Raw genomic sequence first — 257,061 nt, 5'->3', positions numbered from 1 at the left:
TGTTGTAAAGACAGATTTAACTTTGCATTTGACTTTTTCTAACTGCTCTTCCTCCTCTCAGGGTCCTGGATGTACCAAACAACATCCTGTATGTCAGAGACTGGAGGACTGGAGGAGAACCATCAATACTGGTTCTGTTAGATTGTCCAACAAGACAAACTGTCTTTCTTGCCTCTATTGATCACTTCTCAAAGTCCTAACTTTGTTAGGCATTGGGACAAGAATCCCTTTTCTTCATAAAGAATGAAAATGTAGGCATAGGGAGAGTGATGATGTGGATAAATATTTATTTTCAATATTGATTGATATTTATGAGTCAGATAAGTGGTTAGAGTCTGAAAGTATAATTTTAAAATGGATGAAAGTAGAAATCATTACATTAAGAAAAGTAAGCTACGGCTGGAGAGTTGGTTCAGAGGTTAAGAACACCGACTGCTCTTCCAGAGGTCCTGAGTTCAATTCCCAGCAACCACATGGTGGCTCACAACCATCTGTTATGAGATCTGGTGCCCTCTTCTGGTGTGCAGACATACATGGAAGCAGAATGTTGTATACATAATAAATAAATAAAATCTTAAAAAAAGAAAAGTAAGCTAGAGTCAGAAAGACAAATGTTGTGTGATTTCTCTTGCATGTGGAATCAACATTTATATATGACATCACAGTAGAAAAAGGATTATTTGAAGGGAGGGAGGTTATGGGAGAAAGAAAAATCTCCATTTTTTATTCATATAAAGAACCTAGATTTTTAATTTTTGTTTTCATTTTTTATTATTTTTACTCATTTTTACATATCTATCCCCCCCCATTCCCTCGCCCTCCCATCCTCCCATGTTCCCCCACCCAACCCAACCCATCCACCCCTGGACTCCTCCCCAGGGATAGTGAGGCCCTCTACCAAGGACCTTCAAAGTCTGTCATTTTGTTTGGGGGAGGGTCTAGACCCTCCTTGCTGTATCTGGGCTGCAATAGTATCTCTCCATAGGGAATGGGCTCCCAAAGTCCATTTGTGTTCTAGGGATAAAGACTGGCTCCTCTGTCAGAGGACCCATAGACTGTCTTGAACTCCTAGCTGGTACCCACATTTAGAGGATTTGGTTTGATCCAATGCTGTTTCTCCAGCTTTATGACTAGGGTCTCCATTCTATCAGTAGGTCAGGTCCACTGTTTCTGCAGGTCTCTCCATCCCCGTCTTGGCTCCTTTGCTCAACCCTCCTCCCTCTCCACAACTGAATTCCAGTAGTATGGTTCAGTGCTTAGCTATGGGTGTCTGTTTCTGCTTCGAACTTCAACTGGATGAAGACTCTCCTTCCTCTCCCTGCCCCCGGGGTTCCAATTTGATCAGGGGTTCTTGTCCCCATCCCCTTCTTCGAGGGACTATGCAATCTTCTCTTGGGACCTCCTCTGGCAGTGTGGAATGTAGGCTAGAGGGATAGCTCAGCTGTTAAAGGCTAGGCTTAGAACCTAGATTTTTTTAAATTGCATGTAAGACATAAAAAGGTAAGGGCAATACATGGGCAAAGAAAGAAAACCAGTGGAAGTGATGAGGACTAACATGAAAGGTTAACAAGGCATGAGTTGACAAAGTGTAATGATTCACATGTATAAAATTTCATAATGAAGTCCATTATTTTGTAAGCTAATTAAAAAATTAAAATATAGGCTCTTATCATTCCTCTTGGTTGTCTTCAGAATTAGATGACATGACCATATTGCTGAAGATACCACACACTTTGGTTGTAAGACATAGAGAAAACAATTTAGACCTGAGCTGGAAATTTCCTTCTTTCTGGCTGGAATTCATAGTTCTAGAAGGTGCTACACAGGCTGCTGGGAGAGACAGGGCACTAAGTCTTAACCAACTTGGAGTCCTAAAAACTTCAATACTAACCTGCCAGGCAAGATATGCCCAAGAGTGTAGTAGTGAAGATAATCACTCTCTGATGGGATTCAGGCCTGCTTCATAGGAAAGAATCCTCGGTACTGTAAACCTTGCCAACAGCATAAGGTTGGTGAAGTCATAGGCCCTAATAAGGAGCTTACAGTTATTGTTTAGTTAAATTTATACAATATTAAACTGCCTTCTACATAACAGACAAATTCAACTTCAATGAGAGAAGCCTCTCTTTGAAATGAATGGTTGTGAACAGAGAAACTCACACTGTTCAAGTTACTAAGAATAGACAATGGTTTAATGTTCAGCCCTAAACAAGACATTTAAAATATTTTCTCTAAGACTCAAGGATCATATGGAAAAGAAAACACAAAGAGGTATGAGCAATGTGGGAAGAAGGACTACAAAATATTATCTTGTGGCAAGCCATTTCAAACTTGAACTCCCAGTAGCTTGGGCCTGCACAAGACTGGCTCTGTCAACAACCATGGATGTGGGAGATGCTTATGCAGTTCTACCACTCTCTGTTAAATTATTGTCCAGTGAAAAATTCTGTGAGAGGTGAAGTCATTGTCCTCACTTGTGTATGTCAAGCCTATCAAGCTCCATAATACAGTTCTAACCCTTTAATCACACATTAAACATGGTGGTCACAAAACACATCATAAAGACATGAATGTGGGAAAAGGATGTATAGGGAGAACAGATGGTTAATAGGAGTGGGAAGGGAGAGTAATTACATATGCATGAAATGCCAGATAATAAATATAATTAAATATATTTATATTTATGGTCTAAAGGAATGACTCAGCGATTAAGAAAACTTGTTGCAAATGGTGCTGGTCTAACTGGATATTGGCATGTAGAAAAATGCAGATAGATTCATACCTATTACCCTGCACAAAACTCAAGTCCAAGTGAATTAAAGACCTCAACATAAACCCAGACACACTGAATCTGAAAGAAGAGAAAGTGGGAAATAATAACAATAATGAACACATTGGCACAGGAAACAATTTCCTGAACGTAACACCAATAGTACAGGCACAAAGATTGGCAGTTAATAAATGGAATCTCATGAAATTGATAAGTTTCTATAAGTCAAAGGACACCATCAATAGGACCAAATGAAAGCCTACAGAATGGGAAAAGATCTTCACCAATCCCACATCTGATAGAGAACTGATTTCCAAAATATATAACAAATTCAAGAAACTAGACATCAAAAACCCAAATAATCCAATTAAAAATGGGGTACAGACCTAAGCAAAGAATTATTTTTTCTCTGTTTTTTATTTAAATTAAAGACAATCTTATTTGACATACCAATCCCAGTTCCCTCCCCCCCCCGTCCTCCCACTCCCCCCACTAATTCCCCATTCCATTCCCCCATCCACTCCTCAGGGAGGGTGAGGCCTTCCATGGGGAATCATAAAAGTCTGTCACATCATTTGGAGCAGGGACTAGGCCCTCCCCCATATGTCTAGGCTGAGAGAGTATCCCTCTATGGGGAATGAGCTCCCAATATCCATTCCTACACTAGGTATAAATGCTGTTCCACCACCTGAGGCCCAATAGACGGCCCTGTCTTCTCAACTGACACCCACATTCAGGGGCACTGATTCGGTCTTATGCTGGTTCCCTAGGTGTCAGATTAGAGACCCTGAACTGCCACTTGCTCAGGTCAGCCGTTTTTATGGGTTTCCCCAGCATAGTCTTGACCCCTTTGCTCATCACTCCTCCTTCTCTAAAATTAGATTCCAGGAATTTGACTCAGTGTTTAGCTATGAATCTCTGCTTCTGTTTCCATCAACTGCTGGATGAAGGTTCTAGATGGTATTTAAGGTAGTCATCAATCTCATTATAGGGGAAGGGGATTTAAGGTAGTCTCTCGACTATTGCTTAGATTCTTAGTTGTGATCATCCTTGTGGACCCTGGATGCCAGATTTCTCTTTAAACCTATAATAGCTCCTTCTATTCAGGTATCTCTTTTCTTGCTCTTTCTCTATTCTTCCTTTGCCTCGACCCTACTCTTCCTCCTCCACCCCCACCCTGTGCTCCCAATTTGCTCAGGAGGTTTCCCCTAACAGAAGAATCTCAAATGGGCAAGAAACAATTAAGGAGATGTTCAACATCCTCAGCCATCAGGGAAATGCAACTCAAAATGACTATCTTGCACCAGTTAGAATGGCTGAGATCACAAACATCAATGATAGCTTATGCTGAACAGGATGTGGAGTAAGAGGAGCACTCCTCCATTGCGGGTGGGAATACAAACTTGTACAGCCACTTTGGAAGTCAGTATGGCAGTTTCTCAGAAAACTTGGGATCAACATACCACAAGAGCCAGCTATACCATTCTTGGGTATAAACCCAAAAGATGCACACTCATGCCACAAGGACACTTGCTCAACTATTTTCATAGCAGCTTTATTTGTAATAGCCAGAATCTGGAACAACCTAGATGCCCCTCACCTGAAGAATGGATAAAAAAAAATGTGGTACATTTACACAATGGAGTATCAATTGGCTGTTAAAAACTTGGACAGCAAAAAATTTGAAGGCAAATGGATGGAACTAGAAAAAAATCATCCTGAGCAAGATAACCAAGACCCAGGAAGACAAATATGGTATTTATTCACTCATAATTGGATATTAGCTATAAAATAAAGAATAACTATGCTGCAATCCACAGACCCAGAGAGACTATGAATAAGGAGAGTTCATGGGGGGATGCTCAGATCTCCCTGGGAAGAGGAAATAGATTTCTTGAGTGTACTGAGGGTGGGTGAGGATGGGGACATGAGCTATCAGGTTTAGGGGGGACAAAGGAGGAGAGTACTGAAAGAGACTGGAAAAAGGGAGCATTTGAGGTCAGGTAAAACCTGGCACAAGGGTATCTCTCCCAGGAATCTATGAGGATGACTTCAGCTAAGACTCTTAGCAATAGTAGATATGTAACCCAAAGTGGCCATCTCCTGTGACCAGATTGGTGCCTAGCCTAATTGTCATCAGAGAGGCTTCATCCATCAATGGGTGGAAACAGTTGTAGAGACCCACAGCCAAACATTAGGCCACGTTTGGGAATCCTACAGAAGAGGGGAGAAAGGATTGTAGGAGCCAAAGTGATCAAGGGCACCACAAGAAAACTCACTGAATCAACTAACCTGGCCTCATAGGGGCCACAGAAACTGTTCAGACAACCAGGGAACCTACATGGGATTGACCTGGTACTCTACACACACATTACAGTTGTCTAGTCTGTTCCTTTTGTGGGACTCCTAATTGTGGAACAGAGGCTTTAATGGCTTTTGGTACCCTAATTCTCATTCTGGGTTGCCTTGCCCAGCCTTAATACATGGGGAGGTGCTTAGTCTTAGTACAACTTGATATGCCATGTTTAGTTGGTACTGATGGGATGCCTGACCTTTTCTAAACAGAAATGAAGGAGGAGTTGATTGGGGGTTGGGAGCAGAAAGGAAGTGGGGGAGGGACTGGGAGGAGGGGAGGAAGGGGAAACTTTGGCCAGGTTGTAAAATTAATTAATTAATTAATTAATTAAAACCAACAAAAAAGAGAACTTGTTGCTCTTTCAGAGGACCTGTGTTTGGTTCCCAGCACTCACGTGGTAGTTTGCAACTATTTATAACTCCAGTTCTATGGTATCTGATGCCCTCTTCTGATCTCTATAGACACCAGACACACAAGTGATATGCATACATACATGCAGGCAGGCAAACATTCATACACATAGAAATTAAATCTAAAAAATGTTTGTTTATTCAGGAGGAGTAAGAGGTAAATTCATGTGTATGTGTGCTGACACGGAAACTTGAATGTGAACCTGTGGCAGCCAGAGGTCATCATGGGGTGTCTTCTTTAGCCACTCCCCACTCTGTTTCCTCAAGTAGGGTCTCTTTACTGCACCTGAAGTTTACCAGTCAGATAGACTATCTGACCATTGAGCTTCAGGATTCTCTCATTTGACCCCTTCTTCACCAAGGTTACAGAAACATGTGGGCACACATGGCTTTTTACGTGGGTGTTGAGAATCCAAACTCAGGTTCCCATATCGAAGCAAGCACTTTACCCACTGAGACTACTTTTCAGATCCCCTCCTCCAATTTTTTAAAAAGAAAAAGTATATGTGTGGTGTCTTGGACAAGATACCCTCCAATGTTTTTGGATGTTTGATGACTGTTTGCATTTTTGGTGACTATTTGGGAAGCCTTAGGAGGTGTGTCCTTGTGGAAGAGGTATGTCAGTGGGGGCCAGACTTGGGGTTTTAAATACTATATGCCATCTCCAGTTTGTTCGTTCTGTTTCTTGTTTATGGTTTGAGAAGCGAGTTCTCAACTACTGCTCCAGCTACCTCCTACCTTTGCTCAGCCATCATGGATCTAAGCCTTCTGGAACCAGGAGCTGAAGATAAACTCTTCCTTTTATAAATTTCCTTGTTCATGGTATGTGTCACAGCAATAGAAAAGTAACTGAAACAACATGGCATGGGACTGCTAGGTTCTAACTCAATAATAAACACTCCCTTTCCTCTTGATAATTGATTTCTGAGAAATGTTCCAAATGAAAAACTATAATTCCCAGCTACTTTCCAGGGGTGGTGAATGGGATATAAGCTGAAGGAAATGGATATCTTTTGTTGGGGAAAGACATAGTCCTGCTTCCTAGAATACAGAAGTTAAGACTGGTACTCCTACAGCCATGTTGGACCAAAAGGGAACCTTGCCAATAAAAGGTCCATGACAAGTATCTCTGATCTCTCACTAATATATAGCTTATCAATTCTCACACCTTCTTTGAAATTAGACAGTTTTGTTGTTGTTATTTTCAGGTATTTGCTATTAAAATTAATCCAATATATGTTGCAAAGAGGAACACATGATTATTTGAAGTTGTTTCACAATTACTTTGTTTAAAAATCATATAGTTTCTATGTTGGGTGTTAGCTTCAAGGGTGTTTACTATTATTATTTTGTCTGATTATAGTTATATAGAGATAATATTTGTCTCATTCTCTGCCATAGGAGTAATAGGGATCTGGATTTTTCAGATTAAAACCTGGATTTACATAAGCCACCAAGTTCTTTTATAAAGCAAAATGAAGTGAAAAATTCCCTGGGAAGGTAAGAGGGGTTGTAATTCTGGAAGGCCTGGGAAGTTCCTTAGAAGACAACTGTTTAGGGCTCTGATTTCTAACGGGTTAACCCCCTTTGCATTCTATCCTAGCCACTTCCCTTCTCCAGAGCATCCCCTTGGGTTCTTACTTATAACAGAAAGATGTTTTAAATTGGACTTTTGGGAAAATGTTATAAAAATTTATATCATAGCTTTGGACTGAAATCCTGCAGCACATTCCAACACACTAAAGCAAAATGGAATCACTCATGGCAAGTGCCATGCAATCCAAATGGAACTTTGCACAGTGATGATATACATTGCAATCATTGCATTATGGAGACCAAGGCAGGCAGACTGTGAGTTTGGGTCTACCTTTGACTACCCAGTAAGATCCTGTGTAAAACGAAAACAAACAAGCAAACAAAAAACAAAACAACCAAAATATCCTTAAACTTTAATAAGACAAGAAAGTACCCCCAAAGCAACCAATTTTTGCTAAATTATAAAGGGCCTAGGGCAGCATGATTTAAAAACAGAATAGCTCCCCACTGTGCTAGTCTGTGTGTGTGTGTGTGTGTGTGTGTGTGTGTGTGTGTGTGTGTGTGTAATGTAATCAAGACAATCCCTCACAGGTCCATATTCCAGTCAATTTTAAATTCTGTCAAGCTGATAATCCACCATCACACCATTCCTCTAGGTGCCATCTGGGTTGAGGACTGACTAAGAACAAACCAGCCATGAATTGTGTGTACATACCGAACTATGTATAATATAGATAGAAACAAATACTTCTATGCTTGTGTCTTAAAAATAACCTTCAACAATTTGGGGGGCCCCAAGGTCCCTTTTTATGGCTCAATTTTAGAAACATGTGCTGGTATTTTTGCCAGAGGTCTGACTTCAAAGTCATACTTCCTTACAGCATGGTGTTACTATAGAACTGCCATTGAATCCAGTGGGGTTGCCTCTTAGTGGGAATCCAGAATGACAATAGTTGGCACATAGAAGGAAATTTATCTCCTACACATAAAGAGACTTTTGAGAATCACTTTCAAAGCTAGGGCAGGTAGTAACTTATCTGGGCACACTGAGGAGGGAACGCACGTGGGCGGGGATGATTCGCCCAGGAACAGGCTCCTTCATGCTCTCTCTCTATGTTAATGCTGAGACTTTGGATCATCCCTGGGTAGGGATCTGGCATTACAATGAAGCAAAGATATTTTTCTGGCCAGGCATTGGTGGCGAATGCCTTTATTCCCAGCACTCAGGAGGCAGAGGCAGGTGGATCTCTGTGAGTTCGAGGCCAGCCTGGTCTCCAGAGCGAGTGCCAGGATAGGCTCCAAAGCTACACAGAGAAACCCTTTCTCAAAAAAACCAAAAAAAAAAAAAAAAAAAAAAGATATTTTTCTGGCAAGCTTTCAGTGATGCACATTCTTTATGTTATTTTGTGGAAAATAACTTTAAAGAGTAGTATTAGGAAAATAAAAATCTTTATAAAAAGAACAATATCTTCATTTGGGGGATGAAGGGTACTGAACGGGAGACATAGCCTGCACCCTGCTTTCTTGGGGTGCTGGTGGATGCCCCTCTGCTCACAGATGCAATTGATTTTATACCCAAGGTTCATTTGTGGCAATTATCCAATTTTCTGAAAAGATATCAAATTTGGTTACAATGTGTCTTTTAAAAACTTCCTATTTAAATATGATGGCCCCACTAAGGAGATGAGTTAACAGATAAGGGTTCTTGCTTCCAATGACTAATGACTTTTCACATAATAAAGGAGAGAAGTGACTCCTGAGAGTTGTCCTATGACCTCCCTCCACATGCACGGCACACACTCAACAGACAGCTTAATTAACAGCTTTTCATGAAACTAGAATCAGAGGGAAACATTAGACTTTGTGAGGAGGGACAGGGACAGAGCAAACCAGAAAAACAAAACAAAAACAAAACGAAACAAACAAACAAACAAACAAACAAAAAACAAAGGAATGTTGGCTCAGGACTTCCAGCTGGCTGTAGCTTTATTGAAGTGAGTGAAAATTGTGCTCTCTCCAGGATGATGCAGACACCAGGCTGGGGTGAAACAGCTCCCAATCCAATTCTTGATTAATGGAGAAAGAAACAATTTGTCACATTTTGGCACTGTTGGTTTTAACTTGTGGTCATTTAAAGCTGGTTTGCAGCCTGAAGCTTGAATGTGCATTTTAGATAGAAGGAAATATCTGATAGCATTTACTCTTCTCAGTTTACCACGTGGCTTTGGAGCAGCTATGAGCTTCCCTGGGTTTTCTGGTTTTTGATCATTCATAGGAATAGAAATACTTGTAAAAGGTTACAAACAGATTGGGAATTTTCCATTATGTAGTGGAAAATAGATGGAATTTCTAAACTGCCTCCTTGAGAATCTGTCTCTTTTTACAGTTCCTAGCTTCTTGCCCACCTCAGCATAAAAAAAATAGTAGACAATTTATTAATGTTGGGATTAAAACATAACTTTTCTTCAACTTGATTGTTATATCTGTTTTTCTATTTATAAAGCAAACAATTTTATATATAAAATGGCAGTTTCAGTTTTTAATCAATTTAAATTGCCTTTAGATATTTAAATGTGTTTTATTTTCTTACTTCTTTTCAACACCTGATAGTAGACTCAAATCCTTAGTAAGCATTTAAGCAACACTCAGATATGTAATGTATTTCTGAACACAGCTGACTCTTGAACAATTCAAAGTGGGGTGCCTGTCTGCCTCAGCCAAACACCTAGGTACAATTTCAGACTTCCTGCAGTAGTACCAGAACATGTCTGTGATATTGTCACACTACTGAGGTATCTACCACACTTAAATTTAAGATCTCATACTACACATCTACATTTGTTTATCATTCTTGCTACTGCAAGTGGCACCATGTAGGTGTCTATTGAATACGTTTTGATAAATTTTAACTTTTAATGTTAGATTTGCATAAAATTCATCATAATAAATGGCTAATGTAATACTATCCACATACATTTTGTGAATTCATATGTTTATAATGAACACTTTGTTCCTTTGTGATTTCAATGAGAAAGCTAAATTTATCTTAATTGAAATTAATTCTATTCTAATTAATTAAAAATATTTCTATGTCACAAATCTCAAAAAGAAAGAAAAGAGAGAGGGGGAAAGGGAGGGAGAGAAGAAGAGAGAAGAGAGAAAGAGAGCAAAGACCCAAGTAATTAACACCCGCATTTTGCAAAGTCAGTGGAAGGATGTCTCTGAGTCTCATAACTGCCCAGTGAAGTTTCCACACTGTCATTGTCCTACATCCTTCAACTTACATAGGGTTAACCACCAGATTTTCTAAGACATTTGATAGAGAGATTTCTACAAATTAAATGGAAGTATTACTATTCCATGCTTACTTTAATCAATTTTGCTCTGTGCCAAAAAGTTATCTTCTTAAGATTGAAAAATCACCAAATGAAAGGAATCTATTTTGCCCCTTCAAAGAAGTTAAGTCCAAGTTTTGGGGAAAGAGGCTGTCAAGATGGCTTAGCTGGTTAGGGCACTGGTTGCTAAGTCTGCCGTAGTGAAAGGAGGGAACTAACTTGCAAAAGTTGTCTTCTGACCTTGACACGCACATCTTGGCATGTGCTTGTACTTGTACACACACACGCACACATGTTTACACTCACATATTAACTAAGGCTTTAGGAAATGACTAGAACAATTCACAAGGTGACAGAGTCACAGTGCTATTTATTTTCACTGTCACTTTGATTTCTCAGGACTCATACATTTGTGCCCATTACCCTGGTTGTGACCAGGTTGTTTGCTACAGTTATTGGAATCTACTCACGTGCTTGTTCAGACCTTGGCAACAACCTTCTAGTAATTCTAAATATATGTTATAAATGATATAACTATTTAATTTTAAAATTCCACTAACTTATTTTACAAATAATTTACAATTTTTGAAAAATTCTAAACATGGTCAACCAAAACAAAAATGCAAATGTCCTAATTGCATTCCTAATTCCTAATAATTACTAGCACTGAATGTGTCTATTTTGTATTATAATAAGAAAATACATGTGGCTGGGTAATTGTTTTTTTAAAGAGGTTTATTTATTTCAAAATTCAGTTCCAAGAATATGGTGTTAGGACCTGCATCGCTTATGATGGCCTTCATGTTTCTCTAAACATTCTAGGATACAGAAAATGTGGAAAGAACGTGTTTGAAAGAGAGAAAGACAGAAGGAAGGCTGGCTGGATTTATAGCCATTGGCCAATTAGCTTCCAAAATAACCAATCCTGTCTCAAAGCTAAATACCTGCTGGAGGTGGTTTCATGATCTAATCAATTCCTATGTAAACAAGGTCCTATTGCCTCTCTCTTTTGTTATGTGTTGAAATATTTGTAACTAGAGGAGAGCAGAGGAGTTTGGGGTGAAGGCAAGGAAAGACGGGGAGGAAATCAATGGAAATAGAATGTCTCATGCTATTATCTGAAGTTGGGTTTAAAGCACTGTTCAGAGGTGTGCTGGTCTTTCTAGTCAACTGGACAGGATTTGGAAACAACAGGAGACAAATGTCTGGGCTGTCTATGAGCGTATTTCCAAAGAGGTTTAACTGAGGCATGACTTGCCACCCTAAAAGCAGGCTGCACTAGTCTATGAGTTTAGGTCCTGGATGGAAAAATAAAACAAACAAACAAACAAAAACCCAAGAAAGGTTGAATTTGCTTTCCGGGAGGAGGCTGTTGGCCACTTGGTATTCATAGGAAGCACATTCCATCCATATGGGATGAAGTCTCAGTTAACTAAGGCTAACTTTGAACTTGCCACATAATGAAGAGTAGCCTTGAACTCTCCTACCTCTACTTCCCAACTACTGGTGTTACATGTGTGCAACACTATGTCTAGCTCTTATTTTCTCATCAAGATTCTGTTACAGCAATGAGAAAAGTAACTAATACAGATCTAATGCAGATGAGTTTGGGATGAAGGCACAGAGAAAAATAAAAGGAAAGGAAACAGAACCAGTTTGATCAAACCTTCTGAAGTTGGGTTTAAAGCACTGGTTGGAGATACGTTGTTTTATCTTGTCAACTTGACAGTATATGGAAACAATGAGACAACTCTAACTAACAGATCTCTGTTATTTTCTTCTGTGGTAATATTTTGTTTATGATCTAATAAAGCTTGCCTGAAGATCCGAGTGCAAAGCTTGCCACACTAGTTAGCCATAGAGGACAGGCAATAGTGGTACACACCTTTAATCCCAGCACTTGGGAGACAGACACAGACAGAGTTCTGTTAATTCAAGGCCACCCTGAGCTACACAAAATTAATCCAGACTAAAAGAGAAGCAGAGCTCATGCAAAAGTGATCCTACACTTGGGATTCCACACCTTTAATTCTAGAACTAGAAAGGAATCTAAGTAGGAAGGAGACAGAACTCAGTGCAGTCTGAGGAGCAATGCAGTTGGGAGCAGTTGAGGATGGGCCTGAGCATTGGTAGAGGAGAGAACTCTCTAGTGGCTGGCTGCTTTGCTTCTTTGATCTTCAGCATGAACCCCATTTCTGTTTCTGGGTTTTTGTTATTCATGCTACATCCTTCATTATCAATATAATGTCATCTTGGATTTCTTCCAAAGAACTATGGGCTACCTCTCTCAGGATTAAGTTTTTGCAAGGGGGAAGGTTGGCTCAGAGGTCTCATATTTGTAAAGACACACTCAGAACTCTCCTCACTTGTCATGGTTTAAGTTAAGATTTGTCAACCTTATGATGGTGTGAAGATGTCAAAGAGATATGCTAGATGTGTGATTTGACCTTTTCCCAGGCTAGTGATCTGTGGTAAGACTCTAGAGATTCAGCATGGGGTCAACTGCAGCCCCAGGTCAGCCCTACAATAACGAGGAAAACAACCAACAATACAATGAAGTGCTCCTGCCAGCATTGTTTGGATACTGTGCTTTTGTATCTCATTACGAAATCCCCATCTGTATGTGTACAGAAGACACAGACTCTTACAAAAGATGCTTTGTATTAGGTGACTTTTCTGCTCATAAAATAATGTGTTGTGAGCACATGCAAAGTAAGCTAGACCATGTTACAATGTTCAGTCTGTTGGAGTAGTTAAATGTATTTCAATTTCCTTTAGATTCACTTGGTGATGGGTATATTGGAACACAACCCCATCATAAGCCAAAGAGATTTGTAAATAAACTTTCATGTGTATTCATTTTCCAATCTTTGTTGAGCATTATATTAGTCTCCTCATAAGATTTTAAAAATTAGTCAAATTAAAAATAACACAAGTTTTTTTTTCCTCATAATTATTGGTGTCAGAACTCCAAAATGAACTTGACGGACTAAATCAAGGTGTTGGCAGGGCCTGTTTCCTTGCATTCCCAGGTTCTATAGGTTGCCCGTATTCATTGGCCAGAGTTCCACATTACATCATCTTTTCCTTCCCTTCTTCTATCCTCATTTGGCCTTCTCATTCTTTAGACCTTTTAAATTTTCTCTACAAATACTTCTTATGATTACATTAGGATCTACCAGGATTACCCAGAATAATCTCCCATTTCCGGATTCTTTATGCCACCTGCAAATGTGAAGTTTGTTGTGATATACTATAGTCATTTCTTGGGGCGGGGCAGGGGTTGTTGGATGATGATTGGAGAAATTGAAAAGCGAATGGAGCAGCCTCAATAAAGTGACAAGTAGCCAATGCAGACGTAAGAACAACAGAGTTTTGGAGGTTGGAAAGCAACTGAGAAAGGGCAGTGTGGAGATGGGTGGGCTGTGATTTCTGCTCAGTCTTTGACCAAGATGGTAAAGTAGTAATGGGTGTTTCTTTCACAGAGGGAGAGCAGTCATGGGAGAAACAAGAAATAGAGGCGCCCCAGTTGCAGTGATGACCTAGGCTGTTTTTATTGACATATGCACATGGGATAATTCCATCTGCTTGGTGTGTAAAGTAACCAGGCATCATTGTGGGGGAAACAAAGCACAAAAAGAACAGGGAGAACCCTTGCCTGTTTGCACTGCTTTGGAACAAACCAGGTGTGTGCCCATACTGGAGGGACTTGCTGCTCTGACTCATGTACTCTCAGGGTACAATTGCAGGATGTTTGCTCAGCTCTCTTTTACATACAGTTAAGGGCCCAGCCCATAGTGTCACTCATACTCAGGGTGGATCTTTCCACCTTCATTACCCAATTAAGAAAACCTCTTGTAGGCATGCCCACAGGACAACTTAGTTTACATAATCCTTCTTTAAGAAATCCTTCCTAGTTGATTCCAGAAATGAACCACCCCAAGTTTTAGTGAAATTTAAGAACACGAAAGAATAATTTTGAAAAACTAACAGATTAAAAACCAGGAAACAGGTATCAGATGGTCATCAGAATTTTCAACAGCAAATGGGTTCAATAGGAAAATGGAGGAAGATTTCCAAGTTATTAAAGGAAGAAAATTTAGAACACAGTATTTAATAATCCATGAAATTGTTATTCATGTTTGGGAATTTTCTTAAATATAGAATTTATCGCTTTCTATGGTAACATGGGCTTCTGAAAGGCTTGGTTTAAATCAGGCAAAGCCACCTCTAATAATTGATCAGAATACTATGGATCATTCCATGACTTCTAGAATTTTTTTCAAAACTAATGTGAACTGAAGTTCTTAGGGGGAAAGCCACACCTATGTTAATGATTCTATAAAATTGATTGACTAATTTGAACTTTGTGGAAAATTGGAATGTTGGATATCCAGAGCTAAATTATCCTGGACTAGCTTTAATTCTCCCAACAGCCAACCATTGCCCTTATAGTGACTATCACATATCTCTTTTGAGATATATTAGCAGACCTCTAGCTTCCACTAATCTAAAGCTAATAATGTCTTTTGATACTTACATAGCAGAGATCCACCTCCTTTCTTCTAATCGTACCCAATGTTTCCACAAATGTATTTGAAAAGCACCTGCTTTATGTGCTGGTTGGCACATATGTGCTGGTTGGTCAGCTTCACAGAATCTGGGGTCCTTGGGAATACTGGCCTCTGGGCACTGTTAACTGGGCTAACTGAGGAGGAAAGCTCTGCCCACCATGTACAGGATACTGGACAATATAAAAAGGAAAAGTGAGCTGGGCACAGTGTTCATCAGTCTGATCCTTGACTGTCAATGGCAGACTGCCTCAAGATTTTGCTCCTGAACTTCCCCACTGTGAAAGATTACAGTCCTTGATCTGTGAGCCAAAATAAACTGTTTCTTTTTTAGCTTGGTTTTTGTTGGGGGTATTTCACCACAACAGGAAGAGTAACTAAGACAATGTGTAGCTTTTTTGTATACTGTAACTACATATTACGAAGCCACTACCACATTTAAACATAGTATTTGGAGAAATTTGAGCCCAAGTTCCTAAGCCAGATCACTAAATTTATCTTTGTGACCAACTTTTTCTTCTCTTTAAGGTAAGCTCTCTATTTTTGTGTTGACACTAAAACCATTTTTTTCCTTGGTAACTATTAAGTGTGGAAATTGAAAACAATCATAAAATTAATGTTTATTTTCTTAGGGTTTTATTGATGTGAAGACAACATGAACACAACAACTCTTATAAAGGAAAACATTTAGTTGGGGCTGGCTTACAGTTCAGAAGTTCAGTCTATTATATTTATTGGCTGGCGGCATGCAAGCAGGTATGACACTGGAGAAACGGTTAAGAGTTCTACATCTTGAACCACAGGCTGCAGAGGAAACTGTGAGCCACAATGGGTGTAGCTTGAACATATGAGGCCTGAAAGTCTGCCCCTACAGTGACAAAAGATCCTCCAACAAGGCCACACCTCCTAATAGTGCCACTCCCTGTGGGCCAAGTATTCAAACACATGAGTCTATGGAAACTATACCTATTCAAACCACCGGGTCCTCATAGGCTTGGAGACATAACATAATGCAAAATGCACTTAGTTCAATTTCAAAAACCCCTATAGGCTATCTACCATGGTCTTAATGTTTAAAAGTCCAAAGTTCAAAGTCTCTTCTGAGGCTCATGTAATTTTTAACTGTAATCCCCTATAAAATAAAAAAAAATCTACAAACAGATCACACACTTCCAACATATAATGGCACAGGATATATTTTAACACTCGAAAAGAAAGAAAGGGAGGATAGTGAGGAAATACTGGAGCAAAGCAAGACCAAAAACAAGTTAGACAAACTCCAAATACCACATCTCCATGTCTGATGTCAAAACACTCTTCAGATCTCCAACTCCTTTTAGCTTTGTTGACTACAACACATTTCTTTCCCTTGGGCTGGTTCCACTCCCTGTTAGCAGCCCTCCTCAGCAGGTATTCTACAACTCTGGCGTCTCCAATATCTTGTGGTCTCCAAGGCAATCAAGGCTTTACCATCACAGCTTCACACAATAGCCTCTATAGGCATCCATATAGGGTCATCCCTTACGTGCTTGGCCTCAGCTGCTTTCCTTAGTTGCAGAGGGAGATTCCATAATCCCTTTCTTCTATCCTTGACTCTATAGCCAGAACTATGTGGCTGAGCTGCCAACTTCTGCTGCTTTCTGGGACTGGAACATGGTCCACTTGTTCAATGTCATTTCTATCAGCTTTCTGTTTTCCTTCGTTTCCTTCATCACCTAAACTTGACTGTCCTGGAACTTGCTCTGACCTTGAACTTAGAGATCCACAGGCCTCTTCCTTCTGAGTGCTGGGATTAAAGGTGTGTGACACCACATCTGGCTCTAAGTTTTTCTCTAATTCCTTTTCACAGCTTGGAAGCTTAGCTGGGTGGGGTCTTGCCCTAAGTTCATCACTCCCTTTAGTCCATTTAATATCCAGCTTTTCTTTTATGTGTTTATCTCCTTGAATATAAGATTTAGCTCCGTTTCACTTCCTGGTATACATTTCACCTTAATCTGTTCATTTTCTAATCTTACTTGGCCAGCTTGCTTCTTTTCTTTATAAATCTTCATAAGAGTAAGCATTAGAAACCACACCACAGAGTCTATACTAGGCTGTTTTGTGATTACCAGTGCAATTAATCCAAAACCCTTCAGTTTAGCCTCAGGCAGACTTTCCATACAAGGGCAAAAAGCAGTCACATTTTTAGCCAAAATATCACAAGAACAGTCTCTAGGCCACATAATAACATTCTTCTCCTCTGAAATATCTTGAGCCAGGCATGCACAGTTCAAATCACCCTTAACAGCACTCTCTTTCATACAGTCCCTAAGAGTATGGTTCGTTAAACCTGACTTAAAGTATTCCACTGCTTTTCCTAATCCAAAGTCCCAAAATCCATATTTCTCAAAGTAAAGCATGGTCAGACCTATCGCAGAAATACCCCATTCCTGGTAGCACCTTCTGTCTTATTTAGAGTTTCTATTGCTATGAAAAGACATCATGACCACATCGACTCTTATAAAGGAAAACATTTAATTGTGACTGGCTTACAGTTCAGAGATTTAGTCCATTATCATCATGACAGGAAGCATGGCAGTGTGCAGGTAGACATGGTACTGGAGAAGGACCTGAGAGTTCTACATCTTGATCCATAGGCAGCAGAGGAGACTGTGAGTCACACTGGGTATATCTTGAGCATATAAGTCTGATGGGGGATGTCATTCTGTATGCTGTGAATATATGTTTCTCTTATTGGCTGTTTCAGCCAATGGCCAGTCAGAATTACCCAGGCAGGAAGTATAGGTGGGGCTACCAGACTGAATGCTGGAAAGAGAAAGGAGAGAGTGATTTACAAGGGTGACCCTGGCATCTCCAGTAAGCCAAGACTGTGTGGCAATACACAGGTTAACAAATATGGGCTAATAAATAAGAGAGAGCTAGCCAATAAGAAGCCTGAGCCATTAGCCAAACAGTTCAAAATTAATATTAGCCTCTGTATGTTTATTTGGGACTACATTGCTGTAAGACCATGCGGGACAGAAATTTCTATCTACATAAGACCTCAAAGCCTGCCCCCATAGTAATAGGCTTCCTCCAACAAAGCCATACCTTCTAATATTGCCATTCCCTATAGGCCAAGCATTCAAACACATGAGTCCATTGATCTAGTCCATTATGATTTAAATCTTAGAAATGTTGAGAGTTAAAGTATTTATTATTATTATTATTATTATTATTATTATTAGTAGTAGTAGTAGTAGTAGTAGTAGTGAAAAAGTAGAAGTGTGGTTACCAGAGGCTAGAAATGGGGTGAATAAGCTGGCTAACTTTTAATTAGATACGAATAAACCTTGAGATCTCTTGCACAGCAGGGTGACTATGTGTATACGTATTTTTTTTTCATTGCACACGAGCTATATTTCTTCTGAGCAAAACTTATAGAGATACTTTATTTTCATAAATTTGTTTTTTTAAATTTATTCTTCTTCCATATAATGCATCCCAACTGCCTTTTTTCCTCCCTCCACTCCTTCCAGCCCTCCCAAACCCGACACCTCTCTCCTCAGATCCACACTTCCTCAGTTTGTCTTCAGAAAAGAATAGGCCTTGGGGCTGAAGAGATGGCTCAGCAATTAAGAGCAGTGGCTGCTCTTCCAGAGGATCCTGGTTCTATTCCTAGCACCCATCTGGCAGCTCACAACTGTCTGTAACTCCAGTTCCAGAGGATCTGGCATCCTCACACAGACATGCATGCAGGCAAGACACCAATGTACATAATATGACAAGAAATAAATTATAAAAAGAAAAGAACAGCCCTCCCAGGGATATCAACTGATTATGGCATGACAAATTACATAAAGACTCGGTACAAAGCCTCCTCTCAGGACTAGAAGGAAATCCAGTATGAGGAAAAGGATCCCAAGAGCAGACAAAAGAGTCAGAGACATCCTCACTCCTACTTCCTCTGTTCTGCATCCCACAAAAAACACCAACTAACAACCATAACATATTCATGTTCTCCTGGTGTACTTGACCTCTCTGACTCCTACAATCCATCCTGTTCCCTTTCTGCTGGATTCTACAAGCTCCAAGGAAAGGAGTTCAATGGAGCGCTACAATTTGGGCTCCCTCTCTACCTAGTGTTTGGTTGTGGGTATCTGCAATCTGCTCCCATCAGCTTCCAAAGGAAGCCTCTCTAATGGTGATTAGACTAGGCACCAATCAATGAATATAGCATAATATCATTAGGAATAATTCTATTGATTTTTTTAAAATCCTAAGTCTCTGGGCTGTCCCACCCCCATTTCCTGGTAAACCAGACAGTTTCAGGCATGGACTATGTTCAGGTGGTCCCTATTTTCTTATAGGGACCACCAACCCACAAATAATGACACAGAGACTTATTAATTAAGAAAGCTTGGTCTTTAGCTTAGGCTTGTCCCCAGCTAACTCTTATAACTTAAATTAACTTTCTTTTATTAATATATGTTCTGCCATATGGCTTTTTTATCTCTCCACAATTCTGTATGTCTGACTTGGTCTGTACCTTGCTGGCACCTCGTCTGTGCCTAGATTCATCCTGAGTTTCTCTCTTTGCCTGGAAGTCCTGCCTATCATCTCCTGCCTAATCATTGGCCATTCAGCTCTTTATTAAGTCAATCAGAAGGCACCTTGGTGAAAGCACATCTTCATAGTGTACAAAAAGATTATCCCACAAGACTACCTCTTGTGGCATGAGCCTTAATTTAGAGCAGTCATTGGTTGGTCACTCTTACAAGTTCTGTGCCTTCATTGTCCCAGCACATCTCACAAGCAGGATAGGATAGTGGGTCATATGTTTTGTGGCTGGTTGTATCTCAGTCCCATCACTGGATAGAGAAGATGGCCAGTTCAGGCTCCTTATTTTTCATTCCTGGGAGTCATTTCTAGGGTTACTCATAGAATCATTGGAGTTTCTGCTGCACTAGGTTTCCACATTATCCAATTCCAGTCATCTCTCCCAATACTCTTTCCTTCCACCCCCATCCACCTGATCTCTCTTGTTCCCATTCCCACCCATCATCAGTCTACCTTTAAAAAAACTATTGTTTCCCCTTCCCAGAGAAATCCATGTGTTCTCCTTTGAGCATTCCTTGTTACTTAGACTTTACGAGTCTGTCTGTGGATTGTAGCATGATTATCATTTATTTAACAGCTAATATCCACTTATAAGTGAGTACATAACATGTTTGTCCTTCTGGGTCTGAGTTACCTCATTCAGGACGATTTTTGTTTTGTTTTGTTTTGGTCCTATCTATTTGCCTGCAAATTTCATGTCCTTTTTAACAGCTGAGTAATACTCCTTTGTGTAAATGTACCACATTTTCTTCATCCATTCTTCAATTGAGGGACATCTAGGTTGTTTCCAGTTTGGGGATATTATGAATAAAGCCACTATGAACATAGAAGAGCAAGTGTCTTGTCTTTGTGGTACATGAGTGTCCTTTGGGTATATGCCCAAGAGTGTTATGGCTGGGTCTTGACATAGACAGTTTTCTAGTTTTCTGAGGAACCACCATATTGATTCCCATAGTTGCAGGGGGCCATGGGAGAGGAACAGCAAGCAGCAATGGAACTCATGGAATATGGCTTGGCGACTAGCAAAACTTCATCAAGTGAGCCTTAGTGAAAGACAGAGCCCTAAGACTATGTGTCCTTAGGACCTCATGATGTTTGTTATAGAGCATAACTCTGTTTATTGCCCTCATGGTTACCACATCCCCTCATAATCTATGAGTTGTATGAAAACTCTAAGGGAATTTTTAGCTCCTCACTGGGCAGTGTTACTGGTACTTACAGTAATAGTGATTGGCTCTTCCCAAGCATTGCTGCTGGAGCAGATTAATGATTCAACCACCCTTAGAAAGAATATAGACATAGAGATTGTTAGGAAGATAGGTTAAAATGTCTTTTGCTAATGGCTTTGAAGTAGAAAATCTTGGGGTAAAATTAAAGTTTATAAAAGTACAGTTTTGATAGTTGAGGGAGAGACTTGTTGAGGTCAGGGAACAAATACAGTGGCAGCATGGTTGTTACTAGCTGACATGCCTTTCTTGCTAGGATAGGTTTGTGATCAAAGGCAATGATTAATTCCTTGTATCCGTTTTTGCCCTCAGCTACCTGATATGACTTAATAAAAAATTGATGATGAGTGTGTATGCACCCTGAGGATTTAAAGTGGAAATGACTGATTGCTTTTCATATGTAAAAGTTTAGATTTGTGATTGTTTCAATTTTTTATGATATTATCTTTGAGATAAATAATAAAATAACTAATCCTTTGTTTGTAACCACAAATGTAAGTAAAAGAACTGGTGGAGGCTGGGTGTTGGTGGTGCATGCCTTTAATCCCAGCACTCTGGAGGCAGAGGCAGGCAGATCTCTGTGAGTTGGAGTCAGCCTGGTCTCCAGAGTGAGTGCCAGGATAGACTCCAAAACTACACAGAGAAACCCTGTCTCGAAAAACCAAAAATAAAAAAATAAAAAAGAACTGGTGGAGAAAAAGATCTTGCTTACTTACATTTTGTTAATCTATCACAAGTTACTTATACATGAATGTATGTGGGTCCTTGGAAATAATTATTTTTCACCTGTAATATGTAAAATGTTTAATCATGTAAAGGGAATGTTGATCCTCAGGGATTAATTCTTTTTCACATGTAATAAGTAAAATGTTTAACCTCATAAGAAATTTTTTCCTTGTATTCATTATAATCATCCACTTAAAAAACAGAATATAACCACATTGTAATTTTATATTTCTTGAAAGATTTGGTGGGATATATAATTTGTAAGTGAAAGAATAAAAGGGATTAGAAGGAAGACATCGAGAGAGAGAGAGAGAGAGAGAGAGAGAGAGAGAGAGAGAGAGAGGATATATCAGGAAAAAGTAGATAGAGACCTGGACATGATGAAGGGGTGTGTGTATGTGTATATGTGGGTATGTGTGTTTCCTATTTCACCAGGTTCAGGGAATTAAGTTTTACTCCCTCAGATAAAAATTAGTTAAAGTGGTTAGTCCACTGACTCCACCCCTTCCCTTCAGTTCCCGAGCTGCTGGAAGTTTGTACAGCAGCTATACAAGTTTGCACTCCAACCACTAATGGAAGAGTATTCCCCTTGCTCTACATCCTCAATAGCAAGAGTTTTCCCTTGTGTGTTTTATGTTAGGCATTTTGACAGGTGTAAGATGGAATCGCAAAGTAGTGCTGATTTGCATTTTCCTGAGGGTTAAGGATGTTGAACATTTCTTTAAGAGTTTCTCAGTCATTTGAGACTCCTCTATTAAGAATTATCTGTTTAGATCTGAACTCTTTATTTTAGTTGGATTATATGGGTTTTTTTGGTATCTAGTTTCTTGGGTTTTTATGCCAATACCATGCAGTTTTTATTACTACAGCTCTGTATTACAGCTTGAATCAGGATAGTGATACCCCTAGCAGTTCTTTTATTGTTTAGGATTGTTTTAGCTCTCGTAGGTTTTTTGCTTTCCATATGAAGCTGAATATTGCTCTTTTAAGATCTGTAAAGAATTGTGTTGGAATTTTAATTGCAATCACTATGTTATCTGCAAGTTGATTTGAGGACTATGGAAGAACCGAATAGTTTGCATTCTGTGTAGTCACAGACACTGTATCAGGTAACTGAAGCTGACCCACAGTTGTTGGGGTCAGGTGCTTATTTAACTAAGTTGTGGCAACTGAAACTGGCACATCAAAACTATGCAAAATGCAGCCTGCCTGTACATAAGATTTTATAAACTTCCCACTCCAAACCCTGCAGTGAAGGCAGATCTAAGGAGAATTATGTAGCAAGAGATCTCATGGAGACATTGCATCTGGCTTGAATTCCAGAGTGTTAGTTAGCACGTAGACTTTGAATTACCTTTGGTGGTCATTACCGTTTGTTTGAAGTGTTTGATTCTTGTTTATCTAAGTTCTTCCTGAAGGACTCCAAGCCTTGCAAAACTTAGGAGAGAACCTGGAAAACCAATTGGTCTCATGGCTGGGAATTGCTTAGGCAAATGGTTCCTTCAAACAACTCCAGATAAGAGGTTTTGATATGCAGAAATTGTTTGTTAAGGGTGTAAATTGTGTAACAATAAAGAGCTTTTTGCTAAGCATCAGGCAGTCAGTTCACAGGAGCTCATTTCCTTCCTGTGGCTAAGCCTAAAGTCATCCTAGAATGTCCCTAGTTTTTCCATGAGCAAAACAGAACACTGACAGAATTACTTAAATAAGAAAGGAAAGAACAACAAAAAAAAAAGATGTGTTATAAGAAGTTTGTGAAGGTGGAAGTTTATTTTCCAGAAGACACCCATACAAACAAAATAAAATCTTAAAAAATAAAAATTTGTAAAATAGAGATGATCAAAAATTCTTTGTTCTTTCCTGAAATAAATAATAACACTAAAATAAAAAATATAGAAATAAGAATAGAAAATAATGACTTTGAGTAATGTGACATAGGATTTAGTGTTTAGAGATAAGAACCTAATGTTTGAGAAGGGAGAAAGAAAGCAGGTGAAGACAGGGTTAACTTACTGTTCCATGAAAAAAACAGTAAAGCAACTAAATCATGTGCTGTTTTGAGCTACACACCCAAATATAAGAAAATCACACAAGTAAAAATCAAAGGAATAATGAACTCATGATTCAGAGTGGTGGCTGCTGAGTGGCAAGAGGTGATGGTGGCTGGGGAGACAATGATTAGTATAGAGTGTTGTAGAACTGCCAGCTTCCATTTGAGGGTTGTGGAATCTGGTTCCAGTGCTGCCATGAGCTGTATGCCTCTCATACTTGTGGCTTCATCAAGCTTCCCTGATGCTTGACCAGCTTCACTTTTCTAAGGGGATGGCTTTTAGCAGTGGCAATAGTACTGAGTTTATATATTAAACCATTTGAGTCAGACTAGGTTTCCCAGGATGATTTTGAACATTTGCACTCAAGTAATTCCCTTGTTCCCTCTGAAGTTCTAGGGCTACAGGCATGTACCACTGAGTCTAGCCTGCTGAATTTACTCATAAAATGATAAATAACACAAATAGTTTAGAAGGTAGAGTGAACGGGAGATGAAATGGAGATTACAAGTGGAGATAATTTATGTAAATCCTAGATTAACAATATGTTGACTTTAATGTCTTTAAGTTATTTTTTCATAAAATGAACAGGACACCTACATTCCTGCAACCCCTTAACCCTTTCAGCAATATACTGTAAGAAGAGTTCAGCGTCAAAAAAAATACAATTCCTTATCAAGTTTCAGTTACTACATAAGCATTCACTGTGGACTTGCCATAATTTCTTGACAATCATTTTAAAAGTAAATTTAAAAGTTGTTCTATACATAAAGAAATGTAAAGCTACACAATGCTATGGTAAAACATTTTGTATAGTCATATTTTAAAAAGCATAGCATGCTTCTGTTTTCTCTGGAACATGTAACTAGTAGGACCATTGGGTCTCCCATATTTTAAGCTTTGAGTACAAACTGAGAAATGGTAATTCATTTAAAAGTTAGATACTTCATAAGAAGGAAAAAAAAACTGTTCGGTCCTTTTCGGATATTTTAGCACCCAGCAGCTTGAAACCATGGATCTCTTTGCTATTAATTAAATACCAAGGTCGGGGACAGGAAGTAGAAAGGTGCACACCACCAAAAAAAGTTTAGGCAGATGAACATAACAATTACCCTGAGATGATCACTATCTAATGTATACATGAACCATAAACACAAAGTGCATACAAATACATCAACCAAAACCAAATTATTTTAAAATGAAGAATGATATTTTCTTCATTATTTTGAATTATGTGTCTCTGTATGTACACAAGTGTACAGGTGTCTGGGGCCCAGAGGAGTTAGATTCTCTGGAGTTATAGAAAGTTGTGAGCCACCCAACATGGGTGCTAGGGATTGAACTCTGGTCGTCTGGAAGAGCAGCACGTGCTCTTAATTGCTGAGCCATTTCTCCAGCCCAAATGATCTACCAATCTTGAGACATTATATTAATAGAGAGACAGAAAAAGATAATTTGGATGGCTTCAAAGGAAAGCAGGCTTCAAGGTCAACTGATCATTTGAAAGGTCAAGGCACTGTTAAAATATTTCTATAATGTGAAACATTCAAGTAAAATTATCCTTACTTTTGTGCTTTTAAAAACCTCTATTTCCTGGGCACCTGGTTACTCTTACAACTATGTTTAATTACAACTTGCAAATAAATCTAACTTCTAACCTAGTACATGAATCCTAATTTCTGCTTTTAGCTCTGCTGAATGTTACCCCTTAGAACCATATTTGGAAAGAATAAGAAACATCTTCTGGGAAACCCCGAACTCCCTTTGCTGCAAATGAGAACACATGTTTATTGTTTCAGAGATGCTTTAGCTATGCCATCCTGTAACAAAAATCAAGCTTCAGGTGTTGACTTGCCAGCAAGAAATAGGATACAACTTGAATCCACAATATATCATATGAATATGTGATATGTCAGTGTGTGATAAGAGTTCTATGATTTCACAACAGTGAGGGAAGTTGGCTGTGTTGTGCCACAGGTATGGGGGTGGTATTGGGACAGCAATCTACCTGAGGGGACTCAGCAAGGGCTGGAATGAAGTCTCACTGATTTCATAGCCCTGTAGGTAATTCCATCAGCCATTCATACAATCAGCTTTATTCATTTTTGGAACATAGAGAACTGATTCAACAAGGTTCCAAACATTCATGAATTCTGGCCATACACCACTGTTTTTTTTTAAGATTAATTTTTGTTTAAATTAAAAACAATCTTAATACACCACTGTTTTAAGAACTCCTGACACTGGCCTTACACCTTCAGGCAACAGAAACTCCTTTCTAAAGGACTGGAACCATGTGGTTTTTAAATTTTATTTTATGTGAATGAGTGTTTTGCTTGCATGCATGTATGTTCATCAAGTGCATGCTTTATTCCCAATGACACCAAAGGAGGGAGTCAGATCCCTTAACTGATGGTACAAATGTAGCTGCTGGGACCGAAGCCCACAGCAATGCTCTTGACCCCTGAGCCATTACTCCAGCCCCAATGATGAAATTTTAATACAAGCTTAATACAAATTTATTGTGGAATAATCTTTTTGTACACTGTGAAGATGTGTTTTTACCAAGGTGCCTTCTGATTGGTTTAATAAGGAGCCGAATGGCCAATAGCTAGGCAGGAAGAGGTTACCCAGGACTTGTTGGTAGAGAGAAAAGAAGATATGACTCTAGGTGGGGAGAGATGCCAGAGAAGATGGAGGAGAGGAAGCAGAACATGCAGGGGAGAAGTAAAAGCCATAAGCCACGTGGCAGCATGTAGATTAATGGAAATAGGTAATTTAAGCTATAAAAGCTGGTTAGAGTTCTCTAACTAGAACAAATAAATAAATAAATAAATAAATAAATAAATAAATAAAGCTGGTTAGAAACAAGCCTAAGCTAAGACTGAGTTTTCATAATTAATAATAAGTCTGGGTCATGATTTTGGGGCTAGCAGTTCAAGAAAGCCTGCTACAAAAGTTTGGAGTCAAAATGTGTTTAAATCATATGTAATATTATATCTGATCATTTAACATCAATTCTACCTTATTGGTCTTAAAATAATTTAAAAGATAGAGAATGGAAGAAACATACAAGATAGCTTATATGTAATTAAGTAATACTTTTTTTTAAACCAACTTAAATGTAGATCTCCCTTTAAAGGAAAGAAAACAAATCCTTTGTTGATCTATTAACCACCGCCCTGCTTGTTGATCTACTAAATCATTTTCATTATAGTGTAAAAATACACCAACATAAACCTGAGACACATGCCTGCCTATCTAGACATATAAGCTACAGCATACCCACAAGTGAAATATAAAGCTACAAAGCCAAATAACATTTAATGTAACACTTGACATTATTTTCCTGAAGGCCTTCCTGCACTGTAGTGTGGAAAGAAACCCAAACATTCAATCCCTGTGAAATAAGAACATAAATGATGAAATCTATGACTAACATAAAACACCCTTCTGGCTGTCAGAAGACCCTAAAATGAAGTGGGGCTCCTGTACAAACTGTGACCACCTAGTAGCTCTCCTGTTTCCATAGATTCTGCTAAGTCTCCCTGTCTTCACTCTCCCTAAAGGGCAGGCCTGGCTCTATTAGTTACGTAGTGAGCCTTGGGCAGAGTGCACATACGTGGCCTGGTGATGGGGAGGAGGAAGCAAGGGTGCTGTAAGGCAGGGGAGACTGCAGAAAGAAATGCTGGCTTCTGCAGAGCACCCTTAGGTGGAGCTTCTGATCACCATGCCCAGAAATACTCTTCTTCTTCTTCTTCTTCTTCTTCTTCTTCTTCTTCTTCTTCTTCTTCTTCTTCTTCTTCTTCTTCTTCTTCTTCTTCTTCTTCTTCTGTGTGGCTCTGGCTGTCCTGGAACTTGTCTGTAGGCCAGTATGGCTTTGAACTCATGGAAATCCACTTACCTCTGCCTCCCAGTGTAGGGATCAAAGTGGTTAGCCACTACCACCTGCCTCAGCAATGCTTATGCTTGCCTAGACAGGAAGCATTACACACACACACAAAGCAACAACTTTGACTTCCTAAGAGTTTTCTGCTGGCCATTCTGATGCATCTAGGGTGGATCTGGGGGAATCTGTTTCTGTTTAGCAGGCAATGTCATTCTAGGTACTATGCAACTTTTCTAAAAAACAAAATAAGGAACTTTCAGAATTCTATGTAGGTCACAATCATATCCAGTCCAGAGTCTATGGAATGCTGTAATGCACGGAGACAGTGGTTCAGGAAAACATTTGCAGAGACTAGAAAAAAAAAGGCAAGTACAATTCCACAGAACATTTCCACATTGTTGTCTTGAGAGCATTAGGTGCACCTTAAGTCCTTGTTCAGGTTTCTCAGGGTATGCATAGGCAGTAAGACCAGTGCCTTGCCACCAAGGCAGTAAATAGGGACTGGACAAAACTGTTCTCCTGCCACCTTGTGGCAGAATTGTGTCATTACTGAAGACAGGTTGACGTCAAATTGATTCAACCAATACTAACTTGGAAAAACTTCAAGAACCATTTAACACTCACACCACTTCCCCTTAAAAAAAAGAATCAAGCTAGGAATTGTGGCATATGTTTGCATTACCAGCACTTTTAGGGCTGAGGTAGAAAGCCGGTAAGTTCAAGACCAACCTAGGTTAGGTAGTCAGTCGGTGGTCAGCTTGACACAAATGATGAAATTTTCAGCAGAAAGAGAGACATCTGGGCATGGTGATTCATGTCAATGATGCCAGTATTCAGGAGGTTAACACACATGTTTGAGGTCAACCTCATGGTGTTTGAGGGTACATGGTGAATTTCCCTCCAGTCTAGGGTACAGTGTGAGGCTCTGTATCAAAATCAAACAACAACAAAAAAAATCCCTCCAATAAATGAAAATATTACTATTCTATTTAAATTACAATATTAAGAAAAATGACAAGACATATACAAGTGGAATCATACGAGACTAACATTTAGATTAGTGGTCTAAAGATTATCCTCCATTAAGTTGTTAGGCATCATCCATTCAGGTGAAGTCCTTAATGTTAAAGAAAAAGGCTGGTGGATACCTTGTCCTTTTCTAGCAGGAGAGAATTCCACCAGTGGACTGTCTTTGGACTCCAATTGCATCCATTTCCTGGGCTGCAAAATTTCAACTAACCAAAACCACCCTATAATCTCAGGAGCCAGTTCCTCAAGCTGGCCTCCTTTTCTGTCCCCCCACCCTCCCTCCCTCCTCTCCTCCTCCCTCCTCCTCCTCCCTCCCTCCCTCCCTCCTCCTCCCTCCCTCCCTCTCTCTCTCTCTCTCTCTCTCTCTCTCTCTCTGTATGTGTGTGTGTGATCTTGAAGAAAATCCTGACACGTGTGAAGGTGGCAGAAAACTTACTAGAAGTTTTGAAAATGATAACTGCAGCAGTGGCTGGGAAAAAAAAAGGTCACTCATAGGGTAAGAATTTAAAATTTCAAGAAAAGTTTGTTCTCAGTATTTTCTCTAGCACTCTAAAGTTAGAGTCAGAGGTGACTTGGTTGGGTTGATCTGATTCCATTTTCCTGAGTCTCTTCAAGTATTACAACTCCAGTTTGCTGGCTATGTTCTTAAGAATGACAAATGCTAGTTTCAGTCCTCACCCAAGAGCCCTGGAAGAAGACTGATGAAAAGACAGAAACCGGGTGGGCAGCCCAGGACAGAGACCTGAAGCAGCAGCCCCTTGATTCTCTGGCCAGGAATGGCAGAGGGGAGCTTCTGTTTCTGATTTCCTCCTAAATAAGCACCTGTGCATGGAGGCTATACCTGAGGGTAGGAACCGAAACTCCAGTGAAGACATTAATCACTTGTGTCTAACAGCTTTGGAAGTGATCTCTATATTTTCATGCGGAAAGTGACTTATAACTATCCCCAACATTAGCCATCGCTTGTTATTTAGTGGTCTTTTCAACAGGTGGGCCAAGGAAACAATTTTCAGCCTTCTACTTCACCAAATGGGAGTGTGAAGTCCATTTACAGACAATTTCCTCTGGACCAGGTAGGGTACTGTATTCCAAGACAGCATGAGTTGTCCATGGTTGACCTTCTCATGCATAGTACATCAAGTACAGGAACACACCACAATCTTCATACTACCAGAAATTCAGTGTGGATTCTGGTTTTATCCAAACATAACATACATTTTTTTTTCCAAAGGTACAGCAATCATTCTTCCATTCCTCGACCTTTATCCAACATCACTGAGTAATTTGTCACAATTTTGGAAGCTGGGCAGTTTTTCACGAGCAGGTTAGATTATCATTCTATTATTAAAATGCATTTAGTATAATTGAATGGGAAATAGTTTTACTAACTTAAAAAAAACAACTTTTAATTAGCCTAAAGTACACTGGCACTGGTCTGACAATATGGCTCAGAGGGTAAAGGCGTTTGCCGACCTGAGTTTAGTTCTTGAAACCCATGCTATGTAGTAACACCCACTCCCGAAAGTTGCCCACTGACCTCTGTGTGGACACGAACACATACACTAATCTTGCACAAATATATTAATCGAAAAAGTATATCTACGACTGGTACCGAGATTACAGAGTACTAATTGATTTTTTTCTTTTTTTCTCAAGACAGGGTTTCTTTGTGTGACAGTCCTAGCTGTCCTGGAACTTATTCTGTAGACCAGGATAGCCTAGAACTCAAGACAGCCACCTGTTTCTGCCTCCCGAGGGCTGGGATTATAGGCGTGCGCCACAAACGCCCGTTAGAATGTCCCTGAAAGGAATCAAACAAGACCAGAAATCGGTCAAATCCCTTGTTTTTTTTTTTTCTGCAGAACCCTTCATCGACTTTAAAAAAAAAAAAAAAAAAAAGTTCTTTCAGGCGTTTGAGCTTGCCCCTCCGGAGATTGACAGGACGATCAGCTAATCGGCAGTTTGGACGAGTTATGACCGACTCAATAACAGATAACCTAATAAAGCGCTTTTCGCTAGTAATAATAACGGGCTTCTAAGGCACAGACCGACAGGCTAACAAAGGGCGGAAGCTCTCCGACTGGCGTTGAAAAGGCTGGGTCACTTCAGGTCTGAAGCCTGGACCAGGTCCCGCCCCTCTCAGACGTCGCTGAGAAGGCGGTGCCCACTCAGCCCTCTTTGCGCCCTGCTCACTCGTCACTTCCGCCAGGCGGCCTTCACGCGTCACTTCCGCCCGCTCCCTCTGGTAGTGCAAAGGGCCAGTTGAAGCAACTTCCTTTTCTTTTTCCCTACTTCCTCTCTCCGCCTCCGCCTCCGTGAGGCTCATTCCCTCTCACAGCAGGTCAGAAGTGAGGGATGGGATTCCCCCTCACAGTCCGAAGTGAATAACCGCTGGGAGCTGCGCGCCCCGCCGTGAGCTGCGGGAGCCCAGGTTCGCTCTGGCGTCGGGCGCTCCCGGGCTGTGATGGAGGGGCATCCCTCAGGCGGACTCCCGGGTCCCTCTTCCAGGCCTGTAGCTAGCTAGCCACGCCGGAGGCTGCTGCGTTCGTTGGCCGCTTTTTAGTCAAGTTGGGCTCCCTGCTCAGCTCCCGTCTCCTCTCTTTGCAGGCGAGGTTCGACTCAGATTGCTGCTTGCCACCGATGCCTTGTCCTGGAGCTTGAATCGGAAGCCTGCCCGGAGTAGTTTGGTGATGGCCGGGTTTCTCCCGAAAGGACTTTAGCATCCATTCTGTCTCCTGTGAACCTCGGAACCCGAGTCAGGTAGGGTATACTAAAAGTATACCTCTTTTGTACAGGTGAAGAAACGGGAATTGTTGGCAAGGGCGGTCTCTGAAGGCAGCTCGGCTCCCCAAAACGAAGAGAGCGTTTAGAAGGAACTGTAAAGAGAACGCTTGCGTTTCTTGGGTGCATAGTTTTTATTTGACATTACGATACGTTATTTAGATAGTTATGTCATCTGTCGTTGCAGTTAAGTCTAGCAAGCATATTGTTATTCTTGGTTTAGGAAGCAAGTTTCGAGATAACTGACTTGTTTAGGATTAATGACTTAGTACACATTTCCCACATCTCTTTCACCTCTGAGACTCCAAACACGTCAACGTTAACTTCTGTCGTAAATGAATTGTGCTTCTCCTTATTTTTCTTTGTTTCTCAGGAAGTGAAGAGCCCCAAAACTTATTCCGTTTCTTCATTCTTTGACTATTATTTCTTATTAGCATCTTATGTAGAAATTTACAATCCTGTCAATCCAGTGCCCGTTTCTCACCGATCCCCATCCCCTCTGGATTTTGGATTGGTGCTGCTAGAGGTGGAATAACTTGCTAGTTTTTATACATAGAACGCTCTATACTGTGGCTTACTTGTTTATCTTATTTCAGTGTTCATGTTTTTTTTTTTTTTTTCCACTCAGAAAAGCGACTGCCATCTTACTCCAAGATGTCAGGGATTGGAAATAAACGAGCTGCTGGAGAGCCAGGCACATCTGTGCCTCCAGAGAAAAAGACAGCTGTTGAAGATTCAGGAACCACAGTGGAAACAATTAAGCTAGGGGGTGTCTCTTCAACGGTATGAGAAACAGTGCTTGGCTTCTGTCAGTTGTAACCTGAAAATAAGTTATTTGTGATACTTTGTGAATTAAAGGGGAGGGATTAGAATAGGGAAATAGGTGAAATGATGTGATGGTCTGTTTTTGAAGTGAGGTATGTCGATGTTTGATCTGTATTTGCAAGGTGTTCCTCTGTGTTCTTCTGAGAGTCTGCTGGCTACTATAGTCTTTGTTATAGTAATTAGCATTTTTCATTTACTGAAAATTTGGTGCCATGTTCTTCGAGGCACTCTAGCCTTTGAGAGTGCTGGTGCTGAATGTGAGTCAAATCAGAGGCCTGGATTATCTGCCCTGTGTCCATGTTTCTTTGTCTAATGAGTCTGTAATACCTGTGTGTGATATTGGATTATGATGGAGACAAAATGGGATTCTCTGTAAAGAGTTAAAACATTGCTTTTAACATAATCAGTACTCCATAAGTGTGAGCTATTAGTCGTTATTGGGCTAGATATGTAATAGACAATAAAGTGTTGTTTCTTTACTGGATAGTAATGTTGTCTAGAAGATTCTGTATTTGGCTTCGTCAAGGGGATATAGTGTACAGACACTTGCCGATTTGTATTTCTTGTATATATTGATGCTGAAGTTCAGCGAAGTTGATTTTGTTTTTCAGTCAGAATAAGATCTTGCTTAATAAATTGTTAATGAAATGTCATTTAGGCAGATTCCTTGGGTTCTAGTACTCCATCCTGCTGCCAGAATTTGAACATTTTAGCAGCATTTATTTGTGCACCCTAAATGCATTTTTGTCAATCTAAGTATTTATTTAGCATCTGTTATTGCTGGTTGCTGTGCTTTACAGCCCGTACGTGGACCTCAGTTTCCAGGGAGGTAATGACAAGAGAATGGGTTGATAGAAGGAAAGCAGAACACAAATCCCTGCTTGGACTTCAGCCTGAGGGCAACAAGGAGAGCCTGGAAGCTCCTGTAGGATCATAGATTATCATGTGTGCACCTCTTCTTTCTTACTCCTTCACTCCCACCCCTGACAGTCTAACCTTTCCAAAGGTAAAGATCTGCTTCCTACCTCTTTTGAAGGTAATAACTCCTTTTATGCACTTTTGAAGTTTTTATTGTGAGCTAGCTGAGGTTTAGAGACAGGAAAAGTGAGAATTCAATGTACCCTTGAGTTGTGAACTCTGGCAGTATGAATGGAGCTGTCCACTCCAGCTGTTCTAAACCTGGCTGCCTGACAAAACAGCACAGAAATATTTGCTACAAACAGAATGACATTAGAGTTGTCCAAATGAGCGATCACTGTGAAATGGATCAGGGAGGTGACATAGATGGAATTCCTGACAGATTGGATGAAGCACATGAAACAGGGAAGGTCAGTGTAGGATTTGAGTGAATAAAGAGTGGTGTTTAGGAGATAGAAGCCAGTGTTCTTGATACTGTTAGGTTAGACAGTGAACTTGCTAAGTGGTAGAGCCTCAACATTGTATTACTTTGTGGAGGTTTGTATTAATGGAACAGTGAGATGGTGAGCATGAAAGTCTACCATAGTTGGTGTTTCCTTACATGATCAGACACCTGTTCCTTTATTTCTTCTGCTTTCCCCTTACCTAATTATTAGTTGTGAGATTTCTTTGTGTGTGTGTATGTATCTGGGCATGTGCGTGTATATGTGGAAGCCAAGTGGTCTTCCTCAGTTGCCATCGACCTTGGTTTTTTTTTTACAAGTTCTCTTACTTGGCCTGGAACTCACCAATTAGGTAAGACTGGTTGGCCAGCTATCCTCAGCAATCTACCTGTCTCTACCTTCCCTGTGCTGGGATTGCAGCATGTGCCACCATGTCTGACTTCTAAGAAGTAGACCCTGGGGATCAAGTTTAGGTGTTCATGCTTGTGTGACAAGCCTGTCATAGCTGAGCTGTGTCTTCAGCCCTAGTTAAGTTTTGTGTATTTATAGAAAAAAGCTAATGAACTATTATGAGCTTGTTGAGTTCAACAGCTCATTTGTCTAATTTCTTTGTGGAGACTAATTCTGGCTTCCTGGGCAGGAGGAGTTAGACATTCGAACACTGCAATCCAAAAATCGTAAGCTAGCAGAAATGCTGGACCAGAGACAGGCCATTGAAGATGAGCTTCGGGAACACATTGAAAAACTGGAGCGACGCCAGGCCACTGACGATGCCTCACTGTTGATTGTGAACCGGTACTGGAGCCAGGTAGCTACTTTGTATGTTCACCCAGATTCATATTAGCATTTTCATCCTTTCTGCTCTTTGTTTCTCAACCTTTGCCCCCCCCTTTCTTTTGTTAACATACGTATTCTTCTCCAGTTTGATGAAAACATCCGTATCATCCTTAAACGTTATGATCTGGACCAGGGTTTGGGAGACCTACTCACAGAAAGGAAAGCCCTGGTTGTGCCAGAACCAGAGCCTGACTCTGATAGCAATCAGGAGCGCAAAGATGACCGTGAGAGAGGCAAGTGTTGGCAAGGAATTCTGCCATTGCATTAGTTGCCTGGGTACTGAGTTCGAGCTTTGCTGTGAGGCTCTCCAGTTGAGGGGGATGGTAGATTTTGCTATTTTTAGCTTTATAATTTGGGATCTTCTTTTTCTCTCCCTGTGTCTTTGTGAGGAATTCTGTAACTGCCTTAGTTACTTTAGTTTTTAAAGTTGAACTTTGCTTTTAAGGCTTCCCATTTGAAGGAAAATTTGCTATTTACAGACTTATAATTTTGGGGGGGCTTATTTTTCTTCCCATGTTCTCAGGGGAAGGTCAAGAGCCAGCTTTCTCTTTCCTTGCTACCTTGGCCAGTAGTTCCAGTGAAGAGATGGAATCGCAGCTTCAGGAGCGTGTGGAGTCCTCCCGCCGTGCTGTGGCCCAGATTGTGACAGTCTATGATAAATTGCAAGAAAAAGTGGAACTCTTATCCCGGAAACTGAACAGTGGAGGTGAGGAGAGAATCTGGAGACTGGGAGCCTTGGGGAGGGGAACAACTCAGTTCTGTGAGGCTGAGGGTGCAGCTTAGTGGTAGAATGTGGCTAGTATACAGTAGACCCTGGCTTCTATTCCAGCACCAAAAAGCAGAAAAGAAGAGAACTCAGCTTAAATTTCTTGGAGTTTTAAATCCTATGATTCTCAGTGTAATTAGCATGATGTGCTAACTATACATTTTTATAAGTAACAGAATTAGTATTGACTCTTCTGACTTCAGAAGGTGAGTTTTCATGTGTTCTTTTATTGTTGATGTTCTTCAAGAGAGTTAGATGGGGTAGTAAAGTATTACTCCAGTGTTTGAAGAGAGAGATAGAATAGGAAACCAATGGATGGGAAGGTCTTAAAATAAAATTACCATTTGGAATACTTATTATTATTGAGTTTTAATATAGAAATTATTTTCAGACAGTATAGAGAGTGTACTAAAATGACTAAAGGTCTATAGTCATTGGTGACCGATCTCTATCTCAAATGCAGATAAAATGCCTTGATTTAAAGGAGTTAGATTTATGGCTTACTTATTAATTACTAAGCACTTATTGAATTTTAGGGCTTGTTTTCAGAACTTAAGATGGAAAAAATGAAAATTTAGGCACTAGTCCTTAACTCAGGTTGACTAAGAGTTACCTTTTATTTATTTTGCCATGCCCATGGAGATTCTTAATTAGTAGGTTTGGGTTGGATCCCAGGGAATTATCTAACTTAAAAGTTTTACAAGTGATTTTAGTGGGCAGTCCTAGATGGAAACTGGAAACCCTCGACTTGACTGACCTGTTCTATATGGTTTCTGAGAGCAATGGCATCAGGTAGTGTGGGAACATATTCCCCTTAACAACTGTAAAGGATAATGTATGCCCTGAGAATAATTGGTTTATATATAACATTTAGATTGAACTGTAATAGATGTGAATCTAATTTTAACACATTAATTAGAGTATTAAATACTAAAGATGTAAATTGTATTGTGGTGATATATTACTTATGATTTATTACAGCTTGCCTGAGGATTCAGAAAGCAAAGTCAGCCTCAAGCTATAGAGATCAGGCAGTGGTGTTACACACTTTTAATCCCAGTGGCCAGAAACTAGGAGGTCGTGGTACACACCTTTAACCCTAGGACTCAGGACTAAGAGGTAGACAGATCTCTGTGAGTCTAAGGCCACCCAGATCTATACAAGATTGATCCAGTCCTAAAGAGAAACAGCTCACAAAAACATGATCTCAGCACCTGGGATCACACACCTTTAATCCCAGCATTAGGGAGGTATCTAAGACAGGAGCAAGGTCTAAGTATCAGGCATTCATTCTCTAGCCACATTGAGGATAGGAGTCATTCATTCTCCAGGCACATTAAGGATAGGAAGACATTCAGTCTCAGGATTCTCCAGCCATGCTGAGGAGACGCAGCAGGATCAGCCCATTCAACCTGAGGTAGTGGTAAGAGCTAGTAGCCAGCTACTTTGCTTTTCTGATTTTCAGCTTGAGGTTTGAACCCCAATATCAGTCTCTGGAACATTTATTTTCCAAGCAGCATTGTATATTTGTAAATAATGTGTACATTGTATTCCGAGAATAATTGGTTTCATTTGTAGGATTTTAGATTGAACTAAATAGTTGTGACTAATTTTTAACACATGCATTCAGCATAATAAACTCTAAAGGTGTAGCTTGTGCATTTGTAAATATTCTGTATAGTTTTTATTTCAAGCTTCAGTGTTACAGTTAACATAACATTGTGGTAAGTGACTGCTCTGTTTTAGTTGTTCCTCATGATTTTATGTTATTATTTGAAGATTAAAAATTCTGCTTCCTGTCTCCTCATCCCAATAGATGCTTCATGTTGGTATTAGCTGCTAGTAGGAATTTGTGATTGCCTTAAAGAAAGAATAAAATTGTGTTGCTTTAATTTTGACACTGCTTAGAAATCGTGTCTATTCTAAGTTGTAATGTGTCTGTTCTTGGTGATAGAAATTGTGTCTGAATAAAATTATGTCCTTCACGTATTTGCTGAAGGCATTTGTCTTAACAGAAAGAGGTGAGGGTAGGTGATGGTCCAGGTTGACTCGTGTACATAACGAATTTATTATCTGTGAGCTAAAAAACCCTCAGTTACTTTCTGTCATTCTGGGGACAGTGAGGTGAGCTGGCAGGTCAGTGCTTGCATGCAGTAGACAGTTTTAAAGCTTAGACTATCAATGCTAAACTAAAGTGCAGTCCTTCTTTCTCAGATAACCTGATAGTGGAGGAAGCGGTGCAGGAGCTGAACTCCTTCCTTGCACAAGAGAATGTGAGGCTGCAGGAGTTGACAGACCTCCTTCAGGAGAAGCATCACACCATGTCTCAGGAGGTACTTGACCAGAAAGGAGTGACAGTCTTTCTTAGTAGCTCTGGCTGACATCAAGTCAGAATTAGGAGAACTTTGAGAGGTCACTTCATTCTAGAGGGTATACTTTGATATTGAAGAGAGTATGAGACAATAGCAGTCAACTCCGAGAGATCAAAGTCTGTGAAAAAGTTAAAGGAAGAAAATAATTGAATAATTTCTCAGGTCTCTGTGTAATAGATAGTTCCGGATCTTCATCATTGGGAAAAAATGTCACAACATAACAAAAATTGTAAATCCCTAAATAATTCACTGCTCTAAATATAAAAGACTGAGAATGATGGCACTGAGGCAAGCCAGGTGAAAGTTCAGCAGAGAGTGGGGTAAGGGAACTCTTCTGCATTGGTGATGCCACAGGAATGTGGGGATGTGAGTTTTCACTCCAGACCAGGCCACAAATTGTTCCATGACTAACCCATGGTAGGATTTGGACATTTATCTACATAAAATGCTTATGAGAAAGCATGGGTGATTCTTCTCATGCTTCTAATTATTTTGTTACTCAAATGATTGTGTGTTGAAATTTGACCTACCTTGGTTCAGCTACCAAACTTTCATGCTAAATAGTTGCTCTTCGCTTGGTACCCAACATTTAAGCACTTTATGAAGATAACTGGTGAGGAAATAATTGAAAAATTAGTGAGCAATCAGAGAGCAGGTGATTAGAAAATGTGATTTGCCAATGAATCTGTTTAATCTCAGAGCCATTGTTCCCTGCTTGTGTCCTGAGCTCTAGTGTCATGTTCTTCACTTGGCTGGCTATGTGAGCATTATTTGTGGAGTTAATAAAACTTGGATGCTCATGAATCTTCAAAGTGATTACAGTTTAGCAGCATTTACAAATAAACGGGAGTGTCATGTTTTAGGGCAGTAACTAGGTATTAACAAGATGGAAAGGTTTCCTTTTGAGGCATTTCCTAAATTTCAGCAATAGTAAACAAGGGCAGCTTTCTCTTGCTCGCTAGGTTCCCGTGTAGAACCAGCTCTCATTGCTGGTTCTTGATGTTGCCTGTCAGCTGGGAGTGTACCTTAGTTGCCAGCTGGAGGACCTGCAGGGTTCTTAAATGGCAGCTGACCTCCTACCTTGAGTGTTCCAAGAAACAAAATCGACCCTGTGTGATCTCCCTGGTGTAGCCTCAGAGTTACACAGTATTATTTTTGCTGGCCACTAAAGTTGTTCAGGATCCAGGGGAGGAACAGATCCCTCTCTTAATAGGAGAACTTTCAGACAAAAATAACCTAAAGGTATATAGAAAGTAATGGGAATGTGGAGCAGTTTTGTAATTAAGATGCTAAGTATCACTAGCTGGTTTATAGCTCCTTAGGAGAATTGGTCTGGGAAGATGGCTCAGTGGATTCAGCACTTGTCATGCAAAGTTGAGATTCCCCAGAATCTACTTAAAGCTGAATGCAGTAATGTGGATCCCTAATTCTAATACTCCAGTGAGATGGGAGGTGGAGACTGGAGATACCTGCAAGTGACATATGACAAGAAATCCTGTCTCAAACAAGATGGAAGGCAAGGAATTATGTGGTTGTTCATCTCCATTTAACAAGTTGTGGCACATGTATACCTGGACATGCACGCATGCGTACATACACACCACACATGCTCACACTCACAAAGTTTCCATTTTTTTCTATGACGATTATCATTTCGGGATATGTAGAGAGAGAAATGAAAAAGTTGGTAGTAAGAGATGTTACTGGTTTGAATTCATGTTTTCTAAAATATTTGATACCAGATTTTTTTTTTTTAATCTTCATTTTCTGATTAATTTGTGGTCTGTGTAGGGAAATGATGCTTTTCATGGGTAGAGAGATTATTGAATTTTAAGTGGTCTTGCCCTCATGTGAAAGTTCTTATAATTGCTTGTTTTCATGATTGTAAAAGTCTAAAAACTGTTCAACTCTTATGAGTTTATTTTTTATACTTGGGTGCTGAATAATTCTTTTCTGTAACTGTATATGAGCAAAGGCTAGTTTTGTGGAATTTGGAACTTTTTTTCCTCCAGAGACAGAGTTTCTCTGTGTAGCTTTGGAGGCTGTCCTGGAACTTGCTCTGTAGCCCAGGCTGGTCTTGAACTCACAGAGATCCACCTGCTTCTTCCTTCCAAGTGCTGGGACTAAAGGTATATACTACCACTGCCCGGCTAATTTGGAGCTTTTTTGACTTGATCTTTTTTTGTTGTTTCTGAATGCCTGTCCTTGGGATGTAGTTCTGTAAGCTGCAGGGTAAAGTAGAGACAGCCGAGTCACGGGTGTCTGTCTTGGAGTCCATGATTGATGACCTGCAGTGGGATATTGACAAAATTCGAAAGAGAGAACAGCGGCTCAACCGACATTTGGCTGAAGTCCTAGAACGGGTCAGTGCTATTTTATAAAGGCTTTTACAATTATTTATAAATGTATTTTTTATTTATGTGTGTGCATGTGTGTGTGAGAGAGAAGGGAATATATGCCATATGTGTGCCACTGACTCTAGAGGCCAGAAGAGGGCATTGGGTCTGCTGTAGCTTGTGTTGCATAGGGTTGAGTCTCCAAGAGTGGATGCACTGAGTTTCCCAGCTGGGCTCCTCTACAAGAGCAGCAAGTGTTTTTAACAGTTCAGCCATTATCTTTCTACCCTCTGGCTTTTTCCCCCCCAAGAAAATAGTCTTTCCTTTTTCTTTGAGACATTCATACATGTTTACAATGTGTTTTTATCCTGTCCATCCTCCATACAGTTCTTCTAGAACTCCTCTCCATATGCTCTACTCCAAACACCTTTTTTTTTTTTTTTTAATAACCCATTGAGTCCTATTAGGACTGCTATATGCTCATGGGTGGGGCCCAACCCCAAAGAAAAATTGCTTGCCTTCCTTTAGCAGCCATCAACTGCCAGTAGGTCTTCAGCTAAGGGTAAGGCAAACACTTTACCCTTCCTAATAGTATGTTGATTAGTTTCATCTTGTGCAGGCAGCTGTAGCTGCTGTGAGTTCATGAGGACAACACTGTCTTGTCCAGGAAACACTGTTTCACAGTACAGTAGTCCTCCCCACCATGTAGCCATTAACAATCTTCCCTAAGCTGTTGCTGTGTGTGTGTGTGTGTGTGTGTGTGTGTGTGTGTGTGTTGTCCTATTTTTGGTTGAGCACTTAATTGTCACTTGTTCTCTGTACTTGGACCAGTTGTATGTCTGTAGTAACTAGCATCCACTGCAAACACAAGATTCTTTTTGAGGACTCATCTTTCTCATGCAACTGAAATCTTCCAGTCTCTCTCTCCTCTGTAGGTGAATTCAAAAGGCTATAAGGTATATGGAGCAGGGAGTAGTCTCTATGGAGGTACAATCACCATCAATGCCCGGAAGGTAAAGTCTGCCCTGCCAGGGATGTGGTGTTTCATTGGGAACAAGCCTTGTGCCTAGGAACTAGGATTGGTTCCCAGGCAACACAGTGGCATTTGCAAGAGGGGAACAGTGAACATGGGAAGCATGAGTTGGGATATTGAGGAGTCCTTTTTCTTCATTCTCATCTGCTGTTTTCCTGATCCTTACCAGTTTGAGGAAATGAATGCAGAGCTTGAGGAGAACAAAGAGTTGGCTCAGAACCGCCATTGTGAGCTAGAGAAACTTCGTCAAGACTTCGATGAGGTCACTACACAGAATGAAAAGTTGAAGGTAGGAGGCACAAGTCTGAAGAGCAAGAGAAAACAAGTGTTTTGTTCATCAGCATGTGAACTTGCATACTTTATGAGGGACAAGTAAAATATGGACAAAATCCAGCCTCTTCTATGATACAGCTCAACAAATTAGGTGTAGTGAAATATAACAAATGTAACAAAGCAAAGGCCATTTGTGACCCTCTCACTGCTTTCATGCCCTGTGAAGAGTGGCAATGGTTAGGATATCCACTCTTATCTTTCTGGTCAGTATCATACAAAAATTCAACCACAAAAAAAAAAGGATAGGAATGAGAAAAGGGCTCCAGACTGGAAAGGTTGGAGAGGAAGAAGCAAAGCTGTCTCTGCAGGTGTGATGATCTCACATACAGGGACTGTAGAGGACCTCGAGAACTAGAAATGAGTTCAGTTAAGTTGCAGATTGTAAAATCACCAACAATATACTTTATGGAAATGATCTCATTTTATAGTAGCATTAAAAATAGTACATTTAACCAAAGATGAGTTAACAAAGAAAATGTTTAGATGTACAATGGAATGTTTTTCATCCTTGAAAAAGGAAATTTAATTTGTGGTAGCATTGATAAACTTGGGGGACATTATGCTAAGTGAAATAAGGCAGACACAGGTGGACAAATATTACTTGAAGTATGGATGCCAAGAAAGTGGATCTCTTAAGAAGCAGAGAATAGAATGTGATAATGGGAGAGGACACTGGAGAGGTACTGATTAATTGGTCCAAAGTTTCAGTTGCATCTTGGGTAAACACTGGAGGCCTCATATATAGTATGGCGACTGGAATTTGATAATTCTGTATTGTGTTTTACAATATACTTGGAAAGCAGATCTTGAATGTTTTGAGTATATAAAGAGCTAACATGGTAACTGGCTTATTAATGGTAGTTATTTTATACAGAACTTCTATAAAAGACCACCATGTAGTATACCCTAACTCTGTGGTTTTAATTATTCATAGTAAAACCAGGGAGAAATGCAGCTCTTGTTGATGTGCTGTGTACTCACTGCTTTTGTACTTATTGTCTGTACAAGTTTTGTTCTGAGACAGACTTAGAGTAACCAGTAAAGATTCAAAGACTAAGTCAAGGTCCTCTGACTTAGAATTTGTTGAAAAAAATGAGCAGTAGAGTTATCAGGGTGAGTAGGTTAAGAATGAGTGTTTGTAAGATAAATGGCAGGAAAATGTGCATGCTGTTGGGGAGTGTTGCCCCAAAAACATGGTATTTGTTGCTAGAGATGGGTCATGGATTTGGCTCCAAAGATTCCTATAGATGCAGGGTTAGTGATCCATTGGTGTTCATTCCTGCCTATTAGAATTTTCCCTTGCAGAGTCTTAAGGGAACAAAGAAGATTCTTCTGGAAGTTTTCCTTATCCTTCTTTTATCCATAGTTTATCATTTATAGTTTATTTCTAAGTTAATAGATAATAAAGATATTTGAACTGAAAGTGAAAACTTCCTTGAATTTTTTTGGAAATTAAAGGAAATTATTGCTTACAAAATACATGACTGTTTTTACTTGCAGTCAGAAATATTTTCTCTGTGACATTTAATAAAGAACAGCTAGTGACTGGGGTCTTCAGTTGTGTTATAGAATGATTGTGTTGGTCAGGTCAATTTCATGCAACTCTTCCAGCAACTTTTCTAGTTTCTTTGGATTGGGGTTGAAACAATGTGAAACACATATCAGAATAGACCTGGGTGACCTAGTTTATGCAGGGACTGAGTTTTACTCAAGAGTGGTAGTATAGACTTCCTAATTTTCTGAGTAATGGTTTCAAGTGTATGGGGAAATTAGTGAGTTTAAGGTATTTTTCCCTTTGTGACTTGGGGAAGATGCTTGCTTTACTCTGATTTTGACATGCATTTTCCTTGGACCTTTCTAAGGTGGAATTGCGGAGTGCAGTGGAGGAAGTGGTTAAGGAAACTCCAGAATATCGCTGCATGCAGTCACAGTTCTCTGTCCTATACAATGAAAGTCTACAGTTGAAAGCCCATTTGGATGAGGCTCGGACTCTGCTTCATGGCACCCGGGGAACTCATCAGCGCCAGGTTGAGCTCATTGAGGTAACAGTGAGCTTTTCTTTGTTACTGTAGTGGGTATGGGACCCAGCACTCTACCACTGAGCCAGCCATTCCCTTTCCTGCTTTGTCTTCTCTATGTGATTCTATGCCAAATAAATGTTGTGGTGTTACTCCCAGGTATAGTTAATATCCCATTCATCCGGTGGGTATATAAGACAACAGAATTCCTGCTCTCATGGATCTTACAGGCCATTGGGAGAATGGAACTCATTAGGTAGCAGCATGATTCAGTGGTATTTATCTAAAGTTGTGGTGATGGAGGAGACAGAGCATCTGATTTGTCCGTGAAGTCTTTCTGACGAGGAAATGGATGATAAAGATCAAAAGTTTGTTGGTAGTGACCAGCCTTCATGAATTTGTGGCTATAGCTCATAGATATGGGGAGAACATTGTGACTTTGTGGCATTTAATGCACGTTAGGTAAATTAGTTTGAAGTTAGAACTTTGATTTTTATGTTTACTTTTGTGTCTTCTGTAGTCCTTATGGTAGTGTTTAATTAAAGTAGTTGGAATTTTCATGTATGTTGGTTAAAAAAATTGAATGGTAGTGTATGGTTTGTTCTCCAACTGAATTATAATCTCAGAACTAGATGCCATTTCCTTTATTTCTTGAGTGTTCTGTCAGGTTCTAAAGTCATGTTTCTAAATCACATCTGTGAGCATTCTTTCCTTAGCAGTTCTTTTTTTTTTCCAATCATTTTAGGTAGTTACAGGTTGAATTTAAGAGACAGAATAAAGTTATTGAATGTTTTATTGGTTCTTTATCTGCAGCGAGATGAGGTTAGTCTACATAAGAAGCTGAGAACTGAAGTGATCCAGCTGGAAGACACCTTGGCCCAGGTCCGCAAGGAGTATGAAATGCTGAGGATAGAGTTTGAGCAAACACTTGCTGCCAATGAACAAGCAGGTCAAATCACTCTTTCTCTACCCTGTGTTCTGTCTGTTGTAAATTCTTTCTTTGAAATAAAACGAGATATTTGGGCATTTGTTAATTCTAACTTAAACTTGGGATATGTGAAGTACCTAGAATTAAATCCTGTAATTCATTTTGACCCAAAGCCTGGGTGTTGGTTTTAATTCACTCAGGCAATTTCATTTTCACCTTCTGAAAAAGAGCATTTCTTTTGTTACCTGTTCTTACTATTCAGAAGTTCCTGGTTTGCTCTGAGCTTTCTCTCCTTGAGCCTTTGCCCTTTTCAAGGCTCTTCATATTGCTGCTGCTGTTTTTCAGGTCCCATAAACCGGGAGATGCGCCATCTCATTAGCAGCCTCCAGAATCACAACCACCAGCTGAAGGGGGAGGTCCTGAGGTATAAACGGAAACTGAGAGAGGCACAGTCCGACCTGAACAAGGTATTCTGGAACATCCCAAAAAGCATAGTTTGCCATGGTGATGGTAAGGGCATTATGAGCGAGGGAAGCAGTATGCTCCACAGAGGTGATGTGTGTCTTTCCTTGCTTTGTCTCCTAGACTCGTCTGCGCAGTGGCAGTGCCCTCCTGCAGTCTCAGTCTAGTACTGAGGACCCCAAGGATGAACCCACAGAACTAAAACAAGATTCTGAGGATCTATCCACTCATTCTTCAGCATCGAAGGCATCTCAGGAGGATGCCAGTGAAGTTAAGTCCAAACGGGATGAAGAAGAGAGAGAACGAGAAAGGAGGGAGAAAGAAAGAGAGCGAGAACGAGAACGAGAAAAGGAAAAGGAGAGAGAACGAGAGAAACAGAAACTGAAAGAGTCAGAAAAAGAGAGAGATTCTGCTAAGGATAAGGAGAAAGGGAAGCATGATGATGGAAGGAAAAAGGAAGCAGAAGTTATCAAACAGCTGAAGATTGAGCTCAAGTAAGCTGTGTTTATAGTGATTCAGAGCCTGAACCTAAGAATGAAATGTTTGTTTTATAGTATGGCTTATGCAACCATTATGTAGTATTTTAGATGTACTTAATGTACAATTAACATGGTTTCAACTTTCAATTGGATATGTAGCCAGATGGCCTACCTGGCTATTGTATAGTGTTGCTGAGTAGTTAGGAACCAGTCTGTTCTTGGTTGAAACATTTACTTCTCATGAGTTCATATAAAGAGAACAGATACCACATTGAAGTAGCACACCAGAGAATACTGGAAATTGACAATTGCTTTTAGAGTTGGGTAATTTGTTGGCATTACTTGTATTTTAAATTATTCTACATCTCTAGTTAATTGTAGTTGACTGGTTTGGAGGTATGCAGCCCAAACTAAGAATTCCTTAAGCGCTTCCCTAAGTGCTTAAGACAGGAGGGTAGTTTTACTCAGTGCAACATTACCTGTGTTCTCCTGCGTAAACAATAATGTCTGGTTGGACTGGCTTTTCTGACTCTATTTTTCATGCTTTACACTTTGAATTTAAGGGTTTGGTGTGCTTAAAGTACTTGAGCTCACTGTAGTTCAGCTTAGGAATTTAGTAAGAGATGAAGTGTTACAACTTACAACTGCTATTTGCCAATCCTAGGATTAGCAGTTTATTTTAAACTTTCAAAATTTTGTCCTTTTTGATTTTTTTTAAAGTAAACTCATTTCCCCCTATTTTTTAAAAAAATCATTCGAATGATTTGACTAAATAGATCCCAGATCTGTCTACAAACTCTCAGTTTCTGAGTGGCACCACTTAAATGTGCCTAAGTCACAAGTGCCACAGTTACATAGTTTATAACTTTATGTTGCAGAATTGAACAGAGAGATGATTCATATGTATGGATTTCTGTGCTCTCCAAGTACATTCCAGAAGTCTATTAGTAACCTATGAAAATGTGGCTTTCCCGATGACTTAGAGTAGAAAACTGTTATAAAATGTTACGTTCCATCCCCAGTGCTCTTGCTCTGATGTCTTTTGTTTTCTCACTGTTGTTCCTTTCCCTCTACCACCTTGTCATAGGAAAGCACAAGAGAGCCAGAAGGAGATGAAACTGCTGCTAGATATGTATCGATCTGCCCCCAAGGAGCAGAGAGACAAAGTACAGCTAATGGCAGCCGAGAAGAAGTCAAAGGCTGAGGTAACTGAGCTTTCTGTCATCTGTCATTCTGGTGACAATCTTCATATGTGGAGTTGTCTTTGTACTTTCATCTTTAATGCTAGTGTTCAACGTAGCAACTTTGTCCACCTTTTCAAAGACTGTCTGTGGATATGGTGGTACACACCTTTAATCAGCACTCAAAAAGGCGAAGCAAGCTGACCTCTTAGTTCAAGGCCAGCCTGGTTTATAGAGTGAGTTCCAGGACAGCTAGGGGCACACAGAGAAACCCTGTCTAAAAAATGAAAAAAAAAAAACAAAACAAAAAAAACCCCAAAAAAAACAACAACAATAAAAAGACTGTCTAAAATCAGGCTTTTAAAATTCTCTGCAAGATAATAAAATATGTCAAAATTATAAGAACTTGGAGTAGGCTTTTAAAATTTTTCATTCCTTAATTGGTCCTGAGAAATTATTACCAATTTATCTTTCTTATTACTATAGTAGTTCTCTTTTTCTGGTTGCATTTGAGAGGAATTTTTTTATTTTAATTACTTTGTGTGTTAGGGTATTTTTCTTTCCTATATGTCTGTGCATCACATGTGTGCCTGGCCAGAAGAGGGCACCTAGAGCTGGAGTTAAAGATCGTTTCCGGGAATTAAATCTGGATCCTCAAGAGGATCAGTCAGTTTTCTTAACTACTCAGCCATCCCATCAGCCCTGAGAGAAATGGTTTTTGTTTGTTTGTTTTTGGCTTTTTGAGACAGGGTCTTTATGTAGTCCTGGCTATCCTAGAACTTGTGATATAAGCCAGGCTGGCCGCAAACTCTCAGGGATCCACCTGACTCTTCCTCCCAAGTGCTGGGATTAAAGACTTGTACTTCCATCTCCATCCCAAGAGAAATGTTTTTATTCTTGAAAACTTGAGGCCTAAGGAGAAGACCGTGTGAATACTTGCTAAGAAAACTATGTGTAATAGGCAGTACTTCTGCCTATAGATACAGGAAATGTAGGAACAATGTTGAGTAGTGTGCTACATTGAGTCATTCTCAGTTTATCATTTATCCTGTTCCATAGTTCTTTAGTGTGTGGTTATGTGGGCCTTCCATGTGTGCATAATGTTGATATTTGGAAGTGTTTGATGGCTTCTCTTAGTTTTTTACATGATCTTTTCCTCCTGCAGTTGGAAGATCTCAGGCAAAGACTCAAGGATCTGGAGGATAAGGAGAAGAAAGAGAACAAGAAAATGGCTGATGAGGATGCCTTGAGGAAGATCCGTGCAGTAGAGGAGCAGATTGAATACCTACAGAAGAAGCTGGCCATGGCCAAGCAGGTGGGCACTACTTTATCAACATTTTAAGTAGAAATCTGAAAGATAAGTTACTGCCAGTGAAGTTTGACTTTAATCCTACTCGTCTCTGTTGTTAATTTTTATCATTTTCTTTGTTGCTATATTGAAGTTCATGTCTGTCATCCCTCCCTTATATTGTTTTGTGTATCTGATGGCAGAGAATTTATTTTTACCTTCAGTGGACTAGCTGTTGTTTCAGACATTGTTTACTGAGGATCTCTCCTTTCTCTGTTGACTGGGAGCGAAGGGAATAGTGATTAGAAAATGCAAGTTTTTATACTTTATGATTAATGCAGGCGAACAGAGGGAAGTTCTGTTTTTCTCTGCTCATCTTTGGCATTGGCAAATTTTCTAATTGATCTCATTTTAGGAGGAAGAAGCTCTCCTCTCTGAGATGGATGTCACAGGACAGGCCTTTGAGGACATGCAGGAGCAAAACATCCGTTTGATGCAGCAGTTGCGGGAGAAGGATGACGCAAATTTCAAGCTAATGTCAGAGCGAATCAAGTCCAATCAGATCCATAAGTTGCTTAAGGAGGAAAAGGAGGAGCTGGCTGATCAGGTTTTGACACTGAAGACTCAGGTAATTGGGATGAGTGGAGTTCTCCTTTCTGTTGAAGTAGGTAGGGATCTGTCTGCATGAAAGCTGATCAACGTGGTTTCTTTTTGTGTGTGTGTGATAGAAATGCTGCAAGCTAAAGTGTGTGTTAGAGTCTTACATGGTGTTTGTTTCTGACTTGGTTGCTTCTGGTTTTTGGGGTGAGAGTTTCTGAGTGAGAGGCCAGAAGTGGATGTATGATTTTACTTTAAACCTGTTGGGATTGTTTAATTCTGCTTTGTGGATTGATTTCAAGAAAAAGCCTACTTCAGAACTTCTAGCTGTTCTGAAAGAAATGGAGTTAAATTTGATTTGAGTCAACTGTTTATGTTCTGGTTGGAGTGGCCATGTTTTGAGGAGTAGAGCTACAGAAGATGAATATCTGTAAATATAATTTTCTACTCTTTGCAATTTAGGTTCCCAAACCCTGAATATTCATGAATTATTTTATGTGAAAAATCGAAGCCTTCAGTAATCATAATCTTGGATATATTTTGAAAAGTTCATGGGAAAAGTCAACAGTAGCTTGACATTTTTGACTGTTGTAATTTTTGAGGATATATGGGTAAATAGAATATAAACAATTTTATTTTCCTACCTGTTTACATTAAAATCTGAGTTTTCTCCTGCATAGGTGGATGCCCAGCTACAGGTAGTAAGAAAACTGGAAGAGAAGGAACACCTGCTTCAGAGTAACATTGGCACAGGGGAGAAGGAGCTGGGCCTTAGGACTCAGGCCTTGGAGATGAATAAGCGTAAGGTATGCTGGCCTCTGTAACCTGCCGTGATGGGTGGACTCCAGAGGCATTAAAGCAGAACCTGCCTGGAGTGTTTAGTTCATTCTGGATGTCATTCCCCTCCCTAGAAGAAGGGATGATAAGAGGATGTTTCTGCATTCTACATAGGCAATGGAGGCAGCCCAGCTTGCAGATGACCTCAAAGCACAGCTGGAACTGGCTCAGAAGAAGCTCCATGACTTTCAGGATGAAATCGTGGAGAACAGTGTCACCAAAGAAAAGGACTTGTTCAATTTCAAACGAGCACAGGCAAGACCAGTTGTCTTTGATTATTTTTACATTTTCAGTGCTTTTTGAGGATTGTGGTAAGTGTTGTACACCATGAACTGCTAGACTGAAGGGTCTTGTGGAAAGGGACTGGCATTGTCTACTTCATGCCATGCTCTCTAGTTGTGAAACAAATGGCTACAAAATCTGTAAAGTGGTAAATTGTTAAGTAGTAATACAACTTCAGTAGAAGGTTAAAATCACATTGCTGTTTTTCTCATTTTTCTCATGACAGCTATTTCTTATGATGGCTTCTGTCCTGTTTCCATAGGTCTGTAAATTATTTAATCCAGGTCTACCCTCACCATAAAATAGTTAGTTACCACAAAAAGGCAGCCTGCTCTCTTGAGTTTGGGTTGTGTTTTTACCTGACTGAAAGTGCTCTCACTAGTGCAGCTCTACATTGGGGATCGATGATAGGTGATGTCCTTCTGTATACATGTTTCTCTTATTGGTTGATGAATAAAACACTGTTGGCCAATAAGGCACGAAGATAGGCAGGACTAGGAGATGAGAATTCTGAGAAAGGTAGGCAGAAGGTGTCGCATTGCTGCCGAAGGAGTAACAACATGCTGGGGTATTACTGGGTAACCCACAGCTTCATGGTAGTACATAGATTGATAGAAATAGGTTAATAATGTGTTTATTTGGGGCTAAAGGGTGGTGGGCTAGCAGGAAAGAACCTCTGCAACAGATAGGATTAGGGTTGCCTGTTCTGAGTCAAGTGTCTTGTAAACAGGCCTTTGCAAGTTCCTACATTCCAAAGATAATTGGACATGAAAGGACAGAAAGTTCTTTGTTTCAACAACAGAAAGGTCAAGTTGGAGGAATTATTTCTGTCAAAAATGGCAGGTGAGAAATGTATCTATTGTGTTTACTGTCTTGTTGCAGGAGGACATCTCTAGGCTTCGAAGGAAGCTGGAGACCACCAAGAAGCCAGACAATGTGCCCAAGTGTGATGAGATTCTGATGGAGGAGATAAAGGACTACAAGGTTAGAAAAAGTGACTCAGTGGTATCTTTGTGTTTGTCAGGGCCTGTAATCATCTACTGTCTACTAATGCACTGTGACAGTAGACCCTGACTTTACACAAACGCAAAGGGAGTCTACTGGAGCCCTGAGAATAGACACTGACCTTCACATGAAGGCAAGTGGAGAATGGTTTATTTTTTAGGGAAAACAGTGCTCTTTTCCTAGAGCTCAGTGGCTTCTTTTATTTACTTATATATCATAGCCCTTTGGGTTGTAAGCTCTGTGGTTATTCAGACTCTTATTTTCTCATTTTTAGGCTCGCCTGACCTGCCCCTGCTGTAACATGCGTAAAAAGGATGCAGTGCTTACCAAGTGTTTCCATGTTTTCTGCTTTGAGTGTGTGAAGACTCGCTATGACACTCGCCAGCGCAAGTGTCCCAAGTGTAATGCTGCTTTTGGTGCCAATGATTTCCATCGCATCTACATTGGCTGATCACAGTCAAGAAAGAGGAGCTGGCTAGGCAAGCACTTACTCATTAATCACCAGGCCTCTACCTCTTCTCTCCTTGACAGTTGGCCAACTCCTTTGTTCCCCAGACTTTGTCCAGGCTCCCCTCTCCTGTAGCTAGAGAACATTAGTAAAAAAGACCTCAAGTCCTGAGTTTTAGAATGAACTACAAGTTACTACTGTTTGTCTTCCCTACCAGCTTTGTTTGTGTATTGCTTTCAGATTTTTCAGCATTTTCCTCTTGGATCTAGCCTTCTAGAGAAGTCAGACTGATAGTTTTGACATTGAGAGGGGAATACAGGTGGAGCAAACATAAGCTATTCTAGAGGAGAGAACTTTTAAGAAATAAGCTTTCTGTGGGCCCAAACTTCTTGATTTGGGAAGTAAACCTTTCCTTAGGTTATAAAATGGTATAATTGTGATAGTCTCTCCTGTAAGATTTGAAGCCTTAATGAAATTGTATCCAGGATAATTCAGTCCATTTCTTACTTCTATCTAAGCGACTTTTAGGGGCACTTGGATTTCTTGCTAATGTTATTTATGTTTTAAATATTCAGATACTTAGTAGCCTTTTAGTTTCTTAAGGCCAGAATAATTTCAAACAGCATAACCACTATGTTTTATTTTTTTTACTGAAGTCAGAATTAGAATTTAAGTGTCTGGAATGAGATTGAAGAGATCTGGGTAGTCTGGGAATGTGACCCAGGAAGCTATTGTCAGCTATGAATTACTCTTACCCTCTTGAGAGGAATTGCATGGTCCCTGTTTTCCAGAAGATTCTTAGTAATGTTTCTGTGGGATTTGAAAATATGCCACATACTTCAAGTAAAGCAGGATTCAGTTTGTTTTTGTGTTTGTGGTTTTTGTTGTTGTTGTTACAAATGGTTGATTTTATTATGCCTGCTATTCCAAAACTGATTTTTTTAAGATAGTGTCTCTTGCTGTGTAACCGACGCTGGCCTTGAATCATGACAATTCCCTTTACTCAGTCTTGCTGGAGCTAAGATTGGGGATCTGTGCCACCATGCCCCAGTGAAATGATTCTTTTGAATAGAATTAAAATGGACTGGCTGTGTTGCCAGTATTTCCTTTTCTTTTTTATTATTAATTGGGAGAGCTATTAATTCTCCCTTCCCAGTTGTTTTGAGTCCATACTGACTGCCTAAAGGGAGAGTATTGTTTTATCTTCAGCTCAATGGCTGTGCCTTAATCTGCTATTTGAGCCAGCAACTGTGACTCTACAGTGGCGTGGCCACTCAGGTCACAGTCTGACAGGAGTTCTGTTCCCACAGGCACCTGATCTGTCATTGCCACTAAAGATAGCTTTAGCTAAATCACTATTGTTCTATTTATAAATAAGACTCGAGGTTCAAAATCTGGGGTAAAACTTGCCAGCTCAGAGGGGCTGAGTAGCAACTAGCTAACCTCTCCTTTTTGGCATTTCCTGAAAGGGCCCATCCTTCCCACTCAGCAAAAAACAAAAGATGTACCACTCAAAACTCCTCCCTACTACCTCCAGTGCAAATATCTCTTCCAGATGCTCTCTGATTACTTTCTGTCAACCAGTTGCTAATTTAGCCTTCTGACCCATGCTTAATTTTATTTAATTAGTGCAAATGCTAACTTGGGGTTCACAGTGTGATTGAATGTCCCCCAACAGGAGAGGCTGCTTAGGTCTCTTCCATCTCACTGTGGAGGTAAGAGGTAGTTACCTTAGTGACTGGTGGGCCTTGGGGTGAGAACTTTGAGGTTTTTGTTTTGTTTTGTTTTGTTCTTTTTTTTTTTTGTTTTTTCGAGACAGGGTTTCTCTGTGTAGCTTTGGAGCCTATCCTGACACTCGCTCTGGAGACCAGGCTGGCCTCGAACTCACAGAGATCCGCCTGCCTCTGCCTCTGGTGTACTGGGATTAAAGGCGTGCGCCACCAACACGGCAAAATTTGAATTTTTTAGAAACTTAACAGAGTAGTTTTCTCTGTCTGATCCCTCCTGATCAGTACCTAGCCTAGCCAATGGTCAAGGCCATGTTCCCTGTCTCTTCACTGGCTGTCATCATTGGGCCTTGTGATGAATCCCACCTTTACATGATAGGGACGAAAGAATGGAATGTAGTTGTGTGGGGTTCACTTGGTTCTCAAGAGAGGCCATTGGTCTGTTGATTCTGCTGCCAAACATATATACATGTGTGTTTATGTACACACAGCATATTGGGATTAGGTCCTGCTCCTAGATGTGACCATTGCATTTACCACCAGGACATGCTCCTCTTGCTGCTGGTAATTACAGGGCAAGCTTGAGCATAATGAGGAACCAGTTGGACTGCTTGGGCAGTGGGTGGCTTCTATTCATATCAAGTGGCTTAGACATCCAGTTGCTTGATACCAGGAGAGCATTGGCCTGTGGGGTGAAATAGAGGGAAGCATTCATTCCCAAGAATGCTAGGTTAAGAAGAAGCTCCCCTAAGTGAGAAATTGAGGTCCAGGCAACACAAGGTGAGTTCTCAAGGTCATTTTTAGGAAATGTTCAAAAGTAGTGATTTTTTTTTTTTTTTCCCAACAAACTTTCTTTCCTTGTATGGGAGGTTGTAAATATGTTTCTGGAATACATCTGAAATTTCATGTCACATTTTGTTTTGGTTTTAAGTACATGACTTAACAGCTCTTCAGATCCTCAGAGGAATTTTCAAAACTTGACATTCCCCTAAAGTTAGAAATAACAGCTCTAGATCCATAGAAACATTACAAGGTAATTTCTTTATGGCAAAGTTCCCCAATTTAAAGTAGAAAGTGCCGGGGCGTTGGTGGCACACGCCTTTAATCCTAGCACTCGGGAGGCAGAGGCAGGTGGATCTCTGTGAGTTCGAGGCCAGCCTAGTCTCCAGATCAAGTGCCAGAATAGGCTCCAAAGCTACACAGAGAAACCCTGTATCAAAAAAAAAAAAAAAAAAAAAAAGAAAGAAAGAGTTAGATATTGTAGAGAATTCTCTTTTCCTTCCTCTTGCCTTTCTTACTCCTCCCCCCCCCCCCCGCTTTCTATTAGAAACATTTTAGTGACGTTGACCAAAATCAGGCATACTCTGATTAAGTATGATGACTTATCTCTATTTAATCACATGGATCCTTTTCAAAGTTAATGAGCTGTTTCTGCTAGCTCTTATTTTCTTCATGAATTTCTATTGGGGACTTCCGTTTTTTCTTTATTTTCTGTTCAGATTACTAGCTATCCTTGTCCTCCAAGGGCATAGGAATGCTGTACTTACAGAATAGCATGTATACCATTGGAGTGACACATGATTTGAAGTGCCAAGACAATAAATTATTAGTCCTCTAGACCTACTCGAATGGTGATGTTTATTCTTGTTAGAGGTGATTTATTAGTTGGAATGCCTTTACATTTTGTTCTTCAAGATTTTTTTTTTGTGGGGGAGTTTTTGTTTTTCCTGAGGATAACCGGTTGATTGATAACCCAAGTCTCAGTGGGTCGAAAGAAATACTTGGACTTGTGTAGTGGTGTGAATGAGAATGACTCTCATAGGCTCATATATTTGAGTTCCCAGTGGAACTGTTTGAGAAGGATTAGGAGGTATGTGGCCTTGCTGGGGGAGGAATGCTACTTGGGGTGAACCTTGAAGTTACAAATGCCCATGCCATTTCTAGTTAGCTCTCTACTGTGCTTGTGGATTGAGAAGGGCACTCTCATTTATTGTCCCAGTACCATGTTTGCTTGCTGCCATGCACCTTGCTGTGATAGTAATAGACTCTAACCCTCTTAACTGTGAGCCCCAAATTAGATGCATTTCTTTTTGAAAGTAGCCTTGATCATGTAGTTTTATCATAGCAATAGAAAAGTAACTAAGGCAGCTAGTTACTGTCATTAAAATCTTCATTGACTTTTGTAAAGTAAATGGGAACCAAATAAATTGTTGGCTTGTGTGTATATTGGATTGGATTTACACAATGAGAAATCCTTGGCATGGAAAAAAAATAAAAAACAACAACAACAACAAAAAAAAAACACTAGATCTTAAATGTTTGGAATACTAATTGTCCCATGATAAATAAAGCTTAGCTTTACCTTCCAAGGATTTCTGCTCAACTTTGGTCTCTTCCTGACATTAGCTGTTAAAGTCTTGTGAACTGATTCACAATTACTGAGATTTGGATTTGGAAAGGGCAATGTCTTAACATCTTAATCCCCAACATGTAGCAGAGGCATGTAGTGCTCAGTAAGTTGTCTGAATAATTCAGCTGTGTTGCTTCTGCCAGCTGTTCAGGAGTCTCTCTTATTGTACATGTGTGTGAATTCAAGCCTTATTTTTCTTTCTTTATAAAGTGCTTTTCTTTAAATATTGAAGTAAATTCTTTACATTTCAAATATTTATGATGGAAAGTTTAATTTATGACATGCATGTGTAGCAGGTATCATCTTTGCTGCTGTAGGACTTGACCTACATTTAAAAATTAGTTTTGTGTGTAAATATGTATATGATGAGTACATGTGTGTATGTGTGTGTTTGACAGTGCATGTATGTGGAGATTAGAGGACACCAGGTGCCAGTTCTTGCTTTCCACTTTGTTTGAGAAAGGTCTCTTGTGTTCCCATGTGTTTGCAAAGCTAGCGGGCATATTAACTTCCAGAGAGTTTCCTGTTTCTGTCTCCCATCTTGCCATAGGAGCACTGGGATTACAGATACCTGCATTTACATGGGTTCTGGGGATATATGAACTCAGATTCTCATGCATGCACTGCAGGTACTTTACCCACTAAGTCATCTCCCTGACTCTGATGTGCATTCCTTTATCAAAATACATACTACATTGTGTTGCTAGATTGTATATCTCATACACAACTAGACTGAACCCTATGAGTCCCTGAGTTCAGAATCTCTTGTTACTTTGCTATCTTCAGCAGCTTATCCAATATCTGGACTCCCAGAATAAATGAATGAATGATGCAAAACATCTTGGGAAGGTAGCAGTTTTATTAGGTTACAATAAGCTCTTACTTTTATGATATTTGACTAGGTTATATTTCAAAAGAATGGATGTAGAGACTATGTCAGGCTAGAAGATTAATGAATGGAAGTTTGCAAGCTGCTGAAATTGCTTGTATTGTCAGAAACTGCCTGTGTGTCTATAGGGCTGCTGAGTGATTGGAAGCTGTTTGTACCCATGCTTGCATATCTGTAGGGCTGCTGAGTGATTGGAAGCTGTTTGTACCCATGCTTGCATGTCTGTAGAACTGCTGAGTGACTGGAAGCTGTTTATACCAATGCTTGCATGTCTGTAGAGCTGCTGAGTGATTGGAAGCTGTTTGTATCTAAGCTTTCATGTCTGTAGGGCTGCTGAGTTGAGTGATTGGAAGCTGTTTGTACCAATGCTTGGCAGGACTTAGAAAGCAGAACAAATACAGATGTACTGTTTTTGTGAGACTTGGGTAGCTACAGTCTTGAGTCTGCTGAACCAGTGCAAGTGCAGTTGTCATTTCAACTTCCCTCTGGTGTATAGAGCTGGTGGTCAAGCCAAAGCTTGGGTTAGAGTAAGATAGATTAGGGGCATTGGAGGAGGGAGAGGCAGGCACTGACCAAAATGCTAACAGTACTGTATTATGGTTGTGCTTTTTGAACACTTATTTCTGCTACTGTTGCTAGCTGTGTGACCTTGGGCTGATCACTTGTTTTTTCAACCTGTAAACTAGTAGTATTTGACTATTCTAGACTACCTCTAAAAGTATTTAGGATCAGATGGTTGTAATCTAATCACATGATTAAATGAGCCCATGTCCATAAATGTTGGCTATTATAGTATGTTTATAAGTCCTAGAAAGATGAAGTTGAGAGAAGGTCCCCCAAGGCTAAGACCATACCTGCCCTTTCCACTGTTGTGTTTTAGCCATTGATGTGTACATGGAAACTGTCTAGGACATGCTTGTTGAATTACTAAAGGAAGATGATTAGGATAGTTTTTAGAGACCAGTGGAGAGTGTTTTTTTCTTAAAATGTCTTTCTCATATGAAGATATTTCTGCTTCCTAATGCCCAGGCACTGCATTCTCTCAGCATATCTTGTGTTGCTATGGACTAGACCAAAGAAACGTGTCTAAATCATTTAAGTCTTGCATCAGTGGATCTCTTATGAGGAAGGGCTGGTGTTTTGCCAATATTTGAATCCCCAAAGAATACCAACAACACATCTGAAAGTGAAGTTTCTATCTGAACATTTATTCCACAGTCATAGAAACCGAAGATGGAAAAGACCCGAGGACATCTAGTCCATCCCCGTGGTTGTACAAGAAAAGTGGCTGGAGCAAAACAGCCTGTTCACATCATGCTCACAAGACAGCGTTTCAGTTCTTGGAGCGGAGCAGTTGCACACACACTGAAATGAAGACGCAGAGCAAATACTCTTCACAGACCTTAAGGAAATACTTAGAAGTACTTCATTTTCATAAAATGATTGGCAACTAAACGAAAGAGAGTGAGGGAATTCCAAGATAGGATGTGTTTGGCAGAAATGGGAGAGTGGGGTGGGGAGAAAGGCACAACAAAACAAAGCAGGTGGTGAAGTGGTTTTAATGACTAGAAAAGCAATTCTGCTGAAGACAGTGGATTTGCAGGGTTGCCTTTCCAAAGATGAGAGGAAAAGAGACTCCAAAGTAGTTTCCTTTCCTTTCTTGATCCACCCAAAGGGGTGCTCAACCATGCCCTAAGGTTCTAGCAGATCCAACACTGTGGAGTTACCTTGATGATTCAGTTCTGGTCTGCATGGCTCCACATACCATTTCTCAGCTATAAAGGAAGCAGCCATCCCTGAACAGGGTTTGTGCAAATTGTGTGTATAATAGGAAATCCTGGTTTAGTACAGACCCCACTTTCTTAGGTCTGTGTGGCTTCCTCCTTGGCTGTGCCAGCTGTTCTAATATGCTTTTATCGTTAGAGGAATACTTCTTTTCCTCTGTGGCAAATACATTGTGGAACCTGTAGTCGAAGAAACCAGCTTACCCAACCATGCTTTGTGTGTTTCCTATGTCAGGCTTCCTTGGAGAATGGGCCATATCCCCTTGAAATGTGTGTGGGACAGTTGGCCAATCTTTTCCAAGTTTTCTAGTACCAGAGCCTGGATGGGAATAGAGGATTTCCTGATTCCACAAAATGGGAGTTCAGGTGGCAAGGCAGCATCCCTTAGTTCATTACAACAGCAGTGCCCCTGGAAGCTTTCTGTGAACCTGAGGGATAGGTGAGGGAACTGAGGTGGAGCAGAACAAAAGTTTGGAAGGACTCTCCCTTTCATGAAATCTTTGTACAAAACACAGCACTGTTTCACAAATTGCAAAACACTTTTCAATTACTACCATTAAAAATTTTGCTATTTATCATGAAAACTGCTTCACAAGCAATTACTTTTTTTCTTCACCCAGGACATTGAAAGCATTTTAAGCAGTGCTGACAGCAGTAAGCCTTTTTATACTCTTGTTGCTCCTTGTTGCATCCTGGCCACAGTATTGGCCAAGTAGTTCCTCTTAAGAGCATGCAATGGTTCTCTGCCCTGTGGGTAGGCAGGATGCTCTGCAAAGTGATCACCACTACTCAGAATGCCTCAGTAGAGAAGCTTAAGATAAAGCAGATATACAAAAATCCAAACTTACAAAACAGATACTGTAAGGGAGAATTGGTTGCATTACAAAAGGATTCTTTACAAAAGAATTCACTTCTGTTCCCTTAAATAGCCAGCCTCTCAAGTGCAGTCAGAATATGAGTTGTTGCACAAATGTCCATGTACCGCAGGAGCATGGCTGACATGTGACTTGAGGTACATTATACATCAGCCTTGCAGGCTGAGCAGGAATCCAGGAATTCTGGGAATAGTGTCTCCAGGGTGTTGTTAGATAGAGATAGGTGGGAATGGCTAAGGTATGGAACCTTTCAAAGGCAGCTGAGGCCTGCTGGGGTGAGAGTGTGGGAGGGTATGAGGGTGTTGCAAAGCACTTTGTCCCCTTTTGTTTTCAGGGCTTTCCCCCTGATTGTAATGTTTAATTTGTGAGACTGAAGTCTGTTTTTACAGTCCCCTTGCCTCCTCTTGAATACCTGAGCTTACTTATACTCCTAGGTGTTCTGATTACAACTTAGGGTACTATCTTTATCCAGGGGTCTCTGCGACTCTTGGTGGAGTGCAGACATTGTGTCCCAAAGTCGGGGGAGTTTCATGACAGAAGCCCCATTTAATGATCTGAGCTGAGCACTTGGTGGCGCAGTGTTGGGCATTCATTGTAGACATGAAAATAACTGAACAAGCGAGCCTGGAGAACATGAGTCAGCATTGATCAACAGGGAAATCTACTCCTAAATGGAACCCTGGTGTTAAGGTGGGGATGTGGAAACCAGTCAGTAGTTGAGTGCTAAAGTAAAAGAAGACAAGACGACAGACTCCTTCCTTCTTCTCACATGCCTGGAGGTAGCCAAACTTCCAGAGTGGTGCTTCTCTGAGAGTAACCTTAGGACTGTGGTGTGTTCCGGGGTGCTGGCTAGCATTAGGCTTCTGAGCCCACCTCCAGGCCCTCCCAACATAACTCCTGGCAGTTGGCACCTGGATGAGGGCCTTTGGGAACTTATAGGAAGTCTAGACATCTCATGGTCCATTCCCTTCTGCCCACCAAGTAATAGTATGACTAGAAGGTGATGCCTGAGCAGAGGGACTGCTATTTAATCACATCCACCCCTGAGGACATTATATGGAGCCAGGAGGATCATCAGACTAGAAGCTAGTATAGTTCATCAGAGACCAGTAAGTGTAAGGACGGGAGATGGTAAAGTAGGGCAGACTCCATTTGATATGTGGTGTTCACAGCCCCCTGGTTGCTTCTGGGGTTCCTCAGGCTAAGAGAGGTGACCACTGATCTGAAAACAGCCTCACATGGTATGCAAAACATTTTTCTTAACAGTGTCAGTTCCCAGACCCTGTTAAAGGCATTAACTATGGGATAGCACAGGTTCCTGCTAAGGACATGGCCTTGTTCTGTTTCTCTGTCCTTTATAAAAGGCACACGCTGTGGTGGAAGTATAGTGCAATACATCCTGTAGCCAAATTGCCTTTCGGGCCCAGAACTTTTTTTTAAATGTACCTGTGCATTGTTAATTCCCCATCTGTCTGCCCTCAGCTATCACTCCCTGCTTCCCTTTCCCTTTCATAGTGGTGCATCAACATGTTTGTACTAAATGTTAGCTGGGATGGGCTCAGAGACCCCGAGCTAGCTGCCCCAGTGTGTGGTGCTAACTTAGCCAGTCAATCCTTCCCCGTGGTAATTCTGAGCTTTATTTATTTATTTTCATTTTTTATGTATTTGATCTGCCCCTGTTTTCCTGGCTCTTACCTTGGTTATTCAGATTATAAGATCAAATGTAGATTGGGGAGTTGTATCAAATCTGCAAACCTGGATAATTTCTATTTTGTAATAATATTAAAAACCAACCCAGTAAGACAGGTGTGAGCAACGATTTTTATCTCTTGTTGAAATGCAGAGAAAGGGCTAAAAACCAGAAATATTATCGTGGCACCAGGTGAAAAGGTTGACAGGAGCCAGAGTTCCCTGGCTGCTCACTGGTCCCCTTGCAGACTTTACCCCTAACTAACTCTAGGTTCCTGCTGTGGAAAAGATTGATACCCTGGGGACCTGGGGGCATGTGTGGGAAGAGCTGCTGCTGCTGCAGCTGCTGCATGTTAGGCTGATAACAGCGCACTTCACTACCAGTACCCACACCTGTGTCAGTCAATACAAAAGAGCTTTACAAAGTGCCTCCAAGGCTTCAGAATGCCAAGGGCTGAGAAAGGGGGGTCATGGCACTACCTAGGATTCGCAAGTCCGATTTGTCCTTTGATACTCCTCCAGCTCTGTTTTCCTGCTTACAGCCAACTGCAACTCTTGGCGGATCACTTGGATCTGCTTCTCCAACTCGGAGAGTTCCTGCATTACTGAGTTCCGGGCTATATTGAGGGAGTCTGCTTTCCCATTGGTGGTCAGTGAGGCAGGGAGCTCTCTTCTTCTTGGAGGGAGAGGGATGTCCTGGTGGGTCTGGGCACCCAGCTGATTTTGTCCTCCCTCGTCACTAAAGATGTATTTTCGTTGGTTGTCATGACTCAGATTAGAAGTATTCCACACCATGAGCTGCTGGGGTCCCATGTTGGATCTAGGAAACATAGACAATTCAGAGTCCCCTTCTGTCCTGCAACCCCATCTTCTTCATCAGCTATGTGAACAACAGAGAACTCGTTATGTTTGTAGAATTGAAGTCGCCAAGCCATGAGTGGACTGCTTAGAGTGCCATGGGGAAAATAGGAGCCATGGACTGAATTGAAGGTTTTACCAAGCCTTATGCTGATGTGACACACAAGTTGGATGTCTTCTGGTTAAGTGGGAAATGGTACATTGTCTTATGAATTATTTAAAACACCTCTGTGTGTGTATGTGTTAGGGAGGGAGGGAGGGAGGGAGGGAAGGAGGGAGGGAGAGAGAGAGAGAGAGAGAGAGAGAGAGAGAGAGAGAGAGAGAGAGAGAGAGAGAGAGAGAGAGAGGTGTGTGGGTGGGGGGTGGGGTTCATTGCCGGGATAAATACATGTTGAGGTCACAGCAAGACATCTTGTGTCTCTACCACATTATTGCTTTAGACAGGGTCCACAAAGTTACCATTTTGGCTAGGCTGGCCAGCCAGCAAGCTCTTAGGATCTGTCTGTCCCCATCCCCCAATGCTGGGGTTGCAGGCACATTTAATAATGTTGAGCTTTAAGTTGGGTGATGGGGACTCAACTAGGTCCTCTTGCTTGCAGAGCAAGCACTCTTACTTGTGGAGCCATCCTTTCCACACGCAGGTACATTTTTATACCTTACCTATAAGCAGTGCTCAGAAAGCAGTGCTGCCTGGAGATATCCTATGGCTATAGAGATGAATAAGACTGAGAAATCTTTGTTCAGATATAGTGCTCTAAGCCCTGGTTCATTATTTTATGGCTGACTTGTATCCCTTCTGGGTTAGACTGGGCTTCGGGGGTGAATAAAGGCATATTCTTGTTTCTTTCTACAGGAGCAATTTTTGCAGATTGATAATGACAAGTCAAGTTTGATGCTTAAAAACAACAAAAATAAGAGCACCCTTGATTCTTGCTGAGGTGGTGATGATTAGATATAGATTTACAATTCCTTCATGCTTGCATATACCACATGCCACCATCATGAAGACACAGCTGTAGGTTGCTCGATGGGTATGGGAGGGAGCTGGGTAAGTTTCTAAATACACCTTGACAGTTGGAGGCAATAAGAAGCATTTCTATCCCTGTGAGATCAGCTTAGTCTAAGCGGTGTGACTGCTGATTCCTTTTCCTCTGGAGGAGGAAGAAAAGTATGACCACTTTTGCAGTTTACCCTGTGGAAACTGGAAAACATAGGAAACCCCTATGTTTTGTTCCCATAAAACAGAACCAGCTTTATTCCTGGTCTCCTAATTGCCTGGGAGAGTGGGAGTGGAGGAGGCCCTGGAGTTGGAAAGACAAGGGGAGGGGAAATGAATTCTTGATGTAGTTACATAGTTGAAAACAAAACACAAAGACTTAGTAGAATGATTCTGTGTTGCTTTGCCAGGAAGTAGATTGCTAAAATGGTTTAATCCTTCATTCCCTTTTAATTCATGACCCCTTTCCTTGGTTTATGGGGTCTAGCTCATAACATTGTTTGAAGCAAGGTCTCACACTGTATCCCAGGCTGGCCTGGAATTCATTATATAGTCCAAATTAGTCTTGAACCTATGGTAATACTTTTGCCTCCATCTCCCAAGTACTGGGATTCACAGCCAAGAGCCACCACCATTGGCTCTGGTCTCATTATTTGTTTTGGGTACTAAGAAGGTTGAGAGGTTCCAAACCTAAACTTCTGAGGACCCTGCACATTGTCATTCTCAAATTCCTTCAGATACCTTGCAAGTCCTCATTGACCTGTTGATCAGTGGCAGATATGGAGGAAGTCCACAGCCTTCCTAGTTGTTCCAGCAGAGGATGACTGATCAGAAAGCCCTTAGCTGCTTTCCCCCTTTTTCCAACCTGGCTACAGGTATATGCATGAGCCCGCTGATCTATTATTCATTATTGGTAGTAAGTATTGGGGTAACTTCATACAGCAGAAGCTGACTGAAACCTGCCCAGGACATTAACATGGACACCCCAAAACTCCTGGCCAGTCCTCAGAATTTCTCTTGTTGAAGACTAATAGATCTAGAGAACAACCCCCCTCCCCCAGTTCACTTTTCCTTTGTTGTGGTCTGAGGGAAAGTTCTACAGTGATCTACCTACAGCTGCTTCCCTGACTTTAGAGTCAGGCCTTGAAGTTGTCACACTGAGTAAACCATGAATTACAGATAAAAACTCTCTTGGACTATTCATTAATGTGTATTACTATCTGCCTCAGTACCTTGGCCTAGAATTTCTTCAAGCCACCAATCTCATGTTAATTTTCCATTCATCTAGTCCTCCAAATTCATTCAATAAATATGGAGAATAGAATGCAGGAGGTTATGTCATAATGACATGGACATTTGCATTTTAGTCTTTCAAGGGAAGAAAGAAAGGGTATTTTCAAATCAGCAAATCTGACTCTAGTACTATAGAATGATTGACAGTAGGACAACACTAAAAGTAAAACTGTCTACCATTTCATTAGACTGTGTAGGTAGCCATAGTGATCAGATACTTAGAGGCAAGTAATCTAGCTATCCAAATCTTGGAGCATCTGTATGGGAATATAACAGTAATAAGCAAAAGCTGGAGTTCTTTCTAATATACTCTAATTGCTAGTATCACTGTGCTCTAATAATTTATGTGTGGCTCTGAAATACCTATAAACACAAGTAGATGCTTAAATGGATAAGGTGTCTAGAAGGAGTGTGTGTGTGTGTGTGTGTGTGTGTGTGTGTGTGTGTGTGTGTGTGTTTTGGTCAAGGAATTGACTAATTAGAAAGAATTAGATTGTGTTTTGGTCAAGCCTCTGATTTTAAAAGTTGAACATGACCAATGGAATGAGAAATATTTCACAATAGAATGATCAACATAGGCTTCATTGGAGCAGTTGTGTAAGACTGAAGCTTAGTATGCCTTTGCACTATTCACAACTGATAACATCATTGAGACTTCAAACACATATGGAGTTTGGAATGTTGCAGGCTCTGGGTTGTAGGGGGATTGCCACAGGAAATGTGGCCCATTCACAATAAAAGGAAAGGGTAGACAGCATGATTCTTTATCATGGCTTGCAGCCTCAGTGCTAGAGTCCCATCTCTGTGGACCATAGCCAGCTTATCATAATCATTTCCACTGTCTCCTAATATCTCTCTAGTTACAGAGACTCCTAACAGCCCCCCCCCCAACCTCAGTCTGTGGTATTGTATGTGGTACCACAATGCAAGTCTGTTAGTGACAGGTTGAGGATTAATTGGGTCACAGTGATGAAGAGATATTCTGTCTTCCCTCTTTGTCAGAGTCAGGAAGGGACTCTAAGAAAAGTGGGTAAGTTGAGTGAAGCATTTGGCTCTCAGCTTAGGTGACATAGGTATAAGAGTACCATTAAAGGGACAGGGTCACTGGACTTCTTGCTTCTATTTCTGGAAAAAATGTACAGCTATGTCTTCTTGTGTTTCTCTGATTAAAGAATTATAGAAAAGTCTCTGTAAGGTAACAGAACAGCTGTGACCTGAGTAGTCTGTACCTTGTCACTAACAGACTTGCACTGTGACAAGGGGATACCACAGTGACAGCCAGGTGACAGGTCATTCTGTGAGTAGAAAGGAGTCTTAAGAGATTGTAAATGATTCTGACAAGTTAGATGCAACTGAAGAGACTAGTGCAGCCACGGAGGAGATGCAAGCTAGACAAGAATCCTGCTGTATACCATTTTCCTTCTGTTATGAATGAGAGGTGTTAGTGTCAGATTTTAAACTACCCAGAAATCCCAGTTTTGAGCTGAAGATGTGCCACCTGTTCTGAAAGTCAACACTCTATCTGAGGTTGTGGGGAATGTGAGAGATCCAGGCGGGCAGCAGAGGGCAGCTGCAGCAGAGGGCAGCAAGCAGCAGACCTAGAGTGTTTCTGACATCTTCAGTCCCTCGACAAGGATACAGCCATCCACAGGCTGGCTGTAGTGAAGGAAGGTGTGGACCTTTGAGACATTTCATTCCTTTTCTTATTAGTGAAGACCTTTACTAAGGCATGATGAGAGTACCAGAAAGTGGATTTAGTAGTTCATCTCTGTAGCATGTTTCACATTCTCAGGAGTGCTGGAGAGGTGAGAAATTGAAACATGCCTAGAAGGCATTCAGGTGAAAAAAATGATTACCGGCTGCACCCACGAATGAAGGGTTCTGTGTATTCGGTACATGATATTTGCTCATATTTATTAGACATTTGCTTTACTTTCGGGGCTTTTACCTTACTATCTCATTTATAGCTTATGACAACTCTTGGGAGTGGATACTTTTTTTTTTTTTAACCCGTTCCATAGATGAGGAGTCTGAGGCACAGATGTTAAGTAACACATATTGTTAAATGTTGGAGACAGAACTGGTCCCAGATGCCAGGCTTTGCAGTTCAACATACCTGCATTTTAAACTTGTCAATATTTTGCCTATGTTGCATTTCAGTGTATACATATGTATATGTGCATGGATTTGTTTATTTTCTGTTTTACTTCATTATAACCGAAAATCTGAAAATCCATGTTTTTATATTGATTTTGTTTACCAACAGATTGCCCAGATTTGGTGTGAATACTTATTTAGAGGTAACTTCCTTTTGGAATATGGGGTATCATCACATGTCTAAACTTTTATTTTAGCAACAGCTTTGGCCTCTTACCTCTTTTCCACACGTTTTGTCTTGAAATGTGGCTGCTTTTCTTCTACAAATGATGTGTTTAATGCTCTGTGCAATCTCTGGTAGGAAGAACAGATTCATAGAGATCATTTGGAATGTGTATATCAGGGGACAAAAAACTGCTTGCAGTTTCACAGACTCTATCTAGTGGCTACAGACCTTGGCTTCTTTAACCAAAATTTCAGGCATGCATGAAATTAGGTCAACATTCAGCCACACATTGCAAGGTAACACGGATTCTAAATTACAGCTTATTATCTCTAGAAGGAGGAGAATTGCTTTGGATGATGAAATGCTTTTGGATGTGATGCAAAGTGAAAGTCAACAACTCCTGCATGGTACCAAGCCTTGTGCAGTTGTCAGAGTTGAGTCCTAAGTGACCAATCCAAGAAAGGGAAGCAGGTTTCCTGAGAATTTAACTGTACTAGCATACAACTGAGAAAAATCACTTGTCTGCAGACTTCAAGGAGACCAACAACTCCCCAGAAAGTATGGGTAATAATAGGGTCAACTGTGAGAAAATAGGTTATCTGTCTAGAAAACAAAGACAGAAACAACAACACAAAGCACAGAACAAGGCAATGAGTAACAGAGGTGGATATCAAAAGCAGAAACGTGTTCAGCCTCACTTTCAAGAGGTGAGGCAAGTCATGGAGTACCAGGATGCAGAAGGGACCCCACACTGGAGCAGTGGTAGCTCATCCACCTTACAGGGTGAGATGAAACTGCAGTTTGCTAAAGTACTTCCATCCTGACTATACTCTCAGACTACAGCATGGATGCCCACATTGGTTTCACACAGGTAGAGATGTGGGGTCTTTAATCATCTTTGTAAATTGGATGATGGTGTCTATCTTATAAGAGAAAACCTTGCTTCTGTGAGACATGGCCTCACACAAACCAGCCTTAGAACTCCTGACAGAGAAAAACAGACCAGGGAAATGGGAACACCTCAAAACAAATGGGAACTGGAGACCCTTATTAGCTTTCACCTTGGCAAGGGAAGAATCTCTGGGGAATGTGTTTTTCACGTCATCTCTTCAGATGATCTTTGTTAAGTGAAACTGGGTTCCGAACAGTTAAATTGTCTTCTATGGGTAGAAGTAGTGTTTCAGGAAAGGGAGGGACACTGCGAGTCCTCATGTTATGGGTATGTGGTTAATGGGACAAAGGGAATTACAACCCTGAGTGCTTGACCATCCCTCTCTTGGTTTCTTGCCATTTGTCAGTTGACAAACTTCCCTGGGTCTTTACCTCCCCAGGAGTTTTACGCGCAGGAACATTGGCACAAAAGTCCTGCAGAACTCACCTGACTGGTGTGCAGCCAGTATTGCAGCTTAGATTTGTTTTTGATTCTTGGTAGCAGCAGTCTGTACACTATGTGTTCACCAATGGTTGTCAAGATGGAGAGGCCAAATCCAATGCACAGCAGCACGAAGAGTCCAGAGAAATGCTTGATGCCCATTTGCAAAGTCTGAGACAAGACAGGAAAGGCCATGTCATGACACATGCAGCCCAATAGTCATTTGCTCTTTTTGGCTCAGTTTTATTTTAGCTAGAGACCCTTCCTCCCTGGGTAAACACCACTATACCCAGCCTGCAAGGACACACCCTGGGTGACTTCAGGCTGTTGCTGAGTACAGCCCTCACACATGGATGTCTCTGTGTGTCATCCCTGGAGTTGTACAAAGGCTTTACATCTGGACTATGCTTCCATTTCTTAGAGGCAGAGAAATAAAGAACTGAAACGTTTACTATGAAAGAAAGAACCTCTTCCAGGAGCAGAGAAGGAATAGATTTGAGGAAAAAAAGATCATAGGTTGAATAATCCTAGAAGTCAGATGTAGCAGAGAATGTTGGGACCCTTTACTTCAATGACTTAATTTAATAGTTGTAGAAATAAAGCAATGAGGTAAAGAAAGTTGTACCAGGCCACAAAGTGAGGCAGCTGTGGAGAAGAAGGAAAAGGATGCCACTTGCTGGCTTTTTGAGGGCAATTTTGCAGCTTTATAAGGAAACATGCTATGTAAACGTCTTTTATGACATGCTAAAAGCTTGGCTGATAGTGTCATTATCATTGATAATTAGTTGGTGCTTAATATATTACTGCTATATATATGGAGCAACCAGGAAGAATTACTGTTGAGTTTCAACATTCACATCAAATGTTCAGCAGAAACTCTAAATGAGCCATACTTTTTTTTTTAAGGTACTGTCAAGGTAAGGGAAAAATGTAATTCACATTGGGTCACCTTTCCATTAAACAGATAGCTTTCTCTCTTGTTTTCTTGTATGTACAAAATCTCATTTTTCTCATATTATCCCAATAATTAATAAGCTGTCTTGAGTTTACACATTTCTTTATTTAAACTTCTTTTATACCTATACACTAATAGGATAACCAAAGATTTTATCTTATTTTATTTTATGTATGTGGGTGTTTTGCCTGCATGTATGTCTGTACAACACATGCAAGTGTCCATGGAAGCCAGAAGTGGGTTTTGGATCACCTGGGATGGAGTTAAAGACAGATGTTCACTTCCACATAGGTTCTGGGAATCGAGCCTGGGTCCTCAGGAAGAGCAGCAACACATGCTCTTTTTTTTTTTTTTTTTCTTAATTTATTTTTTACATTTCAATTCCAGTTCCCCCTCCCTCCTCCTCTCCCACTCCCTCCACTCTCCCCTCCTCCCATATGCTCAATGGAGAGGGTAAGGCCTCCCATAGGAAGTCTACTAAGTCTGAGCTATCATCTGGTTGAGGCAGGACCAAGGCACCTCTCCACGCCCATACCCCTGTGTCTAGGCTGGGCATGGTATCTCTCCATATAGAAAGGGGTTCCACTAAGTCAGTATGTACATTAGTGTTAGGTCTTGGACCCACTGCCAGTGGCCTCATATATTGTTCCAGTCATACCATTGTCACCTATATTAAGGGAGTCTAGTTTGGTCTTATACAGATTCCCCATTTGTCAGACCTGAGTCAGTGATTTCTCACTAGCTCGGTTCAGCTGATTGTGTGAGTTTCCCCATCATGGTCTTGACTCCTTTGTGCAACACATGCTGTTAACTACTAAGCCATCTTTCCACTCCTGTCTGTCTGTCTATCTATTGTTTTTTTTTTTTTTTTGACACAGGGTTTCACTGTTTATCCCTGGCTGTCCTCTATGTTTATTTTTAAACTAGTATTTTAATAGGCATGCTAGAGTCTATATGTGTATATTGATATAATGATCTTTTAATACTCCTTTAAATACTACTTCCATTTCACATTTGAAGTGCCTAGAGATTATGTCTCCCCAAATCCAGCACACTAATATGTGGGAAAGCCAGGCAGCAGATACAGGGTGACATCTGTGCTTTTTGTCAGTCTCTCTTGCATGTATCTTTTGATATCTGCTTTCTCACTATGTATTCTCTATAGCAACTTACCAAATTTTTTATTAAAAAATTCAGTATCTGATAGCCGGGCGTTGGTGGTGCACACCTTTAATCCCAGCACTCGGGAGGCGGAGGCAGGCAGATCTCTGTGAGTTCGAGGCCAGCCTGGTCTCCAGAGTGAGTGCCAGGATAGGCTCCAAAGCTATGCAGAGAAACCCTGTCTCGAAAAACAAACAAACAAAAAATTCAGTATCTGAATTGAAAATCCACTATAGTTTACCTGTGAGTATCAATCCAAACGTTATGTCTGAGTCTGAGTGATAAGATGTAAGGCTGAAGCTGCAAGTCAGCCTTTTTCTACTTGAGCCATTTGTACTTGTTATTTTGTCAATAATTGCCTGCACTACATTGGCCTGTGGGAAAGTCTATGGAGGCATTCTCATAATTAATGATTGGCTGTGGGTTGCACTACAGCTAAGCACATGGATTGTGTAAGAAAGCAAGCTGAGCTGGATGGTGGTGGTGCACACCTTTAATCCCAGTACTCAGGAGGCAGAGGCAACTGGATCTCTGTGACTTTGAGACCAGTCTGGTCTATAAGAGCTAGTTCCAGGACAGCCTCCAAAGTCACAAAGAAACCCTGTCTTGAACACCTCTCCCCCCCCCCCAAAAAAAAAAGAAAAGAAAGCGAGCTGAGCAAGCCATGGAGTATAGACCGGTAACCAGCTTTATTCTGTGTTTCCTGCCTCTGCTCCTGTTTGAGTTCCTGCTCTGACTTCCCTCAGTGCTATAAAATAAATCCCTTTCTCCCCCAATTTGGGTTTGGTCAGTGTTTTATCACGGAAACAAAAAGGAAACTAGATCACTCATGTTCTTTTGAATATACTATTATGTATTTGTTTTGCACCTGCACTCCAGTAGTAGAGCACTTGCCTAACATACATAACTCCCTGGGTTTAATCTTTAGCACACAAAATGAAAAGTCAACAAATAAATTACCTGATCTTAAGTGCTTCAGATTATTCAGCCATTCTTGGTGGATTATGATACCACAATCCAGACATTATGTGTTAGCAATGTGCATACATAGATGCCTGAGTGTTTTCATGATAATTAGGAAATGTAAGTGTGGTTTTGAATTAAGTGGGAATATAGTTTGTGTTTTCCTGTGCGAGTAATGGAAAGGCTGCCACCATTGGCAAATACTGGTCATCAGAACAAACTAGATCCAGATAAAGAGAGATGCCTGTAGTCATCAAATGTGTGGTTTCTGCCAAGACCATTGATGCTTCCAGGAAATGTAGAGACCAAGACCATCAACTTTGCTGGTGCCCAAACTGTTTTATATTTTGCTCATATGGGGACACTTGGAATAGCTGATGGCCTCCAGGAAGGAATGCTATGAAAGTATTTCACTCATCATTCAAACCTAATATGTTAATGATATTCCCATGAAAGTAATCCTTCTTCCCATCCACAGGCTGTTTACAACACACAGCAACCCCTATCTCATCCTTCTGGTTCTCTACAGAGCTGTCTCTATTCATTGGTCCCAATTATTCTCCCCTCATTCTTAGACCCACTCTAGTCAGGTTATTGTCCAACTGCTTCAGTCACCTTGTTATCTGTTTTGATATATTTTTTCACTTAATTTTGGTGATACTTCTTTCTCTTGCTTCCACTTCAATCCCCATTGCAAACTCCATCTTTCTGACTGTAATTAATGGTGCAATTTCCCTTCCTTGCTGTATTTATTTTTTCCATCCAGATTTATGGCTTTAAATGCCAATGATATGTTAAAGATTACCAAGAGTTAAGGACTTTATTATTCAATACCCTACTCAGACTATTTGGGTATCCCAAAATATATCACATTTTACATACTAAAAGCAATCTCCATTGAATAGAGGTATCCTACATGGATGGATAATGCTGCTACCAGAAGCCATAAGCTAAGAAGTAAAAAAAAAAAAAAAATCCCAGTGCTAGGAGTAGGATACATTTCTTTGTGTTGTTGGTAAAGGAAATCATGGAAGCCTCCCCAACAATACAGGTTATTGCCATTGTTCTTGGTTGCTCATCACAACTAGGTGATAAGACCCTATTGTCAAATACACCACACACTTAGGTTTCAGGATTTAGAGACATCAAACTGAAGCTGAACTGGAAGGTTACTCCCCGCTGGCTAGCTTTGATAGTTCTAGAAGGTGCTACGCAGGCCACTGAGCAATAGAAAGGATTAGAACCTGAATGATGTAATACTGACCTTCAAGGCAAGGTGTACCCATTGGAACAATAATAGCATGACCATTATCGGAGTAACTGTTTTCTAATTGGATTTGAAACTTTCTGTGCAAGAAGTATGTCTGGTACTGTAAACCTTGTCAGAAGCCTATGGCTGGGCCATTGTAAATGATAAGAGAACATCTACTGTTATTTTGCTAAATGGGCATGCTGATAAACTGTCGTCTTAATCTTCATGTTTTTGATTTTCAGTCTTGGTCAAGGAAGTTTCTGCTTGTAGTGGGTGCTGGTTAATACAGAATCAAAATTGTTCAGCTTTAAATGGGTTATCTATATCACCCTCTCAAATCTCTAGAAAGGTAACAAAGGGGAAATGGAAAACTATATAAGGGCCTGAAACTGTTTTCTATACATGCCATGGCAGTGATGGTTACCTGTACAAGACTGATCCCATCAACATTCCATCATGGATAAGTGAACTCTTGAGGCCCCACCTCTGAGTGAGGAGTTATAAGCAGTTCAAGTTGAGATTACTATATCCTTTCAATTTAAGACAAATACTTTTTTTCTGAAAGTCTCATATTATAGTTTATGCCTGCATGGAGCTCACTATGTAGTTCAAACTGGCAGTAGACTCATGGAAATTTTCCTGCCTCTGTCTCCTGAGTGTTGGGATTATAGGTGTGAGCTACTATGCTTGGTCCCATACAATTACTTTAAAATTCTATCTTTTCTGAACTAAGATCATTGGTATATATGTTTTCTAGAGTGGTAAGTAAGTACATGCTATTTTGTTGTCGTTTTGTTTTTAACAAATCCTTTCTAAAACAATACTTTTCCCTGGGCAAAGGCTCACACCTTTAGTCCCAGCACTCAGGAAGTAACAACAGTCAGATATTTGTGAGTTAGAGACTAGCTTGGTCTACAGAGCAAGTTCCAGGACAGCCTGGGCTACACAGAGAAACCCTGTCTTTAAAAATAAAAATCAAAACACAAAAAACCTTTAATATTAATTTATAAAATTTGTTAACTTCAATGGATTAAGTATTGCTTCTTTTATTATAATTTATTACTCTCAAACTCTTGTTATGATTATACTTTATTACATATGATAAATACTGCTGCAGTTAGAAAAACTCTTATCAGGTAAACATATCATTTTGGATTATTTCGGTAAATACTGGCATGGGTGCAGTTACCAGGTCAATGGCTGTAACTGTTTTGGTGATTGATGTCTGAAATGATCCTTAAAAATGGCAGAAACCAGTCTCAATGCCACCAAAGGTACAAGATGCTACAAAGCATAACTTCGCCAACCTCATTTCATAATTAGTTTTTCCTGTTGTCTTTTTTTCTTCTTTCTGGTGCTAACATCAAAATCAGGATGACATGTGTATATTGTGTAAGCACTCTACCACTGGCTATTTACCTGGTCTAGTTTAATTATTGCAATTACTGTTAATTACATGAACTACTGTTAGTTGGATATTTTTCCATGCTTATTTCTCCTGACTTTTCTGTAAATCATATGCTTGAATTTTCTGTATTTTATGCATTTCAGACAGGAGACTTTAAGAAGCTATTGACCTTTCCTTACTTTTTGTTTTTCCACTTTGAATTTTCCTATAGTATCTTTTATTACTAGTGTTTTGGATTTAGTCCATGGAAGTTTGAAATTGCATTCATGTATTTTGCCCACGCTAAATTCTTCTGTTTCAGTTGTTTTGAGAAACACATTTTGTGTTAAGTGGTGATTTGGAGGAATGCTGATCCCTTCAGTCCATCTTGAGTTTTTATACTAGGGAATGGAGGAGCTGTGTTCAGATTTCAAGACTTTCAACTTTGTCCGAGTACTTCAGAGGCTTATACCCTAAAAGGTCACTTCCATCATAGGATGACCTACATTCCTTTAAGCTAAACTTTCAATTTTATTTAAAATCCTTGGATTGTGTGTGTTCAAAGGCATGCACCACCATGCCAGGCAATTGTTGGGTTTTAAAAAACAATGACAAAGCCATGTTTTAAAACTGCCATATCAACAAAAATGCATATTTGTGGATTAGATTTAGCCTGTGAATTGTCAGAGAATATCCTCCCATCTACAGAGTTTTACTGCTGTGTCTGTGCACTGTTATTTTTTCATTATAAATCGTTTAAAGGTGTTATGACATAGTTTACAAGTCATAGTCACTGGCTACTAGCATAGGTAATTCTGAAAAGGATTCCAGGCCCTGGGGATACAGCCTAGTGGTAGATTGCTTGCCTAGCATGCACAAGAGCCCAGGTCCTCTGTTTACTATTCTACTCCCTCAGCCCACTCCCAAATATGCAGTCTAATTCTTAGACTATCAGCTATACACCTACACCTTTATATTTCTAAAGCATGATTGACTTGGAATACAAACCATTTATGCTGAGGCCACTATTTTCCCTTTGTTTCAAAAAGAGCGTCTGTCTAGAGGCTTGGAAATTATAACATATGGTGGAGAGCAGACACACCTCATTAATATAGAATCATAACAATGTGTTGCTACCAATATGTGTAACCTTGAAGCATACTGCTGTTATCAGTTTAACTTAAATATAGTCACTTGTTTCTCAAGCTAAGGTGAAAGTGGAAGTTTAAAACTGTCTCCAGGGGCTCCTCTTAAAAAGCCAGGCATGGAGCCGGGCGTTGGTGGCACACGCCTTTAATCCCAGCTCTCGGGAGGCAGAGGCAGGTGGATCTCTGTGAGTTTGAGACCGGCCTGGTCTACAAGAGCTAGTTCCAGGACAGCCTCCATAGCCACAGAGAAACCCTGTCTCGAAAAAACCAAAAAAAAAAAAAAAAAAAAAAAAAAAAAAAAAAGCCAGGCGTGGTAGTGCATGCTTGTAATCACAGAAGGAGACAGGAGGGTCTCTGGAGCTCATCTACCAGCCATTGTAATCACAACAGTGACCCAAGATCCCAGTGAGATACTCTTAAAATGAAAGGTAGATGGTTCCTGAGTAACAACACTTACGGTGGACCTCTTGTCCTCACATAAATGTACACACCTATGCTTTGTACACTTGCACATGCATGCACATGGGCATGCAAGCTCTCTCTCTCTCTCACACAGACATATACACATATGCACTTTTAAAAATAAGTGTTTCTTTACAATCATAAGAGGTCTGGGTCTCTTGCTCCTTGACAGGTAGTTCATTAGTTCTTGGTTTCTCCTCTTGCAGAAGTTGGAGTGACCAGATTATGCTGTATAATAATATCATTAAGAATAGTTTGAGACAAGTGAACATCGTAACCATAGGAACAAGAGGGATTTAATATGGGAGAAAGAAACCTTGGTCTTTGTGATCTTGAGTCTTTCCTTTCTTCTTTCCAGCTTCATGCCTTTGGAGAAGATTTCCTGTGTCATTTCTAAGGCTACAATGATGGCACCACCTCAGTGCTGATCCGATGATATGATGAAAGTTAGAAGCTGATTACCCCATCCACATCAATTGTTATTGTTACTTCAAGGAGTTACACGGAACTATTGGTTTTTGTTTGTTTGTTTGAGAAACTGGCAGTTAACTGAGAGAAGAAAAAGCATTCTAGCTTGGAAGTAAATAGGATCCCTCTCCCCAGATATCTATCTAGGTCTTTTCTGTTCCCAAATCAGAAAAAAGTAGGTCAAGGTTATTACCACAAAGCTTTGGGCAACTATGATGTGTAGATTGGTTGAACAACTAACTTAATCCAGCTACTCCAAAAGAGTTTCCTTGTTAAATATAAACAGTTAACTGAATAAAATCCTTGATCATAACTTCAAAGTTTTCCTATTTGAAAGTGTGCATTTCCAGAGTGATAACGTCTGTCGTCAGGAGATGTTGGGTTATGCTCACAGTTCTTACTAAAATTTCCTCTCAGATATGTCAGGCTATTTCAAGTGTTTTCTAGGTCTCAAGTTGAGAAATCTGTGGGGTGATTTGCACAAGTGCTGAGGAGGGCCTTAACATCTGTTCCTATCATTTCCTTTCTGGGACAAAATTACATAGATGCCCAACTAATTTTAGAGTGGTTGTGGCCGAGTGTTAAGATGTGAGACTGCAAAGGATTCCAGGATCCTTTCCACACCGATCTTACAGCCATGGAGGGAGAGGGAGTGAGGGAAGTTACTAGAGTGAACATTTTACATAGAGTGAATGCTTTTCATCTCTTTGAATCTTCAAAGTAAACGTGGATGGAAAGACACAGAAGTTAAGTTGCTCATATTCACCCAGCTAATATGTGGCTGTGACGACACTGTTCTAACTGAATCCATACCCTGGGGTGTTTGGGTCTCAACTGTCTTAAACTATTGTGAAATGGGTTTGACTCTGATGCTACAGGGATGGCATTATTTGTACAATCCAAACATATATTATATGATGGAAAAGGAGTTATAGAGTTGGGGATTCCTATTCCTTGTGGTTACCAATAAAGTATAATATGAAAAGTGTTACGGTATTCCTTGGGATAGATGGGCATCTTGCAAGTAATGAAATCTGTGGATTTTCACCTCCTAAGGCTAATTGACAGCTCATTTAAAATATAACAATAAATCTAGAAATGGTTAAGTGGTGTCTCTTGACTGGGTACATGTAGTGAGAGTTTATTATATCAGGCAGCTCATTATGGGGAGCAATCTGTGAAGTGGCAGATGTTGGGGCATGGGTTGTACCTGCCCTTCCAAGGACACCTTGTACTCTTAATTGACAGTAGTATAAGGGGCTTCAGGGAGCTAGTGACATTTATGGGGACAAACAGTAGTGTTAAACCAACTTCAAAACAGAACTGAGCTTCTAGTATCTACCATTGCTGATCTCAGGCCACCAACAGTACCCAGGTGAATTTCAGAGAAAGGTGCATAACATTAGATCTTGTCTAGATTCACGTGCCAGCACATTCTAGTCTGGACTAGGAATCTAGTCTAATTATTCTGGCAAGAGGAACTCTTGAGTTGAATGTTACAGTGGAGGAAACCTTCCTGAGATAAGACAGCTTTTGGCTTCTCTGCTAGGGACCAGATCAGATTCTCAAAAGCAAGCCGATCCAGTGTTACCAGCTTTCATTTTGTTTGCCAATCTTTGCATTTCTCATCATCACTCAGAACAACAGCATTTCAGCATCCTGGGAAAGGCCACCTCAGCCTGAATCTGCTGATTTTGCCCCGGGGGAAAACTGACGCTATCTCATTCTCCCCACCTGGGTGAGGCTGGGTGTCAGGAGGATGTTGCCCAATCTGACCAGAATACTGCTTTTTCTGAACCTACAAGGCCAAAAACCTGTCATACTGAGGTGGGTAGGCTGGCCATTTGTCCAGAGTTAGCTGTTCTCACATGAACTCTGAGGCTGCTTTCAGGCAGGCTGAAGCATGGAGCAAAATCTCCCCATTTGGACTTCAATCCCTCAAAAAAGCTCAGGGATTTCTGGATGATCATGCAGAGTTGGGTGCATCCTGTTATGGAGGTATTAGTCCCCACAAAGTGATTGTAGGATACTAAGCAAAGATAAATGTATTTTTGCTAGTTGTTACAACTGGAAGTTTAACAATTTGTTAAAAGTCTGAAGGCCACAAGTAATTGAAAATATTTCCTAATACTCTATGAGAATCGTAGTCTTCCACCATATACACAGCCTTGAGAAAGAAAGCAAAGATGTACATTTTCTTATTTTTAAGCTTTTAGTCTTCTTGACCGTGTTCTCTAAAACAAAGAAAAAAGCATTTATGAGAATTATTTCAATTTTTGATTTCTCTCCCTGCTCCCCCCTTTGTCTGTAGTCATGGAGAGCTGAATTAATAACACTGCATGGGTAGTAGAGGAAGAGAGAAACACTTCCGGGTTAGCCAGAGAGACAGTAGCTGAATATCTTAAATAGATATTGAAAGAGAAGAAAGATAAATATGTTGACTGAAGCCCTTAAAGAAAACAAACTAAAACAAACAGACAAAAAAAAATAAATAAAAGCCCACAAAACTCACACAAACACGACCAACTTCTTGTGGATCTCCATGTTTTTCACCACATCACAGAACTCTGTGAAGGATATCCGGCCATCGCCGTCCTTATCCAGGACCAAGATAGTTTTGTCCACCAGCTGCTGCAGCTGCCAGTCCATGAGGTTGTTACCCACCATCATCTTCAGCACGTGGAAGAGCTCCCCATTGGAGATGTAGCCATCTTTGTCCATGTCGTAGACTCTGAAGGCGAATCTTAACTTCTGTTCTTCGTCGCCCTTGACGCTGAACTGCGAGGTGCCCATGATGAACTCATGGAAGTCCACTTCCCCATTGCCATCCGTGTCGAAGATGTCGATCACTCGACTTACCAGTGGGTTCTGCTGCAGCTCAGGCAGCGACATAAACTCATCTATGCTCAGGGAGCCCGATTTGTCCAAGTCCATCTTCCTGAAACTTCTGCCCAACCTTCTAATCTCATCCTGGTCAAAGTGGTTGCACATCGCGGATTGGTAGCTGGTCTCGTTTCCCATGGTGGGGGCAGTAGGGCTGGCAAAGCCAGTAGGGGGAGAAGCCAGCAAGGCAGAGAGTGCTGCCGTTGACCTGTGCAGCTCGCGAGAAAGCACGTGACAGCCAGAGGTGGGCGGCAGGGAGAGAAGGTGAAACTCAGAAACTCTGTGAGGACAGTAAGAGGGGAAATAGAGGCTGGAAGGGATGGGAGGGCAAACTGGGGCTACTCAGGAGAGGGATAGCTGCCGTGGGGTTGGCCTCCTCTATCTCTCTTGGAAATTATTTTCTCGTTCATCTCCCTTTCCCAATAAATGGGAGCCCTAAGGAAGCTAGGGACATAGCTAGATAATTCATCGTGTTATCTCCAGAAAAGACTACATAGCTTGACAGACAATATATACATAACAGACATATATTAAACCACTAATTGAGGGTAACATCAGACTGCTGCTTCCTTTGCAGGGGTGGTGTAAGGGTCAGATAAAATGATAGCATTGATATGAGGTGAATTCCCCATAATTCTCCCTGGGAGCAGCCAAACTGGCGTCCTTCTGGACCTCTTTCAGGAACTGAGGGTCAGAAGATTCCTAAGAAAAAGAATTTCTTACTCATATTTACAGACACCAACATAACTCTTCAGAAATAAAAAAAAACACTTCTTAATTCAGAACACTTTAAAAAAATAAAATAAAAGTCACTGTTCTTAAGAACATGGCCTGTGTTGCTCTGTGATTTATCTCCATGTTGGTGTCTGGTGCCTGGGGCTGGCAGAACACATTAGAGATCTTTTGTAAAGTGTTCAGAGAAGGCCTGTGTGTGCTGAGAGTGGCAGCTTACATTTCTCACTTCCTTCTTCAATTCCACTAGGTTTATTCTTTCAGCTAGAATTAATCTTTCTTTTCTTTGGAGTAGCAACTCGTGTTCTCCACAGGTATAAAAAATAAATGTGGTTCAAGAACAATCCAGTTCAAAAGGACTTGGGGGAAGGAACTTCAGGCTGTTAAATCTAACTGAGGGAGGCAAGCATCCCTCACTTCCAAAAACAAGTGCACATCATGCCCATGTCCTTTAGTTCAGAGGAAGATCAGCTGGAAGGTCTGTGAAACTGGCATATCTCAGCCACTGGGTCATTTTAATTTTCGCTGTAAAAAGATGATAATTGTGGTGGTTTGAATAAGAATGTCCCCCACAGGCTTTGGCCTTTGAATACTTGGTCCTAGTTGGTGGCATTGTTTAGATAGGTTTAGGAGGCATGGCCTTTCTTGAGGTAGTTTATCACCAGGTTAAAGGCTTGTGCCATTCCTAGTTTGCTCTCTGCTTCCAGCTCCAGTTGCTACACCTGCCTGATGCTTGCCACTCCACTGTGATGGTGATGGACTCCTATTTCTCAGATAGTGAAAGCCCCACATACACTCTTTCTTTTATCAGTTGCTATTTTGTTTATCATAGCAATAGAAAAGTAACTAAGTAATTCAGTTTTTTAAAGACTTTTATTTTTAATTGTGTAGCTGTGTGCATGGGAATGAAGGCATCTATGGAGGTGAGAAGAGGACATCAGATCCCGGGAGCTGGAGTTACAGACAACGGTGAGCTACTTGATGTGGACGCTGGGAATCAAACTCAGGGCCTCTGCAAGTGCAGTACATACACTAACAGTTGAGTTGTCTCTTGAGTACTTCCATTGGCTTTCAAAAAATAAAGCAAAACACCCTTTACCAACCCAAGCTGTGATGTTTTATTGGAGACATACTTTGTCTTATTTGCTTCCTTTCCAGTTACCCAGAGAAATTATCAGGGTATAGTTTGTATAAAGCCTTTGTGAATTTGTAATGTTAAAGGGAATCACTAAGCTCTCAAGGTTCCATGTACCTTACCTATAAATCTCAGCCCTTGTGAGACTGAGGCAGGAGGGTTGGGAGTTTTTACTCATTGTAGCTAAACCATCCCAAGATGGGAGTGGGCAGAGATCACCTTAAATTGGAAGATGCTGAAGTCAGTGCTCATCTCTGAATGCTACTCTCCCCATCACTATGTTCTATCTATGTCCTAGAGTACCACGATTTTTCTAGATTAGGGTTTGGGGATAGAAAAGCCTTGAGGGTGCCTCTGACTTCAACATCAGTATCTGGGGAGTACAAGCCTTTGCCAGGGTGTCCAGAAAGCTCCAGGCCACTAAGACATGGCAGTGCCCAAGCACTAAGGAGGATGGGCCCATAGCAGATAAATCCACATCAGTGGATAGACCTCTACCAGAGAATTGCAGAAAATGTTCCTTGAGACACCAGTCAAGGGCCCAGACCCATGGACACCCTACCTGCCCTACTCTCAGTTCCTATGCCAAATGTAACCAAAGGCAGGTATGAAGTCCCAAGGGGGTCTTAGGAAAGGGTATAGAGCTGGTGGCCCCAGGCACAGAGGTAAGATTACTAAGTGTGTGTAAGCTGCGGGGGTGGAGGGGAGCAGTAGGTGAGCTGCAGCTGGAACAGGTAGTCTTTCAGAACACACAGTCGTGTGGGCCTGCGCCTCCTACCTAAACCTTCTGTTTTCAGCATGAGTGGGGGAGCAGAAGGTTGGGTGCTGGACATGCAGGGTAGGAAGGCCTTCTAATGGAAAGGAAGTAGAATCCAAATCAAAAGCTATCCATAATCAGCTCTGGGCCCCGAAGAGGTGGATCTTCAAATGTAGGCAAGGCAGAGGAAGACATCAACTTTGCCAAACACCACCTGCATCCTCTCACTTGGATGAAGAGGACGGAATACATCTCAGAACCAGACAGCTAATGAGAGAGCCATGAGGGACCCGGACAAGTGTGGTGGGCTGAGTGTGACTTCCAAAAGGTCCATATGTTTGAATTCTTGCTTCCCAGTTGGCAGAACTGTTTGATTAGGAGGTGTGGACTTGTTGGAAGAAGTGTCACTGGAGGCAGACTTGAGGTTTGCAAGGGCTCAGGCCATTCCCAGTGTGCTCTCTGTCTCCTGCTTGTGGATGGAGATGTGAGCTCTCAGCTGTTCCTGCTGCCTGCCATGTCTTTGTTCCACCATCACGGACTGTAACCTGAAGCTACAAGCCGAAATCAATGGGCTCTTTTGTAATTTGCATTGTGCGTGATGTTTGATTACAGCAATAGGGAAAAGTAACTAATACAGCAAGATGGGAAATAGGGAGTTTCCGTCATTAGCAGTGGCAGACAACTGGCTCTTATCACCCATTCCTTTGTCATGGCTCTTTGGGCTCTTTGACCCAGTCAGGCATACAGGCCTGACCCTCTCAGGACCTCTGCCAGGCAAGTCAGACCTAAGGAACCAAGATGGTTTCATTTTGTTAAAAATGATTGTATTTCATTAAAGTCTGGCTGTGAACTAGAATATGTTGAAAAAAAAAAGACAGAAAAGAAAGAAAGAGGACTGGAAGGAAGGGCAGAAGGACTTCTTAGACACTGGTTACATTCTGCTGCTGCACGCTGCTCTTAGCACTTTCCATCATTCACTTCGGCTCTTCAGACTTCTCATTGTAGGCTTGTGGGCCTCAGTGGTGGCTGTTAGGCACTCAAGACTCCTTACAGCTTTTTCTTGGGTAATTATTTAATGTTTATTGCTGTAAAGGAGACACCAGTGAGCTGGACTCCGCATGTGTTCCCAGAAGGCAGAAATAGGTATGTACTTGTAATCCTAGAGCCAGGAAGACAGGATAAGAGGATTTCTGAGGCTTGCTTGCCAGACAGCATAACCTGGCAAGCTCCAGGTCAGTAACAGATGCTGTGTCAGAAAAGCAAGGTTGAGGATGCCTGAGGAATGACACCCAACCATACACACACATGCATCCACCTGAACACTCAGACACATGAACATACCTACTCATGTGATGATTTTAATGGGTAGATTATGTTGCACACGTAGAAATTTTTCATGAGGAGAAAAGTTATCACAAGAATTAGTGATTTAATAATTGGACAGACACTATTGAGGATGTGCTACTTCATGCAAATGCTTGCAACATACAGAAAGATTCCTTTTGGTCCCTCCCTGCATTGTAGAGAATTCAATACCATCCTGAAAGCTGGAGTAGTCAGTCAATATGAGGTTGAGTTCCCTGTTGTTCTACATTTCATAAACTTTTTAGTTTGGCATCATAATGGGATTCCAGCCATTGTTCCATTTTCTCTAGCCATTCATTATTCTTAGTCATTTCTATGGAAAGCACCATTTGTTACTTGTTCTGTGTATCACTGCAGAATATATGGACTGCAATAAATTAAAAGGGTTGATTGATTGATTTGGAAGAAACCAGAATCCCGATGCATTCCTGTTTTAACAAAGCATTTCCTCTCAGTTTTATTTTTCCCCAATGACTTTCAGATTAAGAGCTATGAGACAGTTGCATGCACAAATAACAAGGATATTGGAAGTGATGAGACATGTGGTTTGTCTTCCTCTCCCTTCTCCTTGTCAGTCAGGAGAACGGGTTTCTGAGCAAGGTGACACATGCTAGCAGCTTCCTAGAAAGTTGTGCAGGGAGGCCTGAGCCTCTCCTGGAAGGGCTTCTGTGGTCTTACTTGGAGCCACACTTGACATAACTATATTGATGTGAGCCACAGTGTGGTAAGAAGAACTTAAGTTGTAGCTTAGGCACTGAGTTCCCACTGTTTCTGAGTATCAGGTTCTCATCAGCAAAGCAGGAAGGAAAGGATGAAGCCATAGTGCTATTGAAGGTGCATTGGTACACAGACGATACCATCTAAAGTGGAAGTATTTAAAACACACCTAAAATGGCTACAGTACACCATGGATACACAACATATTTGTCTATAATATCTCTTTCCTATTTCTTTTTAAATTATTTTCTCCTTCCTTCCTCCCTCCCTCCCTCCCTCTCCTCCCTCCTTCCCTCCCTCCCTCCGTCTCTCTCTCTCCCCTTCTCTTATATTTATTTATTTGCTTGCTCTGACTATATGACTTTTATTTTATTTGAATTTCAGGAACATAGTGTCAAGCTTAAATCATTCAACAGATTATACTGAACATAGCATACATGGTTGGCTTTGTGCTAAATAATAGACTTACTTTGGTAAAGATGGCACAGTCCCTGGGGTAACTGAATTCCACTGAGAAATCTTTTTTAATGAGTGTGGATTTAAGGGTGTAACATCATTTAGTCAGACTTTTATGTTTATCATGTATATTCCAAAGGATCATAATAAACTTGGCTTTTTTTGTCATTCTGGGTTAGTTTTAAAATATGAATTTTGACATGTATAGTTTTAAATTAAAGTTTTGCTATTTAACAATTCTGTGATGTCCAGCAGAATTAATTAACCAAGTCACTGTTTATTTGGAAAATGACACAATGATTGTTAACTCATAGATTCATTCCCAAGACTAACTAATATAGGACACAAAGACTAGGTTCAATGTCTAGCACAGAATTAGCAGAAGGAATAACTTTTGCTACTATTCACTTACCTGAATATTTTAATAGGCTGTTTAGAAAATCAATGACTAGTTGAATATATATGTATTTCTATGGATGCAAGTATTTATTGAGCAGCTACTTGATTAGAGGAATGTAACAGTTGCCTAAATCAGGTGGGAAAGATGGATATTAAAATGATCACATTCTGAAATATAATGGAGCCTCTATGCTGTTTATTACAGGTGAGAGATACTTGGTACCCAAAGAGTTCATTCAATTGGAAACTTATTGAGGATGGGATGCTAGAGCTGAAATCTCATGGAGTAGAAGAAGTTAACTAGATGGTTTTGGAAGAGGTGGGCATTCCAAAGGGAAGAAACCCCATGTGCAAAAGCACTGGGGCAGGGCAAACAAAGCCAATGGCAGGGACCTAAAGAAGACCTGTGTGGCTGGAACAGGGAAGTCAAGGGGCAGCAGTCATATTAGGTGAAGCTGAATGAGGTTTGACCGTGCCCCCAAACACTGAAGACAAGGCGGTGCCTATTCAGTTATTTCTTATGGTCATGCTAATCATGTTCTAACAAACACAGCACTGAGGACATCAGAGGCTGTTCCTGCCCAGGAAGATTATGGACTCCTAAATGAATTAAAGTACACGAGAGTTATAGCAAATCGAAAGAGAAGATGTAAAAGAAAAGATGCCATCAAAGGAGTGAAATGTCCTTTCTCTGGCAACAAATAAAGGCTTTTTAGTTTTTGCAAGAAATACTCGATCCTTTTGACACAAGGTAGACAAGTGTCACAGCTGTAGATGTCATCCAGGTACTTTCAGGTTGTTTCCCTTTCATGGCTGGAGCCTGGAGTTCCAAATAAAGAAGCAGGCAGGATCATGCTCCTTCTGAAACTCAAGGAGCCATTGTTCTCTGCCCTTCCCTCATTCCTGGTGGCTTGGAATTTCTCAGTGCCATTATTTGGTTTTCAGGGGATCTTAACTGTACTCCAGAGGCCCCACTACTGAGACACAGAAGAAACTTCCTGAAGTAGCATCCAGTGAGAGGTGGAGAGGGGGGCTTCTGCTGGTTGAGGACTGTGCTCTTAAAGGGGATGGTGAGATCCAGGTCTCTCTCTTTTTTTATGAAGATTTTTTTATTAATTAAATTTTTTTCATTTATACCCCTCCACTCCTCTTGTTCTCTCCCCCTCCACACATTCGCTCTGACCTTCCTCCATTTCTGTTCAGAAAGCGGCAGGCCTCCCATGGGTTTCAACAAAGCATGGCATATCAAGGACTAAGCACCAGGCCTGAAGTCCAATTGTCCAATTAGAAGGACAGAGGTAGGAAGCAATGATGATGCTTTACATTGGAATGCCCTAGTGCCCTTGGCTGATAGCTCTATGCTTAGCTGCTGCAGGCAAAAATCTCTTTAAAGGTGCCAGGACTCCCCAAGATGCTGTTTTCCTCTCTAATATGTCCCCAAAATTTCTGAAACTCAAGGAGAAGAAGTGTCTACTTCTCTAACTGCTCACAAGGGGAAGAAGTGTCCTTAGAACCCGACAGGCTGACCAGTTCTTTCTCTAGCCCATGCAGTTCATGCATTTCTGAGAGGCAAGTGTGTTTTTTTCTGTTTTGCAACACTTCACTTCAGAGCCACTAGATGGCACTCACTCCCTGCTTCCATTCCTTGTTTTCTTCAAACTGGACTCTCCAGAGTCTGGAGGCCAGGACTTCATGTGCAGAAAGTAGAAGGGGGGAGGGGGTGAGTCCTAATTCAGGAGATGCCCCATAGACTTCAGTGCATGGAAATCTGAGAAAAATGGAAAGAAACCTGTCTCTCACAACAGCACTAATCAGTTTGAGCTCTGTTCAAGCCTTCTAGTTGCATAGTAAATGACATTTCATAAATATTCATTAGTTCAAGGAATTTAGGAGAAAAGCAGGAAATACTAACAGTATGTGGTATTGGGTGTGTAATTTATGCCTGAGCCTCTCTGGAATGCAAAAGAGGAGACCCTTATTCCACAAGTTCTGTTTATTTGCTCATTACCACAGGTGAAGGGGACACTTGCTGGATTGCCCTTCCTTGTAACAGGATTCAAACTACACAAACCAGAAAGCAACAATCAGACCTGCTTTCTGATGATGTGGGGTGGAGAGGAGACAATACCCAAGATGTGGGCTGAAGGCCTGCCCCCTGAGCAGTGTAGACAATAGTTGCTGTTAACTGTTTTTCTAGATGTGTTTTAAGTGCTACCTAATAGTTTGTAGAGCCCTTCTTCATGTTTTCCCATAGAAACCTCGATGCAGAGTTGGAAGAAAGGAAAACAAAGAAACAACAGCACCACACTCTAATAGCCAGTTCAGTCAGCACACAGTCAGAACATTCAGAATCAGGGATTCTCTCCCTGATCAGAAAGTCTTCAGTTCCACCTGGAAGCAATAACTAGCCAGCCTGGAACTGTAAAAGGCTGGTGACAGATGTGTCTCTGTGCAAATGATTCCAAAAGTTAGGATAAGACAAATGCAATGTCTTACGGAAAGTAGTTTGTTATTTACCAAGCTGTATTCTTCTTTGCACATAATTTGTTTTCAGTTTTAGTATTTCTTTGTTGTTGCATTTATTTATTTATTTATTTATTTATTTATTTATTTATTTATTTTTACTTGTAGACAGGTTCTTTCTGTATAGCCTAGATTGACTTCAAACCCCTGGTACCCCTGACTCAGTTCCTGATTGCTGGGATTATAGGCCTGTTCCACCATGCTTGGCTTAGACATAGATCTTACTCAGGGAAAGAGAAAGAACACTGGTTAGACCAGATATTTCTGCTAACAGTTTCATTAAATGACTTTATTTATTGAATCTTTATTATATCCTTGGATTTGAAGGGGAAGACCTGAAGTTGTAATATTTTATTTAAATCTATTGTATTTATTTATCCATCTATCTGTGGGTGTGCACTCATGCCAAAGCATTCATGTGGCAGTCACAGGACAACGCATGTAAGTTTGTTCTTTCCCTTTTTCACTGGGTCCATGGATAGAACTCAGGTCATCAGGCTTGGCAGTTGTCATGTCCAAGAGGAACTAAGGAAAAACAGCTATCTATGATTCCTGTTAGCATACCAAAGTGCATGCTGCCCTCCAAGTTTCCTCAGTATCGTAACTCCCTGTGGCTCTTCTCAGCTCTTCTCACCCCCTCTAACCTTCTCCATCTCATGGCTTCCTTCCTTCCCCCAGCTTCTCATTCCTGTATAATCCTGACATTTCGGTTAAGTACTCTGCTTTGTCTTCCTCTCCTGGACACTTCTTTCTTGCCCCCCCTTCTTGGTTGTCTCCTTATCTACCTCTTGTCTCTGTCTCTATCTCTATCTCTCTGTCTCCCCTCATGGCCCAGTTCAGTCTGCTGGCCATGTTGAGTTTACCGTTTTCTCTCTCTTCTCTGGACTCTTTTAGAGGGCTCTGGCTCTACTCTCCCACATATCTACAATAAAAACCTTCCCTTCAACATATATCGGAGCAGTCATGTCCTTAGTTTATCCTTCTGGTGATGTAACCCTAAGTTGATACAGCAGCAAGTGCTGCTACCTGCTGAGCAATCTTGATGGCTTCTGGATCTGAAATTTGCGAAGCTGTCTGGCTTATATAAGCACACACTGGTGAGCTGGGAGTCCACCCTGATGTCTCCTTTAGAGTTAAATCCTTTGTTAGACTAGACTGTGTTTCAATGAATCTTAGAACAATGTTTCTGCCTTGAAGAGGTAATAAGGAATCCAAAAAGAGAAGCTAAAGGCCTATAATTTGCTTGTGAATTTAGCTATGTCTGTTTACCATGTGAATGGGGGAAAGAAAGCCCGTGCAATTTTAGAATCCCTGAGGCATGCATAATTGGGTGATGTTTTCAGGGGGCAGGTATACTTTGCAGTACTTATTATTTCATGCCTCTAATGTCTCACTTCCACCTTGCCTGGTAGTTTTTTTTTTTTTCATCCCTCTAGGTTACCTCCTTTTAGACACCAGCTTTGAGTCTTTCTTGATCTGTGGGTCATGACCTTGCTTTTGTCGCTATTCCCACCTGTCTTCCTCTGCCCCTGTGGCCATGTAGAACAAGGAATTTGTTCATGATATCTCTCTCTCTCTCTCTCTCTCTCTCTCTCTCTCTCTCTCTCTCTCTGCATGTGAGCTCTGTATTCATTTCTATACTGGCTGCACCCACAGAGCCTGGCACACATGGGTTCAACATGTGTGTCCTGATGGACGTATGGACTAGAAGATGCAGGAGTGCATGTCTGGGTTTGTTCCGGAAGCCAACTAGATGTAGGTGAGGCATTTTTCAGATTGCTTACTTCAAGCCCTGTTCAATTTCACACTATATGAAAGGACCCAAGTGCAGCATTGTGCTTTTTTGAGATTCCTCAAAGTCCTACGTGGACAGGTTCCACCCAACCTCATGCTTGGCTTAAATATTAAACTTAATTACTTAGGCTATTCCAAGGGACATACTCACCTGTAAGGGTGGCTCCCTACAGTTTAAAGCAAAATACACTCCTTAACTCACTGCCTCACTATGACCTTCAACAGGCTGAATAGCAAACAGATATTTTAAATCAAAATGGGAGGGGGTAGAGATAAGAGGTGCAGAAGGGTGCTGAGATGTGCCCTCCCTCTCAAGAGCAGAAAATGTTGCACTAAAATCCACCCCTTGCCACTGTCTTGATCACTGCATTTGAGTTGTTAATATATTAAAGATTAACTGACAGGAAGCTGGCATGGAAGCTTCTAGATGTGACTTATGGGATCCTCTTTGACTTTCACTGCATGGTTGGCTGTATTGGTTCTTTTTTTCCCTGCTGTCATCAAGTGTCTGACAAGAAGCAACCTAGCAGAGAAAAAGTTTTGTTTGTCTCACAGTTAGAAGGATGCCGTCCACTCTGTTGGAGAGGTCATGGTGGCAGGGGACAGAGACAGCTACTCCCATTGCATGTGTAGTCAGGATGTAGAGGCATATTGACAGTGGGGCCAGAGCACAAAAACCTCAAGGCCTATCATGAGTAGCTTGCTTCTTCCACAAAGACTCCACCTCTTCAGGGTTTTACAACTTTCAAAAATAGTGCCACCAGCTGGAGACCCAGTGTACAAACTCAAGACCCCATAGCATTGACTAACCCTTCTCTTTTCTCTCTCTAAAGACTGACAGAAGGGAAATGGTTCTACTATAGGAAAATTAGACATTTATTTTGTTTTTCTCAGTGAGCAAATACTAATATTGGAGCAATTATTAGCATAAACAGATACATAACTTTGATGGCTTTAGGGAGTCAGTCTTGCTCATAGATGGGAAGGGCAGACTAGAGGCTAGGCATCCTCTCTGTGTTCCTGGTTCCCCAATTTTCATCTGGTTGGGCCAGGATTCCTCTAACAGTTCTCATTGGAAACCAATGCTTTCTTTGATGGCCATGCTCCATGTCTTTTATTTAAGACAAGGAAACCTGTTCAGAGTTAAGTGATCTGCAGAGGTCATATAACTGCCTCATAGTGGAATCCAGACAAATCTGAAAAGTGCTGTCCATATTCAGCACCCGTGTGTCAAGAAGCTCATGTATACTTTTTTTCTTCCAAGCCAGAAACACAAAATGACATCTCCATTTTCAGAGGCAAGCAATCGAGAGGAAAATAATTTGTGTTTGTGACATCTTAATGTGCCTTTTCTGATATGGTTATTTCACTACCATGATTATTTTTGCTTCTGTTCCTACCTACACAATACTCCTAAATAATAAGACATTTAAACTTCAGCTTTTGAAATTGCCACACAATGGACTTGACAGACTCACTCCATTCCTGCCTTGGAGACCCACCCCACAGGGGAGGGTCTTGGGAAGGTCAAGGGTAAGGACGGTGATGAAAGGATGGGAAGCTAGGTTAGGCTAGCAGTCAGGAAGAGGTGACCTGAAAGATGAAAGTTCAGGAATGGGCAGAGATTCCAGGTGAATACTTTTCTTGATAACACGAAATAGGAGGGGTAGTTAGTGGGAAGGAGCAGGGAGGAACTGGGGGTATGGAAAACATGATCAAAATACATTGTCCAAAACCAATTAAAATAGTTAAAGAAAAATAAATGAATTAAAACAGGTACACTAAAAGTTTATCCACTTTTGTAATGTTTTTAAATATACCTATTTTCCCCAAATCCCAGACTAGAACTTTCTCTAAAGCATTGAGCCTCTTGCTTACTATCTTCTCTTTCCTTTAGTCCTCAGTAGCAACCCTTGTATTCAAACCAGAAGTCCTTGTAGCAACAAGATAAATATCAGCCTGAAGCTCTGGATAGGTAGAGTAGATTTCCCAAGCATCTGGAGCTGCATCCTCGCCACAAAAGTAGAACCAGGGTGATCTCCAGTGAACTTGGCTTCTACTTCTCTCTCCTTCCTGACTAAGGTTGTATCTCTTACCCTGCAGGCTGGACCTTCTGAAGGTCTGTGCAGCAGAGCTCAGATGGACAGGCTAGGGATGCTTCACTGGTCCCATCTCTTTTATTTCTGCCACAAAAGGATGTATTAGATGGTTTTTCCCCTTCCAAATTTATTACCTTTCTTCATCCTTCTTTGTGTCCTGGAAATTGACTTCAAGGGACTACACAGATAGTCTCCTTACCCCAAGACATAGTAAAAGATCACAGAGGGTGAGGGGAGACAGAGAAAGGTTATTTGTTCCCTAGCTCTCTTACAGTGAGGCTAGGGGGTATGGCTAAGCCCCTAACTAAATGACTATCTCTCCCCTTCTCTTTCTTTGTTGTAGTGGTGATTGAACCTAGGGACTTGGGCATGTTTGCAAGCCCCCCACCAAATTGATATCAAATGCAACCACCCAAGTGGCAAATTTCTTAGAAAACACCATCCCATGACTTGCTTTACTTCTGAGAATGGCTCTCCCCATTTCTCCCTACAGCCTTGGAATGGTAATGATGGCATCTCTTTATCCAGTCTTGGAATTGTGCTGACTTCTTTAAACAATATGGTCTCCCCTCTGTCTGTGAGGATGCTTTCTGCTCTCTGCCAAGACCACTATTTTCTCTTCCTTTCAGCCTCTTTTAGTAAAAAGGCACAATTATTCAAAACATTGTTTAAAGGACACTTGCAAAGAAAGGACTCGTCATCCACCTGAGTAATGCTTTGATGAATTTGGGGAGCTTGTTAAACTGTAATCAGCTGCCTTCCGTTCCTGGTTTGTAAAAGCAGGTTTCATAGAACTGTTGCCCTGGAGTTCTTAAATTCACTCTGGGACTTGAACATTGTATTGTAAGTTTCTGCTGAGTCAAAGGAAGAGAAAGGGAATTTATACCCTGCCATATGTTTTCCCCAGAAGAACTGATTGGCAATGAGTCCACTGTGACAGAATACAGTTGGACTGTGAGCACCTCGGGGACACATCTGAGGTCAATTTAACATTCCTCTCTGAAAGTTGTCACAATCTGATCTGCAGAGCTGAACTTAACAATGTCCTGGGTAGCTCTAGGGAGCAGATAAAACCTTGGACTTTTTTAAAAAATGAATTTATCTTCCAGAGAAACTGTAACTCAACAACATTGTGAAGAGATGGGAGGTGACTAGATCAAGGTTCCTACTTGAGGCCAAGTGTGAATATCCAACTGCCAGAAATAGAGGGCCAAAAGTATCTTTCATGATTTCATACTAGATGACCACATACATCATTGTCTAAACTCAGACATGAAAGTAACTGTTTAATTACTTTGTGGGGACAGACACTGACTTGAACTATACTTGGAACAATGGAGTAGGTCAGAAGCAAACTGAGGTATGTTTTCCTCCAAGGTCAAGAGCACCTTTTGGAAAGGTGCAGTCAAAAGCATACCTATTTCTGTGATGTTGCCCCTCTCCTGGGATGGTGGGTAAAGGGGGGGAGAGGGAGAGGCTGTGTTCATTAAACCACCCTTCTATTTATGACACAGAGATGAAGCTCAGGGATCTGGATGGAAAGACTTTTCTAAGATCCTCGTTTCTCTGCGTAAACACTGTTGCAGTACAGGACATTTGATGAAAGAGTAGGTAAGAGAAGTGCTAATAGCCACTTTTCTTCTACAGAATTTTCTTTTTTTTTTTTTCTGAGAAAACATCATGAAACAGAAACAGAACAGCAAATACAAGAGGTGGAGAATTGTGTATGGGTGTAGTGAACAAAGAAAACAGGGAGTCTTTACAGAGGAGATCCAGTGTAGCCAGTGAACACAGGCCTGGTTGCTTTGGTTACACAGTATCTGTAGGTTATGTAAGGGTAATCCTAAGGCTCTTTTTTAGGTTATTCAAGACAAACATGCCAGTCTATGGCCAAGGGTGAAATGCATTGCCATTTAAATGCATATACTGAACATCTTATAGAATTATTTGTAATTGCATAAATGAGGGTATTTTATAGTATAGACCATCATCAGAACAGTGGTTCTCAACTTGTGGGTCACGGCCCCTTTGTAAGTTAATGATTTTTTTCCCACAGGGGTTGCATTATCAGATATCTTACATTTCAGATAATTACATTACAATTCATAACAGTAGCAGAATTATAGTTATGAAGTATCAATAAAAATAATTGTATGTTTGGGGTCACCACAACATGAGGAACTAAATTAAAAGGTCACAGCATTAGGAAGGTTGAGGACCACTGCCTTAGAAGGAATGATAATGCTATGCATGTTCACTGACGTTGCTTTCTCTCTCTAAATGCAGATGCTACCAGAATTACCCTTTCCTTCTGTGTCTGAAGGCTCAGTTGTAAGCACATCTTTCCCCTTTCCTTCCATTTCTACTTCCGTCTACCATCCAAATTCAATCAACCTGGGAAGTGAGCCCAGGTTGTCTTAACAATCACTACTTGCTCTGAGAACAGCCTCTACTTCAACATTTGCAGCTGACTACACCAAAGATTTCTGAAGACCTCTCTCCCAATCTTGCTTGTTAAAATCTTGATTAAGGGCTGTTGAGATGACTGAGGAGGGAGAAGTGCTGTTATCAAGTCTGAAAACCGTGTTCTATCACTGGAACCCGTATGGTAGAACTAGAGAAAAGATTTTAGCAAGTTGTTCTTTGATGTCTACACATATACCCTGCCATGCATGATGGGTGTGCATGCATGTAAACTCTCTCTCTCTCTCTCTCTCTCTCTCTCTCTCTCTCACACACACACACACACACACACACACACACACACACAGAGAGAGGAGAGAGAGAGAGAGAGAGAGAGAGAGAGAGAGAGAGAGAGAGAGAACAAAGTAAACCAATAAGTATGGAAAAAATCAAAATATTATTGTTGAAGAAGTGTTGTTGTATTTTTGCATCTATGTATAGCTCATGTTTATGTTTATTCTTTGAAGTCTGTCTTTTTATATATTACTTTGGCTTTATTTGAAAATGCTGATAAGATCTATATATTTGTGGAACACTTATGGTAAAAACTCATAATCTTTATCATTATGTCTGTATATACTCTCAGTATTTTCATTTCTATTTATATTTATTTATGTTTATGTGTGTTTTGCCTGCATGTATGTCTATGCACTACATACATAAATGGTGCCTTTGGAGGTCAGAAGAGAGCATCAGATTCCATGGAATTGGAGTTGGATGGTTATATGATACCATATTGGTGCTGGAAAATGAGCCTAGGTCCTCTGGAAAAGAAGCAAGTGCTCTTAACCCCAAGTCCTCTGTCTAACTCCTGCTCAGTATTCTAGAGGCCTCAGTTGACTTGGTTTTACTCTAATCTATGAAGTATGTGTTATTTTAGTCAGTTTACAGAAGAGGAGGCTCAGCGTGGTCATGGATCATGCCCTGTATTTTACAGCTGGTAGAATGGGGATTCCAATCTAGAATGCCTCTATAGATGATGCTCTCAACTATTTACACCATAAAGAATTTCTAGATGTTCATATTTCAGGAAGATGTTAAGAGAAGCTGGGCTCACTTTGTCAAAGCCTGTACAGATGGAAAAATCAAAATATTTCATAGTATAAGTGGCAACTTTGGGGGTGTTTATAGAAGAGGCTACTAGCTGTCTATTATTCATTCATTCTGTTCCCTCCCATATCCCAAGGCAATCTTTTATTCAGGTCTTCACCCTTCTCTATGTGCCATAAGGTAGGTCGCATCATTACTGGCTCCAGAGGCCTAATCCATTATGGAGACCACATTATCTTACCAGTGACTGGTTTAGACACAGACAGCAACAAACCATGAAGAAATACAATTGTGGGTCTCTTCAAATGTTTTCTAAGGATAATTGGATGTTCCTTCTGACTAGAGGGAAAAGAAATAGTGTTTCTGTTATTTACCACTTCTTGTATCAGGTTTTTTGCTAGATGCTTCCACAAATCATCTTTTATTCTTAGGGGAAAATGGCATGTTTTATCACACCCCTTCCTGGATGGAGACACTCAGATGCAATAGCAGTTAACCAGCTCTCCTTGACAAAATCAGCATTCCAACCCAGAAATACATAGTTTCAGATATGTCAGGCTTTGTGCTAGGTGTGTTCACAGCATAATAAATTTGTCAGAGGACTTCAAAACTTTGTCCAAGTGGGGCTAAGTTCTTAGTCTGCAGAGCCATGTGTACCAAGAGACTTGGTTTGTCTGATGACCCTCTGAAATGACAGTAGCCTGAATGTAACATTTATTCAGTAATTCTAGCTGAAGAATATGGCTGAGAGTTTCCTTATGGCTAATGCCTTCCTGTCACATTTGAATCATTTGGGGATCTTGATTTAAGTCTGCAAGAGACACTACAGAGAACTCCAAGTGATTGTTACTTAGCTCGATGTAAGCAACTGACTTTCTTTCTTTCTTGGCTGAATTTGCTGACTGGTATAAGCCCAGGCCTATTTCCTTCAGGAAAAGCCATATTAGTACTCACCAACAGAGATAAAATGCCATCAATTACCCAGATGAGAAATAGGATTTGTCTCAAAAACACTGTTAGCTATGATACTGTCATTTTTGAAAAGAAGAATTATTTTAAACATTTAAAGCCAGACTTCCTTTCTCTGATTATAAAGCTTTCCAATGTTGCCACTTCCTCTATCCCTCAACCTCAGGCAAAGTCTTGCTATATAGCCCAAACTGGTCTTGAACTTGTAATCCTCCTCCTCAATGTCCCCACCTCTGTGATTATAGGTATGTACCCTTATGTCTGGCTTTAACCCATCTTGTATTTATTTTTATCATGGCTCCCAGAACATAATAGGTATGGGCTTTGATGTGGAAACTATAATATACAAGCAAAAGACAATAATATACAAGTAAGAGAAAAAGTGCCCAAACAAAGCAATATGAGACAAAAATGCCATTGAGTTCCTTCCTTCCTTCCTTCCTTCCTTCCTTCCTTCCTTCCTTCCTTCCTTCCTTCCTTCCCTCCCTCCCTCCCTCCCTCCTCTCTCTCTCTCTTTCTCTCTCTCTCTCTCTCTCTCCTCTCCTCTCTCCCCTCTCTCTTTCAGTGTGTGTGTTGGTCATCTAATGCTGGGCATGAGCTTGGACCTACCATTAAGTGTGGTTTATACACCCAGTGAGAAAAATACTTGGAGAAATAATTTTTAGCTGTTATAGTTTGGAGATAGTTTCTTGATTAGGGATAGAGCTTGTGTCTGCTCCCCCTTCTCAGCACTGGGACCCAACTGTCTTAAACTTGTGCAGGCCCTGTGCATGCTGCCACAGTCTCTGTGAGTTCCTATCAACCTTTATTTTTTTCAGGTATGTTATTTAGTTTCTCTGGTTGTCTACTTAACATCTTGAGTATCTACTTTATTTGAAGGCACTGAGAATATAAGACAGTCTTTGACCCTAGAGCTCTTATAGCTCAATGAAGAGATGCATTAGAAATACTCTGATTATAATTATGTTTAAAGCAGAATATTTGTTTAAAGCAGTAACAGTTATGACTGATGCTATTAAATGATATGAGATACATGAGACCATAAAGGGAAGTATGATTTATATTGGTCAGTCTCTATTGGGATTGGAAAAGAGAGATGCTAGCTGTGAGTTTATTCTCTTGTTGACTCTTCTGATTATTTTTTTTTGTAGCACTGGGATCAAACCAAAGGCCTTGAACATGCTACACCATTGAACTACACCACACCCACAGTCCCTTAGCTGGGATTTTGTAATATGAATGCATTAGATGAGCAAATGTCAGTGGGGAAGAGCATTTGAGGGGGAAGAGGAGACAGCAGGTTTAGGGAGTCCAAGTCAGGGAAGGCATGGATTTATCTTCCTTCTAAAATGAACCTTGTGGTACAGATGAACCAGAGAGTGGCATGAGAAAGGGCCGAGAACAGAGCAAGGGCAGGTATTTCAGGGCATGCCAACATTTCAGATTTTGTCCCAGAGAGTATGGCTGTCAAACAGAAGAATGAATTGCTATATGGAAGACAACTGATGGAAGGCAGGTGTAAAACAGACCTGTTAGCAGACTTTTGTAGTGAGTCAGGTAAGAGATGACAGCTTGGTCAGAGTGATGACACCAGAGTTGACAATACATGGGCATATTTGAGACATATTTTATAGATGATATGGCTTGTTGGTGGATGTAAAAGGTGGACATGAGAGGTAGTAAGCATCCATTCCAATATATGGAATGTATGACTAGGCACACACAAGTACCACCACCAAGAAGAGAAAAAGCAGAAAGAAGAGGGAACATTAAAGCTCCGGTTTGTGACAAGTGAAATTTGAAATGCCTGCAGGATATTCAAGAGCAGATGTCCCACAGGAAGACAGAGATGCACTCTGTTGGGAATTATGGACAAATAGAGGCTATTTGAACAGTTATTGGCTTTCAATGTGTTTTCTTCTCTTTTAAATGTCAGGATGGCCTTGTACTTGTTTTATTTGGCTCTTCTCTTTAGAGTATTTGGGCTGTGGCACTGGTTACAGTTTTCAGCCTCCTATTTTAATCATCTGAATTGTGCCTTATTTTGCAAACTTCTTTTTAATTACACTGTAAAGATATAGCATTTAAACAGAAAGAAGAAATTTTGACTATTTGTGTGCCTTAGCCCAGTCACATGGTAACTCTTGCTATTAGTCCCTTAAATATATAAGAAGTACTGGTTGTTTTCAGTTTTTGAAAAATTATCATACAATAATCTGACAATTATTAGTGAAGGTATGTCTAGATTTTACACCAACAAAGGTCTTATTGCCCAACACACACCACTGGGGACTTAGCAATGTTCTGAGTTAGATTTTAAGGGATGTTGTAAGATCTATATCAGAACCATCAATCCATGGTTAAAACAAACACTATTCATGTTAGTTCCAGATATTCTTGCTATAATTTAGAAACACTTCTTCCATATTTATAGATTTTTCAGGATAGTTTGTGGGACAGAAGTAGAATTTTGATTTTTATCCATTGGAATAAAATCACACTTAAATCGAAAACAAACATGTCTCACTAAGCATTATTGTAGGAATGGACAGTTTTCAAGCAAATCCAGGTGATCTATATGTCATGGATTATCCTGGTACATTATTGGTTAGGAGGCACAACTAACCTAATGTTCTTATAGTTTTCAAAGGAAAGCTATAGAAAGTATCAGCATTACTAGAAGTCTTTCCATACCTCAGTGACAGCAAAGCTTCTCTTTCCGCAGGGAACCACCTTGTACCACTTGTCATGTAGCACATCCATAAACCCGTGAGACTTGTATTGACTGATGAGCTCAGATATGTTAGAGGTCAATGGAGAGTTGGGAGGGAGACCAATGCCATATCCTAGAAGAAAATGCAATCTCACATGAGTTCTTCATACTTTTCTGAGAGGTGGTCACCATATTTCTATAATATTGCCACACTGGTAATAAAGGCAAGGTAAGTCTGTATTACATTTCCAGGATACACTTAGAGATGATTCCCCTTGGGTCAACTGCATCTCTGAGAAGATGCAATGAGTCTGAGTCTGAAAAGTAGAGATGTACAGGGTGTATTTGAAAAGCATTTTATGATCTTCCTTTTTCTTCCCAGTGGTTTTAGAAGCAATCTTTGAGTTTTTTTCCCAGTTTTGGGATTTCCTAGCCATTTTCCCAATAAAACTTCATGTGATGGTTAATCTTAATCAACATATTGGTTGGATTGAGAAGTGCCTAGAAGGTTAGGGAAGTACACCATGGGGGTATGTTTGAGAAGACATTTCTAGAGCAAAATAATTGAGGAAAAACTTATTTATTTCAATTTCATGATTTCAGAATTTTCAATCCATTAACATGGAGAAGAATTAGAAGAGGAGTTTACTTTGACAGCCAGGAAAAAAAAGGGCATACAAGAGCAGGAGAGGATAAAATATAGCCCCCATAGATACACCTCTCAACAATATTGTCATATTATGAATTCATCAAGGGATTATACATTGATTAGGTTAGAGTCCTGAGGAGTTAATCACTTCTCCAAAGCTCATCAATTAGGAACCAAGCCCTTAACATAAGAACTGATAGAAGACATATATTCAATCCATAATACCACGTGAGCAAATAATACACCATGAGAGAGGTTAAAGATCACAAGGACTTACAATAACTAACTTTAATTGTCAAACAAGTGGTAAAGACAAATGTTAGAGAAGACATGGAAAGAATGCAAACTGATGTAGTTACTTTGGAAAACAATTTGGTAATATTTCATATAGTTAGACACTTATACTAAGACCTAAAAACATTTACAAACAACTCCCCCACAAGTACACAAGGAAATATGGTTAAGAACACAGCTCATAAACACAAAACTTGGAAAGAACCCAGATATTCTTTGACAAAAGCATGAGCAAATAAACTGTGGAATAGTTTCATGATTAGAATATTACATAACTGAGACATATGAGTTAGAAATGGATAGATTTGTATGCATAACTCATAGCAATATTGGGGAAAATGCCATTCCTTCAAAACCTGAAACATGAATTTATTTTGTCCACGTAAAAACATACATACATTAATATATGTTTTAAGAATACATATGGGTGGATGAAACTACATTTAGAAGAAAATCAAGGATACAACTTAGAGATCTAAGATGACAGTTATGCAAAGCATAAGGAAGCAGGAAAGGGGATAGACAAAGAGAGCAAAGATGGGTGTATTATCAGAGTTTTATTAATCAGCCTAGACTATATTCTTACACTGTCCGACTCCATGGCTTTCCTAACTGTTAACACACTGCTAATCACTTTGAGGAGCCATGTGAAAGAGGCTAATTAACTACATCTTGTTTGGTTATTAGATCTCACAGTCAAAATGAAAGAAAGATTTTTCTTTTTGCCCTCAAGATGATTGAGGAAGACAAATTAAAAATGCAGTTAATTCCTTTTTCATAGATAAAGACTAAAAGGATGTCAAAGATTCAAAGATACTTAATGAGTAAAATACCGGCTCTGATTATTCACTTTACAACCCAATTCCAAAGATACTAGCTTGTTCTTTGTCTTAATGCAGATATACAATCAATTTGAAGAATATGAGACCAGTGATGTGGAATAGAAATATGTAGTACCAAACAGCTTTTGAGTTTTAAAGCATTACAGGTTTGTTTTTGTGATAATTCTTTTTGTTTCTTAAGAGTGCAACATCAAGAAAATGATGACAATGTCAAAGGTATAATGTGGATTTTTCTGTTCAAATAGATACTAAAAGGGCATTCTTTGTGACTGGTGGTTTTGATTTGAAAAGGCAAGACTGACAGGAATAGAAGTTGAATGGGTCACTGGTGTTTTTATTAATTAACACTTTATATAGTTGTGACTATGCTCTTTTAAAGATTAAAAAAATGTGCTGGCTGGAGAGATGGCTCAGTGGTTAAGAGCACTGCCTGCTCTTCCAGAGGTCCTGAGTTCAATTCCCAGCAACCACATGGTGGCGCACAACCATCCGTAATGAGATCTGGTGCCCTCTTCTGGTGTGCAGATATACATGGAAGCAGAATGTTTTGTAGCGAGTATAAGAATAGCCCTATTGTATGTCAAAAAACCAACTAGGAAGAGCCCTCACTAATTACAAAATTTCTCACAAAGATCCCCTTAAAGCTAATAATTTCAACCCTCATCAGTGTAACAATGGAAGGCTAATTTTCATCTTTTAATTTGACAAATAGTGATTTTGCACATATTTATTTGTGTGTAATGTTATGGAGGTGTCTGTTTTAACTTGGATACAGAGCCTGTCTGTGGGAGATTAGGGTGGCATGTGGCTCTGAGGCATACGCAGCAGCTGTGCAGCACGGTGGAAAGATACATGACTTTTCTTGGGAAAAAGATAGGGGAGGCATAAACTTAATACAGATAACATATAATAACTGAGACACAATGGAGAGAGTGAAGACATTCTGTGGGATGAGAAATTGCTACTGAATGAAAGGAAGACAGGGACATCTTAGATTGATTTTTGACAGTGCCTTTTTTTTTTTAAAGTAGAGGAGACCAAAATACATAAGAAAGTTTGAAAAGTGTGAAATTACAACTTAGGATTAAACCTACATATTCTAAGGATATAATTTTTGGTACTATGATAGAAGCAGTAAAAGTCCCCAAGGGAAGGCTATGTTGAAGTTGCAAAGACATTTATAAAAAATGGCTACCCAGGAAATAATGAATATTAAATCATTCTACTCCATCATGCCTAGATTAATTTGCAATGAACTGCTAAAAATAGATTGACATCCTTTTAATTTTTTACTTTAACACATACATTGGACATTGATGTTTCAATGATTTCTAGCATTAATAATAATTATTAACTAGGTAAAACAAGGGAAGAATAGAAAAAAAGTTATGTGTCTGTGAGAGGGGAATTTACTGCTAGACATAAAAATCCATTTTATTTAAAAACATAAAAATGTAAAAAATTTTTAAAGTTTCATTTCTATCCTTTTGTTTTATCAGTTGCTTCTCATTAGTTAAAGAGATCTTACTTTTAAATTGCTGACATGGCTATTTATTCAGAGTTGCCTAAATTATCACTAGAAACTCGGTTTTGTAGAATCGACAGGCCTGACTGTCATGTGGTTGATGGATGGAGCAGAATGGAATCCTTCAACCCTAAAGATGATGGCATCAGGCACCCTGGAAATTGGATACAACTTAATAGCTTAGGAGAATGATTTCCTGAATAGAATCCTGATCTTTCCTCCATGTATAAGTCAGCTTTACTAGGCTAAGAGTGGTAGAAACATACTTTGACCAGTAAATGTACGGTTAGAAATTCATAGCTAAAAAGTATCTTACAAATGTGTGGCTGGAAAATAGTTATTTTGAATATAAGAACTCAAAAATAAAATATGGTGTTTTTAGAAAAAAGACCTAAGTACAAAGAATCACTTGATTTTGTGTTTGTCCTTGAACTAACCATATTTAATTACTCTGAGATAATGGTTGAGAGCATATTCCCAATTTGAAAGAGGTATTAAAGACGGGTTTTCCTTACCTCTAGAACATCAAGTTGGGAAGAGAAGGAGCTGAGATCCATGAAGGTTATCTTGGGAGAATTTTTGTCATGCATAGTTATCAACGTAACCAGTATCCTGAATATCAATAACTTATTGAATACATCTTGTGAAGTGGATGGGTGTGTTCCACATGCTTTACATGAACTATTTTACTTAAGTTTCATGATAACCTTATGCTATGTGTTCATGTCATATCTTCATTATGCAGATGAGGAGCTGGAAGGACAGATTAAGATGTTTGCCAGTGAGTGACAGCAATTCTATTTTAAACCAGACACTGGAGTCAGTGCTCTAAGCACTGCATTAAATAATTATTGGAAAGCCAGTAAAAGAACAGCTCAGAAACAGGCAAGGCCCTTTGCTGAAAGGTCACGGATCATTATTGTGCAGTTACATTACTCTTTCTCTCTGCTTGACCTTTATTGTCTGCTAACGCCAATGCATAAATTTGGGGCATGTGTTCATTTATCTTAACACTTTCCCTTTTATTCTCAAGAACATAATATGTCTTTGTGCCTCTGGTGCACAGAATTTCATTTGACCAAACACTTTCTGCATATCCTTGAACTGATAATAGAATTTTAAAAATTTATTTTTATTTATTCTTTGAAAATTTCATATATGTATATAGTATATCTTGGTCATATCCACCCCCACTTTCCCTTTCCAACACCCTCAGGCCTCCTCAACACATCTCTCTCCCAACTTTATCCCCCCATTTTTTTCAATAATTCAGAGTTCAGTTAATACTGCCTGTATTTACAAGGTTATGGTGCCATCCACTGGGGCAGAGGCAACCTGCCAGTGGCCCCACCCATAAAGGAAAGTGACTGTTCCCCATACTTGAGTAACAGTCATTAGCCAACAGCTTTCCTACTAGGAATGGGGCTTTGAGAGTTCCCTATCTATGCTGGAATGTTGACTGGCTCAATCTTGTACAGGAAACTTCAGCTCCACTGAATTAATGTGTGCTATAGCAATGTCATGTTTAGAAGACAACATTTCACAGCACTCTTCTGTATCCTCTGACTCTCAACTCTTTTGTGGAAAAGAAAGTTGACCCTTGAAAGGACTTCAAATTCAAGGTAGAGCCACTGCCACTCATAAATCTTACTTTAAAACTTAAGTAAGAGCAGAAAGGTGAGGTTGTGGGGGAGTATTCAGTAATTAACTTTCTTGGGCTACCATAAAAATTTCAAATATAGGGTATCTTACACACAACAAAAAGACATTTATTTCTTATAGTCCTGGTTCTGGGAAGTTCAAGAACAGCCATGGGATTCAGTGTTTCATGAAGATCTCATTTCTAGTTCAGAGGTGGCTTATCTAGCTGTGTCTTCATGTAATGATGAGCTTCCATGGGTCCATTTTATATGGGTATCAATGCCATTTCTTTACAGCTAGAATCCTCATGATTTATTGAGTCACTCTATCTAATTACTTCCATACTACCATTGCAGTGAGGATTAGGTTTCATATGAAATCTGGGCGGCTGCAACCTCTAGATTCTAGAGTAGAAGATAGTAGTCACATTACTCAGTCTGTGCTCAATATTATGTTGATCCAATGTATATTCAGCATGGAGGAATTAGGAGATTCTGTTTTCCCTCCTAAGTTCCTGAAATTATTTATATACTTGGGAAAGTATGTGTAAACTGTGAGTGTGCATTTGAGTTACTGCATTAATAAGTGAACTAGGTACTTGTTTGAATTTAAACTGATGAGTTACATAATTGGAAATAGATAATTTATTACACAATTAGTACATGCTAGCAGATCCCACAGATTGTTGTAGGCAGGCACCTACAATGTTCCTATGTGCTGAATGAGCAATTACTGGTCAGGAATCACTTTGATTTTTATATGTATACATTTTTATATGTATGTAGTCTAGTATAATAATAACTCTCACATTTTTATAAATTCATAAATTATATTTTGCCAAAGAAAAACATAATAATGTAAAGTTTTCTTGAAAAATAAAGGTAATACTTGGAAATATTTATCTAAGAAATCCTTGAGATTAACACTGAAAAAAAATAGAATTCAAAGCCAGGCATGGTCAAACTCATGGAATCCAGTTACAGAGAGGGTGGAGTGATGAGCAAAGGGGTCAAGACCATTCTGGGTAAACTCACAGAAACAGCTGACCTGAGCAAGTGGAAGATTACGGACCCCAGTCTGACAGCTGGGGAACCAGCATAGGACTGAACCAGGGACCCTGAGCTTGGGTGACAGTTAGGAGGCCTGGGTAGTCTATGGGGCCTCTTTCGGTGGAATCAGTATTCATTCCTAGTGCACTAGTGGACTTTGGGAGCCCATTTCCCATAGAGGGATACTCTCTCAGCCTAAATATATGGGCGAGGACCTAGCCCCTGCTCCAAATGATGTGACAGACTTTGATGATCCCCACGGAAGGCCTCACTCTTCCTGGGGAATGGATAGGGAGTGAGAGGGGGGAAGAAAGAGGGAGGTTGGTGGGGGACATGGAAGGATAGGAGGGAGAGGGAACTTGGATTGATATGTAAAATAAGATTGTTTCTAATTTAAATAAAAAGTAAAACAACAACAACAACAACAACAACACCCCCCCACCCCCACAAAGTCAGGTATGATGTTACCTGGAAGTAAGGAAGTGAAGAAGGAAGAAGGAAGAGCAAGAATTCAAGCAAGCTACTACCTACACATAAGGTTTGAGGTCATCCTGTGTTATCTGAGACTCTAATCTCAAAAAATCAAATCAAGAACATGAAATCAACATTAAAAATTATTGGGTCTGCTGGGTAGTGGTGATTGCACACTTTAATCCCAGTACTTGGGAGGCAGAGCAGATGGATCTCTGAGTTCAAGGCCAAGCTGGTTTACAGAGAAAGTTCCAGGACAGCCAGGACCCTGTCTCAAAAACCAAAAGAAAAAAATATTATGTCTGTTTTGCTCTCTTGCAATGCTTGAGATTATACTTGAGACTTTATGTACAGTAAGCAGGCACTTGCCACTGAACTATATCCCTAGTTAACTAACTTTTTTCACTAGTCTCTCCCACCTTTGTGTGTAACTTATAAATAATATCCCATTTGTACTGTTTGTGCCGTGGTTTGAATCTAAAATATTCCTGGAGAGTTTTTGTGTTGAAGTTTTGGCTTTCAATGCAGCATTGTTCAGAGGTCAGGCACTTGGGAGGTGATTGGAGTGTGAAGACTCTGATTCACTGTGTGGTTGGGTCTGTTCCTCTGTTGGAGGAAGGAGGTCATTGTCTATATTTTTTTAAGGGTTTATTTTGTAAATTGCTCTGCTCTTTCTTCTCTCGATCTCTGTTTCATGGTCACTACGAAGTGAGCAGCTTTGCTCTACCATGTTCTCTTTGCCATAATGTTCTGCCTCAACACAGGCCCAGAAACAACATCCAAGCAACTATGCACTAAACTCTTGGAACTGTGAGTCCCAAAAATAATTTCAAAAAGCCTGTCACAGTGATAGAGAGCTGACTGACATATTTTGAGTTTAGGTTGTGAACTCATTCATGGAGGCAGTATTTATTAAATTTTCTCATTTGCATTTCTGTTGTTATAACAAAACACCAGAAAAGAAAGCAACTTAAGGAGGAAAGGGTTAATGTTGGCTTATAGTTTCAGGGTACAGTCCCTCATGATGGCAAAGTCATGGCATCAGGAACTTAAAGCAGTCTAGGAATCTAGCTCATGAAAAGTTGTTACCTACATTCTGGGTGCCATCTTTCAATCTCAATTAAGACAGAATCTCTCACTAGCATGCCTAGAGGCTCATCATCTAGGTGATCCTAGATCCTGTTAAGTTGACAGTATTGAGCATCACACAGCTCTTTAATTCAGAGAACGGTGGTCGTCATGTCTGTTCTTCTCATACCTTTGCTCTTTTTGCTCTTTGAGTGTGCATTTTGTATTTATTCTCTTTGAGAACAAAGCAGTGACTCAAATGATAGGAACTACAAGACACTTAATCTCAGGAGCACAGATGGAAATGTAAACAGGAAACCAGTGGGGAGTTAATTGTGTGGCATCTGGCACTGAGGTCCAGAAGAGGCAAACAAGGCATCTTACCACTACTTTTTGACAAGATGGGGTTGCTCCCTGGAGACAAAGGTGGAAAATAGAGCCCCTTATTCTTATGTCCTCTACAAATGATTTGTTGTTAGCAACCTAATGGTAGAATGGACCTCAATTACCCCACACATCTAGGACATAAATAAAATGTCTCTCTGTGTCCCCAGATGCTACAAAAATGGATTTTCCCACTGTTACATTAAATAGGCTCTTGAGTTTTCTGGTTCTCTCTACCTCTCTCTTTCTTTCTCTCTTCTTCACTCTCATACCCCCACCCCACACTTCATATTCTCGTCTTAGCAGAACAATGTGATCATCCTGAAATCCTGAGTTTCATCACTGTCATCTTGTTTGGAGAGGAGACTTATAGCTCCCACAAAAAGGCTTGAAAAAATGAGAGTAGCTGTTTATTCCCCATTCATTAAAAACACAAAGACTGAAGAAAAAATCCACTGATATGCAAAGGGGAGACAGAGACCAACTACAGCTGTGAGATTGAAACCAGAATAGTCTTATCCCCCTGCCAACATACAAAAAACACAACATAAAAAAAGCACAGATTTCTGAAAGCTAAACTTTGGTACACAATGAAATTGTTTTAAAGCAAAATGTTTTCTGACAAGTGTTTATGAGCACCAGCTTGGATTGTCAGAAAGGGGAAGCTGAGAATTGGGAGGTATGGAATTTTCTGGTTCAGACTATGTAGTCCACATATCAACTGTTGTTCAGAATGAGAGAAAATACTGACAAAGCAATGATTCTTTGGTTCTGAAGGTTGATTGATGGGTTGATCTATTTGGAAGCAAAACTTATTGCCAGTGGGGAAAAACAATCCTGGGGCTCAAACAAGGTTTTGTTTAAGGACCCAAAGGATACTAAATCTCAGAATTTGGTGTTTTCTATTTATTTCCAGACTGGCAGATAACATTCTTTGGGAAATACAAGGTTTGACTTATAATGTCAGTATGGCAATCTGATTTATATGAGTATGAAAATATGATGTAATGTTAGTTTTTGTTTTTTTTGTGCATAAAATGAGTAGACTAGATTTCATCAACATTGGGACTTTCTCATAGGCTTGCATTATTATAGCAAGCACAGATTTCTAGAAATACAACTTTGGTACCTCAACAAGATTGTTTCAAGCTCAAACTCACAGGAGAGCATGGATAAGGCTCCTCAAAAATTTAAGTGAAAGCTATCTTCAGATACCTATGAGATTCACCATCAGACAGGTAATATAAGTCTACATGGTTGACATTGTCTGGGGTATATACAAGATACACAGAATCCTATCATATTTCTAGTTTTTTTTTTTAAAATCAGATTCATTATAGTATTTGACCCTTCAAAAATACTCATTAGTCAGAGGCTGGGGCAGATATGTGGTACAGCAGTTGCCTAGTAACTACGAAGCCCACGGTTTGATACTTAACCACCACAGAAAACAGAACAAAAAACACAAACACAAATGCACATTAGTGTTAGAATCTTTATGGCTGTCATTCCCTGAAACCTGAACTGACATCATCAATTAGGAAACTATTATTTTTTGATCTAACAATGTCACAAATAATATTTTGTTGAGTTGGTGAAAAATAACTCTCTAATGTCAACAAACTTAGTAGCTGAATGCTTATGAGTTGAAAATGAAAACAAGGAATGATGAATCACTCTCTGCTTCTGGCACCTGTGACTTTCTAGGTTTGCAAACATCACATCCTGTGTAAAAGTGAACTAAGAATTATTGGTACCTTCAATGGCAAAAGGCTTTCCCACAGTCAGAAGCTTGCAGTCGGCATCAATTGATACTTCATAATCCAGAAGGGCTTTGTCCATGATGAAGGCATCTAGTTTCTCTGGATCATTCCTATGTTTAAAACCAAAGGGAAGAGAAACGTAAGTGGCTCATTACTGAGTAAGAAGGAGTATCCTGACAGTTAGCTTTGATTTGGGGATAGAAACTTGGATACCAAGGGCAGCACAAACTTGCAAGCTGCTGGCCCTTGTTCGAATCTCATTCACTTCTAGAGTAGATATCAGGGGAATAGGCATTCCTTTTAGAGTATTCAAGTTCTTTCCCAGAAGTTTATCTACCAATCTCACTCCTAACTGTCAAGCTCGACATCAAAATCAGATGTAACTCTTAATTGAATAGGAAGGAGCACAGGGAAGGCTGATTTCTATTATTTATCAAAGTAACAGATGTTAAACACTGCATTCAGTATTCCACATACATTTAATTATTCATGAGGACTGTGAAACAAATAATGATGGAAATGAGGCTCAGAGATTTGAAGTATTTTGATTTAGGCCACACACCTGGTTAAGTGTGGGGGACAAGTGTTCTTGTGAATTAGATGTTGAAACTTTTATTTCTTCCTGTCACAATCACCATTTTGTTACTCAGAAATTTAATATAATTTTGTATTTAGGAATAGAAATCAAGGAAATACTTAGAAAAGACCTAGTGTTCTAAAAGAAAAGAAATTTGTAGTATCTTTAAGTCCATAGTATACCATCAGTAAATTGAAGGTGAAGCTTACATAACAGATTTTAGTGGTTCAATTTAATAATACGTCTCTAGAGCATCCCATTTCTTCCCACTGTATAGGTAGCTCAGAATAATTTAAGTTAGGTCCACTAGGCTTGTACTAGTTACCTGACAATGGGCTTAAGTTGCCATTAATTGTCTTGGGTGTCCTTTATGAGAATTCTCTATTGTTTAGAACATGGGTGTAGACACAGCCCAGTGGAAAGCTGTGTTTAATCACAGGCTGGACAACGTTTATAGGGAACAAAGAGTTTGGAAGGAAGCCAGCTAGGCAACTTCTTTGTTTTTATCCATCCCACATCCCTTATATTGAATTACAGAATTTATGCACTTAAGACTTTTCTTCTCTTTTATTAGTGCATATTAATTATAAAGAATAATGGGTTTCATTGTGAATTTTTTCCTCTTCCCTTCTCTGCCACCACCCCTCCTTCCTAACCTCTTTACCTCCATTTCTTTCCTTCTTCCTTCCTTCCCCTCTCTTTCAAAGTCTCACCACATATTCTGGGCTGATTTCAAATATACACACTTTTATCTCCATCTCATGATAGGTAGGGTTCAAACTTGAGCCACCACTCTCATTCATTCTGATATATTCATGTATTCACGTAATAGTTTGGTCATATCCCCTCCCTCTTGTCCTTCCCTCTTTTCTCTCCCCAATGTACTTTTAAAAAATAGTTTCTTATTACTAATGATATCCTCCCTTACCACTCATTTTCCCATTAAATAGTTTTCCTTTAATAACAAAGACTTTTCTACAATTAGAATTGTCTAAACAGCTTTGCAAGACAGCACCTCTCAATTTAATGTAGCCTCAGTCTTTCCATTCCTAAAACCAGAATGAGGCTGTGCAGATTAACAAATTGGAAGGGAAGGATATCCATAGACACAGGTGAGATTCACCACTAGGCAAGCAATTGCTTATGTTGCCTGGACTGCACATAGACATATAATAAATGGTTCCCTTTGGCATAAATTGCCACTGAATTATTTTCCCATTCTTCCGGCAAGTGAAACAGATGCTACGGAATGCATCTGTCTTTCCAGGAATATTTCACTTAAGTTACAATAACTTAATTTTGACATGTTTAACATCAACTAAAGTGAAAACATGACACATATCACTAGCAAGAGGAAGTCTGGGGATCATGAATTACTTCCTAGGAGTTGTTGATGAGACATCTTAATGGAATCTAGGTAATAAAGTCAAATTCTAGTCTGAAGATGCATCCTTAATTAAAATTTCATTGCCACAGCAAGAGAATGCCCCTTGAAAAGGGCTACACACTCACATGCCAATAGTCCATAAATGTCTATGCTAAAAATAGGACAAATAGGAAAAAACACCCTCGATGTTCATATACCCTTTTTGAAACCATAATTCCCGAGCCCTTGTGTCACTAATGTCCTTGTATGAGCACTCATGGTTTTGAACTGCATAGTGAAGTTAGTTGGCTTTGGTTGGTTTCTATGCCATAAAAGAGCAGAAGCAATGAGCTCATAGACTTCCTTGGGACCTGAGTCACTGGGGAGGAGGTGGACTGGCATGATCCAGTCATGAGTAGTTCTAGGCTGGCTTAATCATTGTTGTAGTTGGTAGAGCCACTAGCTTATTCTATTGTAGAATCATGTCTTACAAGCATTCATTTAAAAGTATATTTTACATACTACAAAATCAGCCATGTACTAACTTAAAATTAATGAGCATCCAGTGCAGACAATTTTGAGTGTTGTAGGTCAGAGTTCTAGAGTGTTGGTGGTGTGAGATAGCATGAGAATTATGGTTGCTTAGAGTGTTGCCTAAGAAAATCCACTGAGACTAGGTCAAAAATGGTGACAGGCCCAGAAAGAAATAAGGAGACACTGACAATAAGCTCAGCCTGTATTACTATTTTATGTCAATCAAATGAGTCACCTGGAAAGTTTGTAAAACTGTGGTGGGTTTGGGATGCACTTCTGTCTTGCTCCCTCACACCAACTACAAATGGGTATGGTTGGGCCATGAGTTATTCTTAAATCACCAATGATTCTTCCATTATGGCTTCTGAACTAACATGAAGTTATAATCCTAGTTTTTGTATATATTCTGCCACCTGTTAGCCATGTCACTTTTGGAAATGCCCTACCTTTGTGACACTGGGCATCAGATGAAGGCCTTCTTGGGTAAAGCCACTGGGAGAAATAGAAGCTCTGAGTACAGGAGAGCTGGTGGTCACTCAGGAAAGTTTCACCTCATCCTGCCATTGTGCTGGTAGAGCCCTGTTTGCCAACCACTGTCAGCTAGCTGAGGGCCCTTGTTATTTGGCATCCCATCCTCTCTCACACCTGTGCAACTGTCCGGAGAGAAAACAAGAGAGTCTGGGAGCTCTAAAGTGTGTCAGATAGGGACTCTAATGTTTTGATGTTTTAGTAAAATTAAGTGTCACTTAAACTTCATAAATAATTTTGTGAATCTAAGAGCACACAGCTTCCTGCCTGTCTCAGTTCTAGTTTAAAACATCCATAAAATTGATGAAGGGGCTATTACTAGATCTCTCAAGGAACTCAAAGCCCTTATGTCCTGTGAAAGTCTTTCTTTACTTTCTTTCCTTTTAGAAAAATGAATTGAGCCTACTTACTCTTCACTGGTGAAATTCTAATGTTAAGATGGAGAAACTGGTTTCCTGGTGATGAACCAAGGTGGGGATTAGGAGGTTGGATGCAAATGCTTGTCTTGATGCTATCAGGCAGCAGAGTGAGGACAGGTACCACTCTCACAGAAGTTTAAAGCCATCCAAGCCCTTCTCCCAGGCAGCCCAGACCAGCCGACTCATCACTGCACAGCTTGGCATTTGCCTCTACTGAATTACAGGCTCTGATAATCTGTCATGGAAACATGATTGCCTTTGATTGCTTCTCATAAATTCTGATGAGAAGAATGTAGGCACAGGAATCACTGCCTTCTATATTATTTCTTTCCCACAGGAAATCTTTGAGATAAATCTCCATTTCCTTGTGGCAAATTGAGGCATTTCACAGGCTTAGGGATTCACTTTGAAGAGAAAGGTTGCTTTGGGACACTATATCCCTTGGCCACATTCCCTATGTGTTTAATCATCTTAGCATTGTTGTTTAAGCCAACATTTTCTTCCCTTTCCATCACTCCACTAATGACCCTACTGGCTCTTTCACCAAAGGTGTTGCAAACTGTAGACTAAGTAGGTAACTGGTAATCTAGGTCATTTATTTTCCTGCACATCATTCTATATTGTCTTTTGGCTCTCACAGTGTATGAGTTATTTCTTTGTGTGTTTATGTGTATTTGTTTATATGTTTGTGTGTGTGTGTGTATGTATGCATGCATGTATGTATGTATGTATGTATGTATGTATGTATGTATGTATAGGCTAGAAAAAGCTGACATGTGGTGTCTTCCTCAATCATGCTCTATTTTTTTTTTTTTTTGTTTTGAGACAAGGTCTCTCAGTGAACCTGGAGTTCCTTGACTTGGCTAGACTGACTGACCAAAATGACTCTGGGATCTTCTTGCCTTTATTTGCCCATCACTGAGAATATTTGTGTGTGCCTTGCATCTTACACAGGGGTGGGAGATTCAAATCCAGTTCCTTATGGTTGTACAGAACATATTTTATTGACAACATTAGGGATTTTTGTCCATCATATTGTAAAACAAAGGCAAAACCCAAATTATTTCTCTTTCATTGGAACTTTCAGGATCCAAGAGGCTGACACTCACTTCAGATACTGCACTCCATCAGGGGTGGCTGGTACGTTGTACCTTCTCATGTACTCGTGCATCTCTGGGAAGCTCTGCCGTACATAGTCTTCAGCACTGCTTTCCCGGACAGTTCCAAAACGGAAGCCTTGAGAAGGGTGATGAAGCTATGGAGAGAAAAAGAAATGGTTCTAATACGCAGTACTCATTTAATTACTTGTTTAAAACCTTTTACCATTGTGTTTCAAAGTTCAATAATTGAGAACATTTTAAGCACCTAAAGGCACTAACATGCAAACAAAGTGTGCAGACACAGACATAGGTATATTCTTGATTGTATCCAACTCTGTTCTGCCCTCAGAAGGAAAGAGATAGGAATGACAAACCAAATATACAAAACTAGTTCATTTCTCAAGAATGTTACTACACTTACATATTTTGTGTGCGTGCATTGGTGGGGGAGTTGGGTGGCACATAGGCCATGATGTACGTATGGAGATCAGGAAACAACTTGTAGGAGTCACATACCTCCTTTTACTATGTGGATCTTGGGAACTGAACTCGGTTCATCATGCTTGGTGGCTATCACCTTTACTTTAGTCATCTTTTAGCTCCCTAGTAGATAGTATTCTCTTGGCAATGTCCAGATAGAAACGTAGAAGCAGCATCATATTGAGAATTGAATATTAAAATATATCTTTGTGATTATAACCGTCATTAGTTAGAACTGCACAAAAGGCCAAGTTAAAAGTATCCTGGGATGATATATCTTGCCCAATGTTGTGAATACTTTCATTTTATGTTACTAATCCTGATGCTGTATTTCATCGTAAATGTATTGAAATTACTGTTGCTGCTGTTATGAATTATTATTTCTCCTTTAGGTAGTTGCAGTACCCAGTGCTGAGTCATGCTGTGCATTTTCTCAAATGGAATAGTGCCTTAGACAGGCCTAAGGGAGTAAGGGATTGTAGGATCAGAGCCAGGAATGTCCTAGGTATCCAGGATTCAAGACTTCACAGAGAAGAGACAGTGCACTGAGACCCCTGATGAGACATCCTCAGCTAAGGAAAATGAAGATAACACATGCATATAATGTCTTAATCAGCTCAATTACAGAGACACACTGACATGGAGTGTAAAATATATATTCTGCTAAATAGGCAAAAGAGCTGGGATTGGGTCATATTATGAGCATATTCACATATCCTTTGGTCAGCATTAGTATAGAGATTATTCTTCTCAATTGTCCAGTAAAGCCTTTCAACATCTGTGCTCTGCTTCATATTGACATATTTTACATCACTGATATTGATCTGAAGCCCTGGATAAAGGAGCCATGAATGGACTTTATGAACTTTTTAAACCTCCTGAAATTTCAAGCAACATCACATGTAAATATGCACTTGCAATAGTCTTCTATGGAAGGAGACAACACAGAATTCTTTTTAATGAAAATAACCAGGATTTCAAGTTATTTACATCCCACAAGCTATGAACTCACTGAATATAGAAACATTTGATATATTTGAAGATGAATTGATTTTGACCCATACTAAAAGTCTAATAATTACATGAGTTAAATAACCTACATGTTACATGTTTATAGAATGTTATACAGTGTATGAATTATGTTTGCGGAATGTATTTAATAAAACAAGCGCTCTCAGAGAAATGGAAAAACATTTATGGGGTTTGACCAAAATTACCTATGTATGTGTTTGTTTAAATACTATCATTTTTCAGGAATATAATTTATTTATTCATGGTTTACTGAGATCCTATAATATACAACTCTCAAAGTCACATCTGTAACCTGCACTAAGACCGTATGGCTGTTAATGCTATTTCTTTGGATGCTCTACTGTTGAGTATGGCAATATGGCATATCCTTGTGTTCAGTATAGTTATCTTACACCCTGAACATGTCCTAACATTTTTTGCCAACATAACTTTAATGAGGCACAAACAAGAACAGCAACTAACACCAAGTGCTTATATTGTACCTTACATGGAACTGAATACTTCACATGCTTTATTCTGTTTAGTGCTCATGGCTCTGTGGGCAAGAGAACTATACCCCCTTTCTTTAAATAACTGGTGTGCTAAAGCTCAGTGAAGTGAAGTAACCAGTATAAAATAACTCAGAGTGAATGGACAGGGATGAGTTGTGACCCAAGTCTGTTATTGGCCACATCATCCTGCCTTCTAGCCCCTGTAAATAGCTGGATGAAGTGTTCATTAGAAGCAACCCAAATAGCCCCCATTTTGCCCATTCTCTGTGTATGTGTTCATGTGCATGCATGTGTGTGCATGTGTGCATGCAGGCTGGAGGTCAACACTGAGTTCTTCCTTAATCATTCTTCATCTTAGCTTCTGAGACAGAATCTCTTGCTGTGACTGAAGCTCATTGACTGGACTAGTTTGGATGGTCAGCAAGTCATACAGATCCTCCTGTCTGGGATAGCTTTTTCATGGAGGATCTAAATTCAGATCTTCATGCTTATGAAGCAAACACTATCTCAGCTCCTTGGCAGTCTCTTCTTACTATTCTCTTGAGTATGCAATCCCAGGCCAATCCTCACAATAGCAACTGCTGCCCTACAGCTTGAACAAAGGTTTTTCAGCCTTTTCTCTATGTAATACCTGCTCACCTTTTAAGTCCTAGTTCAACATTCTCTATGTTAAGCCTTTAGTCTTAATCTAGTTTCACTCTGCTGCTTAGAGTGATAAGAACAAAAATAATAATGAACTGTTTACCTGTGCAAAACAATGTCTTATACATTTAAAACATTTGGCCCAGCTGTTTATTTGAGCAATTTTTCACACATAGATGCATTATCTCCTTTGGCCCTCCCAGGAAACCTTTGCTTTAGACATTTCCATTATCTTCCCTTCACAGGAAAAGTGATGTAAGAGTAGAAAGTTTGTCATTTGCCCAAAGCCACAGAGTCTGTAAGTACTGCACATGGGGTCTGAACCCAGATAGCCAATTAAAACATTCAGCTTGATCACTGTAGAAGGCCTTTCCTCACACATGTTGTATGACTACCTAGATCAGATGAGTAAAAAATTTACTACTTGCATGAGTAAAAAATTTATGACTTAAGCAGTAAGCAGGTATTACAATGAGCCAAGGTCTTTAAACATTTTCCATAGTATTATATGACAAGAAAAAAAGCTATTTTCTTGGTTTTACAGACAGAGACAAAAATAATTTGCATTATTAATAATGGGCAATATTTCTTCCTTTGCCATGTATATCTGGTTTAATTCATCTGTAGATCACGTACTGATCATGACAGTGGTACCTGAAAGAATTCTGTAGCTTTTCATCAAGTTAATTCATTTGGTAACTATTCTCTAGTTTGTATTTTTCCATTGACCCTGTATAGTCATATCTACTCTCACTTCATTCATCACTCTGTGACGTGGTGTGTAGTCTAGAACCTCCTTTAACAGTCCAGAGTACTATTCATTACACTATAGGCCCCACAGATTCCTCTTTCATATATCCTCATACACAGCCCACACATCTAGTTGTGGTTTTAAAGTCAATGATATAATTATTTGGTTAACATCTAGACTATCAGCTTTTGCTCAGAAATAGAAACTCTATATTTCCATTATATAGTTTCTCAATAAAAAGGCCTTGTGGTTGGCCAGTGAGATGGAAGAGCAGGTAAAAGTGCATTCTGCACGAACCTGAGTTCCTGAGTCTAGTTAGTTCCTGAAACCCATATAAGGGTAGAAGAAATGATCTAGGTCCACAAAGATGTCTTCTGTACACACACACACACACACACACACACACACACACACACACACACAGTGACAGATGCATGTCCACATATAAATGCATAATACACAAGTGCACTATAGCCATAAATAAGACCTCAAATCTTCATATTACTAATAAAATGTTTTTAAAAGTCTACAGATTACTAATTGGTAACTAGTCTTTGAACTCAGAGGGAGAGGAAAGCTTTGCTTTCCCACATCATGTAAACAGTGCCCATAGCCAGTTACTACTCAGGCTTTCCAATTGAGTCTTATCTTTAATGCGAAAGAGCCACAGGACCATTAGTTATTAGACTTTTGCCTTATATGTGAAAAGAATATTTTCTGGTCATGCATTTCATCACACTTCATTGCAGTAATACCTTCATGGGCCATGGGCTGACTGTAGGCAACTCTGCTTTTCTGGGCTTCCTTTTCTCTGTTGACTGCTTCAGAGCACTGTCTGTTCCTAAGAATTAGGAGATATGAGCCAGCAGATCCAGGCTGGCCTTTGGTGTTTTTCCTTTCCCTGACTATCGACTGTCATTTCTCATCAGCACTTACATTGGCTTCATGTGACTCAGAAAACAGTAGATTTTGTTTTGAGAATGAAAAATGACTTCAAGTGTTAACAAACAACCAGACTCATGGTCATTATAGAACTCAAATATGGGCACAATACTTTCTCCCTTAGTGCTCATCAATGGCTCCTCATGCTCTTGAGGTAAAGTCCAGGGCCGCCATGGTCTCTCAGGTTGAACGTAGTTTGCTCCTGTCTCATTTCTAGACTCATCTTCCCATTCAGGCAGTTGATTCCTTTGCAGTTTCTTCAATCTAATTTTCCTCTTTCACTTTTCTTTGACTCAAAACCATCTGCTTCTTGCTTCATGGTAGCTCCCATGTATATAGTCTTCATTCTGCTTGGAAGGACCTCTCCACATACTCATGCCTTCTTTGTCTAGATAACTCCTGCATGTCACATCCTTAAGGAAGCCTTCACTGATCCTTAAAGTATGCCAGGCCACCTGTAAAAACCTCCTGTTGTACCTAAGGATTCAAGAGGTGATGATAATAGTTGAAACTATTTGTTACAGCTGCCTGCTACATGTCCATGAGAGCAGGGACGTCTTTCCTATTCATGTGATATGAGTCTTCAACAATGTTAACTGCTGTTATTGTCATCATCACATAAAAACACACTCAGTACAGAGGGGGTGTTTGAAGGTTCAGGAATAATAAGAGAAACATCATTATTAACATGGAATTCTCTAAGGTTTAATGCATTACAAGTCTCATACTTTCATTATATGCTTCTCTTTAAAAACCCGTTTCCTCTAATTTTTGCCTTCATGCTTTCAAAACAAGGCGTTTTATTTTTCTGTGTGATATTCTAATAGAAAATTACTGTGCCTTCTCAGCAGCTGCAGAATACTAGAACCATAAATGAGATCTAAGGAGCGATTGATGCATCTCAGGGGGTCAACATAGTCCATCCTGTGCATAATTCAGACAGCCAGGGATAGAGAAAGCTTGAGTCAGGGACAGAGGACAAAGGTTTACAAAGAGCTAAAGCATTTGAGCTGCATTCCAGCCATCACCAGGCAGGCCCGGGGAGAGAAACATTTCTTTTAAGATTCCACTAAATACTCCACCACCTCACCCAATTCTGTTTATATTGTTCCAACCTCTTCAGTCCTTGGGGAAATAATCTAAGGTTAAACTATCTATTTGTGTGTGAGTTGTTCAGTGTTAATGGAATACTTAACTCTACCTAAAGCACATAGTGAACAACTAGGCAGACATTTCCCAGAAAGGAGAGAAATGTCTCAAAACAAATGCAAGCAGGCTCAGGAAATGAGCTTCTATGTCCAAGATGGGTATGAGGCTTCAGATTAAAAACAATCTCACTGAAGAGTATTCCCTGCAGTCTAGTTGCACCTACATGAGTAAATACTTAAGATTATAAAAAGGAAGTATCACTGGGCTTGGCACAGTGCCTTTCAACTCTGGTGGAAAGGGCCATTTTAACTTTCCCCAAATGAGTGATGTCCTCTAGATATTTCTAGCCTTTCCCACGTGACATTATTTTATACACTTAAACCCTATGGGTTCTATAATATTGAATTAGTTGAGAGGAGCTTTCATATGATCTACATGCTCTTACTATCCACTAATGTCTAAATTCATCATAGAGACTGTATCAACTGCTGTTTCTTAAAAATGGAAATTTTTATCCTATTCATTGGGCTTAGGTTAGAACCTGTGATTTTTTGTATCAACAATTTCATAGCCAGTTTTGGAAGAACAAGACTTCATTTCCAGCATCGATACTAAATGATGTTGAATTTGCTTGAATGACAAGGAAGTCACTCTGAGTCATATCTTCTGCCTATGAAGTGTGACATTGCATCCCCATCCAGTCAATTATCCTATTTATATATAAAATGATAGAAATAAAACACTATAACATTACTATGTGAAAGCTCATCTATATGTAATAAAATTTCTGTTTCCTTTCCTTTTCTTTTTTTCTTTCTTCCATTTTCTTTGTTTTTGGCACTTGGAAAACTTTACTGACATCATTAGCCATCAGGGAAATACAAATAAAATCACATCAAGATTTAGTCTCACCCCAAGTATCAAGAAAACAAATACTAGAAAGGATAGGGAAAGGGTCCCTTAGATACTGCTTATGAGCATATAAGCTATTCCAGATACATACATGCAAATCGGTGTAGAGTAAAATAGATACATCATGTGACCTGGCTAGCCTCAGCCTTAGAATTTCTCCAAAAGACTCTTTCTTTATAAATTTTTAAAAATTTATTCTTTATGTCTTTCACATCATGCCTCTTGATCCCACCCATCCCCTCCTATAAAACAAAATAAAATTTAAAGAAAAAGCAAAAAATGGGGCGGGGAGAAAGGGAAAAAATCTCATCATGGAAGCTGCAGTATGGTGAAGTCACACAGTAAACCTCTTTATCCATACATTTTTACATGTAGGCATTCCTGGCAAAGAATCATTGGTCTGGTTCAAGGCCCCTGGTCTCTGCTACACCATAAACCCTGGGCCCTCACTGGAACTCTCCTGGACATCCTGTCACTGCCCTATGTTGTGGAGATCCTGTAGCCCTGGGTTCACGGGACTGAGTGCACCCTCCAATGCTCCAGTAGATCAGAGATGGGGTGGGCCAACACATAACCTGTCTCTGGGCCCTATGTAGTTGCAGGTTTGATCAGTCCACCAATTCTCTGCTGTCTTCACCATCAGGGTGAGCTCTCCAGCATTGCCCTGGCCAGTTCATTCTTTGTAGCGATGACCAAGGGGTGGTGCTAGTTCTGCTTTCAGGTTCTCAGGATCAGTTCTCCCACACCTTTCCCTTCAGGGAGACTTCTATTGTATTGTCCAGACAAGGTGAAGGGGCACTTCCCCTAGTGCTGCCCTGATGAAGGTCAGGGATAGCTCTCCCACTCTTAGGACCTCAGGGCTAGTTCTTCCACCTGCCTCAGGTCTTGATGGGCAAGGGGCATCTCTTCCCTGCCCATCACCCATATTGCCGCATGACAGATGAGTAATGGGAACAGTTCTCCCATGTTCACAAATTTGGGGCTGGCTCTCCCACACCTCCACCAACAGGGTCAGCCTTACCCTGCTACCCAGATGAGGTGCAGGGTCCACTTTCCTGTGTGCTGCAGCTGGTAAGGGGGTCAGCTTGTTTATCTGTTGTAGACAGATAATTAGTTGGGGCAGACAGATAATTAGTTGGGGCAGCTTGTTTATCTGTTGGGGCTTGTTTATCTGTTCCAGACAGATAATTAGTTGGGGGCAGCTCTCCAATGCTTGGCCTGCTCTACCATATGTTGCAGCTGGTGGGTGTCATGGACAGCTTCCCCAATCTTACAACTTCAGGGCCAGCGCTCCCACCTGCCTCAGGTGTTGATGGGTGGTGGGTGGTGGGGATTCCTATTTTCATTATTTATTATTGCATCTGAGCAGTTGAGATGTGGAAGGACTTAGCATAGTACCTAAGACTTGCACAAGGGGATAAGGGTGAATTTGGAGCTCATATTTTCCTTTATGTAGGCTCAAGTTTATATTTATAAATGTGTATTACTGCTCGAGTTTTGTGAAAAATTAAATGACAAATAATCACTTGCACAATTTTGAAATTGCTAATTACACAGGCACATGAACACACTAAGGCTATCTCTGACAAACTAGGGAGAATATTCATCCCTGTCCATGCTCTAAATTCGAATATAGGAAAATGAGGCAAAAGTATTGTTTCTGAACCCTTTCTAGTGCTTTCCTGATGCAAATGCAAACATTTATTAGTCTCCATTTTTCTTTAATACCTTGTCTGTATTTTCTTAACAAAAACAGCCTTCTCTGTTTATAGGTAATCAGTTACTAGCTCTCCCTTCACTGTCAGTCCAAATCCCCTTCTGTTAGGTCAGCTAACTTCGAGTTAACAGCATTCCTTGACATGACATCATATTTAATTTATATGAGTATTAGCCCAGTTCCTTCTGACAACTTGAGTTGTTGTATCAGGTCCATGTATAGAGCATGGGTCAGCAAACTATGGCCAAGGGGCCACATCTGTTCTACCACCTGTTTTCATAAATCATCCAATAAAAAGTTTTATGGGATCACAGCCAAGTCCATTCACTTACAGACAATCTATTGCAGCTTTTGTGTTATGACATCAGAGCTTAATAGGTGTAAAGCAGACCATCTGGCCACAAAGCCTGAAATATTTACATCTGTTCCTCCAAAGAGACACTATCAAGTCTGACTAGCTTCCACTCTCATGTTTTCAGTTTTTCTCCAGTCTGTGTCCAACTCTCAGTGGCCACTTAAGAACCACAGTCACAGTACAGGTGTGATAAACTACTGCAGGCTTCCATGCATTGCTGATGCATGTGGGCTTTTGTGTGATGGGATCATACCCTCATTGTGGGTATTGATCTTCCAGGTCAAAGTCTCTATGACTACATCCTTTGTTTCTTCCTATGGCTAGTTATGGCACAGTCACAGACTTTGAAGCTGAAGCAACAGATGCAAGAAAGTTTCCATCCTATCCCATGGGCAGGTGCCTTGGTGATAGCCAACACAGGTCTGAGTTTATGGGAAGGGCCAATGACACAACTCCTCATGAGATATGGTTATTTGTTCATTTTATCTTTCTTTCGAATTCACTCTATTCCTTATTCTTTTGGCTGTATGTCTTCTATCTCATCAATGCTGGAGTTACTTATTATTTCTGTTATTTTAACAATGATGATAGCTAAAGCTTATTGGATATCTCATTCCAGCAATTAGGAATATTTCAGCGATATCCATTATCTTGTTTAACCCAGATAACAATACAGTTATCACCCCAATTTTAAAGAGGGAGAAACTGAAGCATGACATGATTAAGGAGCTTGACCAAGGCCACACAGCCAGAAAGCATCAGATCAAGTAAATGAACCCAGGAACCCAAGAATTTGCATTACCAATCTCTCGTTCCTTTATCTGTGGTTTATACTGTGGCTAGTTTATTATTGCCTATTTTTCTGTAGGACACAGTTTCTGTTAGGGAGATTCCTCTGAGAAGCTATAGATAAGGTACACGTTCCACAAATATAATGATCAGTTTCAGCCAAGTGACTAGTGTCAACTCAAAATAATAAGACAAAGTGCTGATGCCCTTTGGGTCTTTAAATAAGATGTTTACCACAGTTATTGCAGAAATGGCAATATTTAGAGTGTGCTGTTTACAAAAGGCAACAATGCACATATTATCCATTCACAAGAAGCCTTATGGTACTATCCTACTGCTCATAAAAGTTAGATGGATTCTCTAAGTTCCCTAAGATATTCATCCTGGGTCCTGTGAGATTCAAAGACATGTGTTTGAAACCCAGCAATCTTGGCAGGAGGTGTAGAACTAAACACATCTCTTTCCTTCCTTAGATAAAATTTCCCAATTGCTGCACTACATGTTTTTGCATACATTTCTATTGCTGTTCTGGGCACCTTAAACCTGTCTATTTATTTATTCTACTTGCTTTACATATTAGTGAAAGCTATAAATGAATTAAAAGGAAGATATTAAAGTTTCTCAGCTGTAACAACTTGAAGTCCAGGCTAATGGGAAGATGAGTAGATGACTTGTTAGAGATCATTTAACCCAGTGACTTATTTTTCTTGATGACAATGCCATGTGTCTTCTATTTATTTAGCACTCTACATGCATCAAGCATACTGACAATGCTTAAGTGTGGATTATATAATTTAAAGCACAGGGCAGCAACAATAAATACAAAACCCTGTTATCATCTTCGACTTTCATATGATAGACTGAGGTTTTAGTTTAAACAACACCCCTATAGAAGTCATTCAATAAGCTTTAGTTCTAAAGATCATCTTATTCCAGAGGCTCTCTGTCTGTACACTGCCCTATACTACTTCTTCATCTAAGCACATTTAGTCCCATAATGAGAAACACAAAAGTGACTTCCTTCATGCCATACAAATAAGGCAGAAGAAAACATAAAATAATCCCAACTTGGATCCCAATATTATGGGCCCCCTCCTCATGTTATATGGCCGATAAAATGATCATTCTTATAATATCCTTTGTTTAACCACATGTCCTCATCTACTGTTTATGATACTATAAATTTCTGATCTTTATCCCATTCTCTCAGGAATAATTTCCTGAATTAATATTGATGCACCACAACTACAGAATACTACAACAGGACCCATTTACTGAGCTTTTGGAAGTCTTGGTGTCCTTTGTTTCATTAATAGCAATGCAAGAGTGAAGCTCATGTATTGCCATGGCCTCCAAGTTACATAGCTGCCTTTAGACACCACATAGAGAAGCCAGAGTGTATAGGGTTTCTGCAGCGCAATCATTGCTATTCTGCTACAGTACCCTGTGTACTTCTTTGTTTCCCCGTTCTTCTTTCATGCAAGTTCACTCTGCTTTCCTTCTCTTCTGTTCCTGGCTCTAACGCCTTCTTTTCTGTTCATCTGACACAGCCCATCCTTTTCAGTCCAATGAGCTTCTTCCAATTGTCTTACTGAAAAATCTCCCTCAAACCCACTTAAAACTGACATATTATAGACCCACAGAACAGAATAAAGAGGCCAGAAATAAATCCATGGATTACAGCCAATCAGTTTTCAACAAACGTGCCAGGAACACACAATAGGGAAAAAGACAATCTCTTCAATAAATAGTGTTGGGATGACTAGGAAATACATACATATATATATATATATATATATATATATATATCTTAAAATTAGATTACTATCACACTGCATACAAAATTATCTCTAAGAGGATGAAATACTTAAAATATAATGCTTCAAACTATGAAACTACTATAAGAAAATATAGAAGATATGCTATTTAACACTCAGTCAGTTAATGATACTTTGGGTGGTTTTAGTTTTTAAGATTTTTCATGTATGAGTGCTTGCTTTAATGTACTGTGCATGACATGTGTGCAGTACTCAAAGAGAGCAGAAGTAGATGTTGGATCCCTTAAGATTAGCTGTGTCACCATGTGGGTGTTGGGAGCTGGATATGAGTCCCCTGGAGGAGCAATCAGTGCTATTAACTGCTGAGCCACATCTCCAATGCAGCCCCAATTATTTTTGAAAATATGGCCCCCAAAGTAAAGGAAGCCACCAAGGTATGTATACCACTACTACATCCATAAGATTATAGTGTCATGTTGGTCATTGATATGGTTTGTGGGCATCATAGCTGGATAGGATTGTTGGTGGTGTCCCTTCTTTGGGACGCCTTATATGTACCTTCTGGTTCCATGAAAACTAATCCTCAGGGTGGGAGCATTCAAGTCAGTTCCAGGTCAGAGGTCTCTGGGCCCTGTTTCTAATGTGCAAGTCCATTTGACCTCTAGGAGGTAACAGCTTTCTAACTGGACTTAAGATCTGATCAACAAGAGGAATACCATGTCTAGCACTGGAAACCTAGGCAACTACTCAACACTAGTGAAGTCATGGTTATTGGAGGAGAATGTACCATCACTAATTACTAAACCAGTTTCTAACAACAATCTAGAAACATTTGTCCTTTTAGCCACAGATGTGTGTAGTCTTCACCTTTCATTAAGGAAATGTCTCTTTACAACAGACAGAGTCCACTACAGAAAACCACTACCAATCAAACTATAGAAGCCAGTCTCAGTGGATACAACTAAATACACTCCTGACTCTAAAGCTCAGACAATATTGTGCAAGAGGACTTGGGGGTTGTCAGAGTCAGAGGATCAGGGCCTCTGCTGTTAGATTGTATCTCCTAGCAACTTGTCTACACTTTCAGAGCCAGTAAATGATCGAGCTAGAAAGGTGTGTGTGTGTGTGTGTGTGTGTGTGTGTGTGTGTGTGTGTGTGTGTGTCTCCTGTTGACACTCGGCATTGCTGTTATTTGCAGTTCAAACTTTTTGGCTTTTCCAACTATTCCCTTTATTGCTGTAAGACTCAGCTCCATTCTCTGTAAAGTGGCTAATTGAAAGAGTTCAGCCAATGTATATGTAGTCAATGGCCCATTGTGGCAACATAATAAACCTTCTAACAACCAGTTAATACTAGAAGCTGCCACTTATTGGATTGCTTATGTGCTTGGGCCTTTACATTTATCATGCCTATCAGATTCAAAAGGAACTCCAGTCCCCAAACTTCATAAGACAATCCATATATCGAGAAATGAGCTCAACCTGGACTATAGGAGAATTTCTGGTTAGATAAAAGTCAGTATTCCTCAGGAACTTGTGAAATAGGCTCCTATCAGCCAGAAGGAGTCATTTCCCTTATTACAGGCAGAAGGAACACATGGCTCTTCATGGACATGTAACTGTGGTTGCATATCAAAGCACATGTTGGACTACGGGCTCCTTTAGTATCACAAGTACTTGTTATATATTGCAAAGCCTCCATTCAGTCTCTTGGCCCTTCCCTCTCCCCAGACACCCACTCTTCTTTATAGTCACCCCTGCCCTATTCTCACTGTGCTTTCTCTTCTGTACCACTGCCTTACGTGTACTCCCCTCCCTCCACAGGTAACCCTGGCCATGTGCAGTCTGCTGATATCATGTTCAGTCTACGTTCTCTCTCTCTGCCCTGGACTCTTCCAGATGCCCATGGATATTCTTTCTTTCTTTCTTTCTTTCTTTCTTTCTTTCTTTCTTTCTTTCTTTCTTTCTTTCTCTCTCTCTCTCTCTCAATCTCTCTCTCTCTCTCTCTCTCTCTCTCTCTGAATAAAAACTTTTAATCATATCATGGACTGGTTATCATGGAGTGGTCATGTCTGCAGCCTCTTTACTACACGCCAACCTCCCCCCCCCCCGCACCCCACTATGCACACATAAAATCTCACTTTAGCCTGACCTGACCCTGTGAGGTCAGTTTTGTGAGCAACTTGAGTTCACTGATGGCTCAAATGAAGCTTAGGGACATGAAATAACATTCCCCGATTCTTTGGCCCACATACTCAAGTGGCTACATACACATATAAACTGATTCTAAGTTCCAACTGTCATGTAAGATAATGACATACTTGGGATTTTCAAAGATAATTATGATCATAATACAATCAAAATAGAGCCATAATCCTTTTTAAATACACGATTCTATGGTAAGTGGCAGAGTTGAGTTTTGTATCAAGTAAAGTGGGCCCAGAGACAAGGCTGTGAGGTTACAGAACTCCCAAGGTGTTAGGAGATTTCTTTAAGCTTCAGGTGCCAGAATAACCCTAGCTTTTTGTTTATGTAATTGGCTGACAGTACAGCCACATTTCAAGGTAAAAAATGACCTGTGGAGTGTGGCACTCAAACTTGAGTCATTGCCCATCACCAGCCGTGTACTGTAGCCCGTGGCCTGAGCAGGCAGTGAGGTCCTTGCTGAACCTGGAGTCAGCAATTCTGGGCTGATTAAATGCAAATGAATGAAAGCAACTATAAATTTACTCCTAGGCTAATGACGTAAGCCTTTTGGCACAAGTCTACCCACATCCTTATGTTTTTTATTTCATTATATAACTCAGAAGAATTAAATATCAAAGCATGTCCAACTTGGCCTTCATTCAAGGTAGGTTGGATGTAAAATAATCAATAGAAGGTTGGCAAATCCCTCAGCAGAGACCCTAGGAAATCAGTCTCAGAACAATGCTGCTTCAGCCAAACTTCCATCAGACAGAAAGACAAAATGCTGGGCAATGGTTAGAAAACACAAACTTGCTTGTGCTCCATTTCTCTCCTGGTGTAGCCTCTAGGGTGACAGACTGAATTTCATAATTTCGTTTTCCATGGCTGAAAAGTCTGATCATGGAGTCAGCAATGGAACCACTGTGATGAAGGGGCTTTCAAAGACTCTGCATCTGTTCTGAAATTGGGTATTTAGGAGAGAATGTGTCCACTCTTCTCTTCCTCCCCCGAGCAGCCTGCCAGTCAAGGTCTTCCCAGGGTTTTCACTGGAGGCCACCTCGAAGTTTATGACTAGGCTAGTGTTTGCTTATCTTTGCTATTTGGCACATTTGCTCCAGTTAAATGAATCACAAGAGCAGTACAAGTAGCATTTTCTCTGTGAGCTATGAAGAGGGCAGCAGCCAGTTGTGTTAAAAAGCATTGGCTTTCTCCTGCTTCTGCAAATTTGAGTAAATGTTCATGTGTAATAAAACATTGCAATGATTCATAAAGTTTGCAGTTGACCAAGCAATCTTCTTAAGGTTTGACAGCGGAGGGGAGCCATGTCATATTCACACTCAACATTGATATGTGCCTGTGGCCTCTCTGTGCATAAACTGAGAACATGAAATGAAAAGTTCTTAATTTATTTACAGAGTTAGACTAGGTAAAAACTAGAATAGCAGGTGAGCTGTGAGTTCTGTCTCCCCAACCAGAGAGGAATAGGAGAGTTACTAAGTGTTACTTGAACTAATATGGTCATAGTGTAGAGAAAGAAAAGGTGGGAAGATGACTCAGATTCATGATGTAATTTGGTTTATACAATTTTATAAATTAAATTTATTTCACTAATCTAAAAATATGATTGTGGGGATGAAGATGCAACTCAATGATAGGGTAAATGCTAGGTGCATATGAGGTCCTGGGTTCATTCCCAGCTCCAAAAAACAAAAATAATAAGAAAAGTAATTGTGAGTGGTAATTATTGAGTCATTTAAAAATCATTACCTATTGCATGAGCATCCATTAAAAATAACATTTTCTAGTAAAACATTATTTTGGAACTCATAAAGATCCTTTTATAGCTAAAGTAGTCTTGAGAAAGATGAAAAAGCTAGAGGTATCACCTACCTGACTTAAAAACATAGTACAGAGCTATAGTAATGAAATCAGGATGACACTGTCAATCACAGAGCTATAGTAATCAAACCATAATGGCACTGTCATTAAAAACAGGCTTGTAAACCAATAGAACAGAACAGAGATTTAGAAATAAACTCACACATATATGATTAACTAGTTTTTGACAGACATGCCAGTAATATACAACAGGGAATGAAGAATCTCTTCAACAAATAATCGGAAAACTGGCATTCACATTGCAACAATGGAATTTGGTTTTTATCAAAGGTCCTGCATAAAACCCAACTAAAATGGATTGTGGACTTAAATGTAATCTGAAATCATAATAATTTACAGAAGAAAGCACTTGCAAACACTTCTAGGCATTGATCTTTTTAATACTTTATTTTATTTTTTATTTTACATATCAACCACAGTTTCCCCTTCCTCCCCTCCTCCCCCTTCCCTCCACCTCCCCCCAACACACCCCCATTTGTACTTTAGCATATAATTCGAAGTGTACAGGCAACAAAGCAGAAGTTAACACTGGAGATTGAATCAAATTCAGGAGTTTTTGTACAACAAACCAATAAACCAAAGAGATGGAAGGAAAGGGGAAATGTTTGTAAAGCCATAGATCTAGATATTTAATGGGGGCTAAGAACCAAGACAGGAAAACTCAGATTCATGGAGCACTGTTCTGAATAACTAATACTAGAACTAAAACTAACAATAGAAACAAACAAAGGCATCAAATAGATACTTTTCCAATAAAAATACATAAAATGTTATTAAGTGTATAAAAATTGTTCAAAACTGCTGATAGTCTTGTAAAACATGTAAAACCCACAAGAAAATGTTAGCTTATGTCTGTTAGCATGCCATTGTACAAAAGCTAAGCAATAAACAATGAGGAGGACAAAGAAAACCTTGGACAATGATATAACTATTGCTATGTTTTCTAAATCCTATCAACTAAAACAAGCAAAATGACTCAAAACAAAAGTAAAACAGAACTGCCTCATAATGCAGAAACTTCTGAGCACATTTTCAAAGGGATTGAAATCAGTAACTTTAAAAATTATGGTATTCCCAAATCCATTTCAGTGTAATTCACTAAACCTAAGACATGAACATGATAAGTAACTCAACTTTCTGTTGTAAGATTGTAAGAGATTGCTGGGAAAAGAAATTGTGGTGCCTGTGTGTGTGTGTGTGTGTGTGTGTGTGTGTGTGTGTGTGTGTGTGTGTGTTGAACCCTATTAGGAGGGAATCTATATCTAAACATCTATATACTATCACACATATGTATTATATGATATTATATATAGATGCGCACACACACACACACACACACACACACACACACACACACACATATAATATATATATATATATATATATATATATATATATATAAAACAGTGTATCAAGGAGGGAAATGCTGCCATTTGTGAGTTAACATGGCTCAGCTTAAAAATATATGTATCAGACATGGAGATAAATTCTTATGAGTTCACATCTATGGAATCTAAAAAGGAAAACAACAGCAACAAATGAATGGAGTCAGAATATGAGGGTGGTTACTAGGTTGTGGGGTGAGGAACTGTAGGCCAGAAGTTACAACAAGTGGTTGATAAGATGAATAAATTCTGGTACCTTATTGTATAGCATAGTGATGATAGTTGATATCTTCATGGTATAAGTAAATTTTCCTGAGAATGTCTTTTTCTCCATGTTTTTATTTAAATTAGAAACAAGATTGTTCTACATGTCAATCCCAGTTCCCTCTCCCTTCCCTCCTCCCCTGCCCCCACTAACACCCTACATATCCCATACTATTTCTGCTCCCCAAGGAGAGTGAGGCCTTCCATGGGGGCGGGGTCTTCGGAGTCTGTCATATCCTTTGGGATAGGGCCTAGACCCTCCCCATATGTCTAGGCTGAGGGAGTATCCCTCTATGTGGAATGGGCTCCCAAAGTCCATTCCTATGCTAGGGGTAAGTACTGATCTACTTACAAGAGGCCCCATAGATTCCCGAGGCCCTCTCACTGACATCCACATTCATGGGGTCTGGATCAGTTCCATGCTGGTTTCCCAGTGATCACTCTAGGTGCCAAGAGCTTCCCCTTGTTCAGGTCAGCTGTTTCTGTGGGTTTTACCAGCCTGGCCTTGCCCACTTTGCTCATCACTTCTTCTTTGCACCTGGATTCCAATTCAGTTCAGTGTTTAGCTGTGTTTAGTGTTTGGTGAGTATCTGATTCTTCGGCTGATGGATGAAGGCTCTAAGATGGCATATAAGTTAGTCATCAATCTCATTATCAGGGGAGGGCATTTATCATTATCCACCTCTCCACTGCTGCTTAGATCATTAGTTGGTGTCATCCTTGTAGATTTCTGGACATTTCCCTAGTGCCTGATTTCTCTTTAAACCTATGCTGCCTCGCTCTCTGATACTATCTCTTATTTTGCTCTCCTCTGTTCTTCCTCCTACACAACCTTCCTGCTCCCTTATGTCCTCCTCACCCTTCCTCTTCTCCCCTTCTCATTCTCCCAGCTCCCTGTCCCCTCTCCCTAGGCTCTAAGCTTGCTCAGGAGATCTTGTCCCTTTCCCCTTCTCTGGGGGACCATGTATGTCTCTTTTAGAGTCCTCCTTGTTGCCTAGCTTCTATGGTGGTGTGGATTATAGGCTGGTAATCCTTTGCTCTATGTGCAAAATCCATATATGAGTGAGTACATACCATGTTTGTCTTTTTGTGACTGGGTTACCTCGCTCAGAATGGTCTCTTCTAGTTCCATCCATTTGCCTGTGATTTTCAAGATTTCATTGATATTTTTTGCTTTGTTTTCCCCCCTGCTGAGTAGTAATCCATTGTGTAAATGTACCACATTTTCTCTATCCATTGTTCAGTTGAGGGGCATCTAGGTTGCTTCCAGGTTCTGGCTATTACAAACAATGCTGCTATGAACACAGCTTGTTCAAAGGCAAAGACTTGACCATTGCAAAATTGCAACCTGGAGTTATGAGTCATGTGAGTAACAGTCCAATGTGAACATACAGACATGTAGGGAGTATAAAGTAAACAGAGACAGAGAGCCTTGAGTGCATGGACCCACATTTGAACTGTGTAGGTGAGGATCATGGGAAAATTTAAGTGGTTTTAACTTATGAAAATATTTTAAAAGTATATTCATCATGCATTTACACAAAACCACACGTATCACATGAGCTTGTCCTCACATGGAAGTTTGGGGCACAACGATCCTTTTTCCTCTGAGATGCCTGTGCCCCCCACAAGTGGTCATTTTTGGTATTTCTAGTCAGGTGGGTTACTAAGTTCATCTCACTCTCTGTGTGCATCCTTCATTTTGTGTGGAATGGTTTTGAGCTTCAGTGTCATTGTTTTGGTGCTGATGCTTGAGAAATATAGTAGCCTTTAGATTCTTGCAAGGATAAAATGGCAGTTTAATTTTGAATATGTGACTAGTGGGTGCACAAACCACACAGACACCTAGTCTTAGATTTATATGAACACATTTTGTAGTTTGTTGATTTTCAGCTTCAAAAACAACTTCCATATAGTTCTTCACAAAACCCTGATGCCACGCGGGTGGTGGGGGTGGTGGTGGTAATCAGTTCCTTCTCTAATATAACAAAGGAAAATTCAGATGATGAAGAGACTGTGGTGGGTTATTTATTAATGGCTCTGATTCTCTCCTCCCCTTTAATGCATCCTTCTAGCCTGCCACTATGGATGCCCTCCCTCTACTCCACTGTGTGGCTGTTTCGGTCACTGGAAGGTTAGCAGACATGACATCAGTGTAGTCTTAGGGAAATGCCTGTGCCTTTAAGTCTGTGTAATAGTCCCTGTCATCACCAGGATGTACCTAGCTCTGCCTACTGGATGATGACACTTGCAGAGCAGGGGAGCATGAGCTCAGCAAATTAGTGAAGCCATCAGGTATCATTCTAAAACTGTCTGACTCTAAAATTTTTTGTCTGGTCTAGGTCAGCTGCACCTGGTAACTTGTGAACTCCATAGATGTTTTCTGTTGTATGTCACTGATATTCTGCGGTTCTTTGCTATGGTACATTGTTGTAGAAACAGGTCTCCGATACAGTGTAATAACACCATGTAAAAACACAGAAATGGAACCAAGATGCAGTAACTATGCCCATTGCTCATGTGACACAACCTTATTGCCTTTTAGCATCTGAAGACCCTGTTAACCTCTTAAAAGAATTCACTTTTTATCGTAGCAAGCTACTTGTCTCCCCTAAAGATACAATTTGATACCATCTCTTTCTCTGACCCTTTCAAGAAAGGTAACAACGCTCATGGGTGAGAAGTGTATGTTCATAATTTCTGCAACTGCAATACGGCACTGTTGTTTATTTGTAGTGTAATTTGCTAAGAAAAGATGTTTCTCAGAAGTCTTTTAGATTTTTTGCAGGGGTTCACTATTATTTTTGGAGTTTTATTAATTACTAGAAATAGTATGGACAAATAAATGATTTCTTCAAAAACACTATTATTTTTGGAATTTTATTAATCATTAGAAAGACTATGGACAAATAAACGAACAATTTCTTGAAAAATTTCAGCATATTTCTTATAGTTCTTCCTTGTCACCTTATATAGGATATCTGGATCATGTGATATGTTCAAGAACACAATTCAGTGTGAATACACAAACATATGTGTATTCACATATGTATACACATGTAGGTCACACATATGGGAAGATGATATGAGATGATAGCAAGACTTCTGGGAAGCCACTTTCGATGGAAAGAGTAGGGGCACTGACATACTTATTGGGTGGTAGTTCTTCTCACCACTATACTACTAACACTGAATTATTTATCAAATTTACAAAACAACATTTTTCTTTCTAGTTGGACAGCATCATTTGAATCTTAACATCATTATGTATTTTCTGTGGACAATAGCTTTCTGCATTATTTTCTCTTTCCTGTAGACTCCACACAAAGTATCTTTGTGGATTTATTAATCTGATAATGAGTGGCACAAAAGTTCATTGTGTGTGTGTGTGTGTGTGTGTGCGCGCACACACACACACACACACACACACACACACACACACACACGTGCGCATGCGTGCTCACATGCGTGCATGCACACATGAGTGCATGTGGATGTGTCATTTTTTAGATTCAAAAATTGTCACTTCTTTGGAGAGTTATATAAGCCTGTAAATTTCACATTCCTCAATAATACCTGTAGCATTCTTTTGGGAGTCCTGATGATAAGGGCTTTACTCTGAAGGTATATGCCCATGCATAAATTCTGAATGTTGTGAATGTTGGCTGTCATTCTTCCCAGAGAAGTCAAGGAAGCAGTTGGTCTTGATGCATTGAAGGTATGACAAACAACTGGACTGAGTCCTTGGCTCCTATATTAAAAATTATCTATTCTCCACTTATTTGGTTGTTACAGCTCAGAGATTACAAGAAATTGGAAACTTAGATTTAATAAATAATTATAGAGCATAGGTAATTCTAAGGTACAGAACATAAATGAAGTCTTCAGAGTCTCAAAGTTCAGGCAGAGACAAAAATCTAAACTCAAGAGTTTTGGCTTGAAACTGAAATTTGAGATCTACTTCTTTTTCTTTAATTTTTCAACTTAAAGCCAATAATTGCTTCTTTATTTTTACTTCTTAAAGATTTTAAAAACTTTTGATGTGTGTGTGTGTGTGTGTGTGTGTGTGTGTGTGTGTGTGTGTGTGTGTGTGTGTTGTGCACACCTGTTGAGATTGGAAGAGAGCATTTGATTGCCTGGGGCTGGAGTTGCAGGTGGTTGTGGGACATTCTATGTGGGTGATGGAAACCGAAATCTCGTCTTCTGGAGGAGCAGCAAGTGCTCTTAACCACTGAGCCCTCTTTCCTGCTCCTAACAACTGTGATGTTCTGCTTTGTTCTGTACATAAAATATGGCCTGAATGGCCTGGAGTAGTTCTCCTTAGGGAGAACTGTGATACCCAGTGAACTTTGTAAGAAGAGAGGGAGAAAAGTAAAGAAAGTTAAGTGGGGTTTAGGAACTTTGTGTGCCAATTTTTCTATACAGAGAGCAACATCTATCCGGAGTTCTCAGGGAGCTGGTGGTTCTCAGCCTCCTCCTCCCACCAAAGGTATGTTCCTTTAGTCATGGATCAACAGGGTTCCCAGGGAGTAAGTCTTGTAAAATGCCCTGCAGCTGAAGTTGCTTTGGATATCTTTGGACTTGGGACACCTTAGAATAGAGAGTCTAGTTAGTTTTCACATCTGCCTTCAGGGAAAACTAGTGGAATTAAACTTGTCCTTTATGAGGCTTGACTTTCTATCAGCATTTAGCTTTTATGTATTCAAACTTTCCTCTAATATACATAATTGCTGAAAGGAAAAGGCTGTAGAGCAGCCATGAATTATGGCTTTTAGGGGAACGCACACCGAAGTTAATGGTGCAAGGCAGCTTCCATTATAATCCTCTGTTTTCACATCCTTGTGATTTTTCTTGGTAGGGGGTGGAGGGAGGAGGAAGAATTTTCCTTTAAGCTAAAATTTTCCATGGCTTGACTCAGCCCAAGGTGATATTAAAAATGAATCATTTGCACAAATATCTCCATTTATTATTGTCTTTGGAAAACACTGCTCATTTTCAATCTAAATATTAATGCATAAATGCTGCAAATATGAATGGCTATTAAAGCTGGCTCTCAAATGCTTCTTCTCCCAGGGACAATGCCTGACTAATATTTTAAAAGAATTACAATTACCAGTGGCAAGGCTCTTTCTTTTTGTAACAATGTCAAGATATTTTAGTATAACAATGGTTGAAGTGGTTTAGTATTTTCATAACTTGATTGTAATGTTTGCTTAAGACATAACTTTTCAAAGGGGGAAATAAATATCTAGTTTGATTTAGATTTTGAATTTGTGATTAACACTTTAAAATATTTCATATCTCTTTTACATAATAACAATCAAGTTTTTAACTTTTTAGGTGAAGTCTCTGTTAAATGTGTTTATTGTAAATGGCATATTGCTGGGGCCTTTAATGAAAACGTTGCTCTTTTTAATTGAAGCAAACTTTTGGGAAACAAAATTAAAAATACTTAAAACCAGCTTCTCCTTTAGGCTAGGATCTTTATTTAGATCCCAAGGCATATATTTAAGTAAGGGCTTTGATCTATTGTTTTGTATCTTGAATTTGCATTCTCCTTCATCTATTGGTGACATAGTTTTGTGTCCTGAAACACAATCTTGCTTGTGTCTGATTTTTCATTTCCTGTGTTTGTCTTTAGATGATTTATTTATATCTAATAATGTTAAAACTGTACTGTTAGTTTATCTAGGTCACTAAATTAAGAAATACACGTGATTTTGATACAATGAAAACGGTATTGCCACTAATGTAATAATACAATTTGGTTGTTTTAAATGATACTGAAATGTTTATGAGAGATGACTTGTATGATTACTCACTCTGAGATTTTCTGTTTGATGACAATCTTTGTATTCTCCTCCAAAATGAATTACATCGTCCCTCTAGGTGTTTCACATTGAATAACCTCTTAGTTTCTTTTAGAATCCTGAACCTATTGTTCTCTTCAGCACAGAATCATAAGATCTTATTTGATTTTTGTCATCCTAATTACTCTTTAACTATTATCTCTGCAGTCTTTGAATCTTAATTTTTTTTTCTGTGGGACTGTTAATAAGGCATTTCACACAAATGGGCTTCATCACTGAAAATTTTGGTCTGGCACACACACACACACACACAAAGTATGTATACATTATAATCTATATTATGAGTAGTTTCTATGTTTCATTACATATCACATATAATTTATATATTATATGCATATATAATATGCACATATATGACAAATATGGTAGGTGTATAATGCAATTAGAATATGAGTATGTATTATATGTATATAAGTAATAAGAAGTTTACATAGTCATTTATTTTTATCCTCCATCAATCTTTATTTCTGTCTTCTTTTATCCTTTCCCTCCTTCTCTTTCTTTCTCAAAACAGGGTCACACTATATACTCCAGGTTGGCCTTCAATTCATAAACCTCCTGCCTCCACATCCCTCTCTTTTGGAATTACAGAAGAGCCCTACTCATGCCAGCTTACCTATGTCTTAGATGCCTGGGATCCATTGTTACGCACACTATTTTCTCATTCTTTACCAGTATTCTCTCTACCATATCTCTTTAGATTTTCTTATCAATTGAAAGGAGGCTGGACTTGTGCCTTCTTGTATAGTCTCTTTATTATTTCTCTCTGGTTTCTTTACCTGCTTGCTAAGAATGTGCATCTCGGTTTCCTTTATGACTCAAATTCACATCCTTGTTTGGAGTTGTGGCTATTGATGGGTTGCCCATGCTTCAGTGGATGGCCCCATACTTGTACACACATGGAGAACATTGACTGGACTTGACTGGTTGTTTTTATTTTTAAAGCAAAGAAAAGAGGAAGATGTGAAGTTGGGAAGGAGATGTTGAGGGAGAAGTGAAGGGCAAAAATGAAGGATGAATGTGATCACAGTTCATTGTATACATACACAAAATTCTCAAAGAATGAAAGACTTAGATTCATCATTCCAAGGTCAGTTCTGTGTTGACTTCCATCAAGAAGCCTTCTTATCCTTCTCTTCCAAAGGTCAGATGTTGCCAAGACACTTGTCAGGGCATTCTAATCATGGTCAGGAAACTTGCCTCCTGGTTATGGCAATCTCATATCAAATTCCTTTGCTAAAACAAAAGTTCTTGGGAAGTGGAGTTAGAGACCTGACTTGTCTGCTGTTGAAATCCTTGCCTTTATCTAAGGGTCAGACATCTGGCAACTTATACATATTTATGGAGTAGATGAATGAATGAATTGCCTGCCTGCCATTCTCATTTTGAAAAATAATTTCTATGTTTAAAGTCATTAGTCAGTATGACTAGGCACTTAATATAGTTTTTCCTATAATTGCTATAGAGGACATGCTAGTTATGGTACTCAATGGCTGAAAGCCTTTCAACAACTTTTGCCCATGGGAAGCTATAATTTCACCTTATGATATCATAAACCACTCAAAGATTTCATGTAGTTACCAGAACCTTGAGCAGAAATTATAACCCTGAGAGCCCTCACTGCCTATTAGTCACTTGGTACATGACACAAAGCAAAATACATTATGCATTCTTGGACTTCAGTTTGGCTCTTTGTGTACTGACTGCCTGAATTCACACTTGACTTAAAACAATCAGCATCCCCAAACTCAAACCACAGAAAAATCCATAACTCACCCATGCTAGATATACACTGAGCATTACTCAGCCATGCATATTATAAATTTATTATTTGTTATGGTGATTGTTTTCCTCAGACATTGCTTTCTAAATGCTGAGAAAAGCTTTGAGGGCTGTGGGTATCCTTACTGTGGTTTGCTTAATATATTTTTTGGAAATTATTTAACAAAAAACACAAAAATGTACTGGAAATTGTGATGGTTCTGCAGTTAGAAAACATGGATGTGAATATCAGCTTGAACCTTGAAAAAAAATCAGTTGACTCCTCCGAGCCTCAGTCTCCTCCACTTTAAATACATTTACAGCTTCCCAGGATGTGGCTAATCAGCTGAGGTCCTGGAGGGAAGGGAGCCATGAAGAGCTTCACAATGGAGTGTGCCATTTTTAATGATAGGTATCATTAGTGAAGCAAAATCATAATTTTCCTAAGAGCATGAAAAATGAAAAGGAACTCATTGGGTTGAGATAGAAAATGGTAATTTCATATGTAATGCTTTTTATTGTTTAGCATTCAACCACAGACAAGAACTAGTGTCAAAGTGTGCTAATGGTAAAATTGAGGAGTGTAGGGGTAGTAGTTTTCATTTCTCCAGAGAAGCTGGGAAGAGATTTGTCAAATGATGTACAGGTTGGGATGAACAGGGTGAGAAAGGGTTAATAATAGTTCAACAATAAACCTGATGAAACTAGGGACTATTTTCTGAGATTCTTTAGAAGATGGGCCAGCTTGTAGGCACAGACAGAAGACTGGATTGGGTTGGCAGTCCGATGGGGGAGTTCTGCATGAACAATACAAAAGAGAATTGCTTGGCTCTATTGTCCACAATGTCAAGAAGCTGAGCTAATATTGTAGCTGGCAAAGTAGGCCTCACATGCTGAGTGATGGCTAGAGATAAGCAGCACCACATAAACGAGGTCCCTGGAGCAGTGAGCTTGCTATAAAGAGAACCAATTCAAAGGTAGCAAAGTAGAGCTTATTCATAGCCAATGTCATGGATTCAAGGGTAAAGGCTGGGAATGAAACCAGCAGCAAGCAGAAGCATGTCAACCATGTGGGAGCTGATCAGCCATATCATTCCTCCTATTGTGCAGCCTAAACAAAACACCCAGGGACCTTGTTCAAAGTGCAGATTCTGGTTTGGCAGGTCTAGAGTAGGACAGAGGCTGCAATACTGCATTTGGTCCTGGGGACACCAAAACTGCTGATCCTTTGGACCACACTTCTGAGAAGAAAGGATCTATATAAAGCTTTATGAATAAGAACGGAATTTGAGCCTGGTGGTGGGGGAAGAAAAGGTAACGGACGGCATTTAAACATGAGGGAAAAACAGCCTCTGCCATGAGACTCAAGAGAGTGACAAGGAGCTGAGGCTTGCAAGAAGCTGTGCTGGCTGCCTTATACTTTGGTCTCTTTCAACAAAACTGATGGTTTGTGTCTCCATAAAATTCATCACAGTGTTCAGCCACACACAGTCTTTTACTTTCAATGCAAATGCAGAATCATGTAGCCTTAATTAATGACCTGTATAGGAAACTAACAGAACGCTTACCTCTTTCAGGGACCATTTGTCTTACCTTGAAATGTATGCAGTATAAGTAGGGACCTTCTGAAAACATGTTTCTTAATATAAAGCAATGTCTGTTAGGGGAATTCCTAGTATGTGTGGTGGGAAGAGAATTTTGAGGTGCCTTTGCTGTCTTTGTGTTCTAGTATTGAGCACCCTTTGTATGAGTGGCAGGTCAATAAAGATCCAACATCTGAGTTAGGTTATACTGTGTGGTGTGATGATGATGGGTGGAGAAGGGAACTAATCCTCCTGAGTCTGGCTTCTTGCCTTCATCTCACGAGCACAAATTCAACTGTCACAGCCTCAGCAGCATTTGCCCTTGAATTTTCTTTGTGGTGTAAGCAAGTAGCTTTCTCAGCTTAGACCCAGGGATGGATAATGGCCTGGCTGGAATAAATCAAATTGAGGAGGACAGTCTTACTGTGTATGTAAATTAAATACTCAGTAGGAATAATTCGTAGTCAGATATTGCTGTACAAAACCCTCTACCATTTATTGGTTATATGGCCTTGTACAAGTTACCTGTTGTTTTTGTTCAGTTTCTTTCACTGTATGGATACACTAAATTTTGCATGAAAAATATTCATTTAAATCAGACCACACAGTACCTAGAACATAGATACCTAACATTATTATTATTGTTATTGTTGTTGAATTGTTTTTAGAACCTATCTCAACTATTATATATCTGTAGTCTCATTATAAAGCTATGGTCATTATGTTTGACATTTAGGATAATGACTGGTTATGAGTAGTATATGAGTAGTATATGAAGTATAGAAGGTACACATTTGTATTACTACATTCATGTAATTTTCAACATACTCAACTTCATTAATACAGTGTCTTTGCATGACAAAACAAAAAAATCACTAGTTGGAATTTAATTCAAGGAAGAAACACTGATGGTCTCTATTTTGGCTGCTGTCTTGCTTGGTTTTTAAATTTAACTCGGCACAGCCTAGAGTCATCTGGGCAGAGTGAGCCTTAATTGAATGATTGATTGTCTTGATCAGCTCGGCATATGGCCATGTCTTTGGGAGATAGTCTTGATGCCACTGTGGGCAGCATCATCCCTATGCAGTTAGACCTAGGCTATATTAGAAAGCTGACTGGTCAGTGAGTGGTCCAGTAAGAAGCATTGCCCTATTTTTCCTACCTCCAGGTTTCTGTATTGAGATCCTGTCCTGACTTTCAATGATGGATTGTAACCCAAATAAATGCTTTCCTTCTCAAGTTGCTTTTGGTTAGAGTGTTTTATTACACCAGCAGAAAGCAAACTGGAACAGCTGTTTTGCTAAATTTTCTTTCATTTGAATTTTTTTAGGTATCAGCTTTTCATAAATTGCTGTGGGGTGAGAACTTCTAGACTCTGAAAAAATATTAATGGGTTCTGACAAAATACATTCCAGAACCATGTATGGCTGTGAAATAGGCCTGAACAGTCTTGCATCTAGTTGTAGTTAGAAAAAAAAAAGAACACTAAGTGTTCCTGTTTCCCAGACTGATTTCATAATAGAACTGAACTCAGTTAAGATTGTGGCTTTGCTTCCAAATATGCCAGTGGTGGCATCACACTGACTCCTGATCTGTTTATGGATCAAATATCCAAATGGGTTAAATCAGAAAAATCCAGCATTTCACTGTTCTTTGTGGAGCTGAAAAAATGCATTTTAGATACAAAAGAGCCCCTTTAGGAGACTGCCTGCAATAGCTTTATATATTTAAATACTTACTGAGCATGACAGTAAGATTCCTCACAGGGCAAATAATCATTGATTTGTTTCTCCTAACTTCTAAATATGAGTTTAGCCTTCATTAACCTTTTTCCTTCTTTTGAGGCAAGCTCTTGCTATGTAACCCTGGGTGACCTAGAACTTGCTATGAAGACCAGGCTGGCCTTGAATCCACAGAGTTCTCTTTTTCTTGCAGTATTGGGGGAAGCACCCTACCACTAAGCTATAAACTAAGTCTTTATAATGTAAGTACTATAGGAACAGAGTCAACATACATGTTGGCTGATAATAATTTATAATTAGATAAGTTATGTGAACATTTAAAGACCTCCTATGGAAGCTAGTAAACAAGGTGGACCCTAAGAGAGACATACATGGTCCCCTGGAGAAGGGGAAAGGGTCAAGATCAACTGAGCAAATTGGGAGCATGGCAGGAGAGGGGAGGGAGCTAGGAGAATGAGAAGGGGAGAAGAGGAGGGGTGAGGAGAACATGAGGGAGTATAAAGGTTGAGTCTGGGGAAGAATAGAAGATAACAAGAATGGAGATACCATAATAGAGGGAGACATTTTAGGGTTTTTTTTTTTGAGACAGGGTTTCTCTGTGTAGCTTTGGAGCCTATCCTGGCACTCGTTCTGGAGACCAGGCTGGCCTCGAACTCACAGAGATCCACCTGCCTCTGCCTCCCGAGTGCTGGGATTAAAGGCGTGTGCCACCAATGCCCGGTGACATTTTAGGTTTACAGAGAAATCAGGCACTAGGGAAATGTCTGAAGATCTACAAAGATGACACCAGCTAACAATCTAAACAACAGAGGAGAGGCTACCTTAAATGCCCTCCCCTGATAATGAGATTGATGAATGACTTATATGCCACCCGATAGTCCTCATCCAGCAGCTGGTGGAAGTAGAAGCAGATACAGCTGAACACTGAACTGAACAGGAATCCAGTTGCAGAGGAGGAGGACTGATGAGCAAAGGGGTCCAGACCAGGCTAGTGAAACCCACAGAAACAGCTGACCTGAACATCCGGGAGCTCTTGGTCCCCAGACTGATAGCTGGGATACTAGCATGGGACTGATCCAGACCCCAGGAACATGGGTTTCAGTGAGGAAACCTCGGAAATCTACAGGACCTCCTGTAGTAGTTCAGTATTTATCCCTAGCATAGGTGTGGACTTTGGGAGCCCATTCAACATAGACGGATATTCCTGAGCCAAGACACATGGGGGTGGTCCTAGGCCCTATCCCAAAAGATAAGTTAGACTCTGATGACACCCTATGGAAGGCCTCACCATCAAGGGGAAGCAGAAAGGATATGTGATAGGTAGGGTTTTAGTTGGGGGGGTGGTAGGGGAGGACAGGAGGGAAAAGGGAACTGGGATTGTCATGTAAAACAATCTTGTTTCTAATTCAAATAAAAAATGTAAAAAAATAAAGACCTCATATGACATCGTGATTCATATAGAAAGTATTTATGTGCAGGCATAGTGTCTCTTAAGTAGGTTAATAATGTAAACAAAGTTATAAGCCAATTTCCCCATAATTTAGGAGAAGGGTTTTCAAAATGTTGGCACTCTTCCTGTTTGTATTCAAACAGAGGAAATGATCTTAGACATTCATTAAAGCAAGCTCATCAGGGTGTCTAATTGAAAATACTTTTCTGCATTTAGTATGAATTAATGTATCTATTTGAAAGTAATAAACCTGCAGTTATTAAAAAATTCTGTAAGGATGCCACCTGAAAATTATTTTAGGAGTAGGTGAACAAATAAATAGATCACATGCTCACTTGTTCTGGTTTCCATTTATCAACCAGAATTAGCAAGGACTTGATGTCTTTTCTAGAGTTCCCTGAACCTTCAGGGATGGAAGGGAATCATCGAGAATTTCAGCTCCTACTGGTTGCCCTGCACAGTTTGCCTGATCTTCACTAGAACACTAAAGATTTCAGACTCAGCTCTCCTACAAGGGATTCAACAACTCAGGCTGGGGCTGTTCTATCTGCCTCATGTTTTCGAAGGCCCTCTTAAGGATCTTACATCTGGCCCTTTACTTCACTTTGCAGAATTTGGTTTTAGGTTTCTTTGTTTTTTTCCTTTTTTTTTTTTTAATTTCATTTTACATTTCAACCACAGTTTTCCTTCCCGCCCCTTCTCCGGTCACCTCTCACCTCCTTCAACCGCCCCCCCCCACCTTACCTTCCCCTTAGCCCATCTCCAGTCCACTTCTCACGGGTAAGGGTTCCCACAAGGAGTCAACATAGTCTGGCACAATAGGTTGGGGCAGGGCTACGCCCCTCTCTGATGCTTTAAGGCTGAGAATGGCATCCCACCATAGGGAATGGGCTCTAACAAATTAGCTTATGTACCAGGTATGTATTGTGGTCCTACTGCCAGGTGCCCCTCAGCTAGTCTAAGCTTCACAACTATCTCCCACACACACGGAGGGCCTAGTTCAGTCCCCTGGAGTCTACACAGTTCTAGGTCTAGAGTTCATGAGTTTTCATGAGCTTGGTTCAGTTGTTTCTGTAGATTTCTCCATCATAATTTTGACCTCTGTTGCTCATATATTCCCTCCTCCCTCTCTTTGACTGGATTCCTGGAACTCGGCCTGGTTCTTGGTTGTGGCTCTCTGCATCTGCTTCCATCAATTACTGAATGAAGGCTCTATGATGATAGTTGGGTTTTGTTTTGATGGTTTGTTCATGTCTACTCTCCTGACTCACACACTGCAGACTTCTGTTGGATGCATTTGTAACTCAAATTCTCTAACTATTTCTGTGCTACTGGACTCCTGGTGGCCATCTTTGCTTGTCCTCACAATCATAGCTATTTTTTTCTTTAAACTAACACTTATTTAAGTGATTGATTACCATTTGCTTGGGCCCCAGAGTTATAATTGCATATGACAGATTTAGTCTCTACTGCCAGAGAGTTTATCTTGTAATGGTGGATTAAATGAGAATGCTAGCTAGGTATTTCCCACCAAGAATCTCTAATGGTGAGCCACGAGAGGTTCTGCAACTTGCCAAACAATACATAGCCAATATGCAGTTGATGCAAACATCATTCAAATATGTCCTCTGATAGAACTGTGCCCTCTGCATCATATTTCAGTGTCCTTTTAGTGAGACTTTCTTGCTGTTTATTCCATAGCCTCTGGTATGAGATTGATTTCAGAAAAAGCCACCCAAAAGCATCGATTTCAAAGTGATTACTGAAAAATGCTGTACCTTTATTCAACCATGCTGCCTTTTTCTTTTTTATTTAAATTCTTTAATTACTACTCATATTTACATATCCATCCCTCCCATTCCCTCAACCTCCCATCTTCCCATGTTCCCTACCAACCCCCCCAACTCCTTCCCAGGGATAGGGAGGCCCTCGACCCTGGACCTTCAAAGTCTGTCATATCATTTGGGGGAGGGCCTAGGCCTTCCTTGCTGTATCTAAGCTGCAATATTATCCCCCCAAAGGGAATGGACTCCCAAAGAGACAGGGGAGGAATAGAGGAGGGCAAGAAAGGAGATGCCTTGACAGAGGGAGACAGTACAGGTATGGAGAGAGGTCTGGCACAGGGGAAATGTTAGGAGATCCACAGGGATGACCCCAACTAAGAATTCAAGCAGTGGTGGAGAAAATGCCATTGATGCCCTTCCCCTAAAATGAGATTGATATCTACCTTGATTACCATTCCTAGAGCCTTCATCCAGTAGCTGTTCAAAGCAGAAACAGGCACCCACAGCTAAGAACTGAACGATACTACCGGAATCCAATTGTGGAGAGGGAGGAGGGATGAGCAAAGAAGCCAAAACGGTGCTACAGAAACCCGAAGAAACAGTTGACTTGACCTAGTGAGAGCATGGCGACCCTAGTCATAAAGCTGGGGAAACAGCATTGGACAGAACCTAGCCCTCTGAATGTGGGTGCCAGCTAGAAGGCCAAGAGAGTCTATGGGACCTCTAACAGTGGAGCCAGTCTTTAACCCTAGAGCACAACGATGCTTTTTTAATGAAACACCATGCTAAATTATAATGATATGGTAGCAAATTAGAGAGATGCAAAATTAACAGACAAACAGACAACATGACCATCTTAGGTTGTGTTAAATCCTAGGAAGAGCATGGCCTGGGTGAGGATGAAAATTCGGTTCTCAAATTCTCTGTGGACAGTCCAAGTATATTTAAAGTGTGGCTGTTTTACTGTGGGAATACTGCACCTTGGAGAAGTCATCATCCTACATGGAATTGAAAGGCTGTAGACAGCAGCAGCTCACAAAGAGCCATCATACAGAGACTGTTTCCCAGTCTGAGTTTTTTCATGATCAGTTAAGTGCTTTTTAAACTTCATATGTCTCCTGGAACACTGCAGAAAGCTTGGAGTTGAAATAGCAAAATAAGTACTCCATACAATTGCAGTAGCACAAAATCTGTTCTGTGATATATATGTACACAGTGCTATGTGAATTATGAGTTATTTCTTTCAAGTTATTTCTTTGTTTACATATGTATATTAAAATGGAAAATTTTATAGAACTTTGCAGCTTGAATTTTCATTTACTGTATTTCAATGATTTTACATCTTAAAAGCTATCTCTACTGGCTTAATTAGCACACAGAAACATTATAATTCATTAATTACACTGTGATTTAAAATTTATGTGACTTCCAAGTATTTTCTGTTTTGACCGAAACTGTAGTGACTTTTAGCAACAAATTGCTATCCACACATTAGATTATTTTGTTTTGACAGATTCATAAAGAGGGGTCAAAGGTGAAAGGGTTTTAAGACTTTTGGTAGCAAGTGGTCGGTCAAGTTGATTTATAAATATATCTTAAATTTACTCTTTAAATAATCCAGTAAAACATCTGTCCTAGTGCTTTTATCAAAGGCTATCAATAAAAATTCTTTGTTTTAACAAGGGGCTGGGCCTAGGCCCTATTTCAAAGGACATGACAGACTCTGAAGAATCCCTATGGAAGGCTTCACACTCCCTGGGGAGCAGTAAGGGTATGGGATAGGTAGGGTGTTAGTTGGAGGGGGGGGGGAGAGGAGGAGGGGAGGCAGAGGGAACTGGGATTGACATGTAAAATGATCTTGTTTCTAATTTAAATAAAAATGGAGAGAAAGAAAAATAAATTCTTGGTTTTAAAGTATATAGTATATCCTTATTGTTTTAATTAGTACTTCATTGATTAAAAGATTGAACATATTTTATATTCATTGGTTAGTTTTATTTTCTAGGTTTATCTTCATGTTATTATTTATTTACTTTAATAGTATATAATATATATTTTGACTCATTCACCAACAAACTTAAGGCTTTTTAAAGGTCACAGCAAATACAAAATATATTTTAAAAATGGGCAAGCTAGGCAGGTCAGTGGTGGCTCATGCCTTTAATCCTTTAATCCCAGCACTCAAGAAACAGAGACAGGTGGATCTCTGTGAGTGTGAGGCAGGCCTGGTATACAGAGTGAGTTCCAGGATGCCCAGGGTTGTTACACAGAGAAACCTTGTCACAGAAAACTAAAGGGAAAAAAAGGGGAGCTAAGCTAAGGAAATAAACAATATGAACCCAGAAATGATGCTTAAAGTCAATGTATGATGTCAATAAGTCTGCTACTGACAGGCAAGAAATTGCCTCTTAGCTTCTGTTTAGGACTTAGCTCAAAGGGAGAATGTTGTCATTTATCAGTTGATATTGGCAGTGTTTGTGTGTGTGTGTGTGTGTGTGTGTGTGTGTGTGTGTGTGTGTGTGGTGTGTGTGTTTATGTATATATATGCATGTGTGTGAGAGAGGATAAAAAAGTAAAAATAAGTATAATTAATATTAGTATTTACCAGAGTCATGGGATACTTGCCAAAAAATAAGTTCCAGACCACATGTGGTACCAGCCTAAGAGAGAGAAGTGTGTTGCAGTCAACAAAACTGAGTTGGAGATAAAACAAATTTGGAGATCTGAAGAGCACTTTGACTTGAGATATGGAGATGCAGAATTTGAAATTGTCCAGCTATTTTTTAGTCTTGCTTTGGTCTTTTATTTACTCACTCCTTTCCCTTTCCTCCTTTTTGGAAAGTCAGTGCATATTGTGTGTTATTGTGTGTTGGAAGGTCACCATCTGCTTTTTGACCTTGATTTTACAGGGGTTTAGAATTAAGAGATTGGCATGAGTCTCAGAAGAGATATTGAACTTTGGACTGTTTGAAAAGATTACAAGAATTAGGGGTTGTGTCCTCTTTGGAGAAAGTGTTTCACTGGGGAGGACTTTGAGGGTTTACAAGCCCATGCCAGGTTCAATATTTCTCTCTCTGCCTGTGTATCAGACTGTAGCAGTCAGCTCCAGCTCCAGTGCCTGTGTGTGTGTGCCACCATACGCCTTACAATGATAATGGACTAAGCCTCTGAAACTGTAAGCAAGCCCCCATTAAATGCTTTCTTTCATAAGAGTTGTCTTGGACAGGGTGTTTCTTCGCAGCAATATAGTAGTGACTAAGACAGAAATAAAATGCTACAAAATGTTTTGTAGGTATTATATCTGGAATGAAATGTTCCCTCCTGAGGGGAAGGGAGGGCTTATCAGACTCAGGAAGCTTAGGAAACTTGTAAGACTTTCATGAAGTCCCTCCCCATCGAACCAGATACCCCAGGAGTGGTCAATGAGCCTTAGCTGTTCTTTCTGATTACTATTATTATAACTATTCCTGTTATTTCTATTACATTTATTTTCATTGCTATTAACTATTAGCTATTTCAATTATTGCTATTAATACTATTAAAGATGTAGAAGTTCTGGAATCACTTTTAAAGATTAAGATATATATTACTTTAATAATGTAGTATACTAATGTTAAATTATGACAGCTTAATATATGATTACTGTATTAGTTACTTTTGCATCATTGTGAGAAAACACTTGGAAGGAACAATATGTGGGAAGAGAGTTTGGCTCATGGTTTCAGATAGATTTCAGTTCTTCGAAGCAGGGAGATAATGGCACTGGAGTCTGTGGCAGAGGTTCAATCTGTGGTGGTGGGAAGATGAGGCGGTGCTATTCCCAGCATGGAGGAACAGGAAGCAAAGAGCACTGACAGGAGCTAGAGTCTGGATGACATGCAGAGGTTCATGCTTAATGGCTTACTTCTCCCAACCCCACTTCCTAAGGGATCACAGGCTTCAATATAGCATCACTTCTGCATATACTGTCTCATCACCTGGAAGTGCTCTCCTCTAATACTCTCACTCCTCACCTAGTTGCTCTGTAGCTGTTTGACCCCTCTTGGGGTCTCCTTTAACTCTATGTCCTACGAGGCACCAGTCATGTTGTATTTTTCTACATAGCAACTTTAGTTTAAAACCATTCAATGATTCAGACTCCTTTTATTAATGTTTTTCTTTTCCAATAAATCCAATTTGCAAGGGTAGTGTCTATTCAGCTTATTACTAAATTGCCAGCTACACAGCAAGGTGCCTGAAATAGAAGTTACTGCTTGGGATAAATTAAAGAATGAAGAAATGGTTTGGTGTGGTTTTCTTTGATCCCTCTCTCAAGCTCCTTTTTCAGTGTCTTTTTTCTATTAAGAGTTACAGTATAGGCTCCAAAGCTACACAGAGAAACCCTGTCTCAAGAAACAACAACAAAAAAAGTTAAGGTAATCTTTCCTTCTTCATGGCTAACACTTATGATATGAATACATTTGTTTTATTGGGCAGCAGCTTGCTATTATGTGAAGATAAACCAAAAAAGCATTATTTTATTATTTTGGTAAGTGTTGCTCATTTTCTACTGGGCCGGGCTGGTGTCCTTTGCAAGAGCATTTCTGGCTAAGTCTGCTCTTGCTCTTACAGAAGGTCTAATTAGTATTTTACATTTACAGGGCTGTTCACTGGATTTTTCTAAAGCAGAACTATCATGTGTCTGAATAGCGTCATGTGTCTGAACAGTGTCAGAACTAGCTTCCTGTCTGCTCTACAGAGCTGCCTCTTTCTTTATTGTTAGAGATTTAGGCTAAAGGCAGCATTTATTTGAGAAGTGGAGAGACAAATACTAGAAAGTCTGTTAAAATCAGCAAATAGCTCATTCTGAGTTCTCAGTCCTCCTGTGTGCTTTAGCTGGGCTTGTTCAACTCTGTGGCAGGGGTGGGGCTTTATTTCATCGTTGTACTTGAGTACTTGTGAAGTGATTTTCTCATTCTGTCTTATATCCTATTACAGTGATAGATAGAATTTTCTATCATTTTTGCTAAAAATCAAACTAAGGCATTGATGGTTAGAAATGAAATTATCCAGCTGTCAATGATACAAGGAAGTGACTTCAGGTATTTGGTTCTGTTAGTTACATTTTCTGCATGACCTACAGTACCAATTTAGTGTTGGGAGAATATCTACATATGTTCTATTAAATATATCACTCATGAACCCTGCTTCCATGGCCTCATGTTTCTGGATCATGCCTCCTCTGAAGCATGGAACTTGCTTCTAGGCAGGGTGGTAGGAATCTGTATGAAGCACACATATCACTTTAAGTGTAACATAAATAAGTATGGGAGAAAAAAAACAGGTAAAGACAGAACCACTATCTTGAATTTCTTTGCGCAGCAGGATAGCCCCTCTCTCTTAGGTTTACCTGTATGTAGGTAAGGTAAGGACCACCACTGCTAGGGAGTGCAGGTGATTTCTAGCATCCACTATCTGCAGCAATAGTCAACCAATTGTAAATTGGCCTGTATCACATAGCCTTTTAATTTTATTTCTGACTCACATGGTTGATTGATGCCAATGAATCTTAACACCAAAGTGGTGATAAAATGTTCACCCTCTTAATTCTTAACAGTTTTATTAGTTGTGTGAATGAACAGCTTTCGTGCTAAACAATTCTATTCAAGAAAAAAAATGTAGGTGCTTCATTCACTCTAAGTTGTCTATCATCAACATTATGGAAACTTTTGCTACTAAGAGTCAATTTCTAGGCAGACCCTGTATAAATAAAGGTCACCATAAATCTTACTTTTTTTTTGGTTTTTCAAGACAGGGTTTCTCTGTGTAGCTTTGGAGCCTATCCTGGCACTCGCTCTGGAGACCAGGCTGGCCTCGAACTCACAGAGATCTGCCTGCCTCTGCCTCCTGAGTGCTGGGATTAAAGGCATGCACCACCAACACCCAGCAAATCTTACTTTTTAAGTCAATGGGTTTTTCTCTCTTTTTTTGGTGTGTTTAAGTACATTATCTCAAAGAGATACTTGATATTACTAAGACTTATATTTAATAAAACCAAGAGAGATGATATAAAATATGTCCCAGGTGCTGGTGAAATGAGTGATTAAAGTGCTTGATCTATAAGCATGAAGACTTGGGTTTGGATCTGTAGCACATAAAATCTGTTTGTGACCTTGTGACAGGTAGAGGTGGTAGAGAAAAGCAGATAGTGGGGTTTTGTTGGCCAGCAGGTCTATCAATTGGTAAGCTCCAAGATCAGCCAGAGATCGTATTTCAATTAATAAGATAGATAGCAGTAGAGGAAGTCACCTGATGCTAAACTATGCCTCCAAACTTGCAAGTATGGTGAACCCACACTCATATTCACATGCATAGCACACACACACACACACACACACACACACACACACACACACCACACACACACAGAGAGAGAGAGAGAGAGAGAGAGAGAGAGAGAGAGAGAGAGAGAGAGACAGACTGACAGACACACAGACACACAAACACACAAACAGACACAGACAGAATAAACACAAATTTGGGCTAGATATTCAAACTATACAAAACAAGAAAATGCCATTATTATGCTTTAAAATATTATATAAAAATAGAAAGGAAGTTTTAAGAAACAGGGTGTGGAACCCCTGTATTCCTATATCAGATTTAGTATGCTTAGGTGGCTAATACAGTCATTTTCTTAACAGGGGATGAAGAGATATGTAGTGAAATGAGTCAGTGAGTTAGAAGAGAAAGTTCTCAGGGTGTGATGGATGCTCCAAATAGCATATCACCTCTAATTCAGATTTGGGGGATTCTTAGCTTATAGCAGTAAAACAGATGCCTAACTTTAGAAATCTGTTGTTCTGTGTAAATGGAAGAATAAGTTCTCCTGTAACATAATTGAAATGTATCAAAGTAGGAGAGATGTGCGTGGACCCTGAGAAGGGGAAGGGAATCTCCTAAGTGGGTTGGGAGCATGGGAGGAGGTGGAGGGAGGTGGGATAAACAGGAGGAGAGAATGGGAGGGGGGAAGAGAACATGGGGGATCAGGTAAGTCAATGGGGGAAGAGCAGAGGAGAGCAAGGAAAGAGATACCTTAATAAGGGAGCCATTATGGGCTTAATGAGAAATCATACAGTTATTCTGCTGTGTATAATTTACCTGTCTGATTTTCTTCTTAACCTTCAGACTAGCTACTTCTTCAGGCTTTCATGCTTGGCACTCATGACTTAATTCTGGCCAACCTACTTCTGATGAATGAAACTCTAGCTAGTATAGTGCTCAGCCTTTTACATATTATAATAATCTGGAATCTGTACAACATGCGAGGATTAGATGTTTTTTTTTTTACTAGAGTGGGACACATAGTTTCCATTTCCTGTTTTTAACTGAAAAGTCATATTGCTAAGATTCTTGCACAAAGTCTACATAAGTCTATCAAGATTGAATGTTGAAGAGATCTGCAGGACTACAGGGGACCATGACGAATGGCAGATGCTAGTACTGCTGTAGAGTGTGAATGCTGCTGTGCCACCAAAGTCTCTCTTTGGGGTGATGCATTTGCTTATTCTAAAGAGCTTATTTTCATTTGGCTGGATTCCAGCTCATAAAGTCTTGGGTGTTCATTAAGAAGCAATGCAGTTCCTTTCCTAGTTAGTAAAGCATTTTTCGCTCAATCCATTCTTGTGGACTCATTTCACACATTAGGATACTTGCAGTTGCATATAGGTAAAATGATCATCTTCTTTTAGTTGTGGCATAGACTTCACTTTTTCATCACAGCTGTTCATGAGAATTCTCTGGTAATGTCACCAGTCCTCTTGGTCACTCCATCAGTTGCTGAGAATTATTGATAGATTTCCAATTTTTTGATGTTTCATGAAATGAATTAAAATTATTCAACAGAAGTATAGAACACATGGATATCTGAGTGGTGAGATGCATCAGAAAAGGCATGATGATGACTGCACCATTCGAAAGATTACTTAGTTCATTTTTCTTTGTTCTTGGTGTGTTCTTAGTGTTTCCCATCTATACCAGCTGTTTCCCATACATTTGGAAGCACTCTGCTTAGGAACTGTATCTCCAACAGGCCTTCAGTATACCCTCGGGCCTGATTCCAATGGCTTCCCTGGTCCTGTTCATGTTACTTAGACTGGAGTCTCTGTTTACTCACCCATTGAAAGGGATCCCATTTTAATCATATAATATATATATATATATATATATATATATATATATATATATATATGGCTATCCTTGCCAGGGAGTTACACATGCATTAGCGAACTATTTGCTTTTCTTATTGTTATAGCCCAATCTGACAAAATTAATGAAAGAAAGGATTATTTAATTTTATGTTGAGTTGATACAGACAATTGCAAAGAAGCAATGATGACATGAGTGTAAGTCAGTGGGTCATATGCACACAGTCAGGAAGCAGAGAGACGTGAGTGTTAATACTCATCTGGTCTCTGTTTTCCTATTTGCATTAATCTTTGCCCTGCAGACCATGGGATGGTCATTCCCACATTCAGCGTGGGTTCTCCCTACTCAGTTAAACCTCTTTGGAATCACACACCCTGGGTCATTCCAGGCTGAGTCAAGCTGAAAATAATTAATTATCACATCTTGATTTGTGTGTATTTTCCCTCCCCATTTCCTTCTACCCATGTAGTTGGATGGCTGAGGCATCCAAGATAGATAATTTTATTTTCAAATGCCCATGGACATTCTACTGACACTGTAAGGACCCTTCCTTAACCAAAAGTGGTTGACTTACAGTTTTCCTTATTCTGTAAGGACACCCTTCCCCTAGCTAATCTTGCTACCTCAGTTCAGAATTCCTTCTTCAGATTCTCACAAGGTTCCTCACAGCTGACCTCAGTGTGCTTAATATAATATGTCAGCTCTTTCCATTTTTGGGGTATTTTAACAATAAAATAAATGGTTTGCTATTTAAAATATTGTCTCTCTTATTTATTTCTATTAAGTTCCCCTAAAAGTAATTAATCAGGACATTAGGATTTCTGTGGGTAAAAAGCTATAAATTATTGTGCTGCAGAACTACTCCCTAATAGCCATTCTGTCAGATGGTTAAACAACCAAGAAAAGATACACTAACAGATGTTTGCACAAACAATATCGTCTCTAAAACAAATACCTACATGCTCCTCATTTTGAGATAACAACAAATACAATCCATTAAGTTTAACTTGGTAAAACCTTTTAAACTGGTCTATGCAGTTGGTAGAAATAATATTGGTGTGTGCCTGCTCATGTGAACACATTTATGTAGGTGAATTCTGTGTCTCTGTCTCTCTGTCTCTCTTATCTCTGTCTCTGTCTTTGTCTCTCTCTGTGTGTGTATGTGTGTGTGTGCATCTATGTGTGTGTACATGTGGATGCAAGCAGTTGACCTTGAAGGTTACTGGTCAGGATGTCATCAATCTTGTGTTTAGACATAGGTCTTTCACAAGCCTGACACACTGAACTCACTGGCCAACAATCCACATGCCTCCCCTCAGCAGTGCTGAGATTAGAAGCAGATGCCAACTCTCCCTCTAAGCTTTTTATGTGAGCTCTATGGACAAAATGTTTTTTATCTTGTGCTGTACTTACTTTACTGACTGAACCAACTTAGAAAATAGTCTTGGATCAAAAGAAGGAGACAAAACACACGAAGTTATGGCAACAAGGAAATCTGGAGTAAAGGAAACAATTACCTTAGGGTCATGAATTCCAGAAAGCTCTTCATAGATCTTCTCACCTACCATGACAGCAGCCAAATTTGCCGTGTATGTAGAAAGGCAAAACATACAGAAAATGGCCCAAAGATTCATCAGAAATCTTCCGGTCCAGCATTTTGGAGGTTTGATGGCAGCTGTTCTGCCAAACAGAAGGGCATAGCAGACGTTCAAGGCAGAGGAGAAGGAGAAGACTTTGTTTCTATTCCGCCCCTTAGGAGTCATACCAAAGGGGCTCTTCCATTCATACAGAGTGAGAAAGATGGCAGTGATATGCAGGGCCACGAAAATCCCCAGCCACATGGTCCAGTGAAGTGGCCACATGAAGGCTCCAATTGGAGCTGCTGTGTCTCGAGTCCTTACTAAGATGCCCAAACTGGTTGAGAAGAAAGGGCTGGTGAAATCTATCACCTGGCTTCGTGCAGTATTGATGCTAAAAGAAGTGACTGCCATGTTGGCAGTTCCACTCAGGAGATCACCAACCAGCCCAGTCCAATGACCATTTTTCCAAGCTCCATACTTTCCATCCCCTACAATGTAGAGGTCAAAGTCAAAGTTCATGTCTTCTGCTAACTGTTCCAGCAGATCAATGCAATACCCATAACAGCACTTCTTGAATTGGATTGGCACTGTATCATTGCTGCTATGGAGGCTGTTAAACAGACTGTCCAATATTGAAGAGTCATTAGTCATAGGGTCTAGACAGAGTTGTCCAGCAGGGCATAAGCCTTCATCATCTACTTCTCTTGTGAAAACGAATGGGTGTTCAATCAAGGTCACCACTCTTAAGTGTAACTTATGTGGGTGCGGGTAGTGGGTTTTGTGCCTCTGGGCCTGCTCTGGCCATATTCCAGAGTCCATGACAATCCTTCCCCCTTGCCAGCTGCCCAGGCGAGTCCACATTGGCTTTCCCATAGGGTCATGCTGCAAATTCCAGATGAAAAAGTTGTTTTCTGAGCTGATGATGGTAGAACCTTTTACTTTGATGGAACCACTGAGACCTCTGAAAGTGGTGTTGGCTAAAAACCTGGTAAAGAGGACCAAAGGTAGAAAGTAAGAAAGAGGCAATGTCAAAGTCAAGAACCAGTGCTGATCCTTGCTTTTCTGTCTAAATAAAAAGTCCTATTAAATATTTCTTTTTTGATTATAATTACATCACTTCCTTTTTCTATTTCCTCCCTCCAAACCTTCTTGTATGCCCTTCCTCTCTTTAAAATTCATAGCCTCTGTTTTCATTCATTGTTTTTACATACATATATATGTAACTTGCTCAGTTTGTATAATGTTACTTGTATGTATGTTTTCAGGTCTGACCATTTGGTATTGGAAAACCGATTGGTATGCTCTGCCCTGGGGATTCCTACCTTTAAAAACAAAGGCTTTGTCTTTCTTCAAGAATAATATAGACTTTCAGGAAATGTTCTATTTCTTTGAACTAATGAGATCTCACCTTCAGGTTCTAGTACTGGCAAGGTGCTTGACAATTGATTGTACTCCAAATATTTTAATTGACTGTTAAAATTATCACTCATAGCTATTATATATTTCCAACTTATGGACGTTCTGAACATCTTGGACATTCAGTTCTACTGTTTACAAGTTTTGATTGTTATGAAATCTGTTTGATGAAATTTTTGGTATAGAAATGAGTTTTAATAAATATGTATATTCTTTTATAATTGCTTAGAATTGCATTTATAACTTTAGGGAATAGCCAACTTTTGTACAATGTTTTTCCTTGTAGAGTTGAAAATTAGCATAGCTCTCCTCCTGGGGCCAATCAGAGATGCATGTTGGATATTATCCACAGAACAAAGAAAAGGATGATAAATAAACTTGCTGTTCCCAGGACAGCCTTAGGCTACCTTCCATCATCATTAGAACAAAACAACTGGCTCTGATTCTAGAAAAAGAATCTGCTAGAAGTCAAAGCAAGGAACATGACTAAATAAATGCTACATGATTTCTATCCCTGTGAACTTAAGCGCTTTCAGTATACATTTTGACATTGACTACACAGGAAAATGCTTTGTCACAGCATCTGTTTTTCTTGAGCAGGAAGAGGAGATAATAAGAGCTAACACAAATACTTAATGATGACCTTGTTTCAGAATAAAAGCTCAGACTTTGGTGTCAGATAGACATGCATTTGAATCTTTACCCAATTAACCAATAGTAGTGACCCTGAGCAGGCTACTAATTTAACCCTTAGAAAAAAGTTGGGAAACCAATCTTTGTTGCATTACAAGACTTGCAAACAGTACATGTAATACACAACGAATCTTACGAGTAAAGATGTGGTATTATCGGGAGACTAAACCAATGCCTTGGAATAAACTTTTAGTAGTTATTTCAGCATATTTAAAATGAAAAGTAGTTAAATTGAAATGTGGGGTGTAGCCTAGTAGGTATTTTGAGATGCCAGTGACACAGGTCTAGCATCCCAGAGAAACACATTCATGAATTACCTGCCACATGTTTTATTCCATAATTTACAAATGTAAAAGAAGTCTTGCTAAGAAGTCAAGTTGCCACAGAAGGGATATAGAAAAATCAGAAAGTATGAAATATGCTCTAATTTTCATTAGTGGTAAGTGTGAATCATATTTGAAGACGCTACTGTCACTGAAGGCAATGAAACCATTTGTTGTGGTAGATTGCATGTACTGGCAATCACTCATGTGAGCACACCCCAGTGGGACTCTACTACTTAAATTCTATTTCGCAACAAGTAATGAAGTCTCAGCTATCTTACACTCTAAAGCAGTTTTCTACTTCAGAGAAGCAGGGAACCAAACCATTAAAATCATATATAGATTAATCAATTGACAATTCCCTTGGTGCCATAAAAGAAGAACAAGTATGAAGGTATTTCTAACGAGATATCTACCTTTAGATTTCTTAAAACATGCACACATATGGGCTGCTGGCATAACTCAGAGAATGAAAAAGCTCATGGTAAATGGGCATGTTTTATCTGGCCAATTTTGTGATCACAGAAATATAAAGTGAAAGTTGTAGAAAGAACTCTTCATTAGTTTGAGAGTATTTGGCACCCAGTGATGAAGGAGTTTCAACCTGAAAGGACCCAGGAGAGACTTCTTCTGACTAAATATGTATTTGAATCCTCCCAGTTAAAAGGCATTAGAAGTCTATAGAAATCTTTCATTGATCTCATGGTTCCCACATTCTGGTAAAGCTATTCTTCATTATCAGTGTGAGCATTTAAAATGGCCATGGCTGAAGAACAATGCCTGGTGTCTTTGTGGCAGAACAAAAAAAGCAAACCACTCAGAATTCTAATATCTCCAACTACTGTGTCCCAGAACACCCAGGGCATATATTACTGTGAGATTGTCATGGAGAAATTTTGTTCATACTTATGACAGATCATTTGTATCTATTTTACTTTTCATTTTATTTGAGGATAAATGAAAACCATCTCATTGATAGCTTTTAGTTACAGCCATCTTCACTATGTATTCTTTGTGAAAGAATGACAATGGGTAGCTAAGTCTGGATTCTCACTCTATTACCTGAAAGATTAAAAGGTTGAAATCTCATTTTTGCTTAAATTGAATTCCACCATGCCCTTCTGTACTTGCCCTGGACTCTTCTTGGATGAACAAGAAAGAAAAAGAAAGTGAGGAATCATTTTTTATTGGCAAGATAAATGGATACAAACCACCTGGCACTGTGCTTAGCACTTATGGCTTTTGAGATGAAAGCCACCTCATTGGCTTAAAGAGCTCAAGGACTAGTTGTAGGGGAATAAATGAATAAGTGATTCAAGCCCCTCTAATGAGTGATATGACAGGGGTTCCCCAACCTTGAACATTCTGACCCAGTGTACCAAGGAAGGAATCTTAGAGGAGGAAGAGCAGGGCTGAGTATTGAAGGGAAGTTACATGTTTTTTAGGAAGAGAAGTTATGCAGTTGTATGGGTGACACTAATACAAAATATAGAAACAAGGGTGCCAGCAATGTGACAGAAGTGCTTAAAAAATAAGCCCAGAGATCAATATTTATCCTTAGTGTATGAATTGACTTTGGGAGCCCATTCCACATAGAGGGATACTCTCTCAGCCTAGACACATGATGGCGGGCCTAGGCCCTGCTCAAAATGATGTGACAGACTCAGAAGATCCCCCATGGAAGGCCTCACCCTCCCTGGGGAGCAGAAATAGATGAGAGAGGGGATTCGTGGGGGGCAGGGGAGGAGGGAAGCGTGAGGGAACTGGGATTGACATATAAAACAAGATTGTTTCAAATTTAAATAAAAGTAAAAAAAAAAAAAAAACAACCATGAAAAAATAAGGCCAGAGAAAAGGGTGGAAAACAAACTCTGTCAGATCACAGGCCTCAGTGAAGGCAATGGGAAACTACTGAGGGGATTTTGTCTTGCAGGGACATATGTGTTTTTCTTTGCCAGGTATCTAGTTGGTACTTTTGGAGGATGAAGAAGCTGACAACAATTCCCATGTGAAGAAAGATGGTTTTTTCCTTCTTTTCCTCCCATATTATCCTCCTCTCCCTCTGTTGTTCCATAAGTAGCATATGCAAAGAGGTGAGAGATACTTCATCTTCATAAAAAAGATTTTAAAAGGACAGATGCGCAGGGTTACATTTATTTCACAAACTATAGTGAGAATACAAAAGCTCAGCTTGAAAAGAGGTCATATAGGCCCTGACCTCTGCTGAGGTGAGTGTTCCCTCTGCTCCTGCCCATCTCCTACCATCACACCTTCCTTTGATCTTTCTGGGCCTACTACTGGCATAGAGTGTACCCGCCCAGACAGGGAGGATCTCCCTGAGTCAGGAAACACCTCACTCTTTGTTACCCCTCTGTCCTAACCTCTGCTGAGGTGAGTATCCCCTCTGTTCCTACCCAACTCCCGCCATCACCCCTTCCTTTCATCTTTCTGGGCCTGCTCTTGGCATAGAGTGGACACCCACAGACAGGGAGGACCTCACTGAGTTCAGAAACACCTCAAGCTTGGTTCCCCTTCTGTCCTGAAGTCTGTTGAGTGAGGAGAATACCAGGAGAGGCAAGACCATCCAGAACTGCAGACATGGAAGTCTTGGCCCGCATATATCACCGCTTAACAAGAGGAGATAGAGAGACCCCACCTGCACCCACTGGAAGAAGAGCTGGGATGAAGACAGAATAAGAACACACTCAACAACAGAAAGACCAATATGACGCCACCAGAATCTAGGAACTCCACACCAGCAAGTTCTGAAAAGCACAACACAGAGGAAAAAAGAAGAGCCAGACCTTAAAAACTACTTTATGTAGATGATAGAGACCCTTAACGAGGAAACAAGAAAATCTCTTAAAGAAATAGAAGAAAAAACAAACAAAAAATTCAAGAAATAAACAATTCTCTTAAAGAATCTAAAGAAAGCCAAGAAAAAGCAACCAAACAAGTGAAGGAAACAATCAAAACAGTTCAAGGCATGAAAGCTGAAATAGAAACAATAAAGAAAACACAGAATGAGGGGATACTGGAAATAGAAAGGCTGGATAAATAAGCAGGAACTAAGGATGTAAGTATAAACAATAGAATACAAGAGATGGAAGAGAGAATCTCAGAGGTTGAAGACTCGCTAGAGGATATACAGTCATCAACCAAAGAAGATCTCAGGTCCAAAAAATCCCTCCCACAAAATATCCAGGAAATACGTGACATCCTGAAAAGACCAAACATAAGAATAATAGGTATAGAGGAAGGTGAAGAAATACAGCTCAAAGGTACAGAAAACATATTCAACAAAATCATAGAAGAAAACTTCCCCAACCTACAGAAGGATATGCCTATGAAAGTACAAGAAGCTTACAGAACACCAAACAGACTGGACCACAAAAAGAAGTCCCCTCACCACATAATAATCAAAACATCAAACTTACAGAATAAAGAGAAAATATTAAGAGCAGCAAAGGAAAAAGGCCAAGTAACATATAAAGGCAGACCTATGAGAATTACACCCGATTTCTCAATGAAAAATTTGAAAGCCAGAAGGTCCTGGATAGATGTCCTACAAACACTAAGAGAACATGGATGTCAATCCAGACTACTGTACCCAGCAAAGCTTTCAATCAAGAGAAAACAAGATATTCCATAACAAAACCAGATTTAAGCAATACATATCCACAAATTCAGCCCTACAGAAAGTTTTGGAAGGAAAACTCCAACCCAACGAAGATGACTACACTCACAAAAACATAGGCAATAGATAATCCCACTTTACTAAACACAAAAAGAAAAAAGAGGGTGAAATCTACACACAATGTCACCACCAACAATAAATCCCAAATAAACAAGAACCAACAATCAATGGACATTAATAACACTCAATGTCAATGGTCTTAACCAGCTTATAAAAAGGTACAGGCTAACAGAATGGATACAACGACAGAATCCATCCTTCTGCTGCATACAAGAAACACACCTCAACTTCAAAGACAGACATTACATCAGAATAAAGGGTTGGGAAAAGATTTTTCCAATAAAATGGACCCAAGAAACAAGCTGGTATAGCAATCCTATTATCTAACAAATTAGACTTCAAACTGAAATCAATCAAAAGAGATGAAGAAGGGCATTTCATACTCATCACAGGAAAAGTCCATCAAGATGAAGTCTCAATCGTGAACATCTATGCTCCAAATACAAAGGCACCCACATTTGTAAAAGAAACATTACTAAAGCTCAAGCCACACATAAAACCTCACACACTTATAGTAGGAGACTTCAACACCCCACTCTCACCACTAGTCAGGACCACCAGACAGAAACTTAACAAGGAAACAAAGGATCTAACAGAAGTTATTGCCCAATTGGGTTCAACAGACATCTATAGAACATTCCATCCAAACACAAGAGAATATCCCTTCTTCTCAGCGCCACATGGAACCTTCTCTAATATTGACCACATACTTGGCAACATAGCAAACCTCCACATATACAAAAAAAAGGTAAAACTCCCTGTATCTTATCAGACTACCATGCTTTAAAGTTAGAATTCAACAACAACACAAATTGCAGAAAACCTACAAACTCTTGGAAATTGAATAATGCCCAATTGCAATATTACTGGCTTGAGGAAGAAATAAAAAACGAATGAAGAATAAGAATGAAGACACAGCATACCCAAACTTATGGGACACTTTGAGAGCAGTGCTAAGAGGAAAGTTAATAGCACTAAGTGCCCACATGAAGAAACTGGAGAACAGTCACACTAGGAGTTGACAGAAAAACTGAAAGCTTTAGAACAAAAAGAAGCAAACTCACCACGGAGGTGTAGATGCCAGGAAATAATAAAACTGAGGGCTGAAATCAATAAAGTAGAAAACATTACAAAAACATTAAAACATTACAAAAATTAATGAAACAAAGAGTTGGTTCATTGAGAAAATCAGCCAGATAGACAAACATCTAGCCAAACTAACCAAAAGCCAGAGAGAGAGCATGCTAATTAGCAAAATCAGAAATGAAAAGAGGGACATAACAACAGAAACTGAGGAAATCCAGAGAATCATCAGGTCATACTTTGAAAACCTGTACCCTACAAAACTCAAAAGTCTAAAGGAAATGGACAATTTTCTGGATAGATATCACTTACCAAAATTAAATCAAGAACAGATAAGCAATTTAAATCAACCTATAACACCCAATGAAATAGAAGCAATCATCAAAAGTCTACCAAGTAAAAAAAGCCCATGGCCAGATGGCTTCACTGAAGAATTCTACCAGAAATTCAAACAAGAGCTAATACCAGTACTCCTCAAATTGTTCCACACAATAGCAGCAGAAAGGACATTGCCAAACTCTTTTAACCTTGATACCCAAGTCACACAAAGACACAACTAAAAAGAACTGCAGACCAATATCCCTCATGAAAATCAATGCAAAAAATACTCAACAAAATACTGTCGAATTGAATCTAAGAACAATTCAGAAAAATCATCCACCATGATCAAGTAGGCTTCATCCCAGGGATGCAAGTATGGTTCATCATATGAAAATCCATCAATGTAATCCACCAACCATATAAACAAACTGAAAAAAAGAAACTACATGATCATCTCACTAGATGCTGAAAAAGCCTTTGACAAAATCCAACATCCCTTTATGATAAAGATCTTGGGGAGAACAGGATTAACAGGAACATATCTAAACATGATAAAAGCAATATACAGCAAACTAACAACCCACATCAAACTAAATGGAGAAAAACCCAAAGTGTTTCCTCTAAAATTAGGAACAAGACAAGGCTGTCAACTCTCTCCATATGTCTTCAATATAGCTAGAGCAATAAGAAAAGAAAAGGAGATCAAGGGGATACAAATTGGAAAGGAAGAAGTCAATCTTTCCCTATTTGCAGATGATATGAGAGCCTACATAAGTGACCCGAAAAACTCTATCAGGGAACTCTTACAGCTGATAAACACCTTCAGCAGTGTAGCAGGATACAAAATTAACTAAAAAAAATCAGTAGCCCTACTATATACAAGATGATAAACATAATGAGAAAGAAATCAGAGAAACATCACCTTTCACAATATCCACAAACAACAAAATATCTTGGGGTAATGCTAACCAAAAAAGTGAAAGACCTGTACAGTAAGAACTTTGAGTCTTTAAAGAAAGAAATTAAAGAAGATACCAGAAAATGGAAATATCTCCCATACTCTTGGATAGGTTGGATCAACTTAGTAAACATGGCAATCTTGCCAAAAGCAATCTACAGATTCAACTCGATCCCCATCAAAATCCTAACACAATTCTTCAAAGACCTTGGAAGAACAATACTCAATTTTATATGGAAAAACAAAAAACCCAGGATAGCCGAAACAACCCTGTACAATAAAGAACTTCTGGAGGCGTCACCATCCTTGAATTCAAGGTGTATTATAGAGCCATAGTCCTGAAAACAGCTTGGTATTGGCACAAAAGTTGACAGACCAGTGGAGTTGAATTGAAAACCCTGATATTAACCCACACACCTATGAACACCTGACTTTTGACAAAGAAGCTAAATTTATGCAATGGAAAAAAGAAAGCATCTTCAACAAATGGTGCTGGCACAACTGGATTCGGACATGCAGACAATTGTATATAGATCCATATATATCACCATGTACAAAGCATAAGTCCAAATGGATCAAAGACCTCAACATCAATCTAGCCACACTGAACCTATTAGAAGAGAAAGTGGGAGATACGCTTGAAGGAATTGGTAAAGCAGACTGCTTCCTTAACATACCACCAGTAGCCCAGACATTGAGATCTACAATTAATAAATGGGACCTCCTGAAACTGAGAAGCTTCTGTAAGGCAAAGGACACATTGAAATAAAATGACAGTCCACATAATGGGAAAAGATCTTCACCAACCCGACATGTGACAGAGGTCTGATATCCAAAATATACAATGAACTCTAGAAGCTAGCCACCAAAACTCCCAACAATGAAATTAAAAAGTGGGGTGTAGAACTAAACAGAGAATTCTCAACAGAGGAATCTAAAATGGCTGAAAGACACTTAAGAAAGTGCTCCAGAACCTTAGCCATCAAGGAAATGTAACTCACAACAACTCTGAGCTACAATCTTACACCTGCCAGAATGACTAATATCAAAACCACCAATGACAATATGCTGGAGAGGATGTGGAGAAAAAAGAACACTCCTCATTGCTGGTTGGAGTGCAAATTTGTAAGACCACTCTGGAAATCAGTATGGCAGTTGCTCAGAAAAATGGGAATCAGTCTACCTCAAGATCCAGCAATTCCTCTCTTAGGCATATACCCCAAAATACACATCCATACATGGACATATGTTCAAATACCTTCAGAGCAGCATTGTTTGTAATAGCCAGAACCTGGAGGCAACCTAGATGACCCTCAACTGAAGAATGGATAGAGAAAATGTGGTACATTTACACAATGTACTCAGCAGAAAAAAGCAATGGAATCTTGAAATTCACAGGCAAGTGGATGAAACTAGAAGAAACCATCCTGAATGAGGTAACCCATTCACAAAAAGACAAACATGTTATGTACTCAGTCATATAAGAATTTTAGACATAGAGCAAAGGATTACCAGCCTACAATCCTCATCACCAAAGGAATTAGGAAATAAGAAGGACTTAAGAGAAGAACACATGGACCCAAGAGAAGGGGCAGGGACAAGATCTCCTGTTTTAAGTGGGGTCATGAGGGTAGGGGAGAGGGAGCTGTGAGAATGAGAGGGGGAGAAGCAGAAGGAAGAGGAGAAAATGGAGGAGCTGGAAGGCTGAGTCAGGGGAAGAATAGAGGAGAGCAGGATGAGAGATACCATAACATAGGGAGCCATTATAGATTCCAGCAGAGATCTGGCACTAGGGAGATTTCCATAGATCTACAAGGATGACACCAACTGACAATCTAGGCATTGGTGGAGTCGCTACTTTAAATGCCCTTCTCCAAAATGAGACTGCCTTATATGCCATCCTAGAGCCCTCATCAAGTGGCTGATGGAAGCAGAGGCAGACACCCACAGCTACACACTGAATTGAAGTCTGGAACCCAGTTGCAGAGAGGTAGTACTGAAGAGCAAAGCAGTTGGACCAGTCTGGTGAAAACCACAGAAACATCTGACCTAAACAAGGGGGAGCACATGGACCCCAGACTGATGTCTGGGAGGCTATCATGGGACTGATCCAGACCCCTGAATGTGGAGGTCAATGATGAGGCCTTGGTACTCTATGGGGCCCCTGGTAGCGGATCAGTATTTATCCCTGGTGTAAGAAGGGACTTTGGGAGCCCATCCCACATGGAGGAATGCTGGCTCAGCCTTAACATATGGGGGAGGACCTAGGCCCTGCCCAGGATAATATGACAGATTTTGGGGAACCCCGTGGAGGGCCTTACCCTCCCTGGGGAGCAGATGGATGATGAGGTGGGGGTATGGTGGGGGGGTTGAAGGGGAGGGGAGGAGAGGGAGAAGGGATTGACATGTGAAGCAGGCTTTTTTCAAATTTGAACTAATAAAATAATTTCTTGGGAAAAATAGAAAAAAAGAGGCCATATAGAGAAGACCTGTAGGATGTAACTGAGTAGAAGTACATCATAATCCTGGAGAGCATTGTTGATATAAAAACCAGGCAAACATAATCTTAAGGTTGTTTAGTAGAATTGTGAGCTTGCACTCAAAGCAATATTAACATCATGATTTTCTGTTCTTATCAGTCAACTGCTCTAATCTGGGTATGCACTCTCTTACATTTTCCACATTCAGAACTATTATAAAGAAAAGAGGTAGAAAACATAAGAGAGAATAGTAGACAATATGATTGGCATGTGGAGTAGAACACATTAAAATGTAATGTAGGGGAAATAGGTGGCATGTATAATGCAGAGGTTCACAACCTGTTCATAAGATTGAAGTTTATTTTAATAATAAAATAAGAAACATAGAGATTTCTGAGCAGTTTAATGACATAGCCAGAGGTTTTAGATAGTTATATTGACTTGGAAACAAGTAGAATTTGTACAAGAAAGAATTGATGATGACCCCAAAACCATGTAGAAAAATATTATAATGTATTTGATATTGTTGGGTACACAGATTCACGTGGCTTGAATCTCACTGTAGAAGAAAGAATCTATTTTAGCACTGTGCTTTGCACATGAATTTTTTAAGAAGTTCAGCCCACCTCCGAAGTCACTATATGCCAGGCACTAGATTCTAGGTGCAGAGTGGGGATAACAGTTTATGCACTTATGCTCTACAGAAAGAGAAAGACTAAGCATTTAAGGAAAGAAATAATATGTGGGATGTTTTGGAGTACTAGTTGCAAAAGATGGAAAACAAAGACGGCATCAGAGGAAATGTATAGAACAATGAATTTGCAAAAAATTAGCGGTTTTAGGTAACTACAAGGACTTTATTTCTTTTCTATTCGAGATTCAGTTATTAGTAGAGTTTGAACACAGAAATGCTGTGACTGACTTCTCTCCTAATAAGATTGCCATGTTGATAAATGGTGATCAATTAAACTATCAAGAGCAGAAACAACACCAGCTAGGATCCCATTCCACATACAAAAGGTGATGATGGGCTGAGGGGTAAATGTAGTAGATGCAGTCTTAGATCTTGCTTTGTTTTTATGCTGGAATGGGCAGATTTGTTGATTATGTAGATAATGTTTCTGAGAAAAAGGAGACTCAAGGATGTATCTAAATGAAACTGTTGCTTTACACAACTAAAAAGTTATTATTTTAGTTATGTTTTATATCGATGTGATAAAACATTGTGACCATAAACAACCTGTGGATGAAATAGTTTATTCCATATTATCTATGGAATATTTCCATATTCCATATCATCTAAGGGAATCAGGACAAGAACTTAAGGCAAGAACCTAAAGGTTGGAACTGAAACAGCGGGCAAGAAGGATTAGTGATTAATGGCTTGCTCCTCATAGCTTACTCACATTTTTTCCTGTAGTGCTCAGAATCATCAGCCCAGGGGTGTCACCACCTATAGTGATCTGGGGCCTCCTAATCAATCACCAATTAATAAAACGCCCGGTAAGCTTGTCCATAGGCCAACATGGTGGCAGGTGTTTTACCAGTCAAGGCTTCCTTTTTCCAAATGACTCTAGCTGTGTCAAGTTGATGTAAAACAAGCCAGCAGAATGACCTTTGTCAACTTGACACAAAAGTATATCACCACTCAAAGAGAACCTTTCCTTTCTCAATTGTCCCCAAGATGATATGTCCATATTAACATCACAATATAAAACATAACGACTTGTAAAAGTCCCACAGTCCCTAAAAATTCCAACAGTTTATAAATGTGCTTCTTTTGGGTATATGCTTAAGAGTAGAATTGCTGGATCTTGTGGAAGACTGATTCCCATTTTCCTGGGGAGTCACCATACTGATTTCCGAAGTGGCTGTACGAGTTGGCACTCCCATGAACAGTAGAGGAGTGTTCCTCTTTCTCCACATCCTCTCCATCATAAACTGTCATTGGTGTTTTTGATTTTATACATTCTGACAGGAATATGATGGTATCTCAGAGTTGTTTTGATTTGCATTTCCCTGATGGCTAAGGATGTTGAATACTTTCTTATGTGTCTTTCAGCCATTTTAGAGTCCTCTATTGAGAATTGTCTATTTAGTTCTGTACCCCACTTTTTAATTGGATTGTTTGTTGCTTTGGAGACTAACTTCTAATTTCTAGTATATTTTGGAAATGAGGTCATCTATTCAACGAAGTTCATAGCAGCATTATTTGTAATAGCCAGAACCGGGAAGCATCCTAGATGCCCCTCAACTGAAGAATGGATAGAGAACTAGGAGAATGAGAAGGGGAGAAGAGGAGGGATGAGGAGGACATGATGGGACAGGTAGGTTGAGCTGGGGGAAGAACAGAAGAGAGCAAGATAAGAGATACTATAATAGAGGGAGGCATTATAGGTTTAAATAGAAATCAGGCACTAGGGAAATGTCTGGAGATCTACAAAGATGACACCAACTAACATCTAAGCAACAGAGGAGAGGCTACCTTAAATGCCCTCCCCTGATAATGAGATTGATAACTAATTTATGTGCCATAGTATAGCCTTCATCCAGCATCTGGTGGAAGTAGAGGCAGACACCCACAGCTAATCACTGAACTGAACTGGAATCCAGTTGCAGAGAAAGAGGAGTGATGAGTAAATGGGTCCAGTCCAGGCTGATGAAACCCACAGAAACAGCTGACTTGAACAAGGGAGAGCTCTTGGTCCCCAGACTGATATCTGGAAAACCAGTATGGGACTGATCCAGACCCCCTGAATGTAGGTGTCAGTGAGGAGACCTCAGAAATCTATGGGGCCCTTGTAGTGGATCAGTACTTATCCATAGCATAGGAATGGATTTTGGGAGCCCATACCAAATAGAGGGATACTCTCTGAGTATAGACACAAGTGGTGGGCCTAGGCCCCATTCCAAAGGATAAGACAGACTCTGAAGACTCCCTATGGAAGGCCTCACCCTCTCTAGGGAGCAGAAAGGGTATGGGATAGGTAGAGTGTTAGTTGGGGGGACAGGGGAAGAGTGGAGGGAGAGGGAACTGGGATTGACATGTAAAATAGTCTTTCTAACTCAAATAAAATTATGTATATAAAAAAGAAAACGTGGTACATTTACACAATGGAATACTACTCAGTAGAAAAAAAAACAGTGGAATCTTGACATTCGCAGGCAAATTGATGGAACTAGAAGAAACTATTCTGAATGAGGTAACCCAGTCACAAAAAGACAAACAGGGTATGTACACTCACTCATATATGGATTTTAGACATAGAGCAAAGAATTACCAGCCCACAATCCGCACTTCCAGAGAAGCTAGGAAACAAACAGGACTCTAAGAGAGACATACATGGTCCCCCGGGGAAGGGGAAAGGGACAAGATCTCCTGAGCAAATTGGGAGCATGAGGGGAGGGGAAAGGGAGCTAGGATAATGAGAAGAGGAGAAGAGGAGGAGTGAAGAGGACATGAGGGAGCAGGAAGCTTGAGTCAGGGAAGAATAGAGAAAAACAAGATAAGAGATACCTTAATAGAGGGAGACAGTATAGGTTTAAAGAGAAATCAGGCACTAGGGAAAGGTCTGGAGATCTACAAGAATGACACCAGCTAACAATCTAAGCAACAGAGGAGAGGCTACCTTAAATGCTCTCCCCTGATAATGAGATTGATAACTAACTTATGTGCCATAGTATAGCCTTCATCCAGCAGCTGGTGGAAGTAGAGGCAGACACCCACAGCTAATCACTGAACTGATCCAGTTGCAGAGAAAGAGGAGTGATGAGTAAATGGGTCCAGACCAGGCTGATGAAACCCACAGAAACAGCTGACCTGAACAGGGGGGGAGCAGCTCTTGGTCTCCAGACTGATAGCTGGGAAACTAGTATGGGACTGATTCAGATCCCAGGAACCTGGGTATCAGTGAGGAGCCCTCTGAAATCATGAGGCCTTCTGTAGTAGATCAGTACTTATCCATAGCATAGGTGTGGACTTGGGAGCCCATTCCACACAGAGGGATACTTCCTGAGCCAAGACACATGGTGGTGGGCCTAGGCCCTATCCCAAAGGATATGACAGACTCTGAAGCTCCCCTATGGAAGGCCTCACCCTCCCTGGGATGCAGAAAGTGTATGTGATAGGTAGGGTTTTAGTTGGGAAGGGTGGTAAGGCTGGAAGGGAGGGAGAGGCAACTGGGTTTGACATGTAAAACAATGTTGTTTCTAATTCAAAAAAATGGAATATATACTAAAGGTCAAAAAATTCCAACAGTGTAAAAATTCTATCTCTTTAAACAACTGATGTCTTTTTCAAAGTTTAAAGGTTCTCTAAAACATCTAGTCTTTCTAAAACCCTAAAGTCTCTTTGAATTCCAAAGTCTCTCAACTGTGGGATCTTGTAAAATAAAATGTTAAGTTACATGCTCTTTACTCAAAGAGGAAAGAACCAAACACAGTTACATTCAAATAAAAGAAAAACCAAAGCCCAGCAATGTCAAGCTCAGTGTCTGGTATTTGGGACCCACTTGGGATCAACTGGACTCCAAATGGCCTCCTAAGCACACACAACTTGTCTCCTAGAGTCAGCTGGGCGCCATTCTATAGCTGCTACTGTACTTGACCAAGCCATGGTATTGGCATCTCCAAAATGCTAATGTGTTTAGTGCAGCTGGACTGAACCTTCACCAGTAACCTTTCCTAGACTCTCTTCAGGGACTCTGACCCTGTTACATTGTGCCAAACTCAACTGCTTTCCATGACTCTTTCAATGTTGGGGCTTCTACTGGAGCTGAAGCTGTGCCTTCGTTGTTGTTTCCTCCTGGCCTCTTTCAGGAAACCCTCAGCTGCTGTTCATGACCCACTGATGACTTCAAAACCAGTATCATTGTAAAACTCTTACACATTAACAATTGTGGCTGCCAGCACAAGGTACATCCTTCGCCATGTTTGAACCATAGCTTCTTTGTGCTGACCCCAAGAAAACACTTCTCAGAAGATTTTGTCTCAATAATGCTGGCCTCCTTTTAACTATACTGATTCATCAGCTGCAACTGACCAGTATAGATTGTCCCAGCAAAGCAAAAATCTCACTTTAGTTGTTATGATATTTTGTTAATCACAGATAATTCTACAGTTCCAGCAGATCAGAACCATGGATTCTTAATTCAAACATCACATAAAGAGTCCCAAGCCTCTCCCTGAAACTTAATAAACCAGGCCTTCATTGTATGCATTACTCTCAATATTCCTTTCCAACCTTCTATAGAACAACTCATTAGTCTTTGAATACTCAGTGGTTTTTCCAGCCCCAAATTAAGAGAAATCCTCCCACAAACAACATAAGATACAACAATAGATCACTTGATGGTACCAATTTCTGTCTTAGGGTTTCTATTGCTGTGTGAAAACATTATGATCATGAGAAATTTGGGGAGGAAACGGTTTCTTTTTTCCACATTTCTGTTCATCACTGAAGGAAGTCAGGGCAGAAACTCAAGTAGGGAAACTGGAGGCAGGAGCTGATGCAGAGGTTATGGAGGGGTGTTATTTGCAGGCTTGCTCCTCATGGCTCACTCAGCCTACCTGAGTATAGCAACCAGGACCAGAAGTCCAGGGGTGACACTGCTCACAAGAGAGCTAGCCTCTCCCTCTTCAACCACCAATTAAGAAAATACATCATTGGCCATTCTGGTTGGGAGCATTTTCTCAATTGTGGTTTCCTCTCCCCAAATGACTTTAGCTGGTGTCAAGTTGATATAAATCTAGCCAGCCCAGATGTGGTTACTATTAATTGAGAAAAAGAAAATGATAAACAAATCATGTTTGAGTTTAGGGAGAATAATCTGGAGTTCAATTTTGTCAATGTTAAGTTTGAGATAATTTATCAATATCCAAATGTAGGCATAAAGTAGGTAATTGGATTATCTAGAGTTAATAAAGTCTAATAACATAATGAAGTCTATGCAATACATACACATTTGGGTATCAACAGCCTATACAAAGTAGTTAAGAAGAGCCAATGAGATCATGGTGAACATTGTAGAAGAGCAGAAATCCAAGGGAAACATATGGGGGCACTCTAAGACGCAGGGGTGGCATGGTTAGTAAGGAAAACACAGGAAGTGGAATGAGAAGAAGACAGACATTGGGAAATGGTATTTTTCACTCCAGATGCCAAGTAAAAAGGTCATGAAGGGTCTCAAATGCTTCTAACAAACACAGTTAAAAAAGGGCTTAATGTGAACCATTGGCTTGTAAATGTGTGGCTTACTGGTGACCTTTGTAGGGTATTTTGTGAAGGTTTTCACTACAGTATCTCAGTACACTAGCTTCACGGAGAAGACAAAGAAAGAAGCTGGATAAATTCTTTTTTAGAAAGCTATACTGTGAAAAAGAGAACAATGAATATCGATGGAGGTTGAAAATCAAATGAAACACTACCTGAGTGTTTTACTCATGTGTATATCGTTTACATACAACTACACACATATGTATATATATATATTGGTGCTGTAGAAACACTGGCATTTATGCTAATTGGAGTGATTCAGCAGAAATAGAAAATGTATTGATAAAGGAAAAGATGCAAGAACATTCCCAATATGACACCCTTGAGGAGACAAAAAAGGACTGCACTTAAGGTACATGTGGGGAATGAATATATTTTTTCTTTTGAAAGAGATTGAAATCAGAGAGAGTATATGGCTGGGGGAGGGGGTGGGGCTGGTAGGCATTTTCTAGATGTCATCAGGAATTTTGTGTGAGGTCTCCTGACAGACAAAATGCATTTAGGACATTTTAAAGATAAATTATAAAGGGCCAGAGAAATGACACCATGGTTAAAAGCACTCCTTGCTCTTGCAGAGGACCAGAGTTCAGTTCCCAGAACACACATAGTGATGCATAATAATGCTAAGTCTAGTTCCAGGGTATAAGACAGTTCTGAGCTCCACAGGCACCAAGCATACACAAGGTGCGCAGACACACATGCAGGCAAATATTCACACAAAAATAAATAAATCTAACAACATTCTAAAAATTAAAAAACAAGGTAAGTCAGAGATCCAATTAGATCTTTCTCCCTTCAGTTTGGTGAGAGAAATTTTATTGTATTTTCCAAACAAGATAGAAAAGTATTAAAGACAGAAACTCAAGGACTTTCCCAAGCAATGATTAAGATAAATTTTAGTAGATCATTGATTTGCTCTACCACTGGAGTTTTTGTACACAGTTCTCAAACTACACGGGTTTGGCTTTTTTCAATTGCACTTTTCCTGTTTTTAGTCTTTGAAAATTTCATCCCCACTGCAATAAGAATCTAACATGGAGGACAGGTGTAATCTGGGGAACTAGAAATGGGTTATTGGTGGAGGGTGCAATTAGAGACAGGAGTTATTAGAATATAGGTGAAATGAAAACAGAAAGGGGGAACATTGGAAACAGAAAGGTTCAAGCAAGTAGTGGAGTGATGGAAAATGTGGAGGCAAGGGAAGGGCTAACCAAAATGAACTACATTTGGTTACATGGTAGTACATGAAGGAGCTACAAAGGAGTCTGATCTTGCAACCCAAATAAGAAAGAAAATAAGAGTGGATAGTGGAACACTCACAATGTGAAATAATAGAGGAGGTAATGCCAGAAACTAAAGGTTTAAATGGGCAGTTGGGGTACAGAGTGGGAAAAAGAAGAGACAGCAGAGGGATTAACCAAAACTAAAGATATATGGGGAAGCCTTAAGAAGCCCCACTAGTTTGTGAGCTAATTAAATATATATTCACCACAACAAAAGGGAAGTTTAAGTCGAGGTACCTTGTGTGAGTGAACAATGCTGCTGCCACACAGCATGAGTTATTAAATGAAAAATACAAGTACCAGGCATAGCTTACCTCTCTATGAGTTATTGGTCAGGGAGGCCCCAGAAGTATCCAAAACAATATAAGATATTATCATTATTCTTGGCTGTCCAACAGAGCTAGATGGTAAGGCCTTATTGCTGAGATACTACACAAAGAGGTTTCAGGATATTGAGAAATCAATCTTGAACTGGTCAGAAAACTCTATTTGCTGACTAGCTTTCACAGAGATAGAAAGTGCTATACAAGCTGCCAGCAAGGAAAGGGGGTTTCATCAATGGTCTTATTTAAGTGGACCCTGCATGTTACAATACTGACCTTAGGTAAGGCGTGGTACTAAACTGGTTATGGGGGTGGGATGGGGGTAACCAGTCACTCTCTGGATTGGATTTGAGGCTTGTTCCACAGGAAACTATTCATGCCTGGTAGTACAAACATGGTCAAAAACCATGGTTAGGGAAACAGTGGTCCCTGGATCAGAACCTACAGGTGTTGTTCCACCAAATGGTCACGTTGTCAAGCTGTCTTATGAATATTTATGTTTATGTTAATAGAATTGTGCTGCTTGCAACCTCAGTCAGAAAAAAATGTAATTCTTTAATGACATTTCCAGCTTCTCAGTGAAGCTTTCCCTCTTTCTGGGTCAACTTTGGCAAATGATTTTATTATGGGAATTCATTGCTATTGAGCTGTATAAATTACATGTGCTAAGGTTCTTCTCAATTGATTGGACTTTTTATTTTGTTAATTCTAATTAATTTTTTTTGTTTTTCTACCTTTCCCTGTTCTATTTTATGTTGATGAGGGCACATTTGTGGTCATAATTTCTTCTATAATAGACATTTAAGCTATAAACACAGCGTGGAACAGTGCATGCTTATTTCATTTTGTATTATAGGAAAGGGAGTTGTTTTTCTTTTGTGAGGGAAATGTTTAATTGATTTCTATAAATGTTTAGTGGACAAAAGTATTTATTTTAGATTCACATATAAAGTTTGTTGACCATATTTTTAGAGATCTTCTATATTCTTCATTTGTTTTTAGGAGACCTGATGAAGAATACACACAAACATCTCAATTTGTGTGTATGATTAAATTATTTTCTGTGTTATTTATATTTAAACAAACCTTAGTTGTCATATTATTTGATGCATTTTTATTTAATGTAGTTTGTCTATTAAGTTAGAAGATATTGTCCTGTTCTTCTTTCTGTATGCGTTTTAATACAGCCATATTGAATAGATCTGTGTCACCAGAAATGATTTTACTTTTTTATATCAAAATTATACAAATGATTACTACTGTTTTATAATATATAGGGAGTTTAGGCAATATATTGAATACTTTTAACATTTGGAAGTTAGTGGATCACATAGCCATAATGTTTTGAAGAAAACTAAATAGAGCATCTTTTAATAATGTATTTCTATTCCTAAAAGACAGCTGTCAGCTGGGGCTAATAAGGGTCTGATTTTCTGGGGTGGGGGGGCAAAATGACATCTAGTCCCCACATATGAGCACATACGCACCTGTGCCAAATATCTTCCTATTCATGCATTACTGGCATTTCAGTTTGTGGCACTGTGTTCAAGGTGTTCATAGCACCAAATTAACTGTGACAAAGTATAAACATTTCTTGGCAAGATGTTTAGAACAAATGTTTAATATGCAGTAGCAGATATTAATTTTTAAATAGCTAACTTTAATTTATGAAGGAAATACACTTTGGAAATGCATCAGGTCACCTATGTTTTTTTTTTCTTTTTATCATTAAAACAGTCCATATTTTAAAGATTTGGAAGCTCACATGAATCATCTAGCTTAGATGCACTTTTGGAGACATGGTCCATTTTGTGCAATCTCTGTGTGGTGGTAGGCTATTTGATCACAGATGTATAGGTTAAATTTATGATTTCTGCAATTTTCTACTAGCCAACTTCAGGACTTTCTGTTTTTGTAGAAAACCAACGATTGCTATTTCTAATGTTGCCAAATTTATTTGCATTCTGTTCTTTAAAAGAAAAATCTACTTTAATATGTTATGTTTACTTCCTAATTGCCAATTAGATTTTTGCAAGTATGGTTTAAAGAGATTTACTTATTTTAATTATTTATTTAAAAAAAAACTTGGCTGGATTTGATGGTTCAACCCTACAGTCCCCTTACTCAGGAGACTCAGGAAGGTTTACAAGTTCAAGTTCTATTCAGACAACAGAGTAAGCTGAAGACCAGGCTCGAGAACTTGGTGAGAACCTATAACCAAACCAACTCTCTTGGAAGGTGGTGACACAGTGCTTTCCTCATGTTTGGGGGGTTCATCTCAGTCCTCAATAGTGCAAACAAACAAAAGCACACAATAAATGAACAACAATGGCACGAAAAAGACAAAACAACCTTTGGATTTATTTGATTTCACCATTTTGATGTTTTATCACATAGCTTATGGCTTATATTTGTGATTAATCATAAAATTCCTTTTTTCACCCATGTTTACTGCATAATTTTAGAACTGGATCATTGGGATCCAGCTGCCTAACTGTTCTTATCACTTTGGTCATATACAAACTACACTAATATTTTGAGCTTTTGCTTTCAAAATGGCTAATAGCTGTATTACTGACATGGTTCAAGCTTCGGCTTACTGTACTTTCACAAATGAAAATCTGTTGCCTAATTTAATAGCCTATTTTAAGCAGGTAAATATTCCAGGGACAAATTAGAAAAAGTCAGAATACATTTTCCACGGAATGGTGACTGCTGTATTTATCTTACTTTTAATGAATTTCATTATTCATATTTTACCTAATTCAATTTATTTAAGTCACATTATGCATTTTACATTTTAACTTGCTCTAAAATTTCCTAAAGCTAACTTTTAAAATGTCACCTACCACAAAAAATGCTATTTCCTTTATAATTTTAAATTGAGGCTCTATTTATGTGCCAGTTTGACTTCTCCAGGTTCAATGATAAATAAATATAGTCATATATATTTTATATGTATAACAGATAATCTTGTAAACTTAATATTATTTCATTATACTTTAATATTAAAATAAATACGTAATATTAGAACTGAGTGAATAAATGTATATTTGCATACATTTCAGCAGTAGGACCTTACCATCTGTTTGTAGAAAGCAATCAACAAATTGTCTTAGCAACAGTCTGAGTTGTTTGGAAATTCCATGGGACCCCCAAGGAATCACCAACAGTAAACAACTCAGTTAGATGTAACCCAATTTTGGCCTGGAAGTTTCACTTGGTGTTGACAGATACCTAGTTGAGGCATTACTTCCTTTGTTATTTATTGACTCCATTTCAATCTACTTCATATATGAATATATTTTTTAAAAGCTTCTACTATAGTAGGTTTCTATATGACACCCCATAAGGCCCTCAGCTCTCCCTCCTTTTCCTTACCACCCTCTTATTACCCCCTCCCTGCTAAATCCTCTGTTCCAGTCTGCCCCCTGCATCTCCATAATTATGTATTTTATGCCCCCTTAATTAGGAGATTCTTCCCTACCCCATAGTTTTTTTACTCTACACCCTACCTCCATGGTTATACAGATTGTTGCATGCCTATTTTTTGTCTCATATTTCTTTGATTGGGCTCTTCCCTCTTCCTTCCCTCCCTCCCTCCCTCCCTCCCTCCTTCCCTCCCTCCTCCCTCCCTCCCTCCCTCCCTTCTTTCATTTATTTTGTTTTTTTTGTTTCTTTTTTACCTTACTGATCCTTTGCTTGCATTTTATGGCTTCTGATTTTGTGTTTTTATGGTTTATTTTGTGTGTATGTTTCTTGTGTTTTTTTTCACTATTTTTTTTAAATTATGGTTTGGTTTTCTTAATGTTCTTGTTTATTTTCTAAAGACAGAGAAAAAGAAGGCATGAAGTTAGTTAGAAGGGGGAGGAGGTGGGAAGGATCATGGAGGAGATAGGAGAAGGGAAATTATGATCAGAAGATATTTAATGAATTTTCAAAACAAAAAACAAAAATGATTTTCTTTGTCTTATTTGGTATATAAGGTTTTTAAAAATATGCGTATTAGAAATTTGCATTTTGTTCTTGCTTTTGAAATAGTGCTGTCTTCATCCAGTTGTTTCCAGTCTTCACAGTGCTGTTTAAAAGCTGTGCCATTGTTGCATGTCTTCTTTCATGCCCTGGCTATTCACAGGTCACATACTGACTTCTACTGTGGTCTTCCTTTGCTCATGAACTCTGATCTGTCAAGTGTTCTCACTTGTTTTCTGCTTTTTTCATGTTGCTCTATTTTCTTTGTACCAGCCTCTGCCACTATGGCTGTCCATTCATCTTATCTATACACGGGTTTTCTATCTCCTCTATAAAGTCAGAACGTTCATTTTCCCCTTGGGAAATGTCTTAGTTCATTAACAAAATCCAAATCCTTACTCTCTCACACCTTGAAAAATGAGCTGACTTTCCCCTCATGATCATCTCATTATATTAATATTTTCCCCTGATAAATGGGAGATCTGTTCCTCCTCTATAAAGCTCTATTAATAATCTTGCCTGTGAGGATTAATTTTGACCTTTTGTCTTTGCTCAATTAGCAGAGTATGTTCTTTCTTCCTTTCTTTTTCTCCTCTTTGAGATAAGGTTTTGTGTAGCCCAAGCTAGCTTTGAATTCTGTATGTAGCTGAGGATGACCTTGAACTCTAATACTCCTGTCTCTTCAGCCAAGTGCTGGATTTACAGGCATATTCCACTATGCCTAACACTGGTTAGACATCTTTAACACTCCTGCTACTAATGTCATCCTTTCAAACACCCCGTGCACCAGCACCATCTAGTTCTAGTTAGGTTTATTGGGCTCACTTTTCAGGTGTATTTATTCTTATATACTCAACCTGAATATTTGCTTCTTGCTCTGTTTTTATTCAGCCCCAGATATACTAGTTATTTTTTTAATTTTATTTTATTAGTTCAAATTAGGAACAAGCTTGCTTCAGATGTCAATCCATTCTCCCTCTCCCTCCCCTCCCCCAACATCCCATCTGCCCCTAGCCATCCGCCCTCTACTCCCCAGGCAGGGTAAGGCCCTCAAAAGGGGCTCCCCAAAGTCTACCACATTATCCTGGACCAGGCCTAGGCCCTACCCCATGTGTCCAGGTCAAGAGAGCATCCCTTCACAAGGGATGGGCTCTCAAAATCCCTTCTTTTTTTTAAGATCTTACATATTTAATACAGTGCATTACCTCTGTACAAATGGAAAAATATTAAGTTCAAGATTTCTAGACCAATGTGGCTGTTAATTTTTGTACAATGCCAACTCAACATGGTAAACTGGGATACTTTTTTCCAAAGTTGACAGCACAGTTAAAGTTTCCAAAAATTCAAATTATATATTATATTTATATTTATATAAAAAGACCAATAATGGCAGTATGTTATGCATCAATAGCAGCAACAGCTTTTCCAGGTTCTGCAGTCATTTGAACAAAATTGTAGAGACATCCAGCACTCTCCATTAAAAAAAAAAAAAAGTAAAAAACAAAATCCCAGAAAAACAGCACAGTTCTGTTACTCTTGTGGTACCTGGCATCTTTTTTTTTTTTTTTTTAATTAGCTTCTCAATAGTGACCGTGCTTTATCAGAGCTGTTTTTAATGATGTTGCTCAGAATGGTTTCCTTCCAGATGATGATTCAGATATACTAGTTCTTTAATTAAAAATGTTTTTCATTTACATTTTTTGTTTGTGTTTCTATATTGGGGCATTTGTGTGCATATGGAGTAAGCATATGGAGGTTGTCACTCTTAGTGGCAAGTGCCTCTACCCACTGAACCTTTTCACTTGGTTTATTACTGCTTCTCTTACTTCTCCAGCTCCCCTACCTACTGTACTTTATGAAATACAACTATTCATGACCTTTATCCCTTATTTTTTAAGCTCTTTTTTATTATCTCACTCTTCTCTTGCATCCCAGGAGGACCTTTCTCCAGTCACATGTCTGTTTCTAGCTCAGCTCACATTCATGCCTTTTTTACAGACTTAGATCCCTGTGTCTGCTTCCTCATATGGTAATAAGTGTTTAAACATTTTAGCCAGATAGCTAACATGGAAACATTCACTATTGTTGAATGCACCTATTGTCAACTCCAGCAGAATGTGCTGCTTTGATTTTAGTTCTCCGTCTATGATATAAATCTCCAAGTTAGACATCAACTCTATGTTATTTCTTAACCTACATGCAAAAACAACTCTTTGTACCCTAGTTCTTCTTGTAGCTTGAAGTGTAATTGTTCTCAAAGTGTCAGGTGATTAACCCCATCTTTGACTTTTTAGACAACAGGATCCCTGAAAACATGTGTTTTGACATATTTTGCATGGAAAAAAGCAGTAGTGTCATACGCATTGCTGTTGGGAACAAATGAACCCTGCCTTTGCTGGTCAGCTTCATTGCACAGACTGTCAAGCTGAAGAGACCCACATTTATCTGTAACATGGAGTCAGATTTGAATCTTCAGGAACTTCTCCAAGGGTCTGTGTGGCAAATGCAGTTAAATACACATCTTCTCAAAGCAGACAAGTATCTTAAATGTTCATTGCTTTGCCGAAAGAATGGTCTCAATCAGCCAGGAAGCGTTTGCATTTTCAGCTTATGGAGTGTTCAAAGCATTAAGATTCTAATATGTTTCCTTCTGAATAATGGATAGGATACAAAAATAGAAATTAGTTCAATGGGAAAACTCTGATGATAAGGAACTCAGTAGGAGTTAGAAATTGCTAAGTTTTGAGTCTCAGAGTGACAATGTATTGTAATCATTGATACTGTTGTATTTCAAAACAACATACAGGCTCATCTTTTTAAAAAACACTTCTGTCAATGGACAATATCAGTTTAACAATAAATAAATGCACACATGTATGAATCATCTAGGTCTGTATTTGGCCAATACTTGCAATATTCAGTTATAAATAAAATTTCATAGTGGAAGGGGAGCTGCTGACATTTTTGAATTTTCCCATCAGAGGAGAAAATTACTGATAAATACAAGTCATAATGCAATACATTATTAGTGTGTGGGAAGAGGAGGCTGCACCTAGAAACCTAATGGGTATCTAAGATACCCATCTTTTCCTTACTTAGATGTGCTGTAAGTGGCAAGCAGGTACCTTTTCTATTTTGTTCTTTTTTCTTCCATATACCACAGAGAAGTGAGATTTGTCCCATATCCCAGTTGCTTTATTTATTCCCTGGGGTTTGTTAAGGACGTTGGCTCTTCATTATTGTGGCTTGTGACCAGTCTTTGAATGTTCCTGATTTTTTTGTACATTGTCCTAACTTACATGCTGGTTCATGAGATCTAGCATGAATCACTGCTGATTTCTCTTCCAGTATTGCTGGAGCATGGCTCTGGAAATGGAGCATTCCAGAGTATTTACCAGTCAGACATCCCTCTGAAAGGTTACAGGGTGTGGAGAATGGAGCAGACTTGAGGCAGCTACAATTCAGAGTAGAGCTGTAGCATTGCTTTCTACAGATTCAGAGCTTTTTTGGTCTATCTTCAAATTTTACAATAGAAGCGTATGAAGCAAAATGTAAACAAAGAATACATTTCCCTTTCAGGCAAGTAACAACTTGGAAGCTCCCTAATGTGAAGAAATACTCCATTTTAAAACCCGCTGAATCCTGTATCCTCCTGCATTCACCAAAACAAGGTCCCAAGGTAATGCACATTTTCTAGTGTTCCTTATATGAGGCTCTCATGACATAAAACACATTTTAGACTCAACTCGTGACATTCCTTAAGAGACCCAGAAGGAGAGAAATGGCCAAAGAATTTCAGTCAACAGGTCTAGTGACAAGGTTTCCTAATGGATGCATATGAAACTCTACAACATGCATTTTCTTCTGTAAGTGTCAACTCCCCAAGTGTTCCATCAGATAAAGTTAAACTAAGAGGGTCACAGTGAGATAGAAAAGGTCACCCATAAGCAATGTGTTTTCCTTGGGGCACTAGAGAGTTATGCTGAGCAGCAGCATCTAGCCTGGGGCTTCCATGCTCAGTGCAAGTGTATTTCTTTTAAAGTTCATGTACAAACCTACATTCTAACCAGCAATCTAGGCTTAGGTACTTAGGAAATTATTCACCATGGGCAATTTTGTCTATTGATTTTAGATAGCATATGACTGAAAATATAAATTACAAAGTCACAAAGTTCGAATTAAGAAAAATTCACATTAATCCTGAAAGTGACCTAAAATATGAATAAGGTAAAGTGGTTTAATAATAAATTTAAAAGTTATGCAGTTTAAGTAGCTTTGTATAGCATAATAGTGCTAATAGGTAGATGTCTCCTAAATTTGAATTATACTATGAAAATCATGTAACCCCAACTTGTTTTTTTTTTTTTTTAATTTCTAGTGTTCAGGAGCAGACATGGACATGGCACCATCATAAATCTAAAGGTTAATTATTTAACACATACTTTAGCATTTCCCTCTAGAATTTTCCAGTATCTCTTGGTACCTGACACATAATAGATTCTTATCAATATGTGCAGAATCAATGATTAAAGAATTACTATTAAGGGAAGGCCAGTGAATCTCAATATTGCCTGGCCATGGAAAACTAAAGACAAACACATTTAGGAGGGAAAACATCTTTAGCATATTGGATCAAATCAACTAAAGAGAGTGTAAGAATGGCAGGAGATGCCAGAGGTTACACATTAGTAGAAGCAGAAGTAGTTGACCCAAAGATAATTATAATTGAACAGCCAGGTTAAAGGAAATGGATCAAAGTGATCAGATGCCTGTGTTTCTTCCTGCTGAGAAGCAAGAGAAAGGGACTGGGAACTTTCTGAAAGCTGAGTCCTCTGTTCTGTGGCTCCAGCAGAGGACATGAGCAATGTTAGTAACTAAGGCAAATGTATGGGTGAACACATGACTTTATCCAGTTGATGGAATTTTTGCAGAAGACCCAAATGAAGTGCAGAAGCTGTTCAAAGAAGACATTACTCATTCTATTCCTTGATTTAAAGCTGGGCTATAAAGCTGGACCTGGTGGCACAGACCTGTGATTCTAGCTACTTGACAGACTGAAATAGGAGAATCACAAGTGCAAAGCCACTCTGGGATATAGAACAAGTTTAGGCTAGATTGGTCAGTTGAACAGACCCGATCTAAAAATAAAAACAAACAAAAAGAAACAAGTCTGGGAAAGTAGCTCAGTGGTAAAAATACTTATCCCAAGTGTGTGAGACCCAAAGTTCAACCTCTAGTCAAACAAACAACAAAAAACACTAAAATGACTAGCATTTCTGTGATAGATTAACTGAAAAGTAAAAAATTTCCTAGGTCAGGGAGATGAAGGTGTCTATGTCTAGACTCTTGGATTCTTAGAGGATAATTGCCTTTGACAGGACCATTTTAAATCAATGAGTTCTTTCCCAGAGAACAATGGATTAATTCACACTCAGGGCCTCCAGGTAATCATGAAGAATCAGAATCCCAAGAACAGCAGGTAAAATTGGCCTTAGTTTTCACCAGAGTCTGCAAAGGAGGAAATACAATAACTTCTTGTATCCTGATGGCTTAAAAATATTTTCAAGGCTTTTTTTTTTTTTTTTACAGTATTGCTTTATTCTGCTAATTCGTTATAGGACTGTGGTTTTATAAATAGTCTAGGCTAATGCTCTGTTTCTGCTGACCTCCATTAGACACATGAAATGCAAATCCTTAGCCTGGCATAAAAACCATATGTGGTATTCTGTGAGTACTTTTCTAGAAACAGTTCAGGTCCTCTTCAAATGCATTAATCCTCCAACTGTGTTACATTTCTTCTCCAGGAATTAATAAATTCAGATATTCCACTTTCTATGATTGTGAATTTACACCAAACTCTTCAGAATATTTAACTATGCTAAGATGTGCTGCATTTGTTTATGTAAAGATGTGTTGCTTTTCAGAGTGCTTATGTTGCAGTTTCCTCAGAGTTCTGCATTTAGAAAAGCTTCAAGGCTGTTAGTTGAGAAGGTCCAGGCTCACAGACTATTCTAGCCAGGACTTCAGATAAGCCTTACACTTTTCCATGGCACAGAGACAGGACAAATGTTATAGCTAGTTTTTGTAGGACTTGACCATCATCTCACTTTTTTGGGGTTCCCTGGGGATTCTGTCCCTCCCAGACAACAGGGAAGCAATATAGAGAACACAATGCCACATTCCATAGAGGTGGAATGGGTAGTTTTGGGTCATTCAATGAGTTATGGTTGTTTGTCATCATTTAGTGAGGATATAAGAATATAGGATACAAAGACAATTATTTATCTCAAATATTTTACATTGGTATGGCTTTTTTATATTGATACAAATTGAAGAATATTTTTGTTAATATATATATATATATATATATTCATGTTTCTATTCTTGTTTAAAGTATTGCTATGTAGCTCACTTAAAAATGTAATATAAAGTTTTAGATCTTGAAAACCATCATTACAAACTGTTTAGGATAATTAAGAAATGCAGGCTAGTAGTTAGTCATCTATAACCACCAAACTTGTTGTCATGTCAGATATGTTTTCAAGGTGAAACATATGTTTTAGATAGATAGGTGATCTTCAAATGCTTCAGAGATCTATACAATATGGCATTTAAGATGTTTAGTAACCTAAGGTTTTTCATGACAGTGAGACATATCTGCTCCTGGCAGCATCAATCTATTTAATAAAAGGATGATTTGTATCAAAGAACCTCCATGTGGAGTTTGCTTTCATTGTGGCAAAGCTATCCATTTGGGCAAGGAACTGCCCTTGTCTTGGTTGCTGACAGTATACTGTAATAACTGGACAAGCAAGACACACAAAAAAGCAACTGCCAAACTTTGCCAAGACAAGGTAGGAATATCCTTCAAAATTCCTGCTTCATAGAAATCTGTCAGATATTCTAGGCCTGTAGGCTGAAGATGTATGTCCCAAAGTTGTAAAAGAACTTTGGAAGACTGTCCAGACAGCCAAATGACATTGTTAATTATATACTTTGGAAAGTTGCTTGCTCTGCACTTCATGTTTATGCTGGTAATATTATATTCTTCTCAGGTCTCTGATGAAACTGAAGACAAGGCAGTTATAGTATTTCTTGTTACCAAAATCAGAAAAGAAACTTACATAAGAGATGCAAAATGTATACGGTTGGGAAACATAAAAGCTCAAATTATTTATCTAAGAAAGTGTTTTGAAGTCTAAAAAGATAATTTGGGTTGGTAATACAAGTTAGGATAGATGGCAAGCTAGGTACATGACTTTGAACTCACCAAGATAGGATACATAATGAAGTATTTTCTCTGAATTTTCCAAATGCAAATGGACTGGATATTGTAAATATAATTCTTACCTGATAATTGTTCTATTATATATAGTCCTACAATGTTAAAACTTAAACATTTCTTTTATTTAGAAAAAGGGAGGAAATGTTGCAGAATATTTGTTAAATTATGCAAAGATGTGTTGTATTTGTTTAGCTGTGTAAAGATGTGTTGCATTTGTTTTATGTTGCAGAATATTTGTTTAACTATATAAAGATGTGTTGCTGTTTTACCTTGCGTGCCTAAGGTACCTGATTGGTCTAATAAGAAGCTCAACAGTCAGTGGTGAGGCAGTGGTACAAGTGGGACTTCCAGGCACAGAGAGTAAGTAGGAGGAGGAATTTAGGCTTGAAAAAGAAAGAAAAAGAGATGTGAGGGGCCAGCCAACCAGACACAGAGGAAACCTGAAAGTAGGATATACAGAATGAGAGGTAAAAAGCCCCAAGGCAAAATAGGTGTAAGTGAATAGAAGCAGGATAAATTAAGTTGAGAGAGCTAGTATGACAAGCCTAAGCTAGGACCGAGTATTCATAATTAATAATAAGTCTTCATATCTTTTTTTGGTAGCTGGTTGGCAGCCCAAAGAAAATTCCAGTTATACTAAATATGAAAACTTATATTTATTTATTAAAGTATACCATGAAATATCTGAAAATGTTAATGAATTTCTTTTTTGTGTATTTGAAACAGTGCCTATCCCTCTAGGCACAGAGGTGCAATCCTGTCATTCCAGCATATGGGAAACTGAGAACAGAAGACTGGAAGTTCCAAGACAGTACTACATAGGAAGACTCTTTCTCAAGGGGCATAAAGTATGTACCCCAGAATTTTATAACTTCCCTTTATGTATTATCCTGTCAACTGTAACATGACAAACTCAAGTATTCATTGTATCTACTTCCACCACCTAATTCAAGAAATGGCCATTGACTGGATAGAAACTCACAGATGTGCATTCATGGAGGTATTGTCACAATAATGTGCCTCCTACAGTTGCCCCAAACAATTAACATTTGGTAAAACAACTTTCTAACACATTGTTAAAGATAACACAATGACCTTGGTCCTCTAGTGCTTTTGTCTACATTGAGTCATGATGGACGTTTGCTCTGGCTTGTGGGCAACCGAGAAGAATTAAATCCCTTATACCTGTAATTATGCCTGTGTATCTGCCACAAGAAATTATTTTCCTAGTTTAAAAGCCTGTGCTGAAAATGTCATGTTTGGGGTGATTTCATTAACATTTTAAAATGTTAACAATTCTGTCAGCCCAAACCGAAAATGACTGTGTGAGAAATGAAAGCTTGCATAACTCTGGTTCCTTCTAGTCACAGCTCATTATCCCCCTGGCTTTTGTTATGCAGCGAGGGAGAGGGGTCAGCCTCACAAAATTTAGGGACAATTAAGAAAATTGCTGTATGCAGATGTGACTTATGGACTGAGAATAACTAACTTTCTAAAAGATGAGTTAAACAAAATAAATAAGGATGATGGAAAATCCACAGCTGTTTTGTGGCTTGAGGCAACCTTTAAGTTATTCATTATAAAGACACCTTCCGGGGATTTGCCCACTTCCCCTGACCCTGTCTTGACACTTTGAATTTTTTTCTTTGACTGTATCCCTCTGGGAGTTTAAAAAAGTCCTAGGCATATTTTCTGAAGTTCTTTGAGCTTATTTCTCATACCTCCCTGACGGGGATGAAAATATTGTCACTGACCCCTATGCATTGTGAACTGCTGATGGTCTCCAAACCTCATACGTTTCTTTTATAACTTTCAAACTTTGTAAAATAAAATATGTGGGAACAATCATGAGGACAGAGCCTTCCACTAGAGAGACAAAAGTAAAAGAAATAAAAGAAAGAAGAAAACCAGAGCATAAATAGCTAGGCAAATTACAATTTTATATTTAGTTTAGAAGGTATTTACTCACCAACCACCCATTTTCCATATAGTCAATGATAGTAGAAGACACAAATACAATATAAAGTTTTCTTTCTCTGGAAATAAATTTCAGTAACTGTCTATTAAGCATGTTAGATGCTAGGCTTTGGACTAGGTTGAATAATGGTGTTTCAGCTTAATGGGAATATTCTCCTCAGAAGTCAGGCCAGTGAGGACAGAATAGGTAAGTACCACTGTAGAATTCAGTATAAGAAGTGCCATGGGATCCTCATGGAGGAAGATTTAAAAGTTTTAAAATTACATTTAGTGTGTGTACTTGTCCAAATGCATGTATGTGTATTTGCATGTGCACAAGCATGTGTGTGTGTGTGTGTGTGTGTGTGTGTGTATGTATGTGTATGCTACTGTGCAATTATGGAAGTCAGAAGACAATATGCAGGAGCCAGTTCTCTTCTTCTACTATGTAACTCAAGTCTTGGTCTTGATGGATACTGATTTACCTACTGAGCAATCTTAACAGCCTGAGAAATGGGATTTTACTGTAAATTAATCCTTGGGAAGCAGGAAAGATCATTTGACCTTGATAAAATGGATGCCCAAGGTATATACAATCCAAGTCAACAAATATTCCTATTTTTTCTGCTAAACTTCTTTAGAACCCAACAGATATGTTTTTCTCTTGTGTTGTTCATTTTACATGAGATGAGAGCATTCTAGATGGCATGATGCCATCTTCAGCCATGTTTTCTCCTGTCCACTGCTATGACTGCCCTCCCAAATAAACACCGAGATTATAAATTGAAGCTCCGCTCATATGGTGTTTAGAAAGGAGAAGTTTTCTTTTCTTAAATAAAATCCTGAACCTCAGTTATGTACTATGGTACAAATGGGTTAACTCTGTGCAAATGCCACAAAGTAAAATATACATGGTTTGATCTCATGAAGATTAAAATGCTATATGGGAAAATGGAAAGTTAGGATGATGCAATTTTATCACTAATAGATTTTCAAAAAATTAATTTGAATTACTTTTTTTTGAAACAAGGTCCTGCTGTGTTTCCTTGGCTGACCTGAAATTCACTGAGCAGCCCAGGCTGGTTTTGAACTCAAAGTTTCTCCTGGCTCTGCTACCTAATTGCTGGGACTAGAGGTGTGTGTCATCATACCCACTTACATTTTTGCTAACAATATTAGGCTGTATTGATGAACACGAATGGAATCTGAGATATGTTATTAACTGGTAATTTATTGGAGAGTTATACTCACACGAGAAATCAGTAACTAGATTGGCACTATGAGCAGTCCAGTTCCAGAATGCTTCCCAATGCTGGCTCAACCCCGAGAGAGAGAGTGCCCACTCTCCCTTGCCCTTATCTACACCCTTCTACATACCCATGACCATGCCCAAATGGGCATGGTCAGCAGTACATGTAATCAGGTTCTCTCCCTATAAGACTGTGTTTTCTCTTAACTTCTGTCATACTTGGTCATTAGCAGATTGCTTGTGTATAGTAAGTGCTCAGTACAGTTGTGTGTAAAATTATTATGACTTCCTTGTCTTTTACCAAATGTTTGTGTTTTCTTAAGAAAATTATAAAATTGTCCTATATTCTGCATATTCAAATGCCACTTTGATAATAGTATTGCCTTAAAATATATCTCAGTCCACTGAGATGATTTACCTCTGAAAAAGCACTCATTCTTTGACCTGATCTCTCTGATAGGTCATCCTTTTCTAAATAAAAATCAAGTAACCTAAAATATCATTTAAGGACATTTCCCTTTCTGAGTACTTATAGGGATATTTCTATATGAGGGATTATCCTTTATTTTAGATGGAGTTTTCCATCCCATCTTCTGAATCAACTGAGATACTAAAGAATAAAGGTACAAATTATAATATAGACATGTGTAATTATTTTTAAAATAATAAACAGTATATTAGAAAAATACTCTTATTTAATTCTTACTTCTATATATCCTATCTATCTATCTATCTATCTATCTATCTATCATCTATCAATCTTCCATATATTGCCTCCATATGATCTGTTGATCTATCATTCACACATCATGTATCATCTATTTTCTGTCATCTATCACAAAAATTCCACAAGTAACCAGATCCTATGCTTATATCTTTAAATTTTTATATTCATTTTCTATAAGCAGACATACAACATACAACAAGGAAAGAGAAATGCAGTAACTTGATCAAGTGATACAGGAATCAAGAGGCAGGACTAAGATTCTAGCTCAGTGTGGCTCTGAAGTCTCTGTTTTTAACCAAAATCCAAACTGAATTAAATAATTTTAGTAGATAAAGGTCCATTTTCATGAAACTATTTTTTTTCTTTTTATGCATTTATAAAGATTTCTTCAGGCCTATGGATATGGGAAAAATGAACAAGGAAATATTCCTTGCTTTTATCTACTATGAGCCAAGCATGCATTATTTATTTTCATATACAATTTCACGGACTATTTATTATACTATATCAAGCTATTCTATGCTATCCCAATTTACTTGTTAGAACATTGAGGCTCAAAGCTTTTAAATGATCTACCAAGAACTCAACAGTGAGTGAAGAATTAACCAGAGTGCTGTCTCTGCAATACAGGGCAAAGACTACAGATCAAAATATAGATAACAGATCATAAGATGCCAGTCTTCTGTTGCCCCTAACTGTCTCAGAACTATCGCCTGACTACCCAGAATCAAGATTTCAGCACAGAAAAATTTTACTTGCTATCTCAGCTCTGTGGATGAAAATGTAACCCAGTCTTTACATCCTACCTTGATAAATACTGTCCAGAAGTCAGATTTGTGGTTTTCACATCCATGCAGTTCATTGTGCTGGGAAGGAGAGCAAGTTCTGGCTGGATCATCGTGGCGGTGGCTACAGCTCTTGCAACCAACTCCATGGCATCCTGAACGTAGTACTCAAAGACAGACTGTGTTGTTTTTCCATGTGCAATGAGCCCTAAGGGCAGGCCTTCTGTCCTCAGTTCCTCCACATTCTGGGAGTCTCCTAGAACCCAGTGAAGCTCAGGAGTTGATAGCCCAAACTGAGTTGAAATTTCAAAAATCTGCCGGATATTCTCCATGTCGCAACCAAACATTACCATCGTGGGTGTGCTGTTCTTAACTTGCTCCAGCTGGACCTGCAGGATGCTTAGAAGGTCCTTGGTGGAAGACAGGTTAGCAGTGATGTTGATGATAGACCCAAGGTGGAACTTAGAGTTATTCTCAGTAAGGAGGAGGAACTCGGTGATATTCCAGTCTTCCTGGCATAGCAACAAACTAAAATTGTACCAGTTGTTCATGGCCAGGATTGAGACAGTGACATCAGCATCAGAACTTAGTGAATTTTCTAAACTCAGTTGTAGGTGCAGGGGATTCTGTATTTAAAGATAACGAAAAAGAAGAATTAGAAAGCATTGCCCAAAGACCATAACAAGGTACTTTTGCTTCCCTGTGAGTCTAAAGTCTTTTGTTTTCTTCTATGATACTCCCTCTGGTATTAAATTCTCTTACTTTGAATAAGTAATGCTCTTTGTGTAATGAGCAATCAACTCTTTATCTCAGTTTCCCGAAGATTTTTGTTAAGAGTACCAGAGAGCAAATAGCTCTTGGTGTAAATGTGAGAAGTGATATAATCATATATTTGTTCATAGATTTTTATGGAGTTTTTCTTCCCTAAACTTAGTCACATTAATGTATCATATTTCTTACACTGTGTTTAATGACTCATTTGTTAGACTTTCCATTAAGGAGAAATAATTGAAAGAAATTGCTTTGCTTTCTGTGAAACCACCATTGGAGACATGTTAGCATAATGCAATTCTTGTATAAGAAAACATAGAAGACAAATAGACCTCTGGACCCTTGAGCAAGGCTCTTCTGAAACACACAAACTATTTTAGGGTAGATACATCATGGTTAAGTGTATAGTCCAATGTTAAAGGCTTGATTACATTTCTATATGCATTGATCTTGAACTCCTGCTATCAAAAATGTCCCGTTGAATATATTCATGAAACTTAAATTATTATTTCATCTACTCATGGAACATGCCAGCTCAATTAAGGAAGTCATAAATTATAAATTACATAGTTGAAGGATAGTCTTGCAACACTAATATATTTGTCATTTATTCTTCCCAACAGTAGACACTTTACAAATTTACCTTTTAGCAATGATTTCTTGAGAAAGTTTAGAACAAAGCTTTATAAATGTTGGTTGCACAAAATATTGATCAAATTGAATTAACTATCTTCCAATTGGGAACTATTGGACTATCTCTGAGAACTTGCCAAAATTCTACTCTGTAATTTTTCTTTCCTACAACATACACCAAGCCATACTGGATAATTCATTTTTCTTGAAGTAGGGCAAGCATTTTCATACAAACTCTATTTTCACCTGGAAATGGATTGTTTGTATTTATATTCATTTTTTTCTCAAAATTAGTGCTTTCATCAAGATTTTTAGAAAGTCTTCTAGGTTGTTGTTAACTGAAGTTCACTGAAGCTACGTATATATTAAAGATTCTGTAGACTGACCTTGCCTGGCTAGAACAGTATGTTTATAGAATAAATAGTAGATTAAGAACCAAAATTATCAGACTATCTGATACTCTTTAAAACAAGTTACCTTAACTTCTATGTTTTACCTGACAGTCTTATGAGTATTAGATTAACTTCTTACATACTGTAAGAAGTTATAAACTAAGAATATGATAACATCTGGAAATTATAGAAATGATCCCATAGTGTTTTGGTATCCTGCCTATCTAATGCATCAATTAACATATTTGTTGAGTTAGTTTTGTAGATATGAAAGCCTATGTAAACCCTTCCACTGTGGTTCATATGAATTAAAATGACTAGAATTCATGTTTCTCTGGTTGTGATCACCCATATTTGGCTCAGAGTAAAGTATTTCTTATTTATTTGAATGTTTTTCTTACTATTCTTGTTGTTTGAGTTTTTGCTTTTAAAAATTGTTTTGTTCATTGTTTGTATGTATGTGCATTTACAATGTGCTTGAGTTATTGATTTCTTGATGTGCTGACAAGTTTTTATTTGATTATTTCTGATGGCTACAAAAACAATATATGTCATATTTTGTTCATCTCTCCACTACATATAACCTTTCATGTGCTATAGTGCTTATGCCACACAATAGACTAAAATTGTATCTTAAAACCTCTCTTCTGACAGATTGAGTCAGAGATAGTGTATGTCAACTGCAATTATTTGTTCATTCACCCCAATTCCTAGGTGTTGATCATAATATGAGGGACTATCAAAGACTGGGAAGAAACCATTTCCAGCATAGTTTCAAGACCCAATATTTTGCTTGAATTGTAACTAAGGTTCATTTAAGCACTTCCCACAGAGGAATTCACTAGATGAGTGTGAGGGACAGGTTTGTATGAAAGCAAGAATAAGAATAAAATAAGCTGATCATATTGATTATTCAGCACTAGATGGAGACATAAAAAATTGGCAAGAAAAAGGAAAATGGGATTTAGCTTTTCTTCCTTCACCAGATAATGATTAATCCGAGTAATCAGGCTCATTCCTATAATCAATTCTACTGAGACTCTCCAGATGTTGAAGTTAATTCTGTCACAATCTTAAGAGAGCCAATTCTTCAAATAAATATTTATTAAGTAATAGTTTAGAAGCATCTAGTGATACTGATCTAGCAGCTTCACATGCAGCTTCACTTGAAATTTTTCTTGTGATGCTAAAGTGATGCTCTCCTTCCCCCACTATGCACATGCCTGTGTACACACAGACACATATGAGAACTTCTACACACACACACACACACACACACACACACACACACACACACACACAGAGAGAGAGAGAGAGAGAGAGAGAGAGAGAGAGAGAGAGAGATTCAACTTATTAACAACTTCAAACCTTACAAATTTTGTTAAAATTATTAGCAAAAATTTAAAACATATATTGAGCCAAATTAAGAAACTTTGAAAGAAGGGTCTTGACTTAGCCTATATTAGAATATTGGAAATGCAATTTTTGAAAGGCCAGAATACCAGCACCTTTTGTTGAAGATGTTTTCCTTTTTCCATTGTATAATTTTAGCTTTTTTTTGTCAAAAATCAGGTGTTCATAGGTGTGTGGATTAATATCAGGTTTTTCAATTTGATTCCATTGGTCTACCTGTCTGTTTGTTTTTGTAGAAGTACCAAGCTGTTTTCATTGCTATGGCTCTATAATAGACCTTGAAGTCAGGGATAGTGTTGCCTTTGGAAGTTTCTTAATTGTACACTGTTGTTTTGGCTATCCTGGAGTTTTTCTTTTCCCATATAAAGTTGAGTATTGTTCTTTCAATGTCTGTGAAGAATTGTGCTGGGATTTTGATGGGGATTGCATTGAATTTGTAGTTTGTTTTTGGTAAGATTGAAATTTTTACTATGTTGATCCTACCCATCCAAGATCTTCCAATTTTTCTGGAAATTTCTTTAATTTCTTTCTTTAAATACTGAAAATTCTTGTCATGTAGGTCTTGTTTAGTTAGAGTTACCCCAAGATATTTTATGTTGTTCAGGCATAACTGGATGTTGACATGTAGAAGATTGCAGATAGATCCATATCTATCACCATGCACAAAACAAGTCCAAATGGATCAAAGACGTCAACATAAAACCCAGCCACACTGAACTTCTTAGACGAGAAAGTAGGTGGTACCCTCTAATGAATTAGTATAGGAGAGCACTTCCTGAATATCACACCAGTAGCACAGACACTGAGATAGACAATTAATAAATTGGACTTCCTGAAACTGAGAAGCTTCTGTAAGGCAAAGGACACAGTCAACAAAACAAAATGGCAGCCCACAGAATGGAGAAAAGATATTTACCAACCCCACATCTGACAGAGGGCTGATTTCCAAAATATTCAAAAAACTCAAGAATCTAATCATCAAAACACCAACTAATCCAATAAAAAGTGGGGTACAGATCTAAATAGAGAATTCTCAATGGAGGAATCTAAAATGGCTGAAAGACACATAAGAAAGTGCTCAACATGCTTAGCCATCAGGGAAATGCAAATAAAAAATACTCTGATATACCATCTTACTCCTGTCAGAATGGCTAAAATAAAAAACACCAATGACAGCTTATGCTGGAGAGGATATAGAGAAAGAGTAACACACCTTTGTAGGGGTCTTCCTGACCACAACTCCTGGGGCTGGCTACAGGTATACCTGGCTACTCTTTCGAGGGCATGGACAGGATGATGTGAGTGTAGCTCAAGAGTCAGGGATACACGTGGGAAAGCTCTTTCTCCCTTCTGGGTCCATTTGCTCTGCCTTCCTGCGGTTGGCTTGGTGCACTGTAAGGCACATTTACCTAATAAATACACCCGAACCCTATCAGCTTATGTATCAGTGAATCTCCATTTATACTCTGCCACTGCTAGTGGGAGTGCCAACTCATACAGCCACTTTGGAAATCAGTGTGGCGATTCCTTAGGAAAATTGGAATCAATCTAACACAAGATCCAGCAATTCTAGTCTTAGACATATACCCAAAAGATGTTCATTCATACAACGAGGACATCTGTTCAACCATGTTCATAGCAGCATTATCTGCAATAGTCAGAACCTGGAAGCAACCTAGATGCCCCTCCACTGAAGAATGGATGGATAAAATGTGGTAGATTTACATAATGGAGTACTACTCAGGCCAAAAAACAATGGAATCTTGAAATTCAAAGGCGAATGGATGGAACTAAAAGAAACCATCCCGAGTGAGGTAATCCATTCACAAAAAGACAAAAATGGTATGCACTCACTCATGCATGGATATAGGGCAAAGGACTACCAGCCTACAATCCACACTGCCAGAGAAGCTAGGAAACAAGGAGGACTCTAAGAGAGACATACATGGTCCCCCAGAGAAGGGGAAAGGGACAAGATCTCCTGAGCAAATTAGGAGCATCAGGGGAAGGGAGGTAGGAGAAAGAGGAGAACAAGGAAAGAGATACCTTAATAGAGGGAGCCACTATAGTTTTAGAGAGAAATCTGGCACTAGAAAAATATCCAGACATCCACAAATATGACCCCCAACTAAGAATTTAAGCAATAGTGGAGAGGCTACCTTAAATGCCCTTACCCTATAATGATACTGATGACTACCTTAATGCCATCCCAGAGTCTTCATCCAATAGCTGATGGAAGCAAAAGCAGAGACCCACAGCTAAGCACTGAGCCCAACTCTTATAATCCAGTTGGAGACTGGGTGAAGGGATGAGCAAATGGGTCAAGGCCATGATGGGGAAACACATGGAAACAGCTGACCTGACCATGTGGGAGCTCATGGACCCCAGACATAAATCTGGGGAACCAGCATTAGACCAAACCAAGCCTCCTGAACGTGGGAGTAAGTTAAGAGGCCTGGGAAGTCTATGGGACCTCTGACAGTGGAACCTGTATTTATCCCTAATGCACAAATGGACTTTGGGAGCCTATTCTCCATGGAGGGCTACTCTCTCAGCCTAGATACACAGGGGAGGGCTTAGGTCCTCGCCCAAATGATGTGACAGACTTTGTTGATCCCTCATGGAAGGCCTCACCCTCCTTGGGGAGTGTTTGTGGATGGGATGAGGGGGTCGGTGGGGGACATGGAAGGATGGGAGAGAGGAAACGGGATTGATATGTAAAATAAGATTGTTTCTAAATTAAATAAAAATATAAAAATATTTAAATGAAAAAATAAGGGCAAGAATAGTTTAAAAACAGAAGTACTAAAAAAAGGTTAAGAAGTAAATAGAACGAAAGTTAACATACAGAAAGAGCATCAACTAAATATATTGAATTAATAATTTATACATGAAATACAAAGCAAAAATGGAAGGAAATATGAGATCAAGAGTTGAGAAAAAAAAAGTTAGAAAAATAAAATAACTTAAATTCCTAATTCTGCCATATAAAAATTAATTCTTGTTGTGTAGTGTTGGCAAACTTCTTTAATCCAAGCACTCAGAAGGCAGAGGAAAGTAAGTCTCTAAATTTGAGACTAGCCTGGTCTACAGAGTGAGTCCCAGAATGGCCAGTAAAACCCTGTCTCAAAAAAAAACCAAACCAAACCAAAACAAACAAACTAACAAGTTCCTATCTAGCAATAGCATAGGTATAATATCAAATTATTAAAAATAGACCAATTATGTGAATATGTGATAATTCAAGATTCATTAAACTGAAGACTATAATCTATTATGTCTGGCATTAAATAATCTGTTATAAACAAAAAGTGAAAGAACATGAAATACCAAGAACATTTGCAGCAATGATGATAGACAAAGAACTTTTGTTCAAATAGAACAGTAACATCTCCTAGTCAACAAGGGCACGATATCCTTTACCAAACACTCATACAATCCAGAAAGGCAATTTTAACTTTTTTCTTTTTATTTATTCTTTAATTTTAACCTTCTATCGTGAGTTGTGCCCTCTGCCTATTCATTAAGTAAAAGAGGAACAACATCTATGTACCTGGAAAAATAGACATTTTATATAATCATAAATCCTGGCAGTTGCAACAAATCAAACAATGGAGCATCATGGGACTAGGAAGGGAGGAGTATTTCAGGAAAAGGCCAGCACTAATGGGAGGATGCAGATACTTGTATTCTGTGAGATTCTCTAATTGAATTTCAGAAGAGTAAAGACATATATCTGAAAACAGATGATCATTATATAGGTAAACATAAACATAAACATAAATAAGCAATTAATTATTGACTTCATTTTATTAAAGATATCCTTTTGGGGCCATTCTCCTATAATACTAGTATCTTTCTTAGTCTAGATGAATGATGGCTGCATGTCATACTCCTATATTCCTTTAGTGTGATTCTGCAGTAGCCTCTACAATAGTGTCTACAATGTTCTCATTTAGGACCCAAGCTTTCCTTGCTGGTGTTGTCATTGCCCTCTTAAATTATCTGAATTCCTCTCCTCTCTCCTCCCCTCTCCTCCCCTCTCCTCTCTTCTCTTCCATTCCCCTCCCCTCCCTCTCCTCTCCTTCCCTCCCCTCTCCTCCTCTCCCTTCCCCTCCCCTCCCTTCTCCTCCTCCTCTGATATTAGGGCTTAGAAGCTGGGGTGAGCTATGTAGAAATTATGTCTCCATCACTTACAAGCCATGGGTATACCTGCAACTAACTTAACATCTCTGAGTAATAAATTCCTATGTCCAAAATGACCTTCATATCATCTCCTATCTTGAAGATTCCTCATGATAGTTAAATGTGGAAATATGGTAATGCATGGAAAGTTTCTAGCACAGAATGAGTACCCAGTAAGTGGTGCCTGAGGAAATTTCCTTGTAGGATGAAGTTCCTTGAGTGGCAGTGCTTTCTAAAGTAATTGTTTTATTGCTACACCAGTCCCACATTTCATCTATTTGCACACCTTGGTAATAAGGTACATTTTACAGATATCAACTGCACCACACTGTTTACAGGAAAACAGAGGCTTCATCTCACGTGAGGAGAAGCTGTTTATTTGGAGGTATGTGTTCTCAGTAGTCGCCCCTTTCCCATACTTTTTCTCTGGTAACAAATTCCATCTTCCTTTCACAAAATAAGGAATTTTGGAACTAACTTCTGGAGTTTCAAACAGTGATCTTCATTCTCCTGGGAAAAACAGATTTGGATCTTTTCTGGATTGGTATAAGTTTCCAAAAACATGATTGCTTGCAGGAAAGTTTGACATAGGACTTCAGGATATTCCCCAACAGAAGAGATGATGCTTCAGTAATAAAGAAATGATGCCATTCTTTTAGTGTTTGCCTGGGTCAGCAGATCCAGATGAGGTGACTGAAGCTTGGAGTGTTCCAATGAGCAGGGCACATCCATGCCTTTGTAAAGAGAGGACATCTGCTCCTCTCCATGAGTCTGCTGCTGATGAGGGGCTGCTGTTCAGACACATTTGAGGGGCTCAAGATAGGCTTCCTTGTGGCTGCTTCTCCTTCACCAAAGAAGCCACAGGAGGTTTTCTCTCACCCCAAGTGACCTATGTTATGCAGAAAGCTTCTAATTTTTTTCACATGAAAATTAATGCTTATTTCTTTAGAAGCCCAGGCTTTTAAATAAATTCTGTTTTATAGTAGCATTAAGAAGTCAGGCAAACACAAGGCATAGTTCTTGCACTGAAATCAGAATCCAATAATAATCACAGAAAAATTTAAGCTAATGACTACTGCTATCTCCAATATGTTTTGCAGAGTGTCTTGCTTTATACTCACAATAGCCCTATGAAGTGACTAAAACAATCAGCCTCCTTTATCAGATGACAGAGTATGGGTCAGAAAGGTTAATTCAAAGGTGACACAAGTATTGAGGAATAAAGCCTCAATTCCCAAACCTCAACTTGTTGGATTGGAAGCCTGTGCTTTTAAATGATACTCTGTCCTGTTCCTTCCACTTGATAAGAACAACACAGGAAACAGACCTTTGATATCTGTGAATTTAAAATTCACAGTTACAGCCATCTGCAGGTGATTGTAAGAGCCCACAGAATGAAGACATTTTTAAGACCAGTCATGGCATGAATTAAATGAGGTTCTTTGTGTCATTGAGGGGTTCCATCTGCTTCCCAGGGTACACATGACCTTTAGCCATTTTCTTCACTCGTCTTTCCATTGCATCAACTCTTGAGATACAGCAATCATTTAAAGAAGAAAGACAGTTACATAATTAATAAGAACAGTTTTGTATGTAGTAGAATAAGAGCATTTAGAAAAGCTTACTTAAAATTTTAATTAGATTTAATTTTGTGTTTAAAATTACAATCTATAGTGGAATTTCAACTACTAAGTATGGAGACATCAACAAAGGTCTTAGAATGCACTCTAGACAATTTTTAATGTCTTTGTATATAAAATACCAGTTATATTGTATATATAATGAATGCTTCAAAGATAGAGCTAGGGACTTCGAATCTTTATGGATACAGTTGGATTAATAGTGCTGAGTGAGGTATGTTTTACAGCAGGTAGCTGGTAAGGGCTGGGAAAGATTGAGAGATGGGCATTGTGGTGGTTTGAATGAAAATGGTTCCCAGGGAGTGGCACTATTAGAAGGTGTGGTCTTGTTCGAGTAGGTGTTGCTTTGTTGTTGGAAGTACATCAGTAGGGGGCAGGCATTGAGATCTCAAATGCACAAGCCAGGTCTAGTGTGACATTCCTTTCTGGCTGCCTGAGGATCAAGATATAGAACTCTCAGCTCCTTCTGCAGCACCATGTCTGCCTGCATGCCAGTGTGCTTCCTGCCATGATAATGATGGATAAAATCTCTAAACTATAAGCCAGCCCCAATTAAATGTTTTCTTTGTAAGAGTTGCCATGGTCATGGTGTCTCTTCACAACAATAGAAACACTATAATTAAGACAGTGATGCAGAATAGAGTCTACTCCTAGGACTAGAAAAGACTAGGAGTTATATTGTCTACATATGATGAAATGTTGGCATGTACAGCAGAACTGGCTTCAAAGACAACCAACTGATATAGTCATCCAACAAAATGTGTGAAGAAAGCCACAGACAAAGAGATGCATTTTAGGGGGCAGAAGAAATAGCAAAAAACATCCAAGCTGTAAATAATAAGCTAGTTGGTAGCAACCACACAAACTTCCATATATAATTTACCATTCTAAGTCAAATCATTGATACTAAACTTGTTCATCTATATTCCACCCAACTACTGCTTACTGCTTTCTTGTGCTGGGTGTTTTTTTTTTTTTTTTTTTTTTTTTTTTTTTTGCTGTCACCTGATCCTTGGTGATCATGTAAGCCTTTGGCTGTGACTTATTCTGTGGTTCTTATTTTCCAAGGCCATGCATGTAATATATCTAGATGTACCCTCTTATGCTTGCCAGTAGAATTCATACTTGGGGTTGTGAAGGCTTTAGTCAAGATGGTGTCTACAGAACATATTCAGGATGGTGTCTGGGGACAGAATCCAGCTTAAACAAGGTGTCTCAACACAGGAATTATACGGAAATGAAGATGTCAGCCATCTGAAAAGACCACTAGTAAACAACAAGGATCAAAATATGTTGGGAGCCTGGTGAGATGGCTCAGCAGTGAAGGCCACTTGCTGCTCTTGCTGAGGACTTGGGTTTAGTTCCCAGTACTACATGGTAGCTCACAATCATTTTTAACTCCAGTTCTGCGGGAGCTGATGATCCTTCTGACTCTGACATCCTCAGGTACTTCCTGCATGTGGTGTTTTTATGTACAGGATGGCATACATATTTTACACATAAAACAAGTCCAAAGCACAAATATATGTTGTTTTTTTCTTTTGTTGTTGTTGTTTAGCTCAGGAATCCCCATTGTTTCCAGTTGGATAAGAAAGAAAATATAAATCTTCATTTAGCATTACTAGGAACTTTGAATTATGTCAGTTGTGTGGGAGAAATTTTATGGATATCATTAAATCTTTTATTTTGTTTGTTTTTTGAGACAAGGTTTCTGTGTGTATCTCTGGCTGTCCTGGAACTCACTTTGTAGACCATGTGGACCTCAAAGTTACTAAGATCTGTCTGTCTCTCGCTCCTGAGTGCTGGAATTAAGCCACCACAGCCTGGCTTTCATTAAATCTTAAGAGTTTAATTTTTCAAAACGAAACAAAACAAAAAACAAACAAACAAACAAAAACAAAACACAAAACCCCCAAAACCAACAAGACAAAACAGAGAGTTTAATTTTTTCCTTTGTAGAATCAAATTAATACTATCCACCTTAGTATAATGAGTCTTTTTCTATCTTGCCATTCAGCTACCAAATAATGACATGGAGACTTCTCATTAATTATTATAAAAGCTTGGCCTATGGCTTAGGTTTGCTCCTAACTAGCTCTTTTAACTTATAATAACCCATATATTAATTAATCTACTTTGTACCATGTGACTTTTTTCTTTTTTCTGCAGATTTTTAAATTTGAATTAGAAACAAGATTGTTTTACATGACAATCCCAGTCCTCCTCCCCCCCTCCCCCACCCACCCAACTAAAACCCTACCTATCACATTTCCTTTCTGCTCCCTCTGGATGGTGAGGCCTTCCATAGGGTGTAATCAGAGACTATCATTTCCTTTGGGATAGGGCCTAGGTCCATCCCCATGTGTCTTGACTCTGGGAGTATTCCTCTATGTAGAATGGGCTCCCAAAGTCCACACCTATGCTAAGGATGCGTACTGAACTACTGTAGGAGGTCCCGTAGATTTCTGAGGTTTCCTCACTGAAACCCATGTTCCTAGGGTCTGGATCAGTCCCATGCTGGTATCCCAGCTATCAGTCTGGGGACCAAGAGCTCCCCAATGTTCAGGTCAGCTGTTTCTGTGTGTTTCACCAGCCTGGTCTGAACTCTTTTGCTCACCATTTGTCCTTCTCTGCAACTGGATTCCAGTTCAGTTCAGTGATTAGTTGTGGGTGTCTTCTACTTCCACCAGTTGCTGGATGAGGGCTATCAGGTGGCATATAAGTCAGTCATCAATCACATTATCAGGGAAGGGGATTTAAGATAGCCTCTCCTCTGTTGCTTAGATTGTTAGTTGGTGTCATCTTTGTAGGTTTCCAGACATTTCCCTAGTGCCTGATTTCTTTGTAAACCTAAAATGTCTCCCTCTATTATGGTATCTCCATTCTTGTTATCTTCTATTCTTCCCCTGACTCAACATTTTTGCTCCCTCATGTCCTTTGAACTTCTCCCCTTCTCGTTCTCCTAGCTCCATTCCCCCTCTTTCCATGCTCCCAATTTGCTCAATAGATCTTGAACCTTTCTTCTTCTCCAGGGGACCATGTAAGTCTCTCTTAGGGTCCTCCTTGTTTATTAACTTCTCTGGCAGTGTGGATTGTAGGCTGTACCATGTGACTTTTACCTCTCCTCCATTCTGTGTGTCTGACTTGTTCTGTGTCTCCATGACCTCATTCTAGCACCTCTGGTAAGGTTAGGAGTGCTACACTAGGGACTGCTGTGTAAGACCTAGCTAGAGTGGTCCAGTACCTATTTTTCACCTAGTGTGGGGTGCTGATTGCTGAAATCACAGTAGTGAATAATATCAATATTGTCTTCTCAATTATGATTTTAATGGAGGTGATATTATCAACACCAGAAAAATTGAGAATAGCATAGGAATTAGGCAGGAAACAAGAAACAGAGCCCAGGGTCTGGGGTAGCCTAAAAGGAATACTGCTTATAGTTTTGAGTTTTAATCATGAGGCAAATGTCTTCACAGCTTTCCTATCTGACATTTGTAGTAGCCTTGGGCACTGGGAAAATACTGAGTCATCCAGTAGAGATCAAGGAATCAAAGATGAGTAGGAAGAAAGATGAAGGCTGGAAGGAGACAGGGTCTGACAATTAGAGACATGCTATGCCTGATATGCATTAAGCGCTTGGAACCATCAACCTTAACTTTACCATTAGTAACAACTAGCACACTTCCTCATGCTACTATAATCAATCCTTTCTCAAATTATCAGCAGAAGTGGGAGGATGATGTGTGCAGATTATATGTGTTCACTTAGCTTTTGTGTTTACAGAACCAAGTGAGGCTAGTACAGAGAATGCATTTTCTCTCATCCCTGCCAAGGTTATGTATCCTTTTGATTTTTCAGGCTGCCTAGCTTCAACAAGCCCTTCCAATGCCTGTCTATATGCTTTGCAAGAAAAAAATGGCACAATTTCCATGTGACACTTTTGTCTCAAATAAGAATAAGGTATATCAAGGAGAATTCTGTAGCAAGAATGGGTCAGGCTTAATATGACTGAGAAGGCTGAGGATGGGATTTGAATCAGGTCTGCCAGGGAATTTCAAACTTCCATTTTGGCCACTGTCCAGAAAGAATAATATAATAATATTGTCCATTAAGTAATTCAGGGCATTGTAAGGGACACATGATATTAAATACATAGGAGTGATAATGAGGTGGAAGACAGCATGAAAACAGAGGACAAAGTACTTTTCCTGGATACAAGGGAGAGTAGGAACAATATCTCAGGAGGGGGCACAGCAGGCAGTTTTGCAGTAGGCTACTAAAGCTGGGTATGGTTTTCCAATTGTCTGACAACGTTAAAACTTTCGTTTCATAGATGGAAGGATTATTTGTTATTAAGAAATTTTGGAATAAAGATATTAGGTTAAGATTAACTTTGGTTCCTGTTTTGGGTGAATAATATTTGAAGAAATACACACATTTATATGTGTCAGAGGATGGTTTGTTAGATAATTAATTTTTATTGAAAATAGATTCTTCTCTCATACAATATATCTTGACCAAGTTTTCCCCTCCTTCTTCTCCCCCACACCTCCCTTCTCCCTAGATCCACTCTCCTTTAATTTCCCTTCAGAAAAGAACAGGCCTCCAAGAGACAACAATCAAATATGACAAAACAAGATATAATAAGACAAGGCAGAAAACCTCATATTGAGGCTGGATAAGGTAACCCAATACGAGGTAAAGAGTCAAGAACCGGCAAAAGAGTCAGAGGCATACCCACTGCCATTGTTGGGAGTCTCATAAACCACCAAGCTAACAGCCATAACATATATGGGTCAGAGGACCTGGTGCAGACCCACATAGGCCCTGTGCTTGCTACTTTAGTCTCTGTGAGGTTATATGAGTCCTGCTCAGTTGACCCAGTGGGCCATTTTCTCCTCGTGTCCTCCATCTCCTCTGACTCCTAAAATCTTTCCTCCTCTTCTTCTGCTGGGTTCCCTCAGTTGTAAGCGGAAGGGCTCAATGGAGACCTTCAATATTGACTCTGTCTTTGCATAAAGTCTGGTTGTGGGTCTTTTCACCTACTCCCATCACCTGCCAGAAGAAGCCTCTCTGATGACAACTGGACAAGTCACTGATCTATGAGTATAGCAGAATATCATTAGGGATCATTTCTTTTTCTTTTTCTTTTTTTGGGAGGCCAGTTGGACATAGTTCTATGCTAGGTCTCTGGGCTATCCAGTCTTCAGTTCCTGGCCATCCAAGCAATGTCAGACATGGGATCCCTCTCAGAGTGGATCTCAAATTAAGCCATACATTGGTTGGCACTTTTCAATGCCACCATTGCCCAAACTCCTCCTTCAGGCAGAACAGATTGTAGTTACTGGTTTTATGGCTGGGTGTCTAGGTTTTTCTTTACATAGCTTACAGAGTATTGGGAACATAGAACAGAAACCAGGAATGATAAGCACACAGGATTGTCTTTCCAATGGGAAAGATGAAAAGCTTGTTTTTCCATTCAGAAAGCTTAGAATTGGAATTGAATAACAGCCTGGTGATATGTGTTATCCATTGGGCCAAGGAATATCAAGATCTTACAACCAAGACCAGAGGTTGATTGTAATCTAAATACCTTGATAGCTGGAGGATCCCCAAGCTCCCACAACCAGGATCACATGTGGCTAGTAGCCCAAATGACCTCTATGCTATGTGTATGACTGAGACCAGGACAGACCCTTAGGCCCTTTAGCTTGTACAGGTAACCTATCATTAGAGCCCATCTTCTTGGGGGAAATGATATATACCTCGAGTTAAGTTTCAATGTAATTATGTGTCTTTATGCACCAGGGATTGTATTACACCAGGACTGGGAATAAAATGACCACCATTAGACTCACCAAAGTCTGATATTGTTTGACAAAGTCAATCTGGACCAGATTTTCATTTTTTATTGCTTCATAGGGTTCTATTTCCTATAATACACATGGAGGGAACCCCACAGCAGAGTACCTTTCCACACCAAAGAGACTAGAACACAGAGGCAAAGGCTCCATGCAGACACCAGCTTGACCCCTCTACATTCATTGAACTCTGTGAATGTTCTCAGCAATGGGGTACCGCTGTCAATTTCAGAGAGCAACCATCTATTCTAGTATCAGCCTGTGTTGTTTGGGGATCTCCATGGACTTCCTTGGCCAACAACTCAACCAAATGCAACACAGTCCCACCACTAGAAAGCCTTGCCTGGCTACCAAAAATTGCCAGTTCAGATTCTGTATCTTCCATTACTGAGACCTCACTAGGGTAACCCATGTAGATTCCATGAAGTTTCCACTGTACTAGGTTTTCATATTGCCTGAAAAGCACCCCCAAGGCCCATTCCAGACATCTCTCCCTGAACACTCCCTCCATCTTATTCTTCCAACTCCTGCTCCCATCACCACCCGCACCCAGTCTACCAGCAAAATCTATTCTATTTCCCCTTCCCAGGGAGATCCATTTGCCCTTTAAAGCCTCCTTCTTTAACTCAACCTATCTGGGTGTGTGGATTGCAGTTTGATTATCATTTACTTAACAGCTAATGCCCATTTATAAGTGAAAACATAATATAGTTGTCTTTCTGGATCTGGTTACCTCACCCAGGATTATTTTTTTTCTAGTTTCATCCATTTGCCTGCAAATTTCAAGACATCATTTTCTTTTAAACAGTGGAGTAATAATTCATTGTATAAATGTACCACATTTTCTTTATCTATTCTTTGGTTGGCGGACATGTAGGTTGTTCCCAGGTCCTGGCTATTACAAGTAAAGCTGCTATGAACAAAACTGAGCAAATGTCCTTGTAGAAGTATAGAGTGCCCTTTGGCTTTGTGTCCAAGAGTGGTATAGCTGGGTCTTGAGGTAGATAGATTCCCAATTTTCTGAGGAAATATCATATTGATTTCCATGGTGGCTATACAAGTTTTGTACTGAGCACCAGCAATGGAGGAGTGTTCCCCTTACTCCACATCCTCAACAGTGAATATCACATGTGTCATGATCTTAGTCATTTTAAAAGGTATAAAATATGATTTTTATGGAATCACAAAGCAGTTTTGATTTGCATTTCCCTGATGACTAAAGGTGTTGAACATTTCTTAAAGTGTTTCTCAGTCATTTGAGATACCTCTGTTGAGAATTCTCTATTTAGATATGTATTCCACATTTCTTCTGGATTATTTGGTTTGTTGATATGTTGGGTTCTTCATACATTTTGGATATTAGACCTTTGTCAGATGTGGAGTGGGTAAAAATATTTTCCCATTCTGTAGGCTACTGCTTTGTCTGATTAATGATGTCCTTTGTCTTACAGAAGCTCCTCAGTTTCATGAGGTCCCATTTATTCATTGTTGATCTTGGTGCGCATGCTATCAGTGTTCTGTTCAGAAAGTTGTTTCCTATGCTAGTGAATTCAAGACTATTCCCCACTTTCTCTTCCTTCAGCTTCAGTGTCTTTGGTTTTATGGTGAGGGCTTTGATCCACTTGGACTTGAGTTTTGTGAAAAATGGTAAGTATGTAACTATTGGCATTCTTCTATATGTAGACATCCAGTTAGACCAGAATCATTTGTTGAAGATGTTTTCTCTTTTCCAGTGTGTATTTCTGGCTTCAAAATGAAAAAGTCAAGTGTCCATAGGTGTGTGGATTTATCTCTGGATCTTTTATTTGATTCCATTGATCACCCTGTCTATTTTTATGCCAATACCTTGTGGGTTTTATTATTATAGCTCTGCAGTGCAACTTGAAATTGGGAATAGTGATGCCTCCAGAAGTTCTTTTATTATTCAGGATTGTTTAAGATATCCTGTTTTTTTGTTTTGTTTTGTTTTGTTTTTCCATATGAAGTTGAGAATTGTTCTTTCAAGTTCTGTAAAGAATTGCATTGGAATTTTGAAGGGGATTGTATTGAGTCCATATATCATATTAATCCCATGGATCCAAGAGCATGTGGGGATCTTTCCATCTTCTGATATTGTAACATCTTCTTCAATTTCTTTTTCCAAAGAGTTGAAGATTTTATCATACAATTCTTTCACTTGCTTGGTTAGAGTTACCTCAGGGAATTTTATATTATTTGAGGCTATTATACAGGGTGTTGTTTCCCTGATTTCTTTCTCAGTCGGTTTTTAGAGAATTGAAATTTATCAAATGAAACTACTGTTACAGATAATAGTTTGTCACAGTCCTCAGTGAAAAATTTAGACATATTTTCTTAAAATGGGAACTACTGAAATATGCACCAGATAATTAAACTGTCGAATATGCAAGTTAAATTTCCTACAGAAATTTGATTACTTTATGTCACTGCAGCCTGGAACTGTTACTAAGAGATGGCTTATGTCACACACTAATTTTCTCTATTGCACTAAAAATGAATACAGCTAAATACTGACTATTCATGTTCTGAATACCTGCTAGAATGGCCACCACGTTTGACAGAAACTTTTTCTCAATTCATTTGACACAATTCTGTACATTGGTACAAGTATGTTTAATATATTTAGAGCATGACTCATCTAGTTTTGATATATAAGTGTCTTTTAAGAATATTTATAGGTTGTATTTATTTTTATGTGTAATGTTTGTGGGTCTGCCTGTTTATATGTGCATCATATGCATGCAATGTCCTCAGAGGCTAGAGAGGGCATCAGATATCAGTGAATTCACAGGCAGTTTTGAGTCATCTGATGTGGAGGGTAGGAACTGAGCTTGGGTCCTTTTGGAGAGCAGCAACTACTCTTAAATTATGAATCATCTCTCCAGCCCATAATATGCCTTTCATTTATTCTAAGATTACCAGTATGTATTTATTTAAATATTAATATTTCAGTGTAATTGCACAACTAATTTTTATTTTATTGGGCATTTAAAAAAAACCTGATACGTTTGTAGTCATTGCTTGCTACCTGAAATTGACCCCTCTAACATTAGAAATGGGATTAGCATATCTTTATACAGTATCTCTATACATTTCCATTTCAGCATCTTATTTTGAAACTTGTGATCTACTAATTGTGATTAAGCTTTGTTGTAATGACATTTTATTTCACTTGAATTGCTCAGAGAACATTAGTGTAATTAATTCTTTGTACTTCTGAAATCCTTGTTCACAGTAAGAAGCAGTGAGAATGGCAAATTGAAAGTCTGGTCACAGAGGCAGGTTAGTGATCAAACTCAAAGGCTCTTTTAGCAGTATGGTGACTTCAGGGCCAGCATGACAAATCCTTCATGAACAGGGGGCTGTATTTTCAGGAAGGCCCATGTGAATCTGTGCAGAATATGCAATGACAAAGCAGGAGTGTCTCATTTTCAGATCATTTAATGTATCTTTGTGCATTTAGTTGGGCAATCATTGTCCCATATATTCAGATGGAATGGAAGTACTAAACTTAAAGGCTGTTTAGTTAACTCACTGCTTTATCGTTTGCTTTTAAAGAGAAAATTTCATCTATCCCAAATTCATAGAATGCCACAAATTAAGAGGCAGAAGAGCAATTTTTCTCTTATTATACAGTGGCCAATCCTATTATACTCGTCTTTGGATATGGCTATATATCCAAATAAAAGAAAAATGTGTGAGAGAAGAGAGAGAGAGATAGATACACACACACACACACACACACACACAGAGAGAGAGAGAGAGAGAGAGAGAGAGAGAGAGAGAGAGAGAGAGCATGCAGATGGACATATGTGTACTTCCATTTAAATTTTGCTTTCTGAATTTTGCAGAAAAGATCCAGGCTCAGTTACAACTTGCATACTTTAGCTCCTTTTTGTAATGCTTAAAACATAATAAATCCCTTTAATATGAGAGGTACAATGAGTATACTGATTGATGAATTTATTATTTTTGTCTCCAAGGTGACAAATATATACAATTACATCATATCTTGTGAGAACAGAAATATTATATATTAATATATCTAATGAAAAAATTAATAGATAGTACAAAATGCATGTTATGGACTTGTTTGTAAATGTTCTACTGTGAGACCTTGCAATTTCCTCTGGAATTATTTACTGTTCACAGATTCAGTTTTAGCATTATTTAGCATCTCTTGTCATGATTTTGTATGACCTTCTTGCACTTTATGCCAAAAGCTTTTAGGCTCTAAAATGTGAAGAACCTCTTAAGATCATTATTGTGTTTCCCAAATCAGTCCAGGGAGTGCAGAGACAAATCAAGACTGAGGATCTTGAGAGGAACTTATTTCCAAGAAGGAGGGTGGGTGCAGAAAAGGATGGTAGAGGGAGACGGTGAGGGAGAAGGATGACACACACCTAGTCTTTATATACCAATCCAGCATCTCAAATGCTAAATTCATGATATGATTTTTTAAATCATGTTCTGGATGATCTCTGTGCTCAGGAACTCTTCCTCCCTTCACATATTAGTCAAAACCCCTCAGAAGAGACCATTGCTTCATATTCTAGTCCTTATGGGCTTACTTCCTCTGAAACAGAACTGTGGTATCTCTTGTTCTATTTATCCAATTGTGTAAATATTTATTAGCTTCTGATTACCTAAGAAGGTTTTTCCAAAAGCCTAGAATTCCCTACATGCCCCATGCTGTCTCCTCTACTTTTACGGGGAAGGACTATTCTTTGTGAATTCCCTTAACCTCTTTCTTCATATATGACTCTGCCTTCAGGTTTCTTATCTCCAGTTATGCATCCCTAATTTGTCTCATCACTTGTCCCCCCACAGTTGGTGCATCTATGCTGTGACTATTTATTATGTGTACACACATGTTAATTTTATCATTTGTGTATTTCTCAGAACTGTTTGGGACTAGAGATGATTTTTTGCTTGTTTGACTAATAACTTTCTGAAAAACATCACTTAAAAAACAGTGACTTGAAGTGAAAATTTGTTGGTTGAATGAATAAATGAATAAGTGGTGACATAGACTTTTGATTTAGATGGAGAAGGGTGACCTTTGGCTGAGGAGGGTGACTTTTTATGAGTCAATTTCCTTCCCATTTGACTAATATGGCTTCTCTCGAGAAGCAAGAGTAATTATTATCTGCTTTCCCATAAAATTGTATCCTTTCAGATGACACAAATCTTCTCTGATGTCAATCAGAAAAGTGGCACCTGAATGCAGGAGATTGGCAGAATTGCTCAAGTGCACATGAGCTAGAGACACTCATTAAAAATACAAGTGAATCAATATATGCACAAACTCAAGGTGTGTCAGTCATTTCTTTTGCATTAAAGAAGGTTGCAGGAAAAATATTTATTATGCTTATAAATTATTCATAATTGAATTTGCTTAAATGCTCAGCATTGGTATTTTCAAAATACGACTCAGTATACAAAGGTATCAATATTGTGTCAACCTTTCAATTATTAATCTGTTAAATAAGTTCAGTATACTTGAACTGGAGGCATGGTATTGAAATTTCAGTGGCCCGCAAAGAACCAAAAACCAAAGACAGAAAAATGTGAATTACAGTAAATAAAGAAGACAACAATTTAGGCACCCACAGCTAAACACTGAGCCATACTCCTAGAATCCAGTTGCAGAGAGGGAGGAGGGATGAGCAAATGAGCCAAGATGGCACTGGAGAAACCTGCAGAAACAGTTGACCTGACCTAGTGAGAACAAGGAGACTAGCATTGGATGGAAGCAAGCCCTCTGAATGTGGGTACCAGCTAGGAGACCAGGACAGTCTATGGGACCTCTAACAGTGGAGCGAGTATTTATCCCTAGGGCACAAATAAACTTTGGGAGCCCATTCCCTATGGAGGGATACCTTTGCAGCCCAGATATGGGAAGGAGGGCCTGGGACCTCCCCCAAATGATGTAAGGAACTTTTGGTCCACTGTGGAGCACCTCACTATCCCTGGGGAGTAGATGGGAGGTGGGTTGGGAGGTTGGTGGGGAGCATGAAAGGATGGGAGTGCAGGGCAAGGGATTGGGGGGATTGATATGTAAATAAGAGTGTTTCCAAAATAAATAAAAAAAGAAGACAACAGTAAGAAAAGGAAGATGAACTTCAGAGACAGCTAGCTTGGTATGCAAGTGTGAGGACTTAAGTTTGAGTCCCAGCACCTGTGCAAAACATGTCAGCACAACTGGAATCCAACTACAGAGGAGCAGAAACAGGAAGATAGCTAGGACTTGCTGCCTAGCCAGTCTTGCTGAATCAGGCTCCAGGCTCAGTGAAAGACCCTATTTCAAAACCAAGATGGACGGTTATTGGAGAAGACATCTAATGCCAACCTCTTGCTTCTCCCTGCATGTTCACAAGAACACACACACACACACACACACACACACACACACACACACACACACACACACACACACACACCACACATGAGAGAGAGAAAGAGTAAGAGAGAGGAGGAAATTTTCAGAAGTTTCATCAAGATTTTGAAAGTTAAAGTAACATGCATATTATTATCACCATTACTAATTACAAGGAGCCATGTTTCTGGTGAGTTTAGAGACACACTCATACCTGGCATGGAGTTAAGTAGAGGGTAACAAAGGACACCTGTACTGTAAATTGTCCTTTCTCTTTGCTCTCACCAGGTTTGCCTCTTGGTGCATTTTTTGGAAATGTACAAGATGCTGACTTTTTAAGGAGGGGGCAAAGTTCAGATTGTTAAGGACCAAAATGAGCTGGGCCCATGATTACCTTTGGTAGTGCATGGCAACTTTCAGTAATACAAATTCTTGTGCCACCTCCTCAATAGCTTCATTCTATAATCTGCATCAGCAGTTTCTCTCTTCCCTTGGACCTCCCTTCAGGTTACAGATGTTCTAAATACTACCCATTTACCCTCTTTGAGCATTCTTCCATAGTCCATTCCTTACATCTCTCAGTACATAAATTTGTGATTTATCTAGATGCATCTATAATTTTCTACTCCTCCAGTTTATATTTTTCTTGTCAATCAGAATTTCAAATTTACCATAAAACAATGTTTACTAAAGAAACCAATGATCAAATATCAAGAAAAGTCATTTTCAGTCTACATGTGCCTTCATCATCCAGTCCTCTCAATTCTAAAGCCTTGTTTTCAGGTAAAAAATAACAAATTAGCTTTATAGTCTTCTTTCACCACATTACTCTTTAATTCACCAGTAAGTTCCATCCACTCCAAAATATACTTGAGTTTAATTCTCATGTCATTTGATGTAGAATAAGCTTTTATGATCTGTCACCTGGACTGAATATAACAGATGAGTCATTCTGTTGATGGGGGAGGTCCTTCTGTATATATGTTTGTCTTATTGTTTGATAAATAAGGCACTGTTGGCCAATAGGGAAACAAGTTAGGCAGGGCTAGGAGAGAAGGAGGATTATGGGAAATGTAGGAAAGGGAGGGGTTGCCATGTGATCCCAGGAAGAGAGGATGCAAAAGGCCGGTGTCCTCAATCAGATAAGTCCTTATAAAAATATATAGATTAATAGTTATGGTTGATAATTAAGACCAAGCTAGCAAATAAGAAATCCTAATCATTGATCAGCAGCATTGTAACTAATATAAGACTCTGTGTGTTATTTGGAGGCCTTAAAGCGGTGGCAGAACTCAGGCAGCTGACAGAAAGAGTTATTGTTTTATTCCGTCTCTACCATTGCCTGACCAGCACTCTGTTTAACACACTGACAAGTAGAGTGAAATATTATTTTTCAAGTTTTGGACTGGAGATAGGTATCAGTGATAGAGTACTTGCCCTTCATACATGAAGTTTTTAAACACAACACACACACACACACACACACACACACACACACACACACACACACACACACACATTATTTTTCTATTTAAAACTATCTTCAGGGACATGGTCCTACCAACTGCTCTAACATTACTCATTCCACCCCTGTAGTCTGAAAGCCACGATACTCAAGCTTCCTTCAGTTTTAGTGTTTTTTGATTACTGTTCCTGACTATTGGGACATTTTTCTATCAGATGGCTTCATGGTTGATATTCTCAAATTTCAGAGCTGTCCATCCTAATGTGAGTAGCATCCCTGTGGACCACTCAACATCAGATCTAATATGTTCTTCACATGCTGTAATTTTATCTTCCTCAGAACACTGGCCACTAACTGAAGTTATCTTCCTTTGTTCTATATGTGTTTGTTAAATGGTTTCTTGCTACTAAAATATAAAATCCTAGATGTTCCAAATCATTGGTCCTTTTTCCTCCCCAGGGCCTGCAACAATGTCCCATAGCATTTGGTGGGTGACTCAGGATATCTTTGCAGCATACATTAACATTTATCTTTACCTGCAAACTTCAAAAACATGCCTAGACTGGGAAAAAGCATTTCTTAGAAAATATCACAATAGAATTGAGTTTTCTGTTACTATCACTTGGGTTTACTATTGATTATTGTTGGTCAACTTATAGTCTCTCAATCCACTTCTGCTTTGAATTCCCCTGTGACTCCATGCTTATACTTCTTACTAGTTCTCCATCTTGTGCTGGATCTCTGTCTAGGTCTTTTAACCTTTCCGTCTAAATGGTTACCTCCTTTGTGACTCTATTTCTGTCTTTTTCTCTTGTTTAAACACAGGCAAAGGTCTTCTTTAAATGAGCATAGTAATGGCAAGCAACTGTATTTACTGAACATTAGAAACTATTATCATCATATGCAACAGCTTGCTGCTGTGGATAATGTCTTAAAATATGAGACATTTTAGTGATTATTATTTTTGAAAAAAACACATCATTATGGTGCAGTTTTTGCTGCAAATTGGATATCCTGTGGATCCAATCATGCTTCCTATAATATCCTCATATTGAATTTCAGAGCAGAATGAGCTAGTCCTTCCATATCTTTTTGTCATGTTATGCAGAGATACGGTTTAGTCCTTTGATATTTGAGATCATATTTACTTCCTGAGTAACTCATGCTTCTAAGTAATACATTTTAGATTTATTGAAATCCTACTATGTGTCAGGTATTGTAACATATATTGTGATATGCAAGTAGAAGTCAGTAAACAGACACACCTCCCAACTTTAGAGAGTCAACCTGGAAGCATCCATTAATTAGATAATATTAAAATAAGAGCTAATATATATTAGGATTTATTGTGTCCCAGGCACTGGTTCATATTCTTTACAATGGATCATTAATTTAGCTCCACAGCAGCTCTATGATGGAGAAACCACTAGTAGCTAGTTCCATTTCACAGAAGCAGTAGCTAAGGTCACACAATTGGGAAGAGATAAATATGAGATTGAAATTCTGGCTCTAATAGCCGTGCTTCTAGTCAATAAAGTTTTACTAAACTTCATGAAGAAATGAGGGACAGGAACCATTCAAGTAAACTTATCACCATAAGTTCTTGGGCTTTGTGATAAGGAGTATAAAGGGTGCACATGCCAGAGTCTGGAAAACCAAAGTAGCATTTCTTAGGTGTTACAGCTGGGGCTTGTTTAATTAATTTGAGTTTTATTTCCTTAGCTTTGTTCTGCCCAGTCTCATGTTGCTTAAACCCTCTTTGAAAAATATGGCAAGGTTCGTTATTGAAAACTTGGTAACTAATGGATATTTCTGACCTTTCCACTCTCTGCTATTTAATCAGTTACTGTCATTCAACTCAATGTGAAGTCAGAACAAATGACTGTGGATAAGATGCACATGAACAACTGTGTGGGTGGCCATGTTCTGCTTTCAGGATGAATGTGAATTTATGACACCTACCATAGTAATTCTAAGTTGTGAGCAATATTAACCCTGATTATTTCCTGACCTGTTCTAGCCCCTTGTAGACACAGCCACCATTTGGAAACAAATTAAAATTGTTTAAGGACATTGTAAACAGATTATTCAATCAGGGCACTCGTAACTCTGACATGATTGCATTAAACCAGTGGCATTTATATAATAAACCATTTCAGGGAAATCGTGTCTCTCCTTTGAAACTACCTTTCTGTGTATGTGTTCTAGCACTGGGATGTGCTAACAGAAGGCCACCACTGGTTCTTTTAAAATTACAACTCATTTAATTTCCACATGGAACAGGAAACTTCAATTTGTTCCTTGGACATAGATTTCATTCTTCATTCCAGCGCCCCAGTGCCTACCTAAAAATGTAGAATGCCTCACACAAGGGTAACACACAGAGAGAGAGAGGGGGGGCAGGCAGAGACAAAGAGACTCACAGAGACACAGAAAGACATAGACACAGACATAGAAACACAGACACAGAGCACAGAGACAGAGAATGTATTGCCAATGAGCAAGTTTTATAGCCTCCCAAGTCCAAGTAGCTTGATCTTCTTTTCTTGCCGATGAAACTCACAGATTTCAGAGAAGAAATTGTAGGCTTTTAATGAAGTGGTGAGACTAAAGCATCAAATGAGAAACAAGAAACATTCCAATAGCCATTATTCATCAGCAGCCAAGATTTGCAAAAGATGCCAGTGTCTCCCAGGAGAGTAAACAACAGTAATACTGAAATGTCAGCTGTGGAAATAGCAAGTTAAAAATGAAGTGTAAAATTTCCCAGCAGTATATTTTGTCTTTTGGCGTATAGCTTTACACACAGTAGTCCATAAGTAGCCCCAGGCTTGTAGCTACATCAGCAGAAATGCCCTTGCTTCTCTGTCCATGATAATTGTGTAATGAACCAAACTGCAGACACAATAGCCAGCTTAATTTATTATCACCAATTGCTATGTATGTCTAATAAGGCTAAATGATGGAATTGAAAAGAAGCTCATTTATACCCATAGCCTTTTTCATAGCTCCTTTATCGTCCTGACTCTAACTATCTTTGGCATAGTCAAGAGAACCTTTAATTGACCTGATGATGCTGTACTTTTAAAATGTTCCCAACAGGCACCTCCCCAGATGCAAGAACTGTGTACTAATGGGAATACTGTTATTTTTTAAAAAGCATTTAAAATAAATTTATGTCTATATTTAATTGTGGTTTCTATTTTGTGTTAGCTTTTTACAGTTCTCAGAAATGACAGATAGTTCCAACTTTGCATATGTGCCTAGAATTTTGAGAAAATATCTAGATAATTGTTGTCACCACCAACTGAGGAGCTATAGAACTCATCCTTAGAATTTGGGATTTGTGGCTATTGAAGTTTTGTTTCATGGTGCATAGTTGCCCTTCCATCTCTGTGGGGGAATTTGTTCCAGAACTCCATGTTGGCACCAACATCTTTTCATGGATTCTCAATCTTCAATATAACATGGTGAAGTATTTGCTTGTATCCTGACAGTATCATTCTGTATCCTTTAAGGATGTCATGATTACTTACAAGGCCTAGTGCCTGTAAATACCATGTAAATGGATATTATACAGTAGCATTTAGGGAACAAGGATCTTAAACTCTTGTACATGATGTGTACAGAAACATTTTTCTGAAATTCTCTTTGGTCTGCAGTTGGCTGAATTCACTGATGCAGAAACACAGACATAAAGGGGCAACTGTATTCCCACTTGGAAGCCTTTGCAAAAAGGCCCTTTTCTGTAATGCTTCATGTATCTTATTTCTGCTGGCAAGGGGAGTGGGAAGGAGTGTGAAGCCAAGTTACTTATCTCTTTGATAATTGCTTGCCAAGGATTTTTCCTATTCACTGTGTTGATCATTAGATGAGGAGAACATTAGTTCTAGGAGGTCAAGGTCACAGGGGGAAGTTTATAGAGATAGTAAATATGTACTAGGTCAATGAAGGGGTCAGGAGAACCATTTTGTCATTTGGCAAGAGCATATGGAATGAGTTAGTTGAGAATGATTTTAAATCTTCGAAAACTATGAAATATAATTTGTGCTTCAGTCTGAACTTGAGATGCATTACTCAGTGGTCCCTTGACAGTGTCAGTAGTCATTTGCCATGTGGCCTCAAAATCTTTAAGAAAGAAAAATACTTCAATGAGTCATAGTGTTTTGCAATGTTGGTGAGTGTGGCTTTATGAAAGTTTTTATTGTTTCTTTCATTTTTTGAAGTTATAAATGTATCACAAGATGATGCTGTTTGTGATGTAGTTATAAATAAAGCCAATTAAAACACATTTTCCCTATTGTTTCCAGGAGCATTTGCCAGCATTTCTCAGCTGCAGTGCGAATGGAAAGCTCTATAAGGAAAAGGAGATGGGGTCTTGTGATGTAAGCCTCCAAATCAGTTCAATGTCATACATGTTCACGAGTCCTAGAAAACATGCCTATGATATCTACCAGGATAAGTATCTCTCTTTATTAAGCTAATAATGGATATTTTGGCTTAGTTATACAAAATTGCATTCATCATTCTGCTGTTAAGAGGCTCAAATCTTCATAAATAATAGAGCAGTGATTCATGTCATGTTTTTCTACATGAACCTGACACTTTTATACCAGATGAATGAGCATCCAGTCCTCACATTATGAGGTCCGCACTAACATCTCCCAGATGTTTATTAAAAGTCCTCAGAGTAACTTTGCAGAATCCCATATAAAATTTTGCAGTAAATCTCTGATATATGAATGTGTCATAGAACACATTTTATGAATCTCACATAATAGTGGAAGGCTCAAGATTGAATTTTTAACTGTTGCAAATGTTTTTAAAAACCTTTGCAAAGGACTGAAGTGCTCATAACACACAGGCAGTTTTAGATGCTCCCATGACCCTTGGCAATGGACTTCCCTGTTAGCAGCACATGCACATTTTCTAGCCCTAACCTGTATTCCCATTCTTTATATTTTTCTCTTTTAAATTGATTTCTCCCCTAGGAAGGAGTGGTGCTTAACACTTGCAGAGCCTGAACTTGAACAAGGTAAGCTAAAAGTAAATATGTTAATGTATCTTAAAGGTCAAACAGGTCTCAGAGAATTCAAAGCATCTTTTTCAGCAAGAAATGAGATGAATTACTTACCCATTTCACATTTTAAGAAGCTTTAAAGACTGAACCATTTATTAAAACAAGGCAGCTTTACCTTATTGGATCTCTGCTAGGATATCCTTAGTCTCACTGGGGTGGAATAGCATCTTGGTCCAAGTTGCAGACCCTTTGAGGTCTGAAGTTGGCGCGTAACCACTCACATGGATACTTGCTAAGGCCTCAGAAGGAAAAGCTCAGAATCTGTGCCGATTTTGGGAGAGGACTGGACTTGAAGCCAGAGAAGTTCCCTTTAGTTCTTTTTTACAGGTGAAATAAGCTACCACAGGCCACTCTGCCTCATTTGAAGTTTGGGAGAGAGTGGTAGTTTGAATATGGTTTGCACACATGGAGAGGTTTGGGCTCTTGGGTGACAGTGTTTCATATTGGCCAGAGTCTTCATAAATGGATGAATGTCTTTACCTTGCAAGGGATGCTGTTGTTCCCACAGGCTTTGTACTGATCACAAAAGTGGGCTGAATGAAATAAAGCAAGGCCTCTCTCTTCTGTATGTTTGGCTTCCTTCTTGCTGTGAACTGACAAGGCACAAGACCTTGTGAGACAATAAGCACTTGGATCTGCCTGATCTTGGACTTTCCCAGCCTCCAAAACCATGAGGCTAAACAAAGCTTGTTTTCTATAAAACTATCCAGGTTTGGATGTTTTGTTATTGCATTAGAAAATGGACCAAGACAGGAGGTGATAGCTTTTAATAATAGTTGTGTTATTACACGTGAGATTTTGTGACTAATGGTGCTTCAGAAGCAGCAAATCCACATTATTATCCAAGTCCACAGAACCCTGCCCCCCAGGGAGTGAAACACTATCTTAACTTTACGTTGCATTATTATTTCAGTTATGGAAGAATATGTTAGAAAAAAACAGAAATGGCATTTTATGATCTATCAACAGAGTAGCATAATGGGCCTTTCAACGAGTATAATTTACACACCTCCAACACAAACCTACTCTACATACATTTCATCTCCTTTATTGTTTTCTAAATTGGTTTTTGCAGAAACCTTTGGTTTTGGAGAACTCTAAATCACTTCTAGTAATTTGAATCTAAAAGAAGGAAATACAAAGAGATTAAGTTTAAAATACTGGCAGTGTCAGTCCAGGCTTTAAAAACTGGACAGGTATTTATTTATAAAGTTAAATGATAATTGCAGAAGTGAATGGAAACCATGGAGCTAAGAAAATTAAGGCTTTAAGTCTCCAAACAACAACAAAAAAACTTGAATGACAGACAATAAAAATTTAGTATTCTAATAATTTTTCTAGTTCACAATTTTTATTATTAAGTCTCAAGCATAAATAAAAATTAACTCTAAACACTACTTACTAATGTAGGGAGAATGCCAAATATATGCAAATATTGGTCATTGTTTGGAGACATAAAAGGGTGTCGGGATTTGGCAGATAATTGATGCTCAAAGTCTACATTAAAACAACAATTTTCTCTTCTAGACAGAGATCTCTACTTTTCTAGAGATTTGTAGTAAGACCATACTTTCCAGTTCCTACCCTGCAGTGATATATTGTTTATGATCTAACAAAGCCGCTGGAGATCAGAATGCAAAACTAGCCACAGCCATAGAAGCTGGGTAATGGTGGCACACACCTTCAATCCCAGGACTCAAGAGACAGAGACAGATAGATTCCTATGAGTACAAGATCACCCTGGGCTACATGAGAGTGAATCAGTCTAAAAGAGAACAGAGCTCATGCCTTTAATCCCAGCAGTAGAGAGGTATATAAGGAAGAAGCAAAGGGTCTCATGTGGAGATTTAGTTTCCAGTCACAGGGAAGGCAGACCTCCATTTCAGCCTTGGTAGAGGTTAAGAGCTATTGGCTGCTTGCTTTGCTTTTCTGATCTTCAGCTTGAATCCCAATATCGGTCTCTAGGTTTTTATTATTCATGCTATACTACTCTGCCCTACAGATTCCTGCTGTAAACTCAGTTATGTCCATTTATGCCAAAGCTTACAATCAGATGACTGCTTTTCTATGAAGGAGGCTACAGACGGAAGTCAGCCTCTAGAAACCCCTTCCCTTTGGGAAGATTCTTGCTAATGAACTACAAAGCCATTTGATATGGTTTCAGGTAACCTGAAAGACACAATAAATGCTCAAAGCAAACAATTGACATTGGTATATTGATTTTAAAGTCTGAATTCTCTGATTTCAGTTGAAGTGGAAACTGCATAATCTCAGCATCTCTAAGTAGTTACATATATGTGTAATGTGCTAAACCCAATGTTGTAAAACATAATCATTTTATTGAGCATAAAGCAAAAGCAAATCATTGTAAGCAAAGAGAGTCAATTATACACAAACTCATCTGGTGTCCAAAGAAACTGTCATGTCAGCATCACCAATGGTAGTGCAGAGCTGAATAGAGGCACTGCCACTCCAGAAATTGAGCTCAATTCCATGGGTGTGCCTCTTGTAACTTGTTAAACTTTAAACTAGATAACATCAAGTATTTTCACTAATTTACTGATGACTGAAAATAGTAGCTGTTTGAGAAGATTTAGAACATGTAAACTGATATGACAAAGCTCCTTCAACTTCCTATTAAATATCAAATGTAAAAATGTCTATGAGAGATATGAGAGATCAACTTATTGCTACTCTGGGAGGATGCTGCATAAGCTACTAGCTTGTGGAGTTAGAATAAAGAAACTGACATGTAGATATCATCTTTAAAAAGTGGTAACAGGTGATATTTCTTGACCACAATGTGAATCAGGTAACTCTCAGTATTATCTACCAACTATTTCACTTACCATGTCTTAAAACTCAATGAGATTGGTCCTAATGTTGGTATCATTTGGATGGAAAAGCTGAATTGGAGAGGGGTTAATAGCTCACTGCATCGCACATGGATGGCAACTGAGAAGGATGGGATTCAGGCCAAGTTAATATGACTCATCTGGTTCTTACTGCCTCAGGTGAGGCCATCTCTGTCCTATCATTCAACTGGAGGACTTTCTGTACTGCCTGTGTCAACTGGGTTCTGTTCTTATGAGGAAACTCATTTTTTAAAAATCACTTTTGTTTTCTGCTTAGCCCCTTTATTCCTTAATCTAGACATACTGCTTCTCCAGGAAGAATGCCTATCTGAGGTCTAATCATCATAGGAAAATCACCACAGTAGGCAGCGGATGAGAGAGCACTCCACAAAAATTCGAATGCAATGCTGTTTACCAGTTTTTAGAAATTGTTCTTGATTGATTCTGATCCATGGTTCCCAGCCAAGAGGGCCGGTCAGAAACCTCCAAGAAACTGGTTTGCATACTTAATCCTATAAATGCTGAGATTTTGAGCTAGGAGGTCCAGGACAGGTCTAAGTGTGTACTGTAGGAAGTGAGTTAGCACTTCTGATAATGGGCAGCAGAGTGAGGAAACAGTGATACAGATGTCAGCTGGATCTGCAGTCCCAGCACAAGTCTGATTAGTGCAGTTTGATTTAGGTGATGTGCACAGCAACTTAGAGCCCACCTGTGCTTATTAGGAGGGGATTCAGTCAGCACATAACTGAATCCACAATAAGGCAATTAGCAATCAGTTTAAGCTACTTATGGACAAACGGAGGACATGTATAGACTTCTTACTGTTCTAAGGGACCTTCTCTCATTCCTCCTATATAAAGACTTAACTAACATATGTAAATGATACAGAAGAAATCAAAGAGAGGTGAAGGTTACATTATGAAGAGAAATTGTTTCAGAAGCCAAAAGAAAACTGAAGAACCTGAAATGTAGAGGCAAGCAGGCTAATTTGACTTTTATGAAACATTAAAAATTTACAAGGGAACTTGCTGCAGCAGGCAATAATAATGGGGTGGACTGAAAAGGAATAGTGATAAAGGAAAGGCATGGGAAAAATAAAAACCCAATAATAGATTTCAAACCATGCTCAGTATGTTAGCTGCATGAAAACCATTGCCAAACACAGAACTAGTGAAATGGAAGACAAAACTTGGAGAACCTCACAGGGCACAGAATAAAAGGATCAACAAAGATGAGTACATAAGGGAAACGGGAGGGTGGCTGTCTGTCTCATTCAGCACTCTACTTCTCTTCATGTGCCTGTGCCTCCATGTATCACTATATTTAAATCTTCCTCTTTTCTCTTTCAAAACGATTCTGGGTTAGATGTGTTTGCTTAGGTGTGGCAAGAAAGAAAGCACTCAGTTAAGGATCATGGTTTACCCAAGGATGGGGGAATACCTGAAATTCAAGTATAAATTGGTATTATAACTAAAGAAAAAAAATTTCTAGATTTAAAAATCTCCACTTGATATAAATGTCATTCTTGACAAAACCCTTAATAGTCATTTATACCCAGATTATGTCTGTCTTTTAATAAAAAAGTTTGTCGAGCATTCAGGAAGAAAGAAAATTAAAAAGGTAACCTTCAACAAGATAAATATGAATACCAAAGGCTTCTCATTTCTGCTACATTAAATGCCCAATGACAGGAAAGTGCTATCTAACTGAGTTTGTTTGGGAAAGAATTTTATGCCTTGTCAATCTGTCTTTTATTTGTAAGAAAAATGGCAAAGGCATGCTGGGACACATAGGATACTGAAAATATGCTATTCATAGACCCCCCACCTTGAAAAGCATATTCCAATTAGTCAGTATTTATTTCCCATTTCAGAACTTACAGTTTACAGCAAGCAATTAATCTGCAAAGTGCACAAAATGCTGTGTGCAGAGGTCTTGATTGTTGAACATATTCAGATGAAAAAGAAAACACAAAAGACAACATTCCAGACATAGTCCGTAGTCTGGGATATTAGTAGTTAATAGAATATCAGGAACAGTGTGCTTTTCAAACTGCAGGAGACAATGAAGATAAGCTATGAAAGTTTCTGAAGAGAAATTGCCTAAGCTTAGGGATGGTCTGTAGGATAGGTGCTGTGAGGAAACTTCTCAGCTACCTAAGGATGGTTTTCTCTAGGCTTTCACATTTTACTGGTTTTATAACCAGAAAAAGTCTTCAAAATGGGTAAATGAGTGTGATTTATTTGCACTTTCTGTGCACTTATATCAGTTGCACCATACAATGGAACGAGCAAAGCAAATACAAATTTATTTAACAGCTTAATTTCAGAAGTTCATTCACTCACTTATTCATTCATTCCTGAGACAAATATTTGAGTGACTCTTATATACAGGGAACTAATACAGCCCCCTAGATTATGAGGTCAAATACAAGAGGGAATGGCAACTTTGCAAAGATTAAAAACATGTATACATGACAAAAATTGGAAAGAAATGTCTTATGGTGGTGAAATTATTAGTTGGTTAAAATTTAAACATATTTTAGTCTTTTTAATATTTAAATTTTATTTAATGTATATAGGTATTATGTCTTTACACCACTTACCTGCCTGGTTCTCCCAGAGGCCAGAAGAGGGAGTTGGATACCCTGGAACTGGAGTTATATAAAGCACCATGTTTGGGCTGTGAATTTATCCTGGGTTCCCAGGAAGACAACCAGTGCTCTTAACAGTTAAGCCATCTCTTCAGACCAAATTAAAACATCTTTTAAAAAATTGTGTGTGTGTGTGTGTGTGTGTGTGTGTGTGTGTGTGTGTGTGTGTGTGTGTGTGTGTGTGTGTGTGTGTGTGCTCAGAGGGCAGCCTTGTGTGTCAGTCCTCACCTTCCACTTTGTTTCAGATGGAGTCTTTCTCTTGTTCACTGATGCATACACCAGGCTAGACAGCTTGGGAGCCTCAGGAGAGTCTCCTGTCTCTTCCCCTATGTCTGTAGAAGCACTGTAATTATAACTGTGTATTGCCATACCCAGATTTATGTGGGTTCTGGGGATTTCATATCAGGCCTCATACTTGTGTGGCAAAAGCTTTAACTTACCAAGCCGCCTTGTTAGTCCCATACATATTTTATAGCACCATTGTTTTCATAACAAATTACTTTTTTAGTTCAAGATATGCCATAGTTGAGGCATTCTTCCCAGAACACTGGGGCCATACAATTATCTTCCAGAGTTCTAGGCATCCTTTGCACAGGATTTGAAATTACTGAACAGTAGAGGAAAGAAAGTCAGTGATGAGGGCCAAGGGCATTCATATATTCCCAAATTACATTTCTTTGAAGGGCTTAAACAACCACCATGTTCGTTTTCTCAAGGTAGAAATGTTAACTGTTTTATAAACAAAACAAAATACCACCATGATAATCTAAGGTGTCTGTCAGATTTTTGTCATGAACTTGCTTTTCTGTGTAACCTGATGAATTTTAGTGTAAGGCTCCACAAAAGGGCAAATAAAATATTAAATTTATTTATTTATATATGTACTTATGCACTTATTCATATTCTGTGGTTCTTGATGGAGAAAAGGTCCATGCTTGTTAGGCAAACACTCCACCCCTGAGTTACACCACTACTCCTGTACCTAAAATTAAAAATATTGAACCCATGCTGTAAGTCTGATCCTGTCATTAATCCACTTGATATAAACTATTTAATCATACTCCAAATACTATGAGAATTGAACTCATCAATCTCATTAGTAATATTTCTAAGACTCAGTTATGGGCATAGCTTGTGTAGACTACATTTATTCAGTATCCTTTAGTACTGTTCCAAAAGAAGATGTCTGCCTCTCCTTCACAATATTTAGTTCTAGATCATTCTAGTTGTTTCACAAGGTACAGTACTTTAATGACTATCTGTCCATGCCAGATCCTATTATATAGGTAGGCATTGAAGTATTATACTTTTCTGCTACATATGCCTTGATATTTCTTAAACCAGACATGCATAACGAGTGACTTACAATATCCAGCAGACCTAAAGTTTGTTTTTAAAAGATATGTCGTCCTTCAATTCCTATTAATCCCTTTCTATTCCCAAGTAGCCCTCCTTCTAGTCTACTCCATGTAGTGTGTGTGTGTGTGTGTGTGTGTGTGTGTGTGTGAGAGAGAGAGAGAGAGAGAGGAGAGAGAGAGAGAGAGAGATCTGCTATTATTAGAGTCATTATACAGAAGCTTGTGCACCTTACCAGCTGCTATACCTTTGAAGAAAACGTCTCTCTTTCCTTCATTGTAACTGTGAATTCAAGAGTGCTAAGGCCATGCCATGCCTGAAAGTCAATATTTTATCCTCCTCTCTATCCTGAAAATATGTGCGTTTGTGTGTGGGTGAGAATATACTATAAGTATATTATGTGCACATATGAGAATGTCATAAGAAAACCCTTTATTACATGTAATTAACATAAGCTAATAAATAATAAAATGTAAAAGTAAATTTAAAAAAGTTGAGGGTGTTGTCAACATTTAAGGAGATGTTTTATTTGAAAACTGCAGCCTGATATACCCAATAAATGCTTCATCCTACCACAAAGATAGTCATGTTCATTGATGAGCTAGTCATAGTAGTAAGAAATTGGAAACAACCTAGATGACTTCGACAGAAAAATGAGTAAAGAAAATGTGATATATCTACACAATGGGGTGTTACAAGGCCGATAAAAATAATGAAATCATGAAATTTTCAGGTAAGTGAACCAAACTAGGAAAATCATCCTATTGACTATGCAAGAAAGTGACATATGGTATGTATTCGCTTGTATGTGGATATTAGCTGTTTGGTCAATGAAAACCAAACAACAATCCATAGAACCACAGAGGTTAGGTATAGAGTAAGGGAGTGGGGGGCAGAGATAGATTTCCCTAGGAAAGGGAAATAGAATAAATAGAAACTTATGAATGCATGGAGTGTGGAACAGGATGATCAAGTTGGGAAAGGGAAAGAAGAGGAGGCAAGGTAAAGAATATGGGGAGAAACAGCTAAAATTAAAGGTCATTTGAGAGGTAGTATGGAAACATAATACAGTAGAATCTTCTTAAAATATATGCATATATGAAAGTGATCTCATTGAAATCATATAATGGGGGAGATAGAGCTCTAATTGGCCATCTCTTTTCACCAAATGAATCTTCTAGTCCCAAGAAGGTCAAAGGTGTCCCATGAATATTCCCAAACAACTCAAGACTATAGGTTGCTCTCCACAAACTGACAACAAAGCCCCATTGCTAAAGACAACACTTACACAACTCATTGAACACAGAGAAATAGAGCTGGTGCCAACATAAAGCCTTCACCCTTATAGTCTAGCATCTTTGACATAGGAAGATACTCTACATGCTACCAAAAGAGAAACATAAACAACCATGCAACAAGCCCTTGGATTGCTAACAGTGTCCTGCCTGCAAGATATGCTAATGCAAAGGTGACATAAAGCTCGTGGGAGTAACTAACAACTAACTGATTTAACTTAAGGCCCATACTACAAGATAGAATCCATACTCAACACTGCTTGGGTGATCAAGAACGCAAGACTAGACAGGTCAAGGATATAGGGTTAAATCAAACACTATTGTTTTAAAATAAAAGGTAGCAATAAAATCACTCCTAATGTCTGTCTCTGCTTTCATCAGCCACTGGATGAGGGCTCTAGGATGGCATAAAGAGTAGTCATCAATCTCATTTTAGGGCAAGGGTGTTTAGGTTATCCTCTCCACCATTGCCTGGATTGTCAGATCGTGCCATCCTTGTAGGTCTCTGGAAATCCCCCTAGTGCCAGATCTCTCCTTGGACCTATAGTGGCTCCCTCTGATATGGTATCTCTCATCCTGCTCTCTCTCTGGACACATGGGGAAGGGCCCAGGCCCAGCCCAGGAAGATTTGGTGGACTTTGCAGAACCCCATTGAGGGCACTACACTGCCTGGGGAGTGGAGGGTGGATGGGGTGGGGGGTAGGTTGGGGGTAGGAGAGGAGGGATGGGGGTGAGGGGAGGGAGAGGGAGAAGGGATTTACATGTGAAACAAGCTTGTTCCCAACTTGAACTAATAAAAAAAATTATAAAATGACTCCTAATGAAATTCTTCTATAATCATAGATCAGTCCCTGTTTTCCCATAATCAGAGGAGCTTCCTTCCACAGCAAATGAGAAGAAACACAGAGACCTGAATCCAGACTTTACACAGAGAATTGGAGACCTTGGAACACTCAGCCCTTAAAGGGATGTCTCCATAAACTCCCTCCCCTCAGGGTTCAGGGAACACTGTGGAAGAGGAGGCATAAGGAGTGTAAGAGCCAGATGGGATGGAGAACACCAGGCAAACAAGGCCCTATAAATCAGTCTCATCAATGCACATATAAACTCACCGAGACTGAAGCAGCATGCACAGGGCCTGCATAGATCTGTACCATGCTCTCTGCATATACATTATGGCTTCTATTTTAGTGTTTTTATGTGATCCCTGTGTCCAAACAAGTAGGTCTCTGTTTCTTGTGCCTTCTCTTGGACTCTTTCTTTTCTGTTTGTCTGTTTGTTTTGGCCAATTTCAATTTGTTTTTATCATATTGTATTTTATTATTATCCTTTGGAAGCCTATTTGTTTTCTAATGAAAGACAGAAAGGGAGTGTATCCAGATGGGAGGGGAGTTGGGGAGAAGCTTGGAGAAGTAGAGGGTATGGAAACTATAATTAGGATATATTATCAATTTATATTCAATACAAGGCAGAAAAAGAAGAAAAATTTAGCCTGTCTTCCTTCACGAATTCGGAGTATCTGGCAGTCATCCTTATGAATTACAGCAGGTTGCCAGTTGAGTTGGTTGTGCCTGCTGTACAAAGGTCAGGCTTCCTCCTGCTACTTAAAATTTCAGTCCTCCCTTCTGTATGATTTGGGACTATTTTTCACATTTTCCTTACCTTCTTGGCCCTTAAAAGACATCTGAATGTGAGCTCTCTGCCCTGGGCCATTAGTTCTCCAACTTTATTGTGCATATATGAATCACCTGGGGGAATTTTATTTTAGAAATACAGGTGTGAGGTCATTGCATAGCATTTAATAGAACTCGTTGAGACAGAAAATCTATGTGTTAAAAATAGCCACATGTGGTTTCATTTCAGCTGATTCTCTGACACATTCAGTAAATCACTTTAGATTAGACTCTTAGAATAATGTGGGCCCAAAGGGTGATACACTGAATCACCTGTGGGCACAATCTCCCATGAAGCTGTTTGTTTTAGAGATAGATTTTGGGGCATCAACCTCAGGTGTATGGATGTGCTGAGTATAGGAGGTAGGATTTCAAATTATCTCAGCTCTGTTCAAAACAGATTGTCAGCTTTCATAGAAGACCCACATGTAGTGACAGAGGAGCAGTGAGCAGGATGGGAAACTAGGAGTAGCATTGACTATTATAGGCCAGATTTGAACTCTTGTCTGGTTTCTTTGACAGCAGATGCAGGTCACAATAGAGTGCCAGTCTTTGTCTTTTCCACTGATGGCTATTTCTAGTAATTTTAAATTCTTTTCATTTGACTCTGTAATTTAGAGGTCAGGAATTGGTTATATAAGATGTTGACTTTGTCTTGACAGAGGGAATGATGGTTCAGGAAGGCACTGGCTAAAAGACATGAGAAAATACCATTTTCTATTATTTATGGTCTATGGGAAGTTTAAAAAATAACTTTGGAGAAAGTGAAGGCAGCATAAAAAGTGCACATGGCAATAAGAACAGGTTCACTATTTCCTCTGATATCAATTTTTCCAAGACCATATTCTTCTTTTGTTCTGACATCTCACTATCCATTTCCAATTGTATTGAACTCTGTCCACTACAGTGAGCAAGGACCATATTTTGTAATACAGTACATATTCATAGGTGTGGTTTGGGAGATGATAGTTTCCTTGGTGATTGCATGAGGGGCACTGACTTAGTTAATTAATAGTCATGGAGCATGAATCACAAACTTTATGAGGGTTCAGTCTAGTGGAGGAGAAGGACACAATACTCATGAATTGCTACATTAGTATGCAACATAAAGAAAAAGAATTTATATGTCACATAGGAGTGAAAGTGATTCATTGAGATAAGGAAAGGGTGGTCCAGGTCCCCTGCACATAAGAGGAGAGATGTGAAAAGAAGTTGGAAAGTTGCACAAGAGTTTCAGTAGATGCATGGGGAATGGCATACCAACATTGAGAGAGTACTGGGTCATGTGGCACCTGTAGGCATTGCTGGGGAACAATGTGAAAGTTGATAGCAAGAAGAAATGAGCAAGGAGTTGAGTAAGAAGGTGGTGCCAAAGGCTCTCCAGTTTGACCCCCAGCTGCTTAGAATTCATCCTATAGGTTAATATTTGAAAGAGTGTAGATGGCTCATGGGATGATTTCAGGTTGTTCAGGGACTTGACATTAAATAACACTGAATCACAGAGTGAGAAAGTTAATCCCTTTTCAATTAGCATTTAACCCAGCTGTTTAGCCAAGGAGAAAGCCTCCATTTGGTGTCAGTATGCCTCACACTTCTCCAGCACCTGGAAATGTCCTTTTAAATGGTAGTTGAAGTTCAGTCTAGGCAAGGATAAGCGGCTAAAATGAGCTTCTTTTCATTGTGTACCTGTTTGTAGCTAGTGTCCATTATGATAGGTGGTTCTCTCTTTCATTAATGCTAGGAAAACATTTCTTAAAAGTAAATGTGTTGAAAACACTAAGTTAACTAAATATATATTATTAATAGATGCTGCAGAGAGAAAGCAAAATAATGAAGGCAGTCCACAATAGCCTAAAATCTGGGGACACACTGCTGTCAATTTAGAGGGAGCAGGGAAAGGACTGTAAGGAGGCTAGTGACTGGGTTTTCTTTCTGCCAGCGACTTGGATGGCAGGTTGTAGGGGGACAAGAGAAGGCAGAGAAGCCAGTTAAGAAGTCACTAGAGTTCTGTGGGCAGATATGGGGACTGGCTCATGCTGCTTTTTCTATTTCATCAAAGGACATCTAAATGATTCCCTGGACTGGGTTCAGATGGGCTCAGAGGTAAATCATCAAGCTATTTTCAAACTTTGAAATGCAAAAGTATTTATATACCTCCTGCCCTGTGACATTAATGACCTCCTTGTTTGAAGGTGTGGGGTATGATCATTTCCCACTATAGAATACTGTGAAAAATTAATGAAGTTTTAAATGAATTTTTGTGACAATAAACTAGCCAGCTTAACTTAACCACTTAGTCATCTCTCCAGTCTCCTAGCCAGCTTAACTTGATGATCTGATTTTCCAAATGTCTGCCATCCCAAACTTGGCTGTCATCTGCCTATCATATCTGCTCCCTAAACTCCAATACCCCCCACCAGGTCTAAGGTGGGCAGAAGAGTGTTCTAATTTCCCTTTAAGATTGGAGGAGATTCTTGCTACATTTTCAAGGTCCTGTCAGGGAAGATGAAACTTGCATTCTCTTTTTTCCAGCTTCCCCTCCCCCTTTGGCTACTGTTGACAACATAGAGAAAACACTCAGAGGCCTTGGGAGATGACTCAGTCAGTAGAGCACTTGCTGTGCAAGCATGAGGACCTGAGTTTGATCACCAACATTCATATAACAAAGCCAGATGTGGCAGTGTGCATCTACAACCCCATTGCTGGGGGTGGAGAGGGTAGAGGGACAGAAGAATCTCTATGTGTCTTGCTGCCAGCAGGTCTAGCCAAATTGGTGAGCTCAGTGAATTTGTCTCAAACAATAAGGTGGGGAATGACTGAGGAAGACACCACACATAAAACTTTATCATCTATATGTATGTGTACAAATGTGGGCCTGAGACCATGTGCACGTGAGCGCACATACAAACACACAAACACACAGACACACAGACACAGACACAGACCAGACACAGACACACACACACAGACACACACACACACACACACACACACACACACACACACACACACACAGAGAGAGAGAGAGAGAGAGAGAGAGAGAGAGAGAGAGAGAGAGAGAGACACAGAGAGAGAGAGACAGAGAGAGACAGAGAGACAGAGACAGAGAGACAGAGACAGAGTCAGAGAGCCACTCTGGTCCATCACATTAGGGTGGAACAAGATTGGGATGCTGTTATTGCCAAATAAATGCTGATTGTTGATTGGTATGATTCTGGGTCTAGAGTGTTAAGCCACATGTCTGGTTCTCCTCCCTGCTCCATTATCTTCCAAGTCTCAAGTAGAAAGCCCCTGTTACAGATGATGGTGAACAACTATGAGGCTGTTAACATCACTGTTCCACTGTTGGATGGGTCAAGTAGGCTTTGGCAGCCTTGCCTGAGGTCTTAAAAGCCATGGATGATGTTGTTTCAATGGCAAAATCAATTCTCGAATTGAGCATAATTCATTGACAGGTTATGACAGGTTGGGTGTATTACTGTCTTTCCAAATAGATATAAGCTTTTTTAAAAACATGGCTTGATTAAAAATTATATAACTCTGTAATTCCTAGAGATTGTGTGCTTTCTGAGTACCCATTTCTCAACAGAATGACAGAAGATTTGTCATGCAAGTTGTTGAAAGGCCTTGAGAACCAGCTCTGTAAATTTTCTGATAATTACTGACTTGCTTTCCTCCAGATGTAGGGCAGATGTATCAGAATCCTTGCATGCCAGTCAGGTATGGAATTACCTTTTAACTGTAAGTACTCTTAAAACATGTATGCTTGAATACATTTTCTTATGGGCTGTGTGCCCCACTCCAATTGTGTGAATACTCCAGTAGGGACTGATTGTTTTTAATGTATGTGTTTCATCCCACTGGAGCACTGGAGCATGAAGAAAGAAAGCCTATTGCATAACGAGATGTTTTTTTTTTAAGCAGAGATGTGGTATGAAGCTCAGTGCATTGAGCTACATAAGTACTGAGTGAATGAGTGGATGAATGAATGTTGCTTTAGGAAGGTTTATCTAGCAGCAGGTGAAGCATGGACTGGTAGAAGGAACCTGGAGGTATAAGAGCTGTTTAAGAATGTCAGTAAGAGGCAAAAATAAGGAAGGATGGAGATATAGAAAATACACAGTGAGGAAGGCAACAGAATTCCCTGTGAAGAGAGAAGTGTATGATATGAAAATCCATATGGATGAGGAACACTTTAGTGCACTGGTAAGTCTTTTGAGCATAAGGAGAGAACTGGAACTATGTTTGAGATTCTAGTCAGAGGCTCCTGTTTTCATGGTATGTGGTATACCAGATGTGCCCATTGCTTCAGTGTCTACAGTTCCTTGTTTGGATTGTACCAGTGTGGATATTGTGCTGTGGGTGGTTCAAAAGAGAGTCCAGCTATTCTTCACTTCACACTTCTGTGCTCATGCCTGCCCCGGGGTCTCTGTCTTTTGCTCAATCGAATTGTAGTGCATTTCCATCAGATATTGTGTAGTTTGCTCCCACTTCAATCTCTGCTCTGGCATCATTCTTCAGACAGGCCTCACTTGGTCAACTATAGTAACTCTCAATCCTTTAGACTGCTCTGCTTTTCTTCATTGTATTTGTCTTCACCTAATAGCAACACATCCTGTAACTGTCTGGCCACGTGCTTTATTTCCCATCTCCCCAGCTAGAATGTGAGTTCTCAGACCACAGGGGTCTACTTCACTGTTGTCTTGGCAGGCTTATATTGAGCTTCTCGTTTAAGAATATGGCCACTGCTGAGTGGACTAGGAAGGGGAGGTGCACAATAACTTGGGATGGAGAGTACCACTGTGTGTCGATGGAGACACTAAGAGGGGCTGGACAACTTGGACTGAGAGATGCAAGAAATGTAGTGAGGTGGTTTGTTAGAGCTATCAGGTCATACAGACTGCAGATTTTTTCCTGTGTTGAGAACCACATCCATGTCCAGCCTACAGCAAGTAGCAGACAAAGATGGTATCCAGGGAGGAGGATGGAGTGGATGGGAGAGAAAACCAAGGAGCAGGAGCTCCAGAGGAGGCCAAAGGAGTTTGCACTCCATGTTACTCTATTGTGGCAGCCTGGCCACACCTGGTGTGCTTTTGTCCCTTTTCTCTTGGAAGCACTGCTCAGAAGAACACACTCTGAAAATGCAGTTATTCTGTATTTACTGTCCAATACAGTGGCCACCACCCATCTGTGCCCTCTGGTCACTTGAGAAGTGGTTTGTGTGCTTGAACAATCTATGCCAAAATGCATATCAATTTTTTAATTACACTTAAACATCTGTATTTGGACAGATGGTATCATATTGAACAGTGTATCAGTGTTTGTTTTTATAAAGGGTCAAAGATAGAAGCATAGTCAGGGAATAATAGAAAAATAACTTGAAAAGAGGGGAAAATCCCTTGAGCAGGGATTATCCCATAGCATCAGGAATTTGAAGTATTCCATAGCAAAACAAATGTGAAGGATGATTGGTCTGTAAAGTCCCATGAATTGCAATTATCTATTTTTTAATGGAAAATGAGTTTAAACAACAGGGCTGAGGTAAACTAATCATGAAATAAGCCATTCAAAGAAACTTTTAATGGCATGGAAGGGTGTTTTCAGTATATGAAGAAGCTAAAAGGGGCATTTATAACATAGCTTGATCTCTATTGTTCAGCACTACACATGTCTACATCTTTGGTAGATTTTCACTTTATAGTTGATATTCTAACTGTCAGAAATATCTGCAAGGATATTGTCTTAGTGGAGAGAAATGAATGAGGAAATGGATGGCATAGTCCATCCAAAACATGGCTGAAGAACCAAAGCTGTTGACACAAATACAATTACGAAAGAGTTATCAGTGCACATTTTTTAACTTAGCAAGAGTCTTCTTATTTTCCTTCCCAAGCCCCATGGACAGACAGTGGAGCTAACTTACTTCATGGTTTCTAGCTGCTATATCAATACATTGGTAGAGTAGCAGAGGTCTCTGTGTCTTCTTAGTATAAACTGGGGGAAGCTTTCCCTTTGAAGCACTCTTCACAGTCCAAAGACCAGTAATATCAGTTGGGCATCCTTTGCCACCTTGTAAGGTTGGAGTCAGGATGCTTGTATTTACGGCCGTGTTTTACGGAACACTAGATGGCGCTCTACGCTTGGCACCAGATGAAGACAGGCTGGAGTCATTCAGGTATGAATTTATCATTTCCCTTTAGACACATTAAAGCATTTCTTTTTGTTGTTGTTGTTGTGAGCCTACCCTTTAGCATCTGAATCATCTCTCCTGACTTGAAGGATTTCCTTATGCGTAAAACCCAATGTGTGATGAGACCTAACCCTTTGTATAGCACCAGCACATTAGCCTTCCTGTATTTGAGTGTCAGAGCAGGCTTTCTCTCATTAATCTACATTTCTCAGAAGCAAGTGATTCAATGCAATCCCTCTGATTGGAATAGAGCGTTCTACAAATGAATCAGGCTGTTATTCTACTTAATACAAACAAACCAAAATTTGTGTTTCTCAGGGGCTGGAGAGCTGACGCAGCATTTAAGAACTCGTCCTGCTCTTGCAGACAGAACAAGCGGTCTATTCCCAACCCACATGGCAGCTCACAACTTTCTGTAACATCAGTCCCAAGGAATCTAATGGTCCCTTTCATGACTTCAGCAGGTATCAGGCAAGCACACCACATGCATATATACAGGCAAGACAGCAATATACATAAAATAATATAATTTAAAAAATTTGTTCATGGCAACCTATGATATTTTTAATCTTAAGTGTATTAATCCAGCTTCTGGATTGGGGCCTTTGATACAAAACAACAAAGAAACAAAATCCAAACCCACAAAACCAGTGGGTTGTATATAACTGGCACAGCCATCTGAGTGCTTTGGCACTACAATACTGTTAAGAACATTCAGCTAATAACCACCCCTGACTGAGAAGATGGCACTGACAGTTCAATTCTAAGTTGTTCCTGGTGAGAACACAGGGATATACAGGTAGAGCTATGGAAATACAGAGGTGGAGGTATTGATTGGCATTGTGCAGATTCAGCCACTAACAGAGTCCTGAGAAACACAACAATAGATTTCAAATACCCAGGAAAATCTCACCTTTATTATATAGAAATTCTGTCAACTCATAATGACAAAGTCTCAGAAACCGTGTAGTCTAATTTTTTTGGAAAAAAAACAGCATTCCTTTATCCCTTTCTATGATGCCTATCTTGATTTGAGTAATGATATGAGGTAGGACATTCTTTACCAGAGAAAAATAAAATTCATAGAAATACCCTGAAGGCTCAGAGGGGTGGCAAAGCCTTTGCTGGTCTGGGTGCAAAAGTTGACAGTGTGCAAGTGTGAGTGTTTACAAACAATGACTTGTGCAAAAACTAGCAACCATAGCTTTCTCCTCTGGGATATTTACAGCCCGAGACTGTTTGCATTCAGAGACCTCCTACCAGGATGAGCTAACTCTTCCCCCTATGTTGTATGTAATAGACAGCTGAGACTCCTTGCTTGTTTCTTGTGGTATTAGGTTCCATCAGAATGAATACTGCCTACCTGAACCCAACTTTTCCACCTATATGTGTATTTGTCTGTTCTTTTATCCCCTTGATGACAAGCTGGGGTACCACTGGTAGAGTGGACCTACACAGGGGGCTGTGTACATACATTGCTTTTTGTAATCAGAAAAGACCGCAAAGTTGTGTGCATCCAGTCTTGAAATGTTCAGTTTAAACTGGAACAAAAGGAATTTGCTTCATGTGAAGCTGTGGAGATGCTCAGTGGGTAAAGTGCTTGAGAGGCAATCATGAGGACATGAGTTCACATTCCCAGAGTTACTGCACATCTGTGACCCCACTGCTCTTTTGGCAAGATGAAAAGTGGGACCAGGAGCTTACCAGCCTGACTAACAGACACAGCAGTAAAAAGCAAAGAGATTATGTTTCACAAAATGTGAAAGGCAAGGGTTGGCACACATGGTTGTCTTCTGACCTTTACTTATATGCTGTGGCAGCATGTGTCTATACTTCACACACACACACACACACACACACACACACACACACACACACACACACACAGAGAGAGAGAGAGAGAGAGAGAGAGAGAGAGAGAGAGAGAGGTGTCCTTATGACTACTACTTATTTGTGAGCCTTTGCAATAGTACACTACTTATTATTCCTTAGACTCTGAGCTGATACAAGCCATTATGACAAGTCATAGTCATATTGCTGAAGCCTTTAGGAAAAAGAGGAAAGTTCTGAACCTTTAGGCCATATTGAAGGAGATGTTATCCCCTTTTAACAAAAAGCTGAAAGCATTAGTTGACTGCCTGTTGCTGGTGGGCAGAGCCACTGTGCTTTGGAAGACAAGAGCAAGCTGCAAAATGCATACACCGAGCTAGAAATTGCCTTCCCACAGTGAGGGAGGCCAGACTACTCCTTGCTATCTCTTCTTTTTCTCCTTTTTGTGTAAGTTTGGGTGGAGACATGTATTAATCTTTTGATGTAGCTATGACAAAATGCCAGAAACTTAATGATTTAAGAGAATACTCAGGCCTTTATTACCCATGACTAGCAGTCATAATCTGTTTCAGAGGCCTTAAGTTGAGCTGTGTGCAGGGCAGCATCCACAGTGCAAGCAGCTGTGTAAAGAATACTCTGTTCCCTTCGCTTTCCAGTTTCCACTGGCTGCCAGTATTCCCTGGCGTCTGCCTCTTTACTCCAGTCTTATATTTCCCTTCCAGAAAATCAACCCAATCTGTTTCCGTCACTGCATCACCACAATCTGGCTTCTTTCTGCATCATTCTCACCTAGAATCTTGTGATTACACGGAGTTCACATGAAATACTAACTAACGTCTCCACCTCATACTACTTAGTCACACCTTTGCAGGTTCTGAGAGTTTGGGCAGGAACATTTTTGAGAGACCATTATTTAGCCTGTCAGATAATAATAATTGAACTCCTTCACAGACACACAAGGCTTAACCTCCATCTCTGTCACACCCTTCTTTATTAGCCCAGAAGGGAGCTGGTAGATGCTGTTATAAGAATATTTAGTAATGCAGTGGATTCAAGGAGGAGGAAGAGGGAGAAGAGGAGGAAAATGAGCAGAGAGAGAGAGAGAGAGAGAGAGAGAGAGAGAGAGAGAGAGAGAGAGAGAGAGAGAGAGCACCATTGGCCATCATTGGCAGGAAAATGGTGGCATAGGAGAAGAATTGGAGGAAAAGAAATGGGAATAGGCTTGACCAAAACACAGCATATCCACATGCAAATATTTATTAAAAAGAAACTTAAAAAGAAACGCTCCACAAATCCCAAGTTTAATCTCACAGTCAACCGAATCTTTCTCTGAGCATTGACACATTTCCTGATGAAGTGAGAGTCATTTCCATTCTATGTCCCCCGTGTTTTGTTCCTCAGTCTCCTGTGAGAAGCCAGGGTAGCAGATAAGGACAGATTTCAGAGCTCTTCACTAGAAACCTCACAATGGGACTCTTAACCATTGTAACGGTTCTGGAAATCCAAACACCCTGGAGCCATATCAAGAAGCAACAAGTTGCAACTAAACCTCACAGTTCACTTCACTGCTGACTACCTCTAAAGTGCACCTTAATTGTTGGTGTGGTTTAGGAGACCACAGCTCTTGGTAGGATTTCAAAACAGCAGGTTTCTTTATTCATTCTCAATTATCTGTCTTGGTTCAAAAAACCGGGAAGTCCTAAGCTTAGTTACACACATGCTGAAAGTGTATGAAGAAGTAGTTTGCTGAAAAAAAAGTATATCAACAAGTGCAATCAGCATCAGCATCCACAGCAGCAACAGCACTCTCATCATTGTCATCATCAACAGCATCCTTGTCAACAGCAGCAGCACTATCATCTTTGTTATCATCATCATCATCATCATCATCATCATCATCATCATCATCTGCAGAAGAAGCAGCAGCAGCTTCATCACCATCAGAACACCCTGTACTCTATGTACTTTTTGCATCCATGATGTAGCAGTCACAATAAACTTACGAAATGATTACAATTTATGATTCAGTAAATTGAGGCATGGAGAGATCAGGCAGGTTTCCCAAATAATACGTCCAGGAAGTTGCCAGGCTAAGATTCAAATATATCTATGTACTTCAGTCTTTTTTTCTCTCATCAAACTCACAGCAATTCTCCTACCTCAGCTCCCTATTGCCACGATTATAGGTATGAGTCATCACATTCAATGGCAGTCTCTTATTTATTGCATTATGCTGTCTCTCTATTTTTCTTGTTGCATTATCAATCAGGAATATTTGCCTTGTATGCTTCATAAAGCAAATGTGAGAATTAAAGAAGGACTTTTTGATGAATGCAAACATACTCTGGGATTTATTTTCCCTTTAACCCTTCCTATTGAAGTATTGAGAAGCATGAATACTTGCACTCTTTGAAAATCATGGCCTCTTTTTTCATTAGCTGAGTGTGTATGCATATAATATATACATATATTATATATTGTATATATATTGTATATTAATATATTAGTCATTTGTGCATGTGGGAGCAAAACTTCCACTGTTTACTATTGCTCTTAACATTTTTAAGAATTTTTTTGGCATTTTGCATTTAAAATTTATTGAGATTATAACACAATTCCATTATTCTCTCATTCCCTTTTCTCCCTCTAAACCCTTCATATACTCCTTGTTGTTCTGTTTCAGAATCAAGGCCTCTTTTTTCATTAGTCACTGTTACATACATATATAAAAATGCACACACAAATGTATTTCTAATAAAATAAATATAGCCTGCTCAATTTGGATAGGGTTACTTGTAACTATGTTTTCAGGAATGACAATTTGGCATTGGAAAACCATTGGCACATTCTTGCCTGTGTAAGACAATTTCTCCAGCTCTCAGTATTTCTTAATCCAGTGCCTTAGAATGCTCATCCAGGCTACCTATTCGGTATTCCTTATATGTGTATAGTTTTTGTGTGGCTAAGGCTTCCTGGGCTTTACTCTGTCTACTTTAGCATGTCTATTGTTGTTCTTGCTCAGCTCATATTTAGGTAGTCAGCCATGTTGGTGAGACTTCATGCATGTAGCTTCTGCTATTTGTAGGCAACAAGATCCCACAGCAAACTCCCTATTTCTGCATCTTACAGTCTTCCCACATCCTATTAAAAAATGATCCCTGAGCCTTATGTGTGGGAGTTGCTTGTAGATACATATGGTGGGACTCAGCTCCACAACTCTGTTTATTTTGTTTGCTAAAGCTGTTTTTACTTGAGCATTTCATATATGAGTACACTATATTTACTTCCTTTGTACCCCATGTAGGTTCTCCTCTAGGCCCCAACCATATCCATATTCATAAATATCATATGTAAAATGTATTATATTACGCTCAGTTCAGTTAGTGTTGCTAACTGATTAGGGTTGACCCCTTATGCTATTAACATTTTCATAAATGAAATTTCAGACCATATTTTTTTTTCAGAAAAATGTCATATTTTATGTACAACTTTGTAGGACTTTTTCCTACTTCTCAATGTCAGTAAGTATATTTTCATTTTGAATGATTACACAGCATTCCACGTCATGATTCTACTAAGTTTTCATAGTTGAAAATATCATCCCTAACCTGTTTTGAACGACCAAAGCTGGAATTGGTCAAACCTCTGCTTTTTACCCTCATCCCCTAGATGTTACTACACACATGATAACAGTTTCTGGTTTGTTCTATTGGAGGTGAACAAACATGCTAAATGCAGAGGGAGTTATTCATTTCTTCTTCTTGAGGAATTCTCACTTCCTAGAAGATGGCTCTGTATGTTCATACATTATTCTCTACATTACAGGACTCAAGGGGATAATACCACCACCCTCAAGCCTTGAAAGGCACAGGCACTGTTAAGACACATGATGAAACATTTCCTAGATTAATGTTTCAGTAAGTAAAAAGGGTATAAAATGCAGTCTCATCGACAAGGAGAGCTGTTCCACTTTTCTCTAAGCCCTAGAAAGTCCATCTCCAGCACAAACCAATCTGTCAAATCAGAGAAAGCTTTTTCTTCTGCTGTCACACCAGCCCAGGCCAGGTACTCCTTTAAAGCAGGAGGTTCAACATACCTGCTCCCTCAAAGAAGGAGATCCAACAAACCTGCTCCCTCAGTGCTTGAGGTCCAATATAACTGTTTCCTCAGTGTAGGAGGCCCAGCACACCTGCTTCCTCAGTGCAGGTCCAACACACCTGCTCCCACAATGCAGGAGGTCCAACACACCTGCTTCCTTAGTGCAGAAGGTCCAACACACCTGCCCCCACAATTCAGGGGTTGCAACAACCTTCTCCATCAGTACAGTAGGTCTAACATAACCTGACAAACTCCCTTCAAGGTTCATGGGCCTTGAACCTTGGAGAGAAAACAACAAACCAAAGCCAAAACAAAGCAATTACAACAGAAGATGAGAGAAGTTGAAGGAAAGGGTAAGGATTGTCCTAGTTTACTTTTCCTTTGCTAAATCTCTGTACTCCCATCTTGTAAAGAAAGGATCAGAAGGACAATCTGGCATTTTTATGACTCCCATCAGTTTGTTATTCACGCGTCCATTCAAAAACCAATGCAGTACATGCTATGTAATATTATTTTCCTTGCTGAGTTTTTAGACCACATTTTTTGTGCTGTACTTTTCTCTCTGTGTGACAGTAGTTAGAATAGGCAGGAGGAAAGACAAGAGGAATTTTCATCTCTATATGGAGTGTTGCTGCTAAAATGAGCAGTATCATGCTGTGAGAACCCTGCATAGTTACTTGGGGAAATAGCACTCAGTATCACTGGTTTGCAAATTGTTATCAGTCCATTAAGAAATGAGCTATCTGTGCCAGATTGAACCAACACACTGAGTCCTACATCAAGAAACATTTTCTGTGAAAAATAAAAACATTGAATAAGTCAAGTTGTACACAACATGAGGGTGGGGTGCACCCTGTGTCCATAGATCCTTGGGTGAAAATTTTGCCAAAAACAGAACAACAAAAACAGCTTGTGATGGACCCAGTTGTCTCCATAGTCTTGTTCATTTTATATTGTAGTTTCTCTGGCAGTGTCTAGAGTTCTAGATATTATTAGGTGTGGCATAAGTAAAATTTGCTATTGGTATACAGATTTGTGTGTTTCCAGACAGATATGCTAGCTACTTGTGAACCAAGTTGTTCTTAAAACATGAGAAGGTGAGTGGAGAGAAATGTGGAGCTCTTTTAATTGATGAAGTAGGGAGATTAAGACATATGTTTGTTCTTTTCTTGAAGCATTGTCTTACTGTGTAGCCTAGGTTAGCCTTGAACCCATGGTCCTTCCTCACCTTCCTAAGTAAGAGAGTCACGTGTATTGGCCATGGCTCCCAGCAGAAGATTTACTGCTCCTTCTCAACTCATTGACCAACTCTTTTCTTGTAGTTACCTGGCTAACACAATAGATTTCCCATAGTACTTTTTATTTTCTCATTTCGTATATGAAACAAACCAGAAAGCTAAGAAACACTTTTGATTAAACAGAATAGATGCTCAGATATAGAGTGACTTGCCAAGAATTACAATGGTTAAAAGTAGACAGAGGTGGATCAGACATCTTTTGGCCATTATTTCATAGCTTTTGGCTATCTTTCTTAAAGTTGTAGGGAATTGACTGTAATATTCATGAAACAAACCCAATAGCACTAACATGCATAGTCCCTTGTGCAACACCAGAGACACAAAACACTATCATCTAGTCATTGAAATTAGTATTCAATTGTAAGTTGAATTATAAATTATGTCCAAGATATGAAGTCAAGTAATATCAGGACCAAATATATTCCTTATAGACTAGCTGAGATTTGTGTAAACACAATAAAAGGTGAGACTAATTCCTCAATGAATGGTGACTGATACTCTCTTCTACACTATTTAGAGAACAAATGATAGGATTAAGAAAACAATTTATCAATTTATCAAATTAATTAAAATCCTCCAAATCCCAGGCCTCTGATTTTGATACAGAACCTGGAAAAGATCACTACTAGAGAAAAATTCTGTATCACTTGACATTTAATGTGAAATCACTTATCAAGTACAATAATTAGGTACTACTAGCAGTCATTTGTTAAAAACCACAGAAAAAGTGCTTTCCTGTGGGTGTGAGGCAAGCAAGTGCTGTGCTTCAAATTGGGTAGTGATTCTCAACATTCCTAATGCTAACAACCCTTTAATACAGTTCCTCATGTTGTGGTGACCCTCAGCCATAAAATTAGCAACACAGCAACATAATTTTGCTACTGTTATGAATCATGATGTAAAAAATTTCAAAGATAGAGGTTTGTCAAAGGGTTCATGGCCATAGCTTGAGAACCACTGCCACAGAGCAAGTTAAAGGAAGCCAACACAACTTAGAGCTCGTCTTTTGAAAACTAGTGCCCCCCTATGGAGCCTCTGGTAGTGGATCAGTATTTTTCCCTGGTGTAAGAAGGGACTTTGAGAGCCCATCCCACATGAAGGGATGCTCTCTTGGCCTGGACACATGGGGGAGGGCCTAGGCCCTGCCCAGGATGATGTTGTGGAATTTGGGGGATCCCCTGTGGAAGGCCCTACCCTCCATGGGGAGTGGAGGGGGGAGGAAGGGGGGCTGGTGGAGGGTTGGGGGACAGGGGAGAGAAGGAGAAGGGATTGACATGTGAAATTATAATTTTGTAAAAATTAAATAAAAATATTAAAAAATTTTAAAAAACTAGTGCCCTTTCCTTATCTTCCTGAGGAATCATGTCCTGTTCATGATGCTATGCAAAAATACTGTTGTATTAGCCAAATCCTTAAAAAATGGCCTTAAATCCTTAGCTTAGTATTGGCATAGAAAATGGATCATCTAATGTACCAACATGTACATAGAAATAAACATAATAATTAGCAATATGGCTCATGAGACAAACTGACGGTTGATTCACTTAACTAGAATTGGAAATTTTAGGGGATGGGGAGATCATTTCATTAATAAAGTGCTTGCTTTGCCCACATGAGGGCTTGAGTTTGATTCCCAGAACTACTGGTTTGAAAAGTCAGGTTGGGGAATAGGAAGGTGAAGACAGGCGATTCTCTAGGAATTATCAGTCAGTGAGACTGGCTAATTGGTGAGGTTCAGGCCAGTGGGAGCTTTTGGATCAAACATTTAGTTGAAAAGAGGGAATATGGATTATATGAGCAACCGGTAGGGGAGGGGAGGAGAACGATTAGGATCATGATGGGGACCCACAGAGACAGCTGACCAGAGCTCATGGGAGCTCATGCACTCTAGATAGACAGATGTGGAGCCTTCATGGGACTGAACTAGGCCCTCTGCATGAGGGTGATAGTTGTGTGGTTTCTTCTGCATGTGGATGGTCTTTTTGTGAGACCCCTGGTAGTGGGACCAAGATCTATCCTTGGTAAAGTGGCTTTTAGGAGCTCATTCCCTATGGTGGGATGCCTTGCTCAGCAAGAAGGGGCTTGGTTCTGCCATAACTTTATTCGTCAGGCTATGTTGACTTCCTATGGGAGGCCTTGCCCTTTCTGAGGAGTGGATGGGGAGTTAGGGGAGAGCAGGAGGAGCAGAGGGGGGAACTATGGTTGGTATGTAAAATTATTAGAAATTTAAAATAAAAAATAAAAAAACTAACAAATAAATAAGGTACATGTATCTGCACACATGTGTATGTGGCATGTAATGTGGCACATGCATTTATTTAATGTGTATGGGTGTTTGTACATGTATGCATGGATGCACACAGTTGAACATAGTAGTGAAGTCACATTTGAAGCTAATGTACTTGTATCTAAGTCAATTATATTTCTTCCTTAGCTATGGCTAATATAAACTAATGTGGCATTTTAACATTAGATATGTATTTTAGCAAAGAATGTGCATGTTTCACTACATAGAAGGTAAATTTTTTTCTGAAGAAACTACTCACAATCCCTAGAAGAAAAGGTATTAAGGGAAAGGAAGAGAAAGAAAAGACCAAACTCTTGACTTCACTGCAACTTAAATGTGAATGGAACTTTGTTCACGGAAACATCATTATTTGAAAGTTGTGGCAATGTAATTCAGAACAAAGTGATCCTCTAAATAAAATGGGTCAGCCTCAGGCAGGAGTTTGAATATGGTAGTGAAGAAGGAACCTTCTGGGTGCAACTGTACTTTGACCCATTCCATGTTATATTAATATTTAATTACATGATGATTATAAGCATATGTTTTCCAAAGTGAACAGTTGAGTCACTTACTATTGGTGGGTCCATCCTTGAAGGAAATTAGTCCATTCCTAGTTGATGGCCAATGCTCTCTACTTATGTTTTATTTTGTTTTAATATTTTTGTACAATTTTAAACATTTATTTTTTATGTATTTAATGTATATGGATTTTTACTTGCAAGTTTGTCTGTATATCACACACATGTTTGGTACCTACAGAAGGCAGAAGAGGGCATCAGATGCCCTGGGACTGGAGTTGGAGATGGTTGTGAGCCTCCATGTGGATGCTGGGAGTTAAACATGGATCCTCCATAAGAGCAGCTAGTGCTTCTAACCACTCAGCCACCTTCCCAACCCTGTGCTTATGTTTTCAAATGAATATGGAAATAAAACTTCCACTTTGACCTTATCATTGGTATTGTCTGCCATTCAAGAACCATGGTATGATATCTTAAAAACCATCACTCAGTAAATAAAACCTTCCTGTGTGTGTGGTGGTGGTAGGGATTGAGCAACCCAAGGAAAAGTGAGGGGACAGCTGTTGCTGCTCCTGCTCTGAAAGCAGTTTGGGATTGTTTTACTCCACGGGACACTTTCATTTTCCTTGGCTGTGTGGGTAAGTCTACTTTCTTCTAGTATCCTCTATTCAGTCATCAGATAATCAACAAATAAGACCACTGTTCAGTAGGCTCCAAAGGCAGTGCCTAAATTAAGCTGGTTTTATTTAATGTGTAAAACGACTTTGACATCTTTTTATATCTAGAAGGTCTTTTAAACTATTACATCGGTATATTAGAGAAAGGCCCACTTTCCAGGAGAAGCCACAAGAAGAGCAGCTATTAATTTTGCTGAAAGCCAAACTGTGCTCACATCCCAACACTGCACATTACAGTGACTTGGCATTGAGGCAGGAAAATTTAAATGTAAAATATTGTAGAACAACATGCTAGTCTACTGATATACTAAAGGTAAGGTAAGGCAAGTTAGATATGAGTGAATTTAAAATGCAAGGAGAGATGGAAGGAAAATCCTCAGTGGGACAAGCTAGGTCTGGGTCACGCAGTGATCTTTACCTTTCCAGATGTGTACCATGAAAACACCATGACAGTGATTTAAGACACAGAAGTCAATGCGCATGGCTGAGTATTTGCTTTATAGCCAGGCTGTAAGTGCCTCCTTGGAGGACTTCATTCTCAGAGTGGCTTTAAAGCTTGGAAGCTCACTGATTCTAGACACTGCTTCATGTTTCTTTCCCCTGCCCCCATCTCCTTTCTGTGTGCTGTGTGCTGCATGCATCCATCATGGAACACAGTTTCCCTTCCAACCAAGGGAACACTAATTTGGGGAGAAATTTCTCACTACTTAAGAGTCCTGCCAAACAATCTGCAAATGGGAAGGCATTTGGTGACTGTGACCGTTATTGGCAACTTCTGAAGGATTAGGTAATAGGGAAGCAGTGATGAGCAGCCTGTGTCCTGACTCCTACATTGCATTAGGTCTGCTTCTGCATATTCATTAACAATGGTGTGGCCTGTGAATGCAATTTTGTGTTCCTAACACTTTGGCCACTGGCAATGTTGTGCACCCCTGTTTCCTGTGCCTTCTCATCTGCTGCTTATAGCCATTCAGATTCAGGTAACAGAAATATTTTAGATAACAGTTAATTAGCCTGCATTTTGCAGATCAAATCTCTAGAGCTCGTCATTAAATGGAAATTGCCTGGGTAACTGCTGAAGGGAGTTTCTTCTTGTCCTTCCGAAGATTTAAAATCCAAGATTTATTTTCTTTTCTAACAAAAGAAAATGTTAGTATTCACTGAACAGTTTAGACATAGATTCTATCAAACTTCTCCCTGCATTCCCTTACTCACATCAGACTTTATCTATGTATATGAACCAAAAATTCGAGGGAGATTGGAAATACCTTGCCAACCAAAGGACAGAGTGAAAATAATGCTGAATTACAAATCTGTCAGTGTCTAGACTCTTACTAGCCCAATGTTCATCGAATTGCAGAACTTTCCTCAGTCTCCCAGTCTTTAAAATGGGGCCATTTTCACTTATTGCCCCACAAATATCTTGTAGAAGATGGCACAAGTTGGTATGACAAAAGCAGTCTACAAAATGCCAAGCCTTTGTTGTTTTATAGACCTTGTCTCCTGCTTTACTATCAAACCTCCTCATTGTTATCTGTCAGCAATGAAGACCCCAGTTTCTTTGTTGAAAATATGTTCAGATTTTTTTCAAATCCATAAAACCTAAACCCCTACTTGTTTATTCTTAAATAAAGAGAGCAGAAGAGTGCTCAACACAACACTCACATATCCAGTCTCTGAGCCCACATCATACAAGCAAGATAGGGACAAAGAATCCACAGACAAGGCTCCCTATTGTATGCTCTCAGTAATTCCAGTGGTTCCCAATATCAAGACTGCCAGCCACTGTTCTTGACCCATGGCTTCTGTACTAGCTGCACTTTTCAGTAAAAGGAAGTCAAAGGCATGTGCTTTTCCTCATACCACAAAGCCCTGGCACGCCTCTGAAGAAGTAGAAAAGAGCAGCAGCTGCTGTTTTTGTTACAGGCTTTCTGAGTTTCCCATGGGAGTTTAAGACAGTGGCAAGTCTGGGCCCCACCCCCATCCCTTTCTTCAGTCTGGAACCCTGTCCAAGGATCGCTGTCCAAGGTTCTGAACCCCAACTTTCAGGGGTCTGGAATCCACGAGGTTTCTCTCAGCTTTTCAAAACAAGACCACTAGCCCGCCCCCCCAACCCGGCTCCGCCCGCGCCGCCGCGCGCATGTTATCTCCACATTCTTCCCTCGATCCACGACCCCTCTAACTTCGCATTTTATTTCCGTCTGCATTTAAAATGTCTTATTATATTTCGACTGAAGTCCTCCAACCTACCACCTAGGGACATAGTCCAAGCCCCAAAGGTTATCAAAGTTAAAAAGCCCCATGCTTCATCCACACTCCTTCTCCCACTCTGGTCCCATCTCCCAGCAGCGCACATCACTCCACGCGTCAGATTCTTCTCACCTGACTCTCCCGCGGAAACTCGTGGCGCACTATGCTCAGCACTGGGATGTGCAGGACAGAACTGACCAAGTCTAGCTCCATCATCTCACCCTGGCTCTGGGGAAAGGCCAGCAGCGCCGAAACCCCTTGTACCACTACTGTGTGGCACACGCTCTGCAGAAAGGAGAAAGGGTCACTGCTCCACGGCGAGCTTGGGGAAGAGAAGGGCATAAGTGGCAGATCGCCCAGGCCCGCCTCGATGGCCATCACTACTTCCAAAGACAGATTGTATGGTAGTAGCCCTTCCACACGGTTCAGGTTGTCCACGGCGAACAGGAGGGCATCCCGCGGCCACAGGGTCTCGGCCCCGGCGCTCTCCCCGAGCTTCCGGGAGCCAGGCGGACCCCGGCCATGCAGGGCACTTCCCAACCGGCGTGCGCCTTGCGAGGGCGCCGGTGGCCGCCACGTCCCCGACTCTGGCTCATCCCTCTGGGCACCCGCCCTGCCGCTGTCCTGAGCGCGGTTGGCTGAGCGTGGGGCCGTGGCCCAGGGCTGCAAGTGCACCGCGCCCACCCTCACCGCGTGTCCGATGCGCTTGAGGATCTGGCAGGGTTGCGGGTGCGAGGAGGAGCTGGGCACCCGGGCCAGCACCAGTGCGCAGGGCGGCGGCAGCAGCAGACAGACCCTGCTCAGCAGCCACCACAAACTCAGTCTCCTCATTACTGAGACCCGCAGGGAGAAAGCGCGCCCCCTCCTGCGCCCGGCTCGCCCCTCCGCCGCCGCCGGAGGTCTCAGCCGCCTGAGGTCTCTGCCTCCAAGTCCGGAGCGCAGCTTCCCTAGACACAGTGAAGCGGTCGCAAGAGCCGGACTGGTCCCTGGGCATTCCAAGTTGCAGCTTAGCGGACGCCGGGCTGTGTTGGATGCGGTCCCCGGGCTCCTCCGCCTATCATCCTCCTTAAGCGCGGCAGGCCGGCGGGCCAGCGCGGGTCACCCGCGGCTTGGGCTCCGGGTGCCTGCCCACTCCATCTGCAGGGCGCCTGGGGCGCAGCGTCTGGCCCTGCGAGAAGCCGTCCGGCTTGCAATGGAGCGGCAGTGACAGAGGAGCACTGTTCCTACTTGGCTGGCTTCTTTTCTCTTGCTGTTCAGTTCAGGAGATCCCCCTTATTTACTGGGGTGGCAGAGGAGAGGGCGTTCATGCTCGGGGTGCAGAAAAGCAGCAGCCGAACCTGTTTCCCTTCCCAGCCGGCCACTCTACTGCGGGATCCCCCAGTGCCTGCTTCATTTTCCTTCTTCCCTCTCTACTTCCTCTCTTCCTTTCTCTGTCGGGCTTTTCGCCCAGGCGCCACCTCCGCGGCTTCCTCAGAGGAGAGAGACAACTGGCCAGTGAAGGGTGGTTCTGCTCGGAGCGCCAAAGTTCTCCCCGCCTCAGCCGGCGCCTCCCCTTTGCCTAGCCCTGACGCCAGCCTGTCGCTTGGCTGCGCTAAACGCCCACTGATGATGAGATTCTCCTGCCGCACAGACCCGCGCCCCTGCAAAGTCCTTGCCCCTCAAACGCTGGAGTTGGCAGTTGGCACAATTCCCTGTGGCGGGTGAGCACAAAGACTGAGCCCGGGAGAATTCTGAATTCAGAGTTGTTCTGGAGAGATCTGAAAACCAACTGAAACCCAATGGGTCAAGGGACCTGTTTAAAGATGCTGTGACTTTAAGAAGCTTCCCTTGGAGACAACACTCTAAGGTTTTTGTTTTTTGTTTTTGTTTTTTGTTTTTTTTCCTAGTCTAGGGTATTAAAACAAGAATTATTTACACATCTGATTTCCTCTTGCTTCTTTGGCAGAGGAACCTTTGAGTTTTTAAGGGAGTCTTTTGTTTGTTGGTCTTGTTCTCAGAATAAAAATCAAGTTAATTCAAAGCAATTCAAGAAATCAAAAGTTGGGGTTAGAGAGATGGCCCACGGGTAAATGTGCTTTTCACCAAGTCTTGCAATTGCAGTTCGAGTCCCAGGTTCTACGTGGTGAAAGGAAAGAACTGACTGTAGCAAGTTGTCTTCCAACCTGCTCACCTGCTCACACACATCCAGGACACAAAATAAATAAAATATAATAAAAATAGTTTCAGGTTCTGAAAAACATTCCCCAGTTGTCCCTTTTTGTAAGTTATTTCATTCATACTGCAATACAGAGGACAGTGAACCTATTATTTACACTTCCTCTCCATTGAGTAAACTGACATTAAAAGACAATGAAAGGGCTATGGGAAGGCTTGTAGAGACTTCACAAATAACAAAGTGACTTTATTTTGTATAAAATAAAGGATCATTGGTAAGGAGGGTGAGAGAGATAACTAGGTGACAAACAGCATCGGCGATCAACAATTCTGAATCCAATACTACCTCTGAAGAAGCATGACCCTGGCAATTTCTTTGACCTGCCCTTGCCCTGTTGTTTGGATCTGCTAAATTATTATGAAAAATACACCAAAGCTTTTAGCTCTAAAAACTTGTTTGGATTCTTGCATTAAAGTTTCTATCATGTGTTAAATTTTGGGATGATCAAACTCTAGAAAAAAATGAAAAATCTTAGCAAGACCATTTCTCTCAGCACAAAGTAATTTTTGCAAGACTTAGTTGCTACAGGGAAAAGGGCTTCTTTAATTGACAAATAATATAATAATAGGGACTAAATCAGGAGAGAAAGCCGCTGCCCCACCTTGAGGACTATTAGCAATCCCCTTTAGTTCCAGAGGACCCCAGTGCTTGAGATATGAGGTACAGGGTAGAATGCACAGTCCTTGCATGGCAGACAGATGAGGCTCTCATTTGTTCAGTTAGGAGATGTACTTGACTGTGCTGGAGTACAGATGCACTGAAGAGTATGACACGCCCTTTATGATTGTGCCTCAGAAGCAGCAATCCTTAGGATGTGGCATTGCAGGTGTATGTGGATGGATGGATTCCTAAGAGAGTAGGTGTTGATGGAGAGTAGCCTGGTTTAACTAGGAGATGTATGGTGGATTCACTTCTGGCATCAGGCCACACACAAGTTCACTATGACCTTAAGAGTTTGGCTGACTTTGAAGAAGAGTGGATGATCAGCAAACTTCTGAGGTTAGTCTGTCTGGAGTTTCTGAAAGAGCCATGGAAGAAGCTGTAGATACTGAACAAAAGGGAAGAAGAACTCTTCCTTTTGTGTTTCCCTCTATGTATTCCTTGTTCTTTCAGTTATGAGTTAGTCCTGTGTGTGTGTGTGTGTGTGTGTGTGTGTGTGTGTGTGTGTGTGTGTGTGTGTGCATGTGCATAGAAACCAGAGGTCACCCTCTGGTTTTGTCCCTCAGGAGCAGTCTAGTTTGTCTTTGGAACATAGTCTGCCACTGAGACCTGGAACTTAACGATTAGGCTAGGTTGGATGGCCAATGAGATTGCTGCTAGTCTCCTATCTCTTTCCTAGTGTTGGTATGTAAGGTTCAAGCCACCATGCCATGCCTGACTTTTTTTAAAAAGTAGATTCAGGTCAGGTCCTTAGGTTTCAGTGACAAGTACTTTATTGATGAGCTTTCTCCCCAGGCTCTGTGCTACTCTTTTTCTGTCTTCCCTTTGCCACCTGGTTCTCTCCTCTGCCCAGCATCTCTGACTTTATTCTATATTTTCTTATTTCCTTTCTTTCTTTCTTTCTTTCTTTCTTTCTTTCTTTCTTTCTTTTCTCTTTCTTCTTCTTTTGCCCCAAGGTTCATTATTTTCAAAACTTTTCCATCATTCAACAATTAGTTACTAAAATCTACTGTGTTCAGGCATGACCATAAGGCTATCCCAGGATTAGATGATTAAGCTCCAGCTAGGATAAACGAATTCTTCTCTCCCTTTTCAAACTAAGATAGTTAATTTCTCAACAAAGTGCTATCACAGAGCTTCTGAGCTAGTGGGAAAGGCAGAAAATAAAGCACACAATTAAATACACATAGTACATGTTGTTTAGTGCTCAAGAGATTAAAAATAAAATCAAAGGAATAAAAATGAAGTGTTGGGATGTGGGGGAGCTGTGATTGTAGATAACAAATCCAGGGGGAAGTCCCTCTAAGAAAATACCTTTTGAATAAAAAGATAAAAGGAGGTAAAGGGGAGATTTGTGTGAATGTATGTGGCAAGGATTCCCAAGTGGAGGAAACAGCAGTTGAAAGGGTCCTTAGGCAGCAATGTTTCTGGAGTATTTGAGTAAGAGTGAGGGGTCTCAAGTGGCCAGAGCAAAATGACTCAAACAGCCACAGTGGTAGGTGGTGGAAGCAGAAAACCTGAAAGGAAGTGGCAGATAGCAGAAGCCAGCAGTGAATTTTGGCTTCAGCAGTGTAATGGCAAGAAACTGAGCAAGAGTGGCAGGACTAATTATTGTTTTCGTTTGAGATAAGGTCTTCTTCTGTAGCCCAGGCTGGCCTCAAATGAAGGCAATCCTATTGACTTGCCTCGCATCTCCATTTTTGGGACTACAATCATATGACAAAATGATGAGTAGGACTAATGTAATAGGATCCCTGCAGATGTTCTTTTCATGATATATGGGATGTAGGCAAAAGTGGAAACCAGGATCTCAGAGATGAGGCAGTTGCAACAATGCACCTGAAAGACAACATTCTTGCTAAGTCTAGCACTCTTATCTGGCTAAAGTGATCATTCCCCTTATAATACCTGGGGAATTAATTTTTAAAAATACCAAGTTATTGACAAAGTCATCACTCTGTGAGGGCCAGTGTAGCTTCAGCATTGGAGGTTCATCTCATCTCAGCTGCAGTATTGGTAGCAAGTCAGATCTCAAATTTGGCTCACCCAGAGAAGTTAGATCTTTGTTTATTATCGTATTCAGAATGAGAACTACTGATCTAAGAACCCATGTCAGAAGTTAAACAAACAAAATGAATCCAAATGCTCAGTTTAAAATGCGTTCTGTGCACATCTGTGCTTTCTGGTGCCTGTAATGGATGTACCAAAAGCTGCATCATTCTGGATGGAACCCAGGAAAGGTTCCAGTGAAGGATCCTCTGGAGATTCGGAGTTGGATTTCTTCTCTGCAGTATTTCCCTGTGGCTATAACATTTAGCCACTCAAAGCTAGAGTTTCCTCCTCTCTACATTGGTTGTGGTGACAGTTCTTGACAGCACACAAACTCCTGCAAGCCTCAAACTCCATGGAAATGGAAGGTTTATTGGTGCATTATATTGATTTCTTAAACTATTCTTTCTTTACCCCTTATGCACTGAAAAACTTCAAGATGTCTCTTCCACACCTAGTTTTGGTGGTAATGGTATTGTTTAAATAAATGACATTTATCTTAAATGACATGTCCTCAATTATAGGCCTGCCTTTTATAATGGGGCAGGAGTAGTTGAATAATAATATGAGTCTGGAGTATCTGGGGTCAAATGATGCAAGGTGGAGAGGGCCATGGCAAGTCAGGGCAGAGAGACAGTAAGGACCTGGAAGACAGTGAATCTTGTAAGGACCCCTGGTTTCTCTTCTCAATAGGTTGAGAAGCAAGAGTAAAGGTCAGATCAGAGGAGGCATTTGCATGTGAGAGAGGAAATTCTCTTGTTGCATCATTAATGCTAAGGAATGGGGAATCAAATGAGAAATACTGCTCAAGTCATCATATGGTGAGGGTGAGGGGTAGTGTGGCTTCAGCACCCAAGTTCATCCTGGCTGTATCATTGGCAACAAGAATGACCACAACCTACTATCTGGATGAAAACCTGTGCCTATCCATTGATACTGTGTAGCTTCTACTCGGCTTTCTTCCACACCAGCCTCTCCATTGCCAATCATTACGCTTTATTTACAGGACTCTTTCATAATAAAACCAGCAAACAACAATAAACATGTAGATACTGAAGAGAATAAGATAATAGAATTTTAGGTGAGACTGAATCCAGAAAAAAATTCAGATCAATTTAGAAAAACAGACACAGAGGATTCATCACTCAAGACCTTAATTGTTCTTCTTATTTTCCCAATTAGAAAAACAGTATATAATATCTAGTACCATTAGTATCTTGTACCATTGTCTTAATCTTGACAACAATCATTCTTATTTAAAATGTAAGTAACTTTCTTGACTATGGGACTATCTCCCCACCATATATTAACATAAACCATTATTTCACAATTATTATAAACTTAATATCTTATCAGGAATGTGAAGATGGGAAGACAAGGCAAAGCGTTTGTACATACATTATAAAGGAATTTTGGATAGGAGAGAAGCTAAGTGAGATTTCCAGAAGATTTCAAGAATTGTGAAATCATCATTATTTTAGAGGATTTTAGTTTGAGTGACTTCTACCTGCTTGGAATATTCCAGAGATGATCAAAGTAGGATCTTGCTAAAGGAGTTCTGAGCAGCCTGAGGGATTGGAAATAGGAGAAAAAGAGAATTAGACCCTAAGGTAAAGAAAAGGAAGCAAATATAATTCATCTTGAACAGTTGAAAAGTTTTGTCTAGGCATTACCCTTGTGCTGCAGACCATGGAGGAAAATGTCTTCTTGGAAACACATGATCATCTATCCACAGGAAGCCAAAGGCAGATTGTTTCCTATCTGTATATCAGGAGGGGCCTGTAATGCTTAGTCTGTGAGTGAGGATGTTGTAGAGCCCTTGTTTTAGCTGTCGGGGAAGTGTATTATCACTTGTTAGAAGAGGGTGGCCTTTTTGACTCACACCAGGATTATTAGCTGAGTGTTTATATTTTACAGTTGCTTTCCTAAACCCCACTACAGGGAACTCAAGTGGGGCTTCGGGAGGCTAATATGGCAGTCTCTCTTGATATCTCTCTTTCATAATCATCATTCCAATTCAGTGCTTATCCAAGTGACTTATGGAATAAAACTTGGCCCATCACACACTGCAGTATTTTTAGAGGACTTTCCTATGCCTGGTTTGTAGCACAAACTTTATAAATTGTAGCCAAAACGTTGAGACTTTTCTCCAAGAAATTCACCTCCATGGGTCTCATGCTTTACACCTGTAAAACATTTCAAGTAAGAAAAATTTATTTCCTTTCATTAGAAAAAGACTTTTGGGAAATGATGAAAAATTACGAAATCTTTGTAGCTTTAGAGATTTTTAAAAATCTCGAGTTACATGCCTGCTGAGTGTTTTACATACATGATGTCCACATTCAATGAACATATCATTATTCTTATCACCTATATGCTGAAATTGAGGGTTGGTGAAATGGCGTCATTTGTTGAGAATTGCTTGCAAACCCAGATTGGAGCCTCCCGCTTCTAATTCCATGTTCATTACATCTCTACTTTCAAAATGAATGGAAACATGAAGGTGAGGCCTGGCTAATGGTGGAACTATCATCCGACTGAAATGCTGGCATAGATCACCATGGAACCATTATTTATCAAAACATAGAAATAAGTACTTTAAAAAATTAAAATGTAAAGAAATACTGGGAATAGTTTTCTTACAGCTTAACAACTACACAATCAGGCACTACTAGCAACTCATGCTGCCTGTGATGAATGGACTTTGGCTGTGCAGAGTGGTCCCTCATGCCATTTCCTGATACTAGAATTGATGCAGGCAGAAGGAATTCTCATCAGTGTGTCTAGTTTTCTGAGGCCTGAAACACTCTTTGAAATAAAGGTTAGTTTTCTAGATATTGTTGTAGAAGGTGAATGAATTCTTCCTGAATTTGCAACACTGTATATTTTCATTTTGGTGCACTATGGTTGGGGTTAAAACTCAATCTGCCCTCACCACACATACAATAATTGTTCTATCATTGATACCCACAGTGGAGAGGAGGCTGATCCAGATTGAATTAATATTGGTCGGTTGCCAATTGCTTATGACCATGTGGAACTTTACCACGTGGTCATAAAAAGATTAATGGGAAAACATCATCACCCATTAAGAATGTCTGTCTATCAGAATAAGAAATAATTCTTGGCAATAAAAACACTGAAGGAGGTATCACCAGTACTGATTTCAAATTAGGCTACAAAGCTATAGTGTACTGTCATAAAACCAGACTCATGGTTAATAGAATGGCTTTGACAACCTAGGTATAATCCCATATTCTTGCAGTTATTTGACTCCTGACAAAGGCCAGAAGTACAAACTGGAGAAAAGAGGGTGCCTTCAACAAATGGTACTTGACAAACTTGATAGCTTTATACACAAGAATGCAGCTAGATTCGGAGTATTCACCCTACACAAAGTTCAACTGATTTCTGATTAGATCAGAGACCTGCCATGCAAGAGGGAGTTCTTGCCTGGTACTGTGGACCTGGATGAAGGCCCTGGCTGGAGTAGGCATAGGCTCTAGGTATGGATGCACTATTTCTGTTTTGCTTAATAGTCATGTTATCAAACTGCCTTCTAAATATTTATGTTTATACATATAAGTAATTCTGTTCTTTGCCTTGGTCAGATAAACTTCATTTTTTCAGGCAATAGTGATGTCTTAGTGTTTCTATTGTTGTAAAGGGGAGATTTACTTTTCTTTTTGGGCCACCAGTTCACAAACAAATGACATGCAGACTTATTAATTATGAAAGCCTGGCCTTAGCTTAGGCTTGCTTCTAACCAGCTCTTATAACTTAAATTAACACATATTTTTAAAACTATGTACTTCTATGTGATCCTTACCTCATCTCCATTATGCCCATCCTGGTTATTTGGTGTCTGGCTGGTGACTCTGCCCTTCTTCTTCCCAGAGCTCTCTCTGTCCAGAAGTCCCACCTATACCTCCTGCCTAGCTATTGACCCTTTAGCTTTTTATTAAACCAATCATAGTGACACATTTTCACACAGTGTAAAGGAATATTCCACAAAAGTGAAAAGACACCATGAACATGACAACTCTTATAAAGGAAAACATTTAACTGGGGTTACAGTTCAGTGGCTTAGTCCCTGATCATCACAGAAGGAAGCAAGACAGCTTGAAGGCAGATATGGTAGTAGAGAAGGAGCTGAGATTTCTACAACTGGCATAGGCAACAGGCAACAGGCAACAGGAAGTGGACTGATACACTGGGTATAGCTTGTACATATATGAGACCTTAAGACCTTTCTTCACAGTGACATACTGTGTCCAATAAGACCATAGCTACTTCAACAAAGCCATATCCCTTAATGGTGCCACTTCCTTTGGGGGCATTTTCTTTTAAACCACTGCAAGTGGTTAATGTAAAGACTTACAGATTGTTTCACTGTTAAGTGATCACCCCTCTATGGATCATCCATAATATCCCTCTCAAGACTCAGGAAACACTGCAGAAGAGGAGATAGAATAATACAATATCTAGACAATGGGGTGGATGGCCATGAAATGTTATTTTCTGTGCATAATGTGGGCTATTTTACTCATGAACTCAGTGATCTACACAGAATTTTCAAAGACAGGACCCATCAATATTTAGTCATAATGGATCCAGCAGGGGCTCATGGGTACTGGTTCATCCCTATAGAGCTATTGGCTGCTTGTGGAATGGAGTCATTGTCGTTAGTAGTGTGTCCACTAGTGAATTACTAATGATTTAGTGGTTATGTTTACAGCCATAAAAAATAAAATTAAAAAAGAATGTCTGTCTAAAGAGACTGATTTGAATGTGGTAGGATGTAAACAACAATAATGATTATAGTAATTATTGGATGATTACTCTCTTTTGAAGAGCTTGAAGCATTCCCCTACTACTCCCAGTCACATTGTCTGGAAGGTAAGAAGAGAGTAGACCCACAAATGCATTTATATAGTTTTAAATTAGTTATGAGTAGCTGATGCCTGAGGCAGTCTGTAAGTGGTAGACCAGGATTCCATAGCTAACAGCAGATACTGGGCCAAAATCATGCTTTGTCCATAGTGGAAACATGGAGGTAACATTGCTACTATCATCACCAGGCTGATGTTTCTTCTCTTACCTGTTCCTTTGCAATACTTAGTTTTTCTTGACATTTAATGCTATTAAGATGAGGCCTGAACATTTTGCTTATTTTTATTCACCACATATTTGTTTATAATAGTCATATCTGCCTTAACTAATCCTGAGTGTTTTTTAACTGGAAAACGTGAAGTTTCCTCTGGCCTTGATAGAGTTTCTTTTGAAAGTCTTCCATCTTCCAATGGGTAGACTGCATGTTTCTGTGGAGTTTGGGAAATGGTCTTTGGCAAAGCAATCTTCCTTTTGTATTGTAGCAGATATTCAATCTTCTTCTTTAAGTCTCCTTACTAACTCCCTGCTGTTTTTAAAATCAAGCTGTGATTTTCCTGGTTTATCAGTGTCTCCATCATAGGTTTAAGTTTGCTATTGTGTTTTCTTCCAAGCTGGTATTTTTCTCAGTGCCAAAACATATTTTTTTTTAAATCCAGAAGTTGGTAGCTAGGAATAGATACAAAGTGCCACATAAATTAGTAGTGCAGTATAGATAAATATGTGACATACTAGACAAAGGAGAATGGCTATAAATGTTTGCATCTAGTTCTTGAATGACTGGCAAATCTATGTATTTGTAACATTCATATGAAATTTTTTCATGGCCTGCGTATCTTCATAAAAAAGGCCCATGGTTTAAAGAAATATTATTAACTAGTATATATTTTGACTATATTTTTCACATGGCTGGAAGTCATGATAATAATAAATTATACTGGATCCTATGCATTTATTAGGAAACCTTCATTGTGCATAATGCATAAGAATGTAAAATTCAATAAAGGTGTGGTGACTTGAATAAGAATGCTCCCCAGAGGCTTATATACTTGAATGCTTCATAACTAGAGGCTGACATTATTTGAAAGGACTAAAAGAGCTAGGATGTGAAGGAAGTATGCTATTGGGGGTGGGCTTTGAGGTTTTAAAAGCCCATGCCAAGCCCAGAGTCCCTCTCTTTCTCTGCCTATAGATCAGGATGTAGCTACTTCTCCAGGATCTGCCTGCATGCCACCATGATGACAATGAACTAAACCTCTGAAACTGTAAACAAGCCCTCAACTGAATGCTTTCTTTTATAAGAGATGCGTTGGTCATGGTGTCTCTTTACAGCAATAGATCAGTGACTAAGACAACAAGTATAATAAAAATGCAATTTAGTAGCATGTACAGGTTGAATGATAACTAGTCCCAGTTTTTTCATTCTTCCCTGTAGTAAAATAACTTTATATTATGATGTTTATGTATCTCCAGTTCTTGACTTGTGATTTAGTGTTGCTGACACTATTCCTGAAGAGACCTGACATGAATGACAGATCAAAAGTAAGGATGCCACCAACATCCCAGTTGATGAACTAATGAGTTTTATGTGGTTACTTATGGAAGCATGGGTGAGGGGTTATTTGTAGGAGCAGAAATAACTCAAAGACAGATGCACCACCAAAAGCTTAGCTCAGCATGGGCAACCTCTCAGGGACATCTGAAAACCTGAAGCTCACGACACAAGCTTCAGGCAGATTGACAGGTTGGAGATCATGTCTTTTGGGCAACTCAGGTGGTCTGAGCCTCTTCCAGGCAGCTTGGCTGTTTTGTCACTTCCAGGTGGCTCAGTATATCTGCAAATCTTCTAAGCAACTGGGTAGGTTCTTGTCTCTCCCAGATGGCTTGGCCGATCTGAGAGTGTCTTTCAAGAGTCCTTACTACTTATGTACTCTTGGAGAGGGTGGAGACTATTGTATGTGGTCAATTTTAGGGACTGCTTGAGGACTTTGAGTTGATTTCTTCATGAGCTTAAAAAGGTTCTCTGCAGGATAGAATGTTTTCAACCCCCCTTAGAAAATCCTGTTGTTTCACCCCGTCCTTCTTTGACATTTTGTGTCTTAATGAGCTTCCTTTCGAGATGGAAAGTTTTAATTTTAGAGAAGATTGTTATACAACACTTAGCCAGCCAGCTCAAGGCTTGGATCAATGGATTTTAGTGAATGAGATGTCAACAAGGGCTTGAAATGTAGATGCAGTTGACTGATTTTTTAGAACCTCTTTTTTTCCTCACACAATGGAAACTATTCTTTGAATTATTGCCATTCCAATAATCATAAAAAGAATTTTAATGGTGTTTCAAGACAGAGTTTCTCTGTGTAACTGTCCTGGGTGGCCTCAAACTCCCTCAGATCCACCTGCCTCTGCTTCCCAAGTGGTAGAATTAAAGGTGTGTGCCACCACTGCCCAGCATAAAAATAATTCTAAAAAATATTTAAATTCAACTGTAGCAGATAGGTCCAATTGATCCCAATGAAAAACATCCTGGAGAGTGGGGGGGAATGGAAGGACGGAGAGACAGGGCAGGGAGAATGATTTTGCATTATGTTTCTAAGACTGCATTTCTGTATTATGGTGCAAAGTGAGCAATGCATATGGATGGAATTGTAGAAAACCTTTCACAAGATGTGTCCTGTCCACTTTTTGATGAAATATTTCAAAGCAAGTGAGGTAGTTTGAGTTAATTTCTGTACAATTCAGTATAATGGAGATCATAAACCACCAGGAAATAAAATCACTCATTGCATAGCACCACAAACAAACCTGCTGACTTATACAATGCCCAGAATCAGCAAAATTATGCTTAAGATAAACACAAAGCAGTCTTGATGCCACAGATATTTCACTTGTGTTTCTTTCAAAAAGTGGGAACAACGATAAATCATAGCAACAATAAAACATTTTTTCTCATTCATTACAACTGTGTCCACATCCTTTCTGTTCCTGAACTCTCCGTAAAATCTTAAGACCTTTCTCTGTTTAAACATTTCCTAGCCATAGCCCGTTGCCTTAACATTTTTACCTTTACCTTTCTTCTGGATCCTCTGTCATGAGTCCTCAGAGAACAGATACAAGAGAGTTGACAGGAGGATGAGGACTTCAAATCTGACTCTTTTAGTAGACAGGGCCTACCCTGGGTAGAGAAGGGCTGGCGAAGCTTATAATTTAATAACTGCTGACATGTACTTGTAGAAAGTAAATTTGCTCTGTGTTAGAGCCATGACAGATGCTTTGTATAGAATGCAGAAATCCGTAACTGAAATCAAGTGTAGTGGGTCCGACCTGTAGTCTTAGAATTCTAGAGGTTGAAACAGGAGGATTGCTGTTTGAGGGCAGCTTGAACTACACCGTGACTTCAAGATCAGCTTAGGCTACAGTGTGACACCCTTCTCAAAAAAGAAAAAGAAATCAATGGGACCTCATATGTCCTGGGGAGTTTTATTGCCTCAACAAAACAGATTAAAGAGACATGGGAAGTATTTGAAATTAAAAAAAAAAACATTCATAGCAATTGAGTTTTTACCTGTATTTAAATATAAGAAACCATGGGAAAGTGTTAGATAATAGAAAAATAGAATTTCTGCTAGAAATCAGAAAATGGGAATACAGCCTGATAAGACAGAGGCCAAATAGACTATTAATATATGTACATACAAAAATGTATAATTTTTCTCATAGTAAATATAATGGTTCCAGAATTAGATGCTTGCCCAGTGGGGAGCACTTTGAATTGCAGAAATGTTACTTCATGTCTCTGTAACTAAAATTGAATTATTCTTTCCAATTTTCTATTTTCATAGATAGCAGAAACTTGAATAGGCTGTTTTATAGGGTC

At 39.5% G+C, this 257,061-nt stretch overlaps 3 protein-coding genes across 6 annotated transcripts; 1 reads left to right on the top strand and 2 right to left on the bottom strand.

Annotated features, from left to right (window-relative positions):
• Positions 1-30,755: 30,755 nt before the first annotated feature.
• Positions 30,756-75,665, top strand: Rnf20 (ring finger protein 20). Of its 4 annotated transcripts, none has more exons than XM_027403091.2 (22): positions 30,766-30,926; positions 31,103-31,255; positions 31,905-32,059; positions 34,103-34,270; positions 34,385-34,532; positions 34,823-35,005; positions 37,280-37,398; positions 39,654-39,800; positions 40,709-40,786; positions 40,976-41,095; positions 43,002-43,181; positions 43,971-44,106; positions 44,431-44,552; positions 44,671-45,041; positions 46,114-46,231; positions 47,373-47,522; positions 47,911-48,123; positions 48,773-48,898; positions 49,044-49,184; positions 50,094-50,195; positions 50,491-50,695; positions 74,568-75,665. In XM_027403091.2, the coding sequence occupies exons 3-21, from the start codon at positions 31,931-31,933 to the stop codon at positions 50,665-50,667; spliced, it is 2,928 nt and encodes a 975-aa protein (XP_027258892.1). In that variant the 5' UTR covers positions 30,766-30,926; positions 31,103-31,255; positions 31,905-31,930; the 3' UTR covers positions 50,668-50,695; positions 74,568-75,665. The 4 variants fall into 4 exon arrangements, with proteins under 4 accessions (XP_027258894.1, XP_027258892.1, XP_027258893.1 ...); XM_027403092.2 differs by lacking the exon at positions 74,568-75,665 and adding an exon at positions 56,909-58,009; XM_027403093.2 differs by lacking the exon at positions 74,568-75,665 and having other exon boundaries at positions 30,756-30,836; positions 50,491-51,529.
• On the bottom strand, positions 60,453-244,204 carry Grin3a (glutamate ionotropic receptor NMDA type subunit 3A). Its single transcript, XM_027403096.2, has 9 exons — positions 243,506-244,204; positions 186,578-187,182; positions 151,609-152,656; positions 110,952-111,097; positions 106,413-106,528; positions 96,714-96,865; positions 66,888-67,052; positions 65,561-65,637; positions 60,453-60,858 (listed from the first exon to the last, which is right to left on the bottom strand). Exons 1-9 carry the CDS (start codon positions 244,202-244,204, stop codon positions 60,519-60,521), a joined length of 3,348 nt encoding a protein of 1,115 aa, XP_027258897.1. The 3' UTR covers positions 60,453-60,518.
• Ppp3r2 (protein phosphatase 3 regulatory subunit B, beta) lies at positions 77,186-77,698 on the bottom strand. Its single transcript, XM_027403095.1, has one exon. It carries the CDS (start codon positions 77,696-77,698, stop codon positions 77,186-77,188), a length of 513 nt encoding a protein of 170 aa, XP_027258896.1.
• Positions 244,205-257,061: the final 12,857 nt, after the last annotated feature.

Source organism: Cricetulus griseus, chromosome 2 (genome assembly GCF_003668045.3).
Source record: "Cricetulus griseus strain 17A/GY chromosome 2, alternate assembly CriGri-PICRH-1.0, whole genome shotgun sequence".
NCBI classification, from domain to species: Eukaryota; Metazoa; Chordata; class Mammalia; order Rodentia; family Cricetidae; genus Cricetulus; species Cricetulus griseus.
The sequence above is the reverse complement of the archived record's forward strand: the minus strand, read 5'-3'. Positions and strand labels throughout refer to the sequence as shown.

Excerpts from the sequence above, each read along its gene's own strand:
- Rnf20 (XM_027403091.2), top strand. The coding sequence starts at position 31,931 with ATGTCAGGGATTGGAAATAAACGAGCTGCTGGAGAGCCAGGCACATCT. Across the intron at positions 37,399-39,653 it reads ATCACACCATGTCTCAGGAG|TTCTGTAAGCTGCAGGGTAA; the intron begins GTACTTGACCAG and ends CTTGGGATGTAG. Across the intron at positions 48,124-48,772 it reads TTTTGACACTGAAGACTCAG|GTGGATGCCCAGCTACAGGT; the intron begins GTAATTGGGATG and ends TCTCCTGCATAG.
- Grin3a (XM_027403096.2), bottom strand. The coding sequence starts at position 244,204 with ATGAGGAGACTGAGTTTGTGGTGGCTGCTGAGCAGGGTCTGTCTGCTG. Across the intron at positions 152,657-186,577 it reads TCTGGACAGTATTTATCAAG|GTTTTTAGCCAACACCACTT; the intron begins GTAGGATGTAAA and ends CCTCTTTACCAG. Across the intron at positions 111,098-151,608 it reads CTGGAATTCATGACCCTAAG|CTTCATCACCCTTCTCAAGG; the intron begins GTAATTGTTTCC and ends TTCTCTCCATAG.
- Ppp3r2 (XM_027403095.1), bottom strand. The coding sequence starts at position 77,698 with ATGGGAAACGAGACCAGCTACCAATCCGCGATGTGCAACCACTTTGAC.